Raw genomic sequence first — 288,358 nt, 5'->3', positions numbered from 1 at the left:
CCGGACAGAATTGTGAAACACAGCGCTGACTTCTGGTTCCAGCAGTCTGTCGTGTGAAGGAAGAAGCACTGCAGTGTATAAACATAATCACAGTACATTCACTGCACACCGCTGCCACTGAAGACTGTCAGAAGATTGTCTTTTCCACTCCTCTGCCTCAGTGCTCATTATTTGGAGAGTAAAAACTAAATATTGAAAGGAAACTGACTCTTCCATTGATGTTGATCTTTTTCAGCACATTAATCAAGAGGACATTTTTATTTTCTCTATCCTCTATTCCTTATTGTAATGGCTTATGAGTCACTTAAATTGCCTGTGGAGAATTCAACTGCACAGTGGTCCTCAGATGAAATTTGAGCTGAATAAAGACAACAGTCACGTCCTTTTAATGCGCATTATGCCATCAAATCTCATCATTTGTGCTCATCCCTATTAGGCTTACCTTATTTCTAAAGAAATATAGCATTTTTAATGATATACTGCTACTTGTTTCTTCTAAATGAGATTAAATGGAGTGCAAAATGAGACTTTTGACTGAGGAAATGTCTGAAATGTCTTCTCTACGTGTTTGGGTACTGATACACATTTCTCAATTCAGTTCAATTCTGATTCTAATTCATTTGGGGAATTCATTGGTACTATATGGTGACACACAGGAGACAAATTATTGAATAAAGTCGTTATTTTTGTTTTCTATGCGCACAAAATGTATTCTCGTAGCTTTGTAACATTACGGTTGAACCACTGATGTCACATGGACTATTTCAATGATGTCCTTGCTACGTTTCTGAGCCTTGATCATGATAGGATTCTTGCTGTCTATGCAGGGTCAGAGAGCTCTCGGAATTCATCAAAATAAATTGGTGTTCAGAAGATGAACGAAGGTCTTACAGGTTTGGAACGACATGAGAGTGAGTAATTCATAACAGAATTTTCATTTTAGGGTGAACTATGCCTTTAAAAAAATAACAGAGAAATCCAATAGTGAGTAGCTTCTAAGCAATAAAACCATCCTCTGGGGGTGAAGATTATGAACTGGCAATAAAGATGAAAATATTTTGAAGAAAATGATCTGGATGCTAGCTTTAGCTGAATGATTTAGCTTTATCATTATGTCCATTAGCAAGACATTTGACCCTTGGATGCAACAGCAGGACTATCCAGGCAGTTTAAGTCACTTTAGATATTGAATGGGAGTCATTACAATTTTAGGGGCACATTGACCATATGGGCTGATCCCTCTAAACATTTAATAGCTTTGTCACTCAGGCTAAAGAGGAACTGTTGATTTAAAATGCAGACTTGATTGCTTAACTTGTGGTGAAATTATATTGCTGTCACAACAGAATGGTTCTTGAAGGAAAGAAAGTCTAGGGAAACCAACGATGTCAAATTACCATTACACCATCAAAGGAAAGGAGCACTCCACGACAATATAGCTGACATGTAAATGCATGATAAGATGTTGAGCAGTGGTTGTTTGTTTTGTGGCAGGAACTGAAAAAGTCGTAACCTTCTGAAGTCATTTTTGGACTTGATATATCTTATTTAATAGAAACATGTTGACTATGAAAGAGTTTACTAACACTTTATTTAAAGGTGTCCGTGTTACGCATGTTACATGTACTTACTATTATAGTAAAAATAAATTATGCATAATTACATACAAGTAACCTTAAGGCAAACCCTAATCCTAACCCTAACCATATAGTATACATGTAGTTAATTAATATTAACTCAATACTTAAATGTATAATTAAGGACACCTTAAAATATAGTGTAACCGTTTATTTTTATTAGAAGCATTATTTAGATGTGCCTAAATATTAACCCTCTACAGTATGCCATATGATATCAACGAGGGAAAAATTATTTGTGATGTTTTCCCTGCTTAAAATTGGACACTATAACAATATCAATAAATATTTTCATTATTTTTTATAAGTTTGTTGCCTCAAGGCAACATTGTACCACAACGGACAAAAACATTTGGCATTTTCATGCATAAAAAATAAATATATTTATTGTTAACATCATTTTCTTTAACCAAATACTCGAACAGTTAGTTTAATCTAGTTTTTAATGTATTGCATATCTCATATTTAATAAAATGCAATTTCATTTCCAGATGTTGCTCTCAGGCAACATTGTCGTGGATCACAAGTATAACCAAAGCATCATATCAGTTACCATATCAAAACATTACAATCAGTTGTTTCAATGTAAAAAAAAATAAATCAGCATAACCTTATCCTAATATGCACCTTGTCCTTTCAAGTATGCATATGCATGTAAAATCTCCTTCCTCACTAATGGCACCTCACTGCTTGTAAAAGCTGAGAAAGTAATTCCTCTCAACAGAAAAATCATAATATGTACAGATATAGTATCTAAATTACTATTTTGACAAATGCATTGCAAAAATGCAAAGACATTTAGATAATCCTAACTCTTTTCCATACAAATATCATCTACTTGTATTATAACCTAGCAGGCCTGCATGGCCTCCTGTGATTCCATTACGATACAATGTTGCCTTGAGGCAACATGAAGTTTTTTGCAATTTCCTAAAATACTTTTGATGATATGTAATGTAAAGTTTTTGAAAATACTTCTTTACTTACTAATGAAGGTGACTCAGATTTTTTGCAGGTAATTATATGGATGAAAATTGATGATAAATACACTTTTCATTGGAGAAAATAGGGAGTCATGTGACATGTGCACATGTCCTGAAATTGGAAGCAAAATGGACCCCTGTGGGTCATGTGACCATTTTTTTTTTTTGCATTTTCATTGATTAGTTTTTGAGTTCCACTACCCTGAGATAGCATTTATCGATTAAATGGGTGTCTCATTTTCTTAAGTATGTTGCCTGGAGGCAACACGGTACCATAGAGGGTTAAAGACACAAAACGGAAAGAATTACTGAAGATTTAGCTTGTGAAGCAAAATAAAATATTGCTAGCTTTAGCTCTACTCAGCCCAGTTTTGAAGAGTTTTCATTTTCTTACTTTGCACGCAATGATATATTACTTTTTCCCCTCGCTGCCTTTGTGTTTTTTTGTGTGACTAACCCACAGAAACAATAATAGACCTTTGACTTTTAACACCACTACGCTCTTGGCAGCAATGCCCCATAGGTGAAAGTGCAAATGCTAAACTCCACAGACCCAATATGCTCCACACAATGATTTTCCTGAATTTCCAGAGATCAATAAAGCACATTTATTTGTATATCTATCTCAGAACTTAAAGCTGAGAAACGCTGAAAAGCCCAGAAGCCATGAATGGTGTCATTTGAGACAAAACATGCTTTATGCCTCTAAGCTTCTATGCAAATACTGTGTAACGTGTGTAAATAATGTGACCTCAACAAGCGAAACACTCTGTATTGCATTCTGATGGGAAATGATTCTTTTCTACCCATGTATAAAAATCAGGGTTGTGCACCATTCAGATTCGAAAATGAATTTCCTACTTAACACAGGATTTAGGATTCATAGAAATAAAAAAATAAAAAATAAATAAATCACATAACCTACCATGAGCAGTTTTTAATAATACATTTGATTTTTCTATATGAATTTCCCTTAAACATGTTATTAAATACACAACTTATGGGATATTTCCCCACTTAAATAATTCTGGTATTTAATTTATATTAAATATGTTATTTTACACACAAATTAAACTAATTTGTAAACACACAAATATCTATCTATCTATACATACAGTGGGAAAAAAATGATATAATCCCCTGCTGATTTTGTACGTTTGCCCACTGACAAAGAAATGATTAGTCTATCATTTTAATGGTAGGTTTATTTTAACAGTGAGAGACGGACTAACAACAACAACAACAAAAAAATGCATTTCAAAAAAGTTATTAATTGATTTGCATTTTAATGAGTGAAATAAGTATTTGACCCCTTCGCAAAACATGACTTAGTGCTTGTTGGCAATCATAGAGGTCAGACGTGTCTTGTAGTTGGCCACCAGGTTTGCACACATCTCAGGAGGGATTTTGTCCCACTCCACTTTGCAGATCCTCTCCAAGTCATTAAGGTTTCAAGGCTGGCATTTGGCAACTCGAACCTTCAGCTCCTCCACAGATTTTCTGTGGGATTAAGGTCTGGAGACTGGCTTGGCCATTCCAGGACCTTAATGTGCTTCTTCTTGAGCCACTCCTTTGTTTCCTCGGCCGTGTGTTTTGGGTCATTGTCATGCTGGAATATCCATCCATGACCCATTTTCAATGCCCTGGCCCTGATGGTACATGGCCCCGTCCATCGTCCCTTTGATGCGGTGCAGTGTATAAATGTAAATATATATTCCTTTTATAAATTAATCAATTCATTTTAATGTGTATGGACATTTTTTTTTTTCATGTTTTTTTTTTTTCAAAATGATCAATAATCAGTTGTAATCTAAATGTCAAGGAATAAATTAGTCCAAATGAATATTTATTTATATTTTTGTTGAAAAAAAATGTGTGACTGTTCTGTAAATTCCTCTTTCTGACATTCAAACTCAAATCCTGTGCTTCATGTGACCAATTCAATTCAAATTCCAACTCGTGCATTGAAAGAGAGTCAATTTTTAAATCCTGATAAAAATGGTGGAACCTGGTGGACAGAAATTAGTGTTGTGAGGTTCTGGATAGCGGTGATGAGAGCTTTTGTAGCCCTGGTTCTTCTCTGATTGCTGAGTTTAGTGAGGTCTTGATGGGTCACTGGCCTCATCTCATCTCCGTTGTTGCTGGGCTTTCTGTCTCTCTGCTGAGCTTCGCTCCTACGTGCTTTGGATACGTCTAATTTCCCGTCTGTGACATGTCTGCTTCACATGTGACATGCTGCTACTGTGTTTCCCATCTGTTTTTTTCTGTTTCCATTCATCTAAATGGCAATTGCTCGACTGGCACATGCAGCGCTGGAAGAACAGTATGTGAAGTCTATTTCACAATTTTAAGAGCATTCCAAAACCAAATCAGGCCTGATAAAACATTTACTTTAACCCACTTGTTGTGTTAAAAAACTGGGTACAGCTTCTGTGTTGTGGGTCAAATTGGCCCACATTGGTTTCCATGCAATTTGCCAAAAATCGAGACTATGAAAAACAAAGATTAATGTAAAAAAAAGAAAAAAAGAAAATCTCTCTTGTAGCTTGTCAGAGACTTAAAAAAAAGTAAAATCTATGAGAAATGTAATCATTTAATATTTCTAGGGTGTTAATGATCAATTTAACTCACATATTTTGATGTTCAATATTCAAAATTACCTGCACAGGCACAAAATTGAAAAAAAGTGTTACTGTCATGGCTAATATTTTTTGTAGTTATGTGTAAGTATTGTTATTTGTATTTCTGGCTTTTTTTAATGTCTGGTTCTCAAACATTTGTGATGGGTTTCTCACTCGTAGCTGCAAAGGCCTAGTAATTAAGATCCATACATCTAATAACCAAAAAGTGCCTTGACAGATTTTTTTGACTGTGAAACTTAACTGAATTTTCCATGGATGATTCAGCAGACTAGTCTTCAGTTTTGAGTAGATTTTGAGTCTTACATTTCTTAAGTTCTCTTGTATATCATATTTTTGTTATTGTTTTTTACCTGATTCTTTGCTTTTTTTCAAAGAGTTAACTTTTGGCAAACTGCATGGAAACTATGAGGTGGTCAATTTTGACCCAAACCCAAAATTTATACATCCTTCCCAAAACCAGTGTTTCAAGCAGTTTGAAAACTGAACGTAGGTCAAACTGACCTGAACACAACAGACGTTTTAATATAATAAAACCTTTTCTATTTACATGTTTCTTTCAGACTTTTTGCATGCAGAATGAAGTAGTTACAGCATCTTCCAGCAGAAGCTAACTGCTAACATCCAAACCTGCTTTGAACCACACAGGACTACTGAATGGATCTGTTTATTAACCCTTTAACCTCACTAGAAGCTCATCAACACTCTGCTCAGTGTTTACTCCTCAAAAGACCGGGAGTGAGCTGACACTGGCAACTTGTTTGTCTCATCGCAAGACTCATCAGCTGTGAAATTCACACATGCTGCTCTACTCACTGGGCTTTTCACCACAGGCAAATGGCTTATGAAGAAAATAAAAGGCAACATGGAGGGTAAGGTAATGGTTGAGAACAATAACACCAGGAAGCACCGGGCCGAGTTTAGTGGCTGGTGCTGGTCTCAGCGTGTCCGCCATGAAGGTGATGGACCGCAAGAGACACAAGACAGCTTGCTGTTCTCCGTTTCATCCCATTTTCATAATCATAAGGCGTCCAAGAGCTACAGCTGTGCCAATATTATGTAGGCCACATTGGGAGAAAACATGATTATATTACAGAAGAAGTGTCCAGGTCTGGGCTCTGCATGGCACCGAATGAGCATCTAAAAGGGAGACTTGAGAATCATGGAAATTGGATCAAATTTAGAAAAATGGACCCACTTCTATTTCCTCCAGGTCTGGGCTCTGCATGGCACCGAATGAGCATCTAAAAGGGAGACTTGAGAATCATGGAAATTGGATCAAATTTAGAAAAATGGACCCACTTCTATTTCCCACCACCATTCCAACAATCCCTTGTCTGAGCTTCACGGGTAATAAAAAAGGGAAAAGCACACACGATTTGCAACAGTACACCACTTTAAAGACCTCATGCAAAAATAATAAGTTTTGTGGCTTTTAGTCTGTGTTTGTTAGCTGTGAGGCCATCTATATGCTTTTTTATGACTAAACGCTAACGAAATTCACTTTTACACCATTAGTCAAAACTGCTCAATTCTGATTGTATGCTCAAATCTGAATTTTCTGTGAATGATTCAAATGTTTGAAATTAGTTATTTGAAATATGGACTATTTATTTTATTATTTATTTATTAAAATTATTATCCTTTTTAGTTAAATTTTTTTATTAAATCTTTTTTTTTATATATATATATATATATATATATATAAATTATTGTACAACCTTTATCTTCTGGGAAAATAGACAGAAAATGTTGATGACTCATCCTGCACTACACAGATTTCTGTCCAATCAGATGCTTTCTAGAATGTCCTGCACCCTTATGCAACCCACAACTGATTAGCAACATAACAGTATTCGCATTAGTATTAATGTGTCACTTTGATTTGTGTCCAATTTAGACCTTAAATCTGACATATTGAGACTTGGTGCTCATTCTGGCAACATAATATTTTCTATCGCAGAAATTTCTGACCCTGCATAGACAGCAACACAACTGACATATTTAAGGCCCAGAAAGGACATTGTTAAAATAGTCAATGTGCACAAAGAAAACAGTCTGTCTGTCACGAAACATGCATGTGCATTCATTGTGGTACTCTCATAAGCACGTAGTGAAGACTGACATAAAAGAGAAGAAATTGTCGAAAAAAGTTTTATTTTTGTTTTCTTTGCACACAAAAGTATTCTCCTAGCTTCATAACATTAAGGTTCAACCACTGTTGTCACATGGACTATTTTCACAATGTCCTTACTACCCTTCTGGGCATTGAACGTGTCAGTTGCGTTGCTGTCTATGCAGGGTCAGAAAGCTCTCGGATTTCATTTCGTTCCGAAGATGAACGAAGGTCTTACGGGTTTGGAATGACATGAGGGTGAGTAATTAATGACAGAAATTTCAATTTTGGGTGAACTATCCCTTTAATTAAAACTCTAAGTGTAGATATGTGTTGTTGTTTGCACAAAGATGACTTTATCAGTGAGGTGAAAACTGTGAGCTTGTCCTTCAAACCAACACAATAGTCTCATTTGCAACACTTGCACATGAATATTTGATCACATATGACCTTGTGATCACGCCTGGCTGTTTATTACTCTTCAGCGGATGCTAAATTCGCTCTGATAAGCTTCTGTCACTGTTTAAATAATGGAATAGTTCAGAAATATGTTATGTAGGCTAATTAATGCTGTTTATTTTCCTGCAATATTTCCATTTCCTCAATTTATGTGAAAACATGCAGTTGGCTGCTTTTATTACAAAGCAACATCTTGGCTTTAACAGGAAGATATTTAAGTAAGGTCATATCATCAATTTTACACAGCCACACTCAACATTATGATAAAAGCATGCATATTTTTGGACTTATACTTATTATAATTTGGACCGTCAGCTAGGTTGCTTTACTTACTGTTTATGTGGATATCAACATGCATGTTGCCTAATAGCCCATGTTAGCCGAGCTGCGCGTCTCCCACACAGCTTGAAAACTGGCATGATTAAATTCAGCAAACAGCAAGGCTGCCAGGTCTTTCTGACTAAACGGACTCAACAGTCAATAATTAAATGCTTCTGAAAGTCTTTGATCAAAACATGTTGTGTTTTGTCACACATATTTCCATGGCTGTGTTCACACAGCAAATCAGAAGTACTCAAGTCTGATTTTGTGCTCAAATCTGTTTTTTCTTTTTGGGGGTCGTTCATGTGACCTTTTAAAAATCCATATCAAGCACTGCTCTAAATATCCATCCATCCATCCATCCATCTATTGTTTTATTTGTTCCATCCATCCATCTATTGTTCTATTTGTTCCATCCATCTATTGTTCTATTTGTTCCATCCATCCATTCTATTGTTCTATTTGTTCCATCCATCCATCCATCCATTCTATTGTTCTATTTGTTCCATCCATCTATTGTTCTATTTGTTCCATCCATCCATTAATCAATTGTTCTATCATTCCATCCATCAATATATCCATTATTCTATTTGTTCCATCCTCCATCCATCCATCTATCATTCTATCCATCTATATATCCATCATTCTACTTATCATTCTATTTGTTCCATCCATCCATCATTCTATCCATGTATCGTTCAGTCATTCCATCCATTTATCCATCATTCTACTTATCGTTCTATTTGTTCCATTCCATCCATCCGTCCGTCTGTCTAGAATTTATTATATTAATGATATTATTTAATAAATCAATAAATTTTTATTATACTAAATTATTTTTAAGTAAATATATTAACAATAAGGTGGTCCATATATTAATAAGGTCTAACATCTTGTCATTTAGTAACTGAGCCACTTTACAACCAATTTGATTGCATGTATGATAATGGCCCAGACTGATATTAGTTTTTGCTGTCATCCAAAAACAAAAACAAAAATCTCAAAAAAATCAGATTTGAGCCACATTGATGTGGCTGAGGTGTGAATGTATAGTCTATAAATATCATATCCCTTTGAGTACAAATGTACTGAAACATTGTACATTTGACTAACATATACACTCTCAGGTTAAAAAAAAAAACATACAAAAGATAAACTCAGTCAGGTTCTGGTGGAAAATACCCATACTATGTAATGGTAGTCACTGCATGGCGTTCCATTTTGTGCCTGGTTCATAATGCACTCCAAACCATTTTCATCAGAATCCACTATGAAAACACAATATGATCGAACATACAAACAGAGCCATGGGGATGTGATTGGCCTTTCTAAAAGACGGCTGCAAGATTTTCAATAGAGTGCTAAATTGGAACTTTAGCGGGTTTTGCAGCCATCAAGACATTGATTTGGCACAGTTGGACTGAGATGGCAGGCCTGCGTGCTGGAAGCAGGTGAGATGCAAGAACACGTATGTAGAAAAATGGAAATCAATGCAAGGTTTTAATATTGCAGAAACAGTGCTGCTTTGGTAATTAAAGAAAATGGCAGGCATCACGCTGCCATTAACGCAGAATGGTCCAAGTCAGTAGTCATGCGGAGAATGGTCGAAAAAGTCTATTAGTCTATTAAATCCATGAATATATGAACCTGTCAGTTATTATTTTCTACAGGTTGTCATATGAGTGAGTTCAATACACCTACAAGCTGTTTGTACAAAATGTACATTATAATTCTTTAGTGAATTGCTGTGATTTAACTATTGCTTTCTGAGCATCTTACGATTTAGTAAATTATAGAGTTAAATTACACATCTTGGTAAGATCTCATCAGTGTTAGGTAACTAAAAGGATGTACTGGATAGGATAAGACAGGTAACATGTAGTCTTGACCCAAGGCTGTAGGTTCAGAGTGACAACAGCACATTTCACAACATTGCAGTGACATCACTCCTGACTACATCAGTCCCATGATGATATCAGAAGAATGACATAATGCCTGATAAAACATGACAGTGGGACACCTGCATTGGAAAACATTGGTTATGCCTCAGGCACACTGTAAAATAAATTTATATAAAAGTGTTTTTAACACAAATTTAGTCTTTTTATTGTGGATAACGCAGTGTTATTTTTGTATTATTTATATACTATTATATTTTAATTAATATTTTGGATCAGGTTTTTTATATTTTCAGTTTTTGTTATAATATTAGTTTATTTTTATTTCAGTTTATGTACTTTTTTATTGTTTTTATTAGTTTTAGTTTTTTTTTTTTTTTTTTTAAATATTACCAATTAGGTTAAATTTAATTTTGTTTCATTATTTTTTATTTTAATTTAGTTAGTAATTGTAACAACTTATTGTAGTTAGGTAACAAGGCAATATTTCAAATATTTTTTATCTAATGTTTATATATTTTTTTTCAGCTTTTTCAATTTACAAAACTGTTTCAATAATTTTAGTTTTAGTTAATAATAACTCTGTAAAGCGTGACATACTTTATCTTTCTAAAATGATTCACTATCTAAATGATTTAGCCCTTTTCATGCCTTTTTAAAATAATTGTTTTTATTTTATAATTTTTAAATAGTTTTTGTGACTTAAATATATTTGAGCAAATATAAGAAAATTTTAAAATTTTATTTAAAATGTATTTGTCCAATGCATGGCATGAAGACTCCTATCAATGTGTTGGGAATCATTTCTCATACGCTTGATTCTGCTAAAAGGAATGTTACTTGTTTTATGGCAGCTGGGACTTGGTGTCAAGAACCGTCTGGCTGTTGTGTGCCAAGAACCGAATGATAAACGTTTGAGATTTGGTGATCAGCTGACAGTTTTCTTATTTCCCCTTTGCTCAGAGGGATCCTGGAATCTAATTCCAACATGGCAGCCTCAGAAGCAAAACTAGACTCAAGTGTTTGGGGAAATGTCATTTTTAATTAAATCCCAGGTTCTTTAAGATAAGCTGTTAGACTTTAATTTCACCTGGGGCATCAAGCACGGAGCCAAAATACCATTATGTAAGTCTGTCATAGTCAATGATATCTAACCGCCTGTTACAGCGGTTTTGACTGACTTGTTGAATGTTATTAGCATTATGCATAATCACTTTAATTATACTAGGCAATTCACAAATTTTCATTCATTTTGCTTCCTAATATTATTTAATGACAACAACAATGATAACTCAAACTAAATAATAATAAGTATTAACAAAAATTTATTTTACATAAAGGTGGATTTTATCACGTTATGTAGCCTATATATATATATATATATATATATATATATATATATATATATATATATATATATTACAAGTCTCATGATTCGGAGGTGTAGGGGGAGACCGGTTATGGTGGTAACATGGGGAGAGTTGTAACAACACTATTTCCACCTATTAGCTAGGAGTCCTATGTTAATTTCATTATTTATCCACTTCCTCCCCGATCTTATATGAATGGTTGTCACGGCTGTGAATAGATATATGCCAATTTTATAAAGAAAAAAACGATTTTGGTGTAAGAATCCTGCTAATAAACTGCTAATTTCAAACCATTATGCTAATACAGCTATATTGGATGACAGGGATGGGGTAAGTTGTAACACATTTTAGCATCCACTCACATACAACTGAGAACTTTCATATTGTCTATATGGAGCTTTTTTGGCAGCTCAAAGCCAAAGGAAATGTGAGTAAAATGTGCCCTATGCAGTTCAGTATCAGCTAACGTTCCTCTCATTGTCAGATCCTCGGTGTTCCTGTTCTGCCACTCGATCTGTTTTCTGGTGTGTTCCGGTCTCTGCCCTGGCTTCGGAGGATTCCACTGCTGGACTTGGCTGCCCATTGCGTCCCTGCGTCCGGTTTCCATCCACGCTGTGCACAAGCTCTGCCCTGACTAGTGACTTTGTTTGTTCTCTCAATAAACTGTTGTATATCCGCAATTGAATCCTTTCTCTTGATTTCATAACATAAACACAATCTCACACACAAATTTACACAGTTTTTTGTTAGATCTACATATTCTTTACCTCGGTACACTGGCACTGAATGTTCAGTAAGCATAAATATAGTTAGGAAAGTTTGTTCTAGTATAATTTACACACATGTGGTCATTCGTAGAAATTGAAACATTGTTTTGTACCGTTCTTTTAGATTGTTTCAATAAACCTGTTTTAGGTGGCTGCTGTTTTTGATTATTTTGTCCGATTGTTAACTTACCCCAGCGTGTAACCTACCCCGGTAGTGGGGTAGATTGTAACAGAGGTACTCTGTGTGTAACATCAACTTATAAGGGCTGTGATATTCTTGCAGCGTTTTGAATTAGTGACATTTGTAGTGAACAAATGCGAGTGCTTTGTATAAAAGTTTGATCACTCTAGCTCAAAAATTAATTGAGTTACAGATGTTGAAACAAACCCAGATAGCACACGTACGTCTGCAAGATGTCTGTTAAAGATCTCTTGATCTGGAAAGCATCTGCTGTCTACAAATGTCTGGCAGACGTCTTTCAGATGTCAGTTTTACATACATTCTAAATCATAAACATCTTAAAGACATCTAATAGAAGTCTATTTGGCATCTTAGAGGAAACGTCCTATAGGCTAGACGTATTGCAGATGAGCAAAACACGTCTTGCAGAAGTAAATAGACATCAAATAGACGTCTCCATGATGTACGTGTGCTATGAGGGAAAAGTCATTCCTGGTCTCCTCCTATTTTCTGAGAGGACCTTATTAATCTCATGTCTCTTCTGGAGTTTCAGACGAGATCTTAACAGTTTCACAAATGCTCAATTTCAGTATGAAATCAATCTAAATTGTATAGCTGAATATGACAACATAATGAAACAATCTCCTTTGTGCATTTTATTTCTTAGAAGGAATTTAGTAGGAACTCCATCTAAAAAAAAAAAAGGCTAACACATGCTGAGATCCTCATTAAGTCTCCTGAGATTTGAAAGACCAAGCTCTGAGCAATAAAACTTTCTTCTAGGATCTGTTACATTTATTATTTTATGTAACGTTACTGCTTATAATAAAAGATGATCTTTTTAAGTTGGTGGCTTACATTAAATGGTGTTTGAGTTTACAGTAGGTGTGTATCTCACATGTATTGTGTGTTTACAGTAGGTGTGTGTATGTGTGTGTTCCTCGTGTCTCTCAGTTTCCGCCTCCATTTTGTCAGAAGTGTGTGTGTGTGTTTCCCTGCTAAAGCCAGTGAGGAGGAATAACACACACACACTAACTCTTCAGCGGGTTTATTTTTACACAGATCACCAGAAATGGACGGGTGAGCAACAAGAGCGCTCTTCATTTATATGTATATAAAACAATCATTTAAACGTGAATTAGAAGAGTTTATTCACACTTACTGGAATGCTAACGCTGCTAGCACGCTAGCGCTGTAACACTTGAACAACTGTTGTTTCATAATCTTATTGTAACGGTTGTATTGTATTGTCTTGTATTAAATGCCAAGATATAAAAGGGCAAGAACTCAGATTAGTAAACATAACAAACATAAGTCCAAAAACAGCAAGCATGCGTTAGCAGGTTAGCCTCACTGTTTACGTTAGCTGTTTGTTTGCTCACGCTGTGCACGTAAAATTAAACAGTAGTTTAATTAAGCAAGTATTTTAACTACTTTGATTTGTAATTAATATAGTAATGTGCTAGAATTTGATTCAATTCCCAAGTGGACCACATTTAGGTTGTAATTATATGTTTCTTTTGTTAGCCTCACGTTAGCTTTTATACCATCATAAAATGTATCAAATAAAACACCTCTCAGTGGTTGTAAAAATGTGTTGAGTTGCATTTAAAGCTGAAAAATGTCTAAATGATAGTTGATTGTTAATACAAGATATGGTTAACCAACTAGCCCCAATGAATCTGTACTCTAGGGTTGTGTGTCAAAACCTATTGAACTGGTTGTTACCTAGATAGCATTCTGGACATTATAGTCCTGGCTGCCTAAATTGCATTTTTGAACATCATAATGCCAAAACCTAGTGATCGGCCTAACTAGTTGTCATTTTTGAACATCTTTGTCTCGTAAACTAGTGAACTTCATACAGTATTTTAACCTCAAAATTAATTTTGCTAGACATCAGAATATCCTTTATGAACTTCACAGCCCTGAAGCCTAGTGAGCAGCCTACCTAGACAGCATTTATAGGTGCATTTCTGGGCTACTAGAGGAAGAGTGGGATAAAGTGATGAAATACTGAAATGTTCATCAGCTTAATTTGTTGTCATTAAATAATGGAGGGGATTTGAAAAGATTCAGATTAAAGGATTTCTAGCCCTCCCTTTTTTTGCATATAAATTGCTGGTGTTTAGTATCTGTCTGATCAAATCTCACTTTGTGTTTTCAACAGTATTGGTGACGTCGCAGTTGGTGTAAAGGTAAATACTGTTTTCAGTATCCTTTGTGCAGTATGTAGTCTGGATGATGGATGGATGGATGGATGGATGGATAGGTGGTTACTAAAGTAATCTCATGGAGGATTTTGCAGTGCCATAGCAACCTGACAAAGGCAGCACAGTACATCATGCATAACTATGAATATGATCGTAATTTAGTTTTTTAATAGATGGCTGCCTGTTGCAGTGGTGAGAACAAGTGTAAACCACAACAGAAATTTGACCTCATAGATACCGCTGTTACATGGTAAACTAGGGTATTTTTAATTTTTCTTTATAGTTACTCTGAAATAGCTGTCTCGATTACAAAATTGGCATGTGATTAATTGCCAGGGCTTGCAAAATCGCTACCCCGACGTCCTGGGGCTATTGTGCTTTCCAGTCGGGCTACCAAAATGTATCACTGCCCTGCCCGACGGGCTACCTTAAAATACAGGGCTCCCACGCAATGTTCCCTCTAAGCTGAGCGCGCACGGACCCGCGCAGAGGAAATAATGTGCCTCGCGCACACAAAAATGAGTTGGGAAGCCATTTGATTGAATGCCGCAGTAAAAGGGAAAGAATAGCTATGCTTGGGCAAACAGCTATAGAGCTGATGTCACGATAGAGTTAGAACCGGTTTCATAGAAAGAGAACGATATGCACTAAATGAGTGGCTGTAGAAACTGAATACTTCAATGGTTGCGGTGCGCTCAACACGAGAGCCAACACAAACGCACTGACATGTGAAATAAAACGTCCTCATGTATTAAAGAAGAGTGGCTTGATTAAGTGCTGGAAATAACGGAGGATGGGCAAAGAACGATAACAAAACTCAAACATGTACAGTCACACACAAGAGTATTGTACAAACTGTACTTCATAATGATGTTTAGACAGCTATAGAAGAATTCATATGTTCACGGTTTTTATATTTAAATTACAGATCTCAGCTTAAGTTTTGCTTCAGTTTCTATTCTATTCTATCCTATCCTATTCTATCAGTTTAAATAGTTTGTTTTGATAATATATTATGTTAGGGCTAAATTATAAACCTGATAAATAATTGACCTTGTTTTTGAGTCTTTGACTTTGAGTCTCTTGCTCATCAAGGCAGTACTCATTTCAAAAATACAGAAAAAACAGTGATATAGTGAAATATTATTGCAATTTCTAATGTTGGTTTCCTATTTTAATACCTATACTTTAAAATAGTATTTATTCCTGTGATCAAAGCTGAATTTTCAGCATCATTACTCCAGTCTTCAGTGTCCCATGATCCTTCAGAAATCATTCTAATATGCGGATTTATTATTAGTGTTGAAACTGTTGTGCTGCTTAATATTTAATAATAGAAGTCTTTACTATCAATTTTATTCATTTAACACATCCTTGCTGAATAAAGTTTATTTAACTTTCTTTAAACATTTTTAAAGTATCTTTAAAAAAGAACGAAAAAATATTCTGACCCCAAACTTTTGAATAGTTTATATTGTAACACAAAATCTCTATTTTGACTAAACACTGTTCTTTTTAAGTGAATTTTTAGCTTTCACACTTATGTGCATTTCTTGCCATATTTGCTTAATATGGCAAGGGGAAGTCGTGGCCTAATGGTTAGAGAGTCAGACTCGTAATCCAAAGGTTGCAGGTTCGAGTCTCAGGCCGGCAGGGATTGTAGGTGGGGGGAGTGAATGTCCAGCGCTCTCTCCACCCTCAATACCACGACTGAGGTGCCCTTGAGCAAGGCACCGAACCCCCAACTGCTCCCCGGGCGCCGCAGCATAAATGGCTGCTCACTGCTCCGGGTGTGTGTTCACGGTGTGTGTTTGTTCACTGCTGTGTGTGTGCACTATAGATGGATTAAATGCAGAGCACGAATTCTGAGTATGGGTCACCATACTTGGCCGTATGTCACTAAAATTAAAAAAAAGAAAAAAATTGCCAATGTCTGATTGGAATTAAAAATGAACAGTAATTGTGGTTATCTCAGACCTACACATCTCACTCTTTCTTATTCTTGGTTCATGCAAACATTGCATAGTTGCCATTAACAGCCAGAATGGGATCTACAAGCAATGCTCTTCATTTCAGATATTCACCATTCCCTCAAAATATTTTTTTGGTGGTAGATTATTATTAATACTGACCTTTATGAATTTGGGTCACTGAAAGTCAGAGGGATGATGTTAGCTGGAGTCAGACATTGTTTATATGTTAGTCTTATGATTTATCCACTTTTGTCTTTAATTGTTGCTGTCCTGTCGGACTTGTAAGCTAGGCCCTATAGGGTAGAATATGTCTTCGCCAATTTTACTGTCGCCTCATTCAAAAATACAATATTTGTTTTTTTGGTGTTGCTGTCAGGAACATAATTTGTCTTTACAGCGTTTAGCATTTATTTCCCATCTTCTATTTTTTTAAACGCATTTGCGTATAGCGTGGCGTCAAAGCCACACGAAAAAAGACAAAGAAGCCTAGGGTGATGCAAACGTAATTTGTTTTTGAATGGACAAAGAATTGCCAAGCCATTTAAGTGCATTATTGGATATTATGTGGCTGATTCTTTGTCGTTGAAAGAAAAGTGTTGTGCAGAAATGTAGAATTGTCCCTTATATATTAGATACAGGCCTGTTACAGGTCTCCATCTCCGCTTTTCATAAAATTAGGCTGGTAGTAATTGAATGGGGGCAGTTTATGTCCAAGATAGTTAGAGAAGAACTTGTTCTTTTCCAGAGATGCTTTCTGAACACAGGCCTTTTAACTCGGTTTGTTTGCCAACAACAGAATTTTCTTCCCCGGAAAACAATGTTAGCTGGTCTTTCTGGGAAAGCAGGTGGAAAAAGAAGCATTTGATTTTATTGCTTTAAAGTCCTGCTTTTTTTTGTTTCTTCCGTTCTAATCAGTTTTGATGCTGAGGCTTGTCTGTTAAGACCTTGCCATCTCTTAATGCATTCTTCTGCTTTCGGTCGTTTCGATGTGAAACTTCACCATTCCCTTGATTGTTTGTAGTGTCGATGCCCAGAAGGCAGCAGCGGCGGCGGGTTTATTGGCGCCGTAAAAGCAGCGTCCATAAAGAACAATTTGGTGGAATTTTTGGAAGGCACAAACCTGAGATGATCCTATTAGGAAGTTTGGTTTGCGCCGGTTTGCCATTTGCCTGCCGTCCCATCCGTCACTTTTAGCTGCACTTCAAGCGGCGGCCTGATCGTGCCGGGGCCCTTCGGGAACGTGGGCAGCTCAGGATGAGATGACAGCGTCTGACATCTTAGACTCAATAAGATTAAAGCAACAATCTAGAAAAATAAGGCAGAAAGGTAGAAGCGTGTGGACATGTGTTTTATGTGCCTTGATTCCTTAAGCTGTCCGCAGAGAGCTGTATTTCATTCTTTGGTTGAGGGGATTGTGAAAGGAGAGCATCTTTATTGGAGGGCGGGATTTTATTTTTTTCTCTTTGTGTGTCTCCGCAGAGAGGATCAGATGAGCTGCTGTCCGGCAGCATGTATAACAGCCCCAGTTCTGGGCTGAGCAGTATAAGCGGTAAGTGTTCCTGCCCTCTCCTCCCCCCATTCAAAAATATTCAGTTTTCTCGACCGTGAAGAGCATTAAAATAATCAAATTATAACAGATGTTTCAGTGTGATATCTGATCTGAGAAGATTCTATCTGGGAATAACCTTATGCTCTCCTGTAGGTGGGCACCCACGCTTAAAAGCATGTGACCGGAATTGTGATTATGTGCGCTCTGCATCTTATTACAGCTTCTGCAACAATAGATTTCAATATCCCATTCAGTAGAGGAAAGACTTTACGCGATTAAGGGAAGCTTTTGTTTCTTGGGTTCTATCTATTAAGGATCTTGATTGGAAATGTAGTGTGAAATGTAATAGAAGAGAAACCTAAAGAACAGTTTAGACACTTTCAGTCCTACCTGAGTAATTAAATCAGCATCTTTTGTCCGTATGATTTAGCATTTTTCCTCTAGAAATGTCTTTATTCCCTGTATATAATGTCTCTTTCTGTCCACTTTTGGCAGATACGACATCCAACGGCAGTGACAGCAAAAAACTTCGAGTTGAAGACAGAGTCGGCGATGCCCTACCATCCCGTGTTCTTCACATTAGAAAGTTACCCAATGATGTCTCGGAAACAGAGATCATTGCTCTGGGGCTTCCGTTTGGAAAGGTCACCAATATCCTCACACTGAAAGGCAAAAACCAGGTGCGTGGGCAAGCTGAAATGTTTTCAATTTCACTTTTGTCAGAGTTAGTGAGTGTTAAAAGAGACTTGCTATTTCTGGTCTGACTAACAGTTTTGAGTTCATTGAGTCCATCTTACCTCGTCACTGAAATCATTTTTGTCTTAGGCGTTTCTGGAGCTCAGCACAGAGGAAGCTGCCATGACAATGGTCAATTATTATTCGGCTGTGACGCCTCATGTCCGTAGTGTGCCGGTCTACATACAGTACTCCAATCACAAAGAACTCAAGACCGACAATTCAAACCAGGTAACAAATTGCCTGACTTTTTCAGAAAATAGAAATACTTCAAGGGACAGCCAATCAGAACTTTAAAATCCAGCTATGCTGACCAGATTTCGGACCAGTGAGATTTTGCTTTGGGCAAAACAGTCAATACATATTTTTTTGCTATTTATAGTGTGCATGGAAACTGTTGCATGGCCTTTTAAATTTACACTACTGTTCAAAAGTTTATGGTCTATAAGATTTTTTTTGTTTTTCAAAGAATGTTATGCTCACCAAGACTAGGGCCGGGTATCGTTCAAAAATGTTCGATACCGATACCTTGAGTTCGATACCGGTTCCTGAACGATACTTTTTTCGATACCAATTTTATGAAAACAGCAATTTTTTTCAGCTTGTTGACATGTATACAGACTCAAAGACTCATCTCCTGAGCCACTGCACAAAGGAACAAAATATAGCCAACACAATAAATCAGTACAAATTATTTTAATAAAGCTCAAATAGTTTTCAGTTTACACTAGTGCGTGCTCGTTTTAAAACGCATAGCTCAGACAGAATCATCATTTCTATTCATTTATTCTAGGTTGTTAAAGACTTATTTAATTTAAAATCTTTATCCACTTTCATAAGTGGATGTTTTATTTTCTTTCACAATATGTTTTATTGTTATTACATTTCTATGTTGTAGTATGTCTAATTATTTGAATGCATAAAAACTACTTAGTTTATTCAAATTAATTCTTAAAACAGCCTTATGAAATGCTTTCTTTTTCCTCAGAAATTCTGTTCTGTATCTGGTTTTCAAATGAAGGCATAACACATTAATTTCATTTTTCTTTTAAATTATTGAAAATAAAACTTTATTTATTTTGGCAAACAAAATTTTACTATTAAAATTAAAATATGGAAGAAATGTTGTGTGATCATTAATTAAAAAAATAAGAGTTTTAATAATTTTAATAGTAGCCTAGTAGTAGCAGTATGTACACTCTGCTGAACAATATTCATTTATTTCTTCCGCAGTGTCTTCCAAGTTAATCCGAACTTTTATTTTGACGGGTTTCCGGGAATACCTTTACAGTTCTGTGTGTATATGACGCAAATTTTACTCAAATCAAATGGTAAAATGCTCATGAAGTGACTCTCAGAGCAGTTCTAGAGCTGTTGTTCATGTGTTTATGTCCTCATTTAGTGAGACGGCAGACGCTGAAATGTCACGCGAGCTTCAGTCTGTGTCAAGTAAGCGAAACTGCGCGATATAGAGAGCAGACTGCTCCGTACGCTTTCTAATTGCTCTCGCGGATGACAAACACTGATCAATCAGCACCGTGTCGCTTCTAGTCAAACACACCTAGTGCTGCAGGCTTATTGGCTCACTGACGTTAATGAGATTAACCCCTTAGGTATCGAAATTTGGTACCGAACGACAAGACGTTTTTCAATACTCGGTGGTATCGAGGCAATTCGGTCGGTGCCTAAAAAGTATCGAACTCGATACCCAGCCCTAACCAAGACTGCATTTATTTGATAAGAAATGCAAAATGTGAAATATTATTACAAATTTTCTATTTGAATATATTTTAAGTTGCAGTTGAATTCCTGTGATTGCAAAGCTGAATTTTACATCACTTCAGTCTTCAGTAATGATCCTTCAGCAATCATTCTGATATGCTGATTTGGTTCTCATTTTCAATGTAGAATTTTTTTTTGGAAAACCTTTTAATAAATTTTAAGGATTCTTTGATCAATTAGGGAGAAAATGTTGTTGGTCGCTTTACATTTAATTTAGATGGTTTCTTCCTGTTTAAATGAGTTTTTTGGCTAGAATGAGCTGCTGCGAGGACCAAACTTTTCCCATTGTTTATGTTTAACATAGTGCTTGTAACTGATCTCCAGTCAGGTGGGACTCTCACATCAGGGTCCAACTCTAGCGATGGTGGCGGTACGCCCTCCAGTCCAGTGCTGAGGATAATCATTGATAACATGTTTTACCCTGTCACCCTGGATGTGCTGCAGCAGGTAGGGTATGCCACAGTTTGGATCAGCCTTTTATTGACAGTTTACATTGGTGACAAATTGATGCTGTGTGTGTTAATTCTGTTTTTTGTAATGTCTTCTCCCCTCTGTTGATAGCTCCCATCAATGCTCTGCTTTCTCTGTCAATAGATCTTCTCAAAGTTTGGCACCGTCATGAAAATCATCACATTCACCAAGAACAATCAGTTTCAGGCCCTGTTGCAGTACAACGATCCAACCAGTGCACAGCAAGCTAAAGTGGTGGGTTTGCTCTCAGCGGAAGTTCATGTGAAAAGCACGTTTTTAGTGCCCTACCAAGACAACACATTCTTTCTTTCTGTCTCTCTCGCCTTGTTCTTTTTTTTTCTATCTTTTTCTCTTTTGTTCTAGGCTCTAGATGGTCAGAACATATACAATGCCTGTTGTACCCTTCGCATAGACTACTCAAAACTTGTCAACCTTAATGTAAAATACAATAACGATAAGAGCAGGGACTACACTAGGCCGGAGCTTCCTGCTGGAGATGGGCAGCCTGCTCTAGACCCCTCTGTTGTTGCTGCCCTGGGTAAAGATACGAGTTCCCTGCTCGGTAAGATCCCAGGTACTTGCCTCTTTTTTTACTATCTATTTTAGTGTGTCATTCAGTGTTTGTTGTCTTCATTCACATGCCCTAATGCAACCTCATTCCAAACCTGTATGACTCTGTGGAACACCAAACGTATGAAAGGAAACTAAATAAAATTTGCATGAACACTCTTAGCAGTGACTTTCGTTCCAGAGCCATATTAAAAACAAGATGTCTTGAAAATGATTTTATTAGAGCAACTTTTGTAGTTTCACACAATGTCTTAAAAATGTGATGCTCATGGCATGAGATGCTTAAAAAACAGCAAGATGTGATGCAACAGACAAAGACATTCATTTTTTTTATCTGATGGCCATTGGTTGTCAGTTCGTTTGTAAGCCAAAACCATCATTTGTTCATAACGGGATTGATTCTGAGGGCCGCTGAATGGGGACAGTATTTTAATCAGCGTCATTGATTTAACTCCGTCTGTCTGAATGGTGTGAAAATGAAAATAGAAAGACTGAAAATAATTGGAATGTGCTCTTAACTACTGTAAAATGTCACGTAGTTCTGTGTCTCTGAGTGCCTTGACTGACCTTTTCTCAGAGATCTACTCATAAGGCCTCTTAATTTAAAATGCAATTTGACATTTCCCCTGCCACGTAATCAGGCAGGTATTTTATTGATATTAGGCTTAAAATGATTAGGTTTTAAAGCCCCACATGGTCTTAACCTGGTCCCTCTCACATCAGGATGAAGAACTAATATGTTTTACCTGTGTGTAATTCAGCTTTTATTGGCTGTCACGTCTAAAACAGACTAGAGATGATGACTAGTCCACTTTCTTTAACTTTTCGCTACAGTTAAAGTTGGCCGAATGGTTACCTATTAAATATACAGCATCACCCTACAAATTTTGCAGCTCTGTTTATGTATATTCACGCATGTAATATAATTTATGTAATTTCCGGACTAGAATGCCCATTTACACCTCCCTGTGTGATTTCAGGTACTCTGAGCCCGTTGAGCGCGGCTGCTGCTGCCGCTGCTGCAGCAGGAAGAGTCGCTTTATCCGGGCACTCAGGGGCCAGCGGAGTGCTGCTCGTTAGCAATCTAAATGAAGAGGTCAGTGTACTATTACGTCTCAACCTCTCCTTCACATTTACATATTTCTGTTTGTCATGTCATGCCATGTTATATGTTTAGACTCCTAGAAAATGCCACTTCCTCAATGAGATTTATTTTCAGTGCTGTAGCCTCATTTTGCATTGTCACTCACTCTTTGTTGCACAAAAACTTTAAAGTGCCCCTATTATGCCATTAAGTTTGCTAATATTGTTTTATGAGTCTCCTAAAACCGGTTTACATGCATCCAAGGTAAAAAAAACACTTACGTTTTCTCAAAAAATAGCTTTAATTTGACCTAATTTCTAAATGATTCCTAAACGACTCGTGCGAAGCAGTTCAAAGAATCAGTCTCTCTAAACCCCTCCTTTCCGTAAGTGCTGTGATTGGTCAGATGGCACAGTCCTTTGTGATTGGTCTACCACGTACAGAGCGAATGACAGCCCATGGGCGGACATTATGCAAATGTGTTACTTCGTGACGTACAGTCGTAACGGAATAAGATTCGAATTCCTAACAACTCATTTAGGCGATTGTGAGCCGACTCTTTTTTATGGTATTTTATTACATGTAAAGTAAAACACTTCAAAAGTTTTTTTGTTTTAATTTTGATGATTAGAGCTTACAATACTGTGAAGCAAAGCCGATTCAAACACTTGTGAGAGCTTCACAAGGAGTGAACTGAAGCTGGAGTCAGTGCATCAAGAGTCACCACGCTCAGACATCTTCAGGAAAAGGGCTACCAAGCCACTTCTGAAACAGAGACAACGTCAGAAGCATCTTATCTGGGCTGTGGAGAAAAAGAACTGGACTGTTGCTCAGTGGTCCAAAGTCCTCTTTTCATATAAAAGTAAATTTTGCATCTCATTTGGAAATCAAGTTCTGGTGTCTGGAGGAAGACTGGGGAGGCACAGAATCCAAGCTGCTTGAAGTCCAGTGTGAAGTTTCCACAGTCAGTGATGATTTGGGGTGCCGTGACGTCTGCTGGTGTTGGTCCATTGTGTTTTGTCAAGTCTAAAGTTAATGCAGCCATCTACCAGGAGATTTTAGAGTACTTTATGCTTCCATCTGCTGACAAGCTTTATGGAGATGCTGATTTGCTTTTCCAGCAGGACTTTAGCACCTGCCCACAGTGCCAGAACCACTTCCAAGTGGTTTGCTGACCATGATATTACTGTGCTTGATTGGCCAGCCAACATGCCTGACCTGAACTCCATATGGAATCTATGGGATATTTTCAAGAGAAATATGAGAAACAGTCGATCCAACAATACAGACGAGCTGAAGGCTCAATAGTGCCTCAGCAGAGCCCCAGGCTGATCGCTTCCATGCTATTCCTCACTAATGCTGGAGTTTGTGCTAAAGGAGCCCGACCAAGTATTGAGTGCATAAATGAACATACTTTAAAGAACTTTTTTTTTCTGTTTTGCAAATCCTTTTTTTGATTGATCTTGGGAAATATTCTAATATTTTAAGATACCGATTTTTGACTTTCATGAGCTTTAAGCTCTAATCATCAAAATTAAAATAAACATTTGAAGTGTTTTACTTTACATGTAATGAATCTAAAATATATGAAAGTTTAACTTTTTGAAATGGGTTACAAGAAAAAATGAACTTTTTCACCAAATTAATCTAAAATATATGAAAGTTTAACTTTTTGAAATAGGTTACAAGAAAAAATGAACTTTTTCACCATATTCAAATTTTCTGAGATGCACCTGCATTTTCTGAGATGACACTGCATGAAAGGTAATATTCCAAAAGGCAAAATAGGGGCATTTTAAATTAAATACTCAAAATGGTCATATTTCAACCTCAAAATATAAAGCTTATGTTTTGAATTAATGACAATTTTTAAAACCATTTAAAATAGATTTTTTTTTTATAAAATAATTTTTCATTTTTAAAAAGCCTAACTATTAAATTATTTTTATTTTATTTTATTACTCATGTATTTTATTGTATGTCGTTTAAATGTAATTGTAAGTTTCCATCATGGTATTTGTTGGTAATATATTTAATGCAAATAGTATAAATTGTGAAAAAAAATAGTTGGGTCCAAAGCCAACTATTAGATGTCATTATATGCTTAATTTACTTTTTTTTAAAATCTAACTTCACATTTTTATTTTGAGGTGAAATATGACCCAGATATTTACTGTCTCATGTCTTTCTTAAACCCACTTGTTTATTATAATAACAACAAACTGTCATTGATTGTATTATCTGAACCCATTAGTTCTGGTTTAGCAACTTTCTGGTCGTCTACGTTATAACTTCCATAGAGCGAATCATTCTCTCTTTTTGTATAAACTGTCTAACTCTCACTCTTTGAAAGCTAATGAACCATGGACGTGGCACTTACCCCTTTGCTCATCTGATAAAATCTACATATTTTCAATGTTATTTAAATGTCAGTCCTCACGTATTGATTTGGGGTCAATTGTGACTTTGTTTGTCCACACCATAACTTTAAAAGGTGGTTTCATGTCTACACAAGCATGGCAATCACAAAGAACCGGGTACAACTCTGTGAATCAAATGCTTGAAACTGTGACGCTTTCAGCTTTTCCTGGTCTTCAATCTCCTGCATGCCTCTTAAAAACTTCATAACTGTGCCGTTGTTCAGATCATTATTATCATTATCCGATGCTCCTCTTTATTTTTTAGTATGAATGTATCCTTACCCTGGGTAACTACATTTGGCACAATTATTTGCTTATACAATGTAGAAATGCATAAAGCAGCCATTCTCTGACCAAACTCCTGCATTTCCTGTGTACTGACCTGTATTATATTTTTTGTCCCCCCTCATTTATATTCTGCATTTGCTTCCCTCTTTTCTACATTTTGATTTTGTCTCTTTCATCCTGTCTTTCTCTCTTTTTGTATGTCCTCTCACATCTTTTTTTTTATCCCTTCTTTTTTGCCACGCCTTGACCACACCTCGTTGTTCATGTTTTTTTGTTTCTTTGTTTTTGCTTGAACAAAACTTGGGACCCCCCAATTAACCGCCCTGAACCATGATCCATGACCACTTCACCATTCTGCGGGAAACCACCCTCCGTTATGGATGATCTGTTCATCTCCGCTCTTCCTCGACTCTTCTCTCTGTCCGCTTGCTCCTCTCTCCTTCTAAAGATGGTTACGCCCCACAGTCTGTTTACTCTCTTCGGTATGTTCTTGTTAGCTCTACCTTTATTTTGTTTTGTTTCTGTTATTCTTATTATTATTCATGTGCTTTATTTCTTTTATTTAAAGTCAACATGAAATGAAAATCTACATAATTGAATTCATTATTAAATGCTCCTTTTAAATTTGGGCCTATAATTTTCTTTTATGCCCTGTGCCAGAGTATTGATATATTTTGAACCCATATCCAACTAAAAAAATTGAATGATTTTTATTTTTGCTTTTAGACTTTATTTTGCAGTCAACAAAGAATTGAACTGGTTTTATTGGCAATAAACATTTCAATTAATCCAACTTAAATCTTTTGAAATAATTTTTTTGTGGCTTCCACTGTTTGTTTATCTGTAATTTGATTTTTAGCTATTTGTTAAAAATATAATTTTAAAACCAATTATTGGTTTGATCTATTGACTTATTTTTGGTGGCCAGTAATGAACTAGTTGTTTAGTAATTGTTGGTTACTTTTCTAAAATGTTACAAATAATTAATGCAGGCACTTGGTGCTAGTTAATATAAAAATGTTTAATATAATGGCACTTTAATTTCTTAATAGCAGTGAACTTTATACATTTATTTTTTGCCTCAAAATTGGGTGCTGGTTATGGTGTAGAACTTTTAATCAACTGCAAACTCACAATCAGGCTCTGTTCTAGCTTTTTATTAATCAATTCCAAATGGATAAAGTTAGATCCAGCCCTACATATTTTCTCCTGTTGAATGTTCTTAAAAGTACATAACATTACGGAAATAAAATGGATTGTGAATGCCATTGCATGTTGACTTTAAAGCATTACCATTAATTGGCTTTTAGAGTAAAAGTCTTTAGCTTTTTTTTCAGGCTTTTGAAGTATTTAATTTGTTTCAGTGCATGTGATCTTTGGTTTAGTTTGCACAGTATTTATGTTCCTCCTTAGTTCTTAATTCATTTTGAATTTGAGGGTGTATATATCCGAGTCTTCTTGTCAGGTTGTGATTAGTTTTCTCCATTTCGATGAACGTTCTGTGAGTCTATCGGTCTATCTTTCCACTCTCTGAGTCTCACTCCTTACTCTTTCCTCCCTCTCTCGTTTCCTCTCCGGCTGCTGGCTTCTCTGTTCGCAGGGGTTTATGGGGATGTGCAGCGTGTGAAGATTCTTTTTAATAAGAAAGACAGCGCACTGATACAGATGGCTGATATGAACCAGGCTCAGCTTGGTAAGACTGCATACTGAAACATCCTTAACAGCACAGCCGTTATTGTCATGGCGAAGTTTACATGCCAGTCAAATTCAATTGAGTTGCAAAATACACTTTGGTGTTAGATGATTTAAAAAAAAAAACATTATAAATAATATTTTATTCAACAAGAATGCATGAAATAGATTAAAAACAACAGTAAAGACATTTAGAATGTTAGAAAAGATTTAGATTTAATCATCAAATTATCATGATCTCCTTAGAAATAAACTGTTTTCATTAATAATAATAAGAAATCTTTCTTGTGCACCACATCAGCATATTAGAATGATTTCTGAATGAGTAATGGCTGCTGAAAATTCAGCTTTGCCATCACAAGAATAAATTACATTTTAAAACATTCAAATAGAAAACATTTGTTTAATAATATTTCACTATATTACTGTTTTTTATAAAAAAAATATATAAAAAATGCAGCCTTCATGAGCATAAGAGACCTCTCATCTCATTTCTCTTTGTTTGTTTGGATGTGCCTCAGCGATGAGCCATCTAAACGGTCAGAAGATGTATTCAAAGATCATTCGCGTTACGATGTCGAAGCACCAAACCGTTCAGTTACCAAGGGATGGTTTAGACGACCAGGGTCTCACAAAAGACTTCACAAACTCACCACTGCATCGTTTCAAAAAGCCCGGCTCCAAGAACTTCCAGAACATTTTCCCTCCTTCTGCCACGCTGCATCTGTCAAACATCCCGTGAGTAAAAAGCTCTATTCGGCTCTTGTCAATCTTTGTGTCAGTCGTCGGGGAGCTAAGTCATTTTTCTGTCATGTTTTGAAGGCAAGACATAACTGAAGAAGACCTCAGAGTCCTGTTCTCCAACTCCGGTGGCACTGTGAAAGCTTTCAAGTTTTTTCAGTAAGTCTGTCCCCATTCAGATCCTCATCAAATCACGCTTTTGCCTTTTCTTTCATCCGTGTGACACATTTTCCCGGCCTTTTTCTCTGCAGAGATCATAAAATGGCCCTAATTCAGATGACAACCATCGAGGAAGCTATTCAATGCCTCATTGACCTCCACAATTACAACATGGGTAATAACCACCACCTGAAGGTCTCCTTCTCCAAATCAACCATCTAAAGCAACCCGAGAGGTCTTGCTCCCAACTGCTTTTCTAGCGTTAACTGTTGACTGTTTACATACACTGGGGACCACAATTTTGAGAATTTCTTTTTTCCAAGTTTCATTCCACAAGAAGTTGTTGAAAGAAGGAAATATCATGACTGTTTTCAAAGACATTTTTTTTTACCCCGTTTCCCTCTTGTCAACGCTCTGACGCATAACCTCTTCAGTGGTGGAAAGGTGTTGTGGTGTAAAGTCTGAACCTCTTATAATAAACAGAAAAGAATGTGCCTTACAAAACTTACAGAAATCTTTTCATACTTCATATTCTCAAACCCAGGCAGTCATCTGAGAATTTTGTTAAAACAAAAATATATTTTTTTTCCCCTTTTGTGTCTGATCTGTATAATGTGTAAAAGCCTCTTAGACGGTTTCCTTTTTATTTTTTTGTGGTTTGTTTCTTCAGTTCTTAATGTCTGTGACAAGAATTGTAAATAAAACTGTGATTCTCTAGTGATCGTCACTGAGATGTTAGGCCCATTCTTAGCCCACCAATCCTGCAAAACCTTATGTTGTTTGAAGCTTCCCCTAGCTTTTGTTTCATCTATGTGCATTGTCTTTATTTTAAGTGGAAGGCTATTATGACATACTTTTCTCTGCATGTACCAACTGGTGCATCTTTATTCCTAGTATTGCATGGATTGGAAATCACTTCTTTCTGTGTTTTTTGAAAGACAGCGACAGTAGAAGGGACCAAAGTTTATGTGCCTAAAGTCTTAATTTACTCCAAGATTGAGCATTTTTGTTCACTTTTTCAGAAGAAAAGAGACTCATGGACAGGCTTATGAGAAGAGCTGAAAAAATAAATATTGATTGGCAATCCACACTACGATTTATTAGAGGAACAAAAGATTGTGTATATTTGTTTTATTGTTTTTTAACCCTGTAGAAATGTATGATTCGGCATAGTTTTGGATGTGGCACAATTAAAATAATTTTTCTAACGAAAGTGGGAAGATTTAACTTGGTTGTGTGTTTTGATTTCTCTTTCCTGTTTTCTGCTTTTATCTGTAGCATGCTTAAACACTTGTGTAGTTCTGTATTTGCTCGCTCGCTCGCTCTCTCTCTCTCTCTCTCTCTCTCTCTCTCTCTCTCTCTTTTTCTTCCCTCCCTCCACGTTTCCTCTTTTAATGGCTCTGACATTCTGTTCTCTTTCAGGGTGGGAAAAAATTTCAGAAAGTTTAAAGTGTCAATAATTTTGGCAAAACTGATTTGGCCAAAAATTTATTTGGATTCGTTTGGCAAGAAAAGTGTTAAAAATACCATTTCCCTCTCTGTAAATCCTTTCGCTTGTGACCCATCCATCCTTCCTGGATATGAAATTGCTTTGCCTTTTACTTGATCCTTTTAGTTAAGTTCACTTAATTCTGTATCACGTTCATGTGCTTCAGCCCTTCCACTCCTAAAAACATTGATCCTTGCAGTGAATTTCTCAGCATTTCCCTTTTTTCTTTTAAATTAGGCTGAATTTTGCATGTATTTTAAAACAATCCATGACCTTCATTTATTTCTGAATGTTCGGTAATCTTTTTGTTTTTGAATATGCTCTGAGACTATTGTTTTTATAATTAAGTTCTTCTTTTGTGATACTAAGTGTTTGACCAAGCATTGAAAAGATCTTTTCTTTGTCTTCAAAATAATTTTTTGAAGATTATTTTTCTGTTGTCATTTCAAACATGTGCATGAAATCTGAGCCACATACGTATGTGGTTTGACATTTTACTGAAGGTGGTATTTTGGGCATTTCCTCAGGTAGTGAATATATGATGTTTGCTATATAGTGAATAGCTAACTAATGAACAATTTAAAGATTGCAGACACAGCATGTACACAAATGCATGAGTAAAAACACAGTAACGCTCCATTGCTTATGCTTTATCGTGCATCATTATGAAACCTCTGGGTGAGATGTCATAATGGACATAAGCAGAGGCAAAATTTCCCTCTCTCGTTCCACAACAAACCCTTTTCTACATTAGCAGTTGCATAAGAGTGTTTCTTGGCATCATGCTGATGCAAAAGACCAGATTTGAAAACAAAACTTAAAACCTAAATGTGAACGTATATTTTCAATGAATATTTTGTGTCTTTCAAGTTGGCTGTGAGGCTTAAACCACTAGTCACAAAGTTTTTTTTCTTTGCCTAAAACAAAGGTTGTCAAACTCCCCCTTCAGCATTCCTTCATTTCACCGCTTTCTCGCTCTGTGCCGTTATTGAGTCTCTGTGTTGGATGGTTGCACTGTGATGGACGTCCTGTCTTGCCTTGTCTGATGAAGACAATCCTCTAGCCTGCTTCAAAGTTGGGTTCCGGATGCTGCAATTCATCACAGGCCAGACGGCTGCGTTGCTCCACGCTGCTTTTATTTTGCACACTTAAATCGAAACACTCGTGTTCTCGATCTACCTTTATAAACAAAAATGACACAATAAATCAGAGCAGGGACCCAGACCAAATCAATACCTCGTCTGGAGCGTGAATCATGTGCTCCAGACATCTGTATCCACCCGCCATTACGCTGACACAGGGGGCGGGAGCTGTTCTTCTCTCCTGGCCTTTTGTTTTCCATATAAACCCTTCATGCTTGGAATAGGACCATTGGTGAGGAGATTTACACCTAATGTCTTAATGTAATACAAAGCTATGTGTCAGTTACCATTTTTGCTCTTGTTTACCGTTTTACGAGCCAAGTTTTTCTAGGTTCTTTTCAGTGCTAAACACAGATGGTGAAAACAAATTCTATACACAACCAAAGTATTTCATAAAAGATGTTGACTATTTCTGCTGATTTTCTGTATAGAGTAAAATGCATCAAATACACTGAGAGATGCTATATCCCACAATTGTGTACTCAACTTCCACTTCCTGTAATAGCGAACTATAGATAATATCAGATGCCATTTCTTGATTATTTGACCATTAACGCCAAGAGTGAAAATTCTGTCAATTACTCACCCTCACTCGGTAGACCTTCGTTCGTCTTTGGAACAAATTAAGATATTTTTGATGAAATCCGAGAGCTTGACCGTGCATAGACAGCAATGCAACTGAAATGTTCAAGGCCCAGAAAGTAGTAAGGGCATCATTAAAATAGTCCATGTGACATCAGTGGTTTAACAGCACTATGAGAATACTTTTTGTGCGCAAAGAAAACAAAAATAACGACTTTATTCAATTCCTTCTCTTCCGTGTCAGTCTTCGATGCTTTGGAAAGACATGAGGGTGAGTAATTAATGGCAGAATTCATTTTTGGGTGAGCTATCCCTTTAAGAAATATTACTCAAGTTATTTTTAAGTTTTTGTTTTGATGAAAATATCTTTTAAATTTAAACCCCAAGCTCCTGAAATATGATTATAATGAGTACAAGTTGTTACGAGCAATGTTGTGAATACAACATTGCAAATTCTTTATACTTTAGTTTTTCATTGTACATTTTAGCGTTTTGTTACAAAAAGTGTGTATTCTCGAAACATTGTTAGATATACTATATCCCAAAATACCGTTCCTGGAAAGAGCTGTAGATATTAAGATGCCATTTTTGACTAAAGAGTTTAGAAAATTGTTACACGCAAATGAATAAAAAAAGATTGCATAAAAAATTAAATTATAGTAAAGATGAACGTTTTTGTCTAGTCTTGTCATTGATAGTCAAAAAACACTTCATTAACAAATATTTTCCTTTAAAAAGGTTCCTTTTTTCATCCATTTAAAAAGTTAACACCATTCCAACTTATTTCAAGCTTCTCTTGATTTAACTGATTGACAGTCATTTTTAATGTGGTGTAAATGTATTGTGGTTCTCGTCATAGCTGCAGCAGAGCTCAGTTTGCCTTCCTTTTAATGGCGATACAGTCGAACGCCTGCTGTTGTGATATTGTATTCCATTTACTAAGTTCACTGCTTGATCATCTGTATGAGTCTAACTGCTAATCTATAATCGCTGCAGTCTGGCAAGTCTGCTCTGTTAAAGGCCCAGACCATCTCAATACATCACCTGCTCTCATAATCTAAGCGTGTGTCAACCCTGTTGCCCCTGGTGGTGTGACATCTAATTCAGCTTGGGTCCTCTGATAATGACAGTATCGATTTAGATTGTATGTGGCGTTTTTTCTCTCTTCAGCAGGCATGCTTGTCTTTTTATGCTATGGTTACTTCAAGATGGGAGCTCAGTCGGCCCAGTGGGACTGTGGGATTGTCATGTGCCATCTCCAATCACGTGGGTTTGAAAGTAGCTGTCTGTATCTGGAAAATTACATCGGTTTAGCTTCTGTTTGTTTTGCATTTGCCTGGAGACAGGTTTTTGTACACATGCAAGATTTGCTTTCCAGGAACACTGGATATACTCTGTTTTCAGGTACTCGATAATTAGTTTCAGTGGGCCTCTTTCACAAGCAGAATGAACTTCTGTTTTAACTGTTTGTAACAGTGATTTTCCATTCTAACACAAATCGATGTATTCAATTCTTCTATTCAATATTGTTTACAAAAACATCATGTAAATGTTCACAATCAATGCAACAACAATTTAGTATTCACTTGAACTGTTGCATTCCATGTAACTAAAAATATTCTTATGCATATTAGATGTGACAAAAATATGAATTGCACCAAAAACATTCAATGCATCAACCCTCTTAATTAAATTGCCACATTTAATTGAATAAAAATACATTTTCATGCAACAAAAATATGAATATATTCATTGTTCAATTTAATGCACCAACAAACATTTAGCAATTTTTTGCATTCAGTGCAAAATAATAATAAAATTTGCATTCAACTGTTGCATTCCGTGCAATACAATTTTATTACATGAATTATATTTAATGTCAAAAATTGTGTAAATTGTATTCAGGGGAACAATAATACCCAGATATTTGCGGTCAATGTTGCATTCAATGCAACAACAAACATTCTTTCTTAAACTTGAACATTTAATGCAACAAAAATATAAATATATTTATTGTTCCATTTAATGCACCAACAAACATTTTGTAATTGGTCACATTCAGTGCCAATAAAATAAGAATAAAAGAAACAAACAAATGGCCATATTCAATTGTTGCATTCTGTGTGACAAAATATTTGTATGTAAATTAATGTGACAAAAATGGTGTAAATTGTATTCAACAGAACAATAATATCCATACATTTGTTTCAACTTGTTGCATTCAATGCATCAATAAACATTATGCAAATTGGAGCATTCAACAGTTTTTTTTTTTTTTCAACAGTGACATTTATAAATATGAAAAATATATTCAAAATATTAATTGTTCCATTCAATATACTAACAAACATTCTTAAGTTAAATAGTTTTATTCAGTTAAACAGAAATTAAATTGACAATTCAACAACATTAAAATATATACATTGTTGCAATTAAATGTATTAAACATTCTTACATAAATTGCAGAATTCAGTGCAACAAATGGTCATTTTCAATGCAACACAAAATATTTTATTTGTTACATTCAATGCACCAACAAACATTATTAACTGGTGCATTTAATGCAACAAAAATAAAATTGTCACATTCGACAATGCACCAACAAACATCCATTATTTAAAATGTTGCATGTTATGCTGTATTCAATGCAGAAAAAAAGTGCACCAGTATTTTATGTAAATTGGCACATTTAATGCAACAGAAATGAAATTTTTGTATTCTGTGCTTAAATTTTACATTTGTTGCACCAACAAACATTCGTAAACTGTCGACTTCAATGACTTCATAAACTGTTTGCACAAAAATTAGGTCAGTTCATGAATTCGTCACACCTTAATGAACAGTGTAGACTGAGTAAAGCTCATCTCTGTCCTCTGAGACAGTTTTGATCGTCATCTCCAGCTTCTATCTGCAGGACATGAAGTGTCTGAATTAATGCGTGTATTTCCACTGCAAAAGGTGGAAATCTTGTAATCACTCCCCTTAAGCCTGAAATTAGATCCCCACTTAAGTCACAGACACTCTTATCGTTTTTCCTCCCGTTTTCGAGCAGACACGCTCTGCCCTCGTGCTAAGCGCCGGTGCATCGGCTAATGTCTATACATATAGAGGATGTTTCCGTGCCACAGCGGGGTCTCGAGAAGGGCAGTGACGGCACGCATGCTAATGTTTGGAGAAGGCCTCAGTCGCCGGGTTCGTCTCCCCCTCCTCACGCCCCATATCGCTATCTTCCTCCATCTCCTTCCTTTCCCGTGGTCAGAGAGGAAGCAGGTGGAGAGGTCAGAGCACTAATGAGATGCTCAGGGAGAGAACGACAGGAGCGTGCATGTCTAAATAATCTCTTAATTACAGGGAGATGCACATTGAATAGGAAACCCTTTGCTGTGATATCTTCATTTTCTTCCCTCAACCCCTCCGCCATCCTCCCGCTCGCGCCAGGTTCACCAAATCACAAAGACATTATAGCAAACTCTGCAAGATTGCTGTATAAAAAGGTAATTTATGATATTAAACTAGCTATTTCCCCCTCCCCACACACTTTATGCGAAGATTCTAAAGGGAGGATGATTTTGTATGTGATTTATTTTAATTATTTCAATTAGGATTGTAAACTGAGCTATGAGATCTATTGTGAAGATTATTGCGGACTGTTATTTTTCACCCGGTGGATTTCTGCTCTTTTCTGGAATCATGGTCATATCAAGGGTTGAGCTAATATTTTAGGTCTCTCTTCAGCTTGTGATGGTTCTTTGACATTGATAGTTATAGCTTACACTGAGGACTCCCGGCAGACATGATATCCACCTAAGGTGTTAGCAGATTCATGTTGTCGCGAGGGACGTGAAGGATGAGGGCGAAAGGCAACGGGAAATAGGCTCTCAGAAAATTCTAGTCAGGTTTGGTTTCGGAGTAGCATAGAAGAAACACTTGGCATTTTTATTAAAGGCGAGAAAAAGCTGCCTTTGTAATATCGTGCTCTGTGATATTATGCAACATCTGCTTTTTACAATTTAACCCTGATTGCTAAATTGTTTTTGTTTCTCACTAAATATCCAGTTTCACACGGAAATGTCATTAAAATGTGCTGTGAATGCTGTTTTATGTTGACTTAAAAGGATATTAACTTTTTAAAGTTCTAAAACAACTATTAATTAAAGGCAAAAAAGAGAACATTTAATATTTTGCATATAAAAATTAGGGCTATTTTTAGGATAATTATGATTTTTATTTTTCATTATGTATAATATATCCAATAAATCCAATAGAGCACCTTTGGGATGTGGTGGAACGGGAGATTCGCATCATGGATGTGCAGCCGACAAATCTGCAGCAACTGCGTGATGCTATCATATCAATATGCACCAAAGTCTCTGAGGAATGTTTCCAACACCTTGTTGAATCTATGCCATGAAGAATTAAGGGGGTCCAACCCGGCACTAGCAAGGTGTACCTAATAAAGTGGCCAGTGAGTGTATGTATGTGTGTATATATATATATATATATAATTTGCCATTAATACACAGTTATAATATATTAGTAATATTTTACATTTACAGAGAAAAAAATACTGCCAATAAAATAATGTAGATATATTTTTACGTGCTATTAATATCATTAATACACTCTTATAATACATTAGTAATATTTTAATTTTTTTTTTTTACAAATATTACTGTCAACAAAATATATATATTCTTACATTATATTATTTACATTAGTAACATTAAGAATTGAGGGAAAATATCAGTCAATAATGTAAAAAAGAAAATCCTATTAAAAGTTGTATTTAGTGAATTATCATTTGCCATTAATACAGTAAGTTAGTAGTATAACAGTTTGATTTAAAGTTTCTCCCTCCCACCGAGCCCTCAGTGTTAATTAGCTGATGCCAATTTGTAACAGGAACAAACTTCTGTTTGTGTGGCGTAATTCAACAGCCTCTTTGTTCTTTTTTAAAGAGGCAATTCACATAAGTAGTTCTGTAAATGTAGTCTTAACAAAACTAATTCATGCTCAAATCCCCTCCAGAGGTTAGTGTAAAAGCTCCTGTATCTTTACCATCTCTGTGTGCTGTAGTTTAATCATGCAGCAGGGCCGGGGAAAACCTCTGCATATTTTTATAATGAGAGGCCACCAAAAACATCAAATCATGCAACCTTAAGTTTTCTCTGCAGAGAAAACTGCAGCACCTCAATTTACCACGGGTCAATAGGGTGCCGTCACAAAGCTGTGAATTCTCTTTCTCATCTGTTTGACTTTAGTCCCGGAAGCAGAAAACAGAAGTGCTGCTAAAATGTCTGAGACAGACAATAGTCAGATTACAGTTACAGCACATTAGCATATATGAGTAAAGCTTTTAGTGCTAAATATGCAGACAGCGCATCATGCCGTCTGTTTGCTCTTGGCAGGAGCGCAAGAGTTTGTTTTTATGTTGCTTCAAAATTACGGCTGTTAGATAATGCATAATGTGGTCTGGAATATTGGGGTCACTGATTCGTATTTTATTCACCCTGTATTTGACAGCAACATATAAACAGAAGTTGATCTCTTGAACAATCCTTCCCTTGCAATAAAGTATTAACTTCAAACTTTAACATGGATATCATCATTTTTGGACATAATAGCATTGTATTTTTTTTTAAATATGGTACTATTGCATGTGAATGGAGTAATCAAAGTGTACAATGGGATACATCAGAATATCATGGTATTACTGGCTTAATGGAAACTCCATTCAAAATACGCCTTCAAATACAACTCATATTTCACATAACTGGCATGGAAAAATGTATTATGTAAAAGTATTGAAGTATTGACAGTTATTTCATGCATTAACGAGACTGGGGAGGAAACATGATGTAATTCTCACTAAAGTAATGTCAAAAATCTTAAAATATTAATGCCTAATTTAAACATGTAAATATAATTATTATTTATTTATTTTATTGCACCAAGAACTGGCAATAGATATACATATGTAAGCCTGTTTCTGCCATTAGAAATAATAAAATAAAATAATACAAGGTAATTTGACTTTATCTCACAAATAATTTTTTTTTTAAAACAATTTCGCACAATTCAGCCCTTTCTTGCAATTCTGAGAAAAAAGTTCAGAATTCCACCACAAAAAAAAAAAAAAAGCAGTTGCGACTTTTTCTCTCACAATTCAGATTTTTTTTCCTCACAATTGCGAGTTTCTATCAGGAGGTTCTGTTAATAACTTTTTAATTCTAGGTTTATATATCACGATATCACACAAAAAAATATTTTTTGCTTCAGTATATTTGAGAGTGAGAATACTAATATCTATTTTTTCTTTATTACAAATATTTTAATAGGTTATATATAGTTTTTTACTTTTATATTATATAATTAGTAATTATATAAAAGCCCTTTTTTTGATTTCCAGTTGTTAAAGAGATTGATCATGGTACCACTACAGTAATTGTAAGGGTTGCATTCGCACTGTTCACATGTCATATTTAATTTGAAGTGTTTCACACATCCCTCTGTACACAGGTCACATATATAGGGTACATCTTCAGTGCTGCAGGTAATTGGTGATTATGTTCTTGATTCCTGCAAAGTGATGCATTTAATGAACAGATTATTGGCATGATGACATACGGCTGATGAGTCTTCCCTCTGTGGACTGTGGAAATGACATCAGTGCAGGAGGTGAGGTCACTTTTCCTGATCTAATCTTCCTAAAGGATGCTGCATTACCCTGCCTTGCTGAACGTCCAGCAAGTTCCTTAAGGCACTAGAGAAGGAACACAAACAATACATCAAAATGCCTAGTTTTTTCTTCTGTGTTTGGTGTGTGAATACTGTTTTTGAGAATATTGATTTACTCTAGCTTAGTTGCTGGTGGATTCTGGTTGTGCTTGTATTGAGATGAGGACTAAATGTCAGATAAGAAGCATTATGTACTGTCGCGCACAAAATGTACTCATCAAGCAGGGTTTGGCTGGTCAGCTTTAGCAGTTAGCCCTGCTGCTAACTTCATTATGAATGCAAAAACCCTGTTTCTCCAGCTATTCAAAAGATGGATCTGGCAAAAAATGGACTTGGAATTAAAGGAATTTTTTACTTCGTCGGAACGGTACAAAACTTGGTAAAGGTTTTGGTACTTGCTACGTGAACACATGATGAAATCTTGGATGAAATTAAAAAAAAGTAACTTGTACTCTTGATACAAGTGATGTAACACTTGATGTTACAGTCAAAATTGGCCGCATTGGAACTAATGGGCAAAATCTTACTGAAAGCTTTTTTTTTTTTTAAGATATCAACCTCAAATTTGGAATGCTATTTGTTTACTCTTATGACTTTAATTTTCTCACAGTTTTAGAGTAAAATGTTTTGGAAAATATATATTTAATTTACAATTTTGAAAACAAAATTAAACTTTTATTTATTTTTATTTTATTTATTTTATTTAATTTATTTGACTTTTTTCACTTCAGCAATAATCTGCCAAGTGTCTTCTTTAAAAAGAGTCCAAAGCATTCAAGATTTACAGTACGACAGTTTTAGCTGGAATTGTTTTTTTTCAGGCCCAAGTGGTACAAATTTATTTTAACCACTGCATATATAATTTACTACCATAAAATCCCCTAAAAATAAAAAATATTATCAAACTAACAGTACATTAATTTCAATTAAGTAAAAAAAAAATGTGAACAGCATGCAAGGAGCACCAGCTTGAAACAGATTTATGTTGTAATTTGTGATCTGTCACGTAGGATTGTGCGAAATATATAGTCAACGATAATAATGTTTGTAATACTTGTTTTTGCTGTATTAAATTAATGATAAGATGATGCATACATTCAGAAAAAAAGACCTTATAAAGGTCAAAATCAATTTTAACTTATTGGAAAAGTTCATTTCTGTTTCTCCTGCAAACCACTGCACAGAATATAAAGAATACCAAAAGCTTTGGGAGTCATCTGTTCACGGCAGTCCTAAACCTGCCACAATAACACACTCAGCGAAATCTCATCTAATTATTGTTATTGGCAAAATTCCAGAAATGAGCAATATATAATTTTTTGTCATTATCGCACACCCCTAGTGCCACGTGGCATTTACGGTGAAAATATTCCCATAATTGACTAATCTCATTCAGCTTGTGTATGGCTATCTTTCTCCAGGTATATGAAAACTCTTTGCACATAAGTAGCAGATCTCCATTTTAGCTGGAGGTAAATCAGTGGGGTATGACGGAGTCTATTTAAAGCCTCACTGGACCGGGGACAGCACAAATCCCACAGCTTTTTATTCTCCTGTGCATGTGTTTATTTGCCAGAAGAAGAAGAAGAATGTCATGTCTTCAACTGGTTCAATGGATTGGATGTTTAGATTACAGAGAATATAAAAGATATGAGCAACAAAGTCTTAATGATTGTCTTACTGTGTGTCCTGAAGAGACATTTTCTCACCAAGTCTAAACAGGTAGATACTTAATGCATAATAAAAAAAATAGATAATATTCTCTATAGTAGCTGCATCCAAATCCATTCTAAGTTGCTTTCAAGACAAATATTTTTAAAAGTTTACTCACTAAGAAATATAATTTTTTTCTATTTTATTTTTTGATGGGTGAAAACTTTATCAGAGCAGCAATGTGTCCTACAAAACTGAAAGTGTGTGTCTGTGTATATATATTTAATTTAACATTTTTATGGTTTTAGTTTTAATTAACTATAATGACCATGGATCATTTCATCAAATAATAAAAAAAAAAAAAAAAAACTAAAAAAATATGACCAACAAAAAAAAATCCTCAGAATATACTGTTACTTTTGAATGGTCATCAATTAAAAAAATGCCTTTCACATTCAGTTACAACATCCAGCAGCAGGGGCTAACAGCCCATACGATCCAACCAAACTCTTCTGCTACATAAGAACAGCGAATATTTTTGCACCAAAAATCTCAACCAGGCCAGCAGAAAACAACCTTACTGTTGAGCCATAAGCTGTACACCCAAACAAACAAGGAAAGCAAGTGCTGCAGACACAATGAATCGTAGAATCCCAGAGAAGTATTGATTGTTTCCAGCAGAAAAAGCCAGAGTGGAACTTGCACATATTTAGTTTGATCTGTGATACTCGGGGATTCAGCGAGCGCCACTGCAGAGTGACTCCAGGCTCAGGGTTGTTTGCACACAGGGTATGGAGGATAATCCCAAGGGTATTTTTCACCTCCTATAGGTTACGGATACAGCTCCTGCTCTCTCTCTGGATGCATCCAGCGGTGCAGACAGGATCAGCGGAGTTAGTACGTGCTCTGAGTTTCTCTCGCTGAGGGTCATTGAATGCACAGCAGAGATCGGCTCCATCCGTCCACACAACATTGCGTTCCTCCCTGCGACGTGTCTCACTGTGATCTGGAATGGCACACATCTCATTTATCTTTTACATGGACTGTCTGCGAGAACAGATACTCTTGCTTTAGTGAGGCTGTTGAGGTCCTGGAGTTACGAAATAAAACTGCACTGGATAATCAAAATCTAACTAGATCTGGCGTGTGCTACAGTTGTTGCCACAATGCTAGGGTGGTAGCTTACTGGCCAAACAAGTCAAAAGAGCCCTCAAATTGAATTGAAAATGAGGAAAAAGGTCATCTTACCCTAATAAGATGACCCAAACCAGGGGTAAGAAGCCTTTTAGGAGAAACTTAAACCATGTCATCTGTCTAAGCAAATCTCATCATCTTTTTTATTTATTTATATATTTTTATTGAAGAAAGAACAGGGTAACATATTACATACAAAGAGTTGACAGTTTTTTTTTTTAAATTAAAATTAAATTAAATAAATCTCAAAGTTTTGATAGTACAAACAGTAAGGAAATACTTAACATCAATGTTAGCCCATTGGGGTTGATTGCCATATCCATTTAAGTGGTCTTTTAATTTCACAATTAATTTTAGTTTGGGGGAAGAGTTACGCCTTTTTCAAAATATGAGATCATTGGAGTCCATACGCCAGTACGCCAGAGTGAAACTAAAGGTGGTTTACTTGATTTCCAATCAAGTAATATTCTTCTCCGAGCCAAAAGACACGCGAAAGCACAAGCATCTTGACAATTTTGGGACATGACTGTACCTTGTTCAATTACACCAAAAATAGCCATTTCAAAACTAGGCCTAATATCTTTACTATATGCCTCAGACAAAATTTTAAATATAGTTGTCCAGTAAGCAAACAGTCTGGGGCAAGCCCAAAACATATGAGCCAAATCTGCTTTAGAAGAGCGACATCGCTCACATGTGTCAGTTACATTTGTGTATATATTGGAAAGTCTAACCTTACTGTAGTAAAGTCTATGGAGGACCTTGAACTGAATTAAACCTAAACAAGTACAGGAGGTTGTTCCATTCACTCTAAATAATGCATTGTTCCAGGTTTCCTCTGATATATCCACTCCCCAAATCCTTTGACCATTCTCCATGAATTTTATCTAGATTAATATTTTTTATTGACATTAAAGTGTGTTAGAAATTACTCCCTTCAAATTTAAGGGAATATTTAAAACTGTATCCAATCCTGTACTAGGAGGAGTGGAGGGATATGTGGGACAATGGTTTTGGATTAGATGATGAATTTGAAAATATCTAAACAAATGTGATCTTGCCAGTTTGTATTTTGAAGAGAGAGTTGAGAATGGGGCAAAAACATCAATTTGAGTGATTCTTGCATATAGGGCTGGTTATGGAGAAGTCTTTGAAACCAAAACATTGTCTAAATTGGAACCAAATCTTGAGGGTATTTGCTACAACTGGGCATTGAGTATACAATGAAATACAAAGGGGCAATTTGGATAAAGCTAAAGCAGGTAGGGATGTAGAAATACAAGAATTCGCCTCTGAAATACACCAGACATCTTTGGGGATCTGAAGCCAATAAAGTACTTTTGAAATATTTGCAGCCCAATAATAATACCTGAAATTAGGAAGTGCTAATCCACATTGAGTTTTTTGTCTTTAGAGAAATTCCTTCCGAATCCTAGGTGTTTTTCCACCCCATATAAATGATGAGATGAGATGAGTCTAAATTCTGAAAAAAGGATTTAGCTAGAAAAATTGGGATACACTGAAACAAGTACAGGAACCTTGGTAAAATGTTCATTTTTACCCAATTAATTCTTCCTGCAAGAGAAAGAAACAACAAGTTCCATTTTTTGAGATCTAGTTTTAACTCGTCAATTAAATGAGTGAAGTTCTCTTTGTAAAGGTTAGGGAATCCCTGTGTAATATTTACCCCTAAATATTTAAAACCTGATACAGACAGCTGAAAGGGTATATCCTTATTCGACATATGGAGGCCCTTATTGTTTATGGGAAAACAAACACTTTTTGAAAAATTTTACTTATAACCTGAGAAAGTTCCAAATTGATTCAATATCTTAACTACCTGTGGAATACCTATAATCGGATCTGAAAGGTACAACAGCATATCATCAGCATGAGCATCTTAACGTATGGATAGGGGCTCGATGGCTAAAGTAAAGGGCATCCTTGTCTTGTACTCCTTGATAGAGGAAAAGACTTTGAACGTACTCTATTTGTAATACCGAAGCCTTAGGGGGAAAGTATAATAACTTAATCAGTGAGAGAAATTGTGTTCCAAAGCCAAATCTTTCCAACACAGAGAATAAATATTTCCACTCCATCCTGTCAAATGCTTTTTCTAATGAGATGACTACCTGAGGGACAGGGTCTTGGGAAAGTTTAGATGAGTGGATTACTCCTAGCAATCTCTGGATATTACTAAAAGAATGTCGGTCTCTGACACAACCTGTTTGGTCTTTTGAAATCAAATTTTCTATTACTGTATCTAAACGTAAAGCGAGGATTTTTGCCAAAATTTTAATATAGGAGTTTAGGTGAGGGATTGGCCTGTAAGAATTACATTTCACAGGATCTTTACCAGGTTTTAACAAATTAATAATGTTTGCTTCATTTAAGGTTTGTGGCAAGCTAACCTGAGGCCCATTGTTATGCCATTCATCCACGACCATCACATCATGTTGCAGCATGATAATGCACGGCCCCATGTTGCAAGGATCTGTACACAATTCCTGGAAGTTGAAAACATCCCAGTTCTTGCATGGCCAGCATACTCACCGGACATGTCACCCATTGAGCATGTTTGGGATGCTCTGGATCGGCGTATAAGACAGCGTTTTCCAGTTCCTGCCAATATCCAGCAACTTCACACAGCCATTGAAGAGGAGAGGATCAACATTCCACAGGCCACAATGAACAACCTGATCAACTCTATGCGAAGGAGATGTGTTGCACTGCGTGAGGCAAATGGTGGTCACACCAGATACTGACTGGTTTTCGGACCCCCCCCCAATACAGTAAAACTGCACATTTTAGAGTGGCCTTTTATTGTGGCCAGCCTAAGGCACACCTGTGCAATAATCATGCTGTCTAATCAGCATCGTGATATGCCACACCTGTGAAATGGATGGATTATCTCAGCAAAGGAAAAGTGCTCACTAACACAGATTTAGACACATTTGTGAACAATATTTTAGAGAAATAGGCCTTTTGTGTACATGGAAATGCCTTAGATCTTTGAGTTCAGCTCATGAAAAATGGGGGCAAAAACAAAAGTGTTGCGTTTATAATTTTGGTCAGTGTATGAATGTAGATAAGGCTTGGGCCATCTTAGAATGGTATAAAGATTTGGGATTAGAGCGGTCAAGGGATGGATCCATAACACAATTTATGTCACCACCAAAAATCAAGAGATGGGAGTTAAGGTCTGGCAACAAAGAAACAAGGTTATTAATAAAACTCGCATCATCCCAGTTAGGGGCATATACGTTAACTAATAAAACAGGGACATGATATAAACTCCCAGAGACAATAACATATCTTCTCTGAGGATCTGCAATGACAGCAGACGCTGTAAATAGGATGTTTTTGTGTATCAAAATGGCAGTGCCCCTTGTTTTAGAGTTAAAATTACAGTGAAAAATTTTACCCCCCCATGATTTCCTAAGCCTAAAATGATCACTAATGCGTAGGTGGGTTTCCTGTAAATATATTATTTCAGATACATTTTTTTTTAAATAAGCAAAACTTCTGCCTCTTTCGGTTGGGCCATTTAAGCCTTTAACATTCCAGCTAACAAATATAACTTTCGACCCCCCAGGAAATTTAGTTAATCGGCCATATTAGACATGGGCAAATTAAAATTTAAACAGGCAATCACAGAACAAAGATGCAATCGGCAACATACATATTTCCTCACTATTAAGTTCATCTGAAAACATAATTTTTTGATAAACGTAACACAGAATCAAACTTCCCAACATATTCCCTGCTTGTTTCCGCAACTGAAACAAGCCGCAGAAACCTGTTTAACTTACATGCGATTATCCAGTCTTTCCACTCAACCTTCTTGAGGGATCCCAAACCACTATATATACACGGAGTACAGCATAGCGTCATTATTACGCATTGTACTGCATAAACGTAAAGGCAATAAACAAAAACAAACATTCCGTCTTTTCTTGAAGTATTAGAGAAAGAGAAAAAAATAAAATAAAATCTTCATTGCCTTGAGTATGCTTACAGTGTCAAATAACTACGCAGACAGAGTGATACGGCCAAAGCCAGTCTTTAGTGTTGTTTGTAAAAAACCTCAGCAGCCTCAGGTGAATCAAAAGTGTGAGTTTCCTCACTGAATTTCACACGGAGACGGGCAGGATACAAAAGTTGAAACTTTATTCCTTTCTGATAGAGGGACTGTTTGACTACTTTGAATCCGGAGCATTTCTTCGCTAAAGCTGCGCTTGTATCCGGGTATAACCTCAACGACACTCCATTGAATTTAACATCATGTCGCCTGGCCCAGTGCAGTGCCTTTTCCTTTTCCTGAAAACGGTGGAAGCAGACAATGAATGGTCTTAGAGATTGCCCTGCTCCAGGTTTGGGGCGAAGCGTTCAAGTTCAGGAGGCCTTTAAACACGCCGTCCATGTTATCTTTAAGCAGTCCAGATACGAATCCGATGGGATGGGGTCTTTTCCATCCTCACTGACTTCCGGAATGTTAATAATACGCAGGTTAGACCTTCTGGATCTGTTCTCAAGATCGCCAATTTGGTCAAGAAGAGATGAATTTTGCACCTTCAAGGATTTAATCGTCGTTTCCGTGGCGATGAGCCTTTCGAAGCTTTCTCCGACCAATGCTTTAGTAGATGTGAGTCGGTGTTGGAACGAGCTTACTGTCTCGCATAGCGTATCGAGAGAGGCTTGTAGCGGCTTGACTGAATCTTGAATTAAGTTTGCCATGTCCTCTTTTAAACTGGCCCGCTGTTTTGCCAGTTCGGAGACTAGCTGACTCATCGACAAGTTATCCTTGTTGTCTTTTTGGCAGTCGTGGCCTAATGGATAGAGAGTTGGACTTGCAGCCTGAAGGTTGTGGGTTCGAGTCTCAGGTCCTGCAGGGATTGTAGGTGGGGGGAGTGAATAACCAACACTCTCTCCACCCTCAATACCACGACTGAGGTGAGACCCTTGAGCAAGGCACCGAACCCCCAACTGCTCCCCGGGATATATGTGTGTGTGTGTGCGTGTGTGTGTGTGTGTGCGTGCGTGTGTGTGTGTGTGTGTGTGTGTGAGAGAGACCTGAACCACAAAACCAGTCACAAGTAGCAAGGTTATATTTGATTGTTCAAAATTATAGATTTTTCTTTTATGCCAAAAATCATTAGGATATTAAGTAAAGATCATGTTCCATGAATAAATTTTGTAAATATCCTAAAAGTAAATTTTTGATTAGTAATATGCATTGCTAAGGACTTGATTTGGACAACTTTAAAGGCGATTTTCTCAACAACAACAAAAAATGTCCACCCTCAGATTCCAGATTTTGACCAAATATATACCACATACATCACTGGTTCAGATGATGTACAAATCTCAATTTTAAAAAATTTACTCTTATGACTGGTTTGTGGTCTATGGTGTCTCTCTCTCTCACACACACACACACACACACACACACATATGTTGGAAAAAGTGTCAATGATAAGTCAACTATTCTATGTAAACACATGTAAATGTAAATTCACACTTAAATGAATAGTTAATTTATCTATGTAAATAGAAAAATACATCTGCATTGCACTGTGTCATTCTACAAATTATATACAGGCTTATATGTTTAATTGACAATTTCATATACATTATATAACAGATTTTGTAAATAAAACAAAGATTAATATGTTTTACAAGAAAATACTATTTCAGTCTTTTAACTTAGAAATGTCACATTTGTTTGAAAAATGTTTCAAGACAATTTTTTTTTCCAGTGTAGCTAATAATGAAATTTGAAATGTACTAATTTACATTAATTTATTGAATTATTAAACGATTAAATTAATCAAATGAATATTTTTTCAATACAATTAACATCATAATAAAATGGCTAATTGTTAATTGTATGGGTCAAAAATTATTTTGAACCATTCAATGTATTGTTGGCTATTTCTACAAATACCGGTATAGCCATGCTACATATGACAGGTTTCGTGGTCCAGGCTCACAAATGAGATTTAGTGACTTCTATTGCTCTTATATAAATACATAGTTGCATAAATGATCGGGGAAATATTTGCACCAGCAATGCAAATATAGATTGAATCTAATAGCATGGTTTCACTCTCACATTTAACCCTGCTCTTCCTTGCACTCAACTAGAAAGGTCCACCTGAGGCTAACAATAAAGTCTAATCTATGTCCATCCACCCCTCCGCTCCCACCTGACCCAAACTGCACCCATAAGCTTGTTTTGGCCTCTGTCGATACTCTGTCAAAAAGGTCCATTTGCTGTCTGAGGTAATCACTTCCATTAGCATTTATCAGCGTGTCTGTCTGGGGACCACTTTAGAGACATCTGCTTTCTCCAGCGCTCTAAAAGGCTGCCCGCTCCGCCGCGCAGACACCAGAGCACCGGGGCTTTGCGCAAACATTAATTAATGTCTTTTAGGTTTTGCTAAGATATTAGCACTTTCTCCTGAAACAATCCTCCGTTCCTGCTTCTTCCCTAAAGGGTCGACTCGAGACTGGAGCGGGAGGGGGTGTGGAAACCCGACTGCACTACGGTGTCTCTCCAAACCCAGCGTTCCCTTGGCCCTGCCACTCTCTTTGGAAAAAAAACAAGGCCTTTGCCAAAATGTGCGAAATTCCAGAAGCTTTTTAATGGAGCGTGATGCCGCAGCCCTGCCAAACCCTTGACAGGGACGGCCGATGCCAGCTCTGATGAGGCATGGTGGCACTGGGCACGTTTCCGAGCAGGGCCCACGGGCAGACTGGCAGAATTAAATTGCGGAATATAGGATGCCATTGACAACCTTCCCATGCCAGATGTCTCCTGTAGGAGAGCTAAATGCCCTTCTCTATAAATGAAGAGTGATTTAAACCAGTTTTGCTTATAAATTGTGCATGCATATAAGCTAGGTTTCAAAACATAATTTGCTGTCTAGGTAAGCAGCTTGCTAAGACATTATTGGCTATTCCAAAAAGTAGGTGGCATCAAGATACATTATTTTGAGCAGATCTTATGGCAACATTGCAGAGATGCCAACTACATCACTATTTTACCCAATATTGGTGTGTGTGTGTGTGCTGTTTTATGTTTAGTGATGTATTGTATCGCTACATGCTGCTATAACATCAAATTCTATTTGAATCAATTAATTTAGCTAAAGACAAATTCATAAGCATTTTTTTTTTGTAGGCTGGTCATCTTTTACCAGGAACACAACCAGTGTAAAAATTAAAGAAGAAGAAAAAGAAGAAACACATTAACAAACAAACAAAAAATAAATAAATAGAAAAGAAATAACTGAAAATTAGCATTTTTGAGAAAAAAAAAAAATGTCAAAATGACCAGAACTCAACACAAGGGTTGCACTTATTAATATTTGTTTTCGATTCCTCACATCTAATATTGAAAAGTGCTTTATTTAACAAGAAAAATTACTGCTATCATAAGCTTTGAAATGGAAAACATGGACTGTTAGCAACTAGTTGTGTAGGAGAGCAGAACTATTTCTTCATTCATGCTGAATGACAAGCAGTCAGTGCTCAGTCACAGCATTCATTCAAACATCTACACACAAACATCATCTGGAGTTATTTCACACTAAATATGTGACAGCATTATAATGCACTATTTTATAACAGACAGCATAAAACCAAAATGTACGCATGAACCCAAACTTTCTTATGTTTATAATAAATGTAAAATATATTCATTGAAATGAAAAGTTGTTAAAGGATTGATCATGTTCAGTACTTATTGTCAATAAATAAAAGAGGTCAAATTATTTGCTGATTACGATTAAATGCTAAAAATACTGCCAGTAAATAGGCTATAATTATTAAACTATAATTAATAAGCATCAATATTTACCTTGATATTACAGAGTATTGGATCGAAAAGAAAATCAGTAATATCATGCATTGATATTACTCAAACAATTTCCCCTAAACCACATTCATTTGATGATCTTACACTTATATATGTTTTGAACAAGTGAATTACAATACCTATAACCCGCTAGACAGCGCAGAGCATCAGGATAAAGGGAACATACACCGTACTTCGTGTTGATCCCGTGAGGGCATTATCATGGTGGGAATGTTAAGAAGCACCAAAAACCGAAGGAGCCTAGACCTGCCGGAAAAGCAATTACAAATACTCGACAAGACAAGTGTAGCAACATTCAGCAGACGACGTCTGTGGCAAATCTGCAGCAGACCTTACATGGCTTTAAAGAGATGTTAGGACCAAAAGATTCACTCTGATCAAAGCCTCGCCACACAGGAGAACCCGGGACACGGTGCCGAGGCAATTCTCAACAGCGCCGTTCCTTCAAAGAGACATGACTGTGAGCGGGGTAGTCGAGCCTTTGTGAGATAACAAAAGGGACCAACCTTTGGTGGGCTAAAAATATCCTTCAGCCCACAAAACAATTACACTGATGGACCAAGGTGGCACAACCTCCAACCTCCCAGCTTCTCATGACGTGGGTGTCAGAAGAGCAGAAAGGAAGAAGTTCAAAACAAAAACAAGATATCCTACTGACATGAGCGTGCTGTACAGCTTTACTTCCTTTGAATGCTTAAAGAAATAGTTCACCCAAAAATGAAGCTGAATATTTATTCTCAGGCCAACCAAGATGTAGATGAGTTGTTTCTTCATTAAAACAGATTTGGAGAAATTAGCATTACATCACTTGCTCACCAATGAATCCTCTGCAGTGAATGGGTGCCATCAGAATGCGAGTCCAAACAGCTGATAAAACCATCAAAACTATCCACAACATGACTCCAGTTCATCAAGTAACATCTTGTTAAGGGAAAAGCTGCAAGTTTCTGAGAAACAAATCCATCAAGGCTTTTTTTTTAACTTTAAACAATCACTTCTGGCCAAAATGCCAGTCCATAATCCATAAAGATGCTTCCTCCAGTGAAAAAGTCCATCCCCTGTTTAGAACCGTTTCCTGTGCATATTTCTCTCCTGATTCAGAAAGCAATATTATGGAAAGAGGACTCAACGGTTTGAAATTTAAAATCGTTCAACATTATGCACTGCTGTAAGTTAAATATAAATGTTTCCCCTCCATAATGTTAGTTTTTAGAGACAAGAACTGATTGCTTATCTAATAGGTATAGCATTTCTGCTAGCAATCTATTGCATTTCTGATCACATTTTCAACAGCTATGCCCAGTTAGCCAATCAACCCACCAGTCATAGATATTTAGCAGAATTATGGCCTATAATGTGATTCTTACAATAAGACCAAATGGAATTATTAATATGAGTATTCTGAATAGTCAAAATACATCAAGAAATTAATGTCTCAAGCTTGATAACAAGTAACAAGTAAGATTGACAGCATGTGTGGACACCTGCTTCAGAACATGTCAGCTTCTCAATACATGTGAATCTGGTATATGCAATAAGCCTCAGCGAATTTAAATAATTATGAAATCCATCGCAGACAGCAGTGCATTCATATGCAGAGAGGAAACATATGAATATATACAGTGTGTTTATTTGACGAAATGACTGACAGTGTTGTTTCCATGCAAGTCTGTGAGGTTTGATTACGCGCTGAGACCAGCCCACAGGACAGAAAGTGATGTGCCTTTATTAAAACGCCGCCGCAGTCACTGAATGCATACAGATGCCATAATGTAATAGATAGCATCACGCGGCGAGTAACAGTGCGGTGAGAAAGATCGAAAGGGAGGGAGAGTAAAAATAAAGTCTGCCGGCTCAGTTCATGTCGCCGCGCTGGAATTTGCATGTTATCAGAGGCAAAATATCTCAATCAAAATGTCACCCGCCGCCTGCAGTCCTCGGCTGGGCTTTGATGGCGCAGAGGCCAATTTCTGTAAAGTGGAGCTCAATGCAAGGACTCTCCAAGGGACAGAACAACCTTCCTTCTTAGAATTTGATATGGAGAAAGAAGGAAGTGGGAGAATTGAGCAGCTTCGCTTAGGTTTGATGCACACTGGCTCACACAGTTGGCGAACAAATGTCAGAATCGAAAGATCAAACATTGACATGGCTTATGCTACCAATCTAGATTTATATTGTTTTGTTTTGTAAGTATGCTGTTTCTTTTTTAAGAAACAGTTCACCCACAAATGAAAACTCAGGGTGAAATTAATCCTCAATGTATCAGAATATTGCTCTTCGATATTTCTAAAAATCTGACAGACGTTACCTATAACACAAAGAGAGGATGAAATCCTCACATTTGCACATCAGCCAGGATACTTAGCACCTTCTCCAGACTACCTCTGTCTCCCTCATTACCACCTAGTGTGAAAATGCCTGTATCTGTGATTAATTTAAACGCTTAAACATTTCACTGGACCTAGATATTAAAGTAGCAGTTTAGGAAAAGCGCTAAAAACTTGCAACACTTTGCAGGGCTGTGTAACAGAATGATTAATTAGTCTGGCTGTGTCCATCTGTCTGTGTGAGTGGATTTGTGTAGCGCCCTCTGTTGAGACTCACCCGTATGACGCTCGAAGTTCACAGTGAAACACACATGATGAGATCAAGTCCTGAATCAGCAGGACCAAATACCATCCTGTCCTTCCTCCTTAGGCTCTGTTCACTGGTATTTCCATCTCATCTCAGTGACCTTTACCTGTTAAGCTCTGGTATCAGAGTGTCCTGAAACACACACACACACACACACACAATGGACTTACATAACCAGTCAAGTACACGCACACACTTCTGAAACATGCACAAGCACAGGTCTTCAATGTCACACTATTTAAGTGACTGTTGTTTGAAAAAACCCCATTGAATATAATTAATTGTCAAAGAATATTGTAAAATGATTGAAAAGCTGTCCGTATATGAGGGCACACTGAACATCTACTAATAAGCAGACCCATATGGATTATGTGGCCAGATTTCTACACACTACCAGTTCCTTGAATTATTTATAAACAGACAAATCAAAAGACAGAGAGACAGACCGAGTAGATAGATAGACAGACAGACAGATAGAAATACAGAGATAGATTGGTAAATAGACAAAAAATGTTTTTGTTTGGAAATTATTTTACAGTCTTTGGAGAAAACTGCAGGCACAATTACAATATGGAGTTTACCCTGGGCCGTTCACCCCTCTCTCTCCTGCCTTTGATAGGAAGATGAGATCGCTTCTTTTAACACACACACACACACACACACACACACAAAATCAAATTGATTATTACACAGTACAGTGGATCCTCCATTACTACCAATGTTTTAGGGACCATGTCCTTTTGAAGCATAGCTAGAAATGCATTCTTTCTCTCAGACCGCAAACCCCCCCCCCCCCCCCCCCCCCCCCCCCCCCCCATGCACGTGCACGGCTCCACAAAGATGCTTCACAATGCATGTCAAACTCCTGTTCTGACTGCACCATGCAAACGCAGCAGAACAGTCGACCTGCTTCAACAATAACACCAAACCAACTGTTACGCTAAGCTCACTATCAGAAAACGGCCCAGACAACAATATGGGTGAGTCTTCGTAACCTCAGCATTCAAGTCCTGTCGGTACGGCCACGAAGCTTCAGACTCTGGCAGCTCTTTTTCTCAGTGACGACGCGATATGTGGCTGTTTTTAGAGCTAGGGGAGATGCGGGCCCCTCGCATCCATTAAAGAGAAGGTGCTGGGAAGTCTAATTCATTTGTCACTTTAGCCTGGAAGTTCCAAATGTCAGACACAATGATTTCTCAACCCCCTTCCCTTCCTGCTCAGTGAAGACAGAGGCGAGATATTGTATCGAACGACGGTTGGGGACAAATACGAAGCTCTGAGCTAATGTTTCTGTTTATTACAGCTGTCCTGATAAATGACGTCTGTCGCACAAGATCCCGCAGTAACACCAGACCTCATTCTTGCTAAAATGTAGACTGACAGAAAGTACAAAAATGGTGAATTTACAGATGCTTTTAACCAAAGGAAATTTACATTTTTTAAAGTATGCATTTTATCAGTTCATATAGGAATCAAACCCATGCATATAGTCTTAAGATTGTCTTAAAGGTACAGCAGCAGAAATAACTCATTTAATGGGATAGTTCACCCAAATATTTAAATCCTGTCATCATTTACTCTCCTTCACGTCACTCCAAACCTGTATGACTTTCTTTCTTCTGTGGAACATAAAAGAACATATTTTGAGAAATGTGTTTTGTCCACACAACGGAAGTCAATGGTAATGGTTTGGTTACCAACATTCTTAACAAATTCTAATTTTGTGTTCTGCAGAAGAAAATCATACAGATTTGAATGACATGAGAGTGAGTAAATGGTAGAATTGGCGTTTTTGAGTGACCCTTCAATTTAAAGGGTCAGATGGTCAAATATATGTATTATATATTTATTTATTGGGGTAAAGTATGAGCTGATATTTTTCATTGCAACATTATATATATATATATATATATATATATTGACAATTAAGCATATTTTCCTTGTAATTCTCATTATTTTAATAAATAAAAATGTTAATGTATATTTTAGTAAATAACATTCATATTTTTGACAGTATTTTCTTTTAATAAAGAAGTTTGAGTTACTGCTTTAGTAACAATTTTTTTTTCACAATTTTGGGCGTAATTGTCAAAATAATGTTTATTATAATGTAATGTAATAGGCTAATGAAACAGGTAAACATTTTGCCGGTTTTCTTTTCATTTGAGCTATACCTTTATTTCATAGAGTCAAATGGACATGGAGAATTGAACATACACCGTGAGTTTTTGGGGAAAAAGTGCATGTAAATACAGTATACTGACACACACAGAGATACTGCACGGGTCTTTCAAATATTAGAAAAGCAGCCTAGTGGATCATCATTTAAATTCCACTCTGACTCTTGGCTAAAATCCAGACATTAGACAATGGATTGAAATTAAAGCCAAAGGTAATGGGAAAACATGCATGACAAAAACCTCACGGTTAGCCATGTTCAAGCTGCGTGACCCTCGCCCGCCACAGAGTGGATACAGCTGTGACCTGAACAGAAGAGCAATGTTTTTCAGAACATCATTAACATTAAAGGAGGTAAAATCAATCAAAGATTTTAATCTCAAATTGTTTAATATTCCATTCACCTGAACACTTCAAACAATATTTCTGTGGCCGCCTGTGAATCATGATAAGTTGGCCGTGCAGCTAGTCGGCAGAATGCATTAATTAATGCGTTTGTTTGCGGCAAGCACAATTATGCCGTTGTTCAGCGTGTACTTTAACAAGCAGACAGGACTTTTTAGAAATGTCTGGCTGCTGAAGAGAGCGCTAAGGCCAGCACCCTCGTCATCTCTGCAAAGGAGACACGTCAGCACACCCCCACGCTCCGCCGCCTTAATACGCCACTGATGATCGTTTGCACTGGCCTCGAGTTCACACCACTGGTGCGAGATTGATGCCATGTTGATTTTTAATGATGTGCGCTACGACGCAAGCAGAGAAGGGGGGGGGCGCGTCACACATCCTGCACTGCGACCATGCAAAATGTCATTCTAATTATCTCACCATCCAGCCAATGAGGAAGTAAACATTTACACTAACCTGTAACCCCTGAAGCTGAGACTCGGGGCCCGCTTTCAGAGTGGAACCCGATTTATTGGCAGACTCTGATCTGCCCGGCGACTAATCAAACCAGCCGACAGCGTTCGGTTTCCACCCGTCTGTAAACAACACAGACTATGTGACATCTACATAACAAATATGAACTGCCATTCTCGTAGGTGAACGCGCGAGACCTCAATTATTTCAGTCTCCTTCAAATGTTTTTCATTTGTGTTCTCGATATGCAGGTTGCCCTCATTAACCCCAAATGTTATTACAGTATTAATACAGTACATCTGGGAATTGCTTACAATAGTCAATAGTGCTAGTCAAATAAGATTGACAAGAGTTTTTATTAATATGCAAGACCACAAGTGTGCAATTACAGATAAGTACATATTAGAGATAAGTAAATTATTAGGCAACAATTAGATAGCGTTACAGCTGTATGAAACAAGAACCTAATTGACATACATGAGTTATGACCAAGACATTTCTTCATGAGATTTATTTATCTTTGTTAAGGACAAGTGCACAGTTATCCTGCATGCCCATCACTGTGTTTGATCGTCTGCTTCATAGAGAGCAAGCTAGGGGCTTGTATGTGCGGTACGGGTGGGCCGTGTATTTGTAGAGATAGAGGTGGTCAGACTTGACCTTTTGGGTCCAAGATGAATAACAGCTAGTCTTCATCTCTAATGTCTGGAAACAGTCATAGATGACCTTTACTTGAAATGTTCAGCATATTACTGAGGTAGACCGGCTCTCTAAATGACCCTGTCCAGATGGCTAATGCAATCAAAATCAACCAGATTTGTTATTAAGGCTTTGAGGGAAATAAATACAATTCATGTCAATTAGGTAACTACTACTTCAGGTTTAGTTGTAGAAGTATACTGGCTTTTTGCATACAATATAGCATGTATAACATCAAACAAACCTTTTCTAATCATCATACGTTATGGAAAACAACAACGAGTGTGATTCTGAGCCCAACCATCCACCATTCAATTAAAATCCATTCATTTCCTCATTTCCCATCAGCAGCTCTTGTATATGTGATTGAATTCTGTTCTGGATGTAGTGGACTATCCATCATTGTGGCTCTTGTTAAAGGATACACGCGGTCTTCCCACATCTGCATTAACAGCCAGATTCATTCCCATCAGCCCTCAGAGAAAGAGAGACAGGAACTTCACCTCGACAAATCGCCTCGCTATTGTTTCAAACTAACACCCCCTAAGATTATTTCTTGATAATTGGCTCCTGAAAATAAGGCAATTATTTTTTTTAAATCTAATTATTTGCTTTCCCCCCTCTACAACAAAGTTAATTCTTCACACTGCAATTACAGAGTAAATTCAATGCTGTGATGTAGAGATATATATATTTATTTATTTTTTGTCTGGGGTTTTCTCTCAGCACACGGGCTCCACGGCTTGAGGGAGGCCTCGCTTTGGCACGTAAGGCGTTGTCCTGGCAACCATCTTTATGCAGTCGATGATGGGGCAGACACTGAGGCAGAGAGTACAGCCGGTGCAGCTGTCCTGAATCGTGGGGAGATGAGTCTCAGGGTCAAACACAATGGCCTGCCAGACACAGAGATATTAGAATCATTATATCCTCACCAGAGGCGACAACCTGCTACGACTGGACGTCACACAATACAAACACAACAAAGACTGTGTGCTGTCCCTCCACCGGAGCACACAGATGTGTGAAACCTGTCAGGAACATGTCATGCGGCTCATATTTCACAAAATCAAAATATGACAAAAAGATATTACATTTGTTATTTGGGGTGTTATTAGGCCCAAATTCTCATTATCATAATGCAAAAAAAACTATGACATATTTAAATGGTATTTATATGTAATGGCAGTATTTTTAGTATCTGCCTTTCAATGCTTTAATTTTAATAATATAATTATATAATTTTATGGTATAATATAAAAATGACAAAACATAAACATTACAAAAATATAATAATATAATATACAAATTTCAAAGCTATTTATTTTATCGTATTTATACTTCATGATAACTTTTGTAGTATCTGCCTTTTATTTTAAGCTGGTTTAAAAAATATTATTAATAATTTACTAATATTAAAATCATTATTTTACTGTAATAAAGTACAAAATTACTCTACTAAAGTGATGAAATGTTAAGCAAATAATTTTTCACTTTAATAAAAAAAATTAAGCTGGTTTAGAAATAATAATGAACAACAACAACAATACATTTATTATTATTATTAATAAAGATTATTATTATGTAATAAAGTAAAAAAGATACTGTATTAAAGTGAAAATGTAAAGAAAATTATATTTAATTTTCATTTAAAAAACTAACATTTTAAGCTGGTTTATAAATAATGAAAAACAACAACAATAAATGTATTATTATTATCATTAAAATAATTATTTTTGTTGTAATAAAGTATAAGCTTATAAGTGATGAAAATGTAAATAATTAAAGCTTTAGAAATGATCATTAACAACAACAAAAATCTATAATAATAATGATCATTATATTTATTATTTGTATTAATTAATAATAATAATAATAATAATAATTATTATTATTATTATTGTTTTAATATAATTGTTATTTTACTGAAATATATACTGAATTACTGTAATGAAAATTTAAAACAAAATACCTCTTATTTTCATCAAACTCAAAGTTATTGCAACCAAGAATTCGAGAGGGAAAGTTGTGTAGTTGTCTTCAAAATGTCATAAAATGAAAAATCTTGGCTTCATTTCCTTTATGCAACATTTAACTTTTTATGTGAATACACTACAGAGAAGAGGAAGGAACGCCCATCAATCTAAACCTTATATTAGACTGTTAAAACAATCTGTACAATGCTGTGTTTGTACAACAGGAAGATTAGACATTATTTTGGCAGGTGGAATCGAGTACGGGCACCTTTTCAAACATAACCGGATTGCTGCTAGCGCGACAGAGTGCTGTTTTGTATTGCTTGATGGGCCACCTATTTGATCATGACACATTATGTTGATGAATGTGTCTCTATATTAGAAAGCATTAATAATGTGTAATTCCTCTTAGAGATCCACTCACAGACAATGAGCGTCACTGTGAACAATTACTGCTTTGATAAAACCAGCACTCTACTTCATCAATACCCTTATGATAAATTGCAAGGGACATTTATTTAACAGGAGAGGGTGAGATGAATACTTTAATAAAACTGTCAGAGCCATCCCACTTGCCGTTCTTCTGCAGGCTGAAGCACAAGGGGACATCGCAGTTTTCAGCGCTAATATTCATTACAGTCTCTAAAGGGAAAATCAGGTGAGCTAATGAGATGTCTTTAGCCTGCCAGTAAGAGGCGCCATAGCAGCACTCGTTTTTTATTTTAATTGGCCTTTTTGCCACTTTTTATGCATATGTATGTCGCATAAATATTGCTATATTGGTTTTAGTTTAGTATTTGGTATAGCAGTTTTAGTATCGACTTCAGCCTTACAGAATGCTAAGCATGTGTGCTAAACGCTAGGCTGCATTCTTCATTGTTTTTGTTAACGTAAGCCATATTCTGTGAGCTATAACTGAAAACCACTGGTTGAGAGCTGGAAATGGTTCTTTCTCAGTTTTTAAAGGACTAGCTGAAGTCTTTGAGCCCTGGAGAGGCCAGGAGCTGTAACTGAACAGCCAGAGGCTAGGAGCTATGGGTTTGTGTGGGAACAAACAGGCAGTGGGCGGACAGAGGAGCACCTGGTATCCAGCGTCGTTACAGGTCATGTAACACTTCCCGCAGTTAACGCACATCTCCGGATCGATCAGAGCTTGCACTTGCTCCTCAATGTTGAGCTCTTGATAGGCGCCGATGTGTTGCAGAGCTTTGGCTATCACATCCTGAGTGTAAAAACACAAACATATGGCAACTTCAGACCAAAGGTCAAAGGTCTTGAGGAGACAAATAGTTTCTGAGCTTTAACGATATGTAAGCAAGTGAATAATAAAAGTAAACCCACTTTAACTCTTGGCACAGGACCCTTGGGAGTATAAAATCTCGTTCCTTCTGTGGAAACAGTATCGTCACTGAAGTCTCTCAGTTTCTTTTTGTCGTTTGCAATCGCTTCCTTCTTTTCCTGCAGGTATGGGCCAAAACTGGGTAGACACTATTGGGGAACAAGAAACAAACTAATGAATTGCACACACTAACATTTTAGCCAGTGTTGTTATTGTTAACTAAAACTATTTTTTTTTTAAATAGTAATTTAAATAATGCTGCAATAAAATATTAAAATATTAAAAAAGTAAAATAATAAATATTATATGAAAAACATTAGATGAAAAAATAGAAATGTTCTACAGCAACTGAAATATAGCAATAAGTATAATATACTACTACTAATAATAAAATATTAATAAATACTATAATAGTACACGGTGTAAATAACAACAACAAGTGTTAAACCATTAAAAATGTTTGAAAGACAGCTGGTATAAAATAAAATATGAGTATGATGAAAAAGTAGATGAAAAACCTAATAAAACAAAAATAGAAATGTTTCCTTGGCATCTAACTAAAATTAAGTTATAGAATATTTTAAATCATAAATAATAAGTGTTAATAATTCAATAATAAATCATAATAAGTGTTAAACTGAAATTATATATATATATATATATATATATATATATATATATATATATATATATATATATATAATATTACATTATATTTGATGAAAAACTAAAAAACAAACCAAAAAACTAGAAAAATGTGTTGGCTTGGCATCTACCTTAAGCCTAATTGAATTAATTCAAAATATTCAAAATAAATAGAATAAGTATTACTATGAATTATAATAATATTAAATATAACTGTATAAATAAAATAATTATAATAATTTTAAAATAGTAATAAATACTATAATAGTATATAATATAAATAATAATAGTATATAAACTTCTATACAAATAATATTAAAGCAACACTGGTTGATGAAGGAATTATGTTAAAAATATTAAGAAACAAAAACAAATAGTGGCATTCTTTGTGGTCCACGTTCTTCTCTGGGCATTTGTTATACGATATGCTCTCCAAAAACAGATGCCTGATATCATTTGGTGATTTGGTTGCGTTTTCTTTGAGGTAATCAATTATATTTCCTGTCATACTCAATTACGTTGAATTGTGAAGCACGCTCTTCTTTTCACGCAGTGCCATGTGTTCTCCTTTAAGAGAAGTGAAGTGAAGTGAAGTGACATACGGCCAAGTATGGTGACCCATACTCGGAATTCGTGCTCTGCATTTAACCCATCCATCGTGCACACACACAGCAGTGAACACACACACACCGTGAACACACACCCGGAGCAGTGGGCAGCCATTTATGCTGCGGCGCCCGGGGAGCAGTTGGGGGTTCGGTGCCTTGCTCAAGGGCACCTCAGTCGTGGTATTGAAGGTGGAGAGAGCGCTGGACATTCACTCCCCCCACCTCCAATCCCTGCCAGCCCGAGACTCGAACCCGCAACTTTTGGATTACGAGTCCGACTCTCTAACCATTAGGCCACGACTTCCCCAGGTATTTAAGAGACAGGTATTTACGCTTACTAGTGATTACTGATTCACTGGACTTCAGATGCCATGTGTGCCAAAGCATGAGCGCCGCGTCCCTCATTATACCATCAGAGAAGTACACGCTCACATGAGAGCAAAACAAAGGCATTAAAGACACACGCTGCTCCCTTCTGAGGAGTGGCTACTCTTTTTCATCCTTGAAAATTAATGAGATCCCTTTTGTCAACATACAGCGATTTAGTGTCTAATCTGCTCCGGCCTTAACCGCTTTCATTCCACGCAGAGGTGAGACTTCTAGTTTGCGGCGTTTTGCACGAGGCATTGTTTTAATGTTAAAAGAAAGAAAACTTATTGGCAAGCACGCACGATCGATATTACATCCGCGGCCCCCGAAGCAACTGCGCACGTTGTCGAAATCACTTGTGCATAAAAAGTAAAATGAAAACTGATGTAGGTCACGCAGAATGATTTCTGAGAGATTATTGTCCTTGGTTTACCACTTTTGTATCTTTTGAAGGCCCTGTACTGTAAAATCATGCAATATATTTGCAAAAATATTCATTTGCCATTCAGGCTTAAGACATTACCGTGGGGACGAACAGGGATTGCCGGCTCGCTCGGAATTGTGGGTGGAAGATTCTACCGTTGATGGATTCAGCGGGAGTGTGTCGACAGAAAACAAGATCTCGGCCACTTCACACTCTCTCAGTGAGCGTCTTGAAGAGAACCGGGACGGCTTCACTTACTTGATTCTCTGAGCCAATTCTCACCGTGCTAGAAAAACCAGGTCTTGGCAGTTTTTTGGAATATGGTAGTTGATTTTTTTGCTGGTCTACAGTGGTCTGCCAGCTTTACCCATAGGATTTCTGCACATTTTAGTGGTTCTATGTCAGTAGATATTCAGGGCAAATCCAGCCTCAATGGATGAATATGGAGAAATCATTTGATTAAATACTGGAATATTAAATACTATTAATGCTGAAATTTTTACATCTGCCAGGTATCATTTTTATGAAGTAAATCTTTACATTTTACTGGAGATAAAACTACATTTTGAAAAAGTTGACAAACATCATAAAATAAAAATAAAATTTATACATTATTTTATTGTAATTTTTTATATATATCTAAATATATATATATATATATATATATATATATATATATATATATATATTTTTTTTTTATTTTTTTTTTTTTTTAATTAAAATAGTTTTTAAGAGATTACACTCACAAAAAAATATTTATAGCTGATTACATATTTTAAAACTGAATACTTATGATTTTCAATGAAACACTTTTTATTTAAAGTTTTTTTTTTTTTTTTTTTTTTAAGGACTGCAAATTACATATTTCCTGACATTTCCAGGTTTTCAAGGATTGTAGGAACCCTGTGATAATCTAGAAAATGATCTAACATATTTAAACCAAATCCATCATGGACTTTCCAAAAGACAGATAGCATATGAATGTGGAGCTACATAATCTACATATAATGGACAGACATCATTGCCCCCTAATCACCAGAGTTGAATATATCACAGTACATGTAAAATCATTTACATAAAAAAGAAAAAAGCCAAACTAATTAATCATGGTTTTGATATACAGTTATAGAAGAAAAATATAGATTTGCTCAGTCAAAAAGTGACATGGACATCTCGGGCCCCTCCTGAAATCCAATCCAGTGTAAAAGTTCAGAGATTTCACACAAATTATAAATGAACACTGTCAATGCCAGACAACGTACCCAGTTCTTTACATTTCCCACACTGCGAATGAACACAATCTCCCTGCATTACTGTCACATGCAGCTAGCACAGAATGAATGAGGAGGGCCGGTGGCCCTGTATGGTGCAGGGGGAAGGAGGACCACATCCCTGTTGCGTGCTTAAGTGGAGAAATACCTGTTTGCTGTGATTTCCCCAGATTATCGTATTCAAGGCAGTTTGGAATGAAAGGATTCTGCATGCTGCAGGAGAGGGATACTATGAGCAAGCTGGCAGGCAGTTTGTCTTCGGCCAGCTGGGGACGGGGTCGCTGCACAGCTTCACGCGGCTGTTTGTGATATCGGGTGAGCGGGATGAACAGATGTAACGATGGGACACGACTGTGTGAACACACACCAACCTGAGTACTCAACCTCATTTAACTTAACACTAACACACAGCAATACTAAAGAGAAAGACGGCGGGGAACGTACACTACCATTCAAACATTTGGTGTTGGTAAGATTTAGTCTTTTATGCTCACCAAGGCGCCATTTATTTGATCAAAAATACAGTAAAAAGATCTTTTTTTATATTTTAAGTTGAATTTTTAGCATGATCACATGATCTGATTTACTGTATAAGAATAATTTCTTATGAATTTTGAAAATGGTTGTGCTGCTTAATATTTTACATTACACATTTTACACTTTTTTTTTCAGGATTCATTGAGGAATGAAAAGTTCAAAAGAACATGATTTATTTGAAATCTAAAACTTTTGTAACACTATGAATGTATTTTTTTTCAGGGTAAAAATAGGTGATTTCCATTCAAGCAAAAGTAAATAATATATATATATATATATATATATATATATATATATATATATATATATTAAAATATTAATGAAAACATCTGTAGTCTGTATAAATGTTTTACAGAAAGTCATAAATATCCAGTTTAAACATATAATCAGCTATAAATTGTGCTTTGTGAGGATTTGTGAGGACATTTCAGAAATCCTAATTAAGTAACATTATAAATTTCTTTACTGTCAATTTTGACCAATTTATCTTGCTAATTTAGTATTTTTATAAATACAATTCTTACTGACTCCAAACTTTTGAATGGTAAAACAAACAAATTTATACCTGCTTCTATTTTAGAAAAATAAAAAATCCATATTAATTTATCCCTGCTCTAAATAGACCCTCAACAAGGAAAAGTTAACCCAAAAATAAAAAACAGTTTACTCATGTTTATGTCATTCCAAGCATATGTTGAAAAATGTCCCAGTATTTTCAGTATCTCTCCAATGCTGCTTTTGACTTTCATTGTTCAGACAAAAAGAGTTTGCAAACATTTTTCAAAGCATCCTTTTTTCTTTCCAAAGAATAAAGCAAATCATGTGACATGAGGGTGAATAACTGATGACAGAAAGTTCATTTTTACATGAACTCTCTCTGTAGCGCTTGATGCCAAACCTGGGAAACATGCATCACACAACGACGTTCAGATCTAAAGATACTCCACATTACAGTCATGGGAAGCCACCAGATGACATTTCTTGGCAAGTGAGTTAGACTGTGCATTTGAATATCGTTTTTCATAACATATACAAAATAAAACATTAATTTAGTGTCAGAGTGGATGTCAGCACGATAGCTGATCAAAAGATGTTAATCTTTCGCTCATCTGATTTCTGCAGACACAGAGAGAGCGTGTCAAGCAACAAGTCTGAAGGTGAAAAACTCAAAAGACAGGCAATGACAAGGCTACCTACATGAAAGAGCGACGCAGGTTCAAAGCAGAGGCGGTCGTTTCCAAGCCGAGCACTTCCTACGATCCAACTATTAAACCTTATTGCACTTTCAACTGCTCATTGCCATTAGGAAAATATATCACTCATGAGTAAAAAATAAAAGCCATAAAGAATGCTATAAACATCCCTGAAGCACAATAATCATGTGATTTATCCGCACTCAACCACTGCAGAAGGCTATAATTAAATATGAAAACCTAAATTTATCTCAAGAACGTACAACCCTCATTAATTTGAACCCAGGACAGCACAAAGTCTTTTACAACCACACTGTTTTTCCTTCATCTCGATGCTGTTTCTTCATGACACTGCGAGAGGCTTTCGGTTGAACCGGCGTAAACCGCAGACGGAGAGGGGATGCCCTGGGAGACAGAGAAAGTTAAGACCCCGGCCTCGGGTGCGACTCAAAGGGAGGAAGACATTCTCTTAAGCTCATTAAGGCAAAGCTTTCGACTCCAAACTCCCAGCATGCTGTGCATCATCCTCGCTTATTTGTTGTGTAATAATTTTGTGGCCTGCTATTGAAAAGTCATCGAGCTGTGTATGGTTTAATGAAAAGTAGCCTACCGGGTGACGTCTACCACCCTACATGCTAGTCCTGTGTCTTCAGCTATCAGAGACACTCTCCTAATTGGATGCATTGCTTTGTTTTGTTTTTTTCTTAATAGTACACACACATTTTCTCACTTGTACCATCCTCTTAAATTTGTAAACAACACATTGCACACATCAACTAAACAAAGATTAATTTAGCTGACAGACGGGCTGCTAGATTCAACTTATTGTTTACACAGAACACGAGAAAAGGAGACAATCATTACTGTAGACTGAAACAACTACTGTCATCTCTTACATTGTCATTGATAATAAATATTTTTAATATATATTTTTTTTGATGTTCAAATCATTGTGGATAATGCTAAATAAAATAAATAAATAAAAATTGATAAATAAATAGATAAATAAATAGGTGGTCATTGAAATAAAATCAAATATAAATATTACATGACAAACTTAACTAACACATGAAACTTAAAAAACAAATGAAAAATATGTTGCCTTGGCAACTAACTGAAATGAGTTGAAGTTGAATTACTAAAACTGAAATATATGAATAGTGCTAGTATTAATGGAATACATACTAATACACACACACAAACCTATTATGAATATAATTAATTTATACTATATATATATTTTTTTAGTGCTGATGGACCTATTCCAAGACATTTGGAACAGTGATACAAAGGTCTTATTGTTAAAGTCCCTAAGAAAGGCAACATTAAGAACGGCGACACCTGGCGTGGAATCACCCTTCTATCTATTCCAAGCAAGGTGTTTTGCAGAGTCCTTCTTAACCGGATGGAGACAGCCATTGACACCAGGATTAGACCGGAGCAAGCAGGCTTCAGGAAGGGAAGAGGATGTATGGACCAGATTTTTGCTCTGCATAACATCATGTTTGGAATGGAATACACCCCTTTACATCAGTTTCGTGGACTTCAGGAAGGCCTTCGACAGTGTTCACCGAAACACCCTCTGGAAGATACTGCACTCCTATGGAATACCATCAAAGATCATCTCAATCATAAAAACATTCTATGAACATTTTGAGTGTAGTGTCATCACGGGAAACGACCTCTCTGAGTGGTTTCCCGTACAGTCCGGAGTGAGACAGGGGTGCATTATCTCCCCTATCCTCTTCCTGGTCGCCATAGCCTTGATTACAACCAACACCACAGCAGACAGACCCAGAGGCATCCAGTGGACTCTGTTCTCCCAGCTGGAAGATCTTGACTTCGCTGACGATCTTGCTCTCCTATCAACCAACCAGTACGACATGCAGGTTAAGACTGATAGGCTGAACAACTTTGCTAGACAAGTTGGGCTCAGTGTCAATACTTCCAAAACACAAGTGATGTGTGTCAACTCCGTCCCCACAGCACCCATACTTGTTAATGATGAACCACTTGAGTTTGTGGAAGATTTCACCTATCTGGGCAGTCTTATCAGTAAGGACAGCGGGGCATCTAAAGATATTAAAGCAAGACTTGGAAAGGCTCAGGGTGCCTTCTCCCAATTCTGGCCTATCTGGAGATCAAAACAATACAGCCTTAAAACAAAGATGCTCCTATATAACAGCAATGTAAAATCCGTTCTGCTGTACGGTTCTGAGAGCTGGCGAGCTGTCAAAACAGACATGAAGAGAATGGAAGTGTTCCATAACGGATGCCTCAGACGAATATGCCAGATTTTTTGGCCTAATAAGATCTCCAACAATGAACAGTATGAGAAAACGGGAAGTTGGAGTATGATTAAGGAGATTACGCATAGACGTCTGAGATGGCTGGGACATGTGTTGAGAATGGAACAGGACCGCATCACAAAAATCGCCTTAAGATGGACACCACCTGGCAAAAAAAAAACCTGGGGGACCCAAAAGCACCTGGCATAACTCAGAGCAACTACTAAATACACTTAAAACTATGTACTATATCTGGATTTTATGCAGATATAAAATTGATGTATACATAATGGCCATACATTTATTCAATGGTAATTTAGCGTCAAACCCTTGCTTTTAGCCCATCACACTTTTGCGGCACTGAAACCTCCCTCGCTAGCAGTGTGTTATGCATTGTTATTGGCCAGCGTCTCGTGGGTCAGATATGAAAGAGGGCTAATGAAAGACCCCATTGAGCAGTCGGACAATCGCTTGGCAATAACAGTACATCTTCACTCTGGCCAGGCGAACAGCGGCCGGCTGAGTCCCTTCATATTTAATGTGCACTAAAGCAGTGCTCTAAACTGTTCTCCACTGGCCCGTTCACAGCTCTATGCACAAATGACCCCATATGTCACCTAAAATAAACATGATTCCAACCGAGCGGCTAGATTACAAGATGGGATGCTTTTGAGGAGGAAAGGCTTTTAAAGATAAAGTGTGTCATTTCTGTGCCTCTAACCAAACAGAACAGCCAAAATAATGAGCGTGGTCAAACAGGTTTCCAGAACACTTCATTTGTCATCAGTTAGGTCTAACAGATCTCGTCCTAAACTGCTTGAGCTAATGTTGCTGGTTTAAGATTGTTGGCATATTCAAACAAACAGAGTAATTTTTTTTGTCCTTGCATATTAAGCTGGAATACAAGGAAGTGAAATAAATAAATACATGTATACATAAAGTACAGACCTCACAAAGTGTTTCCTACGGTGACATATTTACTTTACATATTTAATTCACTGAAACAAGACATTATGGCACAGCATACTGAAGTGTAAATTTGATATAGAGAAAAATATATTGTGTGGCCACAATATATTAAAAGCCATGAATATATAAATATATATAATAAATATAATAAAAGACACCAATGTTAAAAATAGTTACATTTCTTTTTAATAATAATTTATTAATAATAAATTCTAAATAATAATTACAAAATTATAAAAAATTTAAATAGCTCTTCTCCAAGTAATATAGTTTATCTTATTTTAAATGTACAAACTTGTTGCATTAATATAGATTATGACTTTAAAGATGTTTCATCCAGTCTTTATAAAAAAAAAAAAAAAAAAAAAAAAAAAAAAAAAAAAGAGAAGCAAAAAGGAACTCAAGGCCAAACTTAAAATGAGTCTGTATCTTAAGTGGTTAGAAATGAAAAAGTGTGAGAATAATACTAAAAAAGTAGTACGAGGTATTTCAATACACTTGCCTTGCAAGCACTGTAATAAAAAAATCTTGAATGTCATTTGAAGTACCTCTATTGTATTTCAATTTATTTTGAATTAATTTTGCCTGATAAAATAAGACAACATGGGCAGGGAATTGAAATGCAGAGCCTGTGGTTGGACAATGTTATATTTCCAGTGAGTTGTGTCAGGCAGGGAAGGGCTCCAGACTGATATTACCTGTCAGCCCGCTCTCAGACAACCCCTCCGCTGACTGACAGCTCACCTGTGGCAAGCTGGATGAACCAGAGAACCACGAGCACCAGCCCAGACACGATTTATATAAAGCTTGAGAGACAGAGAGAGAGCAAAAGAAGAAAAACAGCAGCGAACTGAAGACAGAAGCGATACGAAAGGGTGATGGAGGACAGCGAGGACTATGAGAAAATTTGTTAGCCACAAAGAATAAAAAAGTCAGTTTGATCGCTCCTGTAAGGATTAGCTCTTATTTTAATTGAGCTTTTAGGGAATCTATTCTTAAGATTCGATATTGATATGATATCAATCAAAACGTAGAATTTCTAAGGTTTTAACGACTTGTCCAGCGAATCGTTAAATTCAATATATCGAATGAGGTGCCACGAATGAGGTGCCCTTGAGCAAGGCACCGAACCCCCCACTGCTCCCCGGGCGCTGCAGCATAAATGGTTGCCCACTGCTCCAGGTGTGTGTTCACGGTGTGTGTGTGTGTGTTCACTGCTGTGTGTGTGCACGTTGGATGGGTTAAATGCAGAGCACGAATTCCGAGTATGGGTCACCATACTTGGCAGTATGTCACTTCACTTACTAAGCTAAAATAACACAAAACAGAATACGTACACACAAACATTGCAGGCAATGAACTTGAAGAAAGCTTAAACTAGCACTCTTTTGCTAGTCACTGAAACCTCGCCCTGAGGGATCTTTTTTCTTAAGATTACTTCAACCAGTTTCCAGCAGAATTATGGAGAATTGTTTGATTACTTGCTTTAAGTTGAGTCTGACAGCTGATCGGGTGTTTCTGCGTGGTCTCCACGGGGTTTGGCGGGAACCTCCGGCTGATTGGCTGCTGCTGTGTCGTCGTCACGCGTCTCTCGTGGAGATCTGGCGTTTTTCTTAACTCGGACGTCAGTTGTAAAACCGTCTCTCCTGGTTGATAACATCATTAAATTTATGCGTTAATGGTCAGGAGATATCAGGGAGGGTCTGTGCTGGAGCCTTTCCAGATGCCACATGCTTTGTACAGTTGATTATGCGACTTTTATTTATGGTAAACCGGTCAGGAACATTGAAGCTTCTGTTGAAGACATCCAGATGTTCTTCTCAAATGTCTTCTGTCTTTATGGGTCTCGGGAGATAAGACGATGGTTATCCTCTTAGACAGGGAGGCGTCAGTAGGCTTGGTCCCTTTCGGACTCGAAGGGAAGGGAATCGTCTAAGTTTCCTATTTGGTATGCAAGATTCTATAATTGTCTGGTCTTGGTTCAATAAGGTTCTACACTCCACAACATGAAGGAAAGAAGACGAGAGCTCAAAAGTCGCTGTGGTTGATAAAGCGGAGCCTAAGGGAGCGTTCAGCGAAAGACAAGTTTGTTTTTCTCTTCTCGCCGAGGCAGCGAGCGTCATCCTCTCAGGGGATGTGCGGTTGGTTTTTCACTGCCATCTCTAAAACGCTGCGCTTAGGCAGTGCAACGCTGTTTGTGTGTCTGCTGGCCATCTGACGCACTTTCTCTCAGCTAGCCCCGACCGTGGGGGTATTAACACTTGTAAACAGCGGTCCGGCTGCCTGTGCGGCTCAGTGTTGCCTGGCAGGACTATAATGGTAATGAAGCCTTCAGCAAGGTTGTCTTGCCTCACACTGTCAGGGGCCGACACAACGCCCTGGTTAGGGAGAAAGCAGAACAGATGGAGCCTGTGTGTTTGTGTCACCCAGCCACTGCTTCTACAGCGTTTCCATACTATTATAAGATTAATACCTGTGTGTTTTAAACCAGATGTTTTTCAAATCATAATTATGCTAGCGTGCAAACACATCTTGAATACAGTACAGATGAACTACATGGGATATTAATGAAATGTCTCACTTTTTAGAGAAAAGCCTTGGACCTGCTAAATGTTAACTTGAAGTAAATTCACTTTAGACCTAAAAATAACAAATGGACCAAATATGAACTTTTCTGGAAAGTCTAGGCTAAAAATAAATAAATATATGTTTTTGAAAACATGTTTGGAGACGGCCATAAATAAATAAATGTTTATATGATGATAACAACATCAGTATTAGGAATAGGCTTTCCATTAAAAAATATACACAGGATAAAATATACCAAATAATTTGAAAATATTACTGGTTTTAACATTTAATTTACTGTAACATAATATTTCAACACTTTAAGTGAAAAAAGTAATTAAAGATAAACAATAAAAAGGTTCAAAACTATAACCTATCCTTTAAAACTAGAATGATGGTATGATGAATAACCTTCAGAAAATGTGCATAGAAATCTCTGATTATCTTTTACAAAAACATTGCTTTGAAAAGGGTTGAATGGGCAAACTCAACAAAATTACAAAAATTGGATTTTGTGCCTCTAATGTTTTAAAAATCCTTTCCAAGTACCTAATGATCACATCTATCAATTAATTTAATACGTTTTGAAAGAAGTCTTTTATGCTCCCCAAGGCTGCATTTATTTGTCAGTAAAAAGAGCAAATGTGAAAGATTTTTTTTTTCTCTCTTTTAATATTTTTTTTTTTAATGTAATTTATTCCTGTGATGCAAAGCTGAATTTTCAGCATTATTACTCCAGGCTTCAGAGTCACATGATCCTTCAGAAATCATTCTAATATGCTGATTTGCTGCTCAAGAAGCATTTTGTATTATTATTAATGTTGAAAACAGTAGTGTTGCTTAATATTTTTATGCAAACCCTGAAATTTTATGCAGGATTCTTTGATGAATAAAAAATACAAAAGAACAGCATTTATTTGAAATAGATTTTTTTTATAGCATTATAAAAGTCTAAACTGTAACTTTTAACCCATGTGATGCCTTTTAATTTAAAAACATTCTTACTGACCCCAAACTTTTGAACAACCTATTTGACAGAAGATCAAAAACTGCATGTTCTAAATGAAACACATCTTTTTTTACTTGGATTTATGCCAGCCAGCAGTATGTATTTTTAATATTTGCATAATGATTTATTTTTATCACCTTGCAAGAATTCCCATTTTTCTGAAGAAATACAAATCTGTTTTCCTTATATATCCATCTGACAGAGAAGTAGCTTGCCTGTACAATAGCAGACGTGAAGCACAATGCTCACATGGTCTAATGTTCATTGATTTTTCTTTCCCTCTCTCAGTTTACAAAAGACCGCCTGTCAACCGAACATCCCTGTGACCTGTGCGCTCAGTGACTTTTCCCTCTTTTGAGCAGGAACCCTGAATGCAGTTCAGCGCTGCCCAGGGACACATGGACTGTTGTGGTATTTCTACACAACACTCCACATCTTCCCTCGGCTTTTCCAGCACCAATGTTACTGTTGCGCCAATTTCAGCACTAATGTCCTGTCGACATGAAAATGACTTGCACTTATCACTGCCTGCTGCTCTTTCGTTTTATTCCTTCATTCCCCGAGGCTCATTTGGCATTAGCATTTAAACTATTGCGCTGAGCCGCCTTGCAGTCAGAAGCTGAGAAGTCGCAGCTAGCGAGTTAGAAAACACTAGGCGGGCTTCAAAGCTTTTCCCTCGGCTGGTGTATTAGCAGAAAGGCTGTGATCTGATAAAGGCCTTTAATTCGCTGCTTTGAAAGGAGTTTACTGAAGTTTTGCTCATTTACATGCCGCCTAATATTCCTTGTGCACAAATAATGAGGGAGATTACCGAGGGCTGAACATACACGTGAAGTACAAACCATTAAACGCGTGAACAGCTGCCTTTGTCGAATCTCATTTTGTGATTCTATATTTTTTTGTCGCTGCTGTTATGTAAATGGCATGTGCGAGGAAAAAGATATAAAATAAACCAATTATTTTCCCCCCAAAGTCAAAGCTCGATTCAAACTTGGAAAAATTCGACCGGCCGTGGCGTACTTTAACCTTAGTGCTCACTTTGCTCCAAGTGCTTCTTTTTACCAGAAAAAATGGTAAAACCGGAGCATAACAACTAAGCGCGGCTCTATAATGTTCTTTCACCTTTGAGATTGCAGAAGTGCAAGCGGCCACTTTGTGTATTGGACAGCGCTGTTATTACGTGGATTTTTTCGAACTAACAACAAGTAAATGGATGGATGCAAGTCCACGGGTTTAACACTAATGCTGCATTAACGAGCACTTGTTCCTAAAGATGTAGAATTATGGGAATTGCGTTTAGCTACTTAATGGCATGTTGGAGGACTGTAATAAGGAAAACAACGTGAGAGGAAAGTCGGGGAGGGGTAATCATCAGTAAAAGGTTGTTGTAAAACAACTGTGAAGTCTCTCACCCTTCCTTTGGCTTCCTCCAGTGTGGCCAAAGGCTTTACATTTACATTTACATTTATTCATTTAGCTGACGCTTTTATCCAAAGCGACTTACAATTGCTATATATGTCAGAGGTCGCTCTGGAGCAACTAGGGGTTAAGTGTCTTGCTCAGGGACACATTGGTGTCTCACAGTGGATTCGAACCCGGGTCTCTCACACCAAAGGCATGCGTCTTATCCACTGCGCCATCACCACCCCACTGCGCTTTCCTTTCTGATGGCGGGCTGTTGGAGGCGACTGACCGTCCCTGTCCTGGAGTGCTTCAAGGCTTCTGAGGTAGAGCAGGGCTTTCAGACCGGTGCAGTATTCTTCGATCACCGTGAAGTCCTGGTTTTGTACTGCACTGCACACCTGTGTGAAAAACATTTTTTTTTTTTTTTTTTAAAGAAAGGTGCACGTCTTAGCTGTGGTCTAGTGATTAGTGCACATATGGGTAATGCGAGTTTAAATCCGACTTGCAACATTTCCTAATGTCCTATTACATTCCTGACCTCTCTCACTACTGTACCATAAATAAAAAGGCAAAATGTCTAAAATAAAAATCACAATGCACCTCCACATAGACGCAACATCACGACAGAATGGCACAATCTTAAATCTGCTGTAAGCATTTTTTTTTTTTAATACCAAATATAAAATATCCCTACAACTGACAAATATCACTGAAACTGTTGTTCAGAGAATTCACATGTGTCTCTCTGTGGTAGCCCTAGACCAGGGTTGGGGAACGTCATTGATCCTGGAGGGCCACTGTCCTGCAGAGTTTAGCCTCAACCCTGGAAAACCCCGGGGGAACAAAATACCTAACTGCATTCTGAATACCTCGATGGACTGTAAACATAAGTAAATGAATGAATGAATAAATAAAAAAAAATTAATTAATTTATTAAAAAAACACATTTTATAAATAAAACAAATTAGTGTAATAAAATAAAATAATTTTTAAAAGAGAACACAAAATAAAAATAAATAAATAAAAGGGAACACAAAAGCAGAAATGTTGCATGTACTGGCCATATAATGAAAAGCAATTTACATGCAACAATTTTCAAAGACAAATAAACAAATAAACAAACAAACAGATAAATAAATATATAGCAAGTAACAAACTAATTAATATAAAGTAATATATAAACTAAGTAAAAACTAAAATCAAAATAAACAACGACAACAAACAAAAATTTTTTTTTTTTAAATAAACTAAAATAAAATAATTTTTGAACACAAAAGAAGAAATGTTGCATGCACTGGCTGGACGTTTGCACATAATGAAAAACAATTTAATTAGTTTACAGTGCATTAACTAATGTTAACAAACACAACTTGCAATTTTAATAATGCATTAGTAAACGCTGAAATTAACATTAACTAAGATTAATAAATGCTGTAGAAGTATTTTTCATTCTTAGTTTGTTTACTAAATGTTGTTAACTAATGAACCTTATTGTAAAGTGTTACCAAGTAATATATAAACTGAGTAAAAACAAAAAACGAAATAAATAAAACATAAGTGTTTTTGAAAACAAGTTTGAAGACTGCCATTATTTCTGCACATATGTTTGATACCAAAATGCATACCAAACACACCCACTGCTCCGGGTGTGTGTTCACGGTGTGTGTGTGTTCACTGCTGTGTGTGTGCACTTTGGATGGGATAAATGCAGAGCACGAATTCCGAGTATGGGTCACCATACTTGGCCGTATGTCACTTCACTTATCATATATAATTTACACGCAGCATCAGGTTTGAGATATGACCAATGGTCATTTTTTATTTATAATACTTTTATGTTGTTTTTTATTAATATGTGTCCTTGTCAGTCTGGATTCATTCGAGTAAATAAGGGCTTAATTTTGATTTCTGGGTAAACTATATTATTGTTGATTAAATATAAGGTTTGTAGGGTTCATACAAACAATCTTTCAGACACCAGGTCACACCATTAACCACTAGTCTACATCAGCATGCACACTAACAAACACATGCTTATAAATATATGCACATCCAGGGAGAGAGAGAAACGATGGTCATTAAAACATGTGCCATCCTTCAAAACAAGCAACAAAAGACAAACGTCAGCATGCTGAATCAAAGCAGTACTACGACGCACATGCTCTGAAATGCTGAATACAATTGACCTTAAGAGAAATCTAATTCATTCTCTCATTACCGGCAGGGCGCAGACGAGGCCGATAACACAGAGCTTATGCTCACTCATCAAGTGCACGTCAGCGCGAGCCCGAGCCCTTTCCATTGAGTCTGTTACGCTTCTGTAGCTCAGAGACTGTGATATGCAGCGAACGCTTGAAGCCCGGCTTTGTGCAAGTGTCTACGGCACTTCAGATGGCAGTCACACCGCGTCTTAAGAAAGCAGATAAGACACGCTTATCTCCTGGCGCTATCTGACATCAGCCGAAGTCGGCCCGAGAACCTTCTTTCAAAGGATTAGCATTCAGTCGCTTTGCAAACGTCCTGACTCGACACGTAGACCTTTGGATCTCGACTTTCTCTGAGCTCGTATCTGATATCTGGGATTGGGTTTGATAAAAGCTTCTTATTCATAACCAGTTCAGATTTTTAGATTGATTTTCATTCCTTTAACAGTTCTGAACATCTTGAACTTGAACGTCTGCGGTCCTCCATAGATGCAGATGAAAAAATCATATTAAAAGAGAAATATTGTATATACATACAGAGACAGAGAATTAAGAAAAAATTATAATATAATATAATGCATATATGGGTATTATAATATCTTAAAGTAAATAAAAAAAATACTGTAACGTTCAAAGCAATAATTCAAGAATATACACACACGCACACACGCACACACACATATATAGTCCCACGAAAAAGCATATAATTTCTGCTGCAAAAAATACATAAAACATTGCAATTATGTAAAATACAGGCATGTATTACAATAACTCAATCAAGCATGCATTACATTAACTATTATATTCAATCAATCAATCAATAAACAAACTGCTTTACTGGAGCAATTACAACAACAACAACAATCATAATAACAATAAAATATCAAATTCATAATATATATATTATAAATGGGTATTCTAATTTTTTTAAGCTTTTACAATACTTCTGTTTCCCCTTAGGGGGTTTGCTGCACACTTTGAGAACCAATGGCGCTATGTATACTTAGTGCTAGTGAGATCAGCATTAGGACTAGAGTAGTTAAATTTGCACATTCAGATGCTTAACGTTGAAATAAATGGCACTTCAATTAAAAAAAAAAACTTCGAAAAGTACGGCACAAAAAATAGCACTGTTTTTGTTTAGTGGGAAAGGAGGAGGCTGCAAATTAAATCATTAGGAACCCAAATCGTTAAGTGGAATCAGAACCAGAATCATTAAATTCCTAACAATTCCCAGCCTTACTCCCTCCTCCTCACAATCCCAACACAGACTTTCTCAGGGGGAAGGGGCTGCAGATCATCGGCCGTGCTGCGTCATTTGTATATTTAAAAATGAAATCCCACGCGACATACCTCACGCTGAGAAAATGGAGGCATTTACCCTGGCTAGCTCATCTATGGGAGATATGTTTTCATTAGGATTCTCATTTGCATAAAACTTGTTTCTCTCCCTGTTTACGCCACAGTTCGTATCTACACACCACGAACGAACGTTTGTTTTTCGAACGACTCTAATTCGGTTTGATGACATTTCACCTTGATTTAACATCAACAAATACACGAGTCCACCGATGCCTGGCAAGTAGTTTAACAATTGATTCGTAATTATTGCAGTTAACAGAGCAGACGGCCGTCAATAGGATGCCGTTTTTCATGTGAGGATCAGGGCTCTTATGGAGGGAGGATGGGTGGTCTATTGTTCAACTATGAATAGATATGTGCCATGACCATTTTTGTTCTCTATTTATAGGCGTATTTAAAGAAAAACATGGGATTTGAGCTAACAAATGATTCATTATGATGAAAAGAACTGCACACAAGACTAAACGGCATGATCCTGTGTCTGATGGGGCTGTAAAATCCCAGGCTTGTTGCTCTGTGAACAGGAGTTGCTGCCCATTATTGCTTTTCATTTGATGCAGAACATCAAAGATATCCTGACCTGGAGTATTTAGCGCTAATGTGGCTGAGTCCTGAAATAAATCTGAAGTGAGAATTTCTAAGTAGTTTCCAGGCAATTGAGACGGCAGGTCCTTTTTATCTGCTCTGAAAACTATGGTGGTGCATTGATTTCGACTCCTTCTGAGATCTCAGACGCTTTTAGATTTCGGCGCTCCTGCTCTTTCCATCTCCCTCTACCCTCATCTTCCTCTCTCTCTCGCTCCTCTTTTTCTATCTGCTCTTTTATTTCCCGCAATAAAATCTTGGCATTTAGCCGTGCGCCATCTCCCCCCCCAAAGAGATTTGGTTTGGCATCCAAATGTTACAATGACTATGCATGAAGCTCTTGTCCTTTTTGATTCGCACAGATTGACCAACACACCGGGAAAATATGAGCAACTGATATTTTGTCTAGCGCTTCAGGTAAAAGACAGTATCTTTATAGAAGTCACTGGAAGTAAATACGTTTCACAAGCCACTGAACCAGGAGACTATATTTAGTCAACACAGTCTAGTTTGGTGTCCAACAAGAGGGTGCAACCTATACCCTTTTGTCCATGGATATAAGCAGTGATTCTTCTGTTTGTTTTGTGTGTGTGTGTGTGTGTGTGTGTATGTAGTCACACAGATGGAAACCTTTGTGAATTTAAAAGGGATATTTTGACAAAAATGTCAAAATCATTACGCTTTCTGGACCCTTTTATAAACACAAACTCTCTATTATTAAATGTTTAATTTAAATAATATATGTATTATTTTATAAATAAAACATTTGAAAAGGTTTGTGACATAAGATATTATATTGATGTCATGAGGCTACTTAAAGAAAACCAACAAGGTAAGCATTTTATCAATGTTTCCATAACATTTTATTTTGGTTATATAAAAGTAAGACTTGTCTATAAGACATATTAGCAACTAAAATGATCAGAAAATTGACCTAAAATTATTTAAATACATAAACTGCATGTGTCTGGTTAAATACGTTTAAAATTTTACATGACATTTTATTTTGGTTATATAAAAGTAAGACTTGTCTGCAACTAAAAAGATATAAAAGTTTGCCCTAAAATTACCCTAATGTGTAAATTGCACATTATGTTCTGGTTATAATATAAAAAAAAAAACCCTAATCTAAGATGTTAATGTAATGTAACCAAACTGCAACCAAAAGAAACCGTGTACAAGCGTTGTGTGCTTTCTGGGGCAGATTCTAACCTCATTGCTTGTTAAAAGCCCGCTTTGTGTTGTCAACAAATCTTTTGTTTTTCACCCCTCTCTACGGAAACATTTAGCAGTTTGAAACGAAATTACAAAATCCTGATGCTTTCTGGGCCACAAGTCATTTTTACTACTTGATGACGGTCTCTTTATTGCAGCTCGCAACTGTTTACATGCACCGGGAAGGACCCAAATTACAGTGTGGATCATTAAGATTGAACCAGCTCTGCCATTAGTGAAATATTGCTCCATTGCCCCCAAAGACCTCCCTATGAAAACACTGTCCTGATCTCCTACAGCTGCCTCTAAATGCAGCTATTTTACTGTCTCATTATGACAGGCGAAAATCTATCATAACAGCCCAATCTTATTAAAGCAGTAGACATTATACTTTACAACAACACCGTGAGTGTGAACGTTTGACATCATTGCTTCAGTAAATGAAAGTCATTTGACTGTGTTACTGTTTTTCTTAAGCTAGCAGCATTCCAAGATCAGGCGCTAAACACAGGTGGGTTACTTTTACACTAACACACATGAAAGTCAATACGGCACCATGAGGAGCCCCGGATCCCCTACAGGGTGATTGCAAAGCAATGTATTCGGTAATGAATCAACTAAAGAGTATTGATCGACAAGCAGATCACATTAGCTGCGGTAGAATAAAGTACATGGGCTCGCAGAAACCCGGTAAGGTTTCAGCTATGTAGGTTATCAGCTCACCTGGTTTGTCAAATGATGCTATGTAATGTGAATCGCTTGCTTTTAAAGAAATTTCTTCATATTTACTCACCCTCTTGTTATTCAATTACAATGAGAAATGTTGCCTTGAAAATGAAAATAAAATAAGGAACAGTAAAAATTTTTTTTTTTTACATTTGAATTTTAGTTAGTTAAACTCAAGTTAAACTAAAATGAGAAATATTGCCTTCACAACGGAAATAAAATAAATAAATTTTTTTAATGGTTTTAATTTCAGTTTCAGTCTTAGTTTACTATAATAACCCTGTTATAGATAAATTTTTTGTATTCCAAATATGTGTTAAATCTTAGTGAAGTACAATTTGCAAAATTCATTTAAACCAGCTCTCTTAAATGATTCGGCCCATCTGCAAAACATTTTTAAAATCACTCAATTATAAAACCAGGTTGATTAAATAAGTACTTTTAAGAATGAACCGTCCTGATGAACTGATTTGCTAAAATAAAAAAATCTCAACCTCCCAATGCTACTCTCAATTTTCTCAATGCGAATCTGAGCCACAGACACTGTGTTACTGCGACATCCCCGACCCGTGTAGAATGTGGAAGAACCACAGCATTGAACTCTGAGTTATGATTTTAATAAAGAATCTACTGTTCTCCAGCATCCCGTGCATCATTTGAATGGAATGATTTGTCTTTTCTGCACACATTCGCTTGCCTTTTAGAGACATTTAAAGCCGAAAGACTGCAGGTATAACCCAAGCTCTACACGATTATCTTTACGGTTTCGCAATTCTCTTAGTTAATGGGATAAATCAGGACATATCCTATATCCTGTCTTCAATAACCAAGAAAAGTCAAAACTCCACAGGTTCAACACTATTCGATCCGGAGAAATCAATACAGGATATGAATGGACTTCATTATATTATTTGTTCTTGGGAGAATACTTTTGATGCGGCGCCGAATCGATGCGTCTGCTTAGAAACAATAGCGCGAGTGCCTACAGCGTTTGTGTTTACACCGAGACGCTTGGTGTCTTTTGAAGAGCCTGATTCTCCCATTCACTTCTTCCATGTCCCTTCAGTTCTGACTACAAGTCTCGCTGATTGCAACAGTTCGAATTAAAGCGCATTCACTTTCTGCTTATCCAAAAGGTGCTTCGTTCTCCATTGACCCGGGCCTGACCTGAATTCGAACGAAACCAAGCCAGGCCCGGCTGAGCAGGTTTTATCCTGGAGGATAAAACATGGCAAAGGATCTGGAGAGTAAGCAGCAATCAGATGGGCGCCGATGAAGCACACGGACGCGTTTTGCACACGGTCTCTCAGCAGTCAGACCCTTTGATGTGTTTGAAAGGACGCGTGCCACAGCGTGTGTTCTCCGCAAACTCATCTTCCAGATCCAAACCCCACGATTCACAGCACTAATCCTCTCCGCTAAACCCAAAATATTAACACAAAAACACATTTCCTTTCATCGCTTGCAGGAACATCTCTAAAGCAGGAAAAGCATCACAAATAGTGATTATATTGTGTTAGATGAAATACAAATTACGGCTTTTTAAAGGCGGCGGATCTGTAATTGAAAGCATTATGATTCTATCAAGAGCCCAAGTTATTCTGTAATTAAATTTTCATATTAACTCAAAGGACAAATGTCTGAATGCAAAAAAGCTCTTCTGATCCCAAGTGTTCCCGGTGAACAGGTAGGAGAGGGAAAGACATTACCGAAACATTAAATCAACCCTTAAAAATAGTAAATGCATTTATTCAAAGATAGAGAATCAATTTGCATACAGATTCACTATTTGATTACTCCCTAGACACAAGCAAGCCATAATGTGGAGAGTTTAGAAACACTTTTCAATCTGTAGTCTAAATATTATGCTTAACTATACTGTATCTCATTTAGGACAAAGTTTTCTAATTAAAACTTTGTATACAGCTGAGACAAATGCAGGGCTGACAATACCAATTAAAAGTAATTGCGTATCAATGCACAAACACAATGCACACCGTGACAAATTGTGTCATAAACTACATACATATTCTGACTTGAGTTGCATTGATTATTAATTATGGTGACGTCACACAACAAGCGACCTCTTCCAGGTTCTAATGATGAGTTTGAACGGTGCTGCGGTTCTAATGAGCTGTATTATATAAGATAATAATGTTCTTTAATATGAATGAAAGCTATTATAAAGCAATATACTATTCGAGAGAGTGAGGAACATCTTGCATATAAAAGTAAAAATCAGACATGCAAAACAGATCTTTACTGCTTTAATACACATTTTTTATATTTCATCAAACATTTTTTACTTTTTTTTCCATGTACAGCCTTCTATGGTGGTCTTATTATATATATAGAATCATCATTAGATCATATTTCACTTCAATATTTGGAAAAGTACATGGAATGCTTTCATGAAAAGAATGGCCTTTTTATATCAATATTATATCAATATCTTCACCCAGCATTTTGTTCATTTTCAGCTTAATTTGAATGAAGTGCATCCTGATCTGATATTGCACAATGTCTTGGACTGAGACTCGACCACATACCTGTAACACTGTGGCTCCTGCATGAAGGAACTGCAATCCGGATTCTGCAGAATCGATGCCCCCGGTGGCCAGAATGGGAAAACTGGGAAGAGCTTCCGCTATGGCGAATACTGCTCGCAATGCGATTAGCCAGATGGCATTTCCTGCACAGATGCAAGCAAAAACAGTCATAGAAATGTATTGTTATCCACTGCAACACGTTTTGAACTGTACTAAAATAAAAATAAATTAAATTAAAAATTTTATTAAAATAAAAATAAATGTGAAGATCTCAGTTCTCGGGTGGATGGTCTACAGCAGACATAAATTATCTTCGTTAAATGGCATTTCAGCCTCTAAAATTTCAGGCTGAGATTCTCTAGGGAGCGCTGCACCTCCTTACATTACACCCTTTATTTATTTACCTGAGCCGCAATGTCTTGAATAAAATTAAAACCTCTGATCTGATCCCGCTGACAGACGGGGCCGTTTATCACATTAGATTTAACTTCATTTCACTGGCAGCCTTTTTTTTCCCTCATTGATCAGTGGGAGACATTGTCTCTCCTCATTTGGCGCTGGTGTCACTAAAGACAAAGAGCGCGGGCCAGCGCTCTCTCCCACACGCTAAATGACCCTTATTAATGATACGGAGGACTCGCGTTAAAGGAACACCATCTCAGTCCATCTTCTCTGAAGAAGCATGTAAAGTTAATGGTGTTTCCATGTATATTACAGAACATGCGAAACAGCAGCAAATAAAAACATTAGATACACATTCATCTTATCTAACATAAAATAAGGGATATTATGTATGGTCGTGAGGTTGGTTTCCACAAAAAAATAACTCACTGGAAAGAAAATCCAACTGTTTCCTATAGACAGTAATGAAATGAAATGGAAAGCATGTGCTTCTAAGAATGTTATGAGTAAAAGACCTAAGTAATCTCATACATATATCTCATTTAGATCTTCTAAAAATCTCAACAATGTTTCAAACTGTGGTCAGATTTTCTAAGATAAGAACATTTGCAATCAAATCTCAAAAATGTATCATTCAATTCTTACAAGATATCTACTGCAATTGCTCCTAGTTAGGGTTTAGGATTTGACAAAACACAGAACGTTGAGTATTAAACGTTTTACATCCACATATTTTAGATTAATCTATTCACATTCATTTTATTGCTCTATACTCTTACTAAATGACAAAAATTGTAAATGGCTAAATTCTCCTAATTTGCTTCTACTTTAATTTTTGTTGAGAATTTTATTTTATATTATATATGTATATATATATATATCTTTTTTTTTGCCATGATGCCATAGAAGAACAACATTTCACATAGATTCTCACTCATAAAAATAAAGGATCTTAAATATATATATATATATTTTGCTGTGATGCCATGGAAGAACCATTTTGCTTGCTCATAGAATGGAAAGGTTTCATAGATGTTAAAGGTTCTTCATTGAACCAACGATGCCAATAAAGAACCTTTAGTTTTAAAAATGTTCTTCACACTAGAAAAATATGGTTCTTTTTTAAGAACTGTTCACTAAAAGGTTCTTTTGGGGAACCAAAAATGGTTCTTTATGGCATTACTGGAAAAAAAGGAATCCGTAGATTAATAAATGTATTAAAAATATTGATCATTGTTAGTTTATAATACCAAATTCATTAAATAACAAACTGAATATTATTACACAGTGTTTCTAAATTTTCAGAGAAACATCTGAGATAGTTACGGTGCAATAACATTTCCAAATGAATTTAAGTACGTCCACACATCTTCTGCAACACCATTCTGTGCACAAGCCAATAAAAAACATTTGAAAAGCCATGTAATATACTGACACACATTCCAGTCTACTTAGCCAGGGGACACTTAGCAGGTCTGCCTGCTGACACTCAAATCTAATCCAGGAGATTTAAATGGAAGGAGGAACCATATTGTGGTCATGCAGGAAGCGCTTCTCAGGAGGAGATACTGACACCTCTAATTGCATTAGAAATGGATGAGCTACTCTCAACGACTGCAGCCTCTTCACAGGTAGAACCTTGTCACCCCGGCACTGTTTACAAACACGGGAAAAAATAATTTGCTTTTATGAGACTCCGATGGAAAAAAGAAATGAAAAAGGAGAAGGGGAGAGAGATTGACAGATGGCGTCAAACTCCATCACGACCCTCATTTTCTTATTGGGAGACAACAAGCCTCGTTGATGTTGTGTGCTGTCTTGCAGAAACCGTTGTCAGGTCACTGGAGGGTCTGTGTTTGGCGGATGGAGGGGGGGGAAGGAGAAAGCTTCTCATCTTTGGTCAGTCCGAGGTGCTTACTAAAACGCTGCACGTCACACCTGCTATTCCAATGAATAATGCTGAGCACAGACGGATGTACGGAGAAATCAGACAGGACACTGAGGCCTGGAATTTGGCATCATCAAACAAGAAGAAGAAGAAAGGCAATAGGAGGAAAAACAATTCACGTACAAGGAGAGGCAATTAGGGAAATACACACAGACCTGACCTATGGCATGATAATGAACATCCTGTCTAACTCCCTCAAGCGTACACACACACGCGCAGACAGAGAATGCTGGGAATGGTAATTGAAGCTGAGGAAACATACAAGAGCTGTTCATTTGTATCAGAAGAACATAAGTTATTGACGCAGAAGGTTTCACCGATCTGTATTTCACAGACGAAACCAAAATGTGGAATCAGATGTGAGAGGAATTAGAAGTCATGGAGAAAGAGATGAAAATGTAGATGAAAAGCAGGAGCTTGAGGGCATGGTGTAGACGTCAAACATGCACACCCATCATTAGCATACTGTGTTAATGACTAATGGATAATGCTCTCACAGAACACCAGAGAGAATGGCCGAGCTTCACTGGGTTTGCTGTAAATATTCCCCTTCCGTATCTATATATTAGGATTTCCATAATTAATGGAATTTGCTCAGGCTAGTGATGCATTACTATTAGTATCGCTCAAACTTTTACACTCTTAATCAGTTTTGCTTGTCAATGTCTGGTAAAAAAATATCTAAATAAAAAGCCTAAAACTTAAATATAGATGAATTTCCTTGAGAAGCAAAACTGCATAAGCACTTACAAGTTAACACTGTTAATTACATGTAATCTTTAATTTATTTGAGAAGAAAAATTTTAGAAATTGCATTTATTTTTGTCACAATTTGAATAAGAATTAATACAAAATAAATGTTTTGCTTCAAGTAAAATTGACATTGTTTTGAGGATATTTAGACAAAAATACTGACTGTAAAAGCAAAACTGGTTTCCAAAGGATTAATTAGCATTTTTGTTATTGTCTCTGAATATAATTTGAATAATAATAATAATAAAAAAACCTTCTCAAGTAAACTGATCTTGACATTGAAAATATTTAACTAGACAAAAACAAGCACTGAATATTCTTCATAAAATATATCATCTAATTCAAAATGATTTTTCTGGTTTGTTTATAAGTAGCCACACCAAACTCACACCTGATCACCCTGACGGACCATCCGCTGTCTTTCCTGACAGTCACATTAGTATAATAAGCAATTTCTATGAATACCTGATTTCATGTTACAATTACAGCATCAGAAGACGGTGAACGTGTGTCCTCGTTTAAATGTGATGTAATAAAAGACTTAAGATAACTCCGACATTTGGGAAAATGTCATCAGTTCACCTTTTCTCTTTGATGAAATGATGGCATTACATTTACACAATTATCCGATTAAACAAAGTAACGTGCCAGAATCTTCTGAAAAAGCAGGGGCCACAAAACCGTCAATGTCTCAAAAAACATCTGCTGACACGCTAAAAAAAACCTGCAAAACCAAACTGACATCAATCTGCAAAAAATATGAAATTACATCAGTGTAGGACACAATGACGCAACATGGATCAAAAAACAGACAAAGTGTTTATAAATGTGGAAAGGATGCGTGCCTCCTTAAAGCACAATAACAAGGCCTTTTGTATGGGAACAGTGGAAGCTGTTTCTGGTATCACTGCTTTCTATCTAGTGGTCAGGGATTGATGCATAATTCAGAGATCTGGTCAGCATGCTGGGCGTCTGTGGTCAGTTGAGGCCAAAGCATGTTTTGAAGTGTGTGTCAACCTCAGCAGAAATGTCTTTCACAACACCACTGACAAAGCACAGCACCTCCTACAGCTGAGAAACTCACTCAAATAATGATTAATGAATGAGCAAATGGCAAAATAATACCCCCCCCCCCCCCCCCCCCCCCCCCCCCCAAAAAAAAAACAACAACAACAACATGTTGTTAGAGTACTGCAAGTGCAAAATTCAAGCATACCTTTGCTTCTTGTTACACTAGCTGTTCTAGACAGTGGCTGAGGTATTTCAAAGCTTTTTGGAGATTTGGAGAAAAGTAGCTTTACATCACTTGCTCACCAATGGATCCTCTGCAGTGAATGGGTGCCGTCAGATTGAGCGTCCAAACAGCTGATAAAAACATCACAACAATCCACACCATTCCAGTCCATCAATTATTGCTCTGTGAAGCAAAAAGCTGAAAATGTGGATTAATGTGAAGTTTTTATCTATTTAGACTCATTCTGACGGCACCCATTCACTACAGAGGATCCAGTGATGTAATGCTACATTCCTCCACATCTGTTCCTGATGAAGAAACAAACTCATCTACATCTTGGCTGGTCTGAGAGCGAATAAATTTCAGCAACTATTCCTTCAACAGATTCAGTTATTAATGGATTGAATGCCTGAATCAAAAACACAATACAGGTTGCTTAAAATAAGAACACAACCCTTATTATTAGCTGGATATTAGCAACATAATGTCGCAGAAATCTGAAAAGTTACGGTACAAGTTAATACACAGTTACCTCTAATCAAAAGCAGGTATTTGTAATTATAAAAATCAGCCCAGAAAGTAAAGCACGGGGGTGGATGATGTGCAGTAATTAACGCTTAAACTACTCATTATTACTTTTAGACGTGCAGAGTCATGTACTGTAACCTGTTCTAAATTTCGTACTTATTTAATACTAATCCAATTATGATGCAAATGAGGACAAAGCATGCACTGAAATCACTCACACCGCTGCATAAATAAATCAACGCTTATGAAGATGTATTTATAGATTACAGAAAAAAAAAAAAAAAAAGCTCTAAAAGTCTGAGGCCATTTGATTACATTTGTGACAATTTTTTTTTTTTAATTATTTGTTTCTACACCATAACATTTACTTGTTTAAAGGTTTTCAATATTCTATATTTTAAGGTTTAAATTAAATTTTTAAGTCAGACTTTTAGACCAGTATTGCAATATATTTACTATACACAATAAATTAATTGATTTTATTAGTGCTGTCAAATGATTAATCGCGATTAATCGCATCCAAAATAAAAGTTTTTGTTTACATAATATATGAGTGTGTACTGTGTATATTTAATGTATATATGTATATATAAATACACACACACATACAGTATATTTTGAAAATATTTACATGTACATTTATATTCTTATATTTTATATTATATATAAATATATTTAATATATAAACATATTATATTTTTCTTAAATATATTCATGCATAAATTTGTATTTATATATATATACATAATACATATACACAGTGTATACACATTACGTAAACAAACGTTTATTTTAGATGCGATTAATTGCGATTAATCGTTTGACAGCACTAGGTTTTTTCAGCAAGGATTCATTAAATGGATCAAAAGTGACAGTAAAGATGTTCTACTCATCAAAAAAAGAGGATAGTAATAAGAAATGCACCAAAAATCAGTATATTAGAATGATTTCTGAAGGATCATGTGACACTGAAGACTGGAGCAATTATGATGAAAATTCAGCTTTGGCACTACAGGAATCAATTATATTTTAAATTATATTATTATATTTTATTTTAAATTAAATTTTAAATATATTTTAAAATATATTCAAATAGAAAACAGCTCTTTAAAATTTTAATAATATTTCACAACACTACCATTTTTAGAAAATAAATGGGGCGTCTCGTAAAAAATCGTACCAATCCCAAACTATTTTATTTAATATATTAAACTAAATGAACTGTATACATCAATTATAAATTGAATACTGACAAGCTGATGCCACAGTCTCAAGCTCATATTCTACATTTCTCTCTGAGTGTTTGATCTCTTTACTGGGTCGATGGACACAGAAGTGATTGACAATCTAATTCAGCGAGTGCGGTAGATGCCTCTTCAGCCGTGTGTTCTTATCATTAGCAGTTAGCCTATGGTTATGTTCACAGCCCACTGCCGCTCTCCGCCCATAAGATTTAAGGACCTGCTCTTTAGAGAATATTTAACATAAAATTGAAATCTTGACAGCAGTGAGAAATCCAGCGAATTTAATTAATCAGACCTACTGTACCGTGCTCTGTCCAACACGGCAGGCCGCAAATTAAACAGCCGAGAGCTCCCTGCATCCTTACCGTATCACCTACACTCCGTATGCACTGATCTAGCTAGATGCAAATATGAAAAAAGCAAAAAGGAAAACACAAGCAAACAAACTCTACATATTTCCCAAGAGCAAAGATGCATTTATGACCTGAGCGAGAACCACAGATTCAGAACTGGGACTGTTTTTCTTCTTTATGCAGCGCTGCATCTGTGCCCAAACTCTCGGAGGATTGTTTAAGTAGTAAAGGAAAACTGTGTGTACTCAGAGTGTGAGTTTTTGCATTTGATGGTAATGTGGCTGAACGTACAGCGGGTGACCGCGGCGCTCAAACGTGCCGACAGACGAGCGGCGTTCTCTCACTGTCATTACAGAAAGATCACTCTTCTGTTACCTTCAGCATGACGATCACCACAACAAGCACATAGAATGAGGCATTATGGGTATGTTGGGAAAAGATGAGGTGAGATTGGAGCTCCACGGGTTAGAAAGTGCTGGTGTGTTTCTCTGAGAGTTGAAGGAATGTATTCTTAGTGATAAATAAAACGTTAAAGGAATAGTTCATACATAAATCTGTTATTCACTCTTTCAAATCCATATGATTTTCTTTCTTCGGTGGAACATAAATATTTTTGAAGAATCCACTCTTTTCACTGTAGTAAAAGTATTAAAGTTTAAACATTCGCGACCTATCTCAGTCTGGACATTTTTTCTAAAAATTGCTAGTTTTCCTCAGAATTCTGAGTATACACAAAATAAAGATTTTTTTCTGCCACAAAATAAAAAATTGCACCTTTTTATTTTATACATTTTTACTTTTTTTTCCTTTCTCGTAAGTAAAAATCTTTCAATTCAAACTTTTTTTCTTAGAAATGCTAAAACAATGCTGAATTGTCAGACATAAACTAAAAAACAACAACTTTTTTTTTTTTAATTCTGTGGGGCAAATATATGGGAGCTGTTTTTCACATTGGGATGGGGGGGGGGGGGGGGGGGGGTTGTTGTGACTTTTTCTTGTAATTCTAAGTGTATATATAGCAGTTCTGATTTTTTTTTCTGATTATAATCAATCTGACTTCATTCCGTCATTTTCTTACAATTGTGAGTTTATATCACAAAATTCTGACTTTATAATCACAATTGCAAGTTTATATCAGTATTGCAAGATAAACTGTCTTTTTTTTTGTGGCAGGAAAACTTTCAGGATCCAAAATGATGTGGCAACAGATCTGACTCAAAAGAATGATTTGTTCTCACATAACCTCTCATAAACAGCTCTTCATTGAATAACAACATAAAAATGTGTCTGCTAACTGCACTTTCCGTCATTTTGAAGCTTGACATGCAGCCTCAGTCATTATTCACTTACTTATTCATTATAGTGGAAAGAGTTGCCAGGATATCTTGTAATTTTATTTGATTTTATTCCCCACAGAAGACAAAGTCACACAGGTTTGCAACAACACCTGGGTGAGCAAACAATGATAGAGTATTCATTTTTGGGTGAACTATCCCTTTAAAGAAGAGGAAAAGGAATAGAGGGGCATAACTGACACAGTGAGGGTCTCTCATGGGAACAACAGAGCTCTACATTCTCTCTCTCTCTCTCTGAAAATGGAAGGCAGACAGGCAAACACATCCACATCCTGCAGCTCTCAAAGGGGCCCTGATTCCACCCACTCCATGACACTGTGCTAATGCACTCTCAGGAAGGTCAATACTCACACACACACACACGCGTCTCAGCTCTCCGCTCAGCTATTGAAAGGAACCTCCCAGAGCACTTTTAATTGTCAGTCGCTACAAGCCACATACAGACACGCTGAAGTGAATCTAAAATCCATTAAATGGAAAATTTGCTTTACAAAAAGTGAGGTTATTTTTATAACTTTAGTTTAGGTAGGTCAACAGGACCAGAGGACGAGGCCTTCAATTTTTTAGTCCAACATAACTTCTTTTTAGGTTTGTTATGTTTTTTTTTTTTGGCTGTGTGGGAATATAAAATATTACACTATTCTATTCTATACTGTACTCTACTATACTGTTAAGGCTTTCAAATAGGTTTTCCAATTAAAAATTGAATAAATTATGATGCTGGCACGATATGCTAAATATTTGTAATATTATATATTGTAATATTAAAATATTGTTATTTGTTAAGAAAAGTATACAAGTGATGTGCAGCACTAAGTAGACGCATGAACAAAAACAAAACAAATAAAAAAAGCTAAAAACACACACATGGTTCTACAATAAAATATTAAAATAATAAGATCAAACAACAACACTCACACATGGTTCTAAAATAAAATAAAATAAAACAATTAAAAAAGGAAGCCTGACATTATTTAAACTCATTAATGAGCAGGAAAGCTATACTCATATACTCATGAACACAAACATTAAATATAAACTAGTACTATACTGAACTATAACTAACCCTATACCATATTGATTCCAAGTACCAACACACTGCAGTAACATAAATATTCCTTTTGTATGCTAGAACTGCACTGTAATACACTCCACTGAACTGTACAATACTACACTAACAAGGCCTATGTTTTGTCTGAGAAGTAGAGAAACAGAATTTTGGATAAATATTTTAAGCTGGCTTTCTCCAAGTTCGGTGGTTTCCAGTATGGTGTTTGTTTTTCTAAAGCATCATTTGTCTTTGCCATCCATTCAGTCGGACAAAAAAAAGACACATGCTTTCTTGAAGTAGATTAGTTTTCCATGTCTATTTATACAGAACTGCACTTCAAAAAAGCTGTGTTTTCTGTCAGACGAGCACTAAATGTAAATGTGAGAGTGTTAGTTTGTGGGTTTTGCGTGAGTGTGTGTGTTACGCTTGAGAAGTGTGATGAGATATCTGTGAAATAAAAGTCAGAGCCTGTGATCTCACAGGTATATGATCACTATCAGCTGTGAACACACACACACACTTTTGCTTTTGCGAGACTGATACTCTGCGTATGAAGTGTGTATGTGTCTCTTCCTGTGAGGACAATGTGTGTTTACACAAATGTCTTAAATAACTACAATCACTACAGATAAGAGGTGGTTACTGAGCTCAGAAACAGCATGCAAACCGCAGGTCTTCATCCTGAAGCTTAAGTCTGATTTTACACTTTGAGGTCTTCACTTCATGTAGGACAAAATAACAACATATAAAATCACTTTCTGCTAACTTACTCGCTTAGATCAACAATACAGCTCTCCCATACACACACAATTTGTCCCGATTTCCTTTACAAGCTGCCTGCTTCATAATACTTAGAGCTTTTATGTTTCCACTTCTAACAAATAATGATATGTGTCATGCTATAATTACTTGCTCACAAATGGATCCTCAGCAGTGAATGGGTGCCGTCAGAATGAGAGTCCAAACAGCTGATAAAAACATCACAATAATCCACACCATTCCAGTCCATCAATTAATGTCTTGTGAAGCAAAAATTGTGTTTGCAACAAACAAATTCATCATTAAGATATTTTTAACTTCAAACCGTTGCTTCCAGCTAAAATTCCTCTATCGATAATACTGCTTTCTCCAGTAAAAAAGTCAGCTCGTCTGACTTTTACAAGTGAAAACAGTCCAACACAGATCTAAACAAACATGTTGGTGGATTTTGACAGAGAGAACAACTGTTGTGGAAGGACAATTAGCTGTTTGAACTCTCATTCTGACGGCACCCATTCACTGCAGGTGAACAAGGAATCTTTTGTGATAAGAAAAAAAAAAACTCATCTACATCTGGAATGGTCTTGTAAATTTTCAGCAAATTTTCATTTTGGGTGAAATATTCCTATGAAGGCAACACAAAATGCACCGATCCAGAAACTGATGCATTAGGATGGCTATGTTTACTCATTTTCTGCCCAGAGTGATGGGGTGGGGGGATTAGAGGCATCAGTATTGGTGATACTGGCCTTCATTCATAGTATTTAGTAAAAGGATGGCATTAAACAAATATTTAAAATACTAAATCTTTAAAATAATGTCTTTATGTTGTTGTAATTTGGAGAGTCAGTGTGAAAATATACATCAAAATTGTAATGTTAGACAATTATTCATGATTAATTAGAGAAATATTTGCAATTAATACGTTTTTAAATTAAAATATAATCGAATATAATACATTATAATATAATAAATTATCCAGGAAACCATACTGGCACTAACAAACAAACAATAAAAAATAAATACATTTAAAAAATTAAAAATTAAATATATTTGACATTCTGCAGTCAAGGAAAATAACAAAATGCAGCGCAACCAAATTAATGCCATTGCATCCATTCAATTGCAATTGTTTATTTATTTATTAAAAGTTGTACTGTTTATGTGGGAGGATTTTGAATCCAGGACCAGTTACAATACATAAGCAAGAATCAAACCAAATGACAAAAATCATAAAAATTTATTAAGTATTTGAATTGAAAACACTGCTGATTTTTCAAGTTTTCCCCACTTACAACGAATGGAGAGATCTGTAATTTTCATCGTAGGTACACCTCTACTGTGAGAGACAGAATCTAACAAAAAAAAATCCAGAAAATCACATTGTATGATTTTTAAATAATTAACTTTCATTTTATTGCATGAAATAAGTATTTGATCACCTACCACCCAGCAAGAATTCTGGCTCTCACAGACCTGTTAGTTTGTCTTTAAGAAGCCCTCCTATCCTCCACTCATTACCTGTATTAATTGCACCTATTTGAATTTGTTACCTGTATAAAAGACACCTGTTCACACACTCAATTAATCAGACTCCAACCTCTCCACTATGGGCAAGACCAAAGAGAGTCTAAGGACACTAGAGACAAAATTGTAGATCTGCACAAGGCTGGGATGGGCTACAGGACAATAGGCAAACAGCTTGGTGAGAAGGCAACAACTGTTGGTGCAATTATTAGAAAATTGAAGAAATTCAAGATGACTGTCAATCTCCCTCGGACTGGGGATCCGTGCAAGATCTCGCCTCGTGGAGTATCAATGATCCTGAGAAAGGTGAGGGATCAGCCTAGAACTACACGAGAGGACCTGGTCAATGACCTGAAGAGAGCTGGGACCACAGTCTCAACGGTTACCATTAGTAACACACTACACCGTCATGGATTAAAATCCTGCAGTGTGCTCAAGGTCCCCCTGCTCAAGCCAGTACATGTCCAGGCCCGTCTGAATTTCACCAAAGACCATCTGGATGATCCAGAGGAGGCATGGGAGAAGGTCATGTGGTCAGATGAGACCAAAATAGGACTTTTTGGTATAACCTCCACTCGCTGTGTTTGGAGGAAGAAGGATGAGTACAATCCCAAGAACACCAGCCCAACCGTGAAGCATGGGGGTGCTTTTCTGCAAAGGAGACTGGATGACTGCACCGTATTGAGGGAAGGATGGATGGGGCCATGTATAACGAGATTTTGGGCAACAACTTCCTTCCCTTAGTAAGAGCATTGAAGATGGGTCGTGGCTGGGTCTTCCAGCATGACAATGACCCCAAACACACAGCAAGGGCAACTAAGGAATGGCTCCGTAAGTACATTTACATTTATTCATTTAGCTGACGCTTTTATCCAAAGCATGGACTTACAATTGCTATATATGTCAGAGGTTGCACGCCTCTGGAGCAACTAGGGGGTTAAGTGTCTTGCTCAGGGACACATTGGTGTCTCACATTGGATTCGAACCCGGGTCTCTCACACCAAAGGCATGTGACTTATCCACTGCGCCATCACCACCCCTAGCATTTCAAGGTCCTGGAGTGGCCTAGCCAGTCTCCAGACCTGAACCCAATAGAAAATCTATGGAGGGAGCTGAAACTATGTGTTGCCCAGTGACAGCCCCAAAACCTGAAAGATCTGGAGAAGACCTGTATGGAGGAGTGGGCCAAAATCCCTGCTGCAGTGTGTGCAAACCTGGTGAAGAACTACAGGAAACGTCTGACCGCTATAATTGTGAACAAAGGTTTCTGTACCAAATATTAAGTTCTATTTTTCTATTGTATCAAATACTTATTTCATGCAATAAGATGGAAATTAATTATTCAAAAATCATACAATGTGATTTTCTGGATTTTTTTTTTTATATTCTGTCTCCCACAGTGGAGGTGTACTTACGGTGAATATTACAGATCTCTCCATTCTTTGTAAGTGGGAAAATTTGAAAAATCGGCAGTGTATCAAATACTTATTTGCCCCACTGTATATAGTTCAAAGTCACCAGACTGACTATGAACAACCTTATGTACCTCTAAGGCACTTGTATGCACCCTTTAGGGGTAAATAAGGTACAAAGATGTACCTTCTGAAAGGGTCCCGCCCCTGTAACAGCTTTTGTACCTTTTTTTTGTGTATGTTAATGAGCTCCTGGTTGTGCAGAAACAGCTTGGAGCTGACAGATTTTTTCTGCATAGAACCTCAAACTGTTTCCACAACAGCAAATTATTTTTTTCCACAAGATGTCCCCTTTAAAATGAAGCACTGCGGCTAAAGCCCTAGTGAACAACAGTAGATCATAGGTATATTTGTTTCCAGGCTGTTAGCAGCGTCAGTGCTGGCAGCTCGCAGGCCTGCAGGCAGAGCGGAGGGTGATGGATGTTTGATGGGTGGAGCCGGGGAGACCCTTGGAGGCCGGGGCCGGCTCCGCTCCTGAGGGATGTCACCGTGCTGCAAACTGCCACAGCTTAAATGGGGAAAAGATGGCAATGAGTAGTTCTGCTTACATAAAATACTGCTGCAATAGTTTCACGATTAATTTTTAATGTTGCACCTCAGCTAGCCCTGTTTCTGTCTCCAAACCAATGCACCCTTTTCCTGGTTTTCAGGATTGTGTGAGAAAGAGGAAGAAAGAGAGGTGTGGACAGAGAAGGCCAGCAGATAAGAAAGACTCTGGCCCTTGTCAATCTGTCTAAACACACACACAAACAAAAACGCACACACATACAATGAAAGAAGGCCTCATAAATGGCATTAACTATGCAACAGCACAGTGATACAGTACAGAGAACAACTACATTCACATGAATTATTGAGGAAGGGAATGAACACACCACTGGTCTGAGAATATATCCCAGAAGAGAGGTGTGTGTGTGTGTGTGAGAGAGAGAGAGAGAGAGAGAACATAAGCATCGTTAAAGGTCTCTGCACACTGAGTCCGAAATTTTCGCATGCGTTTTTTCGCATTCGCAATCTTAAAAATTTGTCACGCACAGAGACCTTGCACACTGAGTCCGATGCGTTTTAATTAATCCGTTGCGAAAACATTCGCAAAACTATACAAAATGTCTTCAAGCAGTGAGGATGATTTTGTTGTCCTCTCTCTTTTTAAAAAAAGAAAAAGGAAATATTGGGTCCATCCAATCCTTAGATTGCGCAGAGAGGAAGGAGAGTTCAGCCTCCTTATCAAAGAGCAGCGGGATTATCCCGAGAGATTCAAAGTTTATTTCAGGATGTCAGTGCCTCAGTTTGATACTTTGCTAGCGATACTGAATCCACATATTAAAAAAAAAGACCACCAATTTCCGTGAACCAATTTATCTTGAACAGAGACTGTCTGAGGTGTGGATACACCAACAGACACACACACACATACACACACACCGAACTGCGGCATCGGAAAGGTGCGCGCCAGGCATAAAAAAATAGGCTACAGCAGTTTTTTATATTCTGTATCTTTGTATTCCGCAATTTGTTTGTCATAAAGTGCTCTGTGCTGCAAGACGAAGTATATTCATTTGTCTGACCCTATTTTGGATTTTGGCTTTCGCTTGTACGGTGGCTCTGAATTGTCAAAACACCTTCTCAAAGCATCTCAAAATGCTTTATACGGGTGCGAAAAACACAAAAAATCGAACCCGATCCAAATTTTTTTTTTGACGGACGAAAATTTCTGAGGCAGTGTGCAAACGTGATTGACAAAACTTGAGGTCGTATTTATTTTTCAACGTGCGAAAATTTCGGACGAAAAATTCGGATTCAGTGTGCAATGGCCTTTAAGGCACAAAACATCATGCTATGGTGAATGCACGACACTTGATACTTGATCATACTGTTATCATCATGTTTCCGTGAAATAAAAGATGAACAAACATTATATAAAAAACAATAATGAATAAATTTGAATTTCACATGTTGTTCAGAAAATCAGATAAGATACGATACGCTATGATACCATACGATATAATACAATACTGTTAGGGATTTTAATTTCAAAATTTAAATAAAAGCGAGCTAAGAAAAAAAAAAAAAAAAAAAAAATTCGAACACATATTTCCAAAACAAATAAATAGTGAAATTAATAGTGAATGCACAACAAATTATATAAAATTAATAGTGAATGCACAACACTTAATGAGACTATTATCGTCATTTTTCCATGAAATAAAAGATGATGGTGTTTGCAATGAAAATGTCATGATTGCACCAGATTCCAGACCAATTTTGAATTTCAACGGCTCTGGACTGGCACAGAGTAGACGCATCATTCCGGCAATTTACTGATAATATTACTACAACTCATACCGATATATTACCACTACAACTCATACTGATATATTGCCAGAACGAATTTACCAGTATTTTTGAAAAGGTCCTGTTCACACATGATCTCTTTACGGCAATTTACCATAATTTTCCAGTAAAGTTTGTATGTGTGAAAGGGACGAATGAGCATGATGTTATTGTTTACAATGTCATCAAGGATATTACAAGTTTTTAACTCATTTATATAAATTATGGTGTATTCTGCTTTTTGGTTTGCATTAAGTACACATCTCCCTGTTGAAGTTGTCACTGCAATTAATTTTTTTTAGATGTTTTATGGTTCACCACGTGAAAATCAAGTCAAACTTGATAGCTTAATAACTCTCCACCAGCATGATCCGAGGTCATGAGCAACACTAAGTGAATCTTAGCTTAGCAAGTAGCACTAATAAATGGAATGGAAATGCTCTAAAGCAAGCGCCACAGTCAGTGGACGGATATCAGTGTGAAATCCAACAGTGTGGTCCCCGTAGTGTGGTGAGGAAAAACATTATTCTTTTGAAGAAACATCTATCTAATGTTTTCATAGAGAGTCATACGGTGGCGGAGAACGTTAATACGCCATGGCAACTAGAGGACCGCTTTTCAAAGCTCTCTGTTGACGCTCAACACCAAGGATGAAAACGCTCTCCTGAAAGCTCTTGCCGCACACTGATACACCAAAATATTCATACAGTAATTCTTCAGATGATGGAGAGGTTATCTGGGAACATTCTGAAGGACTACAATACATTACGAACTAGACGTGCCAGCTGGTTCTGTCCAGACTAATCTACCCATGATCAGCAGCAGAACCAGACAAGAGCGCAGCACTGCAGAGGAACGGAAACAGTACCCGGCTAAAGCAATTATAGTTCAGCAGTCGTAAGCCATTTCAGATACCATTCACTAAAACAACATACTTCACTTGAGATGAGAGAGTTCATACAATGAGGTCTAAATGTCAGAGATCCCAATCTGGGATTCAAAATTATTTAAACCAAGAAATTCAAATGTTAAAAATGTTATATACATATAATAGTTTTAATATATACATTATAAAAATATTATATTGACTATTATTATAACAAATATTAAACATTAATTACTGATAAATTGTTATATAATAATTTTAATTCACACTTATATTTTATTATATATATATATATATATATATATATATATATATATATATATATATATATATATATATATATACAGTGGTGTGAAAAAGTGTTGGCCCCCTTCATGATTTTTTAATTATTTTGCATGTTTGTCACACTTTAATGTTTCAGATCAAACAAATTTAAATATTAATCAAAGATAACACAAGTAAACACAACACGCAGTTTTTGAATGAAGTTTTTTATTATGAAGGGAAAACAAAATCCAAACCCACATGGCCCTGTGTGAAAAAGTGCTTGCCCCCTGAACCTAATAACTGGTTGGGCCACCCTTAGCAGCAACAACTGCAATCAAGCGTTTGCGATAACTTGCAATGAGTCTGTTACAGCGCTGTGGAGGAATTTTGGCCCACTCATCTTGGCAGAATTGTTGTGATTCTGCCACATTGGAGGGTTATCGAGCATGAACCGCCTTTTTAAGGTCATGCCACAGCATCTCAATAGGATTCAGGTCAGGACTTTGACTAGGCCACTCCAAAGTCTTCATTTTGTTTTTCTTCAGCCATTCAGAGGTGGATTTGCTGGTGTGTTTTGGATCATTGTCCTGCTGCAGAACCCAAGTTCGCTTCAGCTTGAGGTCACGAACAGATGGCCGGACACTGTCCTTCAGGATTTTTTGGTAGACAGCTGAATTCATGGTTCCATTTATCACAGCAAGTTTTCCAGGTCCTGAAGCAGCAAAACAGCCCCAGACCATCACACTACCACCACCATATTTTACTGTTGGTATGATGTTCTTTTTCTGAAATGCTGTGTTACTTTTACGCCCGATGTAATGGGACACACACCTTCCAAAAAGTTAAACTTTTGTCTCGTCAGTCCACAGAGTATTTTCCCAAAAGTCTTGGAGATCATCAAGATGTTTTCTGGCAAAACTGAGACGAGCCTTTATGTTCTTTTTGCTCAGCAGCGGTTTTCGTCTTGGAACTCTGCCATGCAGGCCATTTTTGCCCAGTCTCTTTCTTATGGTGGAGTCATGAACACTGACCTTAACTGAGGCAAGTGAGGCCTGCAGTTCTTTAGATGTTGTTGTGGGGTCTTTTGTGACCTCTTGGATGAGTCGTCGCTGCGCTCTTGGGGTAATTTTGGTCGGCCAGCCACTCCTGGGAAGGTTCACCACTGTTCCATGTTTTCGCCATTTGTGGATAATGGCTCTCACTGTGGTTCGCTGGAGTCCCAAAGCTTTAGAAATGGCTTTATAACCTTTTCCAGACTGACAGATCTCAATTAGTTTCTTTCTCATTTGTTCCTGAATTTCTTTGGATCTCAACATGACGTGGATCTTTTGGTCTACTTCACTTTGTCAGGCAGGTCCTATTTAATTGATTTCTTGATTGCAACCAGGTGTGGCAGTAACCAGGCCTAGGTGTGGCTAGAGAAACTGAACTCAGGTGTGATAAACCACAGTTATGTTTTAACGGTGGGGGGGGGGGCACTTTTTCACACATGGCTGTGTGGGTTTGGATTTTGTTTTCCCTTCATAAAAAAAAACCCTTCATTTAAAAACTGCATGTTGTGTTTACTTGTGTTATCTTTGATTACTATTTAAATTTGTTTGATGATCTGAAACATTAAAGTGTGACAAACATGCAAAAAAAAAAAAAAAACAGGAAGGGGGCCAACACTTTTTCACACCACTGTATATATATATATATATATATAATATATATATATATATATATATATATATATATATATTACAGAGCTGAATATATACATTTAATATATATATAGTAAATGCAGAAATTGTATTTATTTAAATTTATTGTATTGTAATATTGCAATTGTATTTATTTATATGTACAGTATATACAAAAGTAATGCAATTTAAAGTAATATTACTATGTATTTTTGCTTATACACACACACACACACACAATTAGAAATAAAAGAATAAATGTTAAAATATGATATTTAAAAAAATGTATATTTCTGTATTATATGAAATTATAATATAATTAAAAAAATGTTAATACCTTTAAATCAAATGTTTATAATTATGTTAATATTTTTTAGAATTACAACTAGAGATATTCCGATACCCATTTTCCCTTCCCAATACCGATTTCGATACCTAGGCTCAGGGTATCAGCCGATACCGAGTACTGATCCGTTATACAGCTGTATGTACTACTAGCCCTGTATGAATTGATACAATTATTTATATATTAGTCTGGCGAGTAAACAAAAACAATATAATATATAATGTTTGGAAAATGGCACAGCTTTTTAAATATCTAAAAGTACACTCTTAAAAGGATAGTTCACCCAAAAATGAAAATTCTGTCATCATTTACTCACCCTCAAGTAGTGCCATACCTGTATGAATTTCTTTGTTCTGCCGAACACAAAGGAAGATATTTTGAAGAAAGTTTGCAACCAGGCTGTTTTGGGGCACCATTGACTTTCATAGTAGGAAAATACTATGGAAGTCAATTGTGCCCCAGAACTGCTCTGTTTCCCACATTCTTCAGAGCATCTTCCTTTGTGTTCAGCAGAACAAAGAAATTCATACAGGTTTGGAGCCACTCGAGGGTGAGTAAATGATGATAGAATTTTCATTTTTGGGTGAACTATCCCTTTAACATCAGTCAGTCAAACATTATAAATATATTATGATAATCAAATAATATTTAATGATAGAACTTTAGTAATTATAATGAATTAAAACTTGGTAACCATGTATGAATGCATATTAGTCACTTTAACTGAACTTAGAACTGGTGGTGGTGCTTTTTTGGTCATTCAGTGTTTCTGTAAAAAATGGGAAAAAAACGATCAATAATATTGATAATATAATAATCATACTATGAATTCTACTAAGAACAATATAAAATGCACTAAGGATTAACGAGCTCCTGGATTCATGAATATTAATCATGTTTGTCTGCGTTCGCTCAAACTGATTTGCTGAAATCAAAACAGGGACGATAATAGGTGAGCGCCAGCCAATGAGATTGTCGTTTGCGCATTAGCTCTGCCTACTACCGGAGAACCCAGTAGTTCTTAAAAGCTGAAGAATTCCAAAGGAACTCTACTTTTGACAGGAAAATATTGTTTACATAGCACGCAGAATTGACGCGCTACTTGTAAAACACACCATCTCTCTCCTTCGCTCTCTCTGCGTGTGAGAAAAAAGCAAAGCGATGGCGAGTTGTGCGCTTCACACTAGAACTTACAATGCTTCAAATACAGGTACGCTCCGCATCCATTCAGATGAACTGAAAAATAGCACAGATTGCTTGACGTAGGTAGCGTCAGAGTGCAACTCTGAAGTGCTCAGTCAGAGTGTTTGGCAAGTGAAAATATATCTGTGCTAAACTTATATTTAGTTTGATTATTTTTAGCATATGCGAGTGATTTACTGGCAATGTGCTAGCACGTTTGTATTGAAGACGTGCTAGCATTACCTAACATTACCTACATTTCACTGCTGGTTATACTCTGTATAATTGTGTATCAAATTTGAAATTAGCACATTTTGTGCATAAATTGTAAAATTTCTCAGTTCAAACATTTATGTTATCTATGTTCTATTGTGAATAAAATATTGGCTCATGTTTTTTTTAAATTCTTTTAGTTTTCATTTTATTCAAATTTAAAAAAACGTCCCAACATTTCTGGAATTCAGGTTGTACAATACAAAATTATATTTATGTTTTTATTTTATTTTTTATAATTACAATACAATATATATATATATATTTTAAATAATTTTAAACGATATCTATTATGACTAATACATGTTAATTTTAAATAATTTAATAATTTATATATATATATATATATATATATATATATATATATATGTGTGTGTGTGTGTCTGTGTGTTATTCATATGTATTTATTTACTTAGTGATTTGTGTATTTTAATTTCCATGCTGTTCCACAAGATTCTATGACCTGAAGTTAATAAAACATATAGTTTGAAAGTGCAAATGTGCTCATGTTCACCTCATGGCGTGGAAAATGAGCCGTGCTGCTACCAAACCCAGTATAATGTATGCCAGCAAGATGTCCATATTTCACATTATAGCGCACAAACTGTTTTATCTTGTAGCAAAAGCCCTGCAGATAAGCTGTTCTCCGATTTCAGCACGCCACCAACCTCCATTCCATCTGTCTGCTCTATTAGAGCTTCTGACCAGTGTACACATACACAAACAAACATGCACACGCATTCATATGCACTCCCACACACCTTTAACAGGGGGGGAAAAAAGTAGACGTGCACGCATAGTCTGTCTGTGCCACACACCCGTTAAACCTCAGAGGAGAAATAAATGGATCCAGTGAGGTGGGTGACACTCACCAGACACTCCACCATATGTGGTGCGCCTTCCTCGGCCGATGCCAGGCCAGGGAGAGCCGTCTGCCTTGAGTCCCATCAGCCCCGAAACCGTGTTGGTGGCTGTGACGCCATCTGCTCCACCTGTGCCAACAGGGAAGAGACATTAGGCACGGGGAAGGGGGAGGGAGGGAGGCCGAATTCCTAAAAAATCTGGAGCCCAAAACCTGCGGGTCTGTTTTAAACTCGTACAGAAGACATCAGTCTGTTAGTGGAGGTTGTGAGGGAAAATGTGTTTTTAGGGCAGATCTAATGTCTGGATTGGGAAGCTGTTTTATAGAGGACATGTTCTACACTCCTGTTTCTTTTCCCTGAAGTCCATTTGCAATATTAGTCAAGGATTCTTGCACCAAAAATGTGCAATTTAGTTTGAAATGACCATTTTCCACCATTCTCTGACCTTTAGAATTAAACAGGCCATTTTTGCAACTGTACCTTTAAGACTTCTATAAATAAATCAAACGTTTGTAATATATTTTTTTAATGTTTTTGAAAGACGAAAGGCCACTGATTTGATCAACAATACAATAAAACAGTAATATTGTAAAATATTACAATTTACAAGAATCATTCTAATATGCTTTTTTGAAACTCAGTTATTATTATTAATTATAATTGGTGTTTACTTATTAATATTAGTTGAATAATAGTTCAATTATTAATAATAGTTCAAATTTATCAATGTTGAAAACTGTTTTTGCTAATATTTAATATTTTATTAAATACTGAGATAAAAAAAAATCTGGATTCTTTTATGAAAGTTCAAGATAACAGCATTTTTAAGAACATATAATTTTTTAAATAAAATCTTTTGTAACATTCTCAATGTCTTTACTGTCACTTTTGATCAATTTAATGTATCTATGCTGAAAAAAGTATTAACTTCTTAAAACAAAAACAAACACAAACAAAAAATGCTTACTTAACCTCAAACTTACTGGTTTCCAACAACAACAACAAAATATTAAGCTACAAAAACTATATTTTTTGAACAAATAAATGCAGCCGTAGTGAGCAGAGACTTATTTTAAAAAGTCTTAATTAGTCCAAACTTCTGACCAGAAATGTATTTTTGTTTTTGTTTTTATGTGCTACAGAATGATGGGAAATGTAGTTGGGTTGCACAGGCCTGTTGCCTTTACTGGGAAAACTGAGGGAGATTTGCTTATATTGAGTTAATGAAAAAAAAAAAAAACAATTATCATAAATTTACCACTATCATCATATCAAAACGTTATAAATTTACCATAAAAACAGCCCAATACCTTCCTGTGCAGCCTTGGCAATGCCCACGATGTTGGTCACATTAGGGGTGAGTTTGGCAAAGAACGGGATCCGAACAGCCTGCCGAACCCACCGACAGATGTTCCGCACAAGCTCTGGATCCTGGTCAAATGGGTCATGAAAGCAACAAACAATCTTAAACAACGACAAAAGAGGCATGAGAAAACAAAACAGCAGAACTTCAATGAATAGTTAACATCAAAACCATTGTATTATGGCTTATAAGCTACTTATTAGTGACTACTCTTTTTGCATACTTTGCTGAATCTTGAAACCTCTAGTCACCATTCACTGTAAATAAAGTCTTGAGAAGTTCTTCAGAAACTCATTAGGATTGGAATGAGGGCATGAAAATGATGGGATTTAACAAATTTGGGTGAACTATTCCTTTAAATATTAGCAGACTGCTAGACCTGAGTTTTTGTGTGTGTGCACGCGCGAGAGAGAGAGAGAGAGAGAGAATGAGCGAGTGATAGATGGAGAGGGGAGCCTGTAGTCGCTGGTGTGAGGGAGAGAGGGATCATAACAGTGTGAACTGCTGTTCCAGGAGGATTCATGCTTTATTAAGCTGCCCTGGTCTGTCAGTCTGTGCTGTTTAGTGTGAGAGAGAGAGAGAGAGAGAGAGAGAGAGAGAGAATGAAGAAGGTTTGGTATTTGTGAATCTGAGAGAAAAGTTTGCATTTCTCTTTCTAACTCTTTTCAGTAAAATAAAAATCACAACTGCAAATTAGACAATGTTTAAAAATCAAACCATTCATGATGATATGTGACCCTGGACCACAAAACCTGTAATAAGGATCCTTTTTTTTATTTAATTTTTTTATTGAGATTTATACATATTTTGAAAGTTGAATAAATAAGAATTCCATTGATGTTTGTTAGAATACAATATTTGGTCGAGACACAACTATTTGAAAATTTGGAATCTGAGGTTGCAAAAAAATCAAAATACTGAATTTAGTTATTAGCAATGCATATTACTAATAAAAAATAAAGTTATGATATATTTACAGTAGGAAATTTACAAAATATCTTCATGGACATGATCTTTACTTGATATGCAAATGATTTTTGGCATAAAAGAAAAATCTTTTTTTGTTGGCTGTTGGCTTGTATTGTTGGCTATTGCTACAAATATACCCGTGCTACTTATGACTGCTTTTGTGGTCCAGGGTCACATATGAGAATTCACTGGACTATTTCCTGTAACCCCTTGTCTGTATAAAACTAGATCTTAAAATATTCAAATTCCCCATCATGAACCAATGACAAAGTATGGTACAAAAGTCTGCTTTTATATTGCAGTGATTTAATAAAATGTAAATTGTCCTTACTGTAATTTCAGATCAATTTAATGCATTTTTAATAAATAAAAGTATTACTAAATTGTTTCAAAAATAAACAAAACCCCAATTTTTTCTATTAAATTATATAAAATATATTTAATAATATATATATATATATATATATATATATATATATATATATATATATATATATATATATATATATATATATATATATATATATTATATATATAATACATATTAAAGAGATGACAAATAAAATTATTATTTTATATTATATTACAACTAATATTACAGAACTGTTTTTATTCTTTGTCGTCTTTCTTCTTTGCATCCACTATCTTCATGCTACTGTTTGCCAACCATTGCATTTGGCCCCTTTCCTCCAGGCCTCAAATAAAGACGCACAGCCACATTAAACCCTTTATAACCCTATGAAGTAAAACAGACCTGGTTTAATTCAAGCAGCGAAGCCTGACGTCAGATCAGTCGGGATGCTTTAAAAGACTGTAAGCCCGACATGAAGTTTTCATTCAGTACAGCCTCAGTTCCCTTTCTCATCTTTGTCCTTCTCAGTCTCTATTTTCTTTCACAGGAAATAGGTCTCTGTTTTGACATATCCAATAACGGTTGGCATATATTCCCTTGAGCAATGGGTTTGTCCGTCTCAATAAAGAAGTGTGATGTACAAGCTGTATGTGCAAAGCCGAGTTCTAAGGTCACTCCCTGCACAGGAAAAGGTTAGCATTTGATTTTTAAAACCATTAGCCAGAATTGATTTGTAAGAATACAGAAGCCCACAGAAAAACACATCTCCTCCTGACTATTTCCTTTCCATTTCTAAGGCATGCTGAGTGATTCAGCGCAGCACAAAAACGAAGAGCGAAAGAAACGCCACTGCGGGATCTGCTGCGTCCTTGGGTGTGTATTTTACCTGAGATACACATGAATTCAGGTTATATTTGCACCCAAAAGTATTCAAAATGCATTCGAAAGGCACTGAAAGAGAAGGAACAGGAAAGGTTACGCCATTTAAGATGATAAACTCATTCCCAGTTTTTCTTTTTTAGAAAAATATTGGATTTATGCACTCGACCCAGCAGTGAGCACCATCCACAGCAATTTGTCCTGATTTATTCAACACTTAAACAGGGTATAAACAAGGCTGGAGTGTTAGGTTCAACCTGTCCACTCCGAGCCGTCTGCCAGAGCGGGAGAGGCAATATCTGGGCTCCCGAGAGATGTTTGATAGCGCTGGCGGGTTGCTGGAGAGATTCATTGGTTGATATAGCAAATCCTGAACTCCAGGCGAAAAAAAAGCGTTAAGAACAAAAGTGGCAAGACAACACAGCAAAGAGAAAAAATAGAGATAGACAGATATTGGCGAAAAAATGTTACTTCAAAAACTTGCAGAAAACATACTGTACATGGGTAACAAGAATGGCTATATTTTAGGTTCTGCAATTGGTCATCAGCTCTTTTTCACATTTTAATCACCCTTTTGCCTTCACTAGGTGCATTTAAATGGTCCTGAAGTATAAATATTTCATATTTTGTTAAATTCCCAAAATCATTTCATATACAAAACCAATGACTGTTAACATTTCTTATTGATGCAAACAGTGCAGATTATTACTAATCAAACAATCAACTAAACAATTAAACAATTTGTACTTGTACAAAAGATTCTTAAAGACTAAAACAAAAAGATGCATGATTGTCATCATTCTTTTAAACAACAAAATCTTACATATAATAACAGGATGTATTCCTACTAATAAAGTACAATTTTAGTTTACACTAATTTGGAAATGTTGACAATCATGCATTTGTTGTATTTGAACACTGCTATGCTGTTCATATTTGGACTAAATATGACATGTATTTGGACTTATTAAAATGTGTAACTGTAAACATTTTTACAACATTAACTAAGTATTTGTATTAGCAATAAAGTGTGAATGTCTATATTCTCAGATGTTTTGAATGCACGTAAATGTATTAAAAAGTTATGTGGCATACGGCCAAGTATGGTGACCCATACTCAGAATTCGTGCTCTGCATTTAACCCATCCAAAGTGCACACACACAGCAGTGAACACACACACACCGTGAACACACACCCGGAGCAGTGGGCAGCCATTTATGCTGCGGCGCCCGGGGAGCAGTTGGGGGTTCGGTGCCTTGCTCAAGGGCACCTCAGTCGTGGTATTGAGGGTGGAGAGAGCGCTGGACATTCACTCCCCCCACCTACAATCCCTGCCGGGCGGAGACTCGAACCCGCAACCTTTGGATTACGAGTCCGACTCTCTAACCATTAGGCCACAACTTCCCATTAATACAAAAATTCCATTATGTCAACATTTTTACAAAATCTATTAGCATGTATTTGTATACATAGGAAAAAAACATTATTTGTCAACCTTCTTGCAAATACAAACAGCACGTAGTAATATTAATATGTCAAAAATGTGTAATTGTCAACATTTTTACAAGTGCTGACCAAGGCTGCATTTATTTAATCAAAAATATAGTAAACCATTTATTACTAAATAAAATATAGTAAACCAATTATTATTAACTGTTTTCCATTTTAATATATAAATTTTTTTTATTTATTTATTATTTACTTGGTTACTTCAGAAATAATTCTAAGGGCCAGATTACTAAACAGAGCAAATTAGCACAAGAGGTGATTTACTGACATCGCGCAAATTAAAGAATACAGATGCAACATCTCGTTTACATATCGACCAACGCAATACACCAAACGCAGTGCAAATTAGCATTGTTGCAAATAAGCAGAGCCAATGTTTATCAGGTGCGGGTGATCTACTTACGACACAGGCTTTTTTGGGTGTTAAATAATGGAGCAAATACCAATAATTTTGCAAACTATAGTAAATTGCGTTGCATGATTCATTTTAATACTCTCCTCCCATAAATTTTGCATCTGAAAGGGAAACTCCTCCAAATACATATTCAATACAGTCAGGCGCAAAAATAACTGTGTCCATGCCTTTTCAGCGCTAATTCTTCACTGCACGTCTTTAGTCAATCCTGACAGTACTATTTTAATGGCAAAAGATGGTTTGCGCAGGTGCAAACTGTTAGTAAATCTGGCCACAATAATCAAATTTGGTTCTCAAGAAACATTTCTGTGATACTGTGATACATTTTATTTATTTTTTGGATGAATAGAAAGTTAAAAAGCAGCATTTCTTTAAAACAGAAATCTTTTGTAACATTATAAACATCTTTTCTGTTTACTTTTGATCTATTTAATGTATCCTTGCTGACTAAAACTATGAATTTACTATTCTACTGACCACAAACCTTTGAATGGTCATGTATTTAAACTGATATTAAAAATGCACGATTGTCAATTTTCTTACAAATATTCATATTTTCTTTAACACAAATTCAGAGCTGCCTGCCAGCACTGAAGGCTGAGTGAGTGGCATCCGCCTGGTCGAGCCGCAACCAAGCCCTGTGTCCTGAGGGAATGTTTTTTTTCTACAAGCCGAACGTTGGTAGCATTTGAAGGAAACAACAACAACAGACTTACAGGAAGCAGGACAGGCCGTCCTCCCAAAGGGTCATGGGAAATTGCATTATGCCTGCCTCAGTACGAGGCACAGGGGTCGTGGCCCGAAGCCAGACACCAGCCACCAAACAGATGCTGCCCGTAAGAACTCTACTCTCGCACCGGGAACCGCCGCTCCCTCCGAGGGCTTCCCGTGACAGCTTATTACAGGCCAGATGGGGGTGAGAGCCGCTGTCTGTGGGCCAGGGAGTCTGGAGCAGGGACGCTTTTTCCCTCTAAGCAGTTTGCTGTACATGGTATTACACGCTTTGATGGAGAGAGAGCGCACCTGTGTAGCTGGCCTGCTTTCGGGAACGAGTCTATGACCCGTCGTCACCCGGTTTCACACGGAGAGCTGCTTTCCGCGGGCCTGGAAGTGCAGCGGACCTACTGCAGCAGTCGTGAGTGCTTTAAAAAGGCGGCGTGCCTTGCAGACGGAGAGCTTTAAGAACCACTGAAGAGCAGTCAGAGATGAAAATCGACTCGTGAGCTGCAGTGAATTGCACGGTGACTCTGGCAGCAGTGATTTGGCAGGTGGCCGTGTGGTTACGGGTTGGTGGGAGGCCTTGTATGAAATTAAAGGAGGGGGCGCGCTGGATTCTTTGTATTTCTTTCCGTGCAGTCACTGCAGGGCAGGTTATGCAGGGAACCGGAGCGCTTTTGCAACTGGAAGAGAAAAAGAGAAAGATGGAAAGCCTCCCGAAGCCCCCTCAGGCTGTGAGGAGAGGGGGCGAAGAGGGGAACGCTGGGATGAATGCAGGAATAAGAGCAGCTTTACACCTGAAATTTTAATTTTACAGCACAAGGTCACGGAAGGTGGGCACTCTCGTTAAGGACTGCCAGGTCTCGCAGGAGGCATGATGGAAGTCGGGTGTCATTCGGGCCTGTTTGGTAGGCTCAAAATAGCTCTGGGAACGAGAGCTGGTTTTAATTTGCGAAACTGGAGAACTGTGTTGAAGGCAGAAGGTGAAAAAAAGATGAGATCCCGAAGGATGCAGAGTCAAACCTGAGTGAGAACTCCGTGACCCCTGAGATCTTTCTCTCACACTTCCTTTCCTGTGATTACAAATCGCTAAAAATTAATTGTGCCCACAGAATTACTAAAAATATTTGCATTGTGACGATGAACGATTTTAATTAAAACAGAATGTTGTCGAAAGTTTTAAAAAATGCATATATAGAAGAATATGATTGTTTCAAATTTGCATGATTTGCATGAGCTGAAACTGAACTGTTAAAATTAACTGCTTTCTTAATGGGTTTATTAGCTCCTCCAAATGCATCCTATATACTAAAAGAGTAACAATAGTTTAAAATAAAATTAATTAATATGACATGGCAAAATTACAGAGCCCCATGTATGCCATGCATAAGAGAGAAACAGAAAATAATAATAAGGCCATGTTTAAATATTTAACTAACTTAAAAATTTTAAATCAAGGCCATGAATTAGTTAGTCATACAAACTGATTCTTATTTCCTTGCCATGTTATTATTTTTTGCCCTGTACAAAATATTGATGAACTTTAATTGATGAACTTTAAAAGACAAAAACTACAATGTTGCTTTTTAAATTCCATTTGCTGTTTAACTTTTATAAACATATTAAATAAAGTTATTAACTGTATTAAATGCATTAAATAATGCCTTTAAAAACAGTTTTGCAAAAAAACGTCTATGATGATATCTATGATGACTCTTAAAACAACTAAAAATTGTGTTTTGTGCTCAAAATAAGGACAATAACTTCATGTAATGCTCACGACACTATTTCAGCGCATTCAGTAAATGTTAAACCAGTTTGTGAACAAAACATTTTTTTTTTTTTTTTCAGAAATACTGTGCAACTGCTTTGTGAATTTGCCCCTTAATGTTTAAAGCATTAATCAACAGTAAACAGGAATTACCAGCATTAATGTTTAACATATGTAAACAAAAACATCTCTAATTTGCTTCAAGTTAAATGTTAAACAGCTTTGACAAAATAGGGACCGTTTCATAGCAAAACAAACCGAAATGAGAGCAATCGAGAGAGAATATTAACATCCCATTAAAATCAAATTGTATCTCTTTTCATGCAGTCAGAAACAATGCTGAATTAATGTTTTCCCCCTTCTTTTCCAGAGGCAAGGAGAGTAGACGAGGTGCCAAACGGAGTGATTAAATGATATTGCGTCTATTTAGTTCTCTTGGCAGATACCTGCCCTCGGGCTTTGATTAGCTCTTTGTCTTACAGCGGAAAATCTACAGCAAACCGAATGGATATGACTGCAAATTTACAGCCACGTTAGAGGGACATAACTCTGTCTTTGTTCGGATGGAAAAGCTGGTTTATTTCCTGTGGTATAACACACAGTCAGGTGAACAGAATGAAGAGGTGCGCGTTTATTCAGGCCTGATATGGGCAAAGAGAAACGGTAATACGCAAGGTCACGTACATCACCTCTGGGCTTAATTCATGTGACAGACCTTCACAGCCAGATCGTGTGCAACGACTGTGATGAGAAAACATCAAGTCGATGTACCAAACCCAAATGAAAAAAAAACACAGTGTGATCATGTTCAGCCAGAATGTACTGAAAGTACTATAGAAAGTATATTACAAAATAGTCATGCTTTAAGCTGTTCTTGACTGATTTGGGAACCTTAAAGTTAACGTATATGAGGAATAGTTCAATCTCATGCCTCATCCTCATGTCATTAGAAAATCTACAGTTTTTCTTTCTTCTGGACAGACATAAAATTTAAATGAATTGGTGGATAGGAGGATTTTGATTTTAGCTCAAATGTTGCTCAGTTGTGCACACACACAAATCATATTATTTCTTGAATGAAACACACAAGTAATATGGACAACTTCCATAAGGAGTTTTTTTCAGCATTTTTCCCAATTCATGTTCACGTTCCACAAAACATCTAATTTTGTGTTGTAATTACTCATCCTCATGTCATTTCAAACCCGTAAGACCTTCATTCATCTTCGGAAATCCGCGAGCTTTCTGACCCTGCATAGACAGCAATGCAACTGACAAGTTCAAGGCCCAGAAAGGTCGTAAGGACATCGTTAAAATAGTCCATGTGACATTAGTGGTTCAAGCGAAATGTTATTAAGCTACAAGAAAACTTTTTGTGCACAAAGAAAACAAAAATAGTCATGGTACTTTCATGAATGCGTGGCGGAGAATGACACAGAAGAGAAAAAATTGTTGAATGAAGTTATTTTTGTTTTCTTTACGTAGCTCCATAACATTAAGGTTCAACCACTGCTGTCACATGGACTATTTTCATGATGTCCTTACAACCTTTCTGGGCCTTGAATGTGTCAGTTGCGTTGCTGTCTATGGAGGGTCAGAAAGCGCTCAGATTTCATCAAAAAATATCTTAATTCATGTTCTGAAGATGAACAAATGTCTTACAGGGTTGGAACAACATGAGGATGAGTAATTAATGACAGAATTTTCAATTTTGGATGAATTAACTACCAGTGGCTTAATTAAGCTTAATCAATTTGTTCTAGTAACAGAGCAAAAATGTCCATATAAAACCAGACTATATTCAAATTTAAGGTGGTCGTAACTGGTCTAAGCAGTTTATTTTTTCAGCAAAGATGGCAGAAAATCTAAATGAAAAACTTTCATGTCATATTCTTGACCATTTTTTGACCATGACAGGTACTGCTTCAAGCTTTTAGGCTTTAGAGACTCAAAACATGCATGAAAAAACAGAGCAATAACCTGATATTTTCATTCTTTTAACAGCATTTCATACCGTTTTACAACTACACATCAGAAATCCAAACAAAGATTATGATATCAGAGAATAAAAGTCCTCTAAGGCGCAGAGATGCTATGTTTTCCTATCAAGCACACATCAGTTGACAGGATGTTATTCTGCTTTTCACAGTTGCTCAGGGTGTAATCATAAGCAAAGACAGTTTATTCTCTGTAATAGGCACCATGATCTGGTGTGAAACCCAAAAAATTACAACAACAACAAAATCCCCACCTTAATCTCAATGGGCCAAAAACACGAACACTGCATTTGATTCGAATAATGGAGTTACGCTTTTGAATGAAAATTGTTTACAAGCCGCAAAAGGGATTATTCGTGGATTATTAAATTCGGCTAATTCTGGGATGTGATGGAAAAGTGTTATTAAAACGCTTTGACAGAATCAGTGTTACGGTAAAGTGGTGAGGCACTGATGCAGGTTCGGCAAAGTTGACTGCGTCTCATCAGCCATTCATTAGTGCTGAAACGTGCTCTGACTCGGAACGCACATGTGACCAAACATGAATCTATACCTTATTAAAGAAGCGATATCAAAATCTGCATCACTGCAAAATCCATGAAGACGAGCCTTTTTTATGTGCTTGTACTACGAGATATTTATAGAACTGTACATTGACCAGTGCATTGCTCATATCAGTATAATAGTTGAACTCAAGCTCAAACAAGATTCCAATCCGTTCCAAATCCCAATTGAGTTCCAAAACCCAGCAAGCTGCATTTCAAAAGACATCTAAATTAGCATTATAAACATCAACCAATAAGTGACTTTTAAGTACCCAATCTAGAGAGCACTACATACTCAAACACACTGGGAAAAACAAGTGCAGAAATGATTTTCACTTAGAAATGACTAGTAAATTTGACAACTACACAAAATGTGAGTAACAAACTGAATTAAATGTGAAATTTTGAAGTAGAAAAACTAAAATTGTATTTTCTTGTAAAATGTTCTCCAATAATCTTTGTTTTATTTACAACTTTAAAAAATATTTCTTTACATTGCATACAAACATACCACAGCCTCGCATAGATTCAACTTTACTCTTAAAAATACATGATACACAAACATATTGGGTGAAATTATTCATTTTAATTTACACTTAACTATTATTAATGATATGTTTGCTTAAGATTTTGGCCTAATTTGGTCTAACTTGCACAAAGCTCACTGAAAAAAAAATGAATGCAAGATGATGGATGAAGCAAACTGGAAAAAGGAGAGTTTCTATGAGTTTCAAGTAGCTCTATTCTTGTTTTCTAGTACATTTCTAAAAATGTATATGAATTTACTTGAGAAGTAACACTGCATAAGATTCAATTGCTTTAAGTATAAACAGATAAACACAATGTGGAAAAAGTTGTCAGTGTATTAAGACAAAAATACACTCTATGAAAAGAATATCTTCATATTTTATACAGTCTTCAAGTAAATTCATTTTTAGATATTTTTTCTGAAAAAAAAGACTTCACAAATGCCATAAAATGCTCACTAGGTTTTGGAACAGAGCATGTGTTTACTGTCGGGTTCCACAGTATGGCTCTACTCGATCCATAAAATAAAACACAAAAATCATAAAACTGTGAGTGCCACATCTTTCCCAGCAGGCCTCATGCTCATGGTCTCCTAACACGTTTTCTCTCCCTGCTGAGTGACAGCAGACTACAAATACCTCAGGGTACCAAACATCATGTGGCATAATAATCAACAATTATAGACAAAAAAAAAATCCACATAAACAAACAGTTCATATAAAGGCGTTGCCATGTTTTAGAGCATGTATAACGCTAAATAACATTATTTATAGGCATGGTACATGATGTATCTCTTCGTACCACCACAGTTAATATAATTCCTTCATTTTCACTCACCTGATTTTCTGACAAACACATATGCCTTTAGGTTTTTAACAAAATAAGACCCTAAAAAGCATTTGCGGTGACTGCTGTAGCTCCCAGCTGACAGTGTCTCTGCATGGTGACTGTGTACCGTAGGTGTTGAATGTTGGATTTACCTGCCCACAGGCGAGCCCCATTCCCCTCTCCCCATTCCATGAGGACATGATAGATTCAGCTCCAGGGCATCCGCGCCAGACTCCTGTGAGATGGATGCAGAAGCCTCCGATTATTTACAAATAAATGAATTGCATTTTTCAGCTTTGAACCACAATCAAGTTGTGGACCTTCATATACAACCCTCACATATGTCATGTACACATACAATCTATGGGGGGGGGGGGGGGGGGGTCGCTAAAAATGAACTGTATCCACTTTGAGCATTGCATACACTGCCTGCATTGTTTTTTTTTGTAAACGGTTCACTAAGGATTCATAAAAATTAGACAACATAACCCCAAAATAGAATACAACAGAGTAGCATGTTCTGGTGTACTTTACTGAATCTGTACTCATTGTACATCATTGTGATCCAGACACATGAATCAGATATATGTTTACTTATGGTGCACATTTACATCATTTGATAATCACTTGATGAATTACTCTCATGATCAATAGCAAATGAATCCAAACTTGTATTTTAAATAATTAATTGCAATAAAAATGCATTGTAGAAAGACATACAGAATATATGATTAGTTACAATTAGTGCTGCTTTTGTAAATGAGAATCTATAATAGGATAAAAAAAGAAGTGTTTACAATAAAATAAAATTTGTTTAATTTTGCATGGTGCAGCACTATATTAGCAAACTGGGTTGCAGATGGATTGTGAATGGGAAGCAGGTCTTTGCACTGAAATACAGCAAAGATTGTATAGTGAATTTACCTCCCAGTCTAGGAAAAATAATAAAAGTTAAAATTAGAATCAAAAGTTCAAGTTCAACAACAAACACATAATCAAAATGAATAAATAATTCTGTCATCATTTTCCACCCTCGTGTCATTTCAAACATTTAAGACTTGCTTAAATGTCTTTATTTTAAAAAAAATGTTTTAACTGTTTAAAAGGGTTATTTTGGACCGCATGGACATTTACTGCATGGACAAAAACTGTTTTAGAAGAAAGTAAGTCATGCAGGTTTGAAATGACATGAAAGTGAGTAAATGATGACAGAAGTTTCATTTTCACAGCTCTTTTTTAGATAATCATCTACTGAAGTATCTACTGTAAGTACAGTAGGCTTTGTTGTGTTCAAGGATGCCATACCAAACTTGTAGAAACTATAATGAATCAAGAAACAACTCAAAAAAACAAAACAAAACTAAAAATTATTCAATGCACTTCAGGTTTAGCAAAGAATGTTTTTCTTTTAATTAACTTTTATTTTATTTTTACATGTACAGAGCATAACTAATCACATATACAGTCTTCCTGCATTGTACTTTAAACATAATCTTTTCATGCAATCTAAGTCTATTCACCATGCAACGGCAAAACGAAACACAAAAGACACACACGCACAAGCTAATAAAGAATATAACTAAAAAACAAACAATTTTATTGTTTATCAGACTCAAGCAGATGCAAACAATGAGCGAAGCAAATCAACGCTGACTGAGACATTGGCTCTAAAATAGATGAGAGCGGTGATAAGTGTTCCACACGGATGCACGAGAGACGAGCGAGCGGGCGGCATGCAGACCGGGGTGGGGTGCGTAGCCGAGCCGAGTTTGACAGGTAATTACAGATCCACGGGGGCTTTAAACCACATCACATGGGGGATTTAAACAATTACAAAAAACTCTGCAAACCTGCCACAGTGACTACATCTGTAGATTTATGATTTTCCACAGACTGACAGCTATTAAAGGGGGAAAAGAATAATAAGCATTTTAGCCTTACAAAGTGCAGAGGACCATGAGGTGGGCTGATGCTATTTATCACTGTCAGCCGGGGAACGGGACAAACCTGCCGCTCTTACAGGATTAGGCCCCAGATTTCATGGTCAATTAGGACCAAATACAGGTACAAAATGGATACAATGTGCCGTGATCCCAAAGCCAATTATCAATAATGTTTAATTTCACCCAGTTTCTTTTAAGCCCTTTATAGAATGAGGAACGGGAGGAGGCGGCGGCGGAGGACGAGGGGGCAGGCTTTCCTTTTCGCCCAACAAAAGGGGCGACACGCACACAGTGAATTAAGGGCTATCATCTCTCATCACGGTAAGCTGCTTTCAGAGAGAGAGGCCAGCAAGACGACTGTTTGATATTGTGGGCTTAGTACTGAGAGAAGGGATAGATTTAAAATAAGCCAAAGGAAGCAAAAACAACAACAAAACTGCCAAGAGCAGTTTGCCGGGACACCAAGATCTCTCTTTTCGAGCTGTATTAATTGTGAAATATAAGTGTCTGTCTATTGAGAAATGAAGCCTTTGCATTCGTAATAAGGAAGAAATATCGCAGCCACAATGCCGGGGTTTCTGGATGGTTGCCAGTGCATTGCTATGCAGTTGCTAAGGTGTTCAAAAGAGTCCACAACCGAGTCTCTATGATATTTTGGTCTCTAGATCCATGTAAGGATGGAGCATTTGAAGAATTTCCTTCAGAACCTGTTGCATTTTCTTTCTGAGATTGGCTAGTTATACATGGTCCAGTTTCAAGTAAGTTTAGGACTCAACAAAGAACCAAGCAATTTCCCTAAATTTAGCCTCTTCCTTTGAAAACATCTTCAGGTAATGTTGTTTTCTAGGCATAGGCTTCATACCTGCTGAAACTCATTAGAAATAATGTACAATGCAACACACAGGATAAGGCGGTTACATTTCTTTGTATGCAAAGTATAAATAGTGTAAACTGCTTAATAAAGATTGGAGACTCGAGGCATGACTGTGTGTTTTTGTTACACTTATTCCTGTGGATGTGCAGACCAATGATGAAATAAATCATGCTTATTTAAAGCGTATAAGAAATCTAATTAGTATGTAAAATGTGTTATTGTATTAATATATATTTCTTCATCTATGGTCATCTATTATTCACATTTTAATACAGTTATGATAACTAGTTTAGTTATTGTAGCTAAACAAACAAACTACAGACATAAAAACTATGGAATCTCCTCAAAATATGCAGCACCAGATTTGCTCAAAACCTTTAACGCCAAGTATTAAGCAACAGTAACAGTGATGATAACTTCAGTAAACACCACTAACTGTGCACTGCAATCCAAAATATTAATTACAAAATAAGTAAAGCTGCCTTAAATACTCATAAAGCTTTTGATCACCATTAAAGTAATCATAAAGCACCAAATTACATATCAAAAAACCATCTTATCAACTGTTATCACCAACCACAGTACTTTTTAGTAACATTTTTAAGGGCATGGTCTACAAAAGAGAAGATCTGGATCAAACCTGACACTGCCTTTGACAAGCATTATCAACTCTAAAGTTGATAAGGACAACATTACCCATCGCTGTCATACTCCCTGGATCAGTACGGCTAGTTTGACCTCAGGGGGCATTAGAGAGGATGAAAAATGGAAGAGATGAAAAGTATCTGGTGAACAAATATGCACTGAAAAGGTAAGAGGAATGGCAACAGACACTATAGACGTCCAGTCTTGTATTACTAAACTCAATCACTACCAATCTAAGCAAACTGACTAGCATAGAACGTTAATTTATAGACACATGGCCAGGATCGGTTGAATCTGATTCCTGGTCTTTCACAGGATGTCATCATAGAACAACACCCGGCTAAGAGCACTATAAGCAACTTTTTAGGGATACCACATATAAAATGTCCCACCTATCTGACAGATATCACTGAAATAGCTGTCCTGAGAAATCAAATATCTCTCTGTGACACCCCTAGGCACTATTTTTTTTTTTAAAGTCAGCGATGCTGTGGAGGAAGCTAGCTAGGCAGCTGAAACAGTCTCCTAAGAGCAGGGTTGTGCACCATTTACAACTGTATTGGGAGTATGTGAAATAAAATGAACTGAAATTAAAAAGAAGACAAAGACATATTTTTGTAATTGGAAATTGCCCAGACAAACTTTGAATGTTGGCATGAAAAAGCCTCATTTGAAAGCTTTCTGAAAAAAATGAAAAAACCTTGACATTTGAAGGTTTATAGGCCCTACAGTAACAGACAGACAGACAGACAGACAGACAGACATATAGATAGATAGATAGATAGATATAGACAGACAGACAGACATATAGATAGATAGATATAGACAGACAGACAGATGGATAGATAGATAGGATAGATACTGCTCTTATCAACAGTTAAGTAGTTTATATCACCCTCAAATTTTGAGCGAGAGACGCATACAGCGGTGCAGCCTGGGAATCTGGCATTTGAGTGACAGCAATGAGGCTTTTATTAGTTTAAATTCACGTATTCACAGATTCTGTTGCTATGCCACTCACGAACAACCACACATTGCACACTTATTATTGGGCCTGCTTTTAGCCATTTATCCACTGTTCCTTTTTCTTCTGCCAACTTTCAATTGGATAAAATAGGAACAGCTCACGGAGAGATTTTGACATTTATGAATTATAGCCTCAGGCACATCGTTATGATGTAATATTTCTCTCAAAGGCAGCGATTTTATGGAGGGGAAAGTAGCTGAGGAGAGGTGGCGGCTGCAAGTAGAATGGTTTACTTCAGACTGACACTTCTGTGAGGGGAAAAGAGAGAGAGAGAGTCTGGATGATACAGAGAGAGAGAGAGAGAGAGAGAGAGAGAGAGAGAGATGGGTGTGCAAGGGAGGGAAAGAAAGCATGAAAAAAAACTTTTAAGTAGTATCCTTAGGCGAGGAACAGTGTTAAGTGTTCCCTTAGATTTCAAAGTGGGAATGAATGGTTGATTCTCTTTGAAAACGGAGTTGCCATGGCAACTGAGCCTTTATTTCATATTTGCTGGCACAGGTACCTAAACAGCAGACGTGAGGAAGATGAGGTATTCAGACCACAGAGGAGTTTGCAGACCACTAAAACCCACGGCGCCAGACGAGGTCCAAAGACAAACGGTCTTTCACCGCTTCCCCCCGATCGTCCGTATCTCCCGCTCATCCATTTCTCGTTTCATCTCTGACAACAGATCAATGCTTTCACTTTCATCCAGTATAGGTAAAAGAGCAAGACCTTCAAATAGGTCCTGTGCTCGTTTTGTTTGGGATTTTTTTTCAAGCTTAAAGCACCAAGTGAAGTGTGGTGTGACACGGCAGCCGTGCCCTGAAGCGATGTTCTCACCATACTTTACATCATCGGCTTGCCTTATGAATACACAATATGCAAAATGTACCTGGGCTCCAATGACAGGGGATGTCAGGTGAATACATAATGACAGTAATATGGAGGGGGGAGGGGTGGAGGCAGGAAATACCAGATGTCCATCTTTGCCGTTAGTAAAAGAGGGTTTTGGGTGGGTTTGACAGGCCGGTTTAATGAGGTGAGAGAGAGGATAGGGCGACGAATCGATGTAATCGATAGCAGAATTAACACATTGACATACAGACTGTTTACTTTCAGCCATTTTCTCTGCACAATTAAGCGCCTGAGATCTGCAAGTCAACTATGATTAATCCCGGGGTCACTCCACTGTCTCTCTCTATTTCCACTTAAAGTATCAAGGCCTGTGTTTATAACTCCAATGTGTGTGTATAAGTGGTGTGTAGACACATCTGAGTGCTTCACTTCTACACAAAATGTTTGTGTGCATGCATATAGTTAGGGTTATGCATAATTCAGAATCAAAGAATTGGCTCCCTTCCAATTTATGAGTGTGAATTTGAATTAAATTGTGCTACCAAAATTCAAATTCAGTTCAAATTCAGAAACTGATTTGGAAGTGAAAAGGCATTCTTAATTTAATCCTGAATCATGCACAATCCTTTGTATGGTATCTTTCCTGGTGTTGGGGCTAATTGCAGTTGATGCTGTTTTGGGGTAAATGTCATTTCACATTGAAGCCATTTTTGGCTTGATGCCATTTTGGAGTTGTTGGTGCTGTTTGAGGGCGATGTCAACTGAGGATGATTCTGTTTTTGGGTTGAGGCCATTTGGAGATGGCATTTTGGGGTTGATACCCTTTGAGGATTATGCCTCTTTGGGGTTGATGCCATTTTGGTTGATGTCTTTTTGGAGTTGAAGCTGTCTGAAGCTGTTTATGGTGCTTTGGCTTGATGCCGTTTTGGAGTTTATTCCAATTGAGGTTGATGCCTTCTTGGTAGGGCTGGAAAAATAAATTGATGCATTGTGATTGAAGAAATTATTCTGCATCGATTCTGGGATTTTCCGAATGCATCGCGATTCTCTCTTGAATCGATTCTGAGCTTAGTTTTTAATAGCAGATGGCATTGCATGCTTTAGAACCATCTATATTCTGTTTGCTTCCAATTCTTTACACACACTTGAAACTAAAATAATCATTCATAAAGTTCGAAAAGGTTGAAGTGAATTACAAGGGCTGAGGTGCAATTACATGACTTAGCCGAACGCACAGAGCTCTTCTTTGTGAGCATTTGAGTGCGCGGTTAAAAACTATATTACTATTAAAATAGATTAAAAACTAAGCTCAGAATCGATTCCAGAGAGAATTGCGATGCATTCGGAAAATCTCACAATCGATCCACGAATCGCAAATCGATTTATCATCGCAGCCCTACTTCTTGGAGTTTACGCTGTTTGCAGATCAAGGCTGATGTCGTTTGAATCTGATAACATTTTAGGGTTGATGTCTTTTTGGAAGTGAGGCCTTTTGGAGTCAGTGCTGTTTTGAGGTTGAAGCCAGTTTAAGTAGATGCATTTTTGGGGTTGAGGCCTCCTGCAGTTGATGGCATTTTGGAATTGATGACGTTTTGAGGTTGATATCAGTTGATGTTCATGCCATTTAAGGCTGTTTAAAATTGATGCCAATTGAAGTTGTTGATTGTTGTTTGTTGTTTCAGGGTTGATGGCGATTGCAGTCACCTTTTTTGGGGGGTTGTAGCCATCTGCAGTTAAAAGCATTTTGGGATTGATGCTGCGTAGTTTCACTGCAACATACTGGGATCTGGACAACTCTATTCTCACAGATGGACAGGCCTGATGATGTCTGGTCTGGGAAGTCCTCTAATTTTCTCTCTTCCATCCTTCCTTCTCCCTCTCCATCTCTCCTCCCATCTCATCCAACCATCCAAGTACTCCTTGGCATCCTCTGTCTCATCCCTCTCAGCTTCTTGGCAACATCAGATTAGTTGCTTCCGAAGAGCATTTCCCGTAAATGTAGCCTACTTTACATCCAGGATTAGCTGCCAGTGATTCAATAAAGGGCTTTTTTTTTGGATAACAGTAAATGTTGTTTTGCAGTTTGGTACAGGACAGTATGCGATGGCGTGGGTACACATGCAGTGTTATCAAAAGAGCCAAATTATCCCTAAGGGAAGAGGTTATTATTTCACAACTGTGTGTGTTCACAAATTAGCATAACAAAGACTCACCTCTGCCATTTTGGCAAGCTCGGTCCAATCAGCTTTGTTGTAGCTGCACATTATGCTGGATATGACAATCTATGGGGGAGAGAAGAATGAGAAAGTGAGAGAGATTTCAGCATGGACAGAATTCAAGAACAGGTTTTCTTTGTCTCACCTTGTGGCCTTTAACAGAGGCCCGTTTCATTGTGTACAAAAGGTTTCCCCATCAAGGTCCTATTTCAGCACATTATAAAATGTATCTGAAGGCCATTATCTTGTCTTTAAAAGCAGCTGCCGCCTTCTCCTCAACCCTCAAAGTCACAAAATCAATATTTATAATTCACAAGACCAGGACAAATCCACTGTTGCGCCGCCTTTATTAAAACAGTATCAAGCCCCAGAGCAGGGTGTTAGATAAGAGCATTTGCTGGATTAGCCTGCACCGTTTGTTGTTTCTTTTTTCCTTCGGACACACAATAAGCCAGTCATAAAACAGGTTACGGAAGGTCTGCTTCTCAAAAACAACTCCTGGTTTTCAGTAATCACGGACATAAAAAGCTTTTGAAATTGTACCGAGCGTACTATAGCACCAATTCTCCAGAGATGGACTTTCTGCCCACACTTGCGAGCGGAAAGAGTAGCTACCAGGTCAACATTTCAGCGCACTGTGTCCCTCGTCGTGATATTTCTCCAGGAAAAATCTAACCGCGTTAACCGCATATGTGGCCACACTCCATTATGTGCCTAATAGCTGCAGAGATGTGGAGAAAAAACCCTGCAATGAAGGCCAGCCTATCTTGTGTTCCTTGGGCCAACGACGCGATTACATCTAAACTCTTGTCTCATCAGATGTCCATGACTTACACTCGCTGCTGATGAGGTGGAGGTGGGCGGCATGGGGGACGGCGAAGATTGGTGCTAACAACAGGAGAACAGGAGTCCGGGGAGACTCGGAGAAAACTGATTTCATGGGAGGATATTAAACTTGGAGGCTGTGTTGTCCCCCCCGGGACAAATTTCCGCTAGATATAAATCTCTCGGGCATTACGCTTTCCCAAAAGCAGCAGGCAGTTAGGCGCTAAGCTTAGCCCACCTACACGAGAGCAGAAAATATTGCCAAGTTTTAGGGGGCAAATAAAGTTAAGCACTCTGACATTTACCACCTAGATTTACAGTACAACACTGACATATAAGTGATATTTGATACACTCTGAAATAGTGTTTGGTAATATTACCATAAACCTGGTGAGCAACAGCAGGGTTCCTAAAGATTACGAAGAGATCAACGCCACAGGCTTCATTTCGGTTATTATAAGCGACGCCGGTATTCTGTTTTGATTTGGGCTTGACCTTTGCTCGCTTTAACGTCACGTTATTGCAGAACGGCCCTTGAGAAGCTGGAGAGGGATCTAGTTTTAAAGTTTATTAACACCAATCCAGCTTGAGCCCCCCTGCCGGAGCGTCACATTAACCGATGCAGAGGCTGCGGGGTTTGAGGAAGATCGGGGATTACCTGGTTATAAGATCAATAACCTCCCTCCGGGCGAGCGCCTCCGAACCCACCTTACACTCTAACAATGTCTCTCCATGGAGATGAGTCACCTGGAGGCCATATGAGAACATGTGGAGCGATGATTCCTGCCGATTCTCTAACGCAGTACTGTGACCATTTCCTAATAATGGGAAAAAATGGAAGCGCTGATAACGGGCAAACCACAATTTGTCCAGTTCGGAGCCACAACAGCTAGAGCAGCATCCTGATGAGGTTTCTTTTTCAGGAACGGTAAAGAGAGCATTTTAGCACAGCGGGTGTACATGTGAGGGATTACTAGCTATGAATTGCACGAGAACCAAAGCAACCAGAAAGTTCGCCAGCCTGACCTCTCCCTCTCACACTAACAAATTTAATAACAGAAACTATAATCGTGCTAACAACACGCTCATTGTCTTCTAAAGCATTCGTTGGTATGATAATAGGTACTTAAAAGGAACATAAAAACGTGCATTCAATTTTTTGTTTGATGGAAGATTTAAAGACAAAATTTGAAATCAAAATATGAGTGTTTTTATTTTTTGAGTTCAGAAAATTCTGGTGTCTATTTTTGTCTATTCAACAATTTTTTTGAATACGAAAAAAATGCATGAAGTCCAATTTTCACGAGCCTGATCCAAAACTCTTTTTTATATGCTTTGAAATTCAATCAGATGTTTTACCTCAGTTGTGTTGTGACAGGAAGACTTGATTAAAATACTCAATATGCCAGTTTGTTTTTTCTTTTTTACGCTGATATTACCTTCGTATTTGGATACTGCTCTAATGAATGCAGTTTGTTTAATTTTTAAATAAAAAAAAAAAATATAAGAAAAAATTATGCATATATATATATATATATATATATATATATATATATATATATATATATATATATATATATATATATATATATATATATATATATATATATAAATAATTTAAATATCATTATATTATTTTTTTTTAAGAATATAAAGAAGATAAAGACTAAAGAGTATCCGAGTATTTAAATGTGTATATATAGTTAAATACTGTATGTTTAAGATTAAATTAGCATAAGAAGATATTACAATTTGTACAGTCTTTCTTTTCCAGGAAACTAGCAAAAATACCCTACACTCATCGCATACAAATATGTCAGCTCAACTTTCTGTTTTAACAGGAAATACGCTCGTCAAGCAATTTCTTAGGGTGCTACGGCAGCAAAGCATATCTCAGCTCAGTCGGAGCACTTAAAAGAAGCTTCTCTCTTTTTGTCTCTCTTCACCTTGTTTCAGAAAGAAGCGATACATCTCTGCTGCTTTCATCCTCAGTACAAAAGCCGCCCCAGTGAATGCTGGGCATCACTTCCATTAGTGCTGCCCGTGATTGCCGTCAGAATGTCCTGTAGAAATCAATTAATCCTTTGATATTTCTTGAGCACTAAAAGAAACCCAGATGCAAGAATCTTAGAAGTGAACAAATGAGTTGTCATTTTGTAATTTCAGCAAGCATATGCCGCTCCTGCTGTACCGATACAAAGGCTAAATAAAAAAAATATACTTATGGATGGAGCTAGCTCACATCATAAATATTTGGATTTCATTAACAAACATGAGGATCACATTACTATGAATAATAAATGGAACAATGATAAATGAATATTGATATCATATTCAAATTTTATGACTTCAGAGCCAAACCATTGAGGAAAAATGGAAAATAACTAGCTACCACAGAGAGTCCTATGCAGATTTTACCAAGACCTCCTCCCATACATTGTGCGGAAGAGATTACAAATAACAATTTTCGCTTCTCAACATGTTCATGTGCATATCTACATTCATTAATGTAGAAATAAAACAGCAGCTGCTCTGGTTAAAGACTCTAATTCAAGTTGAATGTCCAACTAGCAATGGAGCCATAAAAATCACATCACTAACTAGCAGGGACTGACACATGATGACATTTTGACGGACTCATGCATTCTATTTTTGATGTCTCACGGTAGATAGTGCCGCTGTGAATCTAACTGGTCCATTTTCTCAATACAATGTTCCACAAAGTGCTTGTGTCCAACTTACATTGTCAGGAAAGTTGGCTTTGAGTTCCGTCACACTCTGGCACCAATAGGCAGCCGTCTTCTCGCCGACCAGCTCAATATTCAGGAAGGAGCCCTGCCCGGGACCAAACAGCGGTCTGGAAATGGTTCCACGTACAATACGCGGAGACACATTGGTGACCAAATCCTGCATGAAGGAAAAAAAAAAGAGATTTGGATTTAAGCAGTTACCTTTCAGATCAAAGACTCCTTCAGAGGTACGTGACCTCGCGGCACCTCCATTAGCGACTAATAATTAGCGTACTAGGGGAAAAGACCTACACCTACAAATTCCCCTCGCTCCGACTATCCCAACAGACTCCACTGCTATAAAATATGCTCCGCGGCTATAATTTCCGTGTAGAACAACATAAAGAAGACAATTACGGCCATATTCTACAGAAATTCATGACACAAATTCAATAGCGTTATTTCTCCTTTCCTCTCCCAGGGGGCTTTGAAGTGGAGCTAAATTCATATTTAATCATACACGTTTGAAATTGTGCCGTGCAGTAGGGAAAATGAAGTCTACTTGAACCACAAAAAAAGGGTTTTTACATTACAAAATAAAGTCATTCATCCATCAGTTCGCACTAATATCTTCCCTTCCTCACACTTTTCCAAACTACATTTTATACATGTAGCAGAGGCTTGTCTTTTCTCAAAAGTCCCAGCATGCCCACAAGCCTTGATAAATGTTCTCTGCACTACATTAAGCTGGAGTTGAAAATTCATCTCTTGGTATTAGAGTCCCAAAGGATTCCCTGCCAAACTGCTATAATATTCATCACTGATTGGATGTATAGAGAACAGGTCATCCTGGCCGGACAGTAATCAGTCCACGCGGTAAATTAGAGGCCAAGCTAATGAAGCTGGCAGAGTTTTGAGGATCGTGGCATCTTGTGAACCGCTATTGGCTAATGACTTTGGCCCTCGATATGAGGTTCAACCAAGCCAATGAATTGATGCTCTCACCGATGTAGATGCATCTTCTGGGGATTGAGCCAAGAAATCTGTTGTGTCTCATTTCAAACCTGTGTAAATGACAAACTGAGATTATATTTACAGGTTTTTTTGGCGGCGATAGTGAAGATGAATCCGTTTTTGGTTCCCCAAAGAAAGTTTCAGTCAGCAGTTCTTGTGAAGAACATAAAAAAATTTAAACTTTTTCCACTATAGAGAACCTTTTATTCAGTGAAAATATTCTTTCCTACAAATAAAGGTTCTTTATTGGCATTGATGGTCCCATGAAGAACATCTAACCTCCATAGAACATTTCCATTCCACAAAATGTTCTTTGGATTATAAAAATGTCTTAGAAAAATGGTTATTTTAGTAACAGTTCACTGAAAAGTTCTTTGAGGAACCTAAATTGTGTCTTCTATTGAATCACAGTGATAACACCCTTTTAGAACCTTTATTTTTAAAAGTGTTCCATGGATGAAAACCATACACTTTAAAATAAAGGTTCTTTCATTGGCATGCTTGGTCTCATGAAGAACCTTTATTTTTAAGTGTATGGTTTCTAAGAGTTAATGATATTCTGGTCTCAGGACCCTGTCTAATGTAGAAAAGTAATAGCGCACCTTCTCCACAAGCCGCATGATTTGAGGTATCATTCATGTCTGTAGCACAAACGGTGTGTGGGACCAGATATGCACTGAACGTTTAATACTGAAGGTTAGGGGTTTGTTCTAATCCTTTGCAAGCATCATTAATTAAAGACAAAGAGGGACTTGTTTTAATCCAATGTGTCTAAGACCGCGGCGCTAAGAGGCTAAATGGTTAAGAAATTACATTTCGTGTTTCGTCGTCTTGTCTTGCTGTGAAAATTGAACCGATAAACTCAACAGAACAAACAAAAGGGAGTGACAGCTTAATCCTTTGAACTCTGATAAACCATCCATCATAATTTAACAGTGTGAGAGGACGATCTGCATATCCTAATTAGAACCTACGCCTTTACAGAACAATTACAATAATGGCAAGCAAACTTCATTTTACAACATTTGAGCACTTTTCAAGCCACGGAGACAAGAAACTGAAAATGTTTCAATTTTTCATTGAAAATGTGATCTAATTAGCATAAATTTGATTTAGCAGTGGGGCTCCAAATGTGTGGTTTGTTTTTGTATTATTCATTACACATTTTTAGTTCATTTTAATTAATTGTTACATAAGTTTATTTATTTCTCGTGCTTGCAAGTGATTAAATCGGTTTTTGTTATTGCCCATACTCATTCTTAGGTATTTTAACAAACTTCCAACTTTAAGTATTAAACATGCAGCTTGTGCTGTGGACATTATATGACACCTCAAATCATGCAGCATGTTGAGAAAAGGTGTGAACAAACTTCAGATTTTTTGGCAGACAATAAAACAGAAAAAAAAACTAAACAAAACAGAAAAAAATCCCACATATGACATGAGCCATAGAGATGAAAATATTATAGAGGCCATGAAAAGCAAAGCTCTATAGTTCACTAGAAATGCACTAAAAACACTTGTAAGCCACGACACTACACACGACACTCCAGCTTCATGACAGTGAGTGTACCTAAAAATAAAAAAATTTAATAAATTTTATTACTTCAACCAATAAATAAATGAATAATGAATAAATAAATAAATAAAAATGATCGTTTTATCATTTTCACTATAATTTACATTTCTATACTACCACTACTAATAATAATTTATGGTTTAGAAGTACGCATACAGATGACTTCAAAGCTAACATGCATACATGGTCTAAAAGCCACACAACTTAAAATTTCTGATTTCAGTTCATCATTGATAAGATGAGTTTCGGTTCGGACCACAGATCAACAGTTCCAATCTGCTAGCAGATATTTTCTTCCAGTACATTCAAACATTCAAGTGTGTAGTTCTGCGATTCAGTGTGTGAGTTCTGTCTGACGAGTGACATTTTCATACATGGCTTGTGGTTGAAGATGAAGACGTTACCTCTTCTTTAATGAAAGTGTTGCGGCCCTCCAGGTGAAGACTCTGTTGGGAATTCAGACAACCATCCCATGAGCTCCAGGCCAATCTGTAAGTCTATATTTAATGAAGCCATGACCAGGGAACATTTGGCTGCTGGCGCTTTGGATTATCAGGTGAGGGTGGAACAAGACGCTTAATATTAAGCAACTAGAAACCATGAAAATTACCCAAAGACAGAGGTCTGGCATGCTGAAACAGGTGCAACACACAGAGACGGAAGATAAGACACGCACGCATACACACGCTCGCTTTCCCATTCTCTCCTTCCCAGCATGCATCTCAATGCAAATTGGATTCCCAAAGATGAGCGCCGATGGACATAAGACGTAAATTCATTCCTCTACACAGACCGTAGTGTTAATATGCATGACTGCCACCAGCCAGCAGAAGACGGGATAAAACCTGCCCGGGATGGACATGTAGTATAGGGTTCTGTTTCAACCTACAGTGGGGTCCAAATGTCTGAGAACACATTATAAATCTAGGATTTCTTCTCTTTTTTTCCAGATGTTCTGAACAAAATTGAAATGACAAAAACTAAGGAATAAATATTTCTCGAATTAGAATTCTACAAGTTAGTCTTTTACATGCAATTACAGTGAATGAATGGAGACTGTGGCTTTCAAGCTCCAAAAAGGACTGAAAATTATCATAAAAATGTATCATTCACACCTGTTTTGTAATCTGGATCAATATATTGATAAGATCTGAATTAAAAGAACCAAATCCGTTCAATATAGTGCAGGAATCATTCAGACTATTTTTTTGGATTGGATCATCTGATACACTGCAAAAGATCTCACCCAAAAGAATCAAATCTGTCAAATTAGTGCACAAATCATTCAGAGTGGTCAATAATTCAAAATATCTGACTCAAAAGAATCAAATCAGCTTGATTAGCAAACATATCAACTGTTTTCTTAACTGGATCAAATGATTCATTGAAAATATCTGACTCAAAAGAAACCATTCAGTCCAATTATAAACAATTAATTTGGACTGGTTTTGTTAACTGGATCAAATGATTCATTCAAGAAATCTGACCTGAAAGAAACAAAAAAGTCCAATTAGTGAACAAATAATTCAGAGAGTTTTCTTAACTGGATCAACCGACTCATTGACAAGATCTGACTCCAAAATCTGAATCAGTGTGATTAGTAAGCATGCAACTCAGACCGGTTTTGTTAATTTGATCAACCGAATCATTGAAAATCGCTGATTTACTGAATCACTTGAATCACTGACTCGAATGGAACAAATTGGTACAATTATTAAACGGATCATTCAGATTGGTTTGTGAACTGGACAAACTGATTCATTGAAAAGATCTGACTCAAAAGAACAACTCTACATTGGTGTGAACCACTTTTATGATACTTTTAAACTGCTTTCATTCACTTTCATTGTAGAGAAGTAGTTGACTATGAAAATGTACAAACATCCACCTTTTTTGTTCTATTGAAGCAAGTCATTCAGGTTTATATGTTAGTCATGAAAAATGCAAATGCAAGCATTTTTAATGGTGCTCTCAGACTTTTGGACCCCACTGTAGGTGGCTGGACCCCCTCTGGCTGCATGCTGGTTTTATAAGGACTCAGTCCACTTGGTGTCCCACTGACCATTCACAGACTGTTACCAGTAGAGGAAGTGCAGGAAGGACCATTTTTCCCCCTTTCCCTACAGAGGCTCAGTCTCGCTCACCATTTCATGTGTGTTTTTGAGCTAACAACGTTTTATCACAGCACAACAGGCCCCTAATCCTCCTGTACAACAAACAGGCTTTCAGAAGCGGACACATGCAAGAACTACTAATCAAAATGCAGCAGACTACGCCATCTCCGCCGCTGTGCTCACACACTCGTGCTAACATCACAACCCGCGTCCACACGCTTTCACATACTAATGAGAATATACTGTACTCTGACCTCACACTGCCACACGAACAGACTGCATACAAGCAATGGAGTCTGGAAGTATGATCATCATATCATAATTCATTACTGCACTGACGTTTACTGCGATCATCTGCATATCTTTGCATGTTTTTCAAACCACCTTTGAAACGCAGCAATGGACGATCTGTTTCTCCTTACATGTTTCATTATCCTGCGGAAGATGTGCGTTGCTGTTTCCCATCTATCTCTTGCTCCCCCCCCCCCTCTAGACAAGCAGGGGAGATCAAGTGCGGAATATACTGCTCAATGGCCGATAATCCCACACATTAAACCACAGGCTTGAACTAATACCATATCAAATGCTTTGCTATTCAGATCCAGCATCCCGCAGTAATTGTCTTATTTTAGAAGATCAAAACTGCAGGGAAAATGCACGTAGTTTCTTACCGTCAGTTTGGATCATAAGAACGAGCAGGCAAGACATTTAATGGTGCAATCGGAAAAAAAAAGTTCAATCAGAGCGAGCGAGGTCAAAGCTTTCCAGCGGTTGCTTTTTCTAAGTGTTTAATACATAAAAGTAAGACAGAATGAAAATAGCATACTGGGAAAGGGGGTGGGGGGGATATGAGACCACTCGGAAAATGCTTCTATTTTGCATTTTTTTCAAATATATATTTTAGATATTTTTGAATTTATAAAATCTTTCATTAGAATTTCTTCTTGAAAGAAATTATTTTATCCAGCAATTATTTAGAGATTTTATGCATTGAATTTATGAAAGCTGACAGTAAATACAAGTTAGATTATGCTGTTCTTTGAACGTTCCATTCATAAAATAATCATAAAAAGTATCACAGTTTACACATCAATTTTGACCAGTTCAACCGTTTGATACATTGATAATAATAAGAAATTGTTCTTGATCAAATCAGCATATTAGAATTGATTTCTGGAGGATCATGTGACACTAAAACCTGGAATATTGACTGATCAAAATTCAGCATCACAGAAATAAATTAAATTTTGCGTATGTACAGTCTCAAGCTGCATGAACTGCAAAAGAAAACTGCAAATTGCATAAAAGCTGATGCTGAATTTGACAAGATTGCTTATTTGAACTCTATGATTAGAATAGGAATAGGACAGAATTACAAGAGATATTTATTTTGTAATCTATTATTAGACTTTGAAACCCAGATTTTCATTGTGGTCCCACTGTATTGTTTCAGTAATAGGAGTCAGATCATTAAGTTTATGTATTTTACATAAAACACCTGTACTAGTTGTGTCTTCCTTTGACACAAAACACAAAGCCTTACTCTAATGCAAATTACACCATCAGTCTTGCTTGTTAAATGCATTATAGCCTCATTTGGGTGAAACGCTCAGCATTCTGCATGGATCGTACCTGCTTTCCAGACAGCCTGCATCACCAGAATTGATCTGCGAGATTAGTCTCCTCTCACTGCATTTGTATAACTATAGTGTGCAAGAACCACACTCATACAAACATAAAGAATAACAATGAACATCACACTGCAAAATGACTACAGAATGAGCATTTTTTTTTTTATGTATAGATGCGTTAAAAACATGATGGATAATTGCTATTCAGCATGAAGAATTAAAAAAGTGATTCTACAGGGGAAGTTAAGAGATTCACATAAACCCTCCCCTCGCTACCCAAAGGAAATATCTATTAAAAATGACTCCAAAACAGAAAAGGTGCATGCTTTTGTGGATGACATTTGCTCTGGTCTTGTTTCTGATTTCTGTGGGGCCCTTATAGTCACTGCAGGATGGAGAGCAGACAAATAAAATAATAAAATCTTGAAGAGCTATAATTACACTGAGTGGCCCCAAGTCGGGGCATTAATCATTATAAACAGCCATGACAGAAAAATCAAACCACGGCTTGTTCGCTTCTCCTGTGTACCCAGGCCAACCGACACAGAGCACCAGAAAAAAAGAGAAAAATATTGTAAGAGAAAGACAGAGCGTGAAGCTGCAGTTCTGGTGTACCAGCCATCATGTTCACCAGGGATAGTAAAAATGAACATTCATATATCATTCTCTCAGCCTCATGTTGTTCCAAACCTGTATGAGTTTCTTCTGTGGAACACAAAAGAAGATTGTGAAAGCTAATGGGGTCCATACAACATTGAAATGACTTTTTTTTTTCTCCAAAATATGCATGTTTGTTCTGTTCCTCAGAAGACAGAATGTAATGCAGGTTTGGAATGACATGAATGAGTAAATGATGATTATTTTTATTTTTGGGTGAACTATCCCTTGAAAATGTGTTGTTCTTGTGCGTAAATGTAAGGAACATGGAATGTTAGACCCTCTTAAAGGGATAATTCACCCCAAAATAGATAAAACTCAAATTTAAGTCACTTTTTAAATATGTATATTTGAGTGACTTTTATAAACACACACACACACACATACATATATATATACACATTTACATATATATATATATATATATATATATATGTGTGTGTGTGTGTGTGTAGAGAGAGAGAGAGAGAGAGAGAAAGAGAGAGAGAGAAAGAGAGATACAGATTGATAAACAGACAGACAGATATTTTATATTAAATTAAATTTTAATAATATTTAATTTCATTTACTGTATTTTTTTAATCAAATAAACGCAGCCTTGGTGAGCATAAGAGACTTCATTCAAAATCATTTTCATTTCATTAGAAATATCATTAGAAAGACATTAGAAAATGTAAAAAATAGCATATAAGTAATTTTATGGAACAAATTTATGGAGCGATTTTATAGACTTTATTTGGTTATAACAGCTCTAGTTACCATCCACTTTCGTTCTATGTAAAAAAGCAGCTTGGACATTCTTCAAATAAACTACTTCTGTGTTCTATGGAAACAACAAGTGACATAACGGTGAGTAAGTTTCATTTTTCGCAAACTATGCCTTTTTAACATCAACTGATCGTCCTGTCATTGAAAGGAAGTCTAGGAATTTCGATTCTAAACTCAAAGGAGCGCATTCAACTACCTCAGCTGTATTTGAAAGTGCATACATGGTTGTTTGGTGTGCGCTTCTGTATGTGTTGAATGTACTCGCATTGATGTCTGCTGAGATTTCGGACAATGATCTCCGCGGCTGCTGTAATCCTCTCTCCACGGCTGTCACTTAAAATCGAAGCAACCTTGAATCCATGACAACGTCCCAGAGACACATCTGCACTCGCAGAACCTTGATAAACCATGTGACAACTTTCTTTCCTTCAGTGAAATGACTCAGAGGCACAATACCACACAACTGCCTTTCATTCCACTAACTCGTGTGAATAGAATTCAGCTCCAGTAAAAAAAATTTATAAAAAAAGCTCTTTAAGTTTCAAGGCCTCATGCTGCTTAAAATAAGACAGGAACAATTATGGAATAGAGGAAAGCATGGCATTCACTGAATCATGGAAAATTAATGTTGGTTTTGTAAAAATTGATTTGAAGCAGTCGATAAACCCACTGACTTCATAGCACATGCTTTTGGACACAATATCTGTCAAAGGAAAAAAAAAAACGACAAATAAATCTAGTGCCTAACTACACATAAAACAGCAAACCAAAAGCTACTATTGGAGAAATGTTGTGTAGGCCGCTGCTGAACATGATTGCAATCCGGAGAAGTGCGTGAGATCAGTTCCCCTGAAAGAGACTTAATAAATTAAAGTCAGAACGGAGGATATTAACCCTGTTTGATAAATGAACAGGGATATTGTCTGTCAGCTTGGTCATTAGTTCTTTTCACCAATTACTTTTCTAGGTGCAAAGGGAAGTCACAAGCACTGGCCCGTGGCTTCCCTCCTTGAACGCCGAATCAACGCAGGCCAACAAACAACTCTGAAATTAGACCACGCAATATATTTGTCACCCTCAGCGATAGGAATAAACATTCACTTGGACATAATTGTTATTGGATTGAGGGTCTCAGCAATGGCTTTGATTCATTATCTTAAACATCTATAGCACTAGGATTATAACCTATGGGAAAGGTTTCCAAACTTTTCTGCAAACAGAACTCATATGAATGGCATTATCTACTTGAAGTACCCTTGAGATTTTAAGAATAAAAAAAAAAAATCATTTATAATAAAATTAAATATTTAATATGAATTAAACAAATAATATAATATAATATAATGAAGTGACTGAGATTAAGAAATTTTAATAACCTTTAAACTATAGACCATGATATACTCATAGATCGATTACAAAACTATACTGGTATTCAAGGGCTGGCTTTAAGATGGTTTAAATCCTACCTGTCCGATCGCTACCGCTTTGTTCATTTAAATGGAGAGTCATCACAATTATCACCAGTAAAGTATGGAGTACCACAAGGATCTGGCCTAGGTCCTCTTCTATTTTCAATATACATGTCGCCTCTTGGTAATATTATTAGAAAATACGGGATTAGTTTTCATTGTTATGATGATGATACTCAACTATATATCTCAACAAGTTCATGCTAGTTCATGCATTCATGACCTCTAGACTGGACTATTGTAATGCACTGCTGGGTGGTTGTCCTGCATCTTCAATAAACAAGCTACAGATAGTCCAAAATGCAGCGGCTAGAGTTCTTACCAGGTCAAGAAAATATGATCATATTACCCCAATTTTAGAGTCTCTGCACTGGCTACCTATTCAGTTCCGTATCATTTACAAAATATTATTACTTGCCTATAAGGCCTTAAATGGTTTAGCTCCTGCGTACCTAACTCGTCTTCTACCACGCTACAATCCAACCCGCAAAACTCTGGACTTTTGGTAGTACCTAGGATAGCAAAGTCCACTAAAGGAGGTAGAGCTTTTTCACATTTGGCTCCCAAACTCTGGAATAGCCTTCCTGATAACGTTCGGGGTTCAGACACACTCTCTCTGTTTAAATCTCGATTAAAGACACATCTCTTTAGCCAAGCATTCACATAATGCATCTTATAATCTTGTACTGCAGTTATATCTGATCAAATGTACATTATTATTATTCTTTAGCTTGGGTTGAACAAATAATTTTTGCTTAGATGGAACAGCAGCTACGCTAATTAGGTCTCTATTTGTTTCTCTCTTTCTGCCACGGGATTAACATCCAGTGGTAACTAGGAATGACAGAAGCTTCAGTCTGGATCCAACCCTTAAACGATCTGAGATGACCGAACACCTGAGAAAAGATAATGCCAACCCCTAAGAGGACTTCGGAGGATGCCAACGCTCAGACAACATACAGAATTACCAAATTTTGCTATAAATTAAACATATTAAGGTTCTGCAATATATAAATATATTGTGGAAACTTAAATTCCTGTAGAGCTGCTTTGCAACGATTTGTATCGTAAAAAGCGCTATACAAATAAACTTGAATTGAATTGAATAATATAAAATAATTAACATTATAGTGTAATGATCAAGGCTCTGGACTCATAACTTGTTTTTCTATAAATATAAAACATTTTCTATAAAAACGTTAATGCCCTAGCAGTAGCAAATAGCTTTGGTTTTATATTTCATTTGATTGCATAAATATTTAATTTTGATTGCAAAGTTCAGATTTACAAGAAATATATTAACTGCTACTATGCAAAAGCAATACTGCTGTAAAAAAATAAAAATAAAATAAATATATAAAAAAAAAATATTTGTTTAAAAAGTGTTTGCAATCCAAATGTTATTGCACTTTTGTTCATATAGCAGTACTTTTAAATGAAAACAAATATTGAATTTTGTGCATAACCATGATTTTCACGATTAATCGCAGAAAATTATGCGAATAATCACGATTTAAAAATTTAATCGTTGCTCCAGCACTAAATATAATATAATATGCCTTTGATATTTTAAAAAATTGTGATCATTTTTAAAACATTAATTTGTAGAACGAAAAGCACTGTTACTTAGAATTTTAATTAAAAACAAATTCAAAAAATAATAATTTATTATTATAATTTCATTTAAAAAGAAACAATTGTTCTTTTAACATGAAAAACAAATACACTTTATCATATGCTTTAAAGAATCATATAAACATGAAATGCAAATGTTTTCTAGTTCAGTAACTCCTAAATAAACTATTATGTTCAAGGTTGTTCACCACGCATCATATCTTTAATAAAACGCTTGAAGCAACAACACAAAAATGCTTGGTCACAAAACATGTTTTAAATCCACACGTAAACTCATCAAATCATCAGACAACAGAGATAAAAGAAAGAAAGAAAAAAAACTTTCTAAAACAAAGAGGTCAAATACACCATAAAAATTTCCCTTTTGTTTATGGCCGTTGAATTCATGCACTAACTACAATTTCAATCTCTATTGTATTAAAAAGCAGCAAAAACAAATCCGTAAATGCAACAGACGCTTTTAGAGGCTCATCATCTGACGTCTGCTTTGAGTACTAGATGAAACAACTCAACATTATGCGCACACGACCCAACAAACACATCCTGGGTGCTTAATAAAAGTATATGAAGCAGTTAAAATTGCTGACATAAAAATTTAGTAGGCTGCACTTCAAATAGACCAGAAAGCAGAGCGGCCGGTTCATTGATCATCAGCCGTCACTGACGGAAAAATGAAAACACAGGAAGCAACACTCATCCACCCCAGTGTCATGCTTTATAGGGAGCGAAGCGCCCAAAGACAGGATGAGTTTGATCAAATTAGCAGACTAAAGAGATCTGCGAGGCACAACTTATTTGCCCTTTCAGCCATGCAAAAGGTAGTGAGGGGCGCTTTGATCTCCCAATTAAGCGGGTATATTTATAAATGTAAACATGTAGCTGTAGCTAATGAGCCTGGGCGATTGGACTTTTCTTTTTTTACGTGACGAAGCCCCCGATCGGCACCACCTCAGCTAATTTGCTTGTTAAATAAACACAAATCACTGGACTGTGACTGTTGTTCTACATGTCAGTTCTATCTTGCTATTGTTCTATTGTGTTTTGCTTTTTTTATGGAAACTAAGTTGTAAATAAACTTGCAGTTGATGCTTGCACTATTTCTCGGTTCGTAATTTATTCAAATTAAACTGACGGAACACAAAAGATACGTGTTCAAAACATGATTGTTTACAGTTTTTTTCTTTTCAGTCCTTTTTATTGTTTTTTTGGCCTTCTGGGTCTCTTTTTTGACAGAACGCATTGGTCTATGACTTGCAGGAAGAGATAAATGTGATTCTTTGTCCATTCATTCTATAGATGTGGCAGCTATGCCGAGGTTACGGAAGCCGTGCAGTCTTTGTCTAAAAGTTACGGATTTCACCTTTGACATTTGCTGAACTGATCTGCTGGCAGCATTCACTGCATCTTGGCCGACTTGAAGAAGCAGTGATTGAACAGTGACTGTGTCCCTATCTCCGTCTGTATTGATTAGATGACAAGACAGATTGAGGGAATCGCCTTGTCGTGTATCATGTCTCTTCGTTTCAGGCAGCTCTTATCAGGATAACCCCCAACAAAATACCAGCGACGAGACGGCACAGTTTACACGCAACATGATTCTCGATCTGCACTCGTTCATCGGCTTCCAAAAATATATATATAAATAAAATAAAAAAACATTCACAATTTTAAATGCGATTAAAATGTCAAGATACCTTTTATGGAGGTATAAATTTGTTTAAACATGTTGGTTTAAGATAGTGGGGCTGACTGTGACACTATTGTTTATAATGTTGCTTTGGGAAGAAATCTGAATAGAAAATTGAATTGAAGTATTTAAAGGTTTGAATCTTGATTACAATGTGCCACTTCAAAAATCAAACAAAACAGATGAAAAAAAAAAAAAAAAAGTTTACTGAATTATAAATAATAAATAAATGAATAGTAAAACATTTAATTATACTGTACATTTATAATAAACTGTAACATGGTAAAAATAAAATAGTAAAATGTAATTAAAAAAAAAAAAAAAAAAAAAAAAAAAAAGTTTATTAATTTGTAAAAAATAAAAATGTAAAATAAAATAAAATCAACTGTAAACTAAAAATTTATTGTAAAAATAAATAAAGACTAATTTAAAATAAAATAAAATAAAATCAATTGTAACCAAAAAAAATTAATTGTAAAAAAATTAATAAAAAATAAAAATGAGGAAAACAAACGAATGAATAAATAGATAAAATGGATAAATAAATAAACAAGAAAAAGAAATAAATACATACACACATACATGCATACATAAACGTGTCTGCCTATATAAAATTACATCTATCAGCCTGTACAAATGAACCAAGCAATTAGTCCACTAAATCCTAACTTAAATAGGCACCCAAAAAAATCTAAGACTAATTAATATATATATATATATATATATATATATATATATATATATATATATATATAAAATCATTACAAAAAGTAAATAATGCTGTAATAATAAGAATGGAAACTTTAATGAAAAAAAAACATGTAAATGAATTACAGAATGTCCTAATACATGGTTTGTCAATGCCATGGCCAATGTCACAAGTTTGCTTTGATAGTGATCTAGAATTAGAGCTAATATCTGAAATACATATTTTTGTCTTCACTTTATAACTAAAAATTTGTTACCAAATTGAATTACATATATTTAAAAAAAACTCAGATTTTGGCTCCCACTATAAAACACAAAAGCTGGTGTAAAAGCAGCAGGCCTAGGATTCTGTAAGGTGAGAAAAAGGAGGAGAAACTGGTTTTGAGGAGTCTGGTTGAGTGCAATGCTGTTGGCTGTCACAGCATCGCTGCCGACACGAGGGGGGCCGTGGCTCGGGCCCCTGCACAAATGACAAGTGGCGCTGTTTGCCGCAAACCCCTGATTCTGTCAGTTTTTACTTCTTTCGCCTCGCCGTGTCATGTTAACCGCCAGTCACTGCCAGTGCGCCAATTACACAGCCAGGTTCCCGGGCATGCCACACACTCTCTCACTTTCTCTCTGTTAATAAAAAAAAAAGAGAAAGAGAGAGAGCGACATCCACAAAACTTGCTGTGCAAGCTTACCCTAATTAACCATCAGCTTAATTAGACAATTTACTGTGTAATTAGCAGGCAATTAGTCAACACCTCTCAGATCGTAGTGACTGCTTTGACAGACCCACTTTTGCAATGCTTATTCCGGAGTCGAAAAGCACCTTAGTTGTATTTTCTCATCCCCTCCCCTAATGCGTGCCAACTGCACGGAGGCACAGCGTAATCACGGCTGATGAGACAGGTACGACGAAAGACACATGTTAGTTAAGCGGGAGGTAGGTGCGAGATGGCGACAGTCTGTCCCCCGTCACAACAGACGGCTCCTCTGCATTACAAATGCTTCTTTGCAATGTTTTCCCTGAGGGGAGAACAAGAGAAGCTTCGTCAACGATCTGTGATTAAACAGGGGGTGTGAGGACAATAATAATAGATTTTACAAAGCAATCATGAGGTAGTTCTCAGTCAAAAACATCTCATCAACAGCCACTTTAGCCAAACCAGTAGTACACAGAACATTATTAAGCAGCATTGTGTCTCAAAGAAAGCAGATATTATGAAGCCTGATCTACAGGTACACCTCAAAAAATTTGAATATCATGAAAAAGGTCAATATTTTTTGTCACTCATTTCAGAAAGTGAAACCCATATAGATTCATTACACACAGAGTGAAATATTTCAAGCCTTTATTTCTTGAAATTTTGATGATTATGGCTTACAGATAATGAAAACCTAACATTCAGTGTCTCAGAAAATTTGAATATTACATAAGATCAATAAAAAAAAGGATATTTTAAACAGAAATGTCAGGCTTCTGAAAAGTATGTTCATTTCTATGCACTCAATACTTGGTTTGGCCTCTTTTTGCATGAATTACTGCATCAATGTGGCGTGGCATGTAGGCAATCAGCCTGTGGCACTGCTCAGGTGTAATGGAAGCCCAAGTTGCTTTGATAGCGGCCTTCAGGTCATCTGCATTGTTGGGTCTGGTGTCTCTCATCTTCCTCTTGACAATACCCATAGATTCTCTGTGCGGTTCAGGTCAGGCGAGTTTGATGGCCAATCAAGCACAGTAACACCATGGTCATTGAACCAGCTTTTGGTACCTTTGGCAGTGTGGGCAGGAGTGGTCAAAATCAGGTGAAATCAGCATCTCCATAAAGCTTGTCAGCAGAAGTAAGCATGAAGTGCTCTAAAATTTCCTGGTAGATGGCTGCATTGACTGTGGACTTCAGAAAACACAGTTGACCAACAACAGCAGATGACATGGCAGCCCAAATCATCACTGACTGTGGAAACTTCACACTGGACTTCAAGCAACATGGATTCTGTGCCTCTCCACTCTTCCTCCAGACTCTGGGACCTTGATTTCCAAATGAAATGCAAAATTTACTTTCATCTGACTTTGGACCACTGAACAACAGTCCAGTTCTTTTTCTCCACAGCCCAGGTAAGTCGCTTCTGACGTTGTCTCTGGTTCAGAAGTGGCTTGGTAGCCCTTTTCCTGAAGACATCTGAGCGTGGTGACTCTTGATGCACTGACTCCAGCTTCAATCCACTCCTTGTGAAACTCTCCCAAGTGTTTGAATCAACTTTGCTTGGCAGTATTCTCAAGATTGCGGTCATCCCTGTTGCTTATGCACCTTTTCCTACCCAAATTCTTCCTTCCAGTCAACTGTGCACTTAATATGCTTTGATACAGCACTCTGTGAACAGCCACACCTTTCAGTAATGACCCTCTGTGACTTACCCTCTTTGTGGAGGGCGTCAATGTTCATCTTCTGGATCACCAAGTCAGCAGTGTTCCCCATTATTGTGATTTCAAAGAACAAGAGATACTCGGAATTTATACTGTAGAGATGGTCAATTAATGAATCTCAAGTGTAAATATTCAAATATTTTGAGATACTAATCATCAAAATGAAAACAAAACAACTTTTTAAATGTTTTACTTTACATGTAATGAATCTAACATATACTGTATGAAAGTTTCACTTTTTGAAATAAGTTACAAGAAAAAATTAACTTTCTCACAATATTCTATGTACCTGTAGATTTTTTGTTTCCTGAGCATTATTACTGTACATGGTTGATAGAGAGCTCTGAGTGGTTTCTAAGTGTTGCTATAGTCTTTGGTTGTTTACAGATGTGAATAAAAAAAGAACACCTTTGTCTCTAGATACAGGCTAGATCCCATCTTAAGTCTTATGTTTTTCACCCATTTTATTTACAAAATAAATAAATAAAAATCATGCGGCATATCAAATATGGCAATAGACCAATATATCGGCCGATATTTGACAGTTATCAGATCATCAGCATCATCTGTGCTAAATATAAGACATTTGTAATTCAGCCTAGTGACTGTGTAAATTATCTGTTTTCAACAGTTTTCAACATCTTAGTATCACTGAGATACTATAGTTTTTTAAATAATCTTTTCAATATGTTTTTTATACATATATTTTCCATTTTCCTTTTAATTTTAGTTAAAGTTTTAGTAATTTTGTTTTGTGTTGTTGTCATTTTTAGTAGTTTTTATTTATTTTATATAGTTTATTTTGTATATTATGTTTATTATTTTATATTATGTTTATGTTTATTTTTATACAGCCTTTATTAATTTTTATTTCAGATTTAATTTTAGTTATTTTAGTACTTCAAGTTAAACTACATTAAAATGGCAACTAGCTGAAATAAATAATATACATACACACACACACACACACACACACACACACGTCACACATACAATGGGGGGGGGGGGGTAATTATTAGTTTTATTTTATTTCAATTATTTTTTTCATGGTTTTATTTAACTACAATAACACTGGTTTTCATATTTTAAAAATAAAATAAAGATAATTTATTCTGCTGTCAAATGAAAAATCATGTCCTATCACTCATGGTAACAGATCAAAATATGCTATCGGCCCATATTGATTGTTTTGAGGTTATCTGCATCAATTGTAGCAATTAAAAGAAAACTGCCATTTTAGTAACTACAAATTTTCTTTTTTTCAAGGTTTACTTACAAAGAAAAAAAACATTTGTGTGCATCTCATTTGCCAAGTTAATGTATAAAATGACATTGTCAGCTATATATGACCATCATGTACTCTAGATATCAGTATCGGCTTTAGCAAACACCAATAATTAGGTTTGTTAAGTGTGTGTAGGGTCCTTCAATAGAGTTGTGCTAGCTAGTCTCTCTCTCTCTCTTCACAGCAGGCCAGCATGCAGCTATGGGAGGCAATCCATCTCTCCGCTTTAACTCTGTCACAGAGCTGGAAGTGCAGAAATGGCTGTGTCACTTCCAAATACTCTCAGGGGGCCCCATCCCAGAATTCTCTCCTGCTGGTGTGAAATGGAAATGAGCCTGAATACAGTGCATGCTGGGTTGTGCCAATCTCCAGCTACAGCGAGCACTCTAAAGGAACAGAAACAGCTCTTCTTAGCACTAGTGAAGAAAAATTAATAGACGTGCTTTTCTTTTTTTCTTCATTTAACACATGCATATGAAGCTTTCTGGGTTTAATCAAGCCAAAAAAAGGTCTTTCAAAATATGAAATTCTAGTTTAAAGTCAATGAGTCAAATTGAGTCTATTTACTAAAATAAAAAGAAATAAATAAAATAGATAATTATATTTGTTTAAATAAAATATATATATATATATATATATATATATATATATATATATATATATATATATATATATATATATATATATATATATATATAGATAGATATATATATATATAGATATATATATATATAGATATATATATATAGATATATATATATATATATATATATACACATATATACATATATATACATATATATGTATACACATATACATATATATTCTGTTCAATAAATATCTCTAAGATACTATTCTTGCATGGCAGATCCATATCAGAAAAAAATACTTCATGTAAATAAATACAAAATCAAGTCCATTTCACAGCAGACTGAGCCTAAGCTGTCAGATACAAGCTTGATGAGAATAAAACCGACAGATTATCTCATTATCCCACCCTGAGGCCTCTAGCCCTTTAGCGCATGAAACGCTCATTTACAGAGTTACACATTACCGGCGCCACCTATTAAACACTCAAACCATAAGAGGGTGTGTACGTGAGTATTGTGAGAGCGCGTGTGAGGTTCGCGACCTTTAACCTTTCTGTTCTTGATAAAAATGCTGCAGTTGATTAAATCCTGGTTGCTAATTAGCAGAGAGACACACAAAGCCATGCAGAAGATGCAGAGAGAGAAAGTGACAATAGTGTGCGGTGGGGTGATGGGACACATCACACTTCATCTGTGTTGCCATGGAGCTTCATCCAACATTTCTCATTAAATTAAAAACCTCGATCTGAGACGTACAGTAAACGTGTGTGTGCGTGCCATTTCTTTTGTTTCAACTGCGGTTAAAAAGTTGAGAATCCATCTTAATACATCTTCATATTTAGTTCATTCAGATTTGCCCACTAAATCCTCCTACGCCGAGGTGAGAAGCCACATTCAAGAATAGACTGATGTGCGGAGAAAGTTTCGTAAGATAAAGTTAAAGACTTTAAGAGCTTTCCGTGGTGGGCGGAAGTCTGGTGGGTCAGCAGCAATCATTCCTCATTCTTACGGGTTAAAGAAATCTCACATGAAAAAACTATTAGTGCACAAGCATAAAAGCCAACGGCTAAAACTAGCACCTACGGGCCCATTTTGGGGTGCTGATTGGTGGCAAACTGGCGCATTTGCCATTAATCAGGTTAGCTCCAATTACAGGTGTGATTTAACCAGACTTGACCAGTCAAAAGGCTAATTGGGCTCAGTTGCCTTCGGATCTCGGCCTCGGCCTTGGACGTAGCCTACGAATTCGTAATTAGTCAGAAACGGGCCAAATGTATCAATCACATCTAACAATCCTGTAATTGGTGTGATGCGTAAAAAAAAACCCTGTCATTCATGAAAAATGGATGTAAGGCCAGTGGGTTATTTGGAAGAAGGCGTCCTTAGGCCTCTTTTTCAAAGGAGTAGCAAGAAAACAACACGTTTTCATATCCTATACAGTTCATTAATCCTAATTAACGGTCACTGAGCTTTGTTAGGCAGTTCTCCACCGGTCTAGCATGCAACCGAGCTAATTAGCGATGCCGAGCACAAACAACGAGACTCAGAAGTGTGAAGATTCTCATATTCGTAGACAATTCTCTAAGCATCTCAAATTCTATCAATAGCACGCGGCGGTAATGTTGCGATAGAGGGGCGGCCATGAAAAAAAAAAAAAACAGGATATTAAAAAAAGAGAAACCCCCTGTGTTTAAGGCGGGTGATAGCAGCGTAGCGGCTGTTCATTCATATTGACATTAAGAACTTCTTTATCTTTTTTCCCCAAAGAAAAGCCCCCTTACAATCTCTCCCACTGAGCACACAATAAAGAATAATATGATTTCTGTTTACCGAGATATCAGGTGGTATTTCGGCATGTGCTGGCGGGCAATAGATGCAACAGTATATTACAGCCCAATCTGGCATCTACAAATGTCAAGAGTAAAGCAGGACTCAAGAGAGAGAAGGGGGCGGGGGGAAAAAAAATACACTCGAGCTACGAAGTTCGCACTGACAACTTTGCGGGCGACCGTCAGTTGTCCACTTCCTCTTTTAGTCAGAGAGAGAAGATAATGCGATCTTAAGCAAAACATCCAGATGGTGCACCGAGCTCCCAAGGTAAACCGGGTGCAATTTCCAGCTGGAAATAAAAAGCTGACCTTTTCCGAAGGGCTGGTGTGCAGTTTATAAAAGCAGAAATGGAGGCAGGTGACAGGCGTCTATAAAACAGGAACAGCTACATCACTCACTCACACATCAGAGCAGGAGAAACATCATTTAAACACTTTACATGCTGTCCCTCACCATCTGAAATCAGCCGAGGACCATGGGTCAGAATAAACAATTTGACTTGATCTTTCCTGCTCTCGCCTCCTGTCAGTAGCATATAGAACTCTACAGCAATGTCTATCACAAGTTTGAGCGCTTGTCTTTCGGTTTTAATCTTGGATTTTTAGTTAGCAGTTATTTTATTTTTTTTAATATCCCCGGTGCTTCTAATGAGTGGAAAGCAGCCAACAGAACAAACACATGTTCCTGATTAATATTGACATTGCTAAAAAAGAGAGGGTATTTCAAGTTAATAAAACAGTGTTTTTGAATTGTAACGGTGTTATTTTTTGATTCTTTAACATTGAAAACGAATCATTAAAACTATTTGAGAGCATGTTCGTTTTAGCGACAACATTTATGATCGTAACAAATCATAATCACACTTAAATAGCTTTAAGCACAGAATAAAGAGGAGGTGAAAACATCTGTCACGGTGTCATATCACCTTTCTCTCGAACAGATTAATCTGTTAATTAAATCGAATATAAGTCTAAAAAAATACACTGTAATTGTTACCTGAGATACTAGATGAAACACGAAGGAAAGAAAGAACACAAATGCTTTTATCGTGCTTTTAAGAAAAAGGCCCTGTAATCTTGTGTATCTCCTCTAAAGTTTCAGAAGAGATCTCAAATCAATGCTCAGATTTGTCAGGACATCCCAACATGGTATCAAAACAATTTCAATATGAAATTGAACATAGCTAGTTTACATTAGAGCAAAATTGACCCTATTTACTATTAATATTTCAGGTAACAAAACTAATATGGGGGGATTCAAATAAGGAATGATGTTTCATGTTTAATGTTACAGATCAATGCTCTAATTGTACGTAAACAATTATTTGATAGGTGATTATAATTAGGAATTTGAGGAGAAAAACTGAAGACAATGTAGATAAACATCAATTAAACACAATTAAATCTCCTAAGCCAAGTATTTTCAGATCAGTGTTATTGTTAACTAAAAATGAAATAATTAAAATTACTTTACTTACTTACTTTTGTCATTTAGCAGACACTTTTGTCCAAAGCGACTTACAAATAAGAAAAAGTAACTAAAACTAAAAAGTTACAACTCTATAAATACTATCTACCCACATATTTAAGAAAATAAAGAAATTAAATAAAATTGACATGCATATAACAACAACATTTCAATAATAAACATATCAATGAAAAAATTAAATAAAAAGCTACTACTATCCCTTGCCGGTGTATAAAATTAGTGTTCATTTACTGAAATAAAGCTTAAATAAAAGAAAATTAAAATATTAGATGAAACTATTAAACTTAAAAAAGAAAAAAAACCTGAATAAAAATGAGGGTCTTGGCAAAATAAATAAATAAATAAAAACAAAGTTGAAGTTACTAAAATGACTAAAACTACGCATCTAAAACTAAATGAAACAGAAATAATAATAAAAAAACTAAAACTAAATAATATTTTAAATTTAAAATGAAAACTGAAAATAGAAACCTAAAATGAATAAATACTATATAAATAATACTAAAATAACACTTTTCCAAACTGGGGTCTAAGGGCCCTCAGAAAGCTTTAAAGTGCTAGGGGGTCCACATGAAAATTTAAGATAAAACAAAAAACAAAACAAAGCAATAAAATAAAACAATAAATTATTATGTTTGATATTAAATTTATTTAAACATTTCTCATTGGTCTCCAAATTATTAATATGAAAAGTTCCAAACAAATATGTTACCCTGGACCACAAAACCAGTCTTAAGTGTCAATTTTTCGAAATTGAGATTTATACATCATCTGAAAGCTGAATAAATAAGCTTTCCATTGATGTATGGTTTGTTAGGATCGGACAATATTTGGCCGAGATACAACTATTTGAAAATCTGGAATCTGAGGGTGCAAAAAAATCGCCTGTAAAGTTGTCCAAATTAAGTTCTTAGCAATGCATATGACTTATCAAAAATTAAGTTTTGATATATTTACGGTAAGAAATTTAATAAATATCTTCATGGAACATGATCTTTACTTAATGTCCAAATGATTTCTGGCATAAAAGAAAAATCAATCATTTTGACCCATGCAGTGTATTTTTGGCTATTGCTACAAATATACCCCAGCGACTTAAGACTGGTTTTGTGGCCCAGGGTCATATATGGGGATTGTTATATCTGGGGTCCTTGGCATTAAAAGTAAAAAAAAAAAAAAAAAAAATGCAACATTTTTACTCTACGGCTCTTTTGAAAATATAAAATGAAACACACTATAGTTGTGATTGCATTATATGCGCTGTTCGTAGTACCTTGTCCAACGAGAAAGTTTTGGTGAGGGCGAAACCCCAACCCTGTTCGAAGGCCCTGCGGATCATGTCGGCGCTGGTGGTGGGTGGAGCGCTGGCCAGCCCAATCGGGTTGATGAACGTGATGCCACACATCTTCACGCTGATGTCCACGGTGTCTATGGGTGAGTAGAAGAGGGGCAGCCGGGGCGGGCCGCTCACCATCTGCCCAAAGATGGACTGTAACGACAAACGATCACATCACACGTGTAAGACTTAATCGACTGTATTTTCTACTTTGTGAGAGGGAAAATTGGCAGCATTCAGACAGAGAAAGCTCACGGTCGCTCTGAATGCAGGTTTGTGAAGGTTCCTCCGCTTTTGCGGGCCGCCACACATGCGTTTAAGGCTACAATGGCGCAGCTGATCGGTGTGAGATTGCGGAGTGTGTTGTTTACCCGCAGCATTGTTTATCTCTTCACATCATGGCACAAAAGCAGCAAATAGCAGTCATACATCAGCTCTCTCTCTAATGAGCCTCACGTTTATCAAACACGTATGATTGCCCTAGTGGTGATGTCACAGCCGCATAATGAACGAGGGGGTGTCAAGTGAACAGAAAACGAGAGCAGGAACATGACAGCCCACATCCTCCACAGAGAGGCCTCATCACTGCAAGAGAGAGGAAGCTAGCGAGAAAAACACCCGAGACAAACAACTAATGCCGAGGGACGTTCCTGAACCCACTCGGGCCCTGACGGATGTTGTAGTTGTCAAACACTTTGTACACCAGATATATCTTTGGCAGATGATACGCTATTGATTTTTCTTTTTTCAGAAGCACTTGGGATAATTAGCCGCTACGATTTAAGAATGTGATTATAACGAAAATTCGGTCATTGGTTACTCATCCTCGTGTTGCTCCAAATCTCCAAAAGGTAATCCATCTGACTTCTAAATAGGACAGGCTTGTGACATCGATATTCACTGACAGTCTTCGGATCATTGAATCAGTGAGTTGAATTCAAGAACCTGATCAGTATGATTCATCAATGAATCATTCAGAGCTGGTCTGTGAAATTAATCAAATGATTCACTAAAAAATAAGACATCACTACTTGATGACTCTCATGAACCAATACAAACTTGAGAAATTGTCAGTGAATCACAACATATATTTCAATCTGTCTGTCACACAAAGCTATTGTATGACTTTAGAAGACATGGAATTTAGCACATGAGATGTGTGAATATCTTTGATTATATATTGGTAGTGTTTTTTTTTAGTATTGTCAAATCGCTTAATCAATTAATAGTATCAAAAATAAAAGTTTGTGTTTACATATATGTGTGTGTACTGTGCATGTATATATAAATATACACTATATACATAAAAACATACATAGTACAAACAATTATATTATGTAAACACAAACTTTTATTTTGGATATGATTATTTGATTTGACAACACTAGGGCTGCAGTCCTACACTAAATATATACTGTATGACCAGAATATTGTCCAAAACTTTGCCTTTTGTGTTCAACATTAGAAACAAATTCATAGATCATTTCATTCTTGGATGAGCTAAGCTGTTTTAAGATGAAACCAAAAATCACTAAATGATTTATATTGATTTATGATTTATATTAATTTCAGATTTCAAAATGTAACCAGTGATGTTTTAAAATCAATTTTTTACTGAACATTGAATGCAATAGTCAGGTTCCAGAAGTAAAAATGCCATTCATTTCTCTGTAGGGGAACTGATTTTTGACGAGAACTTACAAACCTTTAAAGACAGACCTACTGTGAGATATGAGGTTGTTGAAGCCATCAGCCCGAATTATTACTACTTATTTTTTTAAATAATCGTGATCAGCAGCATAATTTCAGGAGGAAAAAACTACTAAAATGACCCATAATTATGCAAAGAAATCTGCACCAGAAATAACCAAACCGTTGCACTGTTCTTTTTTTTTCGCTTCAAATCAAAGTTTGTAATGTTGCTATTCACCATGTTGCTGGATGGTTTGGTTCATGGCTTATAATGAAGACTTTCCCTAATTTCCTATTTTAAAACAAATATGTTTCAATATTGTTGCACTCTATTGTGATCGTTCATGTATTCCTACTGTAGCATCTATTTGACCATGGACAGCCAGCAACAGCAAAGCAGCAGAACCTCTAAAACACTTCTTACATTTCTATTTGCAAGCACTATTATTTCCTTCAAGAAACACAAATCTAGTTTATTTTATTGAAAAAGTCATAGAACATATATTAAAACACAAGTAATATTAAATGCTCAGGGACAAGTACATGAGCACACCTCAGAGCTCTCAGGTGGGACTAGTTGTCAAGCTGATCTGAGAGCTGTTCTTACATTAGTCTTGCAACCTTTCTGCAAATGACTCTATTGGTTCCCTCAGCGGCGGTCCATTACCGTAAAAAACAACAACGCAATCTGTTGCCTTCCCTCGAACACTACACATGGTAATTTCATCAGCAAATAAACAGTTATCTCTGCTTTGCTCTAGCCACAGACATGGACAGACTATTAACCCCTCGCTGACCCACCACTGCTGGAGAAGAGCTGCACTTAACCGTGAGATTCCCTCATATGGAGGTCAAATACCTTCAGGAGCTTCACCCCTTATGTCTCAAAGCACTCAACGGGACATTTACTTTGAATTTAATGCTATTATTGCAGAGGTCAAAAATGGCTTCATGGTTCTGGTCATATAAAACATGCTTTACACATAATGTTGAAAAGTCAAAAACAACACGAAATCAAAATGAACCATATTAACTCGCTAATTATTGTCAATGGTCTTACATATGAATTTGTGTTTTTTAGCGTCATTGTGGTAATATAATATTACGATTTGTTAATATATATATATATATAAATACACACACACACACACACACACACACACTAGTATTTACCAGGGTTACAATAGTTAACTAAAAACCATTCAAAAAAGCATTTTTGTTATTTGAAATTAAATAACTGAATATATAGATTTATTTATTTATTAATTCATTCATTTTCAGTTAATGTATAAAAATGTAAAAAAAAAAAAAATCACTTCAAATAACAAATACATTTTTTCAATGGTTTTAGTTTGAATTAACTATAATAACCCTGGTGAATACTAGTGCTTACTGGTGTATGTTCATCTCAAGATTTAAAACAAAAAGACAAACAAAAAAACAACAACAACACCGCCATGTAATGATTTTCTAATATTACTCCAGAAATGCTCAAATAAAAAAGTATAAAAGCATACAAATAAATAAGTGAATAAATAAATAAAATATACATAAACATTATCAATAGTAAAATCAAACAAACAAAAATGTATACAATAAAATAAACACAAATAAACAAACAAGCAAACAAAAATATTTTTTATTATTATTATTAAGTCACATTATTAAAAACCATTTACAAAGTTGATAAACTTTTTTATACTTTTTATAAACATGCACTGATACTCATACACAACAAGATCAGGAATGTGTATTAAGATTTCATGTTAATTTCATGTCAATTTAAAAGTCATCTGTGATGCAAAACACTCATGCACGACCTCCTTTCATTTCTGCCCATAAATAAACTGTCATACAGTCACGCAAGCAGTCAGTGTTTTGTCACCTATATTTTCATAATTATATAATACATGTCACGACTCCTTAATTTCTGCCTGGATTCTGATGGTTTTGTTGGTGTACGGGTTGGATGGCTTTAGCCAGCCACTGATGTCTCTGCAGGGTCTCAGCCTGCGTGTGTGTGTGAGTTTGACAGGCAGGGGGCCTCTATAAGCCCCTCTCAGGAGCCCGGGCTGATCTGGCTCAGCTAACGGGACAATCCTAAGTGCTCTCTCTCCCTCCCTGACCTCCCTCCTTCACTCTCCACAGTTACTTTGCTAGTAGCAAACTAATTAAGCCGAACAAGCTGGTATCGCCGGTGCCTCTGAGGTGAGATTTACGGAATAATCCTGCGCGGAACGGCGCTCTCGCTGTGTGGCCCCGGCATCCGATTGTGCCACGTGAAGCCACAGGAAGACCATTGTCCTACCGCCCGCTATAATGCTAATTTATTCCTTATTGTGCTCTGATTACTCATAAACATACTCATATTGAGAAGCTTTTGTATCCAGCGGTGTCACAGCTCACTCTTTGTAGAGAGCATGTAAAGCTCTCATCTACATAATTAATCAGCACTCCAAATCCTCCTTTTCCATTGGGTTTTGTGATCTTAACACAGGACATAATCAGGGCAACATCTGTTTCGGTCTCATTAGCACAAAAGCAAGTGTTTTCAAATGTGGACGTGTCGAGAAAATGAACTTGGGTGTGTTTACGGTGTCACAATATTGTCATTTGGGCAGCTGACATGACATCTCACAGCAGGGACGGCAAAGTCCTGCAGAGTGATGATATACTCCATCTTAGAGTATTATAAATGGCATTTTCCGTAATGATTTCATAATTATTATGCATGCGGCTTATATAACCTTATCTTTAATGTTTTTTGGCCCTGTCATTTTTACCCACCCTCATGTCACTTCAAAACCCTTTGAAATATATGTGGTACACTAAAGAAGGGCCCTTTTCCATATAAAAATTAAATACTGGGTTCTCATGCTCCAAAAAAAAAACAAACAAACAAAAAAGCACCATAAAATAGTATCATAAATCTGCTTTCATCTCATACAACAGAAAAAGATCTAAACGACATAAAAAGTCATTATTTGCTGAAAACCATTCTCCAAAAAATCTTTCTAACATGCTGACATCCAGAAAAAGTTATTAATAATTAAATAAATACAAAAATAAATAAATGAATAAACATGAATAAAACAAACAAACATAAATGTACTATTTGTTATTGTTACTTTTATTATTAGTAATAGTATTAATATTTATTATTATTAAACCCAAACAAAATTAAATAAAATAAATATTATTAATACAACTATTATTGTTATTATTAAATAACTAAATAAATCTATTAATATTTTTTTTTTTATAATCCAATTCGATCAAATTCTATTTATTCTATTTTATGATCCAATTCGATTATTACTTTTTTTAAAAACTCAAATAAATAAATACACAAAAAAGAAAATAAACATTAATAAAACAAACAAGCATATAGTTACTATTTATTATTGTTATTATTATTATTATTATTATTATCACTATCATTATTATTATGAAATCCAAGCATACATAAATAATAAAATAAATATTGATAATAAAATTATAAATATTATTATTGTTGTTGTTAATAAATAAATAATATGTTAATAAATTGCTAGTTTCCAGTTGGTTATTTTCTGCTGAATATTCTGTCTCACACTATAAAAAGACACATTACGAAAGTTACTCGCATCTTTCACGTTTCTTTAACTCCAACATGGAAGGTAGGAAGACATTTTGCCCATTTTTCCAACCGCTTTACATTTTTATATACTTTATATACACTGACATACATTTCTTTTAAATCTCATTTGCACTTGTGTGCAAGATGCATCACGGTACATCAATAACGGCAAAGGTCATTGGTTTGTGTGCGTCTTATGCCCAGTTACACCACAATTGAATACAAGTGCGAATGAGATTCAAGAACCACAGTGAAAAGGAAGATTTTATTTTCATCACACAAATACATGTGGCTTTCGAAGACTTGGATTAATAGTGCAATAGTCATATGCATGCTTTTATGGTCTTTTTCTTTTCTTTTTTTTGAAGCTTAATGGTCTGAATAGCAGGGCGGGGGGGGGGGGGGGATTTCACTATATGGAAAACAGCAGCTCAGATATTGTGCAAAACATCTCCACATGGATTTGGTACAACATATGGGTGAGTGAATGATGGCAGTTTTCATTTTGGGGTGAACTATCCCTTTAATTTTACCCCCGATTCCTTTTTCAACTCCTCTAGAAATAAATCAAGAAAGAAAAGCACCTGTAAGTATCTGTGCACGTGCCAGGAGGCCTGTTTCCCATCATTGACTGCTTCCACGGTGGTATTGGCCAGACCGGCCACATCGCCCCCAGCGAACATCCACGGCTCACTAGTCTGCATGCTCTCTGGGTCCAGCTCAGGAAGCCCCCATCTGTTTAACCTGATGGGAGTCATGGCCTTTATCACTGCAGAGAGAAAGAGCGAGAGAGAACTGATAAAGAAGAGAGGAAATTCATGAGAGGAAAGAGGTAACATGGAAAAAGACCTGCAGAAAAGGAAAAGGAGAAACCTGATAGACTGGAAATGGCAAGAAAATAATACAAAGTCACTGACAAGACAAATGACGAGAGGTTTTTTCCCCCACTGGCGTTTCTTTTTCTTTTTGCGAGGTTAATGTAACATCTCCTGGTGCATTTCATTCACTGTTAGTAACGTTAGCGGGAAGATAGTCTGTCAGACTGATCTACATTCTGAAATGACCACCCCTCCTCTCTCTTGAACACACACCATCCATCTTCTAAAGGCACGGCTGCTCGGCACGGACCGCGTCCTACATTTATCAATGAAGAAAATTCCAAATACAGATCTAAGGACAGGATGCCCAAGATTTATAGCACATTATGAGGATTACTATGGAGGAATGGAACTCCTCTCTCTCCTTATTGAATAAAAAAAATCAGCTGTATATTGGACAATGTTACTCAATCACAAATGACAGAATATCAGCCATGGAAAAATGACATGAACTGATGTTACTTCATACAACCTTATAAGATAAAAGCGTATATGTAGAAATTAAATATAATTTATTACAAACTATTACCTTTAATATATATATATATAAAAACAAAATAAAATATTTGTATTTCGAATATATTATTTTATACTATATTTAAATGTAGAAATTTTAATTATTGTAGTGTTACCAAATAAATATGTATTATAGGTACATCTCAAAAAATTTGAATATCGTGAAAAGGGTCAATATTTTTTGTCACTCATTTCAGAAAGTGAAACCCATATATTATATAGATTAATTACAAATAGAGGGAAATATTTCAAGCCTTTATTTCTTGAAATTTTGATGATTATGGCTTACAGATAATGAAAACCCAAAATTATGCGTCTCAGAAAATTAGAATATTCTCCATATGTCTCCATAAAGCTTGTCAGCAGAAGGAAGCATGAAGTGCTCTAAAAGTTCCTGGTAGATGGCTGCGTTGACTGTGGACTTCAGAACACAGTGGATCAACACCAGCAGATGACATGGCAGCCCAAATCATCACTGACTGTGGAAACTTCACACTGGACTTCAAGCAACATGGATTCTGTGCCTCTCCACTCTTCCTCCAGACTCTGGGACCTTGATTTCCAAATGAAATGCAAAATTTACTTTCATCTGAAAAGAGGACTTTGGACCACTGAGCAACAGTCCAGTTCTTTTTCTCCTTAGCCCAGGTAAGATGCTTCTGACTTTGTTTCTGTTTCAGAAGTGGCTTGGTAGCCCTTTTCCTGAAGACGTCTGAGCGTGGTGACTCTTGATGCACTGACTCCAGCTTCAGTCCACTCCTTGTGAAACTCAAGTGTTTGAATCAACTTTGCTTGACAGTATTCTCAAGCTTGCAGTTATTCCTGTTGCTTGTGCACCTTTTCCTACCCAAATTGTTCCTTCCAGTCAACTTTGCACTTAATATGCTTTGATACAGCACTCTGTAAACAGCCACACCTTTCAGTAATGATCCTCTGTGACTTACCCTCTTTGTGGAGGGTGTCAATGTTCATCTTCTGGATCATTGCCAAGTCAGCAGTCTTCTCCATTATTGTGGTTTCAAAGAACAAGAGATACCCGAAATGTATACTGTAGGGATGGTCATTAATTCAAACTCAAATGTAAATATTCTAATATTTTGAGATACTGATTTTTGACTTTCATGAGCTGTAAGCTTTAGTCATTCATTTATTCATTTCATCAAAATTAAAACAAAAAAACTTTTGAAATGTTTTACTTTACATGTAATTAATTTTAAAATATATGAAAGCTTCAACTTTTTCACGATATTGTAATTTTTTTAGATGTACCTGTATGTATCATGACACATTCATTAATTGTATTTATTTAATATCATTTATTTGAAATAAATGTATATATACAGTAAATAAATTTAAAATTCATAATATAATATGCATTTAAATAATTTATATATAAATTTAGTTGTATTAATATATTGCTAAATTTGTTTGTAATATATTAACAACATACTGTATGGTTTGTATTGTTATTATAATATGTTACATTACGTTATAGACCCCTGCTCAAGAGTATGATGTTACATCCTTGATGATTCCTGAAGATCCAGAGTTTTTTAATATTAGTTATAATATATATAACGTCTAGATGCTCTGGTGACGGTTTATACCGTACATAAAAATCATTTACATCCTGTTTCCCATGATATGTCTCCTTTAATAACAGGCAGCAACAAGCATGCACAGCAACAATCAGATTTTCCAAACACTGAAAGTCAGAAGTCTGTATAAACTCCAAACACCAGAGCCCACCCAATACTTCTAAGTAAAAATAAATTGAGTTTTCCTCTTCCTCCTCATAACTAAGCTTTCGATTTTCTTGCGGGCGATTAAAGAGACTGGCTGAAGGGAAGTGATGTTAAGAACAAAGTTGTAATATCCTCCAGTGGCTGGCAGGTCAGTTCAAAGACAGAGAGGAAGAGAGTTTGGCTCCTACACTTGACACTGTTCCTGTAATCCTGATCGTCAACACTTTTTCCTGCTCTTCTTCTCTATTATTTTTTTCCCTTTATCTCCCTCTAATGTCTAGAGTTCTCTGCAATTGTCTAGACCTCTTCAACAGCCTCACTTATCCTATTTCAACACACATACACAGAGACGCTAACAGTGAGTTGTTTTTCTTTCTCTCCTGTCCGCTCTGGAGAGGTAGTAGAGTGTGTCAGGCCTCTCATAGCCCTCAGAGATCATTCTTAAGTAAAGCAGCAACTCCCTTCGCTCTCTCTCTCTCTACCCATGGGCATTCTCCTCACTGACAGATGCAAATTGCAAGGGTCTATTAAGCAGAGGAATCCACACTGGATAAAGTAGAGGACAGGGATTGTGGACCAGCACACAAGGATAGTCATCATTCCATCAGAATGACTTCCCATTGGTCTCTACTGCAATGGCACAAATTTCAGCGTTAGTTATTTGGTTTAACAAACTAAAGGGATTGTTTACAGAAAAATAATATTTCTATCATTTACTCACCCTCATGTGATTCTAAACCTGTATGCTCTATGCTAACTGTGGAACACAAAAGTCTAATTTTTGTAGAATTGCTGAGCAGCTCTTGACACAATGAGCCAGTCCACTGCGTTTTCTGAAGTCCACAGTCAATGCAGCCATCTACCAGGAAATTTTAGAGCACTTCATGCTTCCTTCTGCAGACAAGCTTTATGGAGATGCTGATTTCACCTGAATTTGACCATTCCTGCCGACACTGCCAAAGGTACCAAAAGCTGGTTCAATGACCATGGTGTTACTGTGCTTGATTGGCCACCAAACTCGCCTGACCTGAACCGCACAGAGAATCTATGGGGTATTGTCAAGAGGAAGATGAGAGACACCAGACCCAACGATACAGATGACCTGAAGGCCGCTATCAAAGCAACTTGGGCTTCCATTACACCTGAGCAGTGCCACAGGCTGATTGCCTACATGCCACGCCACATTGATGCAGTAATTCATGCAAAAGGAGGCCCAACCAAGTATTGAGTGCATAGAAATGAACATACTTTTCAGAAGCCTGACATTTCTGTTTAAAATATCCTTTTTTTTATTGATCTTATGTAATATTCAAATTTTTTGAGACACTGAATTTTGGGTTTTCATTATCTGTAAGCCATAATCATCAAAATTTCAAGAAATAAGGCTTGAAATATTTCACTCTATGTAATGAATCTATATAATATATGGGTTTCACTTTCTGAAATGAGTGACATAAAATATTGACCTTTTTCATGGTAAATATGATCAAAGGCGGCTGTGAAAATTAATCTGCATTGTTAATCCTTTTGATCTTTTATTTTTTTTTTTAACCACAAAAATCTAACCTTTCATTGGATAATAAGAATTTAAAATGGGGGGAAATATCATTATGAAATAAATGTTTCTCTCAAATATACGTTGGACATATTTATAGAAATTCTTAAGAGTAAAATATCTCTGAAGTATTTTCCCATTCATAGCCACAATTTTGAGCACTCCAGGGTGATTATGAACATGAAATTATCCAGCCATGGCTTCCTGTTTCACAGAAATATAAATAGGAGGGAAAACAAAGCCCAAATTCCCTTAATAATCCATCACAATGAGAAAAACCAAAGAATTTATTTCTGATGTGCAGCAAAAGATAATTGAGCTTCACAAATTAGTGAAGTGGCTTTAAGAAAAGAGCTAGAGCATTGAAAATTCCCATTTCCACCATCAGGGCAATAATTAAGAATTTCCAATCAACAGGAAATGTTACAAAACTGCCTGGAAGAGGACGTGTGTCTATATCTTCCTAATGCACGGTGAGAAGGAGAGTTTGAGTGTCTAAAGACTCTCCAAGGACCACAGCTGGAGAATTGCAGAAAATAGTTGAGTCTCGGGGTCAGAAAACCTTAAACAAAAAATTGTCAAACAGCCCCTACATCACCACATGTTGTTTGGGAGGGTTTCAAGAAAAATTGTCTTAGCTCATCCAAAAACAAACTCCAGCATATTCAGTTATCAGACACGACTGGAACTTCAAATGGGACTGGCTTCTATGGTCAGATGAAACTAAAAAATGAGCTTTTTAGCAGCAAACACTCAAGAGGGGTTTGATGAAAACAGGGATAAAAAGTACCCCATGTGTACAATTAAATATAATGCTGTATTTTTGATGTTGTGGGCCTATATTTCTGCTGGAGGTCCTGGACATCTTGTTTAGACACATGGCATCATGGATTCTATCAAATACCAACAGATAAAAAAAAATCAATAAGTGACTGACTCTTTTAGAAATCTTATAATGGTCCATGTCTGGATCTTCCAACCGGACAATAATCCAAACACAAACCTCAAAAACAACCCAAAAATGGGTCACTGAGCACAAAACCAAGCTTCTGCTGGCCATTCCAGTCCTCTGACCTGAACCCTATAAAATGAGTGAGGTGAACTGAAGAAAAGAAGCACCAACATGGAGCTGGGAATCTGAAGGATCTGGAGTGATTCTGGATGAAGGAATGGTCTCTGATCTCTTGTCAGGTGTTCTCTAACCTCATCAGCCATTATAGGAGAACATTTAGAGCTGATAAACTGGCAAATGGAGGTTTCAAAAAGTATTGAATAAAAGGGTGCCGTTAATTGTGGCCAATGTGTATTATATTTTCTATAGGGTTGTTTCTGATAATATTTTGGCTAACGGCCGATATAATATATATAACATGCAGAAATTTATGAAATTAAAATAACATTTTACACAAAATGTAATCAAATATTTTTTTAATCATACTGGTGTTGATAATCTCAAAACAGCCAAATAAAATAATAATCATAATCATAATTATTATTATTACTACAATTATGAATTAAATAAACATTGTTTTTATACTGTGCTTTTATGGTTTTAATTTTTTTTGTCATCTTTAGGGCTTGACAGTCCCATAACATTCATATTTAGACACATTTTGCAAAACATCTGTTTAAGTTTCTACAAAAGAAGTCATATCAGTCTGGAATGACATGAGGATAAATGACAATATTTTCAAGTATCCTCAATCCGGACTAATTTGCTGGGTTTTAATATAAGAAAATCAATGCACAAAGCCTTGTGTTTGACTGTGTCAAGCTCAAATGCAAGTTGCTGTTCAGTCTTGTGCTGGAGAAAGCAAGCGGTCTCATTACCGCTGATGGAGTGTGATTAATGGAATGCTGATGTTTGAATATTCGGCCGAGCGGGTGGGTGGGGGCGGAGCCTTGGCTGGAGTGACAGAAGCCGGATGCAGAATACTCCATCACAATCCAGCCCCTCTCCCCCACAAAGAAGAGATGGGGAAAAAAGAAAATGGAAAGAAAAAACAGCCAAGTGTAGCGAGGGATCCAATCATTTGTTAGCTCCAGTGGGCAGGCCTGCTAGATTACCAGCCAACTTTTCTAGCCATGTCAGCTGTTCTGGTACCAGCCCTCAATGGCCGCGGCCAGACCAATCTGATGAGACACTTGAGTGGGCAAGTAATTCATATTTCCTAAATGAAAGAACACAGACGGAAAAAAAACACCATCCCGCAGCATTTTTTGCGAAACTAAGGGAAGGTACGGTGCGGACGGAACTGTGGCTGTTGCTTGTGTTACAAAATGCAATATCTGCAATGTAGAAGTTCACTATGATGACAAAAAGAGATGAACATGGGCACGTCCGAACAAGACCGTCTGATTCCATTAAACCAAAAGACAGCCGCACGCACAAACGCACAACAACCCCATCAAACACAATAACCTCCCTAAAATCTCTCTGCGAAATTACACTTGCTGGCTTTCGGTCAAGTACACTATTTCCTGCTCCTGCTAAGAGGTGATTTGGTGTGCTTTAATTAACCTTGTAGACTAATTGCTAATAATGATAACCCTCTCCTGCTGTGCAGACCTTTCCTGATGTTTAACATGTTCCACAGATGCTGTGAGCAGGTCAGACATCGTACAATAGCGCTAATAATACTTACGAAACAACCGGAGGCGCTACATTCAAGGTGAGGACAAACAACTTAGATTACATGCAAGAAAATTAAGAAATTATAGAACCAAATATTGAAATCCATCCAGGTATAATTGCATTGTGGTGATGTTTGCTGAATAAATACATTAAATAATGCTTATTAACCTAAACATAATGACAATCATATGTTTTTTTTTTTATATATTAAATGCAACCATGCTTATATTCTTATTTATTCATCATTAGCCAAAATGTAAAATGCACAATCATTATAATGCAATGTACTCTTTGAAAATATAAGCATGAATAGTACCAAAAACAGCAATGTGAATGTTTGGGCACACTTGACTAAAAAGTATCTTGTCATGAATGTTTGTCTTGATTGATTTCAGTTAGATTTGTAGATATAAGCAAATTCTGCCAAGACATGATTTTTATTTATTTTATTTCTTTTTACAAAAATACAATTTTAATTCAAAATATTTTGAAATGAGGCCCAGAAAGTGATGGAAAAGTTCTGACAACACCGGAACTCCATCAATACCTTTATTAAAGCATCCCATTAGGAAAATAAGTTGATTAATGACTATAAAAATAAACTGAAACCCACTGTTTCAACAGTCACAATTTAAATAGTTTTAATAAAATCACAAAATCCATACATACATATACAGTAGAGATCAAAATAATCTATAAAATACTTGATTTTTTTTCTGAAATATTGTTAATCTTCATTGCTCAAAATTTCAAGGAATATTGACTGTATACCACTGATGTGAGGCTTGGTCACTGCAGATCCTTACCCTGTTCAGAACTGAACTGGCAAGCACTACTAGCAGCAGTGTTGAACCGATTCCCTATTGAGAGTCTCTGCATTATCCTCTGTGTTCGTGTATGTGTCTTACATGGATGACCAGCCTTTTTGGGGGACTTGAGTGAATTGTCAAATAATTAAGAAAATTTGCAACAGGTACCAGATTAACACCAATAACTTGGAAGAATCTGTAGGTGTTCTCTAATTTTGATCAGAGTTCTTTTTCAGTTATTTCACATATTTTTTTTATACTGAGCTTCACAATACAATTAGTTTATGAAATATGCTTTAAAAATGCCCTTCAACTCATGTTAGGGTAACTTCAAATAGGACTAAGCAGTGATATATATATATATACACACACACACAGAGTTCTGGCACAAAACTCTAGATGGCACAGTCCAATAGGTCTAACTCAATCTGACCTAATGACATCATTATCACATGGCACAGCTGATTGGTTCTCTCTTGTATCGGTAGCCAATGAGCTCGTTGCTCAACATTCAAATATATGCCTAGTGCTTGCCGTAGCAGTTTGCAGCGTGCTTCAGAAACCCTCCAACTTCCCCAGCTCCACCTGTATAGCTTTACCACGAGGTGATTCATGTATGTTATATGGGGGTTATTTTGTGTATGTTATATTTGCAGCAGCAGTATTTCTTACATGCTCACAGCAGCATGTTGTGGATGTATTGGCAGTAGCAAGTCTTGGTACTTGCTCTGCGCAGCAGCAACAGCGTAGCAGATCTATTCAACCAAGAACGAATACATTAACATTGTCATATATATTACCATGCCAATCCCTCAGAGAGTTGTCATGACGGATGGACATGGTCAGCAACAATACTCAGGAAGGCTGTGGCGTTTAAACGATGCTCAATTGGTACTAAGGGGCCCAAAGTGTGCCAAGAAAATATCCCCCACACCATTACACCACCACCACCAGCCTGAACCGTTGAGACGAGGCAGGATGGATCTATGCTTTCATGTTCTTTATGCCAAATTCTGATCCTACCATCTGAATGAGTGGTTATTTGAGTTACTGTTGCCTTTCTATCATCTCTAACCAGTCTGCCCATTCTACTCTGACCTCTGACATCAACAAGGCAATTTCGTCCACACAACTGCTGCACACTGGATATTTTCTCTTTTTCAGACCATTCTCTGTAAACCCTAGAGATGGTTGTGTTTGAAAATCCCAGTAGATCAGCAGTTTTTGAAATACTCAGACGAGCCCGTCTGGCACCAACAACCATTCCACGTTCAAAGTCACTTAAATCCTCTTTCTTCCCCAGTCTGATGCTCGATTTGAACTTCAGCAAGTCGTCTTCACCACATCTAGATGTCTAAATGCATTGAGTTGCTGCCATGTGATTGGCTGATTAGCAATTTGTGTTACCAAGCACTCATACCAAGAACATGTGTGCCTAATAAAGTGGCTGGTGTGTGTGTGTGTGTGTGTGTGTGTGTGTGTGTATGTGTATATATGTATATATATATATAAAAGCAGGTTTTAGTTTGAGATAATTTGTGCTGTTACTGCAGGCTGGTCAGTGAGTAAACTCAAAGCGTGGGTGGGTTGAATCTCATTATGGTGAATTCATCTCACCTCCAGTCAGCTCTGGACACTACAGTCTCTCTCTGTGACATTACACCTTGTTTTTTAATGCAACCCTAATTGAAAATCATAGCGGATCTGTCCTTTAGCAGCCTGATCTAATTAGTGGACTTCAAAATCATGTCAGAAAAAGTTCTGCTCTGTCACCAGCCCTGAACACGTTGTATACTGCAGCCCACCAATAATTAGCAGGTCTGCTAATTACAGCTATTAAATGATTGAATTGTAACAATTTATATTATTAATCAACTCATAACTCAGTTCATTTAACTACTTGAATGACATGCTGTAATCACAAGTACCTTACCACGTCCATCAGTACTAGAGAACAGCCGTATGGAAACCCCAAATCAGTTTTTAGCACAACCGCTTCAGTTGAGTTTACCAGAGGAATTACACAAACAATTGTTAGAAGAGAATCACAAAACAAGTACAGTAATTAACATCCATAATAAATGCAGTGCATTTCACACACTGCTATTGGTCACAGTTCAGGGATTTGGCCAACAGATAATTATACGGTTGAAATGAAGATGGTGACTCCAACACTGGTGACTCTCACTCTATTGGACACGTAGTCTCACTCTTCACCCTGTAATCACGTCACTAAGACCGTCCAGGAATAATTTTGAGTTGTAACTGTGCGGTAATGACTTGCGTTTGCTCCCAGAGGGCTGACTGCAGGAGCTCAATGCTAATCTATTCACACTCTGTTTTAAGACAATTTCCATTTGGTAACAGCATAAAACTCATTCAAAGCCATTCATCACCACACTACCATCAAAGACAAACACATACAATCTAAATACCATTACAACACACCAGTTTAAAAAAGTTATCTGTCTTGCCTCAAAGTGTTGATGTTTTAAATAAATAAATATACATACATATATACATAGAGAAGACTATTTCCAAAGTGTGAAATAAAGTTTAAAATAAAAAAGTTACACTGTGTGATATAAAGTTATATTGTCATATTTAAACAAATAAAGTTTATACTGAGTATAGAGATATACCGTCACAATTACTAGAAATAAAATAAAAACTATGATATATAAATTTGCAATGGTGATATATAAAGTCATAAAGAAAATGTGCAATTCATATTTCAATGTTAATGGAATTATAGCTGTCATTATTTAATGTGTTAACGAAATGTATTAATAATATCAGCATGTCAAGTACCATATGCAAACTGTAATTATATCAGACCAGCAATGTGTTTTGTTATAATGAGTTTTAATATAAAATTATATTTTAGAATAGAATAGAATATGTCTTTGTATATACATGTGTATATGATATGGTCAATCTTTAAACACCAATTGCTGATTTCCAGACTGTCTGTGAAATGAAGAAAATATATTAACAGAGGACTGGGATGCTTGATCAAATTTACCCTTGTACACTTCACTACTTAATCAGAGGAAACTGGTGTTGCAAGACAGCCAAGCTAATTCGACCTAAATCAAATGAATAAATCCCTGAAACAACACCAACAATATGGGCCTCATCCATTTGAAAATGGCAGCCGTTCAGAGCGCTGATGGGTTTACTTACAGCATAATGAGCCTGAGTCCAACCCACCAACACTGTGCAGAATCACTAAATTTACTCTGAGACATCGGGTCTGTTCCAATACCTAGTGATTATTCCTTACATAGGAAGCATCTTGTCTAAAATTGGACCTGGCAAGTAACTGATTACAAATGCTCAGCATATTTTAAACTGTAATTATTCTGGAGAATTCTACTTGAAAAATAATCACATTTTGGAGGAGTTGTGTTCATTTGCAATAAGTTACATAAAATACCTGCAGGGTCGTTCATCAAAGAGCCGAAAGCACTGATGATATAGTCGGCCTTCAGTCGTATGATCTGCTCCTCATCCTCCACCCACTGACCCGACTCTGTTTGCTCGGTTCGGCAGAACTCCTTTAGCAACACCTCACGTGGGGAAAGGAAGGGCAGGAACTCACATTTCTCCTCCTTGGCCAGCTCCATCTAAACACATCATAAATAGAACTCATATACAAATGCTTCTGTATATAAATGTTTGAACGCAATATCTGAGTGAAGTTTTACACAGTGAAATATGTAATGAAATGAGGTTGTGTGGCCTATTGTTTGAAATGATTATCTTTGCATAATGCTTATGGTTTCATACAGTACTATTTTTTTAAGCATGCAGTATACAGTGTATGCTGTGTATGCCTATGGTGAATTTCTCTTTCAGGTCAACTAATACTGTCATGCTGGAGCAGAGCAAATTTGTTAAACTTAGTTAGCTTTTGACATGTTAATTACTAGCTAACCGAATAGCAACACACATAATGGTACAGGCATTTGAAAGCATCTTAACCGCCCCTTTAGTACTGAGAAATGTACATTTAGAGTGTGTTGGTCAAACAAAAATAATAGAAAACAAAACAAAATAAATAAAATAAAATAATTTATTTAAATAATAAAGATATTTGAAGGCAACCTAATCACAAATTCAGTACTGAGAAATGCACAATTACAGTGCACTGGCCAAACATTTGCAATATTATATATTCTTATTCCTATATATATTCTTGTACATTACTTTTCAAAAGTTTGGGATTGGTAGGCATTTTTTATGTTTTTGAAAATGAGACGTAATCAAAAGTGCAGTAAAAACAGCCATTACTCCAATCTTCAGTGTCACATGATCCTTCAGAAATCACCAGAAAGTTTACAGAAGATTTTCTCTCCGATTACAAAAAAGAAAAAAAATAGACGAAAAGTGCGGTTGAATCAACTAAAAGAAGCCCACTGGCTTTGCCGAGGGGGCCGGTGGGAGGAAGGTAGTCGTGCGGTGACAATTCTATTTTCTTATTACTACGTTTCCATAAATTGTCTCAGTTCACGTCAATGCACAATCGAGCGCTCTGTTCTGATTATGTACGCCTACAGGAGTCTTAAACTTAATATAGCTTATAAACAGCTTTAATGAGTTGAAGATGATGGCGGCCGTATTAGACGAGCATCTTCATTGGAGAGTGTAAACAGATGTAAATAATTACTGCACTTTATCCTAATGTGGTGGGCGATGTGAAGAACAATGTGTGAATCAGACTTAAAGGTGAATTTTTTCTGCGTTAAAATAGTTTCTAATTTCACTTTAATGAACAGAGACAACTATAAGTGAGACTTGAATAGTGCAAACATTGTGGTTCTGTGTCACTTTGCTCCGGCTCAACCAACCGAGTCTTAAGGTGGGGCTGCTTGTTCGGAAATAATAAAAAAAAAAAAAATTAAATCATCAAAAATGATACAGTTGCATACTGGCATTGTATTTTGTATTTTTGTGCACTTACAAAATAATACTAATAATAAAAAGTGCACTTTTTAATAGAAAGGCAACTTTCTGGGCCAGTACTTTGTCCTAGCTATGTCTCAAAAACATAGTGGTGAAAAAAAGAAGTTCCCTCAGTACATCTGACGCACATATTTCACAGCTTTATCTAAATAGAGCTGATCATGACACGTTTAGCCGGCTGGCATCAGTACCAGAGTGGAAGCGGGTCTATAGCTCACCAGAGAGCCCTGTGTGTGAGTAGGACAATTGACAGTAATCTCCCCCTGAAAGCTGCAATAAATAAGAGTGGAAAGGCTTAGGAGCGGTGTCAGTGGTCTAGAGAGAGAGGACACTCTCACAGAGCTCCTCATAAATCTCTGCTTCACAATTCTCTCACACCAAATATTAATAAGCTTCAATCTGCTGCCTGATGTTGACTCTTTCTCTCACTTCCTGACTCTCCTCAACTTTTTGCCTTCTTGGTCTTCTCTTACTTGTAATCTTTTTTTTCTAGTCGTAGAAGAAAAAATTTATTAAAAACAAACTTTAAATTTAAAGGTTCCACTCAGAACTCCACAAAAGACTTTCTTAAAAAACACGTTTATAATTTTTATGTAAGTTAAAAGAAAAACTATATTCTAAACATTATTTGTAAAGTGATGCTTCATCCCACTGAAATGGACTATTTTCTTTATAATCTAGGGTCCTGGAGACTCGCATGCATGTATATAATAGTAATTTTGAAATTAACCTATTTAAATTTCTAATATTTAATATGTGATATATAATATTTTTTCAATAATAATAATGCATTTCTAATAATAAAACAGTGGTTCCAAAAATATCTGGATATTTAAGTTTCATTTAATATATCAATTTACTTGCTAAGATCAGGGGTTTTCAAACTGTGGTCACAAAAATTCTGTGAAAAAGTTCAAAGTAAAAACTGATCAGAAACAAAACAAAATGAAAAAAAAAAAAAAAAAAAAACTAAACAAAACAAAACTAAATTTTCAAACTTTGGTCACACAGTCAGTCTCAATTTATCAACAACGTAAAATAAACAAAAAACCCAAAACAAAACAAGAAAGCAGACTTAGTTCTCAAAACTGTGGTCACAAAGAAAGCCTTTGGGAAAGTTAAAAGTAAAAACTGATCAAAAACAAAACAAAAAACACAAAACAAAACAAAACAAGAAAGCAGACTTATTTTTTAAACTGTAAGACTTTGGGAAAGTTAAAAGAAAAACTGGTCAAAAACAAAAGTAAACAAGTAAAATAAAAATAAATTTTTTTTAGGAAGAGAGATCATCATATTTTGAGGTCCATGGTATTAAAACGGTTGATCTCTGGCATTGATAACAAAATATCAAACCAAATGTATCACCAAATAATGCTACAAGCATATATTTAGTCTTCTTTCTGATATTATCTCACTTTCCTTCTATTTCTGAGTCCTCACCTCCTCAGGAACTGCTCGTATGTTGGTGAATCCCTTTCTGAAGACCACAAACACACGGTGGGCACCGCAACGCAGGGCAGAAGTAGCGCAGTCAAAGGCCGTGTCTCCAGCGCCCAGAACGATCACAGTACCACGGAGCTCCGGCAGCGCTGAGCGACAGACACACATCCCTGAAGCCCAAGAAAGAGGAGGAGGAGGACAAGAAAGAGTGAGAAAGAGGAAAATAAAACATGAATTCTGCCTATAGAACAATTCTCACTCAACGGCTCAGCAGATGCTTGTTCGCAAAGCGCTGTAAAATTGCATCTCGGAGCCTCACAGCACGTCACTATCAAATTATTCTGCTTCCACGAGAGCCTGATTCACCTCATCTTTCTATCTTTGATTTCATATTTTTTATGATTTCATATTTTTCCGGAAATGTCCTTGTATCAGTAATTTCATACTTCACACCTGTCTTGGTACTGCTTTTATTTTTTAGATGCAATAAGGGTGGCTGCACCTATACTGAATGCAACGATTTCAGCATTTCTTCAAAAACGTTTTACATAAAAATAGCAAAACATAAATATAATAATAATAATAATAATTGTGTAGTTGAATAATACTTATATATATATATATATATATATATATATGTGTGTGTGTGTGTGTGTTATTAAAATGCTACTGTGTACATAATATAAAATACTGTATTACAATAATATTTTAATAAATTAAAAAATAATAATATACAACTACTAATTAGATATCAATTTATAGAATTTTATTTTAATTTTATTATCATTATTATTTTCAAAATCTTTCATAATATTGCTTGTAAATGCAATGCCATTTTTAACCATTTACAGTTTAGGCTGTATTTGGCTAATAGCTTGTGTGTAAAAACATCAATTTTAACACAAGCTTTTTTTTTTCACAAGCTCTGCAGCATTTTGTCTCAAATGCTTGTAAAGATTCAGATGTTACTATTTCATTAAATCCTTGGCCAACTGCCTTAATGCAGCGAGTTGCAGTAAGAGGCAGAACGGCACATTGGATTAAGATTTATTCATTACTGAGATGTTATTCATTCAATCAAATTCTTTCCCCAAAAATTCCATTTTCATTTGATTCTGATGCCAATATTGTCTAAACCCTAAGTCTAAACCCCCATTAATCTGGGGAACAGGAACAAAAACTTATCTTCCTCTCTGTTCTTTTCGATTATTCAGATTTACCTTCAGAAATAGCAATTATAGCTGGCATGGCAAACTATACCATGCACCATTTTTGGTCTCCACCCCTTCTTCAAAGTATGCCAACGAATAAGTATATCATGGCTGAAGCCAACACAACAACAAACAAGATTATCTTCAGAAAGTCTCATCACAGGAAAAATAGCATGCCAATATCCAGAATGATTACTGCTCATAATTATGAAAGTTTGTAATTACAATATAATCCATAATGGTACTGAATAATTACTATATTCATGGCACTTAAAGGCATTTCAAAGGGCACATATCCAAAAAACTTGATAACAACAACAACAACAACAACAAAAACTATTGTACTTTTTTTGTTAGCAAAGAATCTTACAGTAAATATCGTTTAAAGAAATTGGACTCAGGTGACCCTTATATGTAGTGCTTCAGGAAACTTTAAATCATCAGGTGTGACTTTGTGACAGACACCTGGTTTACTGGCTTTCGCGATCAGAGGAAGAAAGTCCTTCGACGTGTAAAAACCCTGTTCTGTTGAGAGGCCATCAAAGAGCTTGTGTCTGTTAGCTTGAGGTAGACCTGCAACAAAACAGACAGATATGAGCAAAAAATCCAGTTAAAAAATGAATTAAAATAGTCCACAATAAAAGTGGACCTTATTTACTTTAAGACATGCTCCTAGTGTTATTACGCACAATTCATCAGTGCAAATGTTTTTCATCATAACAAAATAATAATTATTTAAATATTTAAACTATATTTATATTTATATATATATATATATATATATATATATATATATATATATATATATATATATATCACACACACAGAAATTTATTTCTATATATCATATGTTTAATAAAATCACAATAATAGGTATCTGAGGTAATGAGGTGAAATCTCACATTTGCAGATACACATTCCAATTTCTATTTCCTCCCTATGTTGACTTCTTCCTGCCTCTAATGTCTATTGTGCATCAGCTGCCTTTCCGAACGTTTGCCACTGTTTAGTGTCATTAACATCATTACACATAATCACACATAATGTAATCTTGGTGGTTTCAGTGGGAGCGATGTTTAGACATCAGCGTCAGGCCTCCAATGCCTCAAAACCCACAATTATCATCCATTCTAAAGAAGCCCGGACAAAGTGAGTTCTGAAAATCTCTCAGTCTTCTGTGAGTAATATCTAAATCGGGACACGCAAGCGTGATTTTTGTTGTTTTGTTGCGGTTTAAATGTAGCGAATGCTGAGCCCTGTCCAAGGCACGATGGCGTCTTAATAAGATAAAACTCTTCGGCAGAGATCAGAGCATTTGCGAGAACTGTAACGTGAGAAGTTCGTTAGATTCACTGTGACTGAGATGGAAAGCAGAAGACAGTGGTAATGAGGCACTAAGTGATTGAGAGATGGAAGACTGGGGTGTTGCTGTCAGAACCAATCAGCTGCATACAGTCAAAGTGATTGCAAGGAAATGCATTACAACATGCATCAACACCTTCGTTTGCTCAATTCAAACAAGCCTTTAGTAAACGCATGGAGCCTTTTTACACCCTTAGCAAATATCAAGTGAAGATACGAAAAGCAGAAAATAGAGTTTCTGAGATTTTAACAGCATCCTGTGGTGTATCATCCAGGTATCCGACAGGACCTCTCACCCACCGTTCTCGGATTCATCTGCTCTGTCTGGCTTAAAAAGGCAAGGGCAGAGAGGTGAATGCACACAGCATGATTTAAAAAGTTTAACTTGTTATTAATGAAACCGGTCATTAAATCATACAATAATTAGACGCCCACCTCTCATCAGACACATCTCCAGAAGTCATCAATAACATAGCAATTACCACGTTTTTAAAGTTAACCTTCACCAAGCAAGCCAGCGTGTGGCCTGCGAATAAACGATAGCTCACCAATAACCAGCGTGTCTTCCTTCGAACCGAATTCGCATTGCTGATTCTGTCACAGAGCAGTCTTCCAGCTGTCTTCTACATTTCAGTCAGATATAGTTTTACTAGATATTTATATGAAACACTTTATGTGACGGCAACCTGCTGCACGCAGGTCTTCTAAGTACCCTCCAGTGGTTGTATATCACCAAAAAAGCAACAAGAGGCTGTGCGTTTCTGATTTTACCACAGTTAAGAAGTATTTTTAAAACACAATCAAAAGCACGGAGTGCAAAGTGTCCCTTAACTGTGGTAAAACCACTGCAATACGACAAAAATAAATGTTCAATAAAAAAAAAAAAAAAAACTTATTTTAAAAAAAATCAAATAATTGGTTCAAAAATAAATAAAAATGTTTTACTACGATATATATATTAAAAACTACAAAATATTATTATTCCAAACTTTTGACATGTAAATATAAATTATACACATTTATAGTTAAATATTTAAACGTGGCCCATCCAATCAGATTTTAGAGTCTTTAATAAAATGTTTGAGTTTTAGAATAAAATTTTAAAAATATGTTTGCTTGCGTCTATACACACACTTAACATAAAATATCCCCATGCTGAAGGTGTAGTATCGCACATTAGACTTGGTGCAAATCACCAGTGATTCTCATTAGGGGATGTTGAAAGCAGCTAAATGGTTTTAATGATATCCTGATGATATTCTGGCATTTCCACCAACTAAATCTGTCAAGGTGTCATGCCTAATGAATAACATAAAAAACATGGATTTTTAAAAATGCACATAGACTTCCAAAATTGAAGACATGTGCCTGAGCAGGTATTTGAGTCTTGTTAGTACGAATGTCAGTCAATAATTATAAAAAGCTGCTTTTATGTGTTTGAGAGGTTTGAAAATGCTGTCCTTAATCTATGTGTTTGTGTACTCATGTGTAGCCTAATTAAAACAGGAGTTTAGTGAGCCAAAAATTATTAAAACATAAAAATAACCAGTGGCGTGGTTGGTACAAATCAATATTTCTATATTTCTCCTTAAACATTACCAGGGCTTTACAATACAGTTAATGTTTAGTGTTAATTTATTATTATTTTTTTTTAACAAATAATGTGTTTTGTGTTACATTTTTACAAATAAACTTCCCCAAGACTGTTCAGGAAGCATATCCACTTGTCACCTCAATCACCTGATCATTACCAAAAAACACAAAAGGAAGTTCAGGAAGAACGGGAAACTTCGCGGTATGGCGTGACAAAGTGGGTTTTAACAAAAGCGCCAGGGTTTGTGTCAGCCCTCTTTGTAAGTAATGCGTCTCCATTTGTCTCCTGCTGCATCACATTTTCTTCAGCAACGAGCTTCCTTATGGTATGCTAGCAGCCGAGACCCTTTTCACTATGCAAAATCCAAAATAATACATCACCCAGAGAGCAGAACCCCTCTCATTAATCAGGGCTTATCTATGGGCATCTTTTGAGAAGAGGGGGCGACAATGGAAGGAGGTCCTTTCTCGGCAGTCCCTGACCCTAATGAATTGCATAACAGTGAAGAAAAAAACAAGGGTGAAGAGTTAAACTATTTTTTAATTTTATGAAGAAAAAATGCTTGCTGCCGCAAGGTTAGGGTATTGTGGTCTATAGATATGGCTCAGGTACCTTCTTCATGAAAGACTTCTTCTGTGGGAATAATTCATCTGTTTAATCATCCACCACCCAAAAATTTAAGGTAATATATATATTCATAGCACAAAAAACAAACTCCTAAGTATGTGCTATAGTAATATCTAGGCTTGCCATACTAAAGTTCAGTACGTAAAGATGTTACATAACCTCACAGATTATAAATTCCCTCTATATAGGTGTTAATTAAAGTTGCTGCCAGTGACAACGGAACATTCTGAAAAAACAATATGTTTCCATATTTGTAGCAGCACATATTCAGTGTCAGAATGTGTAATGGATTTAAAAAGAGCCAGATTCTTGACATCTTGGGTGGTATTTTAGAAGCATACACAAATGATGGGTCATTTTTACAGCGTAATAATATAACCTCATATTGACTAGCCTCCAGCGATCTCTGCCGCCAACTCGTAGCAACTATTGATTGCGAGCTTTTAAAAACTTCAAGTATTCTTCAGAAACGTCTCATCTCAGTGCTGAGCATACATCTTTTAATCATGTCCTTGCATTTATTGATTGGTGCGCCTTTTAATGACATATATACCAACTTTGAGTAATATTTTGTGGCTGGTGCTAATATTTCACTGCTTTTAGGGCATTATGGGTACATTATAACATTAATGGACCGTGTTATTTACTGTACAGTGTTTCATTCTTGTTATCATGAAAGTGACAATGAAATCAAAAGGGACATCAGAAAATAAGACAGAGAAATCGCAGACCCTATCACTTGATGGAAGTTGAGGTGTTAATTCACTCTTTAAAAGCATTGAACCCAAGCCACTGACTCCTGAGCCTATAGCCTAGAAACAATGCTCTTATCTGACTTCCTCAACCTGGCTTCCACTTTGCATATTTTTGCATATTGCCACAGAGAAATTAGCATGTCAATCATGTGAGTGGATGACATTTAAAAAGACCTTAAAGGACTCGTGTGAAATTACAGAAATTAATTGCAAACAATCAGCGCTTTCATTTTCTCCCACAGTGGAAATTTCTTTACATCCCTTTGTAGAGAAATCCAAAAATGCTCTACGTAAAAGACTCATAATTAGGATGTCAGTATTAAGAGACTCAGCGTTTCGAAACAATGAATTATACTAATTCTTTTTCTCATTGTGTCGGTACAATAAGACAGTCACATGGACAGCTTTAGGCAATGTTTGAATTCCTAAGATCAATGCAGAAGCCACGTAATCACAGTTTAATTTCTTTCTATATAAAGTTATATTATTCTAGTAATAAGATTATTTTAGTTCAGCAGATATGTTTCTTAGGTTAGGAGTCATAATTAGAAATGCTTTACAATGTAAAGAAAAGCCTCTATGATGAATTTTAATAAGCAACAAGGGATTGCAGACCGTACATAGCCAGAAGATATCATCTTCAAGAATAGATTTATTTGTTCCTTGGCTTTGGGGAAAAAAAGGAAGGAAAAAAATAATAGTGATGATACTGCACACAGCCACAGAGCTTGAAAATAAAAAGCAAAGCTCCTCACTGCCAGCGCCAATATGATAATAATTATTTGATTCTAATAGCAAAAGGTCACATCTTATATAATCCGCTGATACTGATAACAGTCAGTAAACACAATGAGAGAGAAAGGAAGTTAGAAAAAGAAAGAAATATAAGAAAAATAAGAAAGGAAGATACAAACAAAAGGGAAGCATAGAAAGAGCAAACAAATGAGGAAAAATAAGGAAAAAGTGATAAGGAATGTAAGGAAGGAACAAAGAAACATTAGGATGGACAAAACAGATAAAAGAAAAGTAGGAAGGAAGGAAGGAAGGAAGGAACAAATGAAAGAAAGAAAGAGAAGAGAAGAGAAGAGAAGAGAAGAGAAGAGAAGAGAAGAGAAGAGAAGAGAAGAGAAGAGAAGAGAAGAGAAGAGAAGAGAAAAGCTAATAAAAAAAAGATAAGAGTTGTTCCTATTGTTCGAGCAGGATTGAGTCCAGGGACTCAGATGATACTAGAAGATGCTCAGGAGCATTGAGGGTCAACATGTAATGGCAGTGAATGGCTCAGCTGGAAGAGAACAGGGCAGAGGGATCTGATGAGAAACCAGGGTGTCCTTCATTGAGAAGCAGTGAGCAGTCCGACCATGCACTGTTAGGTTAGCACGGCAAAAAACAGCGGCAGCTCAAGGAGTCGGGCGGAAAATGAGATGTGAATGGGGTTACTGGTAGAGGGGGAGAAATTGTCAAGTGGATCATGCACAGCCATTAACTCGGACAGAGAGCCAGGGAGCTGCCAGTGATTCAGAGAAAAAGAGGATTTCTCCATCTTTTCTGTGTACATGCTTGTCTGTCCACATAATAGACAACAAGACAATGTGTGAAGATGCATATAAACTGACCGATTCCAATGAACACAGCTTTGTAACCCTCTTCCTTCAGGGAGAGAAGCGTCATTCCATCTTGGCCGAGTCCTCGGTCACAGACAATCTGAAATAGAGTTCAAACAAGCCATATCAATAGAAGCAAGACCACAGAAATGCTCCATGAAAGACCAGAAGCTCATCTGAAGGCATGTAAAACGGGGTCTGTTTGAGATTGCAGGAGGGCATCTCTGAATTCATCATGTGGCAACGGAAAAGGCAGTTGGAAAAGTCTCTGACTGCCGGAAGAAAAAAAAAAAAACAAAGAAAGAAGCAACAAAACAAACAAGAAAAAAAGAATGAAAGAAGCTCATTTGAAGGTCTGTAAAATCATGTCTGTTAGAGGTCTCAAGAGGGTATCCTTCTTATGTCAGTGGAAAAACCTATCTAAAAGAAGGCAAGGAAAGAAAAGGAAAGGAAGTAAAATAAAGGAGAAGAGAAGAGAAGAAAAGAAAAGAAAAGAGAAGAGAAGAAAAGAAAAGAAAAGAAAAGAAAAGAAAAGAAAAGAAAAGAGAAGAGAAGAGAAGAGAAGAGAAGAGAAGAGAAGAGAAGAGAAGAGAAGAGAAGAGAAGAGAAGAGAAGAGAAGAGAAGAGAAGAGAAGAGAAGCAAGGAAGGAAAGAAGTCTTGTTTGAGGTCTCAGGAAGGCATCTCTGAATCCTTTTTTAGGAAAAAACAGCAAAAATGAAGAAAAGAAAGTAAAAGAAATGGAAGGGAAGGTCAGTAAAATAAAGGAGTTAAATAAGAAAAAGAAAAGGAAAGATGGAAGGAAGGAAGAACAGGAAAAAAGAAGGATGGATGATGGGAAGTTAGAAAGGAAGAACGAAAGGAAAGATGAAAGGATAGACAGACTGATGGATAGACAGATGCAAGGAAGGAAGGAAAGAAGGAAAGAAGGAAATAAGCTTGTTTGAGCTTTCATGTTGGCATCTTCAAATCTTTGAAAAATCAAGAAAAAATCCAAAAGCAGTCAAAAGAAGCCAGTCGCAAAGAAAAGACGAAAACAAAGAAGAAAGGAAAGGACAAGTTAGGAAGGAAGCAAGGAAGGATGAAAAAAAAACCCACAAAGAAGCTCAGTTGAAGGCCTGTAAAACCGTGTCTGTTTCACAGGAGGGCGTATCTGAATGGTACTTGTGTCAGCGGAAAAAACCCTGGAAAAGTGTCTGTCCTCCTCCAGATCCTTACATCCACTCCCGCTCTCCCGAGTCTGTTTATAGGTACTGAGGGAACATGCAAATCTGTCATCTCACCCCCCTCCCAATCATCCTCAGCTCTTCACGAACTGCGGAAAAAGGCATTTCCTGTGTAAAATGAATCCTGAGCAGGTGTGCCGGATGACGACTATTGATTGCCCTTTCTCGTAGCTGAAGCATTCAGGAAACAAACAGACAAGCGCACGCAGCCCGAGGCGCTCGGCTGCCGCTGTCTGCCACCCCTAATGCAACTTTTAATTGTTCTTTATTAATACGGCTGACATTTGGACCGCTGATCCTCCCTGAGACCTCTCGCCCTTCCTGGCATCAAAAGGGGCAGGTGGGAGTGCATAGTGGCACGGAGGAGGGGTAGGATAGGGAGGTGTGATGGCTTTCATTACCTTCACTCCCAGGTCTTTCATCAAATCCACCTCGAACTGAACCACATCGTATGGCAAGCGGAATTGCGGGATCTCAGAAGAGCTGGAAATCAAGAGAGGAAAAATGAAATGAGAAGAAAAGGAAGGGAAATAAGGAGTCCCTCAGAGAGTTAGGAAAAGGAAACGGAAAAAATCCGTCATATGCTAAGGATTGTTCCATCTCTGGAATTCTTTCTCATGTTATAGGTCCTTTAGTCTTCAATTGTGCTAATCTAAATGCCAACACAACCCCAGAGTCTTGTTTCTACTACGGGAGACTGCTGGGATTTGAGTTGCATTGGATATTCAAGACCCCCCATATGCAATCGACATGCTGGTTAAACTAAACAGCGGTGGATATACAACAGCACGTAATTGATAACCTCATCCCAACTCGGCATTTGAAAGATGAATATTCCCAATTACAGAGACCATTCATTAATTATTCTGACCTTCTATAATGTGCCCCATATTGATTGTGGCTGGCAGGATCAACAATGCCCTTTAGTGGACCATCTTAGATACAGGATGAGTATTCTGAGTATGAACCATGGGTCAGAGTAATTACAGACCTCAGTCCTCCAATGAACCTCTGCTTCTCGAAAATGGTGATGTCGTCGTACCCAAAGCGGGCCAGGAAAGAAGTGCAGCTGATGCTGGCAGGGCCGCAGCCAATCAGAGCTATTTTAGAGTGATAGCTCTCAGGAATCTGATGTGGAGATGGGAGATCGGGATTCCGTATCTGAGGAACTCCCATTTGTTTGAACACCTGCAAACACACAAGAGATGCAATACAAGTGTATAATTGCACCTTCATTGGGAAATTGGAGAAAATTTTATAGTTCTAATTGACTGTCACAACATTCAGAAAACTTGCAACAAATTCAAGATGACAAATTTGATGAAAGGCCCAGTTCAAACTAGCTGGCATGAATGTCTGGATGGTTAATGCTGGTTAGTTCAGGTTTGGTGCCAATATAGTTGGTGGAAACTGATGAAGCTGGACTTTCAGCATAGACTTTCTGGTGAACCCAGCTCTATCTATCCATCAATCTATCCATTATTAACCTATCTACCTATGAATCAATCTATCTATCCACCTATCTATCTACCTCTCTATCCATCCATCCATCCATTTATCTATCCATCCGTCTGTCCATCCATCCATCCATCATTCTGTCATTCTAGCCATTATTCAATGAAGCTGGTCAAAGATGGTCTTTATGCTGAAGCTCAATGAACAAGTTTTGCTGTTTAATCCAGTTGTAAAGTCTGGAGGCAATTCTAGACCATCAGGACCCCAAGCATCATGCTGGTGACCAGCTTTGCTGGTACAGACACCACACTCACATTGAGAGGCCAAAAGTGATATTGTGTCTATAGAGAAACTGTCTTTGAAACACAACAAGCTTTGAGAGCCTGTCTGAATGCAGAGTCTAACATGCTCTTAATTTGCCTGATGATAAAAACAAAAAATGACACATGAATACATAAAACAGGCAACAATTTGATTCATTACTTCACTATTAAAAGCCAAAGCAGAAGCCCACTCAGAGGCGCTAAGACAAAAGCAGCACAAAGAACTCATTCAGCTCCTAAGAACAGGAACCAAATGAGAAGACAAAGAAAAAGGAATTACAGAAACTCATTCATTGCGCCAGAGTTCTTAACGCAGATGAAGACATCAACATAAAGATAGTTAGCAGATACATAAAAAACGCAGCAAGTAATCCAAACAGGCATTAATGAGGAGCCTGTGGCGGTATATCCATTACAAGTAGTAAAATAGGAGGACTGATGCTTTGTCTTCCTAATAAGATTAGCCAGATCCATATGTAAAAGCCTGCATTGTTAATACAATATTATGCCTGAACAGGCAACGGTATAGGTGATATTAATATAGTTATTCGTGAGTTTCATGGACTGTGAAGACCAAATTGCTACATGACAATACATTTTTGATAATCCCTGAGAGCAGTTTATAGACTCTTCTATTATTGCAGTTTCAATGAAACAAACAATGCGGCAATTCAAAACACAATCTCATCTTTTGACGGATCAGTATGGCTACATTTGAACGATGGACTACGCCTGAATGGCCATGTGGCAGCGGGCCAAAAATCATGCTTGGTAAAAGGTTCCTGGGGATACATTAGTTCCAAAGGCATGCAAACCTCTTCTGAACAAGACATTGGCTGTACTAAATGACATAATGCTCATCAGATCAGAAGAACGGGAAAACTAACCATCTTAAAGTAAACTTTACATCCAAAAATAATTCTGTGACATGCTTTGTTTTGAAACTAGATTCAATGGTAAAAAAACAAAACAAAAACAAAAACAATGTGAATATAGGCATAAATAAATCAAGCCTTGGTGAGAATATTAGACTTCTTTTAAAAATATATATTATTTTAATGTAATTAATATATTTAATGTAATTTAATATATTTTAATAATGCAATTATTCCAAATTTTGACCAGTTATTTGGGGATTTGCTAAAGACTTATATTGAACAGTGTTATTAAATTATTAGAATTTTTTGATTAACTTATAAAATGTATTTATAAGTTATTAACTTTAAGTTATTTATACATTTCTAACATCACTGATGACAAATCTGCATTCCCAGAATTAAGTGGTATAAATTGTATAATTGTTGTATAAATTACCTATAAATCACTTCTTAATCAAACCTGATGGAAAATAGATACTCAAACTGGCAGCGTTGGCATGTGAGTGGGAGTTAGTCAAATTCCTCTAAAGATGCTAATGTGCTCGGCCACCTCTGGACACCAACGCTGCGTTTCCCCTGTAATTGAAAAGAGACACCAAGTTATCTGTGATTGCAGGCCGACTACAGGAGCAGCCACTGAATGACGGTGGGCCGTGATAGGCCCTTTTTCTCGGGTTATCTAATTATCGGCTCGATAACCAGACTGACCTCTCACATTTAAGGAGAGAGGAGCTGCCACCTAGACAGAGATGTCTAATAAGTCACAGCAGAGGTGGGCGGCACAAGAGAGAGAGGCTGCTTTTGTAATTGCTCTTCTTATCCTTCATGAAGTAATGAAACTTAACATGCCAAAGCACTTCCTTTTTTTAGCCTGTGGTGATTGTGTGGAACAGGTGGGGTCGGGTTACAAAGGTGGGCGCAAATGAACTGTCGTGTTCGCCGTTTCCTCCTCCTAGCAGTCAGTTAAGAAACACGCTCGCCTGAAAACCTGTTAGAATTGCAAACAAATTGCTTAAGGTAAAGAAAAACAAAGCCTCCGCCAACACTGAAACGCAGCCAGCTAAACTTATTCATGTCAGCGGGCATGTTCTTAAATTGCATTTGTAGTGTGTGCTTGCTTATATACATTCACAAGAAACCCTGAAGCTTTAAAGAGGCAAAAAGGCAAGGGCAGGAACATTTATGCTGCTTTTGTATCTAAATAATGAACCTTCAACTAGTATTAACACTAAATGGGTTTGCATTCATTTGAACACGTTTACACTACTGGGAGGAAAAAAAACAAGTTCAATTATACAAATGCCTGATCTATATTGTAATATTTTTATGAATATATAATATTTTTAATATAATATTAAAGCAGTAAGCAGATAATTATCATGTTATGGTCAACCATTAAATGGACAATTAAAATTATATCCTATTTTATACTATTTAAGTTAGAAATAAACAATTGAAAACTAAAATTGATCATTTTAATTGCTACAAGAGAATAATGTACAGTCCAAAAAAACGAAACTTTCATTTTGACATTATTAGTGTTTTTAGATTAACTTCAGTGAGCAGTAGATTAAGAAAAGGTAAATATAAAAATAGGGTAAATTATCTAAAAAGAAAAATGCTCAATTAAATATTTAATACTGGCTTATATACAGTATATTCAAAATTTACTGATACAATTTTTTTTTTTTAAATCTCTAATATAGTCCAACAACTTTTTTTCTTACAATTGCAAGTTTATATCTCACAGTCTCACAGTTATAAACTCATAATTGCGAGTTTATATACTTTTTTTCTCAGAACTGAGTAATTCTGAGTTTTTAATCTTATATTCCGAGAAAAAAAGAATTCTCAGAAATCGTGAGATATACAGGTACAATTCCCATTTTTATTTTTTTTATCCCATGGCAGAAACATGCTCCCATAGATAACTGATTATATTGTGCATTCATATTATAAAGCTATATGAACAAACAGTGCAAGTGCATTTGCAGTGATATGCACAATATCTATGTGAACAGGTGTTTCGTGTCCTGTTTATTTTAGTAAGGCTAGAACACTGCATTGACCATCGACCTTCACCAGATACAGGAAACTCCCACTTAGCCGTTCACACAATTGTGGGTCAAGTCGAGCAATCAAACCCACGCACTTTCATTTCTATTTAATAACCAGCTACCACACTGCTGCGTACCGCCTGCAAAACAAAACGTACATAGATAAATGAATTAATGAATAACACACCTGAAGTCATTTTGAAACAAAAAACAACGTGACCAATCAAATTCTATGCATTTAAGTTTACAATAACAATGATTACGTTAACCTTGCCCTGCTTGAATTCCTGTAAACCAGTTTGCCAGCACTTGCTCCTTTTTAGTCACTTCCTCTCATCATGAAATGCAGACCATCATCTTGTGTTTTAGACATTGACTATCTGCTGCTCCCTTTGGTTTCTGCATCTTGTCTGATTGACACGAGACATGTTATTCCCTGGCGTCAGCTCACCAATGTCGTGTCAGAGGACCGGGCCGCTGAGACGAATCTCGGCTGTGGCAGCGGAGAGTGTCACACATCATGAGTTCATACTGTTGCCGACTAGAGCTGAGAGACTTCATTAACACTAGCACACAACACAACCTCTTCATGACAGCATATGGGATCCAACCAAAAACAAATATACTCTTTTCTAACAGGTTAACTCCACTAAAACACAAGGGAATAGTTCTTATGCAGCAATTTTTATAAATACGAAACCTTAAGCATTCAGTTTCTCTTCATATGCAGTCTAATCCATCTGCCCTACGGCATACATGGATTCTCACTCAGGTGAGCCACTAAAAATGATAATACAAATTCAGTTTGACTAAAACCTAATATGGAAATCAGAGAATGAAAAGGTAATATCTTTCTCCCTACAAACCTCAAATATACCTTTTCAAAGCAGTGGTCCAAAGATTACTGGTTGTTGAATTGTAATGCTCTTGTGGACGATGCAGGTCCGAATCGGACACGCAACATGGCCCAGTTACCAATTACTTCTTGTTACTCTCTATTGTGCATGTCCAAAAAAAAAAAAAAGGAAAATAGTCTTACCTCTGTGGCAAACTGCTGCAGTCCCCAGCAGTTTGATGTGTTGATGGGACCTTCCTCGGACGCATACAAGTTACACCCCCCAACACACAAGTCTGAGGTGGGACACACCATCCCACACGTCAAACCCAGTGGGTTGTCTGAGAGAATGGTCTGAGCGGCTCCATAATAATTCTGTGAACATCAACACAAAATCTCTTACAAAGCCTAGCGAGCTACACATCTAGATCTATAATTGTTTTAGGAATCACATACAGACAGCTATTACAGCATTCCAAAAATTAGGCAGCAAAATAATGTTGCCTTTTTAGGCCAAATTCTATTTGTATTTGCATATATATTTGTACATACAAGGCTCGAAATAGCAACCCTTTTGGTCGCATATGCTCCCATAATTTAATCTGTGCGACCTCAAAATATATTTAGGATCATCTGTGCGAGTGCATATAATCGTTGTAGTGTGACCTGTTTTCATTTCTCTAAAAACGTTCACAGTTATGTGCCTTCTGTGTGCTGATACGGTGACCGGTCTGCCGTTCTATCAAACGTTACATAACATCTTTAACGTTACATTCTTAAATTTAATGCAGATTTTAGATTGGTTAATATTAGCTGTCAATCACTCAGTCCCTGCTTTCCGCTGTCAGGTGACAGGGAGCTAACTAACGTTACCACGGGAAATGCAAAGGGCTGACGAAGAGAGAAAATGAAAAAACACTGACATTTTCCTGAATGAATCAAGCATTTAAATGATTCGGTTCAGTCGCAGTGACTCACTTATTAACAGTGATTGGTGCCACCTACTGGCGGTTTTAATTTCACATTCAAAGTATCTTTTCTTTTTTATATATATATTTTCAAATATCGGTATTCAACGTTTTATGTTTACAGTATTAAAATATTATATATGCACGTGTAACTGCAGGTTAAATGCATTCATGTCCTGCATTAAGAAGTGTGTAAATGCATCTTACACACTTAGTTGGTCACTATTTCCACTCCTTCTCGCTCTCTCTGCTCTGCTGATTGTCTCTCCTTGTATCAGCCTCGTTGTAAATTAAAAACCATGGGGGGGGGGCTTTTTCTTATAACGGGCCTAAACTATGGAGTGCATTACCTGAGTTTTTTAAGAAGTCTCTTAAAACAATCCTTTTAGTAAAGCTTTTAATTTATGATTATTTACTGTGATTCCATTTTGATATTATGTAGTTTTGGTTGACTTGTTATTTTGTTTGTATACTGTATGTCGTAGCGCTTTGAGTTTAAGAAAGGCGCATTATAAATACAATTTATTATTATTATTACAATAATTCAAAGATGAATTTTGTTGATACTGATTTAATTTGCTAGATAACAGCCCAAATGTCTTACTATTCTAATTGACTAATTAAATGTAAGAATTTGACTCAAATGATGATGCACACTTTTAGAAAAAAAATGTCTTAATTGTTAATATTACCATAAAAGTTAAAAATCAATTTAAACTTCTTGGAAAAGATTCATTTCTATCACTGCTGTGAACTGACCACCACACAGAATATGAATAATATCAAACTGTCCACGGTAGTCTTTAAGATCAGCACAATAACACACTCAGCAAAATATTGTCTAATTATCGTTATTGATAAAATCCTAGAAAATATCGAGATATAATTTTGTGTCAATATCGCACACCCCTAGCTGCCAGACATTCCGCGCAATTGGCAGACAACACCGCATACACCATCCTAACCCTCGTCAAAGAGAGCTCTCTCTCTGTGTTTAACCAAACTCAGATTAATTTAGGTGTTTTACGAATCATTTTCTCTCTTCGTCAGCCCTTTGCATTTCCCGTGGTAGTTAGCTCCCTGTCACCTGACAGCGGAAAGCAGTGACTGGGTGAATGACAGCTAATATTTACCAATTTAAAATCTGCATTAAATTTAAGAATGTAAAGATGAAATCTGTTAATATATCATTTGTAGTTGTGGTGCTCATTAATTTTTGGTGGGTGCACCTACATTTTTGCCGTGCTACCAAGTAAAAATGTTAATTTCGAGCCCTGACATACAAAAAAATAATATGCACATGTATATTTTATGAAGTACTATAGTATATAGATAAAATATTTAAATCTAATTAAAAATAGACCATTTCATCCCATATGTGCACATCATGTATTTATTTTTATTTGTGTTTTCTTATTAGGAAAATGTCATTTGCTTAATGTACTTTTTTTCTTATGCTCACCTAGGCTGCATTTATTTGATCAAAAATACAGCAAAAAAGTGAAATATGTAATATTATTACAATTTAAAATGACTGTTTCTATTTGAATATATTTTAATATGTAATTTATTTCTGTTATACAAAGCAAAATTTTCAGCCGCCATTACTCCAATCTTCAGTATCACATGATGAAACTGTCTATTTTTAATTAGATAGAACAATTTTAGCTATATGCTATAGTATTACGTGAAATATACATTGATCTTTTTTTCAGTTTTGCTGCTTAATGTTACTGTGGCAACCATGATACTTTTTTTCAGGATAATTTGAAGAATAAAAAGTTCAAAAGAACAGAATTTATTTGAAATATTTTTTTTGTAACATTATATATGTTTTGCTGTCACTTTAGAAAAAAAAATTGCATTCTGGCATGGCATGAAATGGCATAAAAAATATAAAAAAAAAAAATAAAAAAAAAATTATTTTATAGCAAATCTGTACATCCTATTCTTTAGTTTGTTTATATATACAGTATGTGTATTTTATTCACATCTTATTTTTATTATCTGTATGTTGTTGTTGTCCCTGTGTACTGGAAGCTTGTGACACCAAAACAAATAGCAGATTGCAAACCTTGTATGTGCAAACATACTTGGCAATAAAGCTCTTTCTGGCTTCTGAAAAAAGCCAACAAAAGCAACATGCAGCATCTTGCAATAGCAGTTTTCAGTTATCAATGCCTGTATACAGCCATGATTAATTTATTCTGAGAGCAAAAATCAAACAACAGGGAACATATAGTGCATAGTATGTGGCTGGTCATGTAATCACAATATCTCCCTGACCCATTCCATCTGAAATAAAACAGCTTTTATTAGGCTACTGAAATGAGTGAATTCATACTTTTCAAAAGCACTATTCATTTCTATTAGGGCATGCTATAACTAACAAAAAATGCACGTTTAACACTTCTAGTCATATACAAGCACCCAATACTGGCATTGAAAGAAAACTTTGAGCAAACTCTTTTCATTCTCTTCTTTCGGTCTCGTCTAACAGGCCTATTCTGACAGTAATCATCCCCCTGACTGACACGTGTCACGCAGTTGCCATCTCTCTTCTTCAGACAGCCTTGAATTAAGGCCAGAACGCTTCAATGGCACTAAACTCACAGAATGCACGGTATGACGGAAACCTTGAAAGAACAACAGCGCTGCATAGACAACACAGTGTTCTCAGCAACACGCATTAAAGCTGTTCTCCAAGGGCTTTATTCAAATGCTGATTGTATAAGTCAGTTTTCCTGCTTCAAATGAATGACTGATATTCAAATACACAGTTGCAATGCATCCATAAGCGCCGCTGTAGTACTGCTTTAAAACGCTTCCTCAAAAGTCAAACAAATGAGCACAAAAACTCATTATTCCTCGCGAATAATTCACAGCATCCAACAGCAGATCTCTTATTAAAAGCATAACTCAAAGTTCACCACCGCGGTTCAGCCTCGTTCTGCATCAGCTATGGATGTCACAATTACGTCTGTTACAACGGCAATGTATGCCATCCTGACGAAGAGCTCAGGTCTGACACCTGGTGTGATGTTGGCTTGGGTTTTAGTAGATGGAGACCAGCTGGGACTGCCAATTCAAACATTTTTATGTTTCTTAAGCTGAGTAAACGCAAAGCCATTTATTTCCGTAAAGTGATGTATTTCTGAGACATAATGTAATCCATCTGGATCATGAAAAGTGGGCGTTTCATACCTTTATGTGCGAGTTTGTGGTGAATTGTGGAGAAATGCTGCCCTCTAAAACACTTTTGAGAAAGCTTTTTGACCAAAACATGGAGGCTGAAGGTCATTTTCACCCTTGAGATCATCTTGACAAATCCCAACTTATTTTTCAAACCAATCTTTTTACTGTAAAACCAGTCCCTCCTGGATATCGTGGGACTTTTTTCAGATTTTTGTGGCCTAAAATTACTGATTTTGCTGTGGCTTTTCTCAAAATTTGGGGTGATAATTGCTGCATTTCTTATTGTTTTGCAGTGAAAATATACCATGGACAACATTCTTCTAACATTGTTATAACATTTCTGACTTCGAGAACCATCGTAGGGCTCCAGACAAACTTTTGAGGACACCAGTGCCATTAAGTTCTAAGGTGGCTCCAGCACCTGACAGTAAAGCACTCACCCTAATCGCACATATACATCTCGGAGATGTCTATTTGATGTCTGCATTTACATATGCAAGATGTACTTTTTAGGGTATTTGCTCATCTGCAATACGTCTCTAAGAAATTTCCTGTCAGATGTCAAATAGACGTTTATTAGAATGCATGTAAAACCGCTTCTGAGACATTTATAAGATTACATGGCAGATGTTTCCCAGATCTTTAGCAGACGTCTTACAGATTTACTTGTGCTGTCTGGGTAGTTAAGATGCAGGTAAAATTAACTTTCATTACTGTCATTCATAATCGCTAAATATAGTTTGAGATATAGATATACAGGGCTCCAAACTGCGACTAAAATGGTCGCATTTGCGACCAAAAATATTAATTTGCGAGTGAAGTTTTTGCTGAGGTCGCCACTGGCGACTGTATATAATTTGCATGAAAGGACTTTTTTCCCGATTGTTTTGCGCTCACATCTTTTGTTATGTTCACGTATTAAACTTACATAAGACGATGCGCATCAAAGTTTTACTGGAAAAGAGTTTCAAACAGTCCTCGTCTCTGCCGCACACAGTCTGCTGAACGCAGTGAGAGAGACCTGAAAGGTGATAATATAAACACCAGTACCCCGCGTCCACACGGTCCGTGTATGTATGGGAAGCCATTCAAACCAAAAGTGGGACGAGACAGCGGGGGTTTACAGAGCTCGCGCCGCGCTGACATGTCATCTGCGCGGTTCAATGGTCCGAGCCGCGCGGCCGATTCGTCAGCGCAGCGCGGACGTGTTTCCTAGCGACACCCAATGGGCAGCGCGGCGCGAACAATCCTCACCAGCGCTGCGCTGACCAATCTAAACAGATACAAGTTAATTTGGCGCCACTCAATTACATTTTACCCATAAACCTCTGCTATTATTAATGTAAATGAGTGAGGTAAAATGGCTAGGCGCATTGTAGAAACAATTTTAACTACTCCTGACATTTTGAATAGAATTGAGGAGGCTCTAGGGGACAGAGACATTCATTCAGAAAATGAGAGACGAAGACTTTTTAACCGTTTGCCACAAACCAGACCCATTCCAGTTCGCACTTAACTTCAGTGGTGAGGCCTCATGGGGAACTGTAAACATGAGAAGAAGGTAAAATAGTGAATAACAATGTATATGCTATTCGTCTAGCAAAGTATTTGCATTTAGTCATAGTCACTTAATGCTCAGGCGCGATCTCTTTAGCACCTCAGTTAAAGCAGCAAGTGAACCCATTATATATTTCGATTTACTACTATAGTATGAAATGAACATGATCAAAAGGTAGGCAATAAGAAAGCCTATAGTACAACTTACTGAAATGTTTTATGGAAAATCTCATTCAGTGTTTCAAACTGAGGAAATGTATAAAGCTTGAAAACATTGCATTGTAATACATTTACCTCAGAATAACCACTCAGTGTCCATAAACTCATCAGTCAGCTAGAAAAATAACTATAAAGAGGAGCGTTTTGCTATATTTATGCGCTGTTGCATATTAATATTTTTACTTATTGTGTTGTACATGATTCAACTCCTCCTATAAAATTGCATTTTACTAATGAAGAAAAACAGACTTAATGTGTGAAAGACATGACAACATTTATAGGATGCACTGCACTCAGTTGCCAAGTGATGCTTATGGTCCATGATATTGGTACAGATTCTGTGTAACGAACAATTCTTTGTGACTGTATATTTCAAGTTGTAAAAGACATTTAATTCACACTTTAAGTGAACCTTAGTCCCCCGGTCGACCTGATCATCTACAAGATGGATTAAAATGCTGATAAAGCCTAGAAAAGATAAGACATAAACACATGACAAAATGATTGAAATGTTAAAATAGGGGGGGAAAATAAAATGATAATAATAAAATAAACCACTTTTATTCTGTGGCACCTAAAAAAATAATTTGGCGCCTAAGTCTTTCTTTTATAGGAGCCAATGGCTCCTTACTCGATTTTTTTGTCTGGAGCCCTGATATATATATATAGGGAGTGGAAATGGCAATTTAATGTCCTTTTTATTTTTAAATAAGTGTTTGCTTTCCTACATTATGAAACTTTTAGTTTTATAAATGGAGGCAACCTATGCAGGATGAACAAATAATGTCATCACATTAAAAATACCTTTCAAATTTGGTAATGCTTGAAGCTTTAAAGTGCTGGGAAAAGTTGTGTGAAGTTTAAAAACACTCGAAAACAATAGACCATTTCTGCCACAAGTTGTTCCTGTAGTTACGTTAAATCCATTAATTTGTCCAATGTAGCTCTTGTAAATTGGGCATGATGAGAATGCAAGGCTTTTCATTCCATTTTTCAAACTGAGAAACAACCTTACTTTGACTGAATGCGCGTTATGATGACGTCACGGGACGCGTCTAAGCCCAAAATCTGCGGAAAATCTGTGGCAATTACGAAAATTTGCGAGCTCTAGCGAAAATTGTGGAGTTTGCTTGATTTTGCGATAAATTCAGCGGTCGCAGAATTGCAAAATCCTGGAGAGCTGTAAAACCGATTATTGTTCATTATTGGCAAGCTTTTAGAAATGCTTCATTTACTACAACTCCCTCCAATTCGAGAGAGTGTTCAGATTGACCGGTTCGGGTGTTAAATCTGGATTCTGAAGCTAAATAAATTGAGAAGCGCTGTTGTATGACGCAAAATACATGAAAATACATACATGTAAATGCAGAAAAAATTCGATTGAGATTGTGTTTCTAAATGTAATTAAACTTGATGATGAACTTAAGATAAAACGACATGCATATATAAGCTGTGACTTATGTAGTGGCATTTGAAATCCCTGGAGTCTGCTTGGAAAAAATCTAATCAACCCAAGAGCCCACTACAGATGAAAAGAAGGGGGGTGGAAAGCAAAGAAAGAAAAATATGACATTTCATATTCATGCAATATGAAATGTAAACATTAACACCATTATAAAAATGCCTTCCTCTACAGAAATATATTTTATACGAAAATTACATATCTTATATAAGGAACCTGTTGTACAACGTAAGGGAAATATATAAAATGTGATGCGTTAGATAATAGTTCTTTCTGTTTGTTTTGCTGTTTGTTATTGGGCTGATGTGTCCCAGATCTTGTTGGCTTGCTATATCCGAGATGCTAAAAGAAATTATGATACCCAGAAATAGATGCCCATGAAATGAAAATCAAAGTTTTGTGGCTTTTAGTCCATGTCTGTTAGCTTTGAGGCCATATATATGCGAGTGTATTCTTAAACATTTTAGCTTTTAGTGGATATACGCATTTAAAATACTCCCTCTCTTCCTGTGTGCACAGGGGAATAATAGGACTATCTGTCCAATAAAACGCTCTTGAAAATGGCAATGTCCCGTCTTCCTAATCTGACCGGCAACTGACAAGCAATAGAAAGTAGCTAAACATGTTCTTGCCAGACTACAGTATGATGTAAAATAAGGCTATTATAGTGAAAATGTAATATATATATAAAAAATATAAACAATTATACAAATATAATAAATAATAAAAATAAAAAAACACTTTCGTTTGTGTGTGTATGTGTATATATAGTACGCATATACATACTGACACACACACACGTGTATATATATATATATATATATATATATATATATATATATATATATATATATATACACATATATACACTCAGTTTACATATACACTCAACGAATTTAATAAACTAACATAAATATTACTCTTTATAAAGATTTGTGTATATGTATACGTATGTATATATATATATATATATATATATATATATATATATATATATGTGTATGTATGTATGTATGTATGTATGTATGTATATATATACACACACACACACACATATATATATACACATATATACACTCAATGTACATATACACTCAACGAATTTAATAAACTTTAACATAAATATTACTCTTTATAAAGATTTAATATTAATTAATAATAAATTAATATTAACACTTTAAATGTTAACAGTATCTCAATAATACGCCAAGTGACATCACTGTAAAGGAAAGTTGTTTCGAGACAGAGCAAGATCTCACATTTTGATGAAACATTACAAAGTCAAACCTTTACTTCAATTGAGCACAATGAGACCAGAAATATTTATTAAGAAAGTCAATGTGCAGATACACAACATACCTTGTTTGCAATACTGGTAATGAAGGCCTTTATGTTCAGATTGGTCAGGGTGGCTTTTCTGACACGGTGCATCAGCACACTTCAAACATTTGTAAGAAAACAACACTGTGCTTGAATTAGCCCACATGCAATGCAAAGTAAAGTTATTTACAGTAAGAACAGAGAACTTTGTGTCGTCGCCCCACTGGAACGGCACATTCCAGCCAATTACAAACACTCTACAGTACCCAGAGGAAATCAAACCCCCAGCTTTTGTGCCGGAGGACTTTTTTCCCAGCAACTACATCTCAAAAGACGCCATATTGATGACACACCGGTTTTGAATGACAAATAGGATAATTTGGAGCTGCCCAATTAAATATTCATGCCCAATCAGAATGGATGTGGTACGTTTGGCCCCTGGATGTGAATGGCGTGTGACAGGAGGCAGCCGACTGGGGCTGCTGGGAAGGAAGGAAGGGAGGGAGGGCTGCTACTGTAGCTCACAATCATTATTTCGCATTTTACAAACACACAGCTGTTTAAAAATTCACCACGCTAATGACTTCAGATGATGTATCAGTAATTTGGAAGAGTGCTTTTTCCTTTACAATGAGCACAAAGGGGGGAGGACGTAAGACTGGAACAGAGCAAGGAAAAGGAGACGTGGAAAGAAGGGAGGGAAAAAAAACCACTCCCCGTCACCTTCGATGTGAAACGCACAACTTGTACCATGGACGCGGACACAAAAAGTGCACAAAACAGACCAGTAAGAGCAGAGTAAACACTCAAGTAACACCTGCACGTTTAGATTCACACGCAGCTGGATGCCCATAATAATCCCGTCTCACAATTCTCAAAGCTCGCTGCAGACTAGAGTGCACAAGGCTGCCATTAATACCACTTACCGGGGTGACAGTGGGGTAATTACTGTAGTGCTGCGGCCAGGTACCGGCGCCACAAAGGACCACACAGCGCTACTGTCCCGCTTTTATAAACCAGAGTGGCTGATCATAATGTGACATTAGTTTTGACCTGCTTTTCTTTATTTGATCATAAATTATCCTTAGCCTAAAGGATTATGGATATTGCAGGAGTCTTGGCCCGGGAGAGGGTCTGGAGTGGGCTTTGACGCTGAGATGAAGGCTAATCTCGGAAGATGCTAGGCCTATCGCACTTCTGATCTGCGCCGAGATGATTAATACAGAGAGGGGACACTGAGCAGCTGCGGGAAGACATAAAGCCACACTCGCATAAATATCTCTCTCGCTGGTGTTCCTCTCCGCTTATTGTGAAGGAAAAAGCACTCTTCCAAATCAGCGATACATCATCTGTTATGATCATCGGCGTGTGTATCTTACAAAATATGCATGTAGAACATGAAACGGTGCAGTGGTTCATATTCAGCTTCCTGTACGATGAATAGATTAGCACAAATGTATTAAAGCTCTGGCTCTTTGAAAATACAATAGTTCTATTTAATGTAGATACAATTTAAAGTAGAAAACTAACCATAGACCATTAATGAATCAAAGACATGGTAGTGATTATGACTAGTACTAGACTGAAATATCATCCAGTCCAATTAACCAAATGACATAGATTTTGCTGAATAAAAACAACATGAAATAAAAATGTATTTATTAAGACATATTTTTGGTTTTGCATGATAAAGTTTAAGAAAAAATAAAAACGTTTGTCTTCATACTCATTCAACCAAATGTTTATATATATATATATATATATATATATATATATATATATATATATATATATTTGTATTTTATTTTAGTTTTTTTTTTGGTATTTTAGTATTTTAACCACTTTTTCTTGTTTTAGTTTTTCATAACTACAGCAACAGTAATTTAAACATATTTTAAAATAATTTATTAAGCAACTGTTTACTATTTAAATACTTTTATTCTTTTATAATTTATTCCTGTGATGCAAAGCTGAATTTTCAGCATCATTACCCCAGTCTTAAGTGTCACATGATCCTTTAGAAATCAATATGATGATTTGGTGCTTAAGAAATGTTTGTTATTATTATCAATGTAGAAAACATTTGCTTAACATTTTTGTGGAAACAGGGATACATTTTTATTCAGGATTATTTGTTTGTTTGTTTATTTTGATGAATAAAAATAAAGAGAACAGCTTTTATTTAAAATAGTAAACACTTTTGACCATTGTAATGCACTTCAGATGAAAGTATTCATTTCGTTGAAGACCTTGTAAAATCAGGTTTTGTTGCTTTTAAGGTGATTGCACACTGCTTCCGAAATTTTCGTATGCATTTTTCGTATTCGTTATCCTAAACATTTGTCACGCATAGAAACATTGCACACTAAGTCCAAAGTGTATTAATTAATCCGTTGCGAAAAAATTCGCAAAACAGTACTAAATGGAGTCTTCAAGCAGTAAGGTTGATTTTGTTGTCCTCTCGCTTTTTAAAAAAAGAGAAAAAGAAAGTAAATATTGGGTTCATCTAATCCTGAGATACAGAGAGGAAGGAGTAGCGGGATTATCACGGGAGATTCAAAGTTTACTTCAGGATGTCAGTGGGTCAGTTTGATGCTTTATATTATATATTAAAGGGGTAATCAGATGCCCATTTTCCACAAGTTGATATGATACTTTAGGGTCTTAATGAAAAATCTGTAACATAGTTTGGTTAAAATTTCTCAATGGTAGTGTAAAAAAACACCTTTTCAAACCTGTCAAAAACAGCTCTTGTCAGAGCAAACTGTTTTGTAGTATTTTCCTTTAAATGTTAATGAGCTCTGCTGACCCCGCCCCTCTCTTCTGAGCCACTCTCTGAGGGACTGTTTACTTTATCATTCATCGTGAAACTTGCTAATTAGCACATTATTAGGAAAGGTGATTTGCAAAGATTCATTAAAAACCCTTATACTCACTTCTTCTGTAGGTGAAGCTGGATAATGAATAATTTGAGCGAACATAGACGCATTTAGGTAGATAAGGGTGTGCATTCCCTTCAAAAACAAATGTAATCCACTGCGTCTTCAGCGGCTCAGATGTAGGGAGTAAATGACGACTGCTATATTCATTATTACATCCAACAACAGAATGCCTCAATCGCTTAATCTGAGACATCTTGTCTTCCCCTGTACCGGAGTCGACACAATGGTGGTCAGCGCTTTCAGCTCACTCAGGGCGGATCTAAGGTAAGACAGTCTTTTCAATTAACTATCGTGGGCGTGGTCTGCACAGAACTACGTCATTCTGACAGGGCTCTCAGAACAGCCTGATTTGAAAAAGGGGATTTTAAAATAGGGATTTAAAAAAACAAAAAAACACTGGGTGGATTTTTATCATTATGGGATGGATGTGTACATACACTTCCAACACACATTTATGTTCAAACAACTTGTAAAGTGAATTGTGCATCCAATGACCCCTTTAAAAAGACCACCAATTTCTGAGAACTCGGTGTGCAAGGATCTTTACAGTGCTTTGTGCTGCGAGACAAAGTGGATGCACTTGACAATCACCATTCTGGATTTTGGCGTTTGCTTGTACAGTGGCTCTGAATTGTCAAAACACCTCTCAAAATGCTTGCTACGAATGCGGAAAATGCAGAAAATCAAATCCGATCTGAATTTTTTTATGATGGAGGAAAGTTTTAGAGGCAGTGTGTAAATGTGATTGACACAGCGTGAGATCGTATTTATTTTTCAAAATGCTAAAATTTCAGACTCAGTGTGCAATGGCCTTTAGTCCATGTATGAGATGATCCACAAAGTTTTCCATAAAAATTGACAAAAAATCTTGATGACACTGCACACTAAATAGATTTTTGTCCCATCTAATGCTCTCTAAAATGTTTCTAATGGTGTGTGCACAGCAAAAGTTAATTTAATAAGTTGCGTGAGTAGATTACAAAGTCAATGCAAAGATGCAAATAGATGTGAATTTGCGCAATTTTCACCTCAATTTCAACTTCAACTCGAGTTGAAAATTCACATGACGTGTTGTCGCGCAAGGCAATCAACGAAGAGAGCTTATTGACACATCCCGTTGTATCAGAAAATGTTTATTGTTTTTATGTTTTTATTCACATGAGTGACGCGAAAAACATCTCGTGAGTAACTTAGAGTAACGTGATTCAAATTGTCGCTTTGCTTTTGGTGCATACACCATAAGTGTTCGCTGAAATATATTTATATTGAAATATAAATCTTTTGCTAAAAACCCATACTGACCACTAGTTATAACATCACATATAGAAACCAACACTTATTCAGTAGGCTTGCCTTAACGAGAAACAGTATTTAGCCAAGAGTTAGCCAATCACAACAGAGGTCATTTGTATATAGAAGCCTGCAAGGTACAGCAATAAAATCCAGCTTGTTTATTAAGGTCAGAGAGAAGGTGAAAAACAGCCATGCAAAACTAAATGATGACGGTTTTGGCGCAAAAAACCTTGACTAATGTTCTAAGTGGACTTCTGGGGAAAAACAAAATGCTACAAAATTCTATTCTGACACATGGCCCAAAAAACAGCTGTTCCACGGCAGGTCGAAATGTATAAACACATTCATAAAGATGAGACCCAACAGATCAAAATGAGAATCTGTGAGAGGGGCACCTTCAGTTGATTGCTGAGAGTTTTTGTCTCTCTTTTCAAAAAATGTAGCTTGGGGGAGAAAAAAAAAGAGGGCGAAAACGAGAAAGAGTGAGAATAAAATAACCTATTCCCTCCTCTGACATGCCGGGGCTCCGCACTACGGCTGTGGACAGGAATACCATTGTTTTTTTTTTCCTCTCCCAAGGTAACATTAAAGACACGGCACATCCAGACACATTTTAGACCCTCATCCGTCTCCCCTGGCCAGCAGCCCAAGTGCTTAGCAAATGTCAACAGAAAATAATGCACACACGAAGGCAATCTTATTTGTTCAAGAATTGCTCTAGGTCACAGCAATTCAGCTGGGCTTTGAGAGCGGCGCTCAGAAAAAGACTGCCTTGCAGTGCAGTGCATTAGATACAGTGCCGGGACTTTTCTGAGCTGTAACGCAATCAAATGCATACACAATTTTTCCTTTCTTTCCTTCCCGCTGTTTTATTACCCTCCCAAAAAAAATCATAAATAAATAAAATAATCCAGTGCGTTCAAATGAAAGCTGTTGATTAGCGGACCACTGCAAGCTGATTTATTCTCCCCCTTCTATATCTGCTTCCTACCTTATCGTTTTACTTGAGTAATAATCTAGCGTTTGAATGTTTTCCATGATGAGTGTATTATGGGGTTCTAGAATGTGCAGGAAGCTAATCTCCCAATTCATTGTTTTCATTATATCTCAACCAAAATAAACCCGCGACGGGAAAAGTACAATTCAATAAAACCTAGGCCTCCCAGGATTTGCCATTTTAATGATTGCTTACCTTTATGAATTAGTTGTCTCCACAAATTCAGCTCTTCACTTTTTCTTGGAGAAACTAATAATTCTGTTCATAATCTTGGGGTTGCGGCAAATTGTATCTTCTTTTAATCACGGAGTGTTTTAGGAATATAACAAAGGAGTTAAAAAAGCCCAGATGAATGCTGCTGAAAGCATCAAGAGTACAAAAAATAAAATGCATACAAAGAGCCAAAAGCTATCTATAGAAATCTAATGTCAAGAAAGATGAACAAAAAGGCTGGAGCTGTGGCATTCTGGGTAGTGCATGTGTTGATGACATTTGCTCGGCCTGTATCACAACATATTGCAAAATAAAAATTCCAAATCTATTTTTCCAAAATAGATTCCAAATTTTTATTAAAAAAATATATATATTATGCAAAGAATATATTACAGTAAAGCCAACATGGAATAAAAAAATATCATATTTACTTTCACAGTACACTTTCTTGATTTTTATTGTGCCACAACAAATTTTCTAAATTATAATTTTTTTAACTATTCAAAAATATGGTATTATATTATATTATATTAGATTAATGAAATTTTAATCATACGTTGTCAGCATGATCTAAGTTTGATTTGTTGTTAGTTGGAATTGTTATCCTCCAATGTTGAAATCTTCCAGTGTAACCCCAATCCAAGTTACTATTTAATCATCTGAAATACAGTGAAAAACTTTTGGCACAGTAGTCAAATGATAATATGATGAGATCATTGCCAGTTACAAACGTGTTCTGTTTTATTCTGAATTGTGTTTTAGTGCTTTGTTAACTCTCATCCATGGCACAGGCTGTGCTGAACACACGGTGCGGTGCGGTGTTGAATCTGTCTTGCCCGATAGACTCAGCTGTGTCAGTCTGCTCGGGCATCTGGATGCAAGTTTAATGATGTCAGCGGTGCAGCTCGGCTGGGGACAGGTGGGAAGAGAGCACCAGGTGAGGTGAGATTACGCTGTGCGCTGAGGGTTAGGACAGCGGCCGTCAGAACTGTCAAAACCATCCGGCCTGGGTCTGTCTGGGATCAGGGGATAACCAACAGCTGCAAACACAGCAGACTGAAAAATGAAGAGTGTGCGCGCAGATCTCCGCCTGAAGGATCATATGCATTTGACTGACACATCACTCAAAGCTGTCAGGTGTAGATCACATTCTAGATGTGACATTCCTAATCCAGCTGTAGCTGATCTAACTATAAAAATGCCCATTCAGATGACAAGAACACAAACTGTAAACTGTAATTTTAAGGGTGCAACCATCGGTCAGAAATACCGTTTCGAGGTATTTAAAGTTAAACGGAATCAAATGTGTGGCTACCATGGTAACATATATGGTGGGAGAATGTAGGATCTGTCAAAGTGGACAAGTAAGGTTAAATGTACATGCCGTCTGCACAGTTTCACCTGTCATCTTAATTGCTTCGACACTTGTGGTTTTTTAACCAATTAAAGCAGACTCTCGGACGGTTCGGTGAGAGCAGGCCTTTGTTCCGATGCTACGGCATGTTTGTATTTATGAATTTCAAGCTGCAACATGCAAATCACTACATAAGAATCAGCATATTAGTATGATTTCTGAAGGATCATGTAACACTGAAGACTGGAGTAATGACTGCTGAAAATTTAGGTTTGCGTCACAAGATTAAATTACAATTTAAAATAAACTGAAAATAGAAAACAGTTGTTTTAAATTGTAAATTATATATATATATATATATATATATATATATATATATATATATATATATATATATATATACACACATATACATACATATTTACATACACATACAGGTACTGTACATCTCAAAAAGTTAGAATATCGTAGAATTTTTTTTGTCATTTCAAAAAGTGAAACTTTCATATATATTTTAGATTCATTACATGTAAAGTAAAACATTTGGAAAGTTTTTTTGTTTTAATTTTGATGATTAGAGCTTACAGCTCATGAAAGTCAAAATCCAGTATCTCAAAATATTAGAATATTTCCTAAGATCAATCAAAAAAAGGATTTGCAAAGCAGAAAAGTTCAAGTTATTTAAAGTATGTGCATTTATGCACTCAATACTTTATCAGGGCTCCTTTATCACAAACTCCAGCATCAGTGAGGAATGGCATGGAAGCGATCAGCCTGTGGCTCTGCTGAGGCACTATTGAGCCTTCAGCTCGTCTGTATTGTTGGATCGACTGTTTCTCATCTTTCTCTTGAAAATATCCCATAGATTCCATATGGAGTTCAGGTCAGGCATGTTGACTGGCCAATCAAGCACAGTAATATCATGGTCGGCAAACCACTTGGAAGTTGTTTTGGTACTGTGGTCAGGTGCTAAAGTCCTGCTGTAAAAGCAAAAAGCAGATGCTTCTGATGTTGTTTCTGTTTCAGAAGTGGCTTGGTAGTCCTTTTCCTGAAGACATCTGAGCGTGGTGACTCTTGATGCACTGACTCCAGCTTCAATCCACTCCTTGTGAAACTCTCACAAGTGTTTGAATCAGCTTTGCTTGACAGTATTCTCAAGCTTGCGGTCATCCCTGTTGCTTGTGCACCTTTTCCTACCCAATTTCTTCCTTCCAGTCAACTTTACATGTAATATGCTTTGACACAGCACTCTGTGAACAGCCACTCCTTTCAGTAATGACCCTCTGTGACTTACCCTCTTTGTGGAGGGCGTCAATGTTCGTCTTCTGGATCATTGCCAAGTCAGCAGTCTTCCCCATTATTGTGGTTTCAAAGAACAAGAGATACCCAGAATTTATACTGTAGAGATGGTCGTATATATATTGAGATACTGGATTTTGACTTTCATGAGCTGTAAGCTCTAATCATCAAAATTAAAACAAAAAAAACTTTTGAAATGTCTTACTTTACATGTTATGAATGTAAAATATATATGAAAGTTTCACTTTTTGAAATAAGTTACAAAAAAAATGAAGTTTTTCACGATATTCTAACTTTTTTTTAGATGTACCTGTGTGTGTGTATGTGTATATATATATATATATATATATATATATATATATATATACACACACACACACACATTTGGTTAACACTCCAGAAAATGCATGCTAGCAGTGATAAATAGCTAAAAAAAACACCTACTCTGAGGATATTTTTATTTCTCTAGTTAATTAAACATTGATCTGGCTGATAAAAAAAAAAAGCTATACCTGAACAAAGTAGCAACTTTTTCAATTTTAACTTCTTCACAAAAGTCAGTTTTTTTAACTTTACCAGAGTGTTGTGGGTGGTTGTGAGCATACTGGTATGAGTTTTCTATTAAAATCAAATCACTTACTCTATGTTTAGCAATAGTAAAATTAATGGTTACCTTAGCAAGCACTGCTAGAAAATGAATGTTATCAACACATCACTTGCTGAAGACCACGGAGATCAGCCCACAAGCTTTTTGTGAGTAATCCAACAGAATCTCACAATTAAAGCTGCTGCTCTGACCTGAGATCAGGTGTGGCGCAGTGGTAATGAACAGAGGCAACTGCTGAAATGACCCAAACACTGATCAGTAAGAAGGTGAGAACCCACACACACACACACACACACACAAGACTGAAAAAGAAAAAGAGATCACAAAATGCTGTGCTCAAACTAGCATCACCAGCACAAGCACTATGGCTCAATATGCCACCAAATCATCGCTTTATAAAATTCTAAAATATATTTTGTAAAAGTGCTGTATACCAGCACAGTATTTGTTCACTACCTTAATATGCCATCATTTTCAGCACTGCATGGCACGGAGTAAGAAATGTTTACAACTGTTATTGTTAACAAATCTATTAATAACTGTTTAATATTTGTTAATTAAAATAAAAGCTGGACTATATCAGAAATATTAAATGAAACACCTGAAAAAAATGTTAATATCATAAATTGAAGTTGAAGAACTAAAATGACTAAAACTAAAACTTAATATATAATACAAATATGCTTAAAACAAAACAGAAATATTTTAAAGGGAAAAAATAATAACAACTAGAAATAATGCCTAACTGAAATCAGTTTAAGTACAACAATTATTTAAAGTAAAGCTGACATAAAATAAAGCTTAAATAATTAAAAAATAAATAAATAATAAAAATGACAAAGGCAAACTAGAAAATTACGAAATAAAACCTAATACAAAATGCCATAATAGTAAATAATCACTTTTTCTATAGCTGTTCCCAAAACATTACAAAGTGGTTTGCTGGGAGTCAAAAGAGCCCATCTTCAAATTCTTCTGACACTTATGGCCTTTTCAAAATAAAAAGTCCATGGGATTTTGAGCCTGTTTTATCATTTACTGAAAGAAAACGTTACATCTGATTGTTTAGAAAAGTAATCTTTTCTCAATAAGCATCATGATTTGAGTTATATTTCATGTCCATAAAAGTATGCGACGAGTGACACTGAAGTTTTGTGCAGAAATATGTAGTAATATGTATGAGCAACAACAGCGACAATCTTTTTCGCATTAACTGAAGAAAAACTCACTATAAGCCATTCAGAAAAATAAAAAAGAAACCGCAAAGGCCCTGATGTCATTTTGATGGTGAATCTTCAGCCTTGATCTCTGCGCGTGAGGGGGTTGAATATATAAGCGCTATCCTCTACAGTAGTGCATTGACAAAGGTCACCCAAAGTCCTCTCAAGGTCCAGACCATTTGAAATCCAATTGAAATTCATATATCTATTGGATGTGTGTGGGGATGCTTTAAGGGCAATGTTTACCCCCCAGCCAAGTTCATCACTCTCTCCGGAGTGACAGAGGGGTTAACGACGCCCGGCGCGCGGCTTGTCCCGCTGGACAATCAGAGCAAATCAGCGAGCAGACGGATGACGGCCGTTACATCCGTGTGAGTCATAAGCTTGCATTTAGGGAACACGCGGCCATCCCTCAGCGCCGTGACAGTGCGGATGCGACTCCGCTGACTGATCAGACACCAGAGAGACAGACAGCGGTTTGAATAATAGGGAGCACTACGGGGAGCGAGGCAGGAGGCATGAGCGAGCATTCATTAGCCCCTTCACTAATGCTGTGACTGGACACCGTACCCCTGACCTTCACTGTGACCTCTAAGTTCACCTCCACAGGTGTGGATGGGCCGCACACAGACTGCCGCCCTTCTCACTCAGCGGATCTGGAAATCAGCACCTTGAGCTTGAACAAGGATCCAAATAAAAGATCTTGCTTGCTTAGTTAACAGTTGATTGCCTACAGCACCTTTCGCGCGTTCTCACTGAGATCACAGACATGCTCTGCAGGAAGGTGCCATCTTGGCAGGAAAAGGAAATAGACAAATGGCAAACCTCTGGGGAATACTTAGCTTAATAAAACAGACAAAATGTAGATGTATGTTTCTATTTTTTTTGTTCTCAACTCAAGCCATTTTATCGTTCCTGCCATCTGAAATGTAACTGGTTTATTTACAAATATCAAATGTGTGATTTTTGTTTATTACGAATTTTATTTGTCATGTGCACTACCTACAAGTGTAGAGTCAGTAAGATATTTTTAAATGTTATTTTTTTATTCAGCAATGATGCATTAATCAAACATGACAGTAAAAACATTTATATTGTTATAAAAAAATTATATTTCAAAGGAATGCTGTTATTTTAAACTTTCTATTCATCAGAGATCCTGAAAATTGCATTTCACATTTTCCAAAAAAAATTAAATAATTAGCAGCACAACTGTTTTCAACATGTTGACAATTATAATAACATTTGTTTCTTATGTGACAACTAGCCCCTGTGAAAAACCATCAGAAAATCCTGAAAAAAGTATCACATTTCCCCCCCCAAAAAAGAAAAGAAAATTAAGCAGCACAAATCTTTTCAACATGTTGATAATAAGAAATGTTTCTTATGTGACATCTAGCCCTGGTTTTTCTTATATATTCAAGTTCTCTTATATATTCAAGGTTTTTCAATATATTCAAATGCTGTTGCTTGCCTTTTAGAGATAAAGGATTTGCAGGTGAAATCAAATTACATTTTAGAATGATTTCTGATGCATCATGTGACACTGAAGACTGGAAAAAAAGTTAAAAGCTAAAAAAGTCATCACAGGAATGAATTAAATTTTAACAATACAATATACTTATTTTAAATTGTAACAATTTCACAAATTACTGTTTTCTGATCAAATAAATTCAGCTTTCGAGCGGTAGTGTAAATGTAGTGGTTAAAAGGTGTAGAAATAGATTAAATTCAGCCCTTAATTTTCCCCAGCAAAAGAAAATTGAGTACATCAGGTGTGCCACAGCAGAGGAACAGTTAAGCTCCGTTATATTGCTTCCTTTAGCTTGGAGAGTATAAGAAGAGAGTCTGCAAGTTTCCCATTTCTATCAGGAGATTAATGACATGATTGCCTAAATTTATTCTCCAGCATTTGTTTTTGGGGAAAAGGTTTAGTTATTCATTTTGAAGGTCTGCGGAGTGATTTGTGCAGCGTGAAATTGGTGAAGTGTAGCTAACCTTGTTAACTTCCTCAATTAAAGTCATGTCGCAGGCTTATTTCCGTGTGATTATACGCTGAACGCCCTAGAACAGGCGTAATTGAGGGAAGGAACCTTTTCCATCGGCACCAATCTGCGCTCACCTCAGCCACCCCGCCAGCCTACCACAGGGTCAGATATAAGCTTCTTTTTTTTTTTTTTGCATTTCTAATCATACTCTCCTTTATTCTGTTTTTGTCTTGGTAATTAGCAGGTAAAATCGCATTTACTTCGGCGGACTGCGGTGGGCAGAAACGGTGAACAGCGTGACATCAGATAAATCCCATGAGATAAAAGCACACTTCAATTTGATTTCACCTGCAAAAATGTCTTATGAACTATAAGAAGCAAGCAACAGCATCAAAAATATGAAATTATTCAAACTTGAACATGTAAGGAAAACCGGGGCTAGTTGTCACACTGGAAAGACATTTTTTCCTAATATAAAGGAAAAAACTGGAGGCACATGGACGTGAATGTATTCATATTTACATTTGCATGTATAAGCACACTCCCTTGTCATAACCTTTGCCATCGATCCAGCCAATTACCACAACCTGGCCATAATTCATAAGCCTGGCAACTAACGGGCAATTTTCTATAAAGGGAATTTAATTAATTGCTATTTTGTTGCTGTTTGTGCATCCCTGATGATGTATTTATCTATGAGCCGCTTAAATATTGCTAGGAATTATGTTCATATACATGCAGTTCACTGTAATCCTCCCCGATCTCTTCTAATGAAGTTAAGCAGATTAGGGGAGATTTTTACAACGCTCGCTGTGAGCACCGGATTCTGTCATCTCAACACACTCCTCAATAAATCTATTCTTGCACCGTGGATCAGTGAGATGAAAGTGGATGAGAAATTAATTTAATACTCTTATTATTTTTTAAATATACAGGACTTTAATATAGTCATTTTAGAAGCTACTTTATATTCAAAGAAGTTGTAGGCTGTCAAGAAACGAACAATGATGAACAACCTGCTTAGCTATTTTAGTGACGATGAGGTCACGGTGCTGATTTAGAGATACCCGTTGCTGCATGACCTAAATTCTGTAAGTGCAAATTAATAAATTAGTCATCACAAACTAAACATGTCAACTAAATGCTGCCATGTGATCTAAAATGTTTGTATAAATGCCACAAATGACTGAACTAGTCATTAAGATCAACTAAATACTACGGTGTTATCTAGTTCTAACGGAAGTTGAATGGCTAACAAGTCATCACAAATTAAACAGGTAAACTGAATATCCCTATATAAACTAAAAGTCTTCATTTAAGTACCATAAATGACTCAACTAGTCTTTAAAAACTAAACAAGTCAACTAAATGCTGCTGTATGACCTACAGTCATTAAGTGCAACAAATGAACTAGACATCTCAAACCAAAGAGGTCAACTACACATCACTGTATGACCTATGGTCTTAAACAGGTTAACTAAATATCACTGTACAATGGAAAATCTCTGTTTTCGGTTAACTGGTACAAATGACTGATTTAGTCTTCACAAACCAAACAGGTCAACTAACAAATTAACTAAATGCCACCGTTTTAAGCTATAAAAGACTGAAGTAGCCAAAACTAAAAGGGTCAACTACATGCCTCCATATGACCATCAAAAGTCTTTAAGCACTACAGAATTAAACAACACAAACCAAAACATTGCTACATGGCCTACAGTCTTCAAGCTGATTGAACCTGTTATCACAAACTAAACAGGTTAACTACTTTTAAAGTGGCATAAATGACTAGTAAACACAAACCAAACACCAGAATATGACCTCAACTCTTCATTCAAGAGCCACAAATGACAAACGTCGTGGCTTGAGTTACAGTATGCGTCAAAGCTGAATACTGAGTAATAATGGTTTGCACAGAAGTGTGAGCAATAGTACAAGTGGAGCTGCCTTAGTACTAAAAAGAAAGAGACAAGCATGAAGACTGCGGCCGATATGGTGCTCCAGCAGAGTCAAATTAAACATTGACAGGTTAGTCGAGCGCAGTTTGCTCTGGGTCGCCATATAGCTGATCTGGAGCCCTAAGGGACGCCTTCTCCTTGCACAAATTAATACCTTCGAGAGGCCAACTGAACGGTGGCAATAAACTCATTTGTTCCCCAAATAATGAAGAATGACTCCCTCCCACCAATCCCCCACGACCACCACCACTAGTACTTTGGTCCTTGCCACATCTGTGACTGTTGCCATGGTGACCTGGTCTTACCTCACCGCTTCCCGAAGTGCTCCACGCTCACTCAGAGTCGTGTGTTTGATGTCATCAAAATTGTTCTCTAGTTTCACGCAGCTCTGCGAGAGAGAGAGAGAGAAAGAGAGAGAGAAATGAGATGACAGAGGAAGTGCTGTTATTTGTTTGTGTGTGTGCGTGGTACATCTCATTGATTGGGGCTGTTACACAGGCTTTGAACATAATCCACTCAAACATCATCAGCGAGACTGTTCCTCCATGCTCTCATGCAGATTGTACAGCACTGCCAGGGTTGTGCCACGTGATTCATCAGATGTGACAAGGCCAACTCCTGGGCTGGTACGAAATGTCGAAGCGTTCTGGGGCTCGGACTGCAGTTGTCATGGCAATCGACCCTTCTCTAGCCCCTGACCCCTGAAGGGAGGTGAGGAGTTTGAATGAAACCTGCTGGTACGGACAACCAGGTAATTACGAGAAGACACAATTTCTGCTCCTCAGTACTTTGGATTTAGACCACATTATAAACTCACGCAAAAGTCACACTGACAAACAAGCATACAAAAAACAACCTCCGGTCCCAACAATTGCCTGGATTCCTCCCTCCGCTTGGGGGAAGGTTTTTTTTTTTTTAATTATCATTATTTAATTTTTTTTAATTGCCAGATTTATTTTTTGTATTGTTTTTAGTGTCCTGTTTCTGACCCGTGAAACATTTTGAGCTGCACTTAAACTAATGCATTATTTATTATTATTATTAAAATAATACATATACTACTTTTATTTTTATATATATATATATATATATATATATATATATATATATATATATATATATATATATATATATATGTGTATATATGTATATATGTATATATATATATGTATATGTATATTATTCATTTATTTAAATAGCATCTTTCAAACTTATTGCTTGCACATTTATAATTATTATTATTAAAATTACACATATTAATTTTATTTATAAATGTATTATTATTATTATAAACAATATGTAAAATAAAATAAAAAAATACATCAGGATCAATCAATCTGTTTAATTCATCATTGTGAAGTAAGCTGTCTACTGGATCAGCCCTTGTTTTCCTATCTTATCTACTGATAGCAGAGTTAGAAACTGACTTCAGGCTCAAGCCATGCGTGATGGTTGGGAAAGCATGTAATGCAATTTCACATGCAAACTTGACCGTGAATAATTTTTTTATTCATCCAGCTCTCAGGTGACAGTTGGTCCCCATTCAGAAGTTGACAGCTCACATCAATCACAACCCTTGAAGAAGTGTTTCCACTCAGTGGAACGAATCCATGGATTCCTCTGCATTTAAACCTCACAAGGAAAATCATGTGATAAAGTATACAACAGGACTAACAACAACAAATGTTAGTAATATTGGTCACACTTTATTTTAAGGTCCGATTCTCACTATTAACAAACCATTAACTACGACTTTTGTCTCAATAAACTCCTATTGACTGCTTATTAATTGTTAGTAAGGTAATTGTTAAATTTAGGTATTGGGTAGGATTATGGATGTGGAATATGGTCATGCAGAATATGTGCTTTATAAGCACTAATAAACAACCAAAATAGAGGCATGCTAATAAGCATCTAGTTAATAGTGAGAATTGGTCTCTATACTAAAGTGTTACCGTAATATTCAGTGAATGATTCAGAAGATTGTTGCAAAAGACTAAACAGCTAAATTGGTCTTTGATTCTGTTAGAAAACATTCTATGGGAAGTAAAGAACAGATGATAAATTTAGAAAACTAAGACTCAGGGTTATTATAGTTAATTAAAACAAAATTTTAAACTAAAACCATAAATCAAAATTCGTTACTTGATTTTTATTAAATAAAATTAAATATAAAAATCTTAAACTTACTTTATTTTAGCTAGCTGCCAAGACAGAGAGAGAAAAAAATAAAATGACAAAACAAAAAATTACTTACTTAAACTTAATATTGAAGGTTAACATATATAAATAAAAAAATAGTTCAAAATATTAACAGAATCTGTAATAGTATATCAATGAAGCTAAAATAACAATTGCTGTTAAAATTTATGTTATATTTATTAATTTGTATTTATATTTATAATTTTAACTTGCATTTTTAAGTAGCATGACACTAGCCTAGTTGGCTAAAAATTTAAGATTTTCTAGTAAAAAATCTGTGACAAAAATAAAAACAATTTATATAATGATTCTAATATACATAAAACACACACACACACATATACATATACATATATATACATATATATATATATATATATAGGTTTTTTTATTATTTGACTGTAAATGGTTATGTGAATGTGGTAATAAGCATGTAGCTTAACAAAAACTATGCTTCAAAGAGCGTTCTACTAATAAATCACTTGACTGATGTACACAGTGTTCATATTTCTACTATGACAGCAGTGAGTTTGTCAGCACTGCTGCTTGAGTCTCATACAGTAGCGACGGTGGAAAAGCCAGCGTTTGGTGAGGCACGCGGCGGGCACAAGGAGTTTGGAATCTAATAACAGAGCGCGTTCGCCCATTCTGACTGACATTCAATTTACATGATTACAGACAAAGTGCAAGTCAGAGATTTTTTTAATTACATTTCCCTCCCTCATCTTTCCATGCTGCTCTCGTCTAACTGAGTGGCATTAACAAATGTTTTATTTTATGTTGCTCAAACAATAAAAACACAATGATATGGAAATTGATAATTATTGCACTGTCTGAGCTTGTGGGTGACAAGGAAATATTGCATCGGGAAGCAGAGATATTTGGGAAATAATGTGCGTGGGCACCGCATTCTCAAAGCGCTCTATCGGCGAGCCAAAGTCTGTGATTTGAATAACTCAATAATGGCGCTCGCACACACATATATGATTTACACTGCAAAAATCAAACTTCAGCTCCCTTGACAATCATGAGGGCCAAAGAATAGCACATATTCAAATATGACAATCAATTTAAAGGGGTGGGATACATTCGGTCTGAGAGTGAAATCGCTGGGACCAGTAGCCCATTAGTGCCTTACCTAAATGCACCTATAACCTATAAATCTACAAAAAAAAAAAATAAATAATCACAATTTGACTATTAATGCTGCCTCAATGTAGAATAAACTGAATTGTTCAAATCTACAAAATGTATCCAAAAATAAAATAAAAATATATAGCCAATATAAAACTAATTGGTATAATGTTTAAAAGTTTGGGGTCTCCAATTTTTTTTTATTAGAAATATTAGAAAGGACATTAAAATGATCAAAAGTGACATTTATTATGCTAAAAAAAAGATTTCTGTTTCAAATAAATGCTGTTCTTTTGAACTTTCTATTAATCAAACCTCACATGCAGCATGGTTTCCATAATTTTCTTTTTCTGTTTTTAACATTAAAGTGCCCCTAATATGGGTTTTTGAAAATTATCTTTCATGCAGTATGTAACAGCTCTAAGTTAATGAAAACATCTTGCAAAGTTTTAAATCTGAAAGTGCACCATGTATAAAGTTATTATCTCTCAAAAGAAAGAGTTGACTGAATCATTGAAACGAGTCGTTTTTAAAACGAATCCCAAGCCGTTTTATGTTGACGTCAACATGAAACATTAGCATATTGCCCGCCCACTTGTTGCACGTGCAGACCTGGGAAAACTTGATTTTCGCGTTGGTCTGAATGAAAATGCTAATGATTTTTTTGCCGCTAGGTGCCACATTTAGAGCATTGGTTTCGTAAAATGAATCGTTGAGTGAATCATTTGGGAGTAGTTGATCAAATAAGGTAAAAAATAAATGCATATTATAAGAAAATGAAAGTGTTTTTGACCTTGCATGCATGTCAACCGGTTGTTGAGGATTCCCAAAACCAAAATATGAACCTTTCATAACCCATAATAGGGGCACTTTATAAATAATGTTTCTTGAGCATGAAATTGATCAATTAGAATGATTTCTTAAGGATCCTGTGGCATTGAAGACTGGAGTAATGATGCTGAAAAATTAGTTTTGCCAAAGGAATAAATTACATTTTAAAATATATTAAAATACTGTACAAAACAGTTTTTTATTCAATTATAAAATTGACAATATTACGGTTTTACAGTAATATTACTGTTATTTTTTCTAAAAAAATAAATGCAGCCTTGGTGAGCATGAGATTTCTTTCAAAAACAACAAAAAAAATCTTTTGAATTTACATAATTATTAAATATTAAAAAGCTTTACTAAAAAGATGTGTTTTGAGCAGTTTCCTATAGACACAGATACACTTGTAATTCATGTTCACACTGTACGATGAGCAGATTAACAGTCCTCAAGTGATTTAAAAATGTTTCTTTAGTATAAATGTGATTAATAAGACTCATTACATGTAGTGGTACAACACGCTCCTCATCAAATCTGTGATATGGTTTTTAAGGGATCCCTATCAATAATAGTTCTCAGCCAAAAAGCTTCAATAATGACTGCATCTTCCCTCCCCTCAGATGGAAAAAAGAAAAGACCCTAAAGACACTGACAAGACGACCAGCTGTATATGGAAATCTCATTAAAGAAAAAGCATGACAGAAAGCAGCCCGTCCCGAGTCTCAACCCATTCAGATGATTCCAGTGCTGCTGGTAGCGCACACACACAGCCAGCTGAGCAGGCATAAAAAGCCTTTTGTGTTTTCCTTTATACATTAAGTAGCATGTAAAGCGCAAAAAAGGACTTATTAAGGGTTTCTATTAACATCAAAACCCAACATTGTAATCTCCTCCCCTTCGCCTGAATGGATTAGGCGGCGGATACGGTGCTCTAATCCATGTAGTGGAGGCTAAATCCTGTGAGGAAAAGGAGGAAAGTGTGGCATTATGGGATGGGTGGCATTGGGAGAGGGGGGGTTGAGGTGTGCATGTTCCAGCAGGTAACTGGACCCTTGATCACTGCACCCTTTTCTCACCCGAAACTTACATTCTAGCCCAGTAGGGCCGATATCGGCTCAGACGCTGGCGATCGATAGCTGTGTTGATCTGTGGCGTGTAATTGTGCAGGTAATTAGAGAGGAGTGCTTGCACACACTTTAATTCACAGTTTAAGACTAAAGCCTGTGCTAAAGTAACACATTGACCAGGCCATTGCATCTCATTGGATGCTGGCCAGTTGATGTTGGAGTAAAGATAAGGGGATAATGAAAATTCTTCACCCCAAAATGAAAATTTTGTCATTAATCACTTACCCCCATGTCGTTCCAAACCCATAAAAGCTTTGTTCTTCCTCGGAATACAATAAGATATTTTGGATGAGAACCGGGAGGCTTGTGACTGTCCTATTGACTGCATAGTAAATTGCACTGTCAAGGTCCATAAAAGTATGAAAAGCATCGTCAGAATAGTCCATCTGCCATCAGTGGTTCAATCTGAATTTAATGAAGTGACGAGAACAGGACGGACGGACGGATGGATGGAATGACAGAACAACTGATGGATGGATGGACAGGTGGAACTATATAACAATAGATACAACGACAGAACTGTAGAATGATACACAGAATTTTCGATTGAATGAGATAAATAAATTGAATGATAGACAGAACAATGGATAAAAGGATGGATGGATGGACGGACGGATGGAGGATGGAACTATTTAACAATAGATACTACGATAGATGGAACGACAGATAGAAGGACGGAATGATGGATGGATGGATGAACGGACAGACAGATTGAACTATATAACGTTATATAATACAGACTTTATAACTATATAAAGACAGATAGACAGAACAATAAATAAAACGATAGAACGATAGAACGATAGATAGATAGAACGATAGAACGATAGAACGATAGATAGATAGATAGATAGATAGATAGATAGAACGATAGAACGATAGAACGATAGATAGATAGATAGAACGATAGATAGATAGATAGATAGATAGATAGAACGATAGATAGAACGATAGATAGAACGATAGATAGATAGATAGATAGATAGATAGATAGATAGATAGATAGATAGATAGATAGATAGATAGATAGATAGATAGATAGATAGATAGATAGATAGATAGATAGATAGATAGATAGATAGATAGATGGATGGATGGAACAGACTCCATTAGACATCAGAATTCCTAAAAAGATTTTTTTTTTTTTTTTTAAGTAAAAACATAATTACTTTAAAAAGCTAAAAAGCTAAAAAAAAAAAAAAAAAAAAAAAAAAAAAAAAAAACTGTTAGCGCTCAAATTGTGGTAATTTGTCCGTAATTTATTCGTCTAATGAGTGTGAGGTCGAGACTAGATTCAAGGAAGACGCAGGATGATTGGGCTATAAAGGAAAATCTATTTAAGATATTCAGTTTACACTCCATCTTTGGACCTCAGCGGTGACCCGGCGCGGAACAGGAATTATGAAAGCCAATTTGAATTATTTAACGAATTCCAGAAAGGATTCAAATTAAGTTTTTTCCTCTCCCTTCCTTCCCTTTCATCATGTCTCATTAAAGCAATTAGCTCTGATGCCTAATAAACTAGAAGCAGTCCCAACTATAAAGCCCCAGCCAATGACAGAGAACAGAGCTGAGTACTAGGAAGAAGGTCACAAGCCGCATACACAGAGTCATGCAGCAATCTGTGTGGTTACAGGGCCTTCCTATCATCCTGTGTCCTGGGTAGATAAAGGTAATGTAAAAGTAGTGCAAATGTGCAGTGAATTTGCTCCTAAGCTGATCAATGAGCTCACAAACAAGTCAGACACACATGACCTCTAAAGAAATGCTAGTACATTTACACTTAATAACGTGAATGCACCTACTGAGACACTTGAAAAGCCCCTATTTTTTTTTGTGCCCACTGCTTGCTACTTTCCACCCCCTTCTTGTCTTGCCTAAAACCAGTGGGGGGAAAAAAACATGAGCTTTTGCTTCTGGCAGATATACCTGCCCTTCACAGGACCTGGGGATCATAATGCAATCTGGAGACTCATTAAATTGGATTAGACCGTACAGACAGATTATTAAAAGAAAACCATCAGTAAACAGTGGCGTTATCTGCAAAAAACAAGGGCACTTCAAGTGTGTTTCCACTTCTATCTCCACAGCTGCTGCAAAACTCGGACTTGTTTTTTGTTTGGTAGATTATCTCCAGCCTCAACCTGTGCTATTGAAGCAGAAAGACAAATATTGGTAAGGCTCCGGTCAGCTAATAGCGTCGACTCGAACCGTGTTCCCATACGAGACGTCGCCTGCAGGGAAGTGTAGCCAAATCTCCTCACCGACAGTGTGTTACGGGTGCCCTGAGGGGGAGGGGAGGAAATGTGCGGGCACCTGAGCCCTGAAGGACCGAGATAACGGCTAACTACATGCCACCGTATTTTCTGGAGAACGCATTTGGAAACTATAGACACCCTGCACTCATGGATTCCCTGTAAAAACTACATTTACAGCCCCTCTGGCATCCGGCACAATTCCGCTGGACAATTATGATGCCGCTTCCGGAGCCCTACAAAAGTTATTTTAAGGATCACTAAAACGTTCATTGCTTTTTCTTTACGAAGAGGATAAATCGGTGGCAGACGATCCATACGGGAAATCACGAGCGCCTTCACAGACTCCGCGTTCTCCAAACTTCTGACATTTATTGGTGAATTGACTGTGAGAAATGCATTGCATGGAACACAGGCAGGCAAAAAGCATGCAGAGGCATTAACGTTGATTTTGCGGCAAATTCTGATATAGAACACAAATTCCATTCTGTCTCTTGCCGCATACGTCAATATCAGAAACATGTCTTTAAAAAGCAATGCATAAACACTACAGATGAAAAGTTTGAAATAATTCAGATTTATCATATTTTGTGGAAACCATGATACACTAATATTCAAAAGAAAGAAAGAAAGAAAAGGATGAGCAAACAGAAAGAAAGAAACAAAGAGAAAAAAATTATGAGAAAGGAAACTAATTAACGAAAGAAAGAAAAAGAAAGAACTTAAGGTTTTTACAAAAAATATTAAGCAGCAAAGACGGTTTTTAACATTGATAATAATAAGAACCATTATTAATAATTAAGCACTAAAAATAAATAAGAATAATTCAACACCAAATAAGTATATTAGAATAATTTCTGAAGGATCACATAACACTGAAGACACAAGTAAGGGCTGCTGAAAATACAGCTTAGCATAACAGGAATAAATTACATAAAAATACATATTAAAACATAGAACAGTTATTTTAAATTGTAATAATATTTCACAATATTACTGTGTTTACTATATTTATTTGAATAAATGCAGTCTTGGTGACCATAAGAGACTTCTTTCAAAAGCTCCTAATTATCCCAAACGTTTGACCAGTAGTGTATTTGCACAAGCGTAGCGTGGCAAAAGCTACACATGTATACTCCTGATACAGTAAACTCACATGCCATATGTTCAATCTATAGCACAGAGCCTTTATGAATTAAATCAGGCCTGCGATCCATCCCCATTGATTAGAATGATGAATTAGGCAGCTGTACTTAGCAACAGTGCTGTCAGCGGGGACTAGATAATCTTCCCTACAAAACACCTCCATCTTGTTGCGTCTCCACATCAAACAAGCAGGAGGCTCAGTTGCCTTTAAAAGGACAGACGAGGCATAGCGGCCACCTGCCAAAAAACACAAACCCTTCCATCGCACGCTGGTCTGGGGAGATATCCGACTTTGATGGCATGTGCCTGGAATCGTAAGATAATTACGTTTGAGCGACTGTCTGAGCACGTGTGTTAGCGAGTACAGCTCACAAGTTCTTGTCTTATGATGAAATACCTGCTCACAGGAAGTTAATAGAGCTGCATGTGTGAGCCTAGGTTTAACTGGTATGTTCATTTCAGTATTTTTATTTTTTAATACATGTGCATGCAAGACCTGAATGCAGGCGTTCGATATACATAATGTGCATTCTTGCATCGCTGTTGTGGTAACACACCTCAGTGCTCAAGGGGACAACAGCGTCACCTTTAAATCATACCTAAGCAAACAATGCTTTGGTCATTTTAATATCTCTTAATAGTTCAGCTGCAATCAAAACAAGCAACAAGCAAGTATCTTTCAGATGATGTATAAATCTCAATTTTGACTTTTTCATAATTATGACTTATAATTTTATAAGTATGCATTATAGTTTTATAAAAAATAAAAATATATATGTGTGTGTGTGTGTGTGTGTGTGTGTATATTTATATAAATTTATATCTTGTAATATTTTATATTCTTTAAAAATTAAAAAAAAACTTTTAAATTATTTATTTATTATAAAAATGAATGTCACGTCACGCATCGTATGATTTCAAATGGAAAAAACAGCAAATAGTAGGAGAGATACTATTCCTCACTCTGTTTGTCTGGACATATTTCACATTAAAAAACAAATCTAATTTTGACATTTTTCAAGTTTTATTATTTAAATTAATTTAAATTAAAAGTTAAAAGGTTGGTGTTGAATGATAAACAAAAACAGAAGTCTGACAACTTGCAGCTTAGGTCTATTGTAAATATTGTAAATTAAGTCTATTGTATTTTTAACTATAAATGTTATAAATAATGGCTTTCAAATATACAATGATAATACAATGCTAAATGCATATAATAAATAATTTAATTATTGAATTCATTTTAATTTTGGAAAAATGTTGCATGGGTCCAGAGCCAGGAAACAGCCCATCTAAATCTGGAAACAACACTAAGTTCCTCTTTTCTCCGGCTGATTGGTCAGTGAGAGCCCTATTGAGGGGCACGTGAAAAGATGAGGGTTGAGGGTGATGGAGGAGACGCACCTCACAGCCTTTCTCTGCATTTCTTTTCCAGTGTTTTTTCTCCATTTTCTTGGTCGCGGTAGAGAGGAGCACAGCGTGAGTCTGGACTCGAGGATTCAAGGCCACAATACTCTGAATAGATGGAGCGAGAGAGAGAGAGAGAGAGAAATAGTCAAGGTGCGTTAAGGTAGTTTCATATTATGCATAACTTGTGATACACAATGGCTTTAGCGTGTGTGTGTGAGTCTGAACACTCCCACTCACATTCTTGTACTTGAACAAATGTGAATCTCAGCAAGGACATGTCCAGCGCTCTGGGAAAATAGCAGGCTTTAAGTTTCACAGCTGAACAATTAAGAGAGTTCTGAGGACGAATCAAAAGCATGCCAACAGGCTGTCTTTAAAGAATCAAGAGTGAGTTTAGCAGATGCTTGTCATTCCTAAACTAACGTGCCGCAGCATCGTTTCACACTGGAGAGATGCAGACAGCTGACCTTCAAACTCATTCACTTTCAAAATATGCAATTCTTCTGCAAAAACACACACAAGCATTCACACAATGTCAGCTTCTCATGCAGCTATGTATGTAACATCACGAAAGGATTTTTAGAGAATTTCAAGAGGGTTATTTAGTTTTGATTGTAAGACAGATTCACAATTACTATTGCTAATAATTAGTATTGGTGATCTGAACAACCCTTAACCCTGAGAATTAAACTTCTATGTATGATATATTTATGCATTATGTGTTAAACTTCATGCAAATCCTACTGCACGCTGTTATTTTACCTGACAGACAATAAACAGCTGGGAAAAGAAAAAGAAAAACACACCAAACACCCTAGCAAGCCCAAGCTGCCAACCGTAACCCGACTGCATAACAACACACAAACAATTTAGATCACCATAGCAACCACCTGGCAACATGTTAAATAACCAATCACAACACATTAGCAACACTATTCAATCACTCACAATAGGGCTGCACAATTAATCGAATTTCTAATCGCGATTACGATTATGGATGCCACAATTACATAATCGTTCAAAGAAGCGATTACAAAAATAAATAAACAATTAAAAATGCCCACTTGCATTATTCTGTGTGTAAGAGGTGTTTGCAGTGCGGGGTTTATCAAACACACTGGATAAAAGACATTTTGTCTAATAGTAGTTATCACTCTGTTGTGCATGATAGACATGTTAAACGCCAAACGTGTCAAAAGCGGAACAAAATAGCGGTACTCGCACCACACAGACCTTTTATCCGATCACGCGCTAAACAACGCTGTGAAATCCACTAAGAAGCACTCGAGTTCAACGCAGAGTTCTCCAGTACAAATTACGTCTCTTTAATTTAAACTAGTTTAAAGTCAAATAAATCGGAGCTCATATTCTCATCAACACTGATGCAGAAAGCAGCAGAAACAGTGCAACAACGATCCAGTTAGAAGACGTTTCAATCCACAAATCACCCACATTTACTATAGTTTTACTGTAGTAATACTAATGGCAACAATGGTAAGGTGGCACAAAAGTAGGATATTCATATTGAGTATTATTATATTATTAATATACTAAATATGTTAAAGGAGTAATGGAATATAATCACATGATTTTGTTAATTATTCTATCAGTTGATGTGGATTTGTAATTGACTGAATGTCTTTAGGCTACTGTTTTTCAATGCAAACACCATAGAAACCATATAGTTAGGCTACGTTTTTACCATGGTAATGAGGTGCTGTAGATGAGGCTGTTACAGTTTTCACAATGGTATTATCAAATGTACATCTGCATCCCAACTCAAGGTCTTGCTACTCTGAACTCAAGCTCCTGTTCTAATGTGCATTTCTAAGAGACAAAACTTGTAATATTACATGTTCAGTGCTACCAAATCACTGCTCTCCAATCTTAGTCTGGAGCCCTCATAATATAAATTGTACTGTAAAATGTTACTGTAATTTGAAATTTCATCTGTTTAATTGTAAATGAAATATTTAGTGTTTTCACTTGTTTTAATATATATTTTATATAAAAATATGGCATGCAGCTTCAAATAATGGCATAAATCTGCTCAAAATAATCGTTATTAACCCTCTGGGCCCTGAGGGTGTTTTGGGGGCCTGGAGAACTTTCAACATGCCCTGACATTTGTGCTTTTTTCAGTTGCTTATAAAAATATAAATGGCTAAAGTCTAATAACACTGTAAACAGCACAAACAGGGCTACACTAATATGTTAGCAGCATTTATGTACATGATTGTGTTTTTGAGAAAACAACGTTTATGCGTGGTTAGTGAAAAACTAAAATTTTGAAGTCACTGAAATAAGACCATAAAACACATACAGAACAATTGTTTACAAGACTTTTGAGAACAGAATCTTGTAGGCTAGAATTTTTACTTCACAATTATGTGAAAATCATTCTGCTTACTCATTCACAGAAAACAATATATTGATTTACATTTTTAAAGACATGTTTTGTGATTGAAAGACAATATGCGAGGGAGTGGTAATAGTCTTGAATAGTAAGTGGTTCTCACCTGAGAGACAAAGGGCCCTCCCCTAAAGCTGCTAATGGCCCATCAGTGTGACTGTGACTGAGGCAGGTAAGAGAGTGTGAGGAGACTGAAAAAATGGGTTTTTAAAATGATTTGTATTTTATTTACAACACAGTATAATCAAAACATACATAATGAAGGTCAAAGACACATTATTGTGCACACTGATCTAACCACAGAGATGTGAACAGACTTTGAGTCGTTCCTGCAACAGATTCTGAACTTCTGATGTTGCTGCAGCGAGGAAAACAGTTGGAAGAGACTGAAAGTCAGCAGGATTCATCATCTGTGGTGCAGGTGTCTGATTCAATAAAATACAAACAACCAAAAAAAGAGAAAAAAACATTTGTGAGCATGTTTATATCAGGAGCATATATATATATATATATATATATATATATATATATATATAGGTTTTGTAGTCATAGACTCACTCATGCTTTGTATTATCGTAAAAAAAAGACATTTATTTTTGAGAAACAAATTATTATTGTTTAGCACGCTATTAAAATCTATTTTTGAACAGAGTAGGCTATTAATAATAAACATGTTGTAAACATACTTAGACTCGTAGCATTCATCATGTTACAATATACTCTCATATTACTTTTATTGTTTTATAAAAAGCATGAAATTTAAATATAATGAATTGCCCATCATATTCAAAATGTTTTACTGGATTTCAAACATTTTAGTCAGGAATTATAGTTTGGGGAAAACCCAACTATGATTTTGTAGTCATATAGCCATCCTGAACATCATGTATGATTTTATGACTCAAGCATGCTTTGTATTATAAAAGGATGTACTTCGTAATATAAAAAAAGGATATTTTATATCTGATAGCTAATTGTTATCGTTTAGCACACTATTCAAATATATTTGTGAACAGATTATTAATAATAAACATGGTCTAAACATTCTTAGATGCGTAGCATTCATCGTGTTGTAATTTGGGAACAACCCATCTAGTGATGTGTTCAAGTTTATGTCACAATAACAGTTAACTAATGCAAAACATAAACATTACTTACTCATTAGATCGATCAGCAGCCTTTACTCAGCGCGTCTTCTTCCAGAAACTAACAGTATATCAGCGTTGAACAGTCTCCGTGTTTGTTGTTGGGCGTCTCCAAGCGCGCGCGCGGGTCACGTGGTTATTTGCATGTGAACACGAGGGGGCGGGATCTCATTAGAAATAATGAGTTAGACGGGACAGACTGAACATCGTGTTGGTTTCATACGGATTACTTCATCACAGAATATTTGTTTTCGATATGACATACTTCATTTGAAAGTGGACACTTCAGGCTTTCTATAGAGATAACTCTCATGTCTGTGTGTTGAGTATTCGCTGAGTTACACTTCATTTTAGTGACGCATTTCTGAAAACAGATCGCGGAGACGGAGAAGACAGAGAGCGCACCCTGATTGTTTTCTTTATTCTTCAAAAGCACAAAGTTTAGTTGTTATTATGAGTGAATACAAATAAAAGAAGACCCCTTACAGATTCGAATGGTGTATTGCTCTTATCTGAACGATCAAAAATGAGTAATTCAAGCTCATTTCTGCCTTATCAGGAAAATCTGCCCCAAAACGCGTATTCGCGTTTGTCGGGCTCAGAGGGTTAATAATCGCAATTACAATCTCAAGGGAATCATCGACAATTACGATTGTTGTCATAATTGTGCAGCCCTAACTCACAACATTAAAACTTCATAGAAGCCTCTTTGCGATATATTAAACAATCAGGTACTGAATGAGTCTACAGCAACCACTTACAATAACAATGCCGAGCAACCACCTAGTAACAGCACAGCAACATGTTAAGAAACATTCTGAACACCAACTAGCAACACTATAAACAACATGTTGAAAACCACCTGAAACAGCTCAACAAATCTTAGCAATGCCCAAGTAACATAATTAACAAATGTTGTATTACCATAGCAACCTATGTTCCATAGCAATCTAGGATGAGAGTTGCTGAAATCGCGTTTGGTCTCGTACTGTATCGTGTATCTTGTCAGTGTGTGCACTTGCTTGGCCATTTGTAGTTGATAAACAGGAAAGTGGGTTCAAGCGCCAGCAGAAGGCAGTGTAATGAAGTGGTCTTTAAGAGAAGCAGTCTATCAGCGGAAGTTTAAAATCAGCTCGTAAGTGTATTTACTTGTCTCAGTGTTTAGCGCATTTGCCGTTGCTAGGAAACGCTTATTTTGTTTACTAGGATGAGAGTTGCTGAAATCGCGTTTGGTCTCGTACTGTATCGTGTATCTTGTCAGTGTGTGCACTTGCTTGGCCATTTGTAGTTGATAAACAGGAAAGTGGGTTCAAGCGCCAGCAGAAGGCAGTGTAATGAAGTGGTCTTTAAGAGAAGCAGTCTATCAGCGGAAGTTTAAAATCAGCTCGTAAGTGTATTTACTTGTCTCAGTGTTTAGCGCATTTGCCGTTGCTAGGAAACGCTTATTTTGTTTACTAGGATGAGAGTTGCTGAAATCGCGTTTGGTCTCGTACTGTATCGTGTATCTTGTCAGTGTGTGCACTTGCTTGGCCATTTGTAGTTGATAAACAGGAAAGTGGGTCCAGCTGAATTGAAATGATCATTTGTTAGATTGGTATAATAAAGGTTATTATACCGCGGCAGCGGTCGCGGCAGTCGTCGTGTGAAGCCCTCTTAGTGTGAAGACCAAAGAGTGTAAAGACCATCGACTCTACCGTGCGACTCCACCGGGCAGGGACACCGGCAAGGGATAGTAGTAGCTTTTTATTTAATTTTTTCATTGATATGTTTATTATTGAAATGTTGTTGTTATATGCATGTGTTAATTTTATTTAATTTCTTTATTTTCTTAAATATGTGGGTAGATAGTATTTATAGAGTTGTAACTTTTTAGTTTTAGTTACTTTTTCTTATTTGTAAGTCGCTTTGGACAAAAGCGTCTGCTAAATGACAAAAGTAAAAAAGTAAAGAGTGTAAAGACCATCGACTCTACCGTGCGACTCCACCGGGCAGGGACACCGGCAAGGGATAGTAGTAGCTTTTTATTTAATTTTTTCATTGATATGTTTATTATTGAAATGTTGTTGTTATATGCATGTGTTAATTTTATTTAATTTCTTTATTTTCTTAAATATGTGGGTAGATAGTATTTATAGAGTTGTAACTTTTTAGTTTTAGTTACTTTTTCTTATTTGTAAGTCGCTTTGGACAAAAGCGTCTGCTAAATGACAAAAGTAAAAAAGTAAAGAGTGTAAAGACCATCGACTCTACCGTGCGACTCCACCGGGCAGGGACACCGGCAAGGGATAGTAGTAGCTTTTTATTTAATTTTTTCATTGATATGTTTATTATTGAAATGTTGTTGTTATATGCATGTGTTAATTTTATTTAATTTCTTTATTTTCTTAAATATGTGGGTAGATAGTATTTATAGAGTTGTAACTTTTTAGTTTTAGTTACTTTTTCTTATTTGTAAGTCGCTTTGGACAAAAGCGTCTGCTAAATGACAAAAGTAAAGTAAAGTAAGTAAAAGTAACCTATTGCAACGACCCACAGCATCCTAGCAACACTCTAGCAACTGCATAGCAACACATTAAAACCTATTTAGAACAATTTAGTCGAATAGGCCTATAGCAATGAAACTACCCACAACACTCTAGTAGAAACCACACAGCAACACTCTAGCAACTGCATAGCAACACATTAAAAACATATAGAATATTTAATTCACCATTTAACACTGTTATTTCAATTATCCGCAGCACCCTAGCAACCACATAGCAACACATTAAAAACCATTTAAAACATGACGGTCACCATATAGCAACAATGAATCTACCGCTAGCAAACGCATAGCAACACATTAAAACCATATAGAACACTTTACTCACCGTGTAACAACGTTACTGCAATTACCCACAGCACCCTAGCAACCACATAGCAACCGCATAGCAACACATTAAAACCATTTAGAACACTTTACTCACTGCATAACTACATTACTGCAATTACCTACACCATCCTAGCAACCGCATATGCATAGTAGCACATTAAAACCATTTAGAACACTTTACTCATCGCATAACGTTACTGCAATTGCCACAGTACCCTAGCAACCACATAGTAACCACAAAGCAACACGTTAAAACCATTTAGAACACTTTACTCACCGTATAACAACATTACTGCAATTACCCACAGCATCCTAGCAACCACATAGCGACTGCATGGGAACAAAATAAAACCATTTAGAACACTTTACTCACCGTATAACAACATTACTGCAATTACCCACAGCATCCTAGCAACCGCATAGCAACACATTAAAACCATTTAGAACACTTTACTCATCGTATAACAACATTACTGAAATTACCCACAGCATCCTAGCAACCGCATAGCAACACATTAAAACCTTTTAGACACTTTACTCATCGTATAACAATGTTACTGCAATATACCACAGTACCCTAGCAACCACATAGTAACCACAAAGCAACACGTTAAAACCATTTAGAACACTTTACTCGCCGTATAACAACATTACTGCAATTACCCACAGCATCCTAGCAACCGCATAGCAACACATTAAAACCATTTAGAACACTTTACTCACCATATAACATTGCTGCAACTACACACAGCACCTTAGCAACCACATAGCGACTGCATAGCAACATGTTAAAACCATTTAGAACACTTCACTCACCGTATAACAACGTTACTGCAATTACCACAGTACCCTAGCAACCACAAAGCAACACGTTAAAACCATTTAGAACACTTTACTCACCGTATAATAACATTACTGCAATTACCCACAGCATCCTAGCAACTGCATAGCAATGCATTAAAACTATTTACAACACATTACTCACCATATAACAACATTACTGCAACTACACACAGCACCCAAACAACCACATAGCGACTGCATAGCAACATGTTAAAACCATTTAGAACACTTTGCTCACCGTAAAACAATGTTACTGCAATTACCCACAGAACCCTAGCAACCACATAGCAACACATTAAAACCATTTAGAACACTTAACTCACCGCAAAACAACGTTACTGCAATTACCCACAGCACCCTTGCAACTGCATAGCAACATATTAAAACCATTTAAAACACTTTCCTCACCGTATAACATTAATGCTATTACCCACAGCACCCTAGCAACCACATAGCGACTGCATGCAACACAATAAAACCATTTAGAACACTTTACTCACCGTATAACAACATTACTGCTATTACCCACAGCATCCTAGCAACCGCATAGCAACACATTAAAACCATTTAGAACACTTTACTCACCGTATAACAACATTACTGCAATTACCCTGGTTATTGCAGTAATGTTTTTATATTGTAAATAAAGTGTTCTAATCTACATTTCCTACTATGTGCAGGAATGTCCTCTCAACAGCAAATGCTGCTACAAAACCGTTAGTGGCACGTGAGGAAAAAGACAGACAAGAATGTAAATATGACATTTTTTCTCCTTTTCTTTCCTGTAGATGACAGGTGTAGTTGAGGCTCTCAGAGTGGCCGGGGTCTACCTGAGGCCACTTCCCTTTAATCAAAGCTGAGTGTCTCTCTGCGCCCCCTCTCCAGCGTCTCCCCTCTCGTCCTGACAACAAACACACAGGCTCACACCTCTCCATTACAATCAGGACTGACCCACTCAGCGCCAGAGACCAAGTGCTCCTGTAAGCTAGCAGCCAAACCAATCCGTAATCACGTCCCGGCTCGGTTCAACACATTCATTCAAATGCCTGTACGAAAACACAGCTTTTGTGATTTTTGATTGGAAGAGCAGAGTTTGAAGCTTTTGTAAAAGAGATGAAACGTGATCATACAATGGTTGATTTTTATAAGTGGTTAATGCAACAAGTTGCTAGGCAATCATAAACACCCTACAGGTAGGCTAATGAAATAATAAAAAAATAACAAAAATGTCATGTAAATATATAGAGCACATTTTCAATTTTCAAAACTAAAAAAACTAAAATATTAAAATATGTAAATAATAAATAACAGCAATTTATAAGAACCAAATATTATCAAAATAATATTTAAATATACTCTTTAAATAATAAATATAATTTGTAATGTTTTGTAATAGATTTTCTTTTTTATAAGTCTTATGCTCACCCAGGCTGCATTTATTTAAACAAAAATACCGTAAAAACTAGGGATGAATGATTAATTGCATTTGTGATAATATCACAATATGAAAAAATTTGATTTTTCAACCACAGAGGCTGCGATTATACTCTGTGACGTGACACGTGAGAGTGAAGAGGTGTGTTCGACCTGAAGGCCAATCGGTGTATAACAAAGCACGGCGAGAGAAAGCATAAGGAGACGTCCGCTCTCTTATAGCTCTCGCAGTACTTTGATGACACACACCGATCGGTCTAGCAGGACTGCTTCAAGTCGAACACATCTAAGCAGTCTTCAGAGGAAGCATCAAGTTGGCACACTTATAGTGTTGCCAAGTCCGCAGTTTGCCTCCAATAAAACGTGATATTTAGCCCCTGAAATGCGAATCTTAACAGGGGAACCCCACCAAAAAACTTGTATTTTACCCCCCGAAATGTGATTTTTACCAGTGGACCCCCTCGAAACGTGATTGGGCTAGTTTTGAGTAGCAATTGGGCGGGTTTTATTGTGAAAAACTGGTAACCGTGGCACGCTACATGCAGAAATATTTGAAAGTGTATATATGAACGTACTTCAAAACTGCACATGGAAATCTGTCTAAAGTTAACAGACAGTTTTTAAAAAGTGCAATCCACATGTTTACATTTATGTTTATTACAGTGACTTTGAATTACCTAAATACTGAGAGTGGTAAAGCAACAGATTTGTTTTTATATTTCTGCAATCTACTTTAGTTTGTGTGATTTGTTACTGACTTTCATATTAATGATGTTTACACCAGGCTTATTTGTCAGTGCTTTAATTATTACATGCTTACAAGGATGGAAGTTCAACAAATCAGTACACTAATGTGATTGTAGTTGTTAAATAAAAATGGCATTCATATCAATTCATGCATCACCTAATTTCATCATAACATATAGGACTAGCATACAGAACGGAAAATGTATGTTTAATCTATCTAATATCACAATAAATTGCAATTAGATTATTTTCCAAAATCGTTCAGCCCTAGTAAAAACAGTGAAATATTATGTCACAGCCATCTTTGCTCTGTCTATTAGTTTTCATTGTTTTCAGCTGTGTGTCAGTCTTATTAGTTCCCCTATATCATTGGTTCCCAACCACAATCATGGAGGCCCCCCCAACACTACGGCTGTGTCCAAATTCAGGGTCTGCATCCTTCGGAGTACTCATTTGAAGGATGTTACGTCACAGCGCCGCGACGAAGGCTGTCCAAATTCGTAGGATCCTTCAAATGCGGCCCACAAATACATCCTCCTTTTCCCCGAATTGGAAGGATGGGTGTGGTGGATCCTTTCCCGTCCTACCTATCCCATAATTCTTTTCGGCAGAGCGTAATGGCGGACAAAGCGAGCGGTAGCGGAGTGGGAGAGGAGTTTCTCTGACAAAACAAGCTAAAGTTTATGCTTCGGCTCAATGAATTTGTAGGAGAAATTAGTAGAATACTTAAAAACAAATAAAAATAGGCTATAATGGCTTACCTGGATGTGACTGTCTTGTAGTCTGATATAAAAAACTCTCCGACAACGAGCAAAGAAAGTATTTAATTTATTTAATTGCTTTATTTCTTCCAAAAGAATTAAAATGAGGAGAATAACTCTTTGTTTGTCCATTTTCCCGCTTCTTGCTTGGCGCTGTCACGGTTGCTAGGCGACAGGATATGAGCAACGGGTAAGGGAGGGAACTGAAAGAAGGGTAGGCTGTCCAAATTCACAAACATCGACTTCCGGGTTTTGCGGACGTCGGAGGATCCCTCCTCCTTCATCCGGGTAGGAAGGATCCTAAGGAGGATGCAGACCCTGAATTTGGACACAGCCTACACGTTTTCCATGTCTCCTTAATCAAACACACCTGATTCAGATCATCAGCTCATTAGACTCCAAGACCTGAAATGAGTTTGTCAGACAAAGGAGAGATTTGAGGAACGTGGTTGGGAAGAACTATATATATAGTTATATATATATATATAACTATATATATAGTTATATATATATATATATATATATATATATATATATATATATATATATATATATATATAATATATATATATACCATGTTCTGTTAGCCCTTGTTTGCATCAGTATTGTTTTCTCTGCTCTATGTTTGAGTACCGTTTGTTTTCTACCTGTTGCCCTGTTTTTGATTTTCCTATTTTCATTTATTTTAAAATGCAATTTATTGAATCTTCAGCAGGCATTACTCCAGTCTTCAGTGTCACATGATTCTTCAGAAATTATTATAATATGATCATTTTCTTAATATTTCTTAATATTATCAATGTAAAAAAGCTGTGCTGCTTAATATTTATGGATACGGTACTTTTTTTCAGGATTCTTTTATGAAAGAAGGCTCAAAAGAACTGAATTTGTTTAAAACAGAAATAGAAAACATTTGTAAAAGTCTATATATGAACAAAATTATTTTAAACATTGTTGGTAAAGCACATAATGTGCTTTTATTCCTTTTTGAGTTGTAAGGATTACAGAACCTCAGACACTTTGAACTTCTGAGATGGACAACACACACACAGTGCATTAACATACAGACATCTGTCTCCACATCCCACTGAGAGAAAATGCGTGAAAATGACTCTCTGAAATATGCATCAGTTCCTTTTCATCCCCTTTCTTTCCCTTCACCCAGCTCACTCAGAATGGTCAATAGAAGAATGTAATATTCTATATTAATGCAAGTGTTATTTACAGTCATGTTTGGTATCATTTGAATTGTCTCAGGGCGACTGGTACAATGGTCTCATTCTTATAAGAAGTAAACTAAAAGGTAATACAGATCGTAAGAGTTCAGAGATATTTTGCATACTGTAGAGGGTGGGTCAGTTCCCAGTGGTTTTCATGCAAATTACCTTCTGTCCCAAAAGGTGCTAACTCGACTTGATTAAATTGCAAATTACAATTGTTAGTTCCGGTCTTGGTTTGAGGTACTTAAGGAGAATGTAGCAAAAGGATCGGGGCGATTTCTGTAGCCAGAAGCCCGTAGTGTGGGTCTCAATGCTCACACTATGTATTTCTATAAAGTCAGGTATGCATCCTTTACTCGTAGAATTATCTTTGAGAATTGGATGTTTTGTATTGATATGATTTGATCTCTTTGAATTGCTGTGGAATTGACATAATACATACAGTATTTACCTGACTGATAATAAATTGTTACATTTGACCTTATTCTGTTTTACTCTGTAATTATTGACTCTAGTAGATTACGTTGCATCCTTGTTAAAGACATGAGCAACCGAATGAACGAGTAAATATAAAGTCAAGAGTTAACTAGAATATCAGAATAATAAATTAGAAATGGACAAGCAATCAATTTGTATTTCAAGCTAACATGGAGTCAGATTAAATGATAAAATGGAGTCAGATTAGAGTTTAACTTAAATTGAAGAACTTTGCACACCGGAAAGACCGAACACGCAGGAAACCTTCATCCACCATCGGAAACCTTCTTTGGGCCGGATGGGTGGATCTTACAGAGTTTTAAGGCCCCATTGATGATGTCATTTCCTTAAATGTTTCCCGTTTAATTGTTTTGAAGGCACCACAAAGCAACATTCTCTTTTTCAAGTTCCTTAGTCACTTTGAGATCTTTTTCTTTCTCTCTTCAACCTTTCCCAACATCGGCGACCAACCTCAATTAGTGTCCCGCAGGCAATGTGACAACACATGAAGCTTCGTCTTTTAATATTTTCACAGTAGGCAAGATGAAAGTCTATTTCATACAGAGGTATGAGATGTTAAAAGGGCCCGCAGACGTTGGGTAACCCGCCTCTCTCTCGCGGCGCCCGACTCTAGCGCCTCTACAAACGTCCCGCTCTTCCTAAAGCCAGACATCAGCCTATTAATATTTTAATTTCACACCTAATAAAATGTAGTTAAAGCACAGTGTGAGATACAGGCCGAAACAATAAAAATCCACGTCTTCGGGTTTTATAGTGTGTTATGGACAACATTACTTATCCATTTTCATATAGTGCAGAAGAAAAGCTAATATGTTCTTTGGGGCCAAGCCTGTAGGTAAACCGGGAGCTAATAACAAGGTTGTTCATCGGAGGAGAAATCCTTACGGGATTCGGGGACTGTAATCAGCCCGGGGCAGCAGTGACGCAAAAAAAACTAACCTCCACATTTCTAACTACTCCAGTTTGTCCTCCATGTTCGTCCTGTGGCGCATACGCCAGGTTCAAAAGCAGGAGTTGTTGCAAGGCCTGCGATAGAAGCACGCCGTTTGTTTGAGGTGGTCTGAAAGATTATAAATGTTCAAACACAATTAGCATCTGCTGCCCAATGGGAGGACAGGACACAGGAAAGTCTATGCTTTATTAATTAAGAAACGTTCTCTGCACAAAACAACTCCAGTGATTAGATCAACCAGAGGCGGTCAAAAAACAAACAGCTATTAGAAGAGTGTAAACAGTGACATTAGAAAAGTATATTTAAGAACATCTGCATAATAGGTCAATGTAATTTATTATGGCAATGCTATTACATGCAATAATTGACCGTTGAGTTTTAAAAACTTTTTATAGCCTAAATTTACTTTTTAGCCAGTCATTATTTATATTTATTTTATATTTTTAAATCAAAACAAAATAAAATTACTAGACAAAAAATTAAATGAGACTAAATAAAATAAGACAAGACTAAATTAAAAAACAATAACAGAATTATAATTAAAAAAACTAAATGATCAAATAATATTTTTATCCCTATTTTTAGTATTTAGTAAAATTATATTATATTATATTTAATAAAATAAAAAAAGATTCCTTGGAAAAAAAAGAACTGAATTTATTTAAAATAGATATAGAAAATTATGTAAAAGTCCATATGAAGAGTTTATTTGCAAAAACAGATAACTCAACTGTAGTTGGGTTGTTTTGATTGAGTAATAATAACTTACTTACAAAATTAAAGTTAATTTAAAGTATGTTTTTATATTTTTTTATATTTTAAAAGTTTGTTTTATAGAAAAAGCAGATAACTCCAAATTTCATGTTTCAGAGTTAAACAAAAAAACTTGTTTTATCTTTATAATCTCCTCAGATGACAATGTAGATGTCTGACAAATGTTGTTGTGATCAAAGAGTGTATGGTTGTGATTACACGCAATACACAGAGCAGCTTTTCTCTCACCATTGTAACGTGCTGCTTTTGCAAGGTTCCGTGAAAAGTTCTGTGAAAATGTGAACTCGCTATGCCTTGAACGTGGACAATACCGGCTTTTTTAACAAAACGTGTTTAGGGTTCAGATAGCGCTATACACTCACCTAAAGGATTATTAGGAACACCATACTAATACTGTGTTTGACCCCCTTTCGCCTTCAGAACTGCCTTAATTCTACGTGGCATTGATTCAACAAGGTGCTGAAAGCATTCTTTAGAAATGTTGGCCCATATTGATAGGATAGCATCTTGCAGTTGATGGAGATTTGTGGGATGCACATCCAGGGCACAAAGCTCCCGTTCCACCACATCCCAAAGATGCTCTATTGGGTTGAGATCTGGTGACTGTGGGGGCCATTTTAGTACAGTGAACTCATTGTCATGTTCAAGAAACCAATTTGAAATGATTCGAGCTTTGTGACATGGTGCATTATCCTGCTGGAAGTAGCCATCAGAGGATGGGTACATGGTAGTCATAAAGGGATGGACATGGTCAGAAAAAATGCTCAGGTAGGCCGTGGCATTTAAACGATGCCCAATTGGCACTAAGGGGCCTAAAGTGTGCCAAGAAAACATCCCCCACACCATTACACCACCACCACCAGCCTGCACAGTGGTAACAAGACATGATGGATCCATGTTCTCATTCTGTTTACGCCAAATTCTTACTCTACCATCTGAATGTCTCAACAGAAATCGAGACTCATCAGACCAGGCAACATTTTTCCAGTCTTCAAGCGTCCAATTTTGGTGAGCTCGTGCAAATTGTAGCCTCTTTTTCCTATTTGTAGTGGAGATGAGTGGTACCCGGTGGGGTCTTCTGCTGTTGTAGCCCATCCGCCTCAAGGTTGTGCGTGTTGTGGCTTCACAAATGCTTTGTTGCATACCTCGGTTGTAACGAGTGGTTATTTCAGTCAAAGTTGCTCTTCTATCAGCTTGAATCAGTCGGTCCATTCTCCTCTGACCTCTAACATCAACAAGGCATTTTCGCCCACAGGACTGCCACATACTGGATGTTTTTCCCTTTTCACACCATTCTTTGTAAACCCTAGAAATGGTTGTGCATGAAAATCCCAGTAACTGAGTAGATTGTGAAATACTCAGACCGGCCCGTCTGGCACCAACAACCATGCCACGCTCAAAATTGCTTAAATCACCTTTCTTTCCCATTCTGACATTCAGTTTGGAGTTCAGGAGATTGTCTTGACCAGGACCACACCCCTAAATGCATTGAAGCAACTGCCATGTGATTGGTTGATTAGATAATTGCATTAATGAGAAATTGAACAGGTGTTCCTAATAATCCTTTAGGTGAGTGTATGTGGAGAATAATGCACGGCACTCAGTTAATTTTTTTCAAAATAAACTCTTCATATATGAACAATATTACTTTCAATAGTGGTGGTATTTACGAATAAAAATTTAAATAAAATAAAATATAAAATAAAATAATAATAAAAAAGAAAAGAAAGGAAAAGAAAATAATAATATATGAACAATATTATTTTAAATGGTGGTGGTTTAGCACATAATGTGTTTTTAATTTAAAAAATAAATAAAATTAAAAATTAAATAAAATAACAGTGTTGCTATATGTATTCACGTCTTTTAAAATTTGTTCAGGAACATTAAACTAAAGCAAGTAAAAATGCAATTTTGCGACTAGATTCACGTTTACAGCTTGATATTGACCCTCTCTCCTCAAGTGGAAAATGTACAAGAGAAACAGATGTATGCTGAAACTGGGCAAAAGCAAAAGCTAATGATGCCTGACAGATGTTTACTCTGCCTCAACTACAGCATGTTTGGAAGAAGAAAGAGAAGAAGCTACCTGTTCTGCTTCTGCTACATCTTCTGTACTTAATACTACAGTCTAAGCACCATTCATACCAAACAAGTTCACTGATCTTAGAACAGACAGAGCACTATATAGCAGTCTGAAAACATTCCTATAAGATCAGGTCCTCAAAGCAGCAGCTTTAACATTCTGCTAAACTTCTTTTATGCTCCACCTAAGAAAGAAAATCATATGATTTTGGAACTCCATAAAATTGACTAAGTGAACTATCCCTTTAAAGGTTTTCCATCTTTCACCAAACTTCTGCTCTGTGATGTCAAGACACCAATGAGATCGACAAGCATGAAAATGAAATATGCATACATACCTTCCAATCAATACTACTATACATACTGCGGGGCAGCATTTGCATCTTAAAACATAGTTCCACAAGAGAGCAGACGCATCTTTAGGGCTCAGAAGGAAAACAACATTCAGATTTAGAGTATAAACACAAATACTGTACAAGCTAAGCACTGGGCGTTCGCTCGCACAAACATCCAGGAGGCTTCTCGCTCCCCAGACAAAACGCTCGCCACAGCGCAGCTGATAAATGCCAGAGCCACAGACAGTCTGAGTCAGGCATGGATTTTTGCAGTTATTCAGCAGTCCTTGAGGAGCCGAAGCCAAACAGGGGCTAAGTGTGTTATCAAACAATATTTAAAACAAAAAAACGGCACATTCCCCGTTGGATGCGTGACCTTTGCGGTCAGAGAGGGCCGCAGCAGTGCGAAGATGTGAGTACAGTAGCACTGACAGCCCTTTCCGCACCGGACCCATCTGCATGTCTTAGACGGTTCCACGGGGGAGCCGCTGCGGCTGTTTTTAATCACTCTCCACTGATCACGCAGCCCAAACAGATGGAAGATCAATAACCAGCACTGCCCAGCCACATCAGGCAAACTGCAGCCCCTCAGAGAAAATCAGATAGGGGAGTCCCTATGATGGACAACGGGAAATGGCAAATCAAACTCAGCTGCAAGTGCTAATTAATGTGGGGCTCAAGCCCGGGCTGAATTCTGCACCAAAGTGCCCATGGAGCAAACTATAAGTGAATATACTAGGGATGTAAGAAAATATCGATACCTGTGAGTATTGCGATATTTTGTTTGGCGATACTGTATCGATTCTCAAAAACGGAATATCGATATTTAAAAAAAAAATACAAAAAATCATACAGGATTCATGGCAGTTGTTTCATATCCTGACCACTAGAGAGCTAGAGAGCAGTCTTCATCTCTGAACCTAAACAGTGACAGGAAATACTAGTATTAGGGCACACCACTAATTTTAGCATTAATATAGTTCGCTGCCAGTATTGGAGGATGAAATAATTGTTCCAGCTCTCGTTTCGGTGTACAAAGCTGAAGTGTAGCATCATTTGGGCTTTTGTGGTAACGTCTGCACGCAAGCGCCATCATCGCGGTGCATTCCGCCACTTGCCGTGTCCCATGTGAAGAGCCTTCGCGCGGGGCGCGGCGGGTGGTAGGGTCGCCGCACAGCTGCAGCTTTCTCTCATGTTGGGGGCATTTTGTACAATTGGGGCGGTGCTCGCGTCTTAGCGATTCCACGCGGAACATAAATACAAACTGAAAAACCTGTGAAATCCAAGTTGAAAGGTTCTGAGAATGTTCAATATCTGTATTTATTTTATTGTTTTACAATTGTTTTGTTTTCTTTAGGAATCCTGCAATCACTTTATTTTCATTGATACTAAGCAGATGTAATTTTTTGTTCAGATCAAAATGTTATGACATTGTATATTACAATTGTAAATTTAAACTGTGAACCTTTAAAGCAGGGTTTAATATATGGTCTTTTTATAAAATACATTGTATATAAGAATCCTGCAAGCACTTTCATTTTTTCCCCTTGACTTGTACTGCACAAAAAGTGGTTCAATAACGTTGAATGTTACACGGACTGATTATTGCAAATGCAGATCTCAGTGTGTTCTGGTTAAACTATTTTTTTTTATTTTTTTATTTATTTATTGCTAAGGTTTGCATAGGGTGGTGTGCTCTTAATGACAGCTTTCCTAAAAAAAATCCTATTCCTAAAATAAGAAATATCTCAATTTATCGCCTTGCTTACAGTATCGCAATATATCATAATCGCAACCTCTGTATCGTATCGCCAGATTCTTACCAGTACACAGCCCTAGAATATACCGGCATTACGTTTAAACAACCCGCATGCGTAAACAAATAATTTGCATAAAGCAAAGTTTAAATCATTAACTTGGAATTTGTTGCTCTATTGCACATAACAAATTAATATTAGTAAAATACATTACTAAATATTTATTTGTACTATATCTTTGTGCCACAGATTGTTTTTCTTTAACAAAATATTTTTATAAATTTTTATATAACAAAAATAAAAGACAAAAAAGTAAAATTAAAAATATATATATTTTTTTTATAAAATAAAATAAAAAGATTCCTTGATAAAAAATAAAATAAAATAAAAAACGTTTCAAAAGAACTGAATTTATTTAAAATAGAAATTTAAGTTGTTATTCACTGAAAATCTATCTCTAAAAAAATCAATAACGTTCTTATAAACTTCTCATTTTGTGTTCCATGGAACAGAAGCAAGTCTACAGGTTTAAAATGACATGAAGGTAAATTACAGATTATACCATTTTCATTTTTGTGTGAACTATTCCTTAAATACACTGATAGAATAGTAACAGACCCATCTACAATTTGGCTGGGTACATGTCCAAAGAGCAGCACCCTGCAATTTTTTTTTTTCTCCCAGGGCTGGTTTTAAGGTGGTGACACATGCTTGAAACATTTATATGGCTATTAGCAGAGCAGCTGGTACTGCCCTTTTGCTGTCTAATCAATAACAGCACCATATTGTGCAATAAATTACATTCACCGTCCTCTTGCTGCACACCAGAGAACTTCCACTGCCTTAGTATGCATGAGGCACTTCTGTTCTTAGCGTACACGTTGCGAACATGCAGCTAAAATTTAACTCTTTAACACCTTGATCCCCTTGAACAGGAAACAATTTAAAGCTAAAAAAAAGTGGAGAATAACTAGACATCAGCTAGCAAGCTGCCACCCTGTTCTGTCTTTGGCTCAGATCAATAGGGGAATTTCCACATATTGATCTACCGTTAGCGAAATAAAGATCAGCAGTATCAAACACAGGCTCTGAATATAATTTGCTCTCCTACAAGCTTCAGAATAGTATATGAGACACAGATACGCAAAACACATCAAATTTTCATCTGGGCTGGCGTACTTTAACGGCACCAAATATTTAGTCCACTTGAAAACCTGAAAATAATCAAATATCTCTGACAGAGAGACAGATTCTCTGGAAATGGAGCCATTTATGTCTCCTTAGCGTACTACTGATACAGGCTACTGAACTATCACATTATTTGATTCAACTTTGTTTACTGTGTGTAATGCAAAAAATCTCAATTGTTTTCATAGCAAAACTAGCCAATTTGTTTGATAAATCAAAATTATTAAATTAATTCTAACTACTGTAGATAGTTTTGCGCTGATCATTTAACATCTAATAATATAGTAAAATTAAAAAATAAATAAATAAATGTAGTACAATGCAAAACATGGCACAAAGCAAATTTTGATAGAGAAAATATTTCATCAAAATTTATGTTTTTAAATGATTAAGTGATTACAAATGGCACTAAATTGATTAAAAATATATACTTAATGTCAAACGATTAATCGCATACAAAATAAATTAAAAATTAATAATATATGAGTGTGTATGGTGTATATTTATTATATAAATACAAACACATATGTATATATTTAAGAAATATTTTATGTTTATATACTAAATATATTTATATCTAATATAAAATATAAATGTATATGTATATGTAAATATTTTCAAAATATATACTGTATGTGTGTGTATTTATATATACATAAATAAACAGTACACATACATATATTATGTAAAAAAAAATATTTTGGATGCAATTAATCGCGATTAATCATTTGACAGCACTAATAATTTCTTTAAAAGTTTAGCATTAATGTTTTCAAATGGAGAGATAAATGAAATAAATGTGGTTTTCAACATTTAAAAAAATAGCGCCAATGACAGTTTCCCAAAAATTACTTTTTAAACATATTTTTTCATAAACTAATTTGTTTACTGTCATTACATTCAGATTTACTGAGCACAATATTGATATAAGCACTGAAACTTAAAAACAGCTGTCATTCTTCATGCATGATATTACTTTTATCAATTAATCGAAAAAAGATTGGGTCCATTTCATTAAATAAAGGGGCTTGTGAGTCGTTTAGCTCATTTTTTAAATGTTCAAGCCTTCATGTTATGCATGTCTACGCCAGAGGAGCTTTCCTAACCTTGAATCTTTCAAAACAATTCATAAAAAATGGTCATATGGATTATAAGTCAGCAACTTCAGAGTACAATGAAATGATTTTGGAGTCAGGCAGTGAAAGCGAAGGCTTGTCTGATTTTCTCCACTGAGAATAAAACAAAAAATACATACAGATCACTCAAACCTTACCTATTGCCGAGGCATTGAAGGTTGTACAATTTTCTTGCTGGGAAATGTGGGTGGACAGCAAGGGAAATATGAGACTGAACAAAATACAGATAGTAAAATTTGACCAAATGGATGATACAAACATAATCAAATGTCCTCTTTCCTCGCTATATCTCACCTACAAGGCAATTAAGTGGTTACAGAGGTAGTTCACTCTAAAGTTAACATATTTAATCATGTACACACCCTCATGGCTTTCCAGATCTGGATGACTTTGTTTCTTCTGTGCAATACAAAAGCAGATATTTAGCATAATGTCTGAGCTGCTTTCTTCTAGTCAGCAAAAAATATATATTTTTTAAAGTTGTAATTAAAACAAAAACATGATTTCAGTCTTTCTACTTCAACATTTCATGTTTCAATGTGTTACTTGCAAATTCTTTGTCATTATTTATGAAATTCTTGAGTGAATTTTTTTATGTACACTTTAAAAAAGTTATTTTTCAAAGTTTTCAAAGTAAATATTATTGTATGATTTACAAGACAATACTATTTCAGATGTTCTAAAATGTCACCTTTACTTCATTGTGTTACTTAATATATCTTTGTAACGGTTTGTTAAATTAACCAATTAATCAATTTTTTTTCAGTATACAGCAAAAGTGGATCGTGACAAGGGGCTGTCAATCTCAAAAAAGGAAGAAAAAAAGCACCATATCATATTCATAGTCTTCTGGAAGTCTTCTGGAACAAATTAAAATTTAAGCCGCTATTCACTAAATTTCTTGCCTGACAGTTAGGGACACCATCCGCTTCAATTGTATGGAAAAGTGCGGCTTCAACATCATGCTCTAAATTGCATCCCACAAAAGAAAAAAGTCATACAGAGTGAGTAAATGATGACAGAACTCTTATCTTTAGGTGAACTATTCCTTTAAGGCAATCTGTGCTTTTTGTTTGTCTCATATCCGTCCTGCAGAGGGCGTCTGAAGGTGCCAGTCAGCAGTGTATGAATCGTTTACTCTCCCTCTCTCTGTGCCAGCTAGACCGGCCTAAAACCCTCCCCTCAGCCTGTCAATCAACATCCCCAGCCACTCACGGTGCAGTATCGAGCATGTCTGGCCACTCCTCCTGCGAGGCGATTTAATTCGGTAATGGCCAATATGCGCCAGAGCCTCATTATGCAGCATTTGAAATGGTCCCTGGCCATGTTGAGGCTCGAAAAACAATTAGCAGAGAAACAGAAGGGAAATGAACTGTAAAGAATCTGGGCTTGATGACCGAGGCTTTATCTGCTCTCAGTGGAGAAGAAACAGAGAGAGAGAGGGGGGGGATTGGGAAAAGGAAAAAAAAAAGGTTCAGTATGCCACATGCTTCTTGGGTGTGTAAACGAGCCGACTGGCCTGAGGAAGCCTGGGCAATGAACTCCACTGAGGGGGATTGAGTTTGCAGACAGAGATTGCAGCAGACAGAGGGGTCGCATGTGATCAGGTGAAAGCGAAAGGCCCCCCCTGGGGGATCGGAGGAAGTGGGGGAGGTGGGATAAATCTTGCGGCCAGGTATGTGCTGGCTTTGCACAAGCTTCTCTGCTTGCATTCAAGGGACGGTGGCTCTGTGACAAACCCCTCTGTACCATCTCTGCTGTACTGATTGATTACAAGAGCAGTCCGACCCAACCCTGGCAGAGGTGCAATTACTGATCCACCACTGCACCAAACAAGATGCCACGCGCAGGCCTGCCTGCATCTGAAACAGAGACGGCAATCAAAATAAGACACACAGCAGAGTGGAATCAAAGTCGCTTTGAGGCATGCATTTATTTGTTAATGCCACGGACTTGTAACAGGATTTCAGTTTGTGATACGCTTTGATAAATGGTGCAAATACCAGTTGCACACGTATTAGGCGATAAAATAATCAGTCTGTCTGTAGGCGACCTCACCTCAAACAGCAGGGATGCAGTTGAAGCCTCTGCGTGGTAAACCAGCACAAATTGTACTCAAAACATCCAACATCCATTCCTGATGCAAAATTTCCATCTACATCGTGCAGGGGGTAAACAGAGCGAGGGAGATGCGAGATGGTTTGCAGCTACAGTCTTAAGGGTTAAAAAGCAGAGTGCTTGCAGCCTCAGTGATTTGCAATAACATGCAAGCGAGTGACCAACTATTTCCATAAAATTTCATTTGCATTTTATTTTGGAGCAATCCCCTGTCAGCGTTCCAGACGTCTGATGAGAGCGCGGGCCGGGAGAGTCGCAGAGGTCTGCCAGCGCAGTCATACCTCTTTGTTTAAATGCTGTATTGCTGTGGGTTTTTTAATGAACTCTAATAGCAGTCCAGGAGGATTTTAATTAATCTACATGTACGCACAAAAGGGCCCCACATTTAGCGCTTTCAGAAGTGCGGATGGATATTAAAATAAGACATCTGACAGAACTGCAGAAAAATGGAGGATTTAATTGCTCCAGAGATGGCAATTATTATGAGATTTATAAAGCCATTTTCAATGGCAGACAGGAGTCATTTAGTCCCAGTCTTAAGTGCAGCGAAGAGCCGAAGGTCACGTCAGTGTTGTCATTACGGCCTGAATAAAGATGCTAATGAAGGGCTTGACTTACTCTACTCTGCTCTCCATAAAGGTTGCATTAGTGTCGCCCGGCATGGAAACGCAGCCATCTTTACTCATATTAACATGCAACGAGTTTCATGACGAGAGCAAGTGCTAAATATGTTCCACCTTGCGTAGCGTAACCAACACCATTATGTCTACAATCAACCTGACTGCAGACGCAAGGGACAATGCCAAATACCCTTTAAATGATGATGTATCCATAATTGGGTGCTATTAAAATGGACCGTAAATGGACAGTTCACCCAAAAATGTCACTCACTCTCATGTTGTTCCAAACCTGTAGGACTTACTTTCTTCTGTTGAAGACTGAATAATATTGGTACCAAACAGTTGTTGATAGCCATAGAGTTCGATTGTATTTTCCTTATTTATTTTGTGTTCAACAGAAGATGGAAATGCATACAGGTTTGGAACAACTTGAGGGTGAGAATTAAAATTTTTGGTGAACTATCCCTTTAAATTCTGTAAATTCAGCCATTCAAAGAAACGGTTTTACTATATACCCATATTAAATCTAGTTCTATCCCTTTCTGCTACAACAACTCAGTAAAACATTAAACTTCAAAACAAAATATAAGATCATCACTCATTGCTGTGGAGCACATCAATGAAAAGAAAACTCCTACTCAACAATTGGAGATATATCCTCTATATTAGATACATCCTTGCCAGAGGCCATTTCAGAAAATGGCGGGGAGCAAATCGGCCATGGCAAAAGTAAATGACGCCTATGCTTTTTTAAATTATACTTTACTTTTACTTTTGTCATTAACAAGTATAGAATTATAAATGTCTGCAGTGCCATCTACTACATACTATGAAATCCTATTCAAAGACTGATACAAAAAAGACAACAGCATGCAGTTATGAAGAAGAGGCGAGTATGCACTAGGGTAGAGATTTGGTGGACAGAAGTTTACAGCATTTCACCAATATTCCGCCCACCTAAACAAAAGCTTGAGAAGTTGATGTGTTGAAAGTGAAGAATTTAAGAATATTTGTATTGTAACTTAGGGTGCTTTCTCACCTGCCTCATTTAGTTCGGTTGAATCGCACTAGAGTTCGTTTTCCCTCTTGGTGCGGTTCGTTTGGGCAGGTGAGAAAGCAGCAATCACACTCGGGTGCACACCGAAAGAGGACCAAACAAGCGTACCTCGGTACGCTTTCAAAGGAACCCTGGAGCGGTTCGTTTGTGGTGAGAACGCGATCCGACCTCAAACAGACCCAACTGCAAAAAGAACTGCGCATTTTTGAACTAAACCAGCTGCCGTAGTCAGCTGCGCTGTGCATTATAGGATGAGGAAGTGTGTGTTGACAGTTTGCAGTTTAACATGGCAGGTCGCGGACAAACTTGGGGTTGTGAGGAGGTGCGGAGCCTCAAAATAGCAGTGTGCTGTCTGCTGCATTTTACTCCTGTCTTTGTTTACTTCCGGGAGCACCGTTGGAATTTTCCCACACGCTCTTTCTGACCAATCGAAAAGCAGTTTAGGGAATGCGTTCAAAGACACATCTAGCCAACAAGTGAAGCGGATGTTGTCACGTAACTGCATTTTGGTTCGTTTCAGCTGGTTCGGACCAGTGGGAATGCAATTCATTTTCTCAAAACAACGATTTGACCAACTGCATTTAGGCTACACCTCAACCAGGACAGTTTGTAATGTAGGCTGCTCACAAATTAATGTTAATTAAAAACCAAGGCTAGTAAACGTCTCCTATAAACTGCATGTTGAAATTAGACTAGCACTTAACCATGAACACAAAAAAACACACCACACAAATGACTTTTATTGGTTTATTTCGTTAGCAAACATGTAACTATAATTGTTAAGTTCTTTCCATCGATCAGTTTCTTACATTCACATTTAAAATATTTAATGAGGTTAACTTATACCCTACCTGTGGTCAGTCTGCACAAGAACGTGCTTGTTTCCTTTGCGGCTCCTTTAAATACAAGACCAAGCGTTCGATTGTCAGAGCATCAACGAATCTTTCTACAGCGTTGTTGGCAGAGCAACCACAGCAAATGTTGACGCTCTCACCGGCGGCGGTGTGAACGCACAGTTAACCGATATGACAGAATTGTGAAAATGCGAATGTGTTGTTAAATTATTTAAATATTAACTTAAAATCTCAGGAGGTACTTTGTTCAAATATTCTACATCTAAAAAAAAAATAATAATTTCAGGACCCCCAGCATTAGGATGCTAAACCGTACGCACCCTTAAACACAGCAAGCATATGCTGAAATCTCTGACTTTGACACCAAAGAGGGTTTTTACCTGTAGAGTGAGAACAACATGCTGCCAGATATCTGATTGGTTTGCCTAAACACATGCACATGTTGAACAACCTAGAGCGCTAGAAAAGAAGATAAGCATAAACTTAACGTGTTTACTCCCAGTTACACAGCTTTACAAAGAATTTTAAAACATGTTACTGCTGCATTGTTGAATCTGGAAAAAGCACCTACAAAACAAATGTTCATCTTTTTGTTTAATGGAAATGTCAAATGATATTAAAATTCGGTTTTAAAATAAATGTATTAAGAAATTAAATTCAGTTCAAAATTATTTTTATAGCGATTTTCACAAGATGTTTCACAAAATGCCCTGCATTTCCTTTAATCTTTAAAGCTGTGGCTTCAAATATTGAAATTATGTTAACAGTCAATTAAAATTTCTTTAGAAATGCTGTACATTCAACGAAATGTTAATGAAAACATCACAAATTATCCATTAAAGCACTAAATCTACATCTCTGGTGGTCACCACACTGAATAAAATGTATGTACTAAACATTAGACAATTAGAGAATGCTTTAAAGAGTTTATAACAGTTCAAGCACTTGCAATGTAATAGGAACAAGTCTACGTCATATTCCAATTGGAAGTGTTAGCATTTATTTGATATGGTTTAAAAGTTTCTAAAATGTTTAATCAAGTCATGTTCAAGCTCAACCGTTGCCTCAAATCTTAAATCTAAATGTAAGAACCAATGTTTGGCTGCTGATAAATTTTATCACTTGGCAGATGGCACTCGGAATATATCTTTTTGTGAAGCTTTTGGGACTTTTCTATAAAATCTAATTTGCTAGCTCTGTCACAATTCATTGTCAGACACGTTATTGCAACTCGATGAAGGAAAGACAAAGGATAAAGTTAAAATTGGCCAGTCACAATGACTAAACGTCAGTAGAAAACCATTAGAATCTGACTGAACTTTTAGCATAGGCCACAGAGCTAGAACAGGTAACAGTGAAATACAGGGATAGCTGCACTTTCTTACACTCCTGAGTTAGTTAATGGTATAAACTGACATGTGATTCTCACATGGTAAGCAGAACAGCTTATTAACCACATGGTTTTGAGACGCATTACAGCATTGCAGTCTGCAACTCAGACCTAACTAACCGTATAATAACTGGGAAATTGGATTATCTGGACATGCCATTATTTCCAGTGTGTTCACGCACTGCTTGTTTGGATCGCAATACTCTTTACAACAATGAGAGCTGTATTCCAAATGAATGCAGAAGCTGTCTATAGCACAACCCTTAAGGCATGCATATATCATTAAAACACTTCAAAATGTTTTTAAAAGAAATCCTGTGTATACACCACTGAAATGACTGCCAACAATTCCATTGTGCTTCAACACTTTTCTGCAACACACATCATTTGTATTCAACTAGTGGAACAGAATTTGTTATGGCAGCATTCCAGGAACACTTTCCTGATCTTAACAACCAGTATCCTCACACCCACAGAGAATATGTTCAAAACAGCACACTAGCATGCTACTCTCATTATTTTTGCAGTATGTATACTGCGTACAGTAAGTAAAACGTCTGTATGCACAGAATGCCATTCCTCTGCAGTGAATGGGTGCCGTCAGAATGAGAGTTCAAACAGCTGATAAAAAAATCACAATAATCCACAAATAATCCAGATGACTCTTTTAATGTATTGTGTTTGTGAGAAACAAATTCATCATTACAGTATTTTAACTAGTTTAAAGTTATCACTTCTGGACAAAATACCAGTCCATAATCCATAATAAGACTTCCTTAAGCAAAATAGGTTATCCCCTCTTGTCCTCTCACATCAAAATCCAATGCATAGATTTGTTTAGAACTGTTTTCACTTGTAATATTTAGCAAAATTATGTATAGAGGACTCCAACTGTGCTTCTGAATATTTAGCTGAATGCAGTGGTTTTAAAGTTAAAATGTCTTAATGATGAATTTGTTTCTAGAAAAAAAAAAAAACTTTTCACTTCACAAGATATTAATTGATTAACTGGATTCATGTGGATTATTGTAACGTTTCTGTCAGCTGTTTGAACTCTGACGGCACCCATTCACTGCAGAGGATCCACTGGTGAGAGAGATGTATTGCTAAATTTCTCCAAATCTGTTCTGATGAAAAACAAACTAATCTACATCTTGGATGACCCGAGTACATTTTCAGAAAATTTTAACTTTTGGGTAGACTTCAAGTTCAAATGTGGCCAAATAGACCTGATTAATATTAAACAAACAAATATATTAACAATAAAAAAGAGGGAAAAACTCACTGTTGTTATGTCAATTCTTTGTTTCTGAGTGTTTACTTCAATATTTACATGAAAAACATTCAGCAAAGTTTACTTCATTGAGAAATACATGAGGGCTACACTGTAATTATTTTATAAAAAATTAATTATTTTAATGTGTGTGTCCAATAGCATATTAGTTTTTGCTTTCGTATTGTGAATTTTCACTGGAATCAATAGGGAATAGGAAATGTAGCATGTTGCCATAATCCAACATGCTACATTTTATCAACCATTAAAAAAACAACATCACAACAGTTACTGTAAATTGACAAACCACTAAAACAATGGACTAAAAACTACTACTAAATACTATGCACTGGCCCACATACACATTTTTTTTTTTAAAGTATGCAGAGTATATACTGCACATTATGCACTACTCTCTGGTACTTCAACACGGCCACACACAAACACACACTGTGCACAGCAGAAATGTTGCATAAAGGGTTAACTGACCACTGCAAAAGAGTCAGTTGTGGATTAAAACTGTACTAAATGTATTGTCACGAAAGACTGGTATCAGAATACAAAATAACCGCCTTGTGAAGAAACTTTGAGCTGAAACACCTAACTACTGCCTGAACTGTGATACTTCCACGAAAAACAACAATGTAAACACATGACTGCTGTTACTTTTAAAGGGAACTTCTGGACATTAATAAGGTTGGATAAAAAGTTGAGGATTTTCAAATGAAAATGCGACGGTTTCACATTAAGAAATAAGTCTTCTTTCACAAGTAAGTTACTGCATTAATGATTAGTATCACAGATTCGCACATCAGACTGGCAATATAACAATACGGTTCATTTATGTTATGAAACAGTGTTTATACCTCGATATCCGGCAGCTCCTTGCTCAGCATTCGTGCCATGTTTCCTCCAAATCAAAACGAATGAAGATGAAATGAAGCCAGAGCAATAAAAGTGTTTGTATTCCGATGATAGTCCCGCTTTCGAGCCGTACAGGTTTACTTCCAGAGTTTACTCGTCGTCTTTCTTGAGAAACTACTGGATCCTTTCGCGTATATAGTCAGAATGGCTGAAATCGTCCACTGCGACATCGAATTGACAGTTAAAGCAACCGCATAGATGTCTAGAGAGCTCCTTGAGGGGCTGGTGGGCACCTGTGGAGGGTCTTTCAGACGATAGATAAAGTTTGTTTGACGCTAACTTTCTGCGCAGCGCGTGAGGACGCGAGTGCTTGGTGAAGTCAGGATGGGGTTAAATGTAAACACAATGATAATTTATCCCAGTCTTGAAAATTTTATTGGCATATATATATATATATATATATATATATATATATATATATATATATATATATATAATTAATATTATTATTATTACAACTACTACTATTATTTTTTTTACATTGGTCCTTGATAAGGTATTTTGTTGCAAGCTGTTTTGAAAGCTTGTTGGCCTGTTGCTATGGGCTTTCTAGGTAAGTATGTGCTGCATTACCTTTTATTCGTTAAATATAAAGATAAATAGAAAACAGAACTGTGTAGCCCCGTGTTTAATGATCCAGGCAATTCCTGCTAATTATAACTGTATTTCTTTATAGGTATATTCAAAATATACACTGCTTACAAAAAATCACAAGCTAAACTTGTTAACTTGTAAATGTTTTCCATGATACGGGCTATATTTATAATAGATAAATGCTGAATGCTTGTATTTTTAAAAAAAATAGTATGTAAAAAGTATGCATTATGAAATGAGAAACATTGTCATCACATAAACATACAGTAGCTATACAATTATTTGCAGAATGAAACCCCTGCAAAACTGTTTCCCATGAAATTACCTTTAATGTTATCATCAGCTGATAAAATTACAAGCATCTGCATTCCCAAGTTCCCACAGTAATTATGCATGTATATAAACTACATGTGTTTATTGCACTGACACAAATGTATTTTCCCTTCAGCCCGAAAAAAATGCAGATGATCCCTAACAGCAGGGTTTGTTAGATCTAATACAAAACACACATCTTGTATTGATCACCTTGTGACAGAAGCGTCTGCAAGTCCGATAGTGTTTCAGTGGTGATCCAGTTCTTTGTAATGCAAGCAGCAGAGGATGTTAACCTCCATTTGTACAGTGACTCAATGTTTGCAGAGAGAGGACTCACTGAATATTGTGTCATGTTTGATATGTATGTATTTCAAAGCATTTGATCATCTTGTTATATGGCTCATTACAGTGATCTTTTAAAGGCTGTGTATATTTACCAAAACACTAATATAACCTATAAGTCTCTAGGCTGCTTTAAGGTGAAGTAGCATCACCGATTTGAGATGCTGCTTGAAATTGTGTTAAAAAATGAATGTCTTTACAAAGATTGTTTATATTGATCATTTCAGTCATCTTTTGTTCTCTAGGCTTTTATCTTGACAATATGTGTGTTTATTGGCAAATAATTAGAATTTGTGACTGTGGCTCTGAAAAGCAGCGCAGATATTGCGGTCGATACTGCAGCAGTGAGACAGTTAACTGCAAGTCCAGAGTGACTTGGCATTTTAAACAGGACTGCCATGTTTGTTGTTGTTATTTTTTTGTATTTCTTGCCTTGGTTATAAATCAGGTCAGGATTGTTGCCTCAACCATAAACAGCTGCCCACCAATACATAAAAGTGTATAGTAGGCTACTTGAGGAATGGTGCTTAAAGGGATAGGTCACCCGAAAAAAATTAATTCGGCCATCATCCACTGTTCCAAATGTGTATGAGTTTCTTTCTTCTGTTGAACACAAAAGACGATATTTAGAAGAATGTTGATAACCAAACAGTTGACGGTAGCCATTGACTTCCATTGTGGTTTTTTTCCATACTATGGAAGTCAGTGGCCACCGTCAGCAAATTACTTTGTGCTCAACGGAAGAAACACACTCATATCAGTTTGTATTTATGGGAGGGTGGGTGAATGATAAAAGAAATAAAATTTTTGGATGAAATATCCAGTTAAACCTAGAAGAATTCATCTGAGCCTAAAAAACAAATCCTAATCTGCCCTGATTTCTAATAATACTCAGCCTTAGTTACATTTCCAAGGCAAAAACAAATAAAAAAACAAACATATTTTTTTACTCTTTGTAATTACATTAAGCCCTTAAAGGAGATATTTTCCAATCTAATTACACTTCTGCCAATTTTATTTAACTTTTACAGCCAATGAAATCCATTTCTGTGTAAAATGTAATTGACCACAGCAATGGTCATTTGTCTTTGTGAAGGGATGTCTCATCACTCACAGCAACATAGTTTTTGACCTAAAGCTATTAGTGGACAGTATAACTAAAATATCAAATTACGAATAAACATAATCACATCACAGAACCGTTTTTTTTTTTTTTTTAGCTGAAAAATCAAATATGGGTGATCTTGCTAGATAAACTTGTCTAAACCCATAATGCCTGTCATTCTGGAGATAGAGGCCGCTATTTCCTCACAGCCATCGGCACTTGAGAGCAGATCTCAATATTATACTGATGATTATTCACTGCTCGGGCCATTTCTGGTCATGACGTGAAAGACTGCTTGGTTATATAATGTTATGATAATCTAGATGGCTCATAATGGGCCTCGGCAACATTTACTGTGAGTGTGCATATAGATATAATAATAATAATAATAAATGTTATTTGTAATGCGCCTTTCTTAAACTCAAAGCGCTACAACATGTACAAACAAAACAACAAATCAACCAAAACTACATAATATCAAAATAAAATCACAGTAAATAATCACAAATTAAAGCTTTACTAAAAAGATGCGTCTTAAGAAGTTTCTAAAAACAATCCATGGAAGCAGCATTCCTAATGAACGCAGGTAATGCGGTCCATAGCTTAGGCCCGTTATAAGAAAACATTTTTAATTTACAACGAGGCTGGTACAAGGAGAGACAACCAGCAGAGCGAAGAGAGCGAGAAGGAGTATAAAGAGTGACCAAATCACAGATGTAATCTAGAGCCAGCCCATGCACAGCTTTATAGGTTAAAAATCAAGAGTTTTAAAATCAATACGTGATTGAACCGGGAGCCAATGAAGTTGCTGGAGCACTGGGGTAATGTGATGGCGTGCAGATGTATAAGTCAAAACTCGCGCAGCTGAGTTTTGTATATATTGCAATCTCTTAACAGAACTTGCTGGTAAACCCCCAAAGAGAGAATTACAATAATCGAGCCGTGATGTGATGAAGGCATGAATAAGCCTCTCAGCATCAGGCCTGGAAAGAAAGGGTGTAATGCGAGCAATGTTACGAAGATGGAAAAAAGCAACTTTTGTTATGTTTTTGAAATGAGAATTGAAAGTCAGCTGAGCATCAAAAATCATGCCTTAATTATGCACCTGGGCATAAGGAGATATTTTAATATTGTCAACTGAAAGTTTAAAATTACTGCACTTATTAACATTAGATGGAGTGCCAATTAATAAAATTTCAGTTTTAGAACCATTTAGCTTTAGAAAGTTGTGTTTCATCCATGCCTTGATTTCCAGCAAACAGGCAGAAAGAATCAAAGAGGAAGTAGTGGAATCAGGCTGAGTGCTAAAATAAATCTGGGTGTCGTCTGCGTAACAATGATAACCCAGGCCGTACTTCTGAATAATCTGCCCAAGAGGTAGCATGTAAACACTAAATAAAACAGGACCCAGAACTGACCCCTGAGGGACACCCTGACACAAAGGCACGGTCTGAGATCTGTTAGTACCCAGGTAAACAAACTGAGAACGTTGTGGAAGATACGATTTAAACCAGTTCAACACAGTTCCAGAAAGACCAATCCATCTATGTAGTTTGTCCAATAATATGCTGTGACATATCATATTGAATGCAGCACTAAGATCTAACAGAACCAAAATGCCACAAGCCCCAGAATCGACTATAATAAGAAGGTCATTTAAGACCCTAATATAAATGCCAATATAAATGCCGTCATTTATTCAGTAAATGAAAGAGCATTCACAATCGGCTGAGTAATGCACGATCCTTTATTGTCTCAACAACATTATTTTGAACAGTGTGTGGGAGACTGCATTGTCAGGTTTTTGGCATGGAAGTGTGTTTAAAACGATTAGCTTCAAATAGGATTTACTTCATGTATGACCATGTCAAATCCAATTCCCCAATGACCGTTTTACACGTCAAGAATAATCCATGATTTAATGTGCTTGTTCCCGCTTTAAAATTTCTCAGGCATATTGCCATCCACTGACATTATTACTTGGAAAAGAGAGCACTTCCTAATTTCACTTTATACTCTTGAAAATAAAGGTTATTTATTGCCATTGGGTCCCTTGAAGATCCTTTAACATCCATGGAATCTTTCAATTGCACAAAAGGTTCTTTATGATGGAAAAATGTTCTTCAGATTGTTAAAATATTTTGTAGTGTAGATTACAAATTTTTGAAGTTAAAGTTCAAGAGAAGATTTCTGAGGAAACAAAAAAAGCGAAATCTCCATTTGCTCTCTTTTTAATTGCATTGATTTCTAGGAGAAACAACTGAGATATTAACGAGATCTCATCTGTGATTTTTGTGTATTCATTATGGCATACATTTTGATCTAGAAGATGCTTTCTCTTCAAACATCACATCTTTAATTTGCCTGGCATATTGTCAGCTTTAAAACTAACAAGACTGAAAGTTTTATCCCATCAATAATGCATGATATTTACAGGCTGGTGTTGGAGAAGAGAAGAGCCCAGGGACTCAGTTTTCCCCTCGACTTCATTTGGCTGTGTGACAGGATCCATAACCCTCTGAATCCTATCAAATGATGTGGTATGAAGTGTCATCTTCTCTCTGAGCGCTTCTGAAGAGTTTCATCTCTGCAGGGAACTGTCATCAGGTTCCTCTTCCTTTCTCTATCTCTCCCATTCCCATCAATTGGATGGGCTATCAGACATGTCCAATCAGAGGCTAGTTCCACTGGTCAGACTGAAGGTGATCAGCAGGTGAAGTTGCTCCCCTCTGCGTCTCTACTTCCTGTTCCACCAGGGCAGCATCCTCTCCATGTTCTTTATCCATCCTGAGTGCAGCGAAACAACACAAGTAGTGTCTGAGATGCACAAAAGGTTTGTGTGTGTGTGTGTGTGTGTGTGTGTGCGCGTTCTTTCCACTTCCTCTAGTTTTGTGTTATTTCAAAATACAGGAATGCAACCTTGGAAAATAAAGTACTTCATAATAGTTGTAAAAGACATAAATTCATAAATTCAACTTCTGTTATGGTTTATGTGGGTGTTAAATATTTTGCATGTACAGTATTCATCACAATCAGTTCTCGAGCATTAGGTTCGACTAAAACATTCTTGTTTTTCTTACATATATCATGTTTATTCTTTCCAATATTCATATTCGAGTACGTTCAAAAATATAAAAAAAACATTTTTCTGTTTGTTATGAAAGATTAATCCCCAGTTGCTGGTGTATTTGCATGAATTTGTCATGCCCTGAGGACAAATCCAACCCATACAAATTTACATCCTCGCAGGGTAATAAATCTCTCCGCACATAGCAACAATCTCACAAAATCATTAATGTTTTTGTCCTCTCTTATCAATTCCATTTTCTGGAGTAATTGAGCAGTAATCTAATTGGTCCGGTGACCCTCTGCATAATTAAACGTTATCAAAGTGATCTGTCGGCAACTGGCAGAGAACAGATGTTGGTCTTCAGTGGAGTAATCAGTCATCGACCCCTGGCTTGAGCCAATCACAGTTACCTTGATTTGTGCAGTCTAGAGTGTGAGACCCCTTGTCCTAAGTCACTCAGAAACCCCCGAATGGATCAATAAACTCCTCAGTAGCTCCGCCCACCTTGTTCTTACTCGTCAGTGACTTTCATGGGTTTAACCTGTTACCTAATACAATTTCAGTTTACAACAGTTCATCTAAAACTTAGGTTTAAAGGTGAAATGTGTCATTTTACACCACTAGTGGCACTAAAAGTAATTGCAATTATTTTTGATGCAACTAGGGGAGCAGAAATTATGCACTTTTTTGTTTAAAAATTAATATTGTTTTGATTCGTAAGGTCCAGTCACATTTAAATTTTATGTGCGAAACGAAAGTCATTTCAATAGGAATCTGCGTAATTGGGAATTTTGCGTAGGTAAGCGATTTCCAAGTGCAAATTTTGCAAAGGATTCAAGCATGTCACACGTATTTGGCGAAATTGAAAGCTGTTGGTTTCAAGGTAACTTCTGTGAGCTTCTGTTACTTCATACATCCCTGCACTATTGACAACAGACAACAGACCATTTATGTGTTTGTGTAAGAAATCCAGTAATTTCTGTAGGAATCTGCATAATCAGGAGTTTTGCATGCAGATTTCATTCATCTGTTGCATTGGTTCTTTGGCTGCTTGCTTAGTGACTTTTTGCCTGCAAAATCTTTGCCAAAATTTTGCCAATTTTATATTTTACTGTATAAAAATAATGCTCAACAGCGCCCTTTTGCGCCACTGCACCCTTGATTTCACACTGGATTTCACAGTGGACTACTACCCATTAGTCTACTTGGCATTATGTGGACTACATGGGTGCCATTTGGGACAAAGCCAATATTTATTTTACAGAAGTATTTTAGTTTTACAAAACTTTGCTTTATTTGCATTTGTAACAGCAACAGATGAGAGTATAACAATAAACTGTAATATATTTTCTCACTAGTATGTCAAATTTTTGCTCTCAGTTTAGGAGTGCTGGCACATCTTGCATGCAAAGAGGAATTAAACATAATTGGAGTGTTGTGTACCTGTTACAAAGCCACATGAAAGTTGTGATCATCCTCCGAATGAAAGCTGAATCGTCAAATCATTTCTGTGTGCCTATAAAATCCTGATGTGATCCCGTAAATACAATGGCTTTCTTTTGTACACTTTCAACAGCTGCACTCACCATTCAAAGAATCGATAAAAGACCTTGAAGAAATTATGCCAGCTGATATGATGTAATCTTTTATTGTTGGCTAGATAATGCCTGGGCTGTATGTGACTGAATCACTCAGTACTCTTTTATTTGCTCTCTTTCTATCTCTTGCTCTTTATCTCTCTCTCTCTCTCTGTGCTATGGATGTCCTAGCATGTCTCAAACAACCAGGAGACACACTCTGCCTCCTCTTTCGCTTCGGTTTCATCAGCAGTGCCGGATAAAAGGGCCTTAGAGGCAGAATAATTAGATCAAACAATAGATTTAGGATTCAGTACAAAATAAAAATATCCTCTGTGTTTTGGAAAGGTTTACCCTCGTTTTGTGGCTACTCAGAGCTTCCCCTGTCCGAAAATACCGGTTAGTGCTGGCTTGGCTCACAACGGTCCATTGCTTGGTTTTAGAGAAAGTAATGACAGCTGGAAGCCTTAAAGTCTTTAGGAGGGAGGCATGAGCTCTTGCTGGGCTGTTTGAGGATCCAAGGATAGCCAAATAACGGTTTGAAATCAACGGCATGAACAGTTCTGAAAAACAAGGCAGAGTTAAGGTTAGCTCAAGGGTACGAGATACTCTAGTCCACACAAGTGCAAACACTTCTAGCTGTCTAATCAAAAGATTCAACTTTTAATATCAAAGATTACTTAAGTGTGTGTGTGCAAATAAAGAAAAACAATAAAATATATTTTTTAAGTGTAATGAAAGCATAAGTATTATATAATATATTATATATAATTTAAAAACTGACAACACTTGGGGAAAATGTGTTTACATTTTTATATTAATTTTGACAGACTACTTTGTGTTTCAACAGCTTGTCCTTTTATTATTATTTTTTTCACTGTTTAGTGAGGCTAAATATGATTTTAATTTTAAAGCAAGACTAAAATTTTTAACTTTTAAACAAAATTTGTAACATTTTAACTTTAACGCATGCGCGAGACGCAAACGGTCAACAGCAGTAGAACGCAAAAACGTTTTCTGTAAATTCTGTATGAACTCCCCGTTTTGATTCAGAGCAATTCGGGAAATGATAAACAAGACACTCGTTCTGAACAGATTTGAATCAGTAAGTTGACCTGCGAACAGCTGCAAACGAATCAACGTGATTGGATCATTGACCGATTCGATCATTAATAAGAACCGATAAAAGTTTTTCTAAAAGAATCGGCTCACAAGGTGTCCTCAGGGTCCCCTGAGTTCTCTGTTAAAGTTAAACGTTCAGTGGGTTAGTAAAATACTGCTTTCTTGCGTTTGTCAAGCATTCGCGTGTTCTTTTGCATACTTGCTTACTGCTTATTTCCGGTTGTATATAACCACAAAACATTTTCTATTTAACATTTACCATGGAGGTCAATCAATATGTAATTGTGAGTGTAAATGTGTTATTTTAGGAATCAGGTGTCATTGTGGAATTTCCCCAGGGATCCCAGAGTATTCCGTAAATGAATGTGGCATCTCATTAACAATCAACATGGTGAGTACATCCTGGCTTAGGCCTGTTTTACATTCCTGACACTCATAGCCTACTTCGCACATTAATTTCCCGTTTATTCCTCACTAACCGTGAACGATTTTACATTAACACAGTATCTATGGACCTCTGTAGCTCACACATCATACTGAAACAAAAACATTGTATGCAAACAAGTGAACACAAAACAGTATTTTCTGTTTGAAAATCACCTTGTCTGTTTAGGCTCAAATGTAACAGATCCATATGGAAATGATATGATGTCGAATCCATCAGCACAAACATCAAATTACCATGCAATTAACATCTACAAACAATACAGCACAATTTTAACACTTTCAAATAAATATTAATTTATGCGCACACACACATGCTGAAGTGTTTCCTTGCCAAAGCAAACACACTCCGGAGAGAAGCGCAGATTACCAGAGTTCAGTGTCCCAGCATCATGATGAAACTTCACAGAAATAACCTGCAACATCTGCACCGTGGCCACTGCTGCGGAGCAAATGCATCTTTGCCTCGCACTTATCGCCTCACTCCCTTGCCCCAATGCATTCTGGGGGTTTGGGTGACAAAAGGCACAAAGAAGCATTAGTCCTTAGTCCTTTATGAAGCTGTCAAGTTAGCCTGTGCTCTAAAACCTAGTGAGCTGCCTACCTAGACAGCATTTTGAGATGCGTTTAAGATACCTCATTTTGGTATTCTGTTGCCTGATGCTTGGAAGATGATGTAAAAAGGTACGAGATCATAATGCTAATGTTAAGTTTGCAGATGCTTTTCAACAAAATTTCCCCAAATTGAGGATAAAAAATGCTATACAATCAGGTTTTATCTTCATGTAACTTCATTTATAGATGCATTTTTATTAAAAGTAATTTATGTGTGAATGTGCCATTCTGTTGCACTTGAAAATTCAAGCTTTTGAATAGAAGGCAAAATCGCACGAATAGACAAAACAATCCTAGAATGAATCACAACAAGCTTGGTGTAAAAATACATTTATTATAGAGTATAGAAATGCTGATTAAAGCCTAAATATACTTATATTCTATCTAATAAAAAAGTATTGATAGAAATAGTATGGAAGAAAAAAAAATCGAATTACGAAAAAAATCTCTTAAATCTTTTTACTCTCCAAACTTTTGTTTCTCAAAACTGTGCGATATAATATAGAGATATAAAGATTTAATCTCACAATTTTTAGCTTATATCTCATATTTCTGACTTTTTTTCTCTGAATTCTGAGTTTACATTTTGCAAAAAAGTTTTTCTGTTCCCACCACAGAATAAAAAATAGAATTGAATTATCTCATAATTTGGACTTTTTCTTTCTCCCAATTGTGAATCTACACTGTAAAAAAATTAACTCAAAATTTTCTAGTGACTGATTACATCAAAATTTTTCCATTGGCCCAATTGCAATTTCTGCTATCAATTGTTGCAACAGTCTGTTAACATTGGCTCAATAAGAAATAATATGTTGAGCCAATGGAAAAATTTAGATGTAATCAGTCACTAGAAAATTTTGAGTTGGGAGGTCTGAAATTTTTTTTACAGTGTATCTGACAAATTCAGACTTTTCTTCTCAGAATTGTGAGTTTTTCTTTGCATTTTTTTAAATTTTCTTATTCCTTGGCAGAAAGTGGATTCCATAACGTATAGTTCTAAATAAGTATTTCATGTACTTGAGCGCTTATTAGTGCAACACACTAGCATCAAATTCTGTTTTAATAAATTGGAAATAAGTTAGGGCTGTTTCACACAGATTGAGTTATTCCATTACTACTTAATTTTTTTTTCTGTGTAAAACCATGCTATATGGACATGTTTGTCTTTTGCAGCGGCCCGCACGTGATGCGCCACTCAAGTTAACATAAGTTCAAATTTAAAACAAATCCTTCTCAAGACCTTTTGTTTTCCCCATTTTCCCATTCAATCAGTCAGGATGTCGCCTTTGAAGGCAGCTGCCTATGTTGACGGCAGCTCACTCGATTTCAGAACAAAGCTATTATGTGGAATAAATGTATCAGTTATGAAATTTTGTCTGGGAGCTTCACAGATTCCCGAGGTGTACACTTTAGTCCCATAATGCCTCAGAGACCAAAGAAACTTTAATTACAAATCAAGCAGCACGGGCTGTTGCCAATGAAACGGCCGTTCTATGCACACACTCCAAAAAGAAGTGTTATTCTTAATTGCAGGTCAGTGTAAAACTGATGTGTCAGCTGCTGTGACTGCTAATTAATTCTGCTCACAAACGAAGCCAGAGACAATCTCCATCTGCTGCTGTTTAACCTGGGAGAGAGTGGCATGTCGGATTGTCATGCTCTTATTATGATAGAGTGCTCGTCTGCGATTATGACTTTTAATGGAACAAGGAACACTGACGCACATGCTTGTTATCACAGTCTAAAAGGTTTTCAATCCAATTATACAAATGTGTGTTTTCTCTAGCAGTGATTTTGTTGGTGTATTTCAAGCATCTAGTTTAAAACTTTCATAAATGATAAATAATTAATAAAATAATATTTAAAATAAAATCATTGTAAATCAGAATAATTAAAATGCATACTGTATATAATACAGTATGTATTATATACAATAATTAAAATGCATACTGTTTTAATTGCATACCTAAAACAATGCTTAAATATATTTTCTGTTACCTTTTTTATACTATATATTGGGGAAATTGATATGCCAAAAAAGGTCACAAAAGGTCAACGTATGCTCAGCGAACTGTATCTTTTCCCCTGGGTAATAATGGAAGAAGAGTGTATGTGTGTATATATATATACATACACTGTACATAAATATGTTTTTGTGTAGAAATATATATTTAACTTCTGCAATACAACCAATACTCAACATAAAACTGAAAATTCAGCTGGAAATAATATAGGATATATTGGTTTTTACATTATTTCCTGCCCACGCGGCCTTGGTTACATCAGCAGAAAATACAAAATCATTAGAGATAGAGAAAGATATTTAATGCTGAAAAAAGCACTATTTTTTTTCTTTACAATAAAAAAAGATTGTCTGCATTCTGATTTTTATTTAATTTTTTTCAAATAACCATGGTGGAGTCATTAAAAATGACTCTTTAGATTAATATGCACAGTTATGAATCATGCACACACAGTCGGACATTATCATGAAACATAAAGGAACATATATAGGTTCAATTTTTGATTTCATGTTTTATTATTTATGAGAGCTGATCTTTTAATTCAATCAGATGTGGGGTTAGCTGTGTGGACACGTGGTCTTTCAAAAGAGGGAAAATCAGCCCCCATAATGCTTCTGTCGGAGAAAACAGGCATCATCAATAATGAATTACTAAACAAGGCCGTCATTAAGTGCTTCCCACTGTCTCTGTCCAGCGCAGGGATGGGGTGGGCAGACAGCATGATTCATGCACGGACTTGCAGAGATACAGAGAAATAGAGATAGATTTAGATCGAGAGAAAGGAAGAGGGAAGGGGTCAGGGTGGAGGCAGTGAGGGAGAGAGTGAGCTGCTATTAGAGTTCATTCTGAAGTTAAGAGTCACAATGACAGTCTCTTGTCAGCAGAGTAGACCAAAACACACAACACACTGCGCTGTGTCTGTGCACAACTCTAAACGATCCTAAGGCTCAGAGACCGAAGAGATTTCTAAGTGATTGTTAAATGTTATTTCTTAAAATAAGACCAGAATGAAGAGGGAATTTTAATTTATTTGTCTTTCCCTTATTCAATTGTCTGTCTCTCTATCTTCCATTCGTCTGTCCATCCATCCATCCATCCATCCATCTATCTATCTATAAATTTTGCGTCCATCCATCCATCCATCTATACATTTTCTGTCCGTCTGCCTATCCATCCATTTTCCGTCCATCTGTCCATCCATCCATCCATCCATCCATCCATCCATCCATTTATACATTTTCTGTCCGTCTGTCCATCCATCCATTTTCTGTCCTTCTGTCCATCCATCCATCCATCCATCCATCCATCCATCCATCCATCCATCCATCCATCCATCCATCCATCCATCCATCCATTTATACATTTTCTGTCCGTCTGTCCATCCATCCATTTATCTATACATTTTGTGTCTGTCTGTCCATCCATTCATCCATCCATCCATCCATCTATCTATACATTTTCTGTCCGTCTCTCATCTATCCATCCTTCCATTTTCTGTCTGTGTGTCCGTCCATCCATCCATCCATCCATCCATCCATCCATACATACATACATTTTCCGTTCGTCTGTCCATCCATCCATCCGTCCGTCCGTCCGTCTCTCTGTCTGTACAATTTTCCATCTATCTATCTATCTATCTATCTATCTATCTATCTATCTATCTATCTATCTATCTATCTATCTATCTATCTATCTATCTATCTATCTATCTATCTATCTATCTATCTATCTATCTATCTATCCATTTTGCATCATCCATCCATCTATACATTTTCTGTCCGTCTGTCCATCTATCCATCTATACATTTTGTGTCTGTCTGTCCATCCATTCATCCATCCATCCATCCATCTATACATTTTCTGTCCGTCTGTCCATCCATCCATCTATCTATACATTTTTAGTCCCATCTCTCATCTATCCATTTTCACGTTAGGAAACTGTTTTATCGTTCATGATTTTCTATTTATTAAAATGTTCTTTAATTATTTGAGAACTGCAGTAACAGAAAAGGCGACAGAATAACCGATTAAAGTACTGATAAAAGGGATGAGCGCAGATGGAGCGAGATCTCGCAGGGTCAGATGGAGGACAGACGTTCAGAAAAACACCTCTGAGTCCAGTGAAGATCATTCCGACAGACAGCCGGATATCACAGTCAGTTGCTTATCGCAGGACCTTGAAAATACCAGGGAAAAAATCCCAGCCCCTCTCTCTTTCTCTTTCACCTTCAAAGCGGGTCTAATACGGCCTCAAAGAATACTTGATATTCTCCTATTGGTATTTGCAGATGGTGCTGCTGCTCACACATTCATTCGGCGTGGAGGAAAGGTTGTGTCTTGGGACTCAATAGATTAGTAAGTCTGGGGACAAGTGCCTGGATGCCCCTGTTTAGCATGTGAATGACACACCAGTGTGCATTATTGCCTTTGGTCAGAGGAGGCAAGGAGCAGCAAGAGGGACAGTGGAGAGACCATTCAAGAGCAATTGTATTTGCATTAAATATGTATCAATGAAAAATCATGTTACATGAGGTAGCTGTAATCTCTATTCTGAAGGGTGATGTTCTGCTGCTCCTGGACAACAAAACAATCCTAAATAAAATAGTTTTGGTATTTAGAAACATTGTGATATATAAGAAATATTTCAGATTCGTATTTATGATATTTATAGTAGTTCTGGGTACATTTTAATTGCGATCTTGATTAGAATGATCTCCTCTAAATAGTAAGATATCTTAAAAACCCAAGATCAATCTTTTTATTTGAATGTTTCCTGTGCTGCTTTTCAGAAGCCACAGCTTAACAGATTAAAACAGATTCATATTTTAAGAGTTTGCAGTCTTAATTAAATTTAATAAGACAACAAGGATGCGTATCGTGAATTAATAGCAAGAAAACGTTTTTGATTTCTTTTCGCAGGCTGCATGCAATAACAGACAACCGATTCACCACAAAATTATTATTTTTTGTGAATCAAATACATACAGTACTTCACAAGCTACATACAGTACTTCACAAGCTTCTATCTATCTATCCTTCATACAATTTTAACAACAGTGAGCATAAAAAAGCAAGTTGTAAGTTTTTTTTTTCTTTCTTTTTAAATGCCATGAATAAGAGAGGCAATGCTTTTGGCTTCTTACAAAAAATCCTCATTCAATGGAGGACAAATCTTCAGATTATTTTCAAAGACACTCATTCCAGACTGGAAAGAATGCAACAAACAAACAAACAAAAAAACAATGAAATGAAACATGAGACAAAACACACGCACTAGCGCTGCTAACGCTGACAGACAGCGAGCGCAGGAGCCTGGTTATTGAACACTGAGTGCTCTGTGAATTTGTACCGAGGCGAGCAGACAGTAGGTGCTTTCCTGTGTTCTGCTTGAACCTAAAATGAAAATTATTATTTTTTGTTTCTCCCTTTGCTTTTGACAATGAAGCTCTCTGTGAAGATTGAACGCCCTGCGTTTACGGGAGGTGGGGACCTAAGAGCTTCTCTGAGGGGGCCTCTCTGGGGGGTAGCCAGCATTTAGAAGATCTGATTAATCATAGTCTCTCTCTCTCTCTTTGAGGTGATAGCTCAGAGGTAGCAGGAGGCCTGGCCCTCGTTACATGTGTGTCCGGGGAGAGACAGCAGTTTACAGAGCTATGTGTGAGCAGGGAGACGAATGAACGGCACGGTGAAATAATCAATTATCACTCTCTTCACCGCTGGAACAGGCCCACACACACACACACTGCAAAAAATATTCTTAATCAGTATTTTCTTTTATGTAATATATCTAATATTTCAGTTGTTATTTTAGTAAAGCAATATCCTCAAAACAAGTTCACTCAAATAAATACTTTTATTCAGTAAAGATGCAGTAAATTGATCAAAACTCACAGTCAAGACATTTATAATGTAACAAATGAATGCTGTTCTTTTGAACTTTTGAACTCAGAATTTTAAAAAAGTATCAGTTTCCACAAAAATATTTAATAAGATGACTGTTAAAAAATTAGAAATTAAGCATATTAGAATGATTTCTGAAGGATCATGTGGCACTGAGGACTGGAGTAATGATGCTGAAAATGATTAAATTTAGCTTTGCCATCACATGAATAAAATACATTTTAAAATATATTCAAATAGAGAACATATTTTAATTTATAATAATATTTCATAATATTACTGTATTTAGTAGCAAAATGCAGCCTTTGTGAACATAAGACCTTTAAAAGAGATATTGAAAGACCTTACCATGCTCAAACTTTTGAAGTATGTGTGTATATATAAGCAAAATTGTATAAAATATTAGGCCATATTAGGATTTTGTTTGTTTTGTTTTTCTTACCCACTTTTTTGCGATAATCATTGCTTTTGTTAGAATTTTTCCTTAAAACAAAACTGAAAAAACACCATTTATGTCTGATTTTTAAAAGACAAAAATACCTTATAAAAATATATTTTTTGCAGAGCAAACAAAGAAACCCAGTCAAACCAAAACCTTTTGTGTCTAATACTTAATTTCCTACTGTCAGTGAAAGCCCTTAACTGTGTTTTCTAGTATAGTCAGTGATTTTGACACCATTGGGGATTTTTCAGGCCGAAAGGGTTTTTACTGAACACTCTTGCAGGAATATAAGTCACCAGAGTTTGTGAAGAGAGGAGCGATAAAGGGGAGGAGATGAAGAGAGAGAGAGCGATTGCACCAGAATGGGATGAAAGGTATCCACTGAGAATTTGGAAGTGGAGGATCTCACTCTGGCGTTCAATCTGTGCCAGCTCCAATACTGTGGAAATAAATTGGTTTTTAAATAGATTGCTAAGCCTCTATCAGCGAGCCACTGGTGTGGGTACATTTCATAGGCGGCTATTTAAACCAACCTAAAGCCCATCCATAGTGTAACCTTATTAAAGATATATGCCAGTTAGACTTCACTAACTCAGCGTGCTTCACCTCCCGCCTGAAATTAATCTCTAAAACGATACACTCGATAACCGGCCTCACACGTATGGAGGAATACAGAGCAGGACTGTAATTAATGTAACGAGGCTTAGTGGCCTTTCTCAGCTCTCTGTAAGAAACGGGCAAGCTGTGAAAATCAACAGGCCTGAGATTGTGAGGTTTAGAGGCAGGAAAGTTGTCTGTTTGAGAGCTTTTGAGGTTGAAAGGTTAAAATGTTTAGAGATTGTAGCAGCATCGCCACTCAAAAATTTGGACACACCTATTTCCATTTTCCACACTTTTGAACAATAGTAATCACATAACTAAATAAACATGCACTAATGAAAAATAAAGGTTTCAAAGGGGGGATTGTAGTGATGCATAGAAGAACCATTTTCTAGATGGACCCTTTTTTTTCTTAGTGTGAATAATATTTAAATAATCTAAATAATCTTTTCCCATTGTAAAGAACCTTTTGTGCAGTATAAATGTTCCATGGTTTTTAAAGGTTCTTCATGAAACCATCAATGCTATTAAAGAACCTCATTTTTTTAAGTGTGTACACTGAAAAAAGCCTGTTTCTAAAGCCTACATAATTTGGCTTCCATTAGATGGGACAAAATGGCCAAAAAATAATTAAAGAAATAAAATTGCAGCCAAACGTGCTCCACTTCTTGTCAATTTCTCAAATACTTTAAAAATAAAGTCACTGCAGAGTAAATGTTCCTGTAATTTAAGGCTTTTGCAACTGAGTGAATCTAACTGTCTGAGAGCAGAACAGAGACATGAACAGAAATATCGATCCTACTGCTGAATATTCAGAATATAATGGACACTGAGTCCCGTCACCAAGACATATTATTCTAAAGAACATGATGATGACCAGAAAGGCATCTAATATGTCTGTTTTCTGTTGTGTGGGGCTACATTTTGTCTTGCAAAATAAACTGCAAGTTGTCGAATGCCACAAGCTCAGACAACAAGAAAAGAGCGTTGAATGGTGTCAAAAAAAAAAAATTACAAAAGTACTTCAATATAAGTAAATCTCAACATTATGCCAAAAGCTTTTTGAAACATAAAAACACTATCAGAATGTACAGAAGTAAAACTTGATTATATTAATCTGAAATTTCTGTTGTTTGTATGTGGTGTATATTTTTAATATTGTTTGTAATGTATTTTTGGTTTATGGCTTGCATATTTATTACCTACATTTAAAACCGATTCTTCACCTATAAAAGGACAAAATATACAAATGCATCATAATTGTACTTTAATCAAGCTTTATTTATGATATGAGGGGGAGGAACAAAGACGATGTGCACATAAAAATAATTTCAATGAACAAATGAAGACGAGCTGCAGAGGCCTGAATAATTTCATCACGCCATAAACCGCAGACAGATGGAAGTTAATCTGTGTGAGGAGTTTACAGCGAGATATTTACTCAACAGCATCAATAAAAATGATATCGGAGAGAAATACTATCAATATGCTTCAGACATCACAACTATGAGAGGGTAGAATATTTTAGTTAAAAAAACTTAAATACAGGAAAATATTCTAATATAACAGATCATTGTTAAGGTTGCATGTGACCTTTTTCACAATTTTCACTCCTAAGGCACTGTTCAGCAAAAATTAATAAAGGAATAACTGAACCGCCATTCATTTTGAATGCACATTACTAAGAATAAAAAAACAATCACTTTTTTTTTTTTTTAAACACAGCCTAAACCTGTTAGATCTAAAACTATTTTTATCCAAACAGATAAAATTATATAAAAAATGACTTAAAAAGTTAACCAACTGATGTGATTTTCAATTGTCTGGGTCCCCTAGTGGTAAAACATTACATTATTCCTCCTCCACACCTCTTTTCTCTCTATTCATTTAAACACACAGCCGAAAGAATGATAATTACAGAGTGATCAAGGACAGAGCGGGCTGATTGTTGCCTTTAGTCTATCTGAAATGCTAATACATCACTTAAATGCGCCAAATGATAATGGAGAACAAATTAAAATGTTTGCAGATTTACAAATCGTCCACGTCAATACATCAACAACCGGTCCGAATGCAAACTCTTCGTTTTTATGTAAACTACATCTATATAAAAAAGCAAAAGAATACTTTTTTTCACATAAAACTATCTCATGTATATTTATAAGATTTGATCGTAAGCTTTCATAAGTCAAGTAGATCCTATTAGGTTCCCTAAATGGATTTCATGGACGTTAGAATGCAGCATCATACGCTTGCCTGATACATATTCATGATATACGCGTGCCTACACGGGAAGCCACGCCACAGTCAATCTAAAGCCGTGGTAACTGTTTATCTGCAGTGTGTTGCTTTACAATCCGCATAAATTTAGCTGTCAGTGGCATTGTGGACATTTCATTCATTTTTTTGGTTTTCCTTCCATCCATCCCTCCCGGAGCTCCATATGGAAACCTTGCACGATAAATGTCATTTCAAAATCAATTTGCATTAAAAAGGTAGAATGTGTGTGCGGTCCTGAGAAAAGAATATATGGCACAAACCGAACACATTTGCATCTACAACCCCGCCCGGGACGTTACAATATACAGCCTTTAGGGTGAGGACGGCGAATCATAAAAACCCTGGTTTTTCCTTTACGTTGGCTGAAAAGCAGGAGTAGCCAGATAAATCAACAGCACAAGCATAACACACAAACAGGAAATGCAGCTTCGCTGACTCAATAAATGGATGTGGGCGTGAACCTCGGCGTTAGCAAACGCATGTGTGTGTGCAGGCAGGTGGGCCTTCTGGATTCAACGCTCTCTCTAGTCCATTGCAGTCGTCGCCGACATGACTCTCCTCGACTACGCGTATTCTTAAGCAATAACAACGAGCGCCGTATTATCCACCCAAGAATACCCGTCACCGAAGAGAGTCCTTTACAGAGAGAAACAACAGAACCGCCAGCATCGTCAGAAAACGGAAAGGCCTTTTCAAAACAATTGATTGAAGACGCTTTGTAGCGCAAGGCAAGGGCTTCTCAACGGCTCGTCTGCAAACAGAAATTAACAGTGCATTTTTGTTCAGTAAACGCCTCAGGAAATATGTGGTAAGTGTTTTTTTGTTGTTGTTTTTGGTGCTATTTCCTCCCAGCAATCTGTGCTCTCACAGGGCCACTCGGGGGACAGGTACATTTAATGAAAGAGCGGGGGATGGGGCGGAGGTGGTGGATGGGGGTTATGGGTAATCCACCCGCCCCCCAACAGCATAAACTCACCTGGGATGCAAGGACCCAGTGGAGGTCCTCCAGCGAGCGTCCATGTCCTGACTCCCATCACCACTGCGATGATTACGATGATGATAGTCCACAGTAGCGGGGTCGCCTAAAAACACAGACCACCGGAGTTAAAATAGAGCGGGACGCTTGATATCTAAATGCTATTATGATCCACTTCATCACACGCTGCACATCTCATCTGTCTAAATGACACAGAAACGGAAAAAAAAATTAGCCAAACAGTCCATTAGCACCGTGAGGAGAATTCTATATGGAGACATGGACTCAAATGAAGCATGGCGGCCCCCCTCTATACCCCACTTGAGGATGACAGGGGGAGGAAAAAAAAAGAGAAGGGGTGGGGGCTAAACTGTGTGTTTAGTCTAGGAGAGAAACCTTCCTCTTTTTGGAAGAAAAAAGCAACTTGTAATGCGTATTAAATGCATCGTGTTACATTGAGTCTTGTGAAATTCTTTATGTAATAGGTCTGATTTTGATTATCGTTAAATGCATTAGTAGTGAACGTTTGATTACTAATATTAGGTATAATTCAGTGCATTTAGCAATTTGTGTTTTTTATTGTGGTGTCACACTAATTTTAACATATAAACATGATTTTCAGCTGACAAACGTAATTGTGTAAAAATTCTATTTTATTTGAAAGGTCTGCTTGAATACAGATACCACATTTCAACTTACTCTCTTAGAATTTTATTTTATTTAACTTTTTTTTTTTTTAATTAACAGGCCTTATTTCTGTTTGTTTCGTTTTCCTGCAAAATTGTATTCTGTTATAATTCCCTTATAATTAGCTGGTCTTAATTTACAAAAAAATATTTTAATCAGAACACAGGCTCACATTTTTTAACAAAATAAAACAGATGTTTCTTTATAAAAAAAAAGATATTTTTAAGAATATAAATATTATTATATTATCAGATTTTTCTCCATTTAATACAAAAACAATTAATTTAAAAAATAACACCTCTAAAAAATTACCTACTGAATTATATCTACATATCTACCCAAACAGATTTCTCTATTTTTCACCAATCATTCACAAAACGAGAAAAACACAATCAGCTCTCATGCTGAAATTCACACATATCGAAACCCAACAGAGAGAAAGAGAAGGCAGCACAAGAAACTGGAGGAGAACCTAACGGAGGCAGATGGAGAGGGAGAAGCTGGACTCGAGCACAAATGCAACAAAAGCCACCTTACGGGCGCACACCGGCAGTGTAGCAGCCGGCTGCTCGCTCGCTCTCCAGACCCTCAGTCTGCAAAACCATCAGACGCACCTCACACACACACACACACACACACACACACACACACAGCCACCCTGACGCAGGGCACACTCCCCCAGTGCTATAGCCCCAGGGCTCTCGCTCTCTCTGTCCATTTCTGAAGCCACACACACACACATACACAAAACCCCTCTTTCAAACCCCCCAGAACTCCAAGAGTTAATCAATGGCCTCCATGCATGGATTTTATGCTTTTTTTGGTTTGTTTGTCTTTACCAAAGTTCCTCTGAGTCCATATCTTCTAAAATTATAAAATTTTTCCAGATTTTTTTTTTTTTTAATTCTACTCTCTTCATCCAAGAACCCATTCACTCACGTTTTATTTTTAAAATTTTAAGGAATTCTAAAAATGTTTAGAGCCAAAAAAATAAGAACATATCTGTATTCTCAGCCTCTCTCCACTCCTCCCTTTCTCCACAAGCGATCTGCGCTATTCCACCCCACACTAAAAGAAAAAAACACACACTTCGAGCCGGACCCTTTACTGATTGCGATTTAATTGAATGGAGCCCATGAATATGGTAATTTCACGAGACACTTGACATAAGCATCAGGAGATGTGGTGGACCACACCAGCAAAAAACAACGACTCAGACTATTGAAACAACGATCAATATATTTGAAAAAAAAGAAAAAGAACTGGACCGACGTCCACATGTGGATGCGACTTACCCCATCAAACCTTCAGCATCTCATCGTGCCGCCCATCTCAGCAAGGTGGGATGCCCGATCGTGATAAACCCAGGACGGTACAGCGATGTTAGAGAGAGCCAGGCGGCCAGTCCCGTGGTGCACAGGTGGACGCGGTACACGCTCGCAGGGGGGATGCTTGACAAAAGGATCAAAACCCACTGCCTACTCCCGAGCCAGTTGTTGCTTGACACAGCAAATGAACTTACAGCACAAGAGCGAGTGAAGCTGAGGGAGGGAGAGACAGACGGAGAGAGAGAGGCAGAGGAGGAGAGAGAGAGTGTTTGGCGTGTGTGTGTGTGAGAGAGATGGAGAATAAGTGAGAGAGAAGAGGAGGTGGGGGAAGAAGGGGGTTCGAAGTGAGCGGGCGAGCGAGGGAGAGAGAGAGAAATCACAGCATAACAAAACCTATAGCTACGTGGATGGCCACTCTCTCTCTCTGTCTCTCTATCTCTCTCCACCCTCTCTGGCTCAAAGGAAGGGAGAGAATAATTAGATTTGAGCCACACATGCTTTTCAAAAGCACTGACTTGTGGATCCCAGGCACCTAATGTTGGATTAATTGAGGGAGATCTGATGTGCTACATGGACCGTGAGCCCTCGGCTCTCACTCCCCCCTCCTCCTCCTCCTCCTCCTCCTCCTCCTCACGACGCCAAAAAACTACCATCGTGATACGACTCCCTGCTCCTCTCTCTCGGCATATGGTGACTGACACGGCACTGTAGGCACAGAGAAAAGAAATAATAGATTGTTTATTTAATTGCGAATACATACAGACGTTTATTAGGCTGGATTTGTGCTTCTGTCAGACTGGAAAACAGTCAGTATCCATCTTAGAAAGTGTTGTGAATGCCAGCATGAAAGGAAAGATGGGAGTTTTTGGGTTTAAAGACAACAAATGCATCCGATTTCACTTTTTGAGCATGGCGTTTGTGATTGAAAAACCTAAAATGTTTAGAAATATGCTTTCTTCACTTCTGACATTATTCCCATTGGACAGATGGGAATAATAAACGTATATAATGCAATTTTCATCAAAATATAGTGTGTATGTATATATATATATATATATATATATATATATAGATCTACATAGAAATATTCCTTAAAGATAGTCCTGTAAATATTCCTTACAGTTAGGATATGTAAGAATTTCTACACATTTTCGACTGTGAATAATCAAAAAACATGTAGAAACGGTCAAAAATTGTGGCTAATATTAAGGAAAAATGTTTTTAAGCAAATGATTCTTCTGCTTTCGTTCAACTATATGTATATATATATATATATATATGTGTGTGTGTGTGTGTGTGTGTGTGTGTTTGCATGTGTACGTGTACTTGTAGATCACACACACACACACACACTCACACACACACACACACAAATGTCTATATATACATATATATATATATATATATATACTCACACATGCATGAACATATATATATATATATATATATATATGTATGTGTGTGTGTGTGTGTATAAATAATATAGATATATACACATACAGACACACAAATACATATACACACACTTAACTACACTGCAACAATTCGCCACCATTTCCACTTCCACCTCATCCCCTTTCATAAAAATCGCATAAATAATATCAATATGATATTCAGTATTCAAGGTAAATGGCAAAAAAAAGCAGCTCTGGTAACTGGCTTTTAACAGACCAGCAGCAGACAAAGGAATCAGACATGTTGAATTTCACACCATGGAAAGCGGTCTACTGCCCCCTGTTGACCATTCCGTCATGGTCCAAACAGGAAGGCCCAGACAGCTGGACCATATTGCTACAACACACGGCGCAATAATTGCAGGAAAAACAACATTCTTTATCAAGCCATAGTCGTCTAATCAACATTAGGCACGAAACAAAGTAAATCTGTGAAAATGGAGGGATGAGAGCTGGAGGAATAGGGGGAGGAGAGGCGCTCTTGTTCTCTCTCTCTCAAGGAGAGGTGAGAATTTCTTACAAAAGCCTGGATGATTCTGTTTTCACCCTTTCAAGGCCATATGAGCTCGGCACAAAGACGTACGCCAGATGAAAAAAATCACCCGCTTTTACTTTTTAGCTTCTCATTTGGTCTTTCTTGACACAAAGTAGCAATTAAGGTGAGAGTGTTATGGGGGGAAGGAAGAGGCCTTGTCTGCTAACACCCTTTGTTTGCTCACGCCGAAATAACTGAAATCGACTTTCAGAAAAGAATGAGATACTTTAATTGACATCTACAATAAAGCACCCCTGTGTGTTATTTTGATCAGCTCACCCCCGTTTCAGGTCACAAAGTAATAAACAGAAGGTAAAGACACATTGTCATCCAATGTTCCCTGTGGATTATTTTAAAACACGTATGTAATGACCGACTACTAGCGTGCTATTTTTTCCCGCGCCGCCCAGCGTGGACACATTAGTTCATTAGCAGCTGTTTCACTGCTGTAAATATCTTCGCTTGGACAAAAAAAAAAAAGATTTATTTAAATTTGATGCGCTGAGTTTATTTGCCTGGTGGCTCGTGCGAGCTGAAGAGAGAGATATTCACCTATCCTTGCAATAAACAACACCCCCCCCCCCCCCCTCACCTCCACCACCTCACCTGGCTGTATTTCAATTCAACAAGCTTATAAACACACATACACGAGCACATGCTCTCGCGCACACAAGCACGCGGGCATCCGGCAAATAGAATTCCTTCAAACGTACGTGGGTTGAAACACACTCCAGGGATAGAGAGAGGAGAGGTGCAGGGAGCAATGGCCAGGCTCGGAGCTCCCTGTATCCAAATGGCATTACTCACTCTGAGATGTATTATTAAAAAAAGAAGTACCGCAGGCCATGGCTGACAGACCATGCAAGAGTAAACAAGAAAAAAACAGCAGTGTTTGACAGCTAAAACACCATGCTTTCATTCTCACACTGATACCGACAACACGGAGATGTGTTCGAATGAAACGGTGTATGTATGTACCTGTGTGCATTTGGGGTAAAAAGTATCTTTGACACTATTTGAAATGTTTTATGGGGTTGCGATGACTTTTGAGATTCAATTTGTGCTTTTTTTCTTTTGTGCAAGTGCACTGGTGATCCACGGGAAAGAAAAAACAAAGATCTCTTCAATACCACTACTGTTTCTCCTAGCTTTGAGGTTAAATGGAGACATTTGCAGATCTTTTTCCTGAGAAGAAAGCCACAGGAATCACATGAGACTTTTCTGGAGGCTCACAAGAAATTGCAACTTATGAGCTCAAACAATTTTCACCAAATCAATACTTAGGAATTTTAAGAAGAAACATTGGTCAATTTATTTTAAGGTCCAATTCTCGTCATTAACAAACCATTAACTATGACTGTTGCCTCAATAAACTCCTAATTTGCTGCTTATTAATAGGTAGTAAGGTAGTTGTTAAGTTTAAGTTTTGAGTAAGATTAGGGATGTAGAATATGGTCATGCAGAATATGTGCTTTAAACAGCCAATGCGTTATTAATAGGCATGCTAATTGCAACTAGTTAATAGTGAGAATTTGTCCTTATACTAAAGTGTTACTGAAACATCTGAGACAAAGTTGATATTTAAATGGGGTCTCAATATGAATTCATGATATTTAATCTTATTGTATCTATTATTTTAGGAGATCCATAGAGTCAGAATAGATCTTGAAAGTCTCAAACTGTGCTTCGATTTTCCCCCCCAAAAAAAGTCAGAGGCCAAATTATCTGAGCGCGAGTTTTTCATTTTTCTCGACAAATTTTCAAGACACAATTATGTGAACCATTTTATTATTTTTAATTTCATAGCTCTTACTGTATGTCAGGACAACAGTACGACTTGTTTCTATTTAATTTGAAGAAAAGCGTGATACAAAGTTGATATTTTAACTGACACCTCTTCAATACAATTTTCTTCTTCAATGCAATACAATACGATATCAAGGAAAGTCACAATCCTCCTTAAAATCTCACATCTCTGTTTCAGAAGAGATCTCAACCATGTCTTAAACTGTGCTCAGATTCACCAAGACACCAAAGCCTGCATTCAATAATAATAATAATAAAATAAAAACATATCTCAGTACGAATTTGAACATTTTTCATCAAATTCTAAATTATCTAAGCTGCTATTCATGTTAATTTTACAGCTCTTCACTCTTAAGGTCATTGCACACTGAGTCCGAAATTTTCGTACGTTAAAAAATAAATACGACCTCACTTTGTGTCAATCACGTTTACACACTGCCTCCGAAAGTTTCGTCCGTCATAAAAAATTCAGATATAATTTGCGTTTTCGCATCCGTAGCATGCATTTTGATAGGAAAGGATGAGGAATACGAAAAAACTGAAAAACGCACGCAAAAATTTCAGACTCAGTGTGCAATGACCTTCACGTTATGTCAGCAATTGTCTCTTTTGTGACTGTTAAATTTCCTTTTTTTGGAGAAATAAAAACAAACACCTCCTGAAAAATAGACATGCATAGTAAAGAAAAATCACAAACCTCCTTAAAATCTAATTTCAGTTTCAAATTTATTCCAGGAATACATGGCCTCTCGGCCCATAGTTCCACAAAATCATAATAACATGGCAGATAATCTTTTCTTCATTCCACAATTTATATACAATGCCAATCTCCATGCATACCCCGAATCACAAACACTTGACCCATCAATACAAACATCACCAACAAGCACAAGATCACAAGTATTTCTTACGCAAATCCTCATACAAGGAACAATCATACAAAAAATGCTTCTCATCTTCTATCACAGACATATTTGATGTTAATTTACAATAACTACAGATTCTCTCTGCCATTGGTGTATTACTCCATCTGCCCGTTTCTATAGCAAGATGATGACTTGAACATCTAAAAAGGAACAACGATAGTACCAGTCGCATGTTATACACAGACGCAATTTTAATCCCATTTGTTTCTCTTACACATCTTCTGAATAGGAGGCCCCAATAATGTCATCTTCAGGAGTTTCAGAAGACATCTCAAACATGTCTCAATATGTGCTCTAGTTTGCCAAGACACCAAAGTCCGCAATAAAAAAAGTCAAAGAATTCAAAAATTTCTCATCAAATTCTTCAAAGACCATATTCTGAGCTGCTATCCATGTTAATTTTACAATTCTTTACTGTATGTCTACAATTGTCATGGTAACACATTACAATACTGTTCATCATTAATGAATAACTACACCCGAACAAATGACTAATGCACTATTAACATTCTAACTAACAATAAACTCTGATTAACTATTTAATAATAGCGGTAGTTCACTATTAGCTAATCAATAACTACTTTTTGTTCATATATCCTGAAGAACTACTAAGAACTACCGTATACAGGTTCATAATTAATGTGAATTATGCATAATGTATTATTAATTCTAAAATGAAGATCTTGGTAACCCAGTAATGACTCAAGTACTATCAAAACCTTCAAAAGGAAATACTAATTACTTGGATCAGTATTCTAAAGTCAAACCATGACAACTTAAAGCTTTTGAGATATATGTAAGGTTCTGGATAGTGATGACTTAAGTGTTACTACGTCCTTCTGAAGAAATGACAAATTATTTGGATCAGTATTCTAAAGTGAAGATCACGGTAACCCACTAGTAATTATTTAAGTGTTACCAAATCTAGTAAAATTAATTACTTACCAGAGCCTTACAAAAACCTCAAAATTTTACAATGATTTCAGTAATTACTAGGGAGCACAATTACTCACTAATTAACAAATTAGAGTTTCTTGATAGATACTAGTAATTACTAGAGTGCTTATATTGTGTTATTCATGTGTTCTTGTGTAGTTATTCATTAATGATGGAATAGTATTCTAAAGTCACATTTGTGACCAATTAAATTTTAGGAGAATCATCTGAGACGAAGTTGAAGTCAAAACAATATAAAAAGTGTAGTTGTAGTGTGTTTAAACACAGAGCGCTGGAGACCCCTAGATGCTGGCCAAGACCCTACAACACCACCACTGCCGTCCCTACGAGGACAATCTTTCAAATACACACACACACACACACACACACACATAGACACACAAAGTGACTATACCTAGAATATTTCCTGCCAGGGACACAGTGAGGAGGAAAGTGTATGTGTGAGCATTATGATGATGCGAGTGTACCTATATAGTCTATTATTACCACTGCAAGATCATGTGACTCCATTCACATGCCAGTTACAATTATATAGAGGGTGGAATACAAAATATGAGATATGATGTGAAAGACCTTCTGCAGCTTTTGTAGCACTATTATTTGTCATTCCAATAAAACCCAGTGAAACCTGAAACTCGAGTGAGAGAAAATGAAGTCTACAATCCAAGCTCCTCCAACTAAATCTGTTTTTAAACACTCTCTCCCACACACATACATGCATATACACACAAAGGCAACTAGGTATGTAAATTGGATGCTCTCTCATGCAAATTATTTTCTGGTTATTAAAAACCAGCAACGGTTGTTTGGAAAATCTGCCACTCTAGTGGGTTTCACTGTTTCAGAGCGTGGTAGAGAGAACATTTAAAGGGATAGTTCACCTAAAAATGAAAAGTCTCTCATTATTTACTCACCGTTTCAAAGCCTGTTCATTTTCTTTCTTCTATGGGACACAAAAGGAGACATTTGGCAGGATATTCATGCTGCTCTTTTACCATACAAGTAAATGGTGACCAAAATCTTCTGTTCAAATGGCTTATTTGCTATATTCCAAGTCATCTATATTGATATGATAACATTGTCATTTCTCAGAGCTTGATTGCTCCAGTCACCATTCACTTTCATTGTATGGAAAAGAGCAGTGGGGACATTTTGCTAAATTTCTCCTTTTGTGATTCACAGAAAAAAGTCATACAGGTTTGCAAGTCAATAACTGATGACAGAATTTGCATTTTTGTCTGAACTATCCCTTTAAACCCGAGGATGTCAACAACTCGAAATCTGATTGAAACATGGGTTTTCTTGCACTCAGAATTACACAAAGCATGACATACAGCTGAGCATAAAATGCTTTGAAACCTCCCTCTCTCTCTGTTGCTGTCACATATCAATTGTGAACGGCTCGCTGTCAAGGGACTCCAACAATCTCATCATGGTCTCGGTCTGTCAGTGCTGACAAAGCAAAATTATTGCTTGTCACTGGATATTTATGTCCGAAGGCTTAAACCAGACAGAGCGCTTCCTTTTTATTTGTGTCTTCTGTCCATAGATTGACCATTGACCTCTATGTGCCACTATAAGAGGAAACGTTCAGACACATGACAGCTCTGGTAGGATAATGTCTATAAATCCGACACCTGGACAAAATGTCAAGAAACAGACCAATGACTTACAACCATCTCGGATGTAGTTCCCCGCTGTGTTTGTAATTAACCAATCGCATTTGTCTGCAGAGGCTGATGATGAATGTAAAATGAAAGTTGACCTATTTATTTCTTCATCTATTTATTTATGTTTATTTATTTTACTTACAATAGTAAAAACACACTAACACATTTACATGCATAGGAAATATTCATTTTTTTCTGAATAAAGTATAATTTAACTACATATATGCACTATATTTAATATTTCAGTTATTATTTAAAGAACAAATAATAAATATTTTACACACACAAAATACAAGTAGCGTGCATGTGTGTATCATATTTGAATCTTTAAATATATAATAACAAATGCTTAAAATAAACAAATCAAATATTTAACAATTCAATATTGGTGATTAAATATAGAATTAAATATTAAAAAATAACGCTTAAATGTGTATTTACTATAAATATATATTTAAGTTTATTTTTGCTGCAAAGTCAAGTTTAAAAAAATATATAAATGTTATTAAAAGGTTGCAGTTCAATGTTGCAAGGATTTTGAGTGGCTCATTGCTTCAGAAAAGCTTAAATGTTAAGTTCTAAATCTTGAGCTCAACATTTGTGTCAAAAATTGAACAGCTTTTGAGAATGAAATGGTTTTGTTTGTTTGTTTATTTTTTTTAACAAACATGTATGAGGATGTGTGGCAAGGGATCAGTGTCTTTTGCATTAATACAGTTTAATGCAACTATGTTTACATGGATATAAACTTTCAACAAAATCTCCAAAATGTCTTAAGAGCCTGGATCCTTTGAAACTACATTAACAGAACATCATGCATTACAGCAGATGTGTCGAATTTTCACATTCTGCTTTTTTTTCATGTGGAAAGGCTTGTAGATGAGTGGGACATTTCTATGCAGCCTTCGCTCCATTACAGGATCATATCATTGGACATGTCACCCATCTAAGTGTGTGAAACCACAGCGGCGCTGTGACATTTTCACAAGATGAACAGAATCGAGGCCCTGAGCTTCTCCTCAAAGGCTCTGACTCAAAGCCTCTTCCACATTTTAGCATGTGTTTACCTCAGGAAGCTGCCCGAGGAAACGAAAGCCAATGTAGTACATTCACTGGCTTTGATTCATCCCAAAAAGAAGTTAATTAACTGTCAACATCCTCGTCGCTCTTTATTTTTCTGTTTTCTTTTAATTTGCCTGATTCTTTCTGCTTGGTTTGCTGGTGTGTCATTATATCTGGCACTCGTTTAATGTTTACCCCTGAGTGATCCGATATTTACGTGGTTGTGGAGAGTGAACTGAAGTTGCCGCGTTGCCAAATCGATGACACATTTTCAAAATGTTCTGGCGGTTTCTGCAGCACATGACACTGAGGGAGTGGGTTGAGCGCGAGTGGAATCACACACACACTCACACACACACACACACACACACACACAGCCCTTTTGAATACTGCCATCTGCTTTCAGCATTACGGTGTCATTAAACTCATACACACCGATCAATATTGCAATGTTTGTACGATGGAAACATGTCAACAATGCACCACATATTCATAAACAGAAATAGTTCTGAGCATGATTCGCTTGAATCACTTCACAGCAAAAATTTGCACAACAGGACCCCCACAAACTATAAATATCTAATGGACCGATGTATGCAGCCAGCCAATCAGCAACCAGCAGACAATGGAGTCCAGGCAATACATTTGTATGACATATTAAATGTCTACATAATAATAATAATGCATATAATGCTTGTATAAATGCTATAGTTCGGGGAAACTGCTTGGATACCGACTAACAACATAAATGCTCATTTGGAATAAGGGAAGTTGACTGAAACACTTTTGGAAAGTGTATGAATATGAATATGTTCTGTGGCTGATGTGATATATTCCATCTAAAACTATATTAAACAACAGTTTAATAATACTTGTTTAAATAATATTATTATACATTCAGGCTTTAAGTATTATATTTAAATTAATTAAACGGTATATATATATATATATATATACACACAAACAGACAGAAAGACATATTATACGATATTTTTTAAATCTGTAGTTTTTGAAAACATTTAATTAATACAATATACATGCATAAAATTTTTATAAATATTAAAATCCTAATAAAAGTGTAAACAAATGTAAACATTTTAAACACATTATACAAAACAGATTGTTTTGACTTCATAATATATATGAAATATACTGACTTCTAAACCTATTACCTAATTAAACAACATCTTAATTCTTTATTTAATAATATCATTCATTATACATTGTGTTTATTTTTTTGTATTTTTAAAAATTATTCAGGCAAGTCTGATGTATGCTTACATTTTAGAAATATTATCAACGATAATATATAATTTATTATACAAAACCTATGCACAATAAACAGTTATTTACAAATATATAAAAAAAACGAGTGTAAATAAAATGTAAATATTTTAAAACGATTATATAAAACAGACGACTCTAAAATTAAATTAAATCTGAAATTAAAATGAACCGATTTAACTAAAATTGACTGATTGAGGGCAAAAAAAAAAATGATTGCATTGTTTAAAAAAACAAAATGTGTTGTGTATGTGTTAACTGCCTATACTCTGATATCATTTATCTAGGCTGTCTGTGAACTGAAAATTCAAGGCCTCCCAGAAGAAATGTTCTTTTATTGAGTTTTTAACACCACTGTAAAATAGCATTGCCTTTTTAAAATGCACTTACTTTTGTTTTCCTCTCAGTCAAGATGATTCTATCATTGTGATATTGGATTTTGAGGTGAATTGGGTTGGTTTTTGGGGCGAGATGTGAGTGAGTTCTTAATGGAAGCTGGGAGGAAGTGCGGTAACGGCTGTGTGACGGTCCTTACCAGAACCCAGTCGTGACTCACTCAGACAAGGGTGACAGAAACATGGCACCCTGGAGACTAACACACACATCACCCTCCCTTACCGGAGCGCCACTGACGCATCGCAATCGCTGCCTGCCCAGACCTGCTCTCTTTGAGCTTCTCTCCATCTTCCTCTGCCGTCATCTCCATATGTCGGCTGTATCTCTGCTGCTTTACTCTTTCAAGCAGGATCTGGCCTAGAAATGAGCAGCAATTAAGTTTTCTCTGAAGTTAATTTCAGAGTATGTTTGTGATTGGCAGCAAATCGTACTGAAGACCAACTCAAAGGAAAGTTTTATAGCTCAGGAGACCTTAGTAATGTTTTGTTAGAGTATCAACTACTGGATGTTTCAGATGTTTCTCCTAAAATGTGGCAAAATTGAAGCAAATGGGAGTATAGAGCTAAAAAAAGATTTCTGATTTCAGATTTCTGCATCTTGGCAAATATAAGCATATTAGAAAATAAAGTTTCTTAGAAGAAAAATCTGAGAAGCAGATTAAAAGCCTCCATTTACTCACTATTTAAAGAGGTCTCATTTTATGAAGTCTGAGATCTAATATTAAAGTTATCTATGAATAGAGTTTTGATTTTTTTGAATAGAAGTTTGATTTTAATTTAGCTTCAGTTTTTAATAAGAGCAACAATTGAGATGTTCAAGAGATCTCAGGTCTGAGATCTCATATTGAAATATCCATCAACATTTTTTCCTCTCTCTTTAGTATTGGTTGGACATTTTTAGCACATTGAGACATTCTTCAGAAAGTGAAACTAGTCAAATTTACCCTGATCTTTTTCTCAGGATCAAAATCTACAATAAAGCAACAAATCTCTATCTCTATCTTTCATGCCATATCTTCTACTTCATTCCTGTGGACTCAACAAAGCCTGGCGGCTGCTGGTACAAGAGACGGCAGACGCATCACAGGGCTCTCATTGCTGTCAGTGATTGATCCCCTTGTTTTTATCTGGCGTAATTAAACATTTAGAGCCATGCGCTCCCTGTTGCTCAATGTAATTTCCTCTGAATTCAGAAGTCTCGCAGCCCAAGAAATCTTTATTATTGGCAATGAACCCAGCGCTATAATGAGCCAATGGGATGAAACACCCAGTTTAGCACACTCTAGTTACCATTTCCAGGGAGAGGAGGGGACCGCTCGATTTGTTCGCAGCACTACAGGCTCGTTCCCGAAAGAAACAGAGGTGTTTACATTAACGCAAACACTGCATGGGAAAAATAAGTGTTTTTTTTGTGCATGTTTTGCTTTAAATGGACAGCTGGTTTCATAGTAGCAACCTGCACGATAACGACCTAAGCGAAATTAAGTAGTGCATAAAAAAACTAAACATAACAAATAAAAAATTGAGGACCAGCTGTGTCTCAAATTGTGTAGTGTTTAGAACAGCACACGTATTGTCTCAAAATGCATGTAAAGATGCAATACCCTTCAAACTTTCATGAAACCAAGACCATATAAAGCACAACAATTATTTTTTGTGCTGTGTCTGTGTCTTCTGAGAAAGCAGGTCATGGTTTTTAGACTTTTTCAGAATGCAGTCAAAACAAAAACCTAGTTATAACCATTTACAGGTTTGTTCGGTCTATCAATTTTTGTTTTCAAGGGATAGTCCACCCAAAAATTCAAATTCTGTTACCAGTTACTCACCCACGATTATCTGTTGTAGAAGATATTTTGAAGAATGCTGGCAGCCAGACAATTTCAGTTCCCACTGACTTTTATTATATACAGAGGACATCAATGGGAACTGAAAATGTTTGGTTACCAACATTCAAAATAACTTCTTATGTGTTCAGCAGAAGAAAGAAAGTCATACAGGTTTGGAACGACATGAGGGTGAGTAAATAATGAGAGATTTTTCATTTTTTTGGGTGGACTGTCCCTTTAAGTACACCTTCATAGTCACATCTGATATTGTTAGAAAAGGAAACAAGCCACAAAAACTGACCAGTTACAGATTCAGAAGTAAAAAGGTTCAAAACGTACTTTATGTTGTGAACACTTCTAGCTAAGCAAGAACGATTTACCATTGTTACTGTGTTTCTGAAAAATGTTTATTCTAGTGTTATAGAATTGATTACTTACCCTGTATAAAGTTATATTCAATGTTTCAACTTGGGATGCGTGCGTTTTCGGAAACCATAGGCTCTCGAGCCATATATGGTTCTTTCAGTGAGTGCATATGGGTCGACGGAAGGAAAAAATAAACCAAACAATATTTTAAACATTTTTCATTAATAATCAAAGTTAGTGATTTAATTAAAAATCCATATATTACATATTTTAGAATATTACATAATTCACCAATGCCCATTAGTCATGTTGCTACACCAACCAATCGTGATCTGGCACAAGAAGTTCAAATTTCATTGGACAATATTGGCGAAATGGTGACGTGAAAGGACTTAATTATATTACCATTTTTGATAATTATGCAGCATTATGAAAGTGTCTTATGCTCATCAAGCTTGCATTTATTTGATCAAAAATACAGAAAAAAACTGTAGCCTAATATTGTGAAATATTATTACAATTTAAAATAATGTTTTTCTGTTTTAATATACATTTATACTATTTTAATATAATTTATTTCTGTGGTTCAAAGCTGAATTGTCAGCATCATTACTCCATCCTTCAATGCATTGTCCTTCAGAAATCATTCTAATATGCTGATTTATTATCAATGTTGGAAACCGTTGTGCTGCTTATTTTTTTTATTTTTTTTTTTTATTTATTTATTGGAACCTGTGATACTTTTTGGGGGTTCATTGATAAATAAAACGTTTAAAAGAACATCATTTATTCAAAATAGAGATGTTTTCTAACAATATCTATTTTTACTATCACTGTTTCTATCGATTTAACAAATCCTTGCTGAATAAAAAAAAAAAAGTAAAATACTGACCTCAAGCTTTTGAACGGTAGTGTATATTGTTACAAAAAGTTATATTTTAAATAAATGCTGTTCTTATTTAACTTTTTATTCATCGAAGAATCCTGAAAAAAGTATCACAGGTTTTCAACATTGTTAATAATTCAACATTGCATAAAATGCTAAGTAAATTAATAAAGTATATTAAAATTTGATTCGATCAAATAAATGATGACTATATGTGACTTCTTGCAAAAATATAAAATAGTAATGTATTCAATCTTTTGACCTATATTTTTTCTTCCCCTCATATTGCCCCTTTTTTACATTTGAGCCCCTGCCCCTGAGGAACTCTCTGAACGTCTCTGCTGCAAAAATAATGTACATAAATTTGCAGCTCAAATAATATGTTTTTATAGAATAATTAATGAACACACTTTAAATATTTTGTAAAATGCAAACTTTTTCTTAAAAAGATTGTTTGTTGTTTTTAATGCAACACCAGCCTCTTTGTATTGCAAAAACATACCTAAAGCATTAAATTTTAAATGTAATAATAATAATTAAAAAATATTGAAAACTTAGTTTAAAGCTAATAAAAATAGATCAATTTTTTCTAAAATAAATAAATAAATTGACCAAAAAATAATATATAGAAAAAATATTTAAATTTATATTTAAGGCTTTTGAACTCTCTGGATGCTTGCTTTTAAAATAGATACGTAAAACGTAAATACAAAATTATAAATTTGCTTTTATAATTAAATATAAAAGTTAAAATGATTTATCCTGTGATCAATATTACGCCATAAATACTGTAGTAAAGCCAAAACATTCCTAATTGGGTCGGTCAAAAGTTGGCATCTGCATTTGCATAAAGCCAAACCTATTCTTTTCAAGACACCATCAAAACTTCTCTCATAAATGATTCACTCAATGAACATTTGAGTTGATCATTGTGCTGGAGCTGAGTGGATCATTACATCCACTCTACAGCTGCTGGAGTCATCGATGGTTTATAAAACACATGTCTGCTGTAACTCCACATGTCCACGGTTCTGTGTCCCACCCAACACTGCCCTCCCCCCATTGCTTATGCATTAATAATATTAGGGCAAATTTGATGCTTCAGTTCAGGGGAAGCATTACTCATTTAAGGAGTGCATGGCACTATCTGTCTCTATCTTTCTCAGTGTGGGGCCTAATGGCTCTGATTGAACTCCAAATTCAATTTAGACAGGATATTACTGTTACATGAGCTCTCCTCAACAATGCCATTTCCCTTGCTTACACAGTACATTACCCAGTAAAGCTCGGCATTTCCTGCTAAAACAAAACCAGAGAGAACGAAAAGAAAATGACTTTTCCATCTTGCAATGATTGTCGATTTCAAACTGTATTTAACACTAACGTCTTGAAATCTCGTGGCAGAGTGAGCTGAATCTATTTTCATTACTCTGCTTTCAACACAGAGCCAGTGTCCGTCTCTCAGTAAAACTGCACCTGTCACTGACACAAATCGTGATTTTGCTCCTCATATTTTTCTTCTGGCGGCAAAATACCTTTCAGCATCTTATACAAACTTCTGATCGCCTACATCAGGGTTTGACAGTCATTCTTACAATCTGATTTAAACCACATAGTGTTGCGGTTCCTAAAACCGTTACCGGCCAACTGGTGAGTTGAGCTGCACGATATTGCCAATTCATGAGTTCACATGTCCATCTGATCCTTCAAAGTGGTGAAGGTAAACAGATTAGTATGGGAAAAGAGATTTGGCTTGCTGTCTATATAAAAGGAGGGGCTCATGAATGAGACGTGACTCAAGCTTTAGCCTAATTAAAGGCAGGTAATCTAAAGTTTAGTTGTTAAAATAAAGGTGCAGTAAATAAAAAAATAAATAAAATAAAGGTTGTAATTAACAAATGTTTTTCCACAAAAAAATATTAAGCAGCACAACTGTTTGCAACATTAATAACAAGTAATGACTTGAAAAATTCTGCTTTTTTGTTAGAGGAATAAATTACATTTTAAAATATATTTAAAAAACGAAAACAGTTATTTTTAAATTGTAATAATATTTAAATTACCTATTGATAATATTGGCAATAGAGACATCAACATTAATGTTAAGTAAATTAAAAATAAATAAAGTCTAAATGTGTTGTGATTAACACAACCAGATGAACAAGTGCTTTAGAAACATTTATACAATTAATTTTATTTAATTGTATAAATAAATAAAAATTAAATAATAAAACTTAAAAAGGACAGCTACTGACAAACACACTTAATGTAAAAATTAAAATACTGAAAAACAAGTTATGCATAAGATAATCAAGGCATGATTTTTACTAAATGAGTTATATTTAATTCCTTCAATTCTATAATTAAATATTTCATTATTTTGTGCACTAATATAACAATACACAGTAATAAACCGCATGTAAATGTAATTTACATTTTAATAAATTCAAAATGCCTTGTGGGATATTTCTGAGGGATGATACAAATGAATCAAACTTTTAAATTGATTCTTTGATTCAAAAGATTTGAAGCAATGAATCGTCAAATCTAAATATCAAATAAATTAATTGAAACTTACTGTAACTGTAACACAGTCAGATAAATCAGAGATGCTATTAAAACATATTAGTCTTAACTCTCTCATAGTTAAATCACAGGATTAGAAGGGATCGTAAAATAAATATAATCATAGGAAGCTCACCAAAAATGCATTATAAAATCATTTAGATATTCGCAATGTTAATTCATTTTAGCAAAATCATAATAAATATATTGTGAATATTCATTTGAAGACCGTCTGACCTGAATAAAATAAAATTTGGAAAAAAAACCCTAAAAAGTCCAATTTGGGATATACCGAAAAATTAGCAAACTGTATTCAACAGCAACATAGTTCAAATCATGTGCCAGCATGTGCTGAATCTCTTTTCGTTATCCTGCTCTCATCACAGAGGTGAAAACATGATTAAGTGAGGACAGGAATTCTGGAAAATCCATGATCATCACCTTCATGCAGAGAGCAGACACCTCTGATCACACCGCCACGTTCTCTCTGGACATCAGAGATGTGAATCCATAGGTAAATGTGTCTTCCATCCCTCCCCACACACACACACACACACACCAGACTAACGGGTAATGAGGGGAGGTGACATTTTTAAGCACCGCAGGGTCCCTGCGGTGCCGTGTGAATGAGGCTCTCTAAGATCGTCACGGCCCATTGTGCTGGCCAGGCCTGGCGAGTCGCGTAGGCCAGTCTGCCACTGATTATTTTAACAAATAGCATTCCTATTCAAGTCAACAGAAAGGTTTCCAATGACAGCTCGCATGACAAAAGGTCAGGGACAGGCTGCTTGCCGTTAATTAAGTAAAATTGGTGAATGTCAGAACTACAAAGGTCAACGTTAATCCACGGCATTGTCTCATCTCCTCAGGTTTCATCCAATGGGCTGGAGGGTGGGTGGGGGTTCCTTGGCAGATATTAAACAAGCTAAATGCATTCAGGACTATTTAAAGATTAATGCAGCTATGCAGGTCTAACCACACAGTCAGCACATACTCATTGAAACAATCACATCTCACAGACGACGAGCCCATTGCTGGCCAGAGATGTTTAGGTGAAGCTGCCAACCTGATCTTTTAATTATCTGCTTTGTTGGCATTGGCTTGGGTGTGTGTGCAATTTGAGCGCAGCATACTCAGTGTAGGAATGCATCAATATAGAGATGACAGACAACAATTATGGTCGATAACTAATATATAAAAATTATTTAAATATATCCTAAACTGTTATGTACAGTTGTATATGCAAGTAAAAAATCATTCTATCTATGTTAAAATACACAACAGACATATATATACAGTATATATATATACATACAGTGCCCTCCACTAATATTGGCACCCTTGATAAATATGAGTACATTTGTGAAAATAAATCTGCATTGTTTATCATTTTGATCTTTCACTCAAACAATTCACAAAATTCTAACCTATCATTGAAGTAAAACAATTGAAAATATCATGATGAAATAAATGTTTTCCCCCAATGAATATTGCCACAATTATTGGCACCCCTAGAAATTCTGAGTAAAATATCTCTGAAGTATATTCCCATACATATGTAATTATTTTAGGGTGACTAGGAGCATGAAATTGTCCATCTATGACTTCCTGTTCCACAGGATTATAAATATGAGGAACACAAAAGCCAAATTCCCTTAATCATCCATCACAAGGAGTAAAACCTAAGAATATAGCTCTTAAGTTTTTGAGCATCACAACATAGAAAGTAGCTGTAAGAAAAGAGTTAAAGCATTGAAAATCCCCATTTCCACCATCAGGGCAATAATTAAGAGGTTCCAATCAACTAAAGATGTTAAAAATCTGCCTGGAAGAGGACGTGTCTCGTCCTAATGCACGCTGAGGAGGAGAGTTTGAGTGGCCAAAGACTCTCCAAGGACCACAGCTGGAGAATTGTAGAGATTAGTTGAGGCTTGGAGTCAGAAACCTAAAAAATATATATATATATATATCAAATATCCCCTACATCACCACATGTTGTTCAGGAGGGTTTCAAGGAAGATTCTCCTCACTCATCCAAAAACAAACTCCAGCAAATTCAGTTATCAGACACGACTGGAATTTCAAATGGCACTGGCTTCTATGGTCAGATGAAACTGAAAAAACAGCTTTTTGGCAGCAAACACTCAAGATGAGTTTAGTACAAACAGGGATAAAAAAGTGCCCCATGTCCATGATTAAATATACTGCTGGATCTTCTGCTGGAGGTCCTGAACATCTTATTCAGATGCATGGCATCATGGATTCTATCAAATACCAACAGATAAAAAATCAAAACCTGACTGCCTCTGTTAGAAATCTTATAATGGACCGTGTTTGGATCTTCCTCCAGGACAACCATCAAAATAAACACAAAAATGGGTAACTGAGCACAAAATTAATATTGTACTATGGCTGTCCCTGTCCTCTGACCTGAACCCTACAGAAAATGAGTGAGGTGAACTGAAGAGAAGAAGTACTAACATGGAGCTGTGAATCTGAAGGATCTGGGGAGATTCTGGATGAAGAAAATGGTCTCTGATCTCTTATCAGGTGTTCTCTAATCTCTTCAGGCATTATAGGAGAAAACTCAGACCCTGCATGGGAATAGGGCGTTGCAATAATTGGGTGCCAATAATTGTGGCCAACATGAACTAGAGAAAGAATTTTCCGCCCACTTTCAATTGTTTTACTTCAATGATTTATAATTTATTTTTTTATTTTTTTTACTTTCTATTTTATTTATCAAAGACTCCTAAAATGCATGATGAACTGTTTTCAGCATTAATGATAATAAGGAAATAAACAATGATAAAATACACAATACAGAAAAAACAACAAAAATTAATCTAATTAAAAATGTAGTTAAACAGTAAAAAAATAACTATAAGATGTTAAATTTTGTTATATTTAGTATATAAAAGTTGATTACAAGTTGATCTAGGTAGCCTAAAGTTATTTTAATTTTTCTACTTTGTATATAAAATAAATAATAAAAAATTAGTAATGATAAAAATGTGTTACAATAGTACAATAGTAATTAAGTGTGATAATTCACAATATTGCTGTTTTTACTCTTTTTTTTTTTTTTTTTTTTTATAAAATAAATGCAGCCTTGGTTAACATGAGAGACTTTCATGAATGACAACCAAACAGAAAGCTGTTTGGTTGTCATTCTGGGCTGATACAAACCTCCAGCTGTGATATTACAGAACAATGATGTAATCAAAACAATACCTGCGGCTTCAGCAGCTGTAGATGTGACACTATACAGTATGTTGTCAACTAGGAGTGCGAGAGTAAAGTGTGGGTTTACTGTGGGTCGGGTCAAAAGCAGTAGTCACTGATAGCTCGTATAGCTGCGCTGCTCTAAACACACTGTTGTGCTGCTACAGCTGGAAGCAGCTGCTGCCTTTGAGGAGACCGCGCATTAACTTGTCAGGAGATCTGACAATCGTACAATGGCATCATACCAGCTGCCAGCGAGCACTCCGCGGCAAATCTAATTTCCATTACAATTAAAACCTCGCCGATGGATTGAGGATGATGTTTGCGCTGCAGGGGTCTAATACGGCCTCTCTCATAGTTTGATAATATGGCGATCCAGGTGGCTTCATACGGCCCCCACCTCTCCACCAAAGCAAACACAAGCACACCGCAGGGCTTAGGTGGTTCTAGCCAAATGCTTTAACTTTCCCAGAAGGTGTGTCTGTGTCTGTGTTCTCCCAGAGGTTGTGTGTGCATTGCATTCATTAAAAAGCTTTTTACAGTGCCAGAGCTTGAAGGACCGACATGGTTTAGTTATCTCACCGCTGTGCATCACATAGATCCTGCTCTGAATATTACTCCTGTCCGTCATATTAAGTCAAAATATTCCGCCTCAGATGGGGATTCTGTGAAGGCTGCACTTTCTGACAAACAAGTTGTGTTTTAATCTACTTTGTTGGTGCTAGAATGATATTTCTTTAAACCAATCAGACAACACTTTTATAAACTAATCAGATTTCACTATTATGTTTGCAGTAGTAATGCACAGATATTGAAATTTCAAAAATGATTTCATGCTATATTTTATGTTAAGTATATAAATAGCACACACACACACACACACACAAACACACAAAAATCAATCAATTATGCTTCAAGTGAATTTATGCATCACAACCTTATAATGTACATATAATAATACATTTATTGTGATTACCGATAATCAATAAATGGTTTATTGTAAAAATTCATACTATTTTGCCTAATAAATAAATAATTAAACACTTAAACCTAAAATCAAACAGTTTAGTACAAGTGAATTTAGACACCACAACATTAAAAAGTACAAATAATACTAATTTTCATGTTATGGCCAATAACTGATTAATGTTTGATACTAAAAATCTATAGCCTACTATTTTGTCTAATACATAAATAAATAGGCATAAAACACTAAAATCAATCATTTTACATGCTACAAGCGAACTTAGGCACATCAAGAATAAAAATTTAAATTAATTTTGAGATTTGCAAGATATTACTTTTAACGATGACAGTTAAATTTAACTCTAAGTGAGTGTTAGATGACTTCAGAAGTGAATATAAAATAACCAACATTCCTACCAACTTATCAGCGTTTGCTATTAGGTTTTAGTTTCTTACGGTATGGCCAATAACCAATAAATGACAGATATTAACATTTTACACAATTTTGTCTAAATAAATTCAAAATGAAACATTAAAAACTAAAAACCAGTGATTTCAAATGCTACAGTAATAGCAAATTCAGGCACCACAACATTTATTTTATGAGGATGAGTAAATGATGACAGAATTTTCATTTTTGGGTGATATATCCACTCACTGCATTGTTTTTAAAGACAAACTTGAAGCGACTTAAAGATGGCAAAGGTAATCTAAATGTTAAAGGCAATAAGCATGCCTAAAAATCTAAAAAAAACAACAACAACAATAATAATAAAAAAACAACAACTATCAGCTAATAATTTGGTACCAGTTTACAGTAAGTTTACAGTTAAGGTCAAAGGGCTTTAAGAACATTTCTATCAAACGAATCAGACTTCAGCAGTAAGTTTAAGGTTATGCTTTTCAAAAGCATTCCTATTAGCCAATCACTTCACTCTGCACCTATGATTGGTTGAAACGAATGTAGTTGCACCACAGGAAAGCATTCGAAACCATGTCATGTCCTTCAAGCTCTATCTGACCTCTTTGAACCTTCAAGTGAGCTTACCAAATAGACGTCAAGGGCGATTTACGCCCCTGATGGCTCACAGAGACAGACTGACACCACAATGTTATTTACAATTACAGCAGAGACTCTCGGGAGAGCTGCGAAATCACTCCGCACGCCACCCTTTATGACGGAGGTTGTTGCAGTAATACAGAAAAGCATTTCTGTGCTCGCATACTCGGCATTAAGCATGAATTATTTATGCAGGTGCCTCGATGTATTTTTAATCATTAGACAAATTGAACACAGAACAGGGTTGCTTTCATTAATATCTGTCTGCTATGTGAGTGTTTCCTGTGCTCCTGTGCGCAATTTTACCCAAACTGTAATTGCTCATTTTCAGGAAATGATTAGAGTAAAAGAGGGCCGCATTACAGCGGGAATGTGAAAAGAAAATAATTAGCAGCACCGCACAAATCTCATTTGGAGGCATACAGGAGCCTTTTAGGGGGAGGCCACCGCATGCATTACATTGTTGATTAGCCCTGATGCTCTGCCAGGGTGATGCTGGCTTTCCCCTGCCAATGATCAGAAGGGCGAGGGCTTTTTTTTTCATCCCGATGGCCGCTCGCATCCCAACCATGGCAGGAAGATTAAGTGCGAGCCTCTCTTGGATGTGAGGAATCATCACTGCACCCTGAATGCTCCAGCGCCTGGACCGGCTCACCGAACACACTGGCCCGGAACAGAGAACCTGGAGGAGAACTGATAAAACTAACGGAGCAGGAGAGGAAGCGAGCGTATCGAAAAGTCCAACTTCCTGGGTCAGCTTCAATTTGTATTCATGCATTCATTTTTTTTTATGATTTATTTCACCCAAGGCTGAGGAATCAGACTTGGTGGTAGTGGACCAAGTCCAGTATTCACTGATAGAGGGACAGGAAAAGAAGGAGAGTGGGGAAAAAAGAGAGAGGAGAGGATCACTGGGGCGGAATGAAATGAGTGATAGCACCTGTGATGCGTCTCAAAATATATACAGCTAAATAAGACAGACTGTAAATCTTTAAGTGAGAGAGCTGAAGTCAAGAGGCTGAGGTCTCGGCTATACTTAGCACTGACTGACAGACTCACAGTAATGTGGTCACATATGTATAAATGAATCTGTGTTATTTTACTATTATTGATATACTTTTATAGGTTAATATTTCAAATTGGACTTTTTTTAGAATTTCTATTTTTAGAATTTTCCAGTTAAAGTTTTAGTAATTTTATTATGTGTTTTTGTCATTTTTAATACAATACTTACTAACTTTCTATATCAGAGGTGCCAAAAATCATATTTGATTGAGGGCCGTGGTCCAAAGTAAATGTTGCATCATATCCAATATTGTGTTAAACTTTATTACATTTTTAATATTTAAAAAATAAAATAAAATTAATTGTTAAAATTTTTAAATCATATTCACTTGTTTTTTACCCTTCAATGCAAAAAAAAAAAAAAAAAAAAAAAAAAAAGAAAAAAAAAAGGGAAAGAAATTAAATATAAATGTGCCGTCCTCGATATGTTAACTTAATATCCTGACAGCCAGCTAAACTTTTTCCCCACACCAAGACTCTGAAGATTAATTCTTAGTTCCACAGGTTTATTGGGGTTAAGGAAAATAGTGAAACTGCAACACACAAAAGAGCAATGACAAATTACACATGAATAAAGGCTACTTTGCACAATTACTGTTACATATTTGTTTGTACTCATTTAACACTAATAAAGAAATACATGTGAATTACATTCTGGTCATTAAACCATCTTTACCGTGTAGCTCATAACAAATGAACACGTGAGAGCTAGCATATGCGTTGCTGAAGTGAGTTCAAACCACCGGCAGATTACGCTCTACAAACTTACAATTATTGTCAAAAATAACGAATAATACTTCCAGAATAATCTCACAAAACAAAGTATACATACCGACGATGCTACGTCAGAAATGAGAAGTAGACAGATGCGATTGAAGCGCCATGAAAAATAAACTTGAGCAAACCGCTGAAACGCGCATGAAGAGCGTGAGTAATACTTCCCAACTACGGATCGCGTAAAAGGACATTTAGCACAGCGCGATCTTAAAGTGACCATGACCTAAATACAAACACATATGAAATGCATATTCCTGGAACACCTTAGAACTCTGGAATGCTGACTAAAGGTAAAGCATGTTAATGAAACTTTAAACTTAATGCTTATTTAAGTTTTCTTACTCATAACAAAACACTCCCCGCCTGACGTGGACACACGTCACCCCACAGTCCATGCACAGTCCATTTTTTTTTTTTTTTTAAACAGTCCATTTACTACACAGTCCATTTACTGTGCCTCTGGAGGTAGAAGGAGAACTATTTCATTGACTGGCCTGAGAAAGAGGCTAGTCCCGCCTGGTTTGATGATCTTCACCTCAACCTGGCGCACTTTCCCATCTTTGCTAGGGAAGGCCTGTGTAATCAGTCCAAGAGGCCATTCATTCCTAGGTGCTTGGCTGTTCTTAAGGAGAACAACGCTTCCAGACTGAATGTTTGGCTGAGTGGACTGCCATTTTTTGCGGGCCTGCAGTGTTGGGAGGAATTGTTTCCTCCAGCGGCCCCAGAAGGTGTTGGACAGGTGCTGAACCTGCCGCCACTGGGACTTGTAAAGGTCTGCAACTCCAAACTCACCAGCAGGAGCAGGAACAATGTTCGTCTTTTGTGTGAGAAGAGCAGCTGGTGTAAGTATGAACGAGTCATCAGGGTCCATAGTCACTGGAACAAGTGGCCTGGCGTTGATGATCGCTGCAACTTCTGCCATGAAAGTCACCAGCACTTCGTGGGTGAGCTTGTCTTTCAGCTGGAGGAACATTGCGTCCAGAATCCTCCTAGCCAGTCCTATCATTCTCTCCCATGATCCACCCCAATGGGATGCATGTGGGGGATTAAAAGACCAGATGCAACCCTTGTCCGAGAGGTAAGTCTTTACAGCAGTGCTGTCAATGTTTGAGGCTATCTTCAGTTCCTTACAGGCGCCAATGAAGTTTGTGCCACGGTCGGAACGAATGTATTTGACCGGCCCACGTATCGAAAGGAAGCGCCGTAGCGCATTGATGAAGCTAGAAGTGTCGAGGGATTCTATGACTTCAATGTGCACAGCTCTTATGCTCATGCACGTAAAGATCACTGCCCACCTTTTACTTTGAGCGAAGCCGCCTCTGGTCTTGCGTGAGGAGACGTTCCATGGGCCGAACACATCAAGACCCACGCTGGAGAACGGAGGATCTGTTGAGAGACGATCGACTGGCAGGTTAGCCATTTTCTGGATGCTGAGTGGAGCTCTGAGCCTTCTGCATGTTATGCATTGGTGGATGATGCTGCTTACTCTTTTCTTCCCTCCGACTATCCAAAAGCCAGCTGAACGGACCGCCCCCTCAGTAAAGTGACGGCCTTGATGATGAATTTGCTCGTGGTGGTGTCTGATGAGCAAAGTGGCGATGTGATGCCGGCCAGGAATAATCAGGGGAGTCTTTTCACTCTGATTGAGATTTGAATGATGAAGACGGCCTCCAACTCTGAGAAGGCCGTGTGCGTCAATGAACGAGTCCAGATTTCTGAGAGGGCTTGTTTTTGGCATCCTTTCCTGTTTTAGAATGCACTTTATCTCTTGGCTGTAGACTTCCTGTTGAACTGCTTGGATGATTACAGTTGACGCTTTCTCGGATTCCTCAACTGTGAATTCAGCTTTGCAGTAATGCCAGCCCTTGCATGCTCTGTTCTCTCTGTGAGCTGTCTTGAAATGACAGGCTATGTGAACGAGGCGAGTGACTGCACGAGTTAATGACTTCCAGGTAGAGAACTTAGCAAAGCGTTGTGAATCCAGTTGCTTGTTTGAGGCTGTAGTGCTTAAGGCAGACACCAGAGGGCGGATGTCTGGGTCTGTGCTCGGGTCAACAAGGTCATAAGTGCTTGCAGAAATGCTGGGCTCCGGCTTGGAGAGAAATTTGGGCCCACTTAGCCAGTTGGTGTGTTTCAGTTGGCCAGCAGGGACGGAACGCGTTGCGTGATCTGCAGGGTTCAGGTCTGTTGGCACGTAGCGCCACTGGTCTGGTCGGCAAGATCTTCGGATGCGTAACACCCGGTTGCTGACATAGACATAAAAGCGCCTGGTCTCATTGCAAATATAGCCCAAGACTACTTTACTGTCTGAATAGTAGGTTACGGCATCAAGCTGTAGGTCTAGTTCTGCTGAGACCAGGTCTGCTAACTCAACAGCAAGCACTGCTGCACAAAGTTCAAGTCTTGGCACTGTGTGTTCAGGGCAGGGGGCCAGCTTGGCTTTGCCCATTACAAATCCACTCTGGTTGTTGCCATTACTGTCTGTCACCTTCAGGTAGCACACAGCACCGATAGCTTTCACTGACGCATCACAGAACACACACAGTTCTCTTCTTACTGCTGCTGACGGTGAGGTTTCTGTGTAGCGCCTTGGGATGGAAAGCTCAGTGAGCTCGGACAGAGAGGCTCTCCATGACGTCCAGGCATCTTCCATGGCTGGAGGTAAGGGCGCATCCCAGTCACCATTCTCCACCGTGAGCTCTCGCAGGATAGCCTTGCCTTGGATTGTAACGGGCGCAACAAATCCAAGTGGGTCGTAGAGTCTATTGATTGTGGATAAGACACCCCGCCGGGTGTAGGGCTTGGTCTCACTAGAGACATTAAAAAGGAAACAGTCTGTCTTGAGATTCCAGTCAAGCCCGAGGCTGCGCTGCAACGGCAGCACGTCTGTGTCAAGGTCAAGGTCTTTGAGGTCACTCGCGTGGTCACTGGATGGAAAGGCGTCCATGACTTCTTTGTTGTTCGCTGTAATCTTGTGAAGTCTCAGATTTGACTTGGAGAGCACATCCTGAGTCCTTTTTAACAGGCTGATAGCAGCTTGAACTGTGGGCAGGGACTTCAACCCGTCATCGACATAGAAGTCATGCAACACGAAGTGTTGCACATCTGGGTCGACGTGGAACTCGTTGCCTTGAACAGACTTGTGTAGACCATGAATAGCCACTGCAGGTGAAGGGCTATTGCCGAAGACGTGGACGTTCATCCGGTAATCCACGGTGGCTTTGGAGAGGTCATTGTCCTGGAACCAGAGAAAGCGTAAGAAGTTACGGTCTTTC

The 288,358-nt window shown here is 36.6% G+C and overlaps 1 protein-coding gene and 1 pseudogene across 3 annotated transcripts; one reads left to right on the top strand and one right to left on the bottom strand.

The window, feature by feature from the left end:
* The first annotated feature begins 13,326 nt into the window (after positions 1–13,326).
* On the top strand, positions 13,327–31,902 carry LOC306863619 (polypyrimidine tract-binding protein 2-like). 2 transcript variants are annotated; one of them, XM_079407068.1, is made up of 14 exons: positions 13,327–13,451; positions 14,542–14,569; positions 18,037–18,106; positions 18,602–18,786; positions 18,932–19,072; positions 20,948–21,070; positions 21,218–21,328; positions 21,458–21,668; positions 22,645–22,760; positions 25,905–25,938; positions 27,057–27,149; positions 27,670–27,886; positions 27,971–28,048; positions 28,141–31,902. In XM_079407068.1, exons 1-14 carry the CDS (start codon positions 13,444–13,446, stop codon positions 28,268–28,270), a joined length of 1,545 nt encoding a protein of 514 aa, XP_079263194.1. In that variant the 5' UTR covers positions 13,327–13,443; the 3' UTR covers positions 28,271–31,902. The 2 variants fall into 2 exon arrangements, with proteins under 2 accessions (XP_079263194.1, XP_079263195.1); XM_079407069.1 differs by having other exon boundaries at positions 21,458–21,656; positions 28,141–29,902.
* Positions 31,903–55,819: 23,917 nt separating this feature from the next.
* LOC306863142 (dihydropyrimidine dehydrogenase [NADP(+)]-like) lies at positions 55,820–240,818 on the bottom strand (annotated as a pseudogene). Its single transcript has 23 exons — positions 240,780–240,818; positions 212,436–212,546; positions 202,642–202,724; positions 188,505–188,614; positions 179,949–180,119; positions 175,188–175,384; positions 174,598–174,679; positions 172,985–173,072; positions 167,499–167,606; positions 165,823–165,992; positions 162,854–163,043; positions 151,861–152,045; positions 145,903–146,118; positions 123,778–123,942; positions 120,208–120,276; positions 112,821–112,903; positions 102,105–102,225; positions 100,804–100,923; positions 80,336–80,478; positions 71,934–72,092; positions 58,412–58,558; positions 58,152–58,292; positions 55,820–55,990 (listed from the first exon to the last, which is right to left on the bottom strand). The product of its transcript is annotated as a dihydropyrimidine dehydrogenase [NADP(+)]-like (transcript).
* Positions 240,819–288,358: the final 47,540 nt, after the last annotated feature.

This window comes from Barbus barbus (genome assembly GCF_936440315.1).
Source record: "Barbus barbus genome assembly, chromosome: 44".
Lineage (NCBI taxonomy): Eukaryota > Metazoa > Chordata > Actinopteri > Cypriniformes > Cyprinidae > Barbus > Barbus barbus.
The sequence above is the reverse complement of the archived record's forward strand: the minus strand, read 5'-3'. Positions and strand labels throughout refer to the sequence as shown.

Coding starts and splice junctions, on each gene's coding strand:
- LOC306863619 (XM_079407068.1), top strand. Junction 21,071..21,217: donor CCCTGGATGTGCTGCAGCAG/GTAGGGTATGCC, acceptor CTCTGTCAATAG/ATCTTCTCAAAGTTTGGCAC. Junction 22,761..25,904: donor TTAGCAATCTAAATGAAGAG/GTCAGTGTACTA, acceptor CTCCTTCTAAAG/ATGGTTACGCCCCACAGTCT.